Consider the following 288,358-nt stretch of genomic DNA (forward strand, 5'->3'; position numbering starts at 1 on the left):
GCGTCCGTTTTCGGGGATTATCCAATTTAACCCCCAATAGCTCCAAAGCAGAACATTGACCCATTTTTGCTACACTCCTTCATTCAACGAAAGCTTCATAGCACATTTACAGTGGGGACAAAAATATCTTGTGCACAGCACTTCACTGGCACCTGTAAAGGAATATTGGCAGGAAAAGCACCGTGGGTGCTAATATGAGAAGAGTTGGCACAGGGAGGGAGGTTGTCAGGACACATGTGCTTATTTTAAATGGGTGAGATGTGTGCTTGGGGTGCTGCCATGTCCAAAGTTATGAAATTCAACATAGGACCTAATTTCCCCAAATTCACCATTTAAATGAGGCTTGTGATTGCCTGTAGCACAGCCTCTTTCAGGCCTTTAAAATCGGCATCAGAAATTGAATGCACTGTGAATTGGGTATGTGAGGTCTTGGCCTGATTTTTCGAGCCTGCCCGCCACCAATGAGGCTGATGGAGACATGCAAAACTGGGGCTGTGATTTATACATTAAATGATATGGTAGCTGATTATTAATGGTGATGTTTTTACCTTAGGAGTTAGTGTGATTTTGAAATGTTTCAGCTATGTAGTAAGGCCAAAGATTTTTTTATCATTTAAACAATTTACAACTTGCAGCCATAAATCAACAAGAATTGCTTTTGTTTCCCATCAGTTCATAGCTAAATGAAACTCTGTTCCATATGTTACAATCTCCTTAGCTTTATAAGATCCAGAAATAAATGACAAAGTATTAAAATATTTCTTTGTCAGAAGCTTAAATTAAATCCGTACTTTAGATCCAGGATCTATTTTTATATAACATACCAAATATTATAAACTAAACAAAGGCATTTTATGTATCAGAAAATAAGCATCAGAATATTTTAGAGATCCAGTCACTGGTGAACTATTGGGATATGTTTTGTTTTCTTTTGAAAGATAAAGCATGGACAACAGCTGTTATGTGTGGGTAGTATTGGTGAGAAATGGTGAATAATGAAAGAAGTGTACTGTACTCACAAATCAAAAAGAAAACTAGAAGAAACTTAGTAACTTAAGTTTTATTTAGAACAGTGTCCTTCAATCCTGTGATCTGAATTCAAATTCAAGTCAGCCTGGTGAAGTGAACATTTCCATTCTCTGACAGCTGTTAAGAATCCCAAGTGCTACAAGTTTAGGCAGGCTCAAGCTAATTTCCATTGGATGCAAGTCCACAGCATAAAACTGTCCACGATTTGACACTAATTGGGCAACTTCACTCAATAAGGCCATTAGTATGGCTGCTGTGAGAAATGCAAAATGTCACACTGAGGCAGTAAGAGGTGTACATTAATGTGTAAAAGTGGGAAATGTTTAATTCTCTACTAATGTAACTGACATCCCACACCACGAAGAACTGAAAATAGAAGATGGAAAACTAGAAACCTTGGGGAACTAAATTGGGCGATCTAGCGGCCATTGTTTTGGCGCTACACGGCCTCCTGACGTGCACCAAACGCCATCTTGGCAAAGGATTTAGCGCATGTGCAAATAATGAACACTGGCAGCATGCAAAGTAAGGAAAACATTTGATCAGTGTGCAATGCTGATTTAAAGTGATGGACACCTTTTCGGCACTTAACGCTCCACCCAACATACTGTCTTAACCGCGACCATGTCATAGAGTGCCTGGAGGACCCCCCACCAGCGCTATTTAACGGGACCATGCAGGATTTACAGGTTAGTTGCTGGATTATTGCTTCTGGCTGCTGATGCATTTGTAACTGTTTTTGGAGGTCTCCAATACTTGAATACTAGGACACGGGGACATAGCCTAACATTTAGAGCCAGGACGAGCAGGAGTGAAGTGAGGAAACGCTTATATAGGCAAAGGGTGGGAGAAGTTTGGAACGCTCTTCTGCAAACGGCAGTAGATGCTAGCTGACTTGTGAATTTTAAATCTGAGTTTGATAGATTTCTGTGAACCAAGGGTATTAAGGGATATGGGGCTAAGGTGGATATATGGAGTTAGGCCACAGATCAACCATGATCTCATTGAATGGCGGAACAGGCTCGAGGTGCTAAATGTCGCTGCCACTTGCTGCCTCCTGTTATGTGCCACCTTCTCCTGCAAGAAAGCAGGACCCGTGTGTCTGGGTGATATGCCTTACATGGCTGAATAGCTACCAGTGTGTTTGGCCTGTGAGTTGTGGGTGGGTGGCTTGCAACAGTGGTAATGTGTAAGGGTGAGAGGAAGCATCTGATTGGAAGTGTTGCGTACCGATGGAAAGAGTTTGTTGGTATGTGGGTGATGGGGGGATGTAGTGTGTGGACCAGTGGATGCGGCTAGTGGTGTTGTTGGTAGGGACGCCACTTGACAGTTGACCTCACTCACCTTGACCACTCATGTTAAAGCATTGAACTTCTTCCTGCATTGCATCCATGTTCATGTTGCTATGTGCCTGCCATTGACTTCATCCCCCGCTGCCTCCCATTGGCTTTTGAGCATATATCTGGAGGGCCTCTTGCCCACCACGCCACCCCCCCCACCGCGGATATAGGATGTCCCTCCTTCTGTCCACCTCTTGCACCAAGGCCTCTAGTGCATCGGCAGAGAACCTTGGTGCACGCACTCTCGCAGGCCTGGTACTAACTTGGACCGGCAGATTGGTGAAGTCTGGCATGTGGATTGGAGGATGTGGGATTTGGTGGTGCGCAACCTTTATTCAATGTTTGAAAATAACTTAACAGTTTGTAAATATAGGGATGGAACTTGTATCTGTGTTTTACGTGTGCAGACAGCAGAGTGTTATTTTTAGCAAATTACAGGTACAGACTACCTTTAAGAGATTTTGGCTGGCAGTCAGAGAAACAGCCTGCCTTTAAGAGATTCAGGCTCCCCCTGCTGGTGGAAAGTGCGAATATTCTTGAATCGTGTCAACGCAGGATTTCAACACTTGGCTGAGATGAGTGTTGAGGCAGGACGATTGTCTCATCCTGCCTGTGACGGAAGCACCGGGCGCGGGTTAATTGCGGATCGCAGTACCCACGTCCACTTTCATGCCTTTTCCAATTTAACCCCCTTGATATCTTAAAAACTAATTTGTTTTACCAGCATGTTTTGGAAAAGATATAAACAAATCCAGCTCTTGGAATAGAAGAAGAGAAAATCTTAGGGTGAGTAATGATGCTGCATAACACCATAGCACCTCTTGTACCATAACATAGCAATGATTTATACATCAGTACAGTCACTTTCCATAAACAAAGAAGATAAATATCAGCATTTAGTGATAATAAAAAAGCTGTTAATGTTTCCTTCGTGACCAAATTTCTTTTTCAATATCTGTGAATTATGTTGGTGAAAAGGAGTTGTTTACAACTCAATAAATTCTTGAACTGATCGGTTATAATGCATTTTGTGAATTCTTTGATTTAATAACAACTAAATGTATCCACCCACAGAGTGTCAGGTTGACAACGTTAAACAGCTTTGACATGAATATATGGCACAAATATTACATTCCACTACTCCCAGTAGAACTGAATCCCCCATCATGCACTTATGGGGTGCACCCACACATTCGGTGTGTCATGGCATTGGGTAGGTTGGCCAGGCGTCACTGTGTCCCCCAATTTTGCAGTCGTGGGATTTTTACATTTTTTGGAAGCTATGCTGGCATTTAGAATAGAATACACTTTCATTGTATCAACTTACAGGTGACGTGGACCACAAGAACAGAATAATGCAGATGGATGTGTGATACCGTGCTAGCTGCCTTGCCTTTGTATTGCACAGCCCATTGTGCCAGCCCTATTTCAAGCAAAGATAGACAGGACAGTTGAGTGCTGGGGGACTAGTATTACCTTCTGAAACCCTCGCTACTAACACCAGTGAGCAACAAAGGCCAAAAGGAAATGCACGTCTCTGAATGAATTCTGCTGGGACATACAACTTGCATGTTGAAACAGAGGTTCCAATAGATCAGCTACTACTCTACAGACCTGAAGAAGTGTCTCAAATGATCAGCTTTTGTTGTATCTTACATAATTTTGCAATATACAGAGGGAAAACCCAGCAGCCAGAGGACCAGGATTGCTGTCCTGCAGGCTTTGCAGAGAAGGAAAAATAATAAGAGGAGGAAGGCAACATGAACTAGGCTGGTGTGAAACCAGGAAGACTATTGGATCAATTATTGATTGAAAGGATGTTCACTTAAAATCTGCACTTGTGACCCTGCATTAACAGTCCTATGGTTCTCTCCAATATACAAGCCCCATTAACAACATGCCCTCCCTAATCATCAGTGTCTTTACTACCAGCCCAGCCTCTATCTACCGCCTCTAAAATCCATATGTCCCTTCTGACAATAAATCCACACAGGAAATTCTAAAGAATGTGCAACTAATTTATTTCCCTACTCAAAATCTGTGTGACTACTTTAATATTAGCTCACCAGTGAATGTCCTGGGTGAGAGTATAGAGTATATGGTAAATATTTCCTAGGCTTACGCTCCATCTAACTGCCACCTCAGTGAACCATAGAACCATAGAGGTTTACAGAACAGAAGGAGGCCATTTGGTCCATTGCATTTGTGCCAGCTCTTTGTTATAACAATTCAAAACTAATCCCACTACCCTGTATCTTCCTCTGCTTCAAGTATTTATCTAATTTTCCCTTAAAGATGCAATGGTCTCTTTGTCAATCGCTCCTTGTGGCAAAATATTCCATGCTCCAACAAACCTGTGTCAAGAAATTTCTCCTAACCTGTTTCCTCACTCTCTTAGTGATAAGTTTAAATTGATGACCCCTTGTCACTGATTCCCCAATCAAAGAGAATAGTCTTTCCTTGTTCACTCTATCAAAACTCTTCATAATGTTAAAAAACCTTCATTAAATCATTTAGCCTTCACAGCTCCAGTGGAAATAGTCTTAGTATCTCAAGTCTCTTCTCATGACTATAATTTCCCATCCCTGGCATTATCTTGGCGAATCTATACTGTATTCGCTTAATGGCTTTAATGTCCTTGCTATAATGAGGTGTTTAAAATTGCACACAGTATTGTAACTGTGGCATAAACAATGGGCCTGAATTTGCTGAAAACTTGCACCATAGTAATGGTACATCTACAGCATATGCCATTATTATGGAGCAGAAATTCCAAGTAATTATGGCGTGAGTGACTTATGCCATTATGTACACCACACCATAACTTGCTGGGACTTTTGCACTGCTCCACAGAGACCTTCGCCGAAAACATTGAACAGTTAATTATCCTAGCTCCGCCCCCATTAAAATCAATGTCAAGTTTGCTGAATTAACGCCACTGTGGTCGCTACAGCCACTTAGACCATTATAAAATGGCACTGGGGGGCTCAGAATCAGTAAAGTCTTTAATCACTCAGCAGGATGCATATGGGTAACATTTTTTACTGACTAGTTCTAGGAACTTCATTGACCTCTTAAACCTCAGTTAAGTAATAAAATAAGTGTTTTGACAGCCAGGCATCTTCTGATTTTCCCCTGACAGATATTATTTTTACATTAATATTTATTGAGCTCATGCACTAAGCATGGATTGCAGCTGGTAATTAAATATGGCTAGGGATTGCACGCAGTTCAGGAGACAACCCTATGTGTACGGGTCCCTTATTAATGCTGATTTGTTTCAGTACAAACTCATCAATCAAATTAAACCCAACTTGATAATCTGTCTGTACATACTGTGATCCATCCCCATATTATCAGATAGGAGCCATTGTTCCTAAACTTGTCTCTCTTAAGTAACCCGTTGTTCCGTCCTGTGTCGAGATGTGGTACCTTAGATGTGTATCAGACATTGACCACGACGCTTCCTGTGGCATATTTTAATTATTTTTCCCGCAAATTTTGCCGTAAATTCACCACTGGAGGATCAGGAAGCACAACAGTCTAATTTATGGCTTTTGTTGCCAATATCACTATTGCAGCAAATTCCGGGCCAATGTTTTGTATACATTTATCATTATTTCTTTACATTGGTTCCTATGCCCTTATTGATAAAACTCAAATTGTTGTTGGCTTTTCTGTGGCTTTATCCACCTGCACTTGCACTTCCAGGTAATTATGGATTTGAATCGTTCATTCTTTCTTTTCATCCCTCAGCGTCTTTTGAAAGCAACATTCCCACTTCTTGATTTCCTTCCCAAAATGTATTACCTCGCACTTATCCACAATAACTTACATTTGCCACCTGCCTGCCCATTCTGCTAACCTGTTTATGACTTCCTACTCCCTGTTTCACAAACCTCTTATTTCTGTGTCATCAGCAAATTTCAATATTATGCTCCATATTCATACGTCCAAACCATCTTTATATACCAAGGAGAAAAATGGATCCAGCACTGATCCTTTAGGTACATCACATCCTCCACTTTGTTTCCCATCTGTCATCCAACTTTCTATCCATATTACTGCATTGCCTCTTCTACCATATTTTATTAATAAGCCTCTTGTGAGACACCATATCAAACACCATTTGAAAATCTATTTACACTATATCTATTGCATTCTCTTTATATATCCAATTGATCATTTCTGCATAAATGCTCATTAATTTTATCTTGAACCATGAATTATAAGAGTTTGCCTATAACTAACATTAAACTATCTGGTCTGGAGTTACCCATGGGAGCAGCAATTGTGGTGTCAGACTGCTCCTCCTCAATGTACTGACATTGACAATATCCTCTCTGCTGGATCAGGAGATAGCTGTGCAAAAATTGTTAGCACTTCAACGCCTCAACTCACTGGCTGCTCCTGTCCCCTACCTGCCTCTTCTGCAGGCGTTTGAGGAAGGCAGCTGGGTTGGACAGATGGGTCATCACCCTAAGAGGTAAATTCCTAATCGGAGCCTCTTCCATATATGCTTCAACTGCTAGTTGCTCCTTGCGGATGATCAGGGATCCGTATGAATAAAAAGCCTTGTCCATCACTAAGTGTGTGACGCCATCTATCAAGTTCCTCTCAAGACCATCCTCCAGACTCTCAAGGCCAGAAATGAGAGCTGCCTGTAAGTTGGAGCCCCAGGACCTGAAAGCAGCAGACAGTGTTGGCCAGTAGAACTGTATCTACACTTTGGCACCCTGTCCTCAGGGGCTCCCCTGCAGATTGCCATGGAGTTACCAATTTCTCCATTATGAACTGCAAGCTTTCAAAACCCTCTCACATGCCTTCACATACATGTTAGAACTTCATTTCTGTATATTCTCTAGAATTCCATGCGGACAGCTCCGAAGATTTGGCACTTTGCCCTGGGTTCATAGCCATCCTCTTCCCTGCAGTTAGCCACAACAGCCAGCATAAGAAGAAATAACCAGCATCCCTTTAAGAGCTGCTGCATTCCACATGACACTTATATTAATGAGCTGACCTCAATGAATGTGGCGAGGTCAATTCCCTACCCTTAAAGCATAGGAACACAGGCACATGCTGCAATCTTGGGGACATTCTCCAAGTGATTGGAGAATTGGTCCTACCATATATTAAGCTATTTTGTTCTTAGCTATTACTGATTGCTACCTTCAAATTAACAGTCTAGCAGATCATTGTGATTTCTGGAAATATTCTAATATTTGGGAGTCTCACAAGGTTTGGTCTGTTTTTCAGCTGCACAAGTGTGGCCTGTAATGTTTTTTCGTGGTTCCTCTCCAGCATGTTCTTAAAAATATAAAATATTTGTGTTGCTTAAGTAAAATAAAACTGGGAAAAGGTATTTTTGGGGAAAAAAACTATATAGCTAGTAAAATAGTTAGGAATTTCTCTATGTGTTGCATTTGCTCACATTGTCATAGTGGGTACATGATTTTGCTTCCAGGAAGGGCATTGAAGCAGACAGTATAAAGGAATTCATGAGACTACTTGATGCTTTTCTGACAAGAGAAAGGATTGAGGGACATGGTGGGGTTGATTCATTAAAATGGGATGAGCTTGCTGTTCTTAAAAATTCAGTGCATGTTGATTGTCACCAGTGGAGATGTTACTAAAAGAATTTTATATTAACACACCAACTTGATTCGCACTTAATCTTTTATGCTGGATTCACTCAAGTCAGCATAGATAATAGCTTTGTCCTGTGTGGCTGATATCAAATTCTACGGCCCTGATATTACATAATGAGATACTAACATACAGATGCAATATATGTTGATCTGAAATTGCCCTCCGTGTTATTTTAGCAGAGGTATAAACCTATTTGCTTTATTTGAACTTCATTGAACAGTTGTTTTACCTTTCGAATATTAATATATAAAAACTTTAAACTGCAATGTTTCACAATGTAATATCTGCATCAAGAATATGCTGAATATTGGAAAGAAAAACACAAAAAATCAATAGAATGTTGTTTTTTTTTTGAACAACAGCATTTTTCAGCTTTAAAAAGATGCATTTGTTTCATGTCATTACTGTTAACACCTTGTCGCACAAAATTACATTGTAAATGACTTCAGTAAAAACAGAAAATGATAGAAATGCACAGCAGGCCCATCAACATCTGAAAAAAGATTTAACATTAACCTTTTATGAGGTCCATCTTATTTATAAACTGAAGAAACAGATAATTAAATTTTAAGCTCTAAATGGAAGCATACTTGAATATAGAAAAGCAGTTGTAAGCAGCTCATTTTGGATCTTCAAGTTCCTGGAGATTTCCCATCAGGTGACATGTGATCGAACTAACTGTGCTAACATCATTTTAAAGAGACACTCCATTAGCAATGGGCTATGAAAATTATTACTTTCTTCTGCTGCTGTAAAGTAAATCCATGCTCCAAGTCAGGATCTCTCCCACTATTTTTTAATCAGGCTCAGCACAAAAATAAGCTTTCATAGGCAACCACTTCGTTTCTATAAATCAAAACTCAACCTTTTGTGCCAGGTATCTAGGATAGTGGGCCTCTGGATGAATAATGAATCCTTTTGCCATTAGCTATGCACTGCACATAGTACAGGTTACCATTGTACATTCCTGATCTCTTCAACTGAAAGACATTTAGCTCAAACTAAAAACTACTCATTAATACTAAATTAAGATTATACAGGAGCAAGAGCAAATCAGCAGATTGGATGGATTACAGCATTTCACTTAACTTTACTCCATTTGTTCTAAAACATAAAAGCTCTATATCTTAGCAGTTCTTTTCAATAACTTGAAACTTGGGTCCATTTTGAAAAGCTTAATGTGAGAGATGAACCCCATGGTGTCCCTCATTTGCTCCTGACTCAAATAGTGTCACAGCGAAATGAGACAACTGAAGAACATGGGGCAACAGCCTATTTATATCCGCCTCTTCCATCTGACTTCCATGCTGGCATAATGCAAGATTAAAGAGTATCCTACAAAATTAGTCATATCTGCTTCACTTGATCACTTTCAGTGCCAGACTGCCTCTCAGGCTTCCTGATACAATTGCCAAAGCTCTAGTACAAAGCAAAACTGTCACAATGGGTAAGAGTCCCTCTTCCCCCACCCCTCACACGGGTGGGGGAGGTAGCGCAGGCAATGATTTAGTCATTACCATAGCGACGGGAGGCTTGTCTGCATTTATCCCTTCAGAGGCATTGATAGTTGCAAATATAATAGACCGTAAATATGGGCAATTGATATCCCGGTGATAAATATCAATTATTTCTATCATCTACGTGAGCCATGTCTTCTATCCCTGCTTAAGTAATCAACATAAGCAGACTGAGTCATCCTTTTTGAAGTAGCATTCATTAACTACACAGGGTTGCATATTTCCCATCTACCTGCAATACAGAGAAATAAAGACAACAAAAAGCAGTCAGAAAAGCCATTTAAAATTTGTTATAATATTGGCATAGCTACTAATTTCTATAAAAATATTTAAGATAGAGATTCTTATGATCTTTAACAAGACGTTACAATTAGTATGAGTGAACAGTGAACAAACTGAAGTTGCAAAATGTTCTTTTCCTGCTGCCATACCTTTCATACATAATGTTCTGTAATTTTCCAATAGTGAATATCACCTTGGAAAAGCAGAAGCTGCCTTCAAAAATCTCAGCAAGTTAGGGGTTCTAAAGAATTCATTGTGAAGCCAAAAATTGGAATTTCCATTAGTCGCTACTGATAATGTAAAATCTGAAAGAAGTTGGAGGAAAATTCCAAAGATTTTAAAGAAAACGTGCAAGGATAATTTTTATGATTCATTATAACGACGAGTGATTGAAGAAGAGGCAGGAAGAAGGAATTGACAAACCTCTGTGATAACGATGAAACTCCATTGATAAGAAGTCTATGTTCATGGTCTGAGAATGAATAATGGATGTTTATCTTGATCTGGTAACCCCAGGGGAAAAAAAACAAAAGTCACTAGCGAACAGATAAGCTGTTTATTGCTTAATTCGATCTTTTAAGGGAAAAATTTAAAATTAGGTCGTGAAAGGGAAAAACAATTTTTGGAGGTCATTATATTTAACTGTTCATATGTATGAAGAAAGTTTAATTATCACAGGCCACTGCAGGTTCAAATGCCAGTCCTTCTCCACCCCACAATAGCACATACTGGATTTTCCGATCATTAGTTTAAATAGTCAGAAAATCAGGTGATCATGCGCCCAACTTTCTGATACATGCTTTTGGCAGGGAAAGCTCTTCGCTAGGAGCATAAAATCAGAAGATTCTGCCTTAGAAATCAGCTCATGACCTATCTCTAAACCACTTTGGGGTTTGGTTGTTTCCCTCGTGCCTTGGTGACCACAAAAATAGAACCAGAAGACCTCAGGCCATTGTGCATATACTAGCTTTTTGCTAGAGCAATCCAAGACTAATCCCACTGCCCCATGCTCCTTCCATAGCCCAGCATAATCTTATGCTTCAAATATTTATCCAAATTTCCCTTAAAAAATGCACTGGTCTCTGCCTCGACAACTCTGTGGCCATGCTCCAACAATCCTCTGCATAAAGAAATTTCTTCTGATCTCTCTCCTCAGTCTTTTAGTATAATAATTTAAAATTGATAATCCCTCATCACTGACTTCCCAACCAAAGCAAATAGTCTTTCCCTATTTACGCTATCAAAACCCTTCATAATTTTAAAGGCCTCTATTTATTCTTTGCCTTCTTTGCTGCAATGGAAATTATCTCAAGCCTCTCCTCATCAATGCAATTTTCCACCCCTGGCATCAACCTGGTGAATCCACACTGTATGCTCTCATTGGCTTTAATGTCCTTTCTATAACGCGGTGTCCAAAAGTTCACACAATACTCTAACCATGGCCTAACCAATATTTTGTATAAATTTATCATTATTTTACAAGTGCACTATGCCCGTACTTATAAAACTCAGAACTGAACACAGTACCTAAGGTGTGGCCCGGCTGAACCACTATACAGAATCATAGATAGAATCATAGAATCATAGAAGTTACAACATGGAAACAGGCCCTTCGGCCCAACATGTCCATGTCGCCCAGTTTATACCACTAAGCTAGTCCCAATTGCCTGCACTTGGCCCATATCCCTCTATACCCATCTTACCCATGTAACTGTCCAAATGCTTTTTAAAAGACAAAATTGTACCCGCCTCTACTACTGCCTCTGGCAGCTCGTTCCAGACACTCACCACCCTTTGAGTGAAAAAATTGCCCCTCTGGACACTTTTGTATCTCTCCCCTCTCACCTTAAATCTATGCCCCCTCGTTATAGACTCCCCTACCTTTGGGAAAAGATTTTGACTATCTACCTTATCTATGCCCCTCATTATTTTATAGACTGCTATAAGATCACCCCTTAACCTCCTACTCTCCAGGGAAAAAAGTCCCAGTCTATCCAACCTCTCCCTATAAGTCAAACCATCAAGTCCCGGTAGCATCCTAGTAAAAAGGGGATATGAGATTGCTTTGGCAGATCAGGCAAAGGTGAATCCAAAGAGCTTCTACAAATACATAAAGGGCAAAAGGGTAACAAGGGAGAGAGTAGGGCCTCTTAAGGATCAACAAGGTCATCTATGTGCGGAACCACAAGAGATGGGTGAGATCCTGAATGAATATTTCACATCGGTATTTACGGTTGAGAAAGGCATGGATGTTAGGGAACTTGGGGAAATAAATAGTGATGTCTTGAGGAGTGTACATATTACAGAGAGGGAGGTGCTGGAAGTCTTAACGCGCATCAAGGTAGATAAATCTCCGGGACCTGATGAAATGTATCCCAGGACGTTATGGGAGGTTAGGGAGGAAATTGCGGGTCCCCTAGCAGAGATATTTGAATCATCCACCCCTACTGGTGAGGTGCCTGAAGATTGGAGGGTAGCAAATGTTGTGCCTTTGTTTAAGAAGGGCGGCAGGGAAAAGCCTGGGAACTACAGACCAGTGAGCCTGACATCTGTAGTGGGTAAGTTGTTAGAGGGTATTCTGAGGGACAGAATCTACAGGCATTTGGAGAGGCAGGGACTAATTAGGAACAGTCAGCATGGTTTTGTGAGAGGAAAATCATGTCTCACGAATTTGATTGAGTTTTTTGAAGGGGTAACCAAGAAGATAGATGAGGGCTGTGCAGTAGACGTGGTCTACATGGACTTCAGCAAAGCATTTGACAAGGTACCGCATGGTAGGTTGTTACATAAGGTTAAATCTCATGGGATCCAAGGTGAGGTAGCCAATTGGATACAAAATTGGCTTGACGACAGAAGACAGAGGGTGGTTGTCGAGGGTTGTTTTTCAAACTGGATGCCTGTGTCCAGCGGTGTGCCTCAGGGATCGGTGCTGGGTCCGCTGTTATTTGTTATTTATATTAATGATTTGGATGAGAATTTAGGAGGCATGGTTAGTAAGTTTGCAGATGACACCAAGATTGGTGGCATTGTGGACAGTGAAGAAGGTTATCTAGGATTGCAACGGGATCTTGATAAATTGGGCCAGTGGGCCGATGAATGGCAGATGGAGTTTAATTTAGATAAATGTGAGGTGATGCATTTTGGTAGATCGAATCGGGCCAGGACCTACTCCGTTAATGGTAGGGCATTGGGGAGAGTTATAGAACAAAGAGATCTAGGAGTACAGATTCATAGCTCCTTGAAAGTGGAGTCACAGGTGGATAGGGTGGTGAAGAAGGCATTCAGCATGCTTGGTTTCATTGGTCAGAACATTGAATGCAGGAGTTGGGATGTCTTGTTGAAGTTGTACAGGGCATTGGTGAGGCCACACTTGGAGTACTGTGTACAGTTCTGGTCACCCTATTATAGAAAGGATATTATTAAACTAGAAAGAGTGCAGAAAAGATTTACTAGGATGCTACCGGGACTTGATGGTTTGACTTACAGGGAGAGGTTAGACAGACTGGGACTTTATTCCCTGGAGAGTAGGAGGTTAAGGGGTGATCTTATAGAAGTCTATAAAATAATGAGGGGCATAGATAAGGTCGATAGTCAAAATCTTTTCCCAAAGGTAGGGGAGTCTATAACGAGGGGGCACAGATTTAAGGTGAGAGGGGAGAGATACAAAAGTGTCCAGAGGGGCAATTTTTTCACTCAAAGGGTGGTGAGTGTCTGGAACGAGCTGCCAGAGGCAGTAGTAGAGGCGGGTACAATTTTGTCTTTTAAAAAGCATTTGGACAGTTACATGGGGAAGATGGGTATCGAGGGATATGGGCCAAGTGCAGGCAATTGGGACTAGCTTAGTGGTATAAACTGGGCGACATGGACATGTTGGGCCGAAGGGCCTGTTTCCATGTTGTAACTTCTATGATTCTATAAATCTTTTCTCCACTCTTTCTAGTTTAATAATATCCTTTCTATAATAGGGTGACCAGAACTGTACACAGTATTCCAAGTGTGGCCTTACTAATGTCTTGTACAACTTCAACAAGACATCCCAACTCCTGTATTCAATGTTCTGACCAATGAAACCAAGCATGCCGAATGCCTTCTTCACCATCCTATCCACCTGTGACTCCACTTTCAAGGAGCTATGAACCTGTACTCCTAGATCTCTTTGTTCTATAACTCTCCCCAACGCCCTACCATTAACAGAGTAGGTCCTGGCCCGATTCGATCTACCAAAGTGCATCACCTCACATTTATCTAAATTAAACTGCATCTGCCATTCATCGGCCCACTGGCCCAATTTATCAAGATCCCGTTGCAATCCTAGATATTTTTGATTCTGAAAATGGAAATATGAATGATCTGTCATGAAGAAATCTTTTTTGATCTTCTCAATAGCACCATGCAATTTGTTACTAAACCAGCAGGCTGGGGGTACACATTTTTATGATATGCTCTCCTGGCGTATGCCAGGAATGCAAAAGCAGCAAATTTAATCTGCCTTTTTTTTGAGCTGTTTGTATTTTTTGTATACTCTTTTCCTTTATGTTATTTTCTTCCATTCCCCATCTCTGCGATCTCCCTAGCACACAAGACAAGGAAAGAAAGCTACAATACAGACTTTTCCAACGTTTCTATCAATATTCTATAATCATCTACAAGGGAACACATAGGCCTAGAAATTCGATCATGCTGTGTCTATTTTTCAGGTGTAAAACAGCTGCCTAACAGATCAATATGGCGAGCGGCATGCCTGCAAAATCCCCAGCCAGAAGTGCGCTGCTCACCATATTGGATTGGACCTTTCCATATCCATCCTTGAAGCTCATTAGAATATTTAAGTTCCAAAGCTGGTTGTAGGATCGTTTTGTGAAAGTGGTCTGCCCCAGCGCCACATAAAAGGTTGTTACGCAAGATAAGGGCTCATGGGGTTGGGGGGTAACATATTAGCATGGATAGAGGATTGGTTTATGAGCAGAAAACAGAGAGTAGGGATAAACAGGTCATTTTCAAGTTGGCAGGCTGTAACTCAGCTATTTATAATCTATATTAATGATTTAGATGAAGGGACTGAGTGTAATGTATCCAAGTTTGCTGACGATACAAAGTAAGCTGTGAGGAGGACACAAAGAGTCTGCAAAGGGATATAGACAGGTTAAGTGAATGGGCAAGAAGGTGGCAGATGGAGTATCATGTGGGGAAATGTGAGGTTATTCACTTTGGAGGGAAGAATAGAAAAACAGAATATTTTTTAAATGGTGAAAAACTATTAAATGTTGTGTCCAGAGAGACTTGGGTGTCCTGGTACAAGACTCATAAAGTTAGCATGCAGGTACAGCAAGCAATTAGGAAAGCAAATGGCATATTGGCCTTTATTGCAAGCTCAACTCCAGTTGGAGTACAAGAGTAAGAAAGTCTTACTACAATTGTAAGGGCTTTGGTAAGACCTCACCTGGAGTACTGTGTACAGTTTTGGCCTCCTTATCTAAGGAAGGATATATTTGGCTGAGAGGCGGTGCAACGAAGGTTCACTAGATTAATTCCTGGGATGAGAGGGTTGTCCTTTGGGGAGAGGTTGAGTAGAATGGGCCAATATTCTCTGGAGTTTGGAAGAATGAGAGGTAATCTCATTGAAACATATAAGATTCTGAGGGGGCTTGACAGGGTAGAGGATGAGAGGTTGTTTCCCCTGGCTGGAGAGTCCAGAACTAGGGGGCATAATCGCAGGATAAGGGGTTGACCATTTAAGACTGAGATGAGGAGGAATTTCTTCACTCAGAGGGCTGCGGAAGCTGAATCGTTGAGTATATTCAAGGCTGAAATAGATAGATTTTTGGACTCTAGGGAAATCAGGGGATATGGGGATCAGGCAGGAAAGTGGAGTTGAGGTTGAAGATCAGCCATGATCTGATTGAATGGCAGAGCAGGCTCGAGGGGCCGTATGGCCTACTCCTGCTCCTCATTCTTATGTTCTTATGTTCTTATGTTCTGACCACCACATGATAAATTTACTCAGAAAATCATGGCACTAGCAGTCAGCAAAAACCCTGCAAGAGCGCTTCCCCCCCCATAAAGATTAGTTGCCGATTTGTTCTGTTAGCCTGCCAATTAACTTCTGGGCCTTTTTTTGGCTATTTTTTGAGTTCCACAAGTGACTTCTGACTTGTGGGATCAACTTTATGCTTTATGGACTGCTTTTGTCTGCTTTGGAAACAGTTTATTCCAGTCATGCGTGGTCTGGTACGTCTGCCTTTGGGGCTGGAGGAGGAGGAAGGAGGAGCAGCGAAGAAGAGATAAAAGATCAGGAGCAGCCAAAAGAAGAGGAAGGTGGAGGGTATTGCCCAGGAAGCCATACTCACAGCAGCTTTTCAAGAACCACTTCTTCTACCTCAATTTCACCAAGGAGCAATGTGTGAGGCGCATCCTGTTCATCAAGGAGGCTGTCATGGAGCTATGTCACCTGCTGCAGCCACAGCTGGAGCCCCAAACCAGGGTATGGACAGCATTGCCTGTAGTTGTCAATGTCACTGTGGCCCTTAACTTTTATGCCATGGGACTATACCAGGTTGCAGTGTGTGACATCAACGACATCTTGCAGTTTGCTGTGTACTGCTGTATCAGGGAGGTGACCGAGGATCTTTACACCAGGACCAACAGATATGTCATATTCCCCATAGACAGAGCAAAGCAGGACGAGAGAGGAGTAGACTTCACTCGCATTGCAGGCTTCCGCCGGGTCCAAGGTGACATAGACTGCACCCACATTGCCCTGCATGCTCCCCATCACCAGCTTGGCATCTTTGTCAATAGAAAGGGATACCATTTCCTGAGTTCACAGCTTGTTTGTAACCACAGGTAGCGCATTGTACAGGTCTGTGCCAGTTTCCTGGCAGCATCCATGATTCTTTCATCCTGCGCCAGTCCTCTGTCCTGTCCTTGTTCCAACCAGGATGTCAGATCATAGGCTGGCTATTTGGCAACAAGGGGTACCCCCTCTGGACGTGGCTAATGACTCCTGTCAGGAACCTGGGCACAGACGCAGAGCATGCCTTCAATGAGTGCAGCAAGAAGTTTAATGATCTTACCACATCAGCCAAGGTGAGAGAACACACCATAACCTTCCATTAATGCAGTTGTACTAAGCCTGTATGGCATCTATCGTTCTCCCCCATCATCCACCGCCCCCCCCCCCCCCCCCCTTTATACAGACATATAATTAAAGTAATTGCTTGCCATATATGACCAGTGTTCAGCATGGTGCATATTGAACTCATGACCTTCAACTGAAAGTACTCCTTGACTCACATCCTTGCATACATTTAGCTCAAAATAATTCTCTTATCTAATGTTGTAGTACACTGCATGTATATCATTATAGCCACAATAGCCTACATCGTGATACTTAGGTATCACTGTATGTCATCATGACAATAGGAACTTCTCACTTATTGTACACTAGGCTTAAGAGAAGACATCCCATAACAAAAGGGAAATAACAAAACAGAAGGAGGACCCCCCAAACATATGTTCGTTAACCCTATATGAGGAGGAAATTGTGTCAATGCTTGGTAGAGAACCTACAGAGAATGTCAGAGATGAGGAAGTTAGCGGAGTATTTCCAGCTGTTGGTTGGCGTAAACATTCTCCTGATCTTGCTCCTCATCCTAATCTCTCATTCTGCACCAAAGCATATGCTGAACCACTGAAATCAACAGAAATTAAAAGCTGCCATTTTCTATAACGAGTGGCCGATCTGCAATACTAAGGTTACATCTGGACAGCAAGTTGAAAATGTACTCCGATATCACCACAGGATGCTATTACACCATTCTGGTCTCATTAATATAATTATTAATATAATAAACAGCATTTTCTGGCACCAGTGTGAAATCTGGCTGAAAAACAGAATGTAATGTAATGCTGGGTGAGTGGAAATTCATTGTGTCAGATCTCCAACCCATTTCTGGTTGGTGTCACCCAGTGATTGGAAAAAAATAGGCTATGGGATCAAAATAACAAGAAAAACTGACAAAATATACAAGATACAGAAAAATATATTTTGTTGTAGCATAATCTATTCAGCAATTTCAGCTTTATTTCTTTCTTCACTTTGATTTTCTTAATCTCTTTTTCCACCTGTGTGTCTCCACTGAAGTGTCTATAAAAACTTCATTGAGTAGCAAGCCTGTTCTTTCGTCACTTTGCCAGTGCCTTCTCGATCTGTCTTTCCCAGACTATCTTTTCTCTGCCTCTTTTGGAAGATATTTTCTTTCTGTATTTCCGTTTCTATTTTCCATTTCCATTATGCCGCCTTTTCTTCTGTTTTAGTCTTGGCTTTTTCTGTATTTCTTTGTCTCCGGCTGCCAAAATGATGAGCGTATTTTTCAAACCCAATTTGCTGACAGTGAAACAACCAATTATTTTTCACATAATGGTTGTGAAATATTAGGAACTATGAAAAATTCAGTCACGTACTTTATTTGAGAATCTCAGTGGCTGTTGAAAAGTAGGCAGAAGAAATAACAACAGAAAACTCCCAAAACCAAGGGTTGTTATTTTTTTCCTCTGACTGGTACCTGGCTCCAAAGTTGTGCCATTATTTTGCTATCATTGCGTATTGACTGAAAACAGCAGTATAACTGCATCCCTAGATTTGGAAGTGCTGTGAAGTACTGATTTAAAATTTATTATATAAAATGATTAACTCACTTACTGCACATTGACATTGTACTTAGAATTACCCACATGTACATCCACTCCACAGCAGGAGTAAATATGTCAATTTGTGGTTTCAAGAAGCACAGTTGTAATGGCACTAAGCTGCATTTTAGTCGCAACTGTCTTTTAGTTACAATACATTGTGGCATATTATACTAGCAATGTTGTACTAGTACTGTACAGTATACGAAGTTCAGTGCACAACGGTAGAGTGTGACAGTGAGCAAGTCTTGGAATATGGTCTTTGCAGAGTGATAAAAGTGTTATGTTGTATTGCTGCACTTGTTCACAGCCACTGCAGTTTTATGATTTATTGCATTCACAAAGATTGGGGTACATACCTCTTGTGTGATGCCAAGTTATATTGGGGTGTTGATGATGTGTTAGTAGCTGGCAGATGCCAGGAAAACATTTCTCCTGGTTCAGCCTCAGTGAGTAGATGCTTTTCTCAGATTGAGTTATTTTCCTGATTCACGTTGACTGGGTGGGAGAGCTCTCCTGCTGCTATTGCCATGGGATGTACCATCTGGCTGCAGTAAGAAAGAAGATGCACTAATTTTGTTGAGATTTCTCATTGTCAGAGTTAGTGATAATACATACTGGCATGAAAATGATATAAACTTTTGGTCACACTCAGTCAAAACTGGGTCAACTGCAGAAATATCTGGATGAACAATATAACAGTAATCTTACTCAGGGATCTGACAATGCTTTTAATGCTATACAAATTGTTGAATGAGCAATACAGTGATATTATGTCCTTGCATCACATTATTCAAGTTGGCTAGACAAAATATTAAATTGTATTTCAAAGGTACTTTAATTGTACATGTTTCACAAATCAAAAAGTGGTTCAAAATCGATAGTTGGCTTACTTTAATTTTGCTTCTATTTATTTATTTAAATATTTAGTTACTACTTGTATTTTAATGCAGTATGCATGCTGTGAATTAACATGCAAATTCTGACTTGGCATCAATAATGACAATAGAAGGCTTAATGCCAAAATCGCCATTCTGCTGTAAATATCAAGCAGGGACAGAATGGTTCCACTACAGTTGTTTCAGCCACAGCATGGATTTTGGAAGGATTTTGACTGGCATGCTGTGCAGAATTGAAGTTGGAGGTGCAACAAAGAAGCCAAAAGAGTGACAGAAAAATTAGAAGGTTAAGTGAGAACATAGCAAAGCCAAAAAGTCAGCAAAAGAGAAACTAGGAGTAGGTGAAATTAATACATTTAGGGACCTGACAAAACAATGGCTAGTGGGAAACTGTTTCCTGGTTTCTACTCAAAACATAGTGTTACTGATAATAATGAAAGGACATTGGTTACACTGTACAGTATGACATAATGGGCTGGATTTTGCTCTGAGAGGCGAACGAACTGCGCCCGCCCCTGGTTAGACTTGGACTTGCCCATAGACTTTTCATGGGCTTTTGCACTGCAGGTTGCCCTCATGGGACCCTCAATCCAACACAACACCTTTTCCCTGGGCATCTGTGACCTGTATGAACATGGCAAGCTGCTGCGTATCCCCTTAACCAATCAGATTGATATATGTTAATAAGCAATGCAGACACAGAACCAGGAAGTGCAAGTTAGAATAGTGAATTCAATGTAAAATCAGTCACAGCAAGCAAAATAAGGAGAGGGTAAGATATATTGAATTAAAAGACAGAGATAACTGATGCTTTCTGTAACTGATTTTACTTTGAATTGACTATTCTAACTAATATTTCCTGGTTCTGTATCTGCGCAGTTATACATTGGGCAAATTTTTTAAAATGTTTATTTTCAAATGTCCAACAACAATTAAAATGTAAAGGAATGAGACTCCACACTTGTAAATTAAATGTTCAGTGCCAGAGAGATTGTTTGGCAGTCATTAAGACTTACCACGCCGTTAAAATTTTGGTTACACTTAAAAGATTTGACGCACCTTTTTCTGGCGAGATTACTTTGTTTCCCACAGGGCAGGAGAGGAACTTCACGCCATTGTAGTCATTTCAAATGTGAGGTCAGCGGGCGAAATCTCCTTCCCGCGGAGTTTCTGGAGGAGCAGGGCATCTGGTAGAGGAACTTCCAGATTTCCACGTTTAACTGCACATGTGCAGTCACCGGAACTGACATCTGCTACGCTCAGGGCAGCCCAATTTCCCTTAGGGGCCTTAAAGTAGGTGTTAGGCTCTTCATTAGCATATGCAAGGGGCCTAACGCTTGCTTTAGGCAGTCGCCCTGAATGTCTGATAAATGGCCCAACGCAATATCGGGTTGGACATCCATCGGGCGTCCTTGGGGCGCAAGACATTAGTCCTCGAAGTTGCCCCTCCTTATACCTGGTTTATGCGCAGGAAACAGGCACAACTAGGACCAATTTCTACCCCAGTGAGTTAGAGGGACCAGCACCATGCACAAGTGAGCAGGATCAGGTGCGGATGGAAAGAACAGCACAGGAAACGGCTCATGGGAGAGCAAGCTAGCGTCCCAGCTCTGCTGAACAGGACAAAGGTGCAGACTTTAGAGGCTCAGCCTTTAAAAGAAAATTGCTTTCCATGCACCAGTGATTGTCAAATTGGACTGGCTGCCAGGGAGCTTCCGCAACATGTTGGAAAGTGTGGAGGAGTCCACTACCAACTGGGGTTCTAACACATGGCATCGACACTTTGCATTCAACTATTATGTGTGCCTGTGACACCTGTAGTAGCATCTCTCAGGGTTGCTCATACTAGTGCCATACAGACTCTGGGCTCCACCATCTCCTCCCTCTTGGACAAGTTGGGAAACTGGATAGAGGCTTCATTGAGATCATGGATGTCCTACAGTCTGCTTATCTGCAGATCTGTAGTAGTGCATCCTGATAGCAGGAGCAATTGTGCAATTTGAATGGAACATGTTTACCTTTTTCAGGATAACAGCACATCTGGACCCTCACCATCCCTTGAACCAATGCCTACCCTGATGCCAGAAAGCCAACTGGGCCAGATTGGCCTGGCACCCACCTAGTTGTTGAAGTCTGCAGCCAGCCCTCTCAGGACTGAACTCCTTGACATCACAGACTATGAACATCTCAAGAGCCCTTGACTGTGTCACAGCAACCATTCAGCTCCCATGCTGAAGCTACTGGGGAAGCACCTTGTACAAGCATCAGTGTAGATAAGGGAGCGCTTCAGACAGATATTATGAGCTCACTAGAAGGTGATAATTAGTGTGTAGGTGTTTGTGTAAATAAGGAAAATGATAAATCTTTTTGAAATCTTTATATTCAGAGAGTGTCCCCGTAGTAAATAGTAACCATGCAATGTTAGTTGACATGAATATCAATGTTGATCTTTAGGCAGAAGCAGTTTATATGATCGTAGGAGGACTGGGAAAGATGCTGGACGTGGCTGTTAATGCAGTGGAGCAGGGAATGTTCAGCTGACGGACTCTTCAATGAGCTGCTGCTGAAGAGCTCTGGCTGCAGGCAACTGCTGGATTTCTCCCACTTCCTCACCATCCTCTATGTCATCAGTCTCCTCTCCCTCATCATGGTGAAGGTCCTCACCCATGATGGCTCCATGTGTTGTCCCCATTGCAGAGCAATGTTTTGCAGCATGCAGCAAACCACTATCATATGGTATGCTCTTTGTGGGCTGAATTGCAGGAAACTATCAGTCCTTTCCAGGTATCAGAATTGTTGCTTGATGATGTCAGTGGTCTGCTCGATGAGGTCTCTAGTTGACCCATGGATCTGATTGTAGCGCAGTTCGGCCGCCGATCATGAGTTTATGTGAGGAGTCATGAGCTAACTACACTGGGGGTAACCCCTGTGCCCATGCAGCCAGCCTGTTACCTGCTGTGCAACAACAACAACAACTGTAATTTGCGTTTATATAGCACCTTTAACATAGTAAAATGTCCCAAGGCACTTCACAGGAATGTTATTAAACAAAATTTGACACCAAGCCACATAAGGAGATATTAGGATAGGTGACCAAAAACTTGGCCGAAGAGGTAGGTTTCAAGAAGACTCTTAAAGGAGGAGAGTAGAGAGGCAAAGAAGTTTAGGGACAGAATTCCAGAGCTTAGGACCTAGGCAGCTGAAGGCACGGCCGCCAATGGTGGAGCGATTAAAAGCGGGGATGTGCAAGAGGCAAGAATTGGAGGAGCTCAGAGATCTCGGAGGGTTGTAGGGCAGGAGAAGGTTAGAGAGATAGGGAGGGGCAAAGTCATGGAGGGATTTGAAAACAAGGATGAGGATTTTAAAATCAAGATGTTCCCAGTCCAGGAGCCAACATAGGTCAGCGAGCACAGGGGTGATGGAGAGTACAGGACTTGGTGCCAGCAGAGTTTTGGATGAGCTCAAGTTTATGGAGGGTGGAATATGGCAGGCCAGGGGAGCATTGGAATAGTCGAGTCTAGAGGTAATAAAGGCTTGGATAAGAGTTTCAGCAGCAGATGAGCTGAGACAGGGGCGTGGCGGTCTTGATGATGGAGCGGATATGTAGCCGGAATCTCATCTCAGAGTCAAATAGAATGCCAAGGTTGTGAACGGTCTGGTTCAGCCTCAGACAGTGGCCAGGGAGAGGGATGGAGTCGGTGGCTAGGGAACGGAATTTGCGGCGGGGACCAAAGACAATGGCTTTGGTCTTCCCAATATTTAGTTGGAGGAAATTTTTTCTCATCCAGTTGGACAAGCAGTGTGACAAATGAGAGATAGTGGCGGGATCGAGAGAGATGGTGGTGAGGTAGAGCTGGGTGCCGTCAACATATATGTGGAATCTGACATCGTGATTTCGGATGATGTCGCCGAGGGGCAGCCTGTAGATGAGAAATAGAAGGGAACCAAAGATAGACCCTTGGGGGACTCCAGAGGTAACGATGCGGGAGCGAGAAGAGAAACCATTATAGGTGATTCTCTGGCCACGACTGGATAGATAAGAATGGAACCAGGTGAGCGCAGTCCCATCCAGCTGGACAACGGAGGAGAGGCGTTGGAGGAGGATGGTGTGGTCAACCATGTCAAAGGCTGCAGATAGGTCAGGAAGGATGACGAGGGATAATTTACCACTGTCACAGCCACATAGGATGTCATTTGTGACTTTGATAAGGGCCGTTTCAGTACTGTGGTAGGGGTGGAAACCTGATTGGAGGGATTCAAATATGGAGTTTTGGAAAAGATGGGCACAGATTTGGGAGGCAACAACACGTTCAAGGACTTTGGAGAGGAAAGGGAGGTTGAAGATGGGGTGATAGTTTGGTGGACAGGTGGGTCAAGGGGGGTGATGGCAGCAGATTTGAAGGGGAGGGGGACACTACCTGAGAGGAGGGAACCGTTTACAATATCAGCTAACATGGGGGCCAGGAAGGGAAGTTGGAGGTCAGCAGTTTGTTGGGAAAAGGGTCGAGGGAATAGGAGGCGGGTCTCATGGTCAAGATGAGCTCAGAGAGGCCATGAGGGGAGAAAGGAGAGAAACTAGAGAAAGATGTGAGTTTAGGACTAAGGCAGGGGGGAACCGTTGGGGAAATTTGGCTTGGTGGGCTAGGTGAAGGGAGGGAAGCGGCAGAGGCAGCTGAACAGATGGTCTCAATTGCAGTGCAAAAAAGAGTGAGGTGATGAAGAATTGTCACAATATAAAAATGTCATGGCAACTGCCAGGAAAGTAGGCACAGACCTACATGATGAAATGCTGGTGATCACGCAGCAGTGGCACATTAATGGAGTGGAAGACCCTGCGATTCATAAAAACAGTGGGCTTCTCTGCAGGAGCCCGCAGGATACAGCCAATGAGGCCCTGGACTTGGGGGAAGCCTGAACTATCTGCGAACCCCTGAGCCCTATCCTGCTGCTTCTGGCTGTTAATGGGGAAAGTGATGAAAGTGTTTGCTCTAGGAAAAGTAGCATCAATCGCCTGTTTAATACAATGTGAACTGCAGATCTTGTTGCAGGAAACTACGCAACTCTGTGACAGCCTCCCTAAAGAACCGTAGCCTCCTTATGCACTACCTCTCAGAAGGTGTGTTGTCCTTGGCCTATACACTCTATTGTGTGGGTAAAGATTCCTTTGAGCACATCTCCTTCTATTTGGTCTCCCTTCAGCTGAAGCTGTTTGCTTATTCCTCCTGGTCCTGCTCCCCTCATCCTCTAGCCTGAGTGGAAAGGGCCAGAAGGACCCTCATGATGAAAAAAGTGCAGTGCGGAAAGCCCCTTAAGAGTTCAGAATGTTCTACAGCCACTAAGAGCACAAAAGTAGCAAAAAATACAATGTAATAGAAGCAAAATGTCTCCTAAATTTTTGAGGCATTAGGACTATTGTAATGTGGAGGATAAATACCAATAATCTGATCTAATTCACCAGTTGAACCAGCATTGATTGGGTGAACTTTGCCACTAATTTTTGCATTTTTAATTTCTTTTGCCTGCTTTTTCCATCTCAGTATTTCTGGGACTGGAATTCCAGTTGCAACATTCAAAAAATAGAATACTTTAGATATTTCTCTCTTTTTGATTGTTTGGGAGAAGGAAGAATAGGATCTGAGGAGGGATCAAAGGAAAATCTGCTCTCCAGAGACAGACAACTATACCCAACCAGCTGTGTCTATATGCAAAGGGATACCTACCTAAATATATGCCCCTACCTCAGCCCAATGGCCTAACATTTCTGGTCAATCAGAAAGACACCTAACACCTTGGTGTTGAACAACTCTTTTTATTGGTGGATCAGGAAGAGAGGCTTTTAAAAATCGGAACACAAACACCAGAAAAGTCAGTCAAGCAGCAGAAAGCCTTGTAGGGGGAAGACTTCTCTTCTGAGCGGTAGGACAGAGTGCAGAGAGATTGCTCTTGTGAGTTGAGTAAGACGATTCACTGCAATGGGCTAGCCCCCGCACTTTATTTTTGTAACAGTACATCAATGGAATTTGTACCATTGCACCAAACGACCCTCATCAACCTCAATGTCCAATATGTTTTATCTACTGTGGAACAGTATGTTTTGAGCCAGATATGACCTCACGTAGTGTAAATTCTGTCTGCCTTTGAAAAGACTGACAGAACATACATGCATAAAATATGGAGTCCTTGTTCAGATCACAAGGGAGTTTCATTCTTATATTCTTGCATCCTGCTACAGCACAAGTAGGCGTAAGGCAATGGGAGCCAACTTCTAAAAAAAGTAGTTGCTCAGGCCATTTAAAAAATGATTGACATCATTGACAACCAGGCAGCCTCAGGTGACATAATTCACTCAACAGTGTACCATTTCATTAAATAGGTAATGGATGCCCAATCCAAGCAAGCCACAGATTTCATATCCTTTCTCATGGGCCTACCAGAACAGGAATAGCAAGCATTGGAATTTGATCGACAATTTCCCCAAATACAGGGTGTCATTAATGCCACTCATATGACAATAAAGGCCCTGAGTAAACACTCCCTCAATTTCATCAAAAGGAAGGGTTTTAATTCTTTGAATGTGCAGTTTGTGAGTGCATGCTACCTGGAAGCTGTTATGATTCATTTTTTCTCCAAAAATCAAAGATACCTGCATCATTCAGCCAAAGCAATGTCCCAGGATAGTTGCTTGGAGACCAGGGTTATCTATTTCAGCATGATCAATGACATCACTTTGTCATCTGAGGACCGAGAGCAATAACAGGTTCACTGAAGCATATGTACTTACCTGCATCATTATTGGACAGACCACTAGTATCCTGTCTTGCTGCCATTGCCTGCATAGATCAAGGAGAGCCACACATTGCAGCTCAGCAAGGGTCTCAAGAATTATAGTGACATGCTGCATGTTGCATGATTTTGCAGTTAGGGTTTGGATCTTCCATTCATTGAAGAGGAGGACACTGGAGGCCATCGATTACCTAATCATGAGGAGAGCGCCCAGGAAAGAGAAGAGATGCCATAAGAAAACCTATTGCCAGCAGCATATGAGATTTGGCATATGACATCAGCAATTTGTTCCATTAGAAATTATATATCCCATCTCTAGAACCCATAATGCTGTTGAGGAGTGTTTGCATTCCTTACAAAACTAGAACTGGTATATGCTTCCCATCCTTTCAAAGAAAATACACTATTAAGGAAAATAAAAAGAGAACCAAAGCCCTATATAAAAATAATTCACCAATCTGCCAAAGATTTCCACATTTACTGTTTGGCTTTTCATCACCGTACCTATCTCTTGCACCCAAAGCTCTTTTCATATATGAACCTAACCTCTTACTTTTATGTAATGTTATCTTAATGTCATGAGGCCATGAAGTTTATGGCCGGGACTGTACCGATAGAGTCCTTGAGGACTGAAGTGGCACTCATCTCGGTAATACCGATTTCCTTGTCAGATCTGCTTCCAGTTTCAGGTCACTTGCGTGTTTAATGCCTACCTGGCCCAGGCCAAAAGCTCCTTCTTGTGCTGGCACTTGTGATGACTGGATTGATGTAACAGCATTGTCACTATCATCAATGGACTTATATTGCACTTGTTCCCTAGGTTATTCAATTTTAAGTTTTAATTGCAATCAGGTCTTTAAGCGTTGAATGGTAATCAATTATGATTTTTAAGTTTAAACAGTGTACTATTGTATAGGTGGGCAGTAAAATTACCATTCATACTTATGGAATAAAAACAGCAATGCCTTTCCCGCACCTACTTTAAACAATAAAATTTCCATGTGCTTGTCTCAGAGGAATTCAATTATTTTTTAATTGCTATCTTATATTTATGAAAAGTCTTAGTAGAATCAAAACCAAATGAACATTATTCAGTACCAGACATTAAAATGCATAATTTATGTATGAGAAAGATGCTATACTGGAATTTGTTACACTGTACAAATCACATATCAAACATCAGCCGTGAGTAGGTGGTAGCTCTCTCACCTCTGAATCAGAAGATTGTGGTTTCAAGTCCCACTCCAGAGACTGGAGCACATAATCTAGGTTGACGCTTCAGTACAATACTAAGAGAGTGTTGCACTGTCACAGGTGCCGTCTTTCGGGTGAGACACTAAACCACCCTCTCAGGTGGACATAAAAGATCTCATGACACTATTTTGAAGAAGAGCAGGGAGCTCTTCCCAGTGTTCTGGCCAATATTTATCCCTCAGCCAACATCACTAAAAACAGATTATCTGGTCATTATCTCATGCTGTTTGTAGGACCTTGCTGTGTGCAAATTACCTGCCATATTTCCTACATTACAACGGGGCTGCATTTGAAAAGTACTTCATTGGCTGTAAAGAACTTTGGGATGTCCTGAGGTCATGAAAGATACTATTTAAATGCAAGTTCTTTCTTTCTTCTTTCTGTTTCCTTCTATTGTCCAGTTGCACTCTAAAATTTCCAGTGATTTGTAAAGTAAGAATTAGGCATCATGATTACATTAATGGTTTATTGATTTTGCACTATTATGCTAATGTATTTGATTCACAGGGATAGAACGGAGAGAGAGACAATTATATTCTTCCTTTCCCTTCTATTCCCATGAATCAGATGCATTAACATGCAAGTCCAAAATCAAGAGGCGGTCATAAAGCTGCAAGTGTTTGAAAAGGTCTTTCAGTGAACAAGCCCTTCTTTCCACAGACAATGTAGATTTCACTGTCTCACGGAACTTACCCTCCACCCCCCCACATACACACACACACACACCTACGCATATACACACATTTAGGGGCAGAAATTGGTATGCATTCAGGCATAAAACGGGCTTAACACTGTACTCCTGTGACTCGGCCAACGTTGTCTACCTCATACGTTGCAGGAAAGGATGCCCCGGAGCATGGTACATTGGCGAGACCATGCAGACACTGCGACAACGGATGAACGGACACCGCGCAACAATCGCCAGACAGGAGGGTTCCCTCCCAGTCGGGGAACACTTTAGCAGTCAAGGACATTCAGCCACTGATCTTCGGGTCAGCGTTCCCCAAGGCGGCCTTCGAGACACACGACAACGCAAAATCGTCGAGCAGAAGTTGATAGCCAAGTTCCGCACCCATGAGGACGGCCTCAACCGGGATCTTGGGTTCATGTCACGCTACACGTAACCCCATCAGCAAAAAGGGGGAAAAAAAGTTATGTGTTTTAATATTCTCTCTCTCTCTCTCTGCCATTTGGGTCTCTTTCTTTCTGTCTGTGTAATTGACACAATGTATATCCAGTGTACTGGGACGTGCTGTTCTCCGTGACTGGCCTGTTTGAACAACAACGACACCTTTTGATTGGTGTGATGCTGTCCCAGCCTAATATAAGATAGGCGATTTGAGAATCTTTCACTCATTCACCTGACGAAGGAGATAATCTCCGAAGGCTTGTGATTTTAAAATAAAATTGTTGGACTATAACCTGGTGTTGTAAGATTCCTTACATTTGTCCACCCCAGTCCATCACCAGCATCTCCACATCAAATGTAGGAGTGGAACGGCGCACGCCCAATATGTGTACGTGTACATCCTAACTGGGCATGAATAGGGGCTCACGACTTCAATGGAAAGGAGAATCAAGCGGAGTGTGGGCGGCTGACCCGCTGCCACCCATTTCCCACCACGGGAAGCGTTAAAATTGGTTAAAAGGGTTAGAGGGTAAGCAATAATTGGCCAGGGCATGCAGGCATAATTCAGTGTCTATTTTAAAGTCCTGCATTCTGTCCCTTTATATAATATTTTCATTTTATATTATTATTAATAGTTGAATAGCAAAACTTACAACAACATGGGAAGCAAAGAAGTAGAATTGTTTGGAGCATCGGAGTTTCTCTTTAATATAGGCTGAGGAACTGGAAGATACAAAACTAAGGCATCACAATGCCACCACTGATGGATGGGTGTAATTACTACGTTTACATAGAGAGTTTCCATTACAAATGTAGACATAGGAATTTATAATGGAAAAGTGTGATAAAAATGTGACAATAGAAAGTAAGTTTTTGTATACACGAAGTGTGTACAGACACTTAAAATTTCATTTTAGGTCTGATAAGCTTTGTTTCAACATTGTATTTTATGACTAAACTTTCATAATGTACTTCTCAGGAAATCTTTCATTAGTATCTGTAAAATATGATCCTCGTGCATGTTCTTAATTGTAAACTTGAAAGTGACAATTTAGAATATTTACTGTTTGACTATATATAAAAATCCCAGGCAATGGGGGGTGGGGTTTGGGGAGAGTGGGGGTGGAGGGACATTGTGACTCCTGTGGAGGAGGACTCCTGCTCCTCCTGGCTGCACAGGAACATTTTTTTTTAAATTTTAACACCATTCATTGGCGGCTGCCCAGGCTGCAGAAGAATCCTGAGCGGGGACGTCTGCCCCACCCATTGGTGACTAATTTCAGCAAGGGACCGTTCAACAGGCATTAGGCCCCTCATTTACAAATCACCTTCCTTTTGGAATTCCACACTGACAATTTTTGATTATATTCTCCGTTTCTAGATGTTTTGTTATTAGAACAAGGAGAACAAATATGAACATGTCTCTAGCCCCATATTCAAATCATTAATGTACACAGTGAACAGAGAAGACCCAAAACACATACCTGTGGGAGATTGCTATCCACTTGCACCACATTGAGAAACTGCTCATAACTCCTATTCTCTGTTTCCTCCCTTCTAACCACTTTTTAATCCAGTTTGCTACCCTGCCCCTCTTCCACATCCTTTAATCTTCTGTGATAGTCTCCAATGTGGTATTTTGTCAAAGGCTTTCTGAAAGTCCATCTACACCACATCCATTACATTTTCTCATCTATCTTATCTGTCACCTCCTCAAAGAACCCTATCAGGTATGTCCAGCATGATTTTCCTTTCTGAAATCTATGTCGGCTGCTTCTAATTATTTTCTCTACACCTAGATATTTAGAAATTTCAAGGGTGAATTTCCTTGCCATTTTTAGCATATTTCCAGTCGGGACAAAAATCCTTTTCTGGCAGGAAATTGGGGCAGAAGTTGTTTATGCTGGTTTTGCGCTATAACATGGCTCCAGCCGAATTCCCTTGCACTTTTTAGCCTGCTGAGTCCCGAGTGCCCTCAATATGTTATAATGAGGACCAGTGACGCTGCAGCTTCGAGTGTTTTGCTTTTATACTTGTAGTACACTCAAGGTAACTTATACTGAGAATTATAAGGCACATGCATCTAAAAGATTGTGCATCAAGAGGACCATCAAGGAGTCTTCAAGGGAACAACACCACCTGCACGTTCCCCTCCAAGTCACACACCATCCCAACTTAGAAATATATCGCCGTTCCTTCATCGATGCTGGGTCAAAATCCTGGAACTCCCTACCTAACAGCACTGTGGGAGAACCTTCACCACACGGACTGAAGCGGTTCAAGAAGGCGGCTCACCACCACCTTCTCAAGGGCAATTAGGGATGGGCAATAAATGCTGGCCTCGCCAGCGACGCCCACATCCCATGAACGAATCAAAAAAAGGGATGTTTTTGCTGCCTGCAAAGGTCGGGAGAGGCTTTGTGGTATGCTGCAGATCATGGCCCCGATATTAGGGGGAGGCGGGATGGCAGCGGGGGGTGGGGGGGCGATTGGGCACGTGACAAACCCGCATGAACCAAACTTACCGTTTCCGACGCGATCGTACGTTGATTGATAGTGGTTAACGTCCTCTCCGGGTTTCGCGCCTGACAGCTAGCCTGATTGACAGGCTCGCTGCCATCAGGAGCTACAATGCAAGGAGGGGGGGCGGGAAAGAGAGAGAGCCAGACGTCATCCGGCGCTGGAACAGAAGACCGGGGAGAGGGAGAATAGAAAATCGGGGGGAGAGAGGGGAAGATCGGAGTGGGGGGGGAGAGAGGAAGATCGGGAGGGTGAAATCGGGGGGGATATCGGGGGGGGAAGATCAGGGGAATATCAGGAGGGTGAGATCGGGGGGGCATCGGGAGGATGAAGGGGGGACATCGGTGGGGGGCATCGGGAGGGTGAAGAGGGGGACATCGGAGCGGGAGACATCGGACAGCGGAGCAGGTATCAAAGGTAGGTGCATTTAATGTTTTCACTTTACTGCATTTTTTAAAAATTTAATTTATTTAGTTTCTTTTTGCCTGATCTGGCCCTTCACGTCTGGTTTCACCAGGCATGAATCAGAAGCGGTGGGCAAGCCGCCCAGGTAAGTTAAAAATCTTTCTAATCCCTTCACCTGTCACAGGTAAAGTGCGTTAAGTACCTCAATGAGTTACATTTGGCTCTTTAAAACCGGCGGGACTTCCAGTTTCAGGTCGCCCGCACGCACGCAGGTGGGTCCCTGGGAAACTCGGAAGCCGGTGGGTTGGAGCCGGCTTCCGAACCCGAATGGGATTTCCGTGATTTTCGGAGCCCCCCCGCCCCCAACGCATCTGCATTTGCCTCCTAAAATCACCCCCCATGTGTCATACTGCACCCTTCATAACTTCGCCATTCAGAATGGGCTGGACTTTGACATTGTAGCCAGAATGACATGGAGGAGAGCATCATGATGACCTGTGCTTTTTATAAGGAGAGGTTGATCCACAATGTCAGTCTTACGCCCCGGCAGCAATTTGAAAATCTACACCTATGCTTTTAATGTAGTTCACAGAAATTTTAGTTTCTCGTCCTTTTAAGGTCCCTTTCTGTAAGTGAAAGGGCAAGTGGTTGACCTGCCTTAAAAGCTTTGCTAATTCCAGTTCTAATAAGTGGACGTGTGAAAGTGATCCTGAGCAAATTACTCTCTGACTGTCCCTCCCTCCGTGCATGGAAAGATCTATGCACCTTCTCTAATAGCACTGGTCTGGAAGGAGTCCTGTCGAGAATTACAGGCAAAGACCTATATCACACCACAAGTGGTGCATTCAAGCACCTTTCTAAAATTATATATGATTTAAATTAATTAGTGAAATGTGCACACACTTCAAAATAATAGCTTCCACTATATAACAACACCAAGATTAAAAGGAAATAGCTGTTCTTGTTCTTGTTCATGTTCACTCAACTCTCGGTTTGATCTATTGCTGCTGTTTTATCATTAATCACTAGTTCGTGACTGAACTTAAATTTAGAATTGCAAATAATTTTAAAATATTAAGCTAATAACCCTCTGTGATGCAGTGCAATAACTCAAATACTGCAGTATTGTTCTTTATTATATACTGGAGGCTCTGCGTTCTTTTCTAGTCAGTTGAAGAATCGGGTCGAAGTCGCGTCATTTTTGTTTCTACCACAGCAAAAAAAATACTCTGGTATCTAAAAGACTGTCTAGTTCATCTTGGGAACTCTGAGCGCTTTCAAAAAATCCAATTAATGGTAGGATTAGCTCTCTGTAAGTGTACCGCTTTACTCCAAAATGTACATTTGGCACTTTCAATTTTGTGTGTATACACTGCAGTGGTAAACATCGCCATAGCAGCTTTGTATAGTGTTTCTGGACACTACAGTGCTAAAGCATCTTTTTTATCAATAGCACCGGGAGGGATGACTTTACACACTACTAGTAGAACAGAGAAAACTGACAACTCTCCAGTTCTCGTTTCATCTTCCCGATTACAGGGAAATCTTCTCCAATGACATGTTGTCAGCTGTCTAGTTTCAGACTAGAAAGCCGAGACTTTGAGAAGGCTGTGTGGAAATCCCTAAAAGGCAAACAGACAATAAATTCCAATTCCTTTTTTGAAAGTGTCTATTTTTTGACTGACTTCTGCCTCTTAATATGTGAAGGCATTAGTTATTAATGTTCTTAAGGTCTTCAACGAATTGCCATCTTAAGCAAATAAAATATCTGAGTCACAAAATCCTTGGGGCCTTGCTCCAGGGCAATGAGGGATGGGCAATAAATGCCAGCCTTACGAGGGACACCGAGATCCTGAGAACATCCAGGAGACTTCTTTTCAGAGAGTTATCGATCTACGGAACAAGTACTGGTTCATGCAGTGAGTGCAGATACGCTGCAAACATTCAAAGGGGAGCTGGATAAATTGATTCTGGCCAATATAACAAGATATAGAAGGTAGGTGGGTATTGGGCAATGCGTCTCCCACGCACCTGGAACTTGTTTAATTTTGGAGATTGGTGAGGAATTTCCCAGCATTTTTTCCTAAATTGCCCAAAGTTTTTTTCTGTTTTTTTGCCTCTCCTGGGAGATTGCAAGGCTGGTTGGTGGCAGCACGTGGTGGAATGGATGGGGTTCCCGGTGTGCCTAAGCTGCCTTATGACCGTATGGGACAGATCTGATGGACCAACTGGTCTTTTCCTGTCCTTTGTATCAAATCTGCCTTTAATCAACTCATTTAGTTACCTCCTCAAATAATTCTGGCAGAATTGCAAGGCAAGACTTGTTGCCTCAAAATTCATTCAGCCTTTTTCTTATAGCACACCCCCTCTTTGAATTAACATTCATAGCATTCCATATAATCCTCCCATTCTCCTCATTCCTGATTTAAACATTGGAATTACACGCAATTTGAACTGCATCACCACAATTTTCCTTTCTAGGCAATGAAGAAGATTTACCACTTTAATGCTCTCTGAAACAGCATAAAGTGTATAAAGATTTCAGTTGTTTTAAGCCTATTTGCATTAATTTGTTAAGGTTTGTGCATATGAAAGATGTTTACAAGTTCTTGACTTCTAAATAGCCTTCCCAAGTGAGACTAAAAAACAACAGACAACTAGACTGAGCCATATGCTCCACTGTATGACTGATTGGCTATTTCATAGACAAATATGTTGCAGACAGGAGAAATAAAATTGTATCTTTTTCACATTTTGCAAGTAAGGTAACATCCATAATCAATTTGCAACAGTGAGTAGTTCAAACACTACTGCATATTTAAATATCCCTTAAGGGATTGTACAATGACCACTGGTACATTTTAAGTATTTTTCATACAGTTAACCACCAAAACCATTTTTGAGTACGTAAGTTGTTTTTCTGTCAGATGTGAGAGAAATCAATTGAAAATGGAATGAAAATGCTGCGAGACACATTTATCATCTATAACATGGCAGTTCCAATTAAGTACAGCACATGACAAAGTGAGAGCCTGTGCCAAAGTTGATTTACAAACTGCAATTTGTCACAGTTGATTTCTGTCTTTCACAGTTAATAATTTACATATACTTGGGCTCTGACCATCTTTAGTTTATGTAATTTTAAGGACAGGTCATGGAATCATTCCCCACTGGGAGCTGCAGCCAACATCATGTTTGCTTCAGTACTTGAGGATACAACAGGTTTTATTTACATTTCTGTTGCTCAAGTACATGTTATGCACATAAAAAAAGCAACAGAATTATTGAAAATCTTTGAATTTAACCAAAACCTTTTAAGCAGCAAAATGCTTTTTTAATATGATGTGATATTGCTTTAATATTGCTTTGGAAAATTTACTACAGGAATGGGTATTAGAAGCCAGCAAATTTAGTGCTTCCCAAACATTTTAGAGCCTGAGTCATTTAAGCAGCAAGGTTCAAGAGAATGTGACAATAGAATCATAGAATCATAGAATCTTACAGCACAGAAGGAGGCCATTTGGCCCTTCGGCTTGTGCCGGCTCTTTGAAAGAGCTCTCCAATTTAGTCCCACACCCCAGCTTTTTCTCCATTACCCATCAAATTAGTCCTCTTTAAGTATATGTCCAATTGCCTTTTGAAAGTTCCTATGGAATCTGCTTCCACTACCCTTTCAAGTAGTATGTTCCAGACCTTACCAACCCAATGTGTGAAAAAAAATTATCCTCAATTTCCCTTTAGTTCTTTTGCCAATTATTTTAAATCTATGACCTCTGGTTACTAACCCACTTGCCAGAAGAAACAGCTTCTCCCTTTTTGCTCTATCAAAACCCCTCATTATTTTGAATACCTCTATTAGGTCTAAGGAGAACAATCCCAGCTTCTCAACTTGCCTTGCCACCTTCAAAGATTTGTGAATATGCATCCCCAGGTCTCTCTGATCTTGCATCTCCTCGATTTTTTTTTATTCATTCATGGGATGTGGCCATCGCTGGCAAGGCCAGCATTTATCGCCTATCCCTAATATCTTTTGAAAAGGTGGTGGTGAGCTGCCTTCTGTGCTGTTAGGTAGGGAGTTCCAGGATTTTGACCCAGTGACGATGAAGGAATAGCGATATATTTCCAAGTCAGAATGTGTGTGACTTGGAGGGGAACGTGCAGGTGGTGGTGTTCCCATGTGCCTGCTGCCCTTGTCCTTCTAGGTGGTAGAGGTCGCGGGTTTGGGAGGTGCTGTCGAAGAAGCCTTGGCGAGTTGCTGCAGTGCATCTTGTAGATGGTACACACTGCAGCCACGGTGCGCCGGTGGTGGAGGGAGTGAATGTTTAAAGTGGTGGATGGGTTGCCAATCATGCGGGCTGCTTTGTCCTGGATGGCGTCGAGCTTCTTGAGTTTTGTTGAAGCTGCACCGTTTAATACCATTTGGATTATATTGCCTCTCCATTTTGGTCCTCCCAAATGAAGCATCACTTCCCATTATCCGCATTAAATTGGATCTGCCATGTGTCTGCCTATTTCACCAGTCCGTCTATGTTCTCCTGCTACTATCCTCCTCACTTTTTACTACATTGCCAAGTTTTGTATCATTAACAAACTTCGAAATTGTACTCCATATATCCGAGTCCAGATCATTTATATATAACAAGAAAATCAATAGTCCTAATAACGACCCCTGGGGGACCCAACTGCATACTTCTCTCCAGTCAGAAAAACATCCATTCACCACTACTCTTTGCCTCCTAGCCAATTACGTACCCAAGTTACCACCCTCCCTTTAATCCCAGGCGTTTCTATTTTCCGAATAAGTCTGTTATGTGGAACTTTATCAAATGCCTTTTGAAAGTCCATATACACAACATCTACTGCAGTACCTCCATCAACCCTCTCTAATACTTCATCAAAGAACTCAATCAGGTTAGTCAGACATGATTTGCCTTTAACAAATCCATGCTGGCTGTTGGCTATCCCTTATTAACTCATGCTTATCCATCAAAATCATCATTGAACACAGCTCCAGGGGCTAGATTAGGCTGAGGGCATTCTGCAATACAGGATTGTGATGGTATGCTGCAAGTTGTAAAGCACAATTTTGCCTTGCAAAGAGGTCTCCTAATGGAATATGAAGACCTCCATCAGAAGCAATGACATCAGCAAGAGGAGCAGCAGCTTGAAGAAGAAGCAGAGAACAACCGGAGACATTAATAAGGTCAGTTAAGATGGTGGGGGATGGGAATGCGGCACGACCACCCCAACATCTGAAGCCCCTCTCCCACCTGCACTGTTCCTGTTGGGCGGGCAGGGTTGAAATCAACCCTCATGCTTGCACTTGGCGCCAGTGTGTAAAATTTGGACCCAAACATATTCTAGTGCTGCTCGTAGTTGTTACCTGAGTCTCAGGGGTATGTGAGATGGCTGGCTGCTGTATATGAAGAGGAGCCTCAGGACTGAGATGACTCTTAATGCAGCTAAGTCATGGGATGGATCTGATACAGCCTGTACCTCTTGCGTTGCTGCATGAGCAATCCGTCCCTGCTTCCTTTCTGCCACATGTGCAGGAATCAGAGGGGGCTGGTGAGAGATCACAAATGTGCTGCTATCCTAAGAGTCAGCACTATCATTTATTACCTCCCTGCCATGCCATGAGTACTGAGCATTGATACTGCCTACCCATTTCTTTGTGGGAAAACAGACCTACAAGTCCCAAAGAGATCGATGAATGATGCATTTCTGTAACTGAGCCTGAGACAGCTCTCTCCATTCTGGCACGTGAGGCCTCTATGTCTGCTTTTAAGGCTTCTATCATGGGGGCTTCTGCTGCAGATGTTCAATGAGATGTCACATAGGAACATAGGAACAGGAGTAGGCCATTCAGCCCCTCGTGCCTGCTCCACCATTTGATAAGATCATGGCTAATCCGTGATCTAACTCCATAAACCCGCCTTTGGCCCATATCCCTTAATACCTTTGATTGCCAAAAAGCTATCTATCTCACATTTAAATTTAGCAATTGAGCTCATATCAATTGCCGTTTGCGGAAGAGAGTTCCAAACTTCTACCACCCTTTGTGTGTAGAAATGTTTTCTAATCTCGCTCCTGAAAGGTCTGGCTCTAATTTTTAGACTGTGCCCCCTACTCCTAGAATCCCCAACCAGCGGAAATAGTTTCTCTCTATCCACCCTATCCGTTCCCCTTAATATCTTATAAACTTCGATCAGATCACCCCTTAACCTTCGAAACTCCAGAGAATACAACCCCAATTTGTGTAATCTCTGCTCGTAACTTAACCCTTGAAGTCCGGGTATCATTCTAGTAAACTACGCTGCACTCCCTCCAAGGCCAATATGTCCTTCCGAAGGTGCGGTGCCCAGAACTGCTCACACTACTCCAGGTGCGGTCTAACCAGGGTTTTGTATAGCTGCAACATAACTTCTGCCCCCTTGTACTTTAATCCTCTAGATATAAAGGCCAGCATTCCATTAGCCTTCTTGATTATTTTCTGCACCTGTTCATGACACTTCAATGATCTATGTACCTGAACCCCTAAGTCCCTTTGGACATCCACTGTTTTTAACTTTTTACCATTTAGAAAGTACCCTGTTCTATCCTTTTTTGATCCAAAGTGGATGACCTCACATTTGTCTACATTGAATTCCATTTGCCACAGTTTTGCCCATTCACCTAATCTATCAATATCGCTTTGTAATTTTATGTTTTCATCTACACTGCTTAAGAACTTAAGAACATAAGAAATAGGAGCAGGAGTAGGCCAATCGGCCCCTCGAGCCTGCTCCGCCATTCAATAAGATCATGGCTGATCTGATCCTAACCTCAAATCTAAATTCATGTCCAATTTCCTGCCCGCTCCCCGTAACCCCTAATTCCCTTTACTTCTAGGAAACTGTCTATTTCTGTTTTAAATTTATTTAATGATGTAGCTGCTTACAATGCCACCATGCTCCATGGTAGACTGCTGTGCTGTTAAGAGGGCTAATGTGCTGCATATGCTGCCGGTAGATTCATCCACTGAAGCTACCACCACTGGCCAAGATGGTAAGCTACAAAACATTTTCTGAAGATGCTTGTTCCTTTAAGGCATTTAAAGTCACATTATTCCCCACCCCAAATTGACAAGCCCCTAAACAGAGGTATTTCCAACAGCTGGAGCTTTGCAGAATTATGCAAACCAGTTATAGCATGGACAGATGCAGAATAATGTTTCTACAAAAGTAATAAAGATTGTTGGATAATTGCATACGATTTATTTTATCACTGAGTATTTCTGCTGGTGTTTGTGTTCAGCTGAGGAATCAGCCTGCTTTGCAGTTAGCTTCTTCATATCCTTTGTGCATGATTTTCAAAACAGAATAAATTATTGACTTTTTTATTAACACAGAAGAAATGAATTTTATTATTACAACTAGAGCTACATTCAGATGTAAACTGACAGTGAATTTCAAGTGAGGCATAACTCCCAGACACATAAGGGATTCTTGTGTGCAAACAAGAAATCTGTTCAAAATTTGCTTTGCACAAGAACACTCTTCTTGCTAACTTCCTTTAGTATCTCTGCACACTCTAGTCATGAGCAATGGACCACACAGGGACCAGAGGGTAATCTTTTCTAATATAAATTGTGTGAATAATCACCCGCTCTCAGGGGGCTGAAATTCTGTGTGGGCTCCAACCATAACTCTGGCAGGAGACCAGCGGAACCCACAGAGAAGTGGCAGGAACAGCTGTTTCCACAATTTCCATGGTGGTTCTGCCAGTCTCCTTCTGGAGTTATAGCAGAAGACCACTGGAGTCACCATGGACTTTTAACCCTGTGGTATTTATTATTTATCAAACTGGCACAATTACAATATTTCTATGCTATATGTTTGGGTTTTATTATTGACAATTATTAGGAATTTTTTTTTTCTCATCAATTTTACCTCACCTCTTCTGAAAGGATTAACTTCCCGCCCTCCGGCAGGTCCACCAAATATGAATTATTCACATATGAACTTGACAATGATTTATGGCAGGCTATGTTACTCTGGGTAGGATCCTGTTCTCATTCAACATCCACAGACATGCACTTCCAGCAAGAGTTGCTAGGGAGTAAACAGGAGTGGCAAGCCTAGCTCATGTTCCCCATCTAATTTAGGAATACAAAGGTACAGACCAGTTCAGCCGAATGGCCTCTTTTTTGCTGTAAATTTTATGCAATTCTATGTAGCTGTAGCACTTCATTGACTCCCTGGCTGAGGACAGCTAACTCAGTATAAACCAGGATCAAACCTGTGACCTGGTATGTATAGTTCAGCTACTGACTGAAAGGTATTTAAATCTACATTGTAACACGCAGGAACATTTTAATAAAGGATTAATCTCAAACCCATGAGGAAAGAAAAATATAAGAAACCTGAAAATCTGTGGGCCATTTGCACTGTAGTAATGACAATGGGGTGGAACTTCTGCACCCCCCCCCACCCGCTCCACTTTGTGAGTCACACAGGTGTTCACTCTGGAGCCTTTACGACCGTGTGTAAAGTTTAAATCTACAATCCCATTAATGTGTTTGTATCTCAAGTTGCTGATACTATGAAATCCTGGTATTCTGATTGAGGATTTATCTAACAATAAGACAATAGCACTAAAAACAACACTTTCTAAACCTCCATGCCCACAAAATGTAAATAGCATAAAACAGTGAATAAGTAAAAGCACAAAAAGGACTGAGTTGCCTGTGCTTCAAGGGCTCAGGTGTCGGGCATGGCCCTAGGGCTACAGATTGGACACCCCTGCTTTACCTGCTATTTTAACTGAGGTGTTAACCCACTTAACCTTTCACTGTCAGATACTCATTGATCTAATTTGTGTTTCCAGTACTTACTCTTTTGAGATAGGCTTCCAACATTTGTATATTTTCTATTTAACAAGAACAAATCTATGTTTTGAGCTGAAAATAAAACACTCAATACTTGTTATTGAAAGGAGGAATTCTTAAATAGCTGAATCTTAGAAAATTATTTATTATAGGAGGATTTTCCAAATGAGCATGTCTAGTTGAGGACTAACAAGTTTTATGAATGCAATTTAAGTCATGCAAATCCATGTTTTTTGCCAACCCAAAGGGTTAGTCTGTGCACGTATGAGAATATGGGTAATAAACTTTTCATGAGGTTTAAAGATTTATTGCACATGAGCTTTTATGGCCCACAGACATTCAGAGTTGTTTGAAATTCCTTTTTAATTTCCATTTACATCTCATAAGTAGCGATGCATCAATCACAATTTATCAGCACATCTGTCAATTACCATTAACCCATTGAAGATGACTGTAGCATTTCTGCTTCATTATCAAAATGTTTGTTGGCTCTGAGGTTATTGTAAATCAAATGTTTCTTAATTCTATATATTTCACTAATTCTGCTTTGGAACATGCAATGTAGAAATATTTGGTAATTCAATTTTACAGGTCTCCTAGGAATGAAAAGAAATTTTAATATGAAAGCCAAAAAATATTTCAGATTAGAATTTTTCCCAATTTTCTCCTTTCCTGAAGGCAGTGAGGTCAATTTTCCTTTGCATTTCGAGGGCCCATATTTTCCAGAAAATTTAAGGCAATCTATGGCCCCACCTAATATTGGAGACAATTATGCCGGGCTAGAAATTGGTCTAGGCCCATTTTCGGTCTTGAAACAGGCTGCGTGTGTCAGAAGCAAGAGGCCAGAGGCTCATCTGAAATTCGGCCTTGGGCCTCTTAAGCATATGGCCTACAAGCTGCGAATATCTATCCCCCTCCTTCTGCCCAACCATTGGTGTCCATTCTTTTAGCCACCTAGGTCCCACCAGTGTGGTCCAAACTTTGAAAGCATTGCTTTAATAACTCAAAGGTCAGCTATATTTTATCACTGCCTCACGCTTCTGCAGAAGTGACATAAACCATGTTTGGAGTGGATAACCCATTTCTCCCAGAAACCAAACTTACATTCTGTTTTCCTCCTAGAATAAATGAAGATTCCATGATTCCATCAAGATGTGCATATGGTCAGCACTCTGTGAAGACAAGCACCATTTGCAGATGCAAATTGGGGGGCTTAACGCCTGTTACAGGCCCTCCTTCCCAAAATTCCATTGCGCATGATTGCAGCATGCACTGTGCATGCTGCAGTAAGATTCTTCAGGCACTTAACAGCCAAACTAACGGTCCCTTTCCATTGGAAAGATAAGTTTCAACTATTTTATTTATCTTATTGTGGAGCTGGGAGGAGCTGGAGTTACACGAGGATCACTGTCCAATTCAGGCACGATCCAATTTCTAGGCCAATGGTTCCTGAAATTGTTTCTAGCCATAAAATAACAACTAACTGAAATCTGCTTGCTTTTGTCCTGAGTTTGGCTCAGTCCAGACAAGTTGCCAGCCTGCCTTGTCTACTTAAAAAAAACTGCAATAAATGTGCAGCTATTTTCCTGATGGAATGGTAAATTTACAGAATCTTGTAGGGGACCAATAGCTTGCCTTAAAGCTGGTATGAACATTTGCTGCAAATGTTTGGAAAACATGGGTGAATCTGCATGAAAATAAGTTTGTCTTTGCTCCAGTTGAAAGGTAAATAAAGTGGGTAATTTTAGCATTGATATGTCAGCTCATGTGGGGTTTTTTTCAAATGTGTAGGTGACAGCTGTAGGATGGATTTTCACTTTGTACCAAACGTTGTACAGAATAGCATATAGCATCAATTCCTTCCGTATATAATATTTTTTTAATGAAAGAAAGCTTGTGTAATGAAGTTTCCTAGCAGTACAAATACATATAAGCCCCACAGCATTATATTTTCCACTGTCATCCAGCTCAAAGTGTCTTTAATACCAGTTAAAATGACTTCTGGCCCTGAAATTCCATCGGCCTCAATCCCACTGGATTTGGCAGCAATGGCAGGAGGGCACCTAACTTACATGGGACTGGCAAGTGCCTGTGCCAATATGGATATGTCTCTGGTACCTACTTGCCCCATGCAGCTGGAATATCCAGCACCTGCCCACCATTGGGGTGGGGGTTCCAGGGCACCCCTCCCCTAAACCCTATTTTACTCCCCCTCAGCCCCCTGTGTAAGAGTTTTCTCTTAAAAAGACTTTATCCAAGTCCAAGCTGAAACATTAAAACCAGGAAGTGAAAGCTACAACAATAAAATCATTTGTAAAAAAAGTTGTAGACAGCAAAATAAAAGAGGGTAAGAAATAATCGAATTAAATAAAAGTGACAGAAGAAAAAGTAAAAAAACATTTTTAAAAATTTTTTAATTAAAAAAATTTTTTTTTTTAAATGACCAAAAACTATTAAAATAAGGAATAATGAGACTCCACATTTTTAAAAGTTAACTTTTAGTTGTTTGGCAGTGATTAAGACTCATTGTGTTGTTAAAACTTAGTTTAGACCTGGTATATTTAAGCATGCCTGTTTTGTGTCGGTATTAGTTACTTTCCAGCTGGGCAGAAGAACAAGTTGGCGTTGGTCCATTGATTCTGTTGATTGCAGCCGGCGATATCCCTTTAAGGCAAAGCTGACAGATCGCCGGCAAACCAGGAAGAGCAAATTCCGGATCTCTGTGTTTGTCTGTGCATGTGCGAACACCAGAACTTGCTCTTTCATTTGGCCACTAACAACGGTGAGCGCTATTGAGCTCACCGTTCTTTTTAAAGCAATTTCCGGCCTATGAAAGATGTGATATCAGACCTCCAAGTCGTCCCTACTCCCATCAGCTTTCCTTCCCACCTCCAAAATAATCCCCTAAATCAGGTCTCCAAGCCCTCGCCCTCCTGTCGGTTATTCTTAATTTTTGAGTACTTTAAGTATTTCTTTTTCCCTCTTCCAAATTTTTCAATCTTTATCTAAATTTAATTACACAACCTAAGACTTAAATATTCCCCTAAGTATAATACCATAAAACATCATTTCAATATAATGTTACATTTTAATGTTAAAATTAGATTTTATTATTTCACTCAATAGGCTATGGAGGGAAACATTACAGGCAGCAAGGCTGTACATGTTACCACTGGTACTTGGCGTGCAATTCGCAGCAATGGTTGACTTGCACATCACAATACAGGAACGGTGCACTTGAGAGACAGCATGGTAACAGCAGATGGCAGACGATGGACTACTCAGGAGCAGTGTGGATGGCTCCAACAGGATATCAGTTGCATGTAAATTACAGACTATATCCTCTGACTCACCATGGGCAAAGTCACAGGAGATCGACTTGTCTTATATGAAAATTCTTGTAACTGCATACACTTACTGTTCTCACACTTTCTTACTTCCTGTATCATGATTTTCTCACTCCTTGTGGCATTTGGTAATGCCTGTTTACATTACTTTTAATAGGTAATGTTATAATACTTGTCAAAATAACTATTATATTCACCCCATTTACCTTATCCACTCCCTCAGGCAAATTTTATTCTTAAATGCCAAAATCCTTGACCTCAAGTCAATTCTTCCTCTTCCCAGCCCTCCCTTCTACCTGAGCTACCATAGCCTGTCTCTCTTCCGGGTGCTAGCCCCACTCCAAGTCTCCATCGCCTACTGATTCTTCACCTGTATCAGCCCACCCTCTCATTTCCAGTCCACCCCCCCCCCCCCCCCACCAATGCCAACACCATGACTATGTGCTGTATGCCCTTGTCAAGTCTGCCACCTTAGCCCTTTGCTTTCTCCCATTCCAGAAGCACTTACTGTGCTGTAATTACTGCATAGCGCAATATGCAAAAACATAGGGGACAAAGGAAGATGTGAGGTGGGAAGAGGGATTAGAATTCAGAAGGGGAAAGGTAACATAGGCGGTATAGGTGGTGAAGAAGGACAAGAAGCACATGTGGGGTGAAAGGGAGAGGGGGTATGGGGGGGTTAAGTAGAAGGGGAAGGGCAATTTGGAAGTGAGGGAAGGGAAGGTGCATTGGGGGATCAGGTACATAGGCAAAAGATAGGAAAATGGAAGTGAAATGATGGGTGGAATTGGGAGCAAAACTGGGGGTGAAATGATGGGGAACTAATTGTCAATAAATGTCACAAGGGGGAGGCAGATGTGCTTGTAAGGGTGACATGGAAGGTCCCCATCCTCATTTCTTTCCCATTCTGTATTCTGACGTACCATGAGCAATGTCATGGCAGATTCATTAGTAATATAAAAAAGTCTTGCATCTAGTGCGCACCTCCTGTTGTCACCTACTTCCTATAATGTCACACTTTAACTGTCACATTTTTTCCATCACACTTGTTAATTGACTCAAAATACAACAGCAGCAAATCAGAACTGAAAAGGTAGCGAACAAACTAATCAAAAGTGAGAAAAGTGGCTAGAAAACTGCCAATGAATTACTAAAGACTTATGAAACAATCAATTATGAATGAACAGTCATGAGAAACTGCCAACAAAAGAAAGGAGATGAACCAATTGAATCACTCAAAACACTTGTTGAAAAAGTTTAATCTGCTTTTTCTTCTTAGTAACTAAAATTTCGAGGCTCTAAATTTCCTCTCAGCCATAATGGTGATGGATTCTTGGTGGGTGGGATTTTCACCTGCCTGTTATTTGTCCTCTGACCCAGTCCACTTTCTGGAATCGGGGTATTTACATATTTTGGATGGGTGTGCATGCCATTTAGGATGCAGTTGAGGCGTCGCCTTGAGTGGAAGGGAAGAAACTTAGGGCAATGCCATGTCTGCAGCATACATTGGCCAGACGTGTGCTCAAAGAATGTCAAAAAAAGTCTCCCATTTTTTAAATAGGCCAGATTCTGTACTGCAGTTAATTGAGCTCTGCAGTCAATTGCAGTAGGGAAACCCCAACCTTTTAAATTTTAAATCCCCCATGCCCTTAGCAACACTGACACAGGGGATGACAGCTGTCCATTGCCCCCAGCATTCCGAGGCCCCAAATGTTGGGAATTATATTGTAAGATTACACAGTACTCATTGCAATTGAACAAAAAGATGGCGAATTTCCAGGTGTTGTCCAGCAGGGCATTTAATGTAGCAATTGCCCGTGCAAAGTGAACAGCGTGTGAACAGCTGGAAACACAGCATTTTCCTATGATGTCTGCTGTTTCGGTAGTTAAAGCAGGTAATCAGAGCATGGCCATTATTATCACAATTTAGTACCTTAATAAGCAGGAAATGAGCTTCTTCGCCCTTAAAATAAATTAACTGCCAATCCGATGAGAAATTTCATGCAATGGCCCAAAAATTATAGTGAAATAAAAACATTTGTTTCAGTAACATTGACATGTCATTCACCGTGCAAGACCTACTAGCCAGAGAGTGATGATATTTTGTCTCAGATTCGTCACCAATCTGCAAATTAGAAATCAAGTTTGGGAGGTCACCAATAGAGTCAATCCACAACCCGTCACCCACTGAATCTGGTAGGATGTCAGTAAATATTTTCACAGTACCAAGAAAACAACAAAACACAAACAGGCCTTCAATTGTCAGGCAAGGTAAACCATGGATGATGGGCTCTAGGTACTCAAAGTTCACACACAAGAAATTAGGATAGAATTCTTTAGCTTAGAGTCTGGCATGAGTGATTCAGGCTGACATTCCCAAGTCTCTGCATGAGATGAGGTAGGAGACAGAGGTGAGCAATGCTGCCGAAATGGAAGTAATCAGTCTCGGTGATGGATGTGGAGTTTGAAATCATTTCTGGGTCAAACAAGATGTCAAGGCTTCCACAGCCTGATTCAGCCTCAGCGAGTGGCTTGTGAGGGGGATGGAAATAGTGGCAAGCGAACAGAGGTTATAAATCTTCAGTTGAGAGAAAGAAAGACTTGCCTTTATATAGCGCTTTTCATGACCTCAGGACATACCAAAGTGTTTTACAGCCAATGAAGTACTTTCGCAGTGTAGTCACTGTTGTACTGTAGGAAACATGACACCCAATTTGCGCACAGCCAGGTCCCACAAACAGCAATGAGATAAATGACCAGATAATCTGTTTTTAGTGACGTTGGTTGAGGTATAAATATTGGCTAGGAGACCGGGTAGGAAAAGCCTACTTTTCCAATGGTTCTTAAACCTGGTCAAATAGTCAGACAAAGAAAGCCTTCACTCACAGTAGTTCTGTTAATTAAAAGTGATTATTTAATGATGTTATAATTCACACAAGGAAGCAAAATCACGCAATGTATGCAACCGTACTCTACACTTAAATAAGCAGCAAGCAAATCAAGTAATACATATCACCTTAAAACCAAGGATTTCTGCTTCAAGGTCCGTTAAGATTGATCAAGTCTTTTGGAGTTTTTGAAGTCTTGTTGCTGGATGTCCTGATGTCTTCATTTTATATTTTTTTGCCCTCTGGGGCATCTATGAATTAGGGGTCATGTCATTGTGTCCAATCATGCACTGTTGCCGGGCCTCGAACATGACCAGGCTTCAGTGATTGACAGTTATCTCATTTGAGACCAGGTGCATGGTCTTATGTGTTTTCCAGACACCACGGAATATGGCAGGCCACCCATTATCAGTGTTGCCATGACGATCTGTCTCTTTCTCATGGCTTTGCGTGGGTTTACAATGGCTGCTTCAGTAGGTTTTTAGCTACTTTATCTAATATCAGTTCTGTGGAATGTGACTCCCATCAATCATGTTTTGCAAACCAAAGAAACCTCTGGAAGCCTTTCATTGCATGCTGCTTTAAATTGGTTCTGTTCAAATGTTCCAAGGGGGCAATGTTAACCCTTTCTTTAATCCACATGTGTTGTCCAAAGATCCGGTAGGTTTTAAGTTCACAATGCTCCAAAAGGTATTGTTAACCCTTTTCCCTACAGTTCCTCCTCAATTATCTAATTTTTGGACTGATCCACTTTATGCCATTGAGCATTGTCCTTGGTTGTTAGGTTTTTATTATTGGTTCCCGTTTAGAACGGGCTTGCCATGACATACGCAAAAAGGATATTTCCTCTCCATGTTTTCTAATTAAATGCCGCATTACACAGAAGAAAACTGTCATAATAAACATTAGTATACATTGCGTACATATTAAAGCTATACTAATCATTCTAACCCATGGGTGTTGTTCAACATTATATACGGTCTCCCACCATTCATGGCTTCCTCGTTTTTGTATCTTTTGTTCTATAAGCGCATTGGCTTGTTTTATTTTAGCCAGGTGGTGAAGTGAGGCATGTGACCATACCAGTGTGGACTCAAGACTTAATGATAGCGGAGGAATAGGGTGACCAAAGGGTACTACGGCTTGTAATGCCTCTTCCTGTAATCTGAGATTAACATGAATCTTCGTTACTTTGTATGGTCGCATTGGCATGAGAGTATGTTCCCCAACCTGAGTAATTTCCATGAGGGTGAGAAAGAAAGGGGAATAAGTGATAGGACAGATGGTGGTGCCATGCCTAAATGTAATGTCACTGGTGGTTATGCAGTATCGACCTTGGGTTTTATAGGCCACATGGGTACTACCCACCTATTGATAAGTCTCACCAGGCATTCAGGGTTCTCATCCCCCCAGGGGAACCCACAGGTAGACATATTTCTCTGGAGTGTGTCACATTGACAAATCTAGGTCACCGACACCAGTCTAGAGCAAGACAGGTCCACCCCGTTCCATTCTCTTTTGTGTCCCTTTACCAGATGTTCTTTAAAGGTATTCCCCTGAAGCTAACCCACTGACTGTATGCTAAATACTTCCTTTGGCTTGTCCTGTATTTGAGCCAATGCTATCAACAGTGGGCAAACCATTTTTCCCATTGTGGTATTACATGGTTTTTGAACCTTCTAGCCGTACATAGGATGTAGTCTACTTTATACCACTCCCATAAATGTTGATCAGTAACCTATTTTGGGATTTTGGTATTCTCTATATCGTTCAATCCTTGTTGTATCTGATTTTATACAAATCCCCCATACGTGCTACATGTAATGGCTTTGGATACATTCTGGTCCTAATGCTCCCGATTACTTCTATTGATTATTTTATTAACACTAGCCATTATTTGACCCGTGCCTTTTGTTATTTCAGCTATCGATACCGTACCCTGTTGAGTTTCAAATATTAGATCTCTATCCCACTTATTCATGCTTTGTAAAATACCCTTCAATTGTTCCTGCATTATTCATCATGTTCCCACATTGATTCAATATCTAATCTATTCCATGCTGCAGTACCTGCAGTAGCCCTGACATACTCCAGAGAAATATGTTTACCTGTGGGTTCACCTTGGAGGATGAGAACCCTGAGTGCCTAGTGAGACTTATCAATAGGCGGATACCTATCCACTCGGCTACATCCTTCTCCTGTATTTTATGGCCTGGTCTGTTAGGTTGTGGGGGCCATGCTCGGTCTAAATCTCGACCTGCATTCGTTGGTGGAAGTCATGTACTATTTCCTGCAGCATTGCACTATATAATTTACTGTGGCGTAGCCCTGGTGGAAAGGCTATCTCTGATAGGGATACCAACACCAGTACCAACCATAACGGACATCATTACGAACTACTTGCCGAATCCGGATAATAACTGTCTTGTATAACCGTTCATGAATTTAAAAAGCCATCAGACCATTTCCAACTCCTGGATTTAGGGTTGGGCAGGGTGGCTGCCTAGCCTCGGTTCCAATTTCATTGTTAACTCAAAGGAACCCAACCCTGAATTTGGAAATCCAAATTTCTATGTCCTTCTTTACTTTAATTTCAATCCGTCTGATAGGTACCAGTTTAACTCTATCCTGATTGTTTCATTAATTAGTTGGTTTCTCTATGGAGCATGTGTTAATGCCTTGATCAAAAGGTTTTCTCACTCTCCTGAGCCACATTAACCACTTAATCTCCCCCTGCATGATCCCAATGTCTCGGGTGGTGGCCAGGCTATCAAATGCAGCTTTTTCATTGTTCAATATAGGCAAGGAAATCTCCTAGTGAAAGCTATTCTCAACTACACATTCCTGACTTTTATTAGATTGTACATTGATACCAGATTGACATCTTTTGGTAAATCATGCCCAGGTGATTTCTGTTACTCATGGATACACTCACATATCTTTCCCTAACCCCTTTGGTTTGGTTCCTGAAATTCATCCATAATCACGCAGGGTGATAACCTAGAAAAATTCCCATATGGTGGTGTAATTTTCTTATTTCTATCTTATATCCTTAATCACTTCCTCTCATCCAATTTTACACATCCTATTATGTTACCATTGCATCTCATTCATGAGCCATGAAGGAACTTTACTGTCCAATACAATATTTATAGTCTGCTCCAGTGTTTCAATGCATTTTTTTTGTTTATTTTACTTAACCTCTTCTTGGACCGTTTTTTATTTCCCAAAATACCCTGCTATATTGTGATTGAGTCCATTTTATCATTTCAAAACTATCCCAATTCCAGAGAGCAATATTGTTGGACTGACAGGACTTGTCAATTTACAATTTTCTTCCTTAGTACACAGCATTGGACAGGAACTACTTAGACTGGACTCCTTTTTATTTTAAATAAATTTGATTATTCCCATAAACTTCAGGTACATTTTCCCTTTTCGAGTGCTTGAACAGCAACTCAATGCAATTTATCTTATCAATTCCAATTTCAGAAACAAATTATGTCCAGTTTGGTTGTTTTACAGAGACAAGTGCTAGTAATTACTTTTGGATATATCTTCCCCCCCCCACCTTAAGCACTCTGTCTCCGCAAATAAATGGGTTAAACCAAAACAAATCAAAACATTTTCAAAAGAGGAAAAGCAGAGATTTGATCAAGGCTGATCATTGCTTTTCCTTCTCTATGTAATTTTGAATTTTGAATTTTTGACAGTGTTAGTCCAAAAGGTCACCATACTGTGACATTTGATATTTGCCAACGTCTGCAGATACCATTGGATCCTGCACCAACACTTTTGCGGTCCTGAAAACCATGGTCCCTGTTTAAAAAGAAACACTTAAAATCCATTGTAGCCCTTCTTGAGAGCTCAAGGGGTTAATTTGTCACTTCATGATTTCATTCTGTCACCGTGGTGAAATATCCAATTAAATTATGCCAATTATTTTAAATAAATGCAAAGGTTGTTGCTTGGTGAATTAAAAACAGATGTCGGTGTCCTTGGAAGGGGTTAACGTCTTTGCAGAAAAATAAACAAATCACGCAGCATGCGTCAACACAGCTTTCATGTAATTTTAAAAAAAAATTTGTGTCAGGGAAGATAGCATTTCAGTTCGTCCATCTCAGTTTTTTTTTAAAAGTACTTCTGCCCGGCCTTTTTATCCACAAATGTTGCAGATTAAATTTAAATTGTTGTTAATACGTTTAGTATTTATTTAAGAGGTGTCCAAAATTTATTAACTCTTAGATAGTCCAATTACACGACTTTTCCTAATTCTTGTCATAGAGATATGAGATAGAGATCCTTTAATTAATCTTTTCTTTTTTAACAGCTATCACATTTCTGTACAACCAAGATGATTAGCTCAAAATTTTCAAAATTGATGTCCTGTACTGAATTAGTCTTCTTATGTAACAAGATATCATTCTTCAATAACAGTTACACACATTAACTCCTTATACATCAGTTTACACTCACCAATACTCAACACAACTCCAAATACATCAATTCAAGCTCACCAATACTCACTTCATTAAGCATTTAAGAAATTCAAAATGCCAATTTTCATATGTGATAAAATTATGTCCGGAATTGGAGACTCTCACATTTAAAGTTACAATAATCAGAATTTCACTACGGCCACAATAAAAATCTGGTTTTCACAATTTAATAGGTTAGTTAACCTCAATAACTCCAATTTTAATTCAGCAATATTAAAATTAAACACAAGGTAGAACAGATACAATTATCAAGATAGCATGTTCTTACTAAAATCCAGTAAAATACATTGTCTTTCGTTTCATTCATTCTTCAGGCACGCCTGTCAAAAAAACTGTAAAAATGCTGAATATAACTGAAGGAAAAGTTAACTTCCACAGCTAAACAAAATCTTTGTAACATTACACAAAAGAGAAAAGCACATAACAAGTATTAAAAAGGGAGCATAGGCCACAACTACAAAAAGAAAGCACTCGCAATGAGGACAGGGTTTTTAAAGAGACAGTACACTGAAAACAAAAACTTCTGTAGAAGAGCAGAAGAGACAGGATCTTCTCCTTTCTCCTTCTCTATTCCATCAGACTAATTTATCCTTTGTTTTACTTAAACCAATTTTAAATTTCTGATGTTTCCAATTTTACCCCATCCTGTACTGATTTTTAAATAATTCCATTACAGCCTCCATCTGCTGTAAAAGGACTAATTTAGGTATTGTTTTAGCCATTTCTTGTAGCAGTTGGGGCGTATATGGTACGTTAAATCATTTTGCTACAGTTGTTCGAGCACCGTCAGCATTGACATTATATTTAACCTGTTCCATTCCCGCCATAGGGGGACCTGTGTCCCATGAGGGTTGATCATCATGGTGTCCGTATACAGTAGCTTCCCTGTTTAAATCATCCCATTCTGTTTGTCTAATTCACTATCACTATCATCTCCCCTCATAGTGCAGATAATTCCTTGTTTTACTTGCAGGGCATTTTCTAATTCAGCTATCTTACATATACAATAGGGATGGGATATTTCTGGTCCTCTACAGCATTCTTTATTGGCACCCATCTGTACTCGCATGGCTACTTTTAGGTCATTCCATTGCAGTACTACTTTTCTACGAGACCTGGGTGTCCTTGTACACCAGTCGCTGAAAGCGAGCATTCAGGTGCAGCAAGCAGTTAGGAAGGCGAATGGTATGTCGGCCTTCATTGCAAGAAGATTTGAGTACAGGAGCAGGGATGTCTTACTCCAGTTATACAGGGCCTTGATGAGACCACATCTGGAATACTGTGTGCAGTTTTGGTCTCCTTATCTGAGGAAGGATATCCTTGCCATGGAGGGAGTGCAACAAAGGTTTACCAGACTGATTCCTGGGATGGCAGGACTGACATATGAGGAGAGGTTGGGTCGACTAGGCCTATATTCACTAGAGTTTAGAAGAATGAGAGGTGATCTCATCGAAACATATAACATTCTAACAGGACTAGACAGACTAGATGCAGGGAGGATGTTCCCGATGGCTGGAGAGTCCAGAACCAGAGGTCACAGTCTCAGGATACAGGGTATGCCATTTAGAACTGAGATGAGGAGAAATTTCTTCACTCAGTGGGTGGTGAACCTGTGGAATTCTCTACCACAGAAGGCAGTGCAGGTCAAGTCATTAGATGTATTCAAGAAGGAGATAGATATATTTCTTAAAGCTAACGGGATCAAGGGATATGGGGAAAAGTAGGAACAGGGTACTGAGTTAGACAATCAGCCATGATCATTTTGAATGGCGGAGCAGGCCCGAAGGGCCGAATGGCCTACTCTTGCTCCTATTTTCTATGTTTCTATGTTTCTAATTGCTCTAATAGTTCATTTTAAGTTACCTGATTTACGGTCAAATTATTTTCCTTAACTATTACCTGAGTTTGAAAATACTCTACATGGCATTCTCGAGTGTCGATACATTTTTCACTAGTTTGTCCCTCCTGTTTCCAATTATCAAGTGTGGTTTCAATTGTGGTTTCAACTCTTCCAATTCCCTCTTTAGACTACATACCTCTGTTTCTAACACTTGCCTTTTCTTCTCATCACTTTCTTTTTATTTACTATTGTTAAGGAACCATACGGCTTTAGCCTGTTTCTTTAATTGCAGCCACTCACCTATCATACATATCCACCTATTACCATATGCTTCGAAGGGATCTGGCTGATGATGATCCCTAGAAAACCATTCCTCTCTTCTTGGCAACTTCTCCTCTTTGTATTTTTGGATTGCTGCTTCCATTTTTTTTATAGTCCACCTACCTCTGCCTGTTTCTGTTCGGACTTCGTCCTTTAACCTTCCTGTTATACTTTGCACCCACTTCTGCCCAGAAAGCCCTGTTCTCGTCTAAATGCTGGACACGGTATTCTTTCTTTACCCTGCCTGTTATACCCTCTTTGTTTCTTTCACACTTTCTTTGACTGTCTGTGTCAGGTTCCTGCTTACGTGCTCCAATGTAGGAAATGCTTACTTTTCCAGTGGTTCTTAAACTTGGTCGAATAGTCAGACAAAGAAAGTCCCCATTCACAGTAGTTTCGTTAACCAAAAATGATTATTAATGATGTTATAATTCACATAAGCAGGAAGCAAATTCAAGCAATGCATGCAACCGTACTCTACATTTAAACAAGGCAGCAAGCAGATCAAGTAATACATATCACCAAACCAAGGATTTCTGCTTCAAGATCCCTTAAGATTGATCAAGTCTTTTGGCGTTTTTGAAGTCTTGTTACTGGAAGTCCTCCCTCTAGGTCAGCTTCATTAGGCTTCCACCTGACTGCAGTACCAATTCGTGCAGATGTCTTCTTTTTATATGTTTTTGCCCTTTGGGGCGTCAATGAATTAGGGGTCAGGTCATTGTGACCTCTAATCATGCACTGTTGCCAGGCCTCGGCCATGTCTAGGCTTAAATGATTGACAGTTATCTCGCTTGAGACCAGATGCATGGTCTCATGAGTTTTCCAGACATCACAGAATGCAGCAGGCCACCCATTTTCAGTGTTGCCATGACGACTTGTCTCTTTCTCATGGCTTTGCATGGGTTTACAATGGCTGCTTCAGCAGGTTTTTATCTGATATTACTTTTGTGGAATTTGACTCCCATTAATCATGTTTTGCAAACCAAAGAAACCACAAGAAACCTTTCACAGCATGTTCCTTTAAGATGATTCTGTTCACATGTTCCAAAGGGTTAGCCCTTTCCTTAATCCAAGTATTATCCAAAGGTCTAGTGGGTTTTAAATTCACAATGCTCCAAAGGGCAACATTACCCCTTTTCCTTACCCCGGGGAGAACTCCCCTGCTCTTCTTCGAATAGTGCTGTGGGATCTTGTCCACCTGAGAGGGCAGATGGGGCCTCCGTTTAATATCTCATCCAAAAGTGTAGCACTTCCTCAGGTGAAGGTGCTACATATTCCATGCTTGATGAGTGCTCACGTGCTGGTGATTCACTAACTTGTGAAGGTGCAAGTGGTTCAAATTCGGTGCTGGTACCTGGTCCAGCTGGACATGTGAGAATCCTGATCTGATTTTCCTTCTCTCGCTTGGGAACATTCTTGGAATCTCCCACCGCAGCATGTCTTATATTCCAAACTCAGTGCAGTGGAATCTACATCAACTGTATTCTCCTAAAGTTTAAAATATGGCATAATCAACAGAATGGAATAGGCAGGGCACATCACATGGCCTTTACAGAACCTGCCTGACTTTTCATCTATTGATTACAATGGTTCTATAAATTGCATATAACCAGCCCCTCCAGAATATATTCGGTGGTGAAGACAAAAATCTACCTCAACGTGTATACTGTTCTGTTGAATTAAAAGTAGAGCAATATCATATTATGTGATACCTCTGTGACAGGAAGGATAAGTAAGCTTATGTGATATTCCAACTAGGATTTTAGCACTTGCCATGAAATTGTTGACAGCTGACAAACCCAAAGAGGTACTTGGTGCTCGGAAAATACATTGACATTGATGAATAATTGACGATTTGGCTATAAATGCAAAAAAAAGATAACTGTAAGAACCAATTGTCATTGCTAATTTTGATAAAGTGAATTGAAAAACTGAGAAAGACAGGAATTAATAATTTGTATATTTAGTTTTAAATCAGTTTGGTAGGTCTAGACAAAATTGCACAATCTTGTTAAATCATTATATTTGACTGCATTAACAGGAACACATGCTTGTTGTTTATAGCATTGTTGCATTGCTGATTAGAGGTCCTTGAAAAGAATATAAAATATTAGCTGTCCTCAAAAAATTCTGACGAAAGCACTTAATTTGATGTGTAAGCAACTGGCTAAGCAGTAATTAAATTACTAAGGTTACAATTCCCAATAATTGTTTTAGTTTAATCTAAGAAAAGTATAAATCAGTCCCATTAGCTGTAAGTGGTTTTAAGTAATCAATCTTAAAGTTAACTTTAATGTAAAACATCTTTTTGGCACCTTTGACGATTGGCCCGCCCAAGCCCCGTGCAGCTTATTTGCATAGAAGTGCCAGTCACCTGTGACGCCATGCCCGAAAATGTCCTGCTTTTATGCCACAGCTGCACCCTGCAAAAGTTAGACCCATACAAAATAGGTGCAACTGCTCCCTCAGTTACTGATTTAGGCAGAACTTAGGAGTTTGAGAGCTTAGAAGAGTCCCCATACTTTGCTTGCTAATCTCTAATTCACAGATTTTTTTTGGTTTTGCTCACTGAGACTTGCATTTCCCCCTCCCCACCTCATAGCCCGACAGTCTCACCCCATCCCTACATTTTTCAACTCCCCCACCCCACTGGCCTCCCACATTCGGAATGACTTTGCAGCAGGTATGGGATTCCCCTTGGGCATACCTCTCTATGCCATTCTTATAAAGAAGGAGGGGGAGCAGCAGCACATAGAAACGAGGTGAATAAGACAACATGGCAGAAGCCGAGCAGCTCACCCAGGTACTACCCTTCACAGTGTGTCCATGTGCAGCACAGGCCCTTTGAGGATCTCTCAGAGGAGCTCTGTGTTTGAAGGGTGTGATTGTCCAAGGCTTCCATTGTGCATCTGTGCAACCTTTTTTTTGCGAAGGGTTTCAGCCTCACTCCAATGCCAGAATAGCTCTGTCTGTGGCTATGAATCTGACTACTGCGCTGAAATTGTTTGTCACCGGATTCTTTCAAGGTGACACAGGGGATCGGTGCAACATTACCCAGGAGTCAATCTTCCAGGAGGGCTTGCAGGTCTTCCTGTGAAAAATTCGCAGCCCTTTGGCAAGATGCTGCCCTGTCATGGTGCCCCGTGGGCACAGTCGGCCTTTGACGGCTCATGGCTCTGGCACAAGTTACTTCAGATGAGGGTGGGAGATGGCCTGAGTGGATAGAATGAAAAGAGGTTGAGGAAAGAATCTCTTCAGCCTCCCCTTGCTGTTCCCAAGTGATAATGAAGACAGCAGTCTTTATAGAGGCTACACTGTTGCTGCACTGAAGTTTACTGGGGCCTAAGCCGCTCACTGTGCTTTTAGAATGCAATTATGCCAGAACTTATACTATTTCATACACAAACTAACTTACCCAGGAAACCTATGTGCAACTCCCCCTGTCGGTGAACAGTGTAAATTTCCAATGCAACAACGGTGAACGGACATTAAGGAAATTCAGAGCCTTTGTTGTTTTTCGAACCTGCCAAAGTATTTTCACTTTAATGATAATGATTGGAAATTTTACATTTTTTCCAGCATTTGGGTCAGAATTAGGACTGTGGAAATGTTGGTACTATTGCTGAAGACTGCAGTGCATTTCAAGTGTTGGCCAGGGACTGCAAGAAACTGCTGAGTTTATTTCGAATTGCTAACACTCAGGCAAAAGTAACTTTTGGACTGAAGTGACCTGGAGTTCAGTCACTGGTCTGAGCTGGCCGGAACCGGTTTGAATTAGCCACACTTCTAAGAGACAAAGGGGCTGTGATGAGACACCAGTCCTTATTTAGAAAAGGAGTAATGAGGTGATGCTACCTAACAGAGCCAATCAGGGGATGACACCGACCACTCGAGCAAATCTAAGCCAACGGGAGAAAGACAACACCACTCAAAGAGATAAGACTTGGGAATAAGACTGAGGAATTGCAGGCTTGGTGCCAGTGTGTGCGAAACTCCGGAGACTAACCAGCGCCGAAGTGGAAGACCCAACGTCAGGGACATAGAGACTACGTCAGGGACGTAGAGACGACGTCAAGAGAGAGAGAACGGAACACCTGGCCAGATTCAGCTCTCCTTTCCGGGTAATATAATATTTCTTTCTATTCTGTGACCACTCAGGGCGTGTCAGAGAAACCTAGTGGGTGTGCGTTTAAATCCTAGTTTGGGTATAAAACTGTATAACCTGCTGTAAACTGCATGCCTATATTTAACCAGACGTATAAGCTATATGTACATGATCTAACAACGTTAATAAAGCGAATTGAGAATTAAGAGAGAATTCACTCTCTCCTCTTTGTACTAAGCCAATAACCGTAACCGGTGACCTCCGGTCAACACAGGTTAATGTGAATGTTAGTGTCTCTCATCGATGTTAGAAAAGATTACTGCAGGCATAATGTTAGGATACCTAATAGGCATGTAAATAGTTTCAAAAGTGGCAAAAGAAGTCTCTTTGGACAAAATAGCCTGAGAATTAGAAGTATTTGGACTGCTAAAATAAGGCCCTCCATGTCCTTTTCTAATCTTTCCCACTACTTGAGTGGCAAGGGGGACTACAACAAGGGGATTACAACTGGTATGGTTATTGCTTTGTCGTCCCTTGTCTCTTGTTCACCTTTTAAGTACTTTTGTGGTCCATTTATAAAAGGTTACAAGCTGTTTCAAAATTCAATGTCTGATGTTGCTCACTCTGGTTGTGCTGTCACATTTTGTAAGTTATTTTCCTTTAAAATGTCAGTTCATATGCTTCATATTTCAAGTTAACCATCTAGTTAGTTGGGTAACTAAACATACACCTGAAGCACTAGAAGAATTCCTAAACAGAGTTGCAATCTTCACTGTTGGGCTTCACTACCATTTAAATTGTTTATGAAGAGCGTGGGGACATTTTTACACTAAAGGCACTATATAAATGCAAGTTGTTGTTTTCATCAGTTCTTGTACTTTATTTGTTCTCTGCATATAGATGACACTGATACGGCCGCATTTATTGCTCATCCCTCATTGCCTTGAGAAGGTGGTGGTGGGCTGCCTGCTTGTTCTGCTGCAGCCCTTATAGAGACGGTGCTCCCACGGTAAAGAAATTGCAGGATTTTGAGTCAGCGATGATGAAGGAATGCCGATATATGTTCAGGATGTTGTGTGTCTTGGTGAGTTGTTGTATTGCATCTGTAGATGGAATACTCACCGCTCACCCAAATGGGTGCAGCTTCAAACAACACTCAAGAAGCTCAAAACCATCCACATCCACCCCTCCAGCACTGTGGCTACAGTATGTATGATCTACAGGATGCAATGTGACAATTCACCAAACTTACTTTGGCAGCATCTCCCTCCTGTGCAACTTCTACCATCGTGAAGGACAAGAGCAACAATATCATGGAAACACCATTGCTAGTAAGCTCCCCTCCAAGTCACACCCCATTCTGACTTGGTCATATATCACCATTATTTCATCATTGTTCGGTGAATATCCTGGATTTCCCACCAAACACGATTGTGGGAGCATCATTACTACAAAAACTGCAGCGGTTCAAGGGAATGTCCCGCCACCACCTTCTCAGGACAAAAAGGATGGGCAATAAATGTGGCCATGCCAGTGTCACCCACATCCCAAGAACAATTTTTTAAAAACCTTTTAACCACAAAAACTGACCTCCTGCATTTTAGCTTCCAGCACCAGACCCAGGTTTTCAGCTCACAGTTCATGCTTAAAATCTGACTGTCTTATCATAGTATCATAGTAGGTACAGCACGGGAGGAGGCCATTCGGCCCATCGTACCAGCGCGGCTCTTTGAAAGAGCTATCCAATTAGTCCTATTCCCCTGCTCTTTCCCCATAGCCCTGTAAATTTTTTCCCTTCAAGTATTTATCCAATTCCCTTTTGAAAGTTACTAATGAATCTGTTTCCAGATAAATCTCTACTTCTATTTCCACTGTTCCCAGAAAATAGGAGGGCTTTCCCGCTGACTTCTTCCCCCTTTAGTGATTTGGCAGTAGGCCTGTCAATAAAATTGGTTATTTCTCCTCCCTCCCACTTGGAGTGTGGGTCTCAAAAAAACATCTCCTCCTCTTGTCAAAGTGAATAGGGATCATCCTGGCTGAATGAGTTTGCAATTAGTCAATTGACTCTCAATGTCTCAGCTTGAAGTGGACTGTGAGCTGCAACATTCCATAAACTGGCTTAACTAGCTTTAAAGTATCAGCATTTACTCAGTGGTAGAACTCTCACCTCTAAGTTGGAAGGTTAAGGGTTCAAGTCCTGCTCTAGAAACTTGAGCACTTAATCTAAGTTGACATTTCAGTGTAGTATTGAGGGAGCACTGCATTGTGGGAGGTGTGGTCTTTTGCATGAGATGCTAAACCGAGGCTCCAGCTGACCTCTCAGATGGATGTAAAAGATCCCATGGTACTATTTGAAGAAGGACAGGGGAGATCTCCATGGTGTCCTGGCCAATACTTATCACTCAACTAACAACACTAAAATAGATTATACGGCCATTATCTCATTACTGTTTGTGGGACCTTGTGTGCAAATTGGCTGCCACGTTTCCTACATTTCAACAGTGACTATACTTCAAAAGTACTCAATTGGCTGTAAAGCGCTTTGGAACATTCCTGATGTCGTGAAGGGCACTATATAAATGCAAGTTCTTTCTTTCTTAAAAGATATCTTCGCTGTCTGGTCCATAAACATAAAAACCCTTTGTTCCAGTGCCTGCTGCCAGCTGCTTTTGAAACCTGAACAAATTCAAATTCAAAACACAACACTATAACTCATTTCCAAATCCTTTCCATGAAAAGAAAGATCAAAAATCACAAAATGTGTCATTTTCTGATTCTTACGGTACTAAATGTGAAAATAATGACTCAATCCTGAATGGTTCAGTAAATTTAATGAACAGTGGGTACCATGAAGCTGCTCAAAGCAAACTGCAACATCCAATGTATTCTTAGTTGCTTGTCCTCCATAGAATTACATAGAATTTACAGCACAGAAACAGGCCATTCGGCCTAACTGGTCTACATAAGTGTAAATGCTCCACACGAGCCTCGTAGCACTCTATTTCATCTAACCCTATCAGCATATCTTTCTATTCCTTTCTCCCTCATGTACTTATCTAGCTTCCCCTTAAATGCATCTATGCTATATGCCTCAATTACTCTATGTGGCAGCAAGTTCCACATTCTAACCACTCTCTGGGTAAAGAAGATTCTCCTGAATACCTTATTGGATTTATTAGTGACTATCTTATATTTATGACCTTGAACAACCAAATAAAGTTCCCAATGGGAAACAAAAGGAAAGTTGACCCCATTGTTCGACTAGTGTGGAGACAGCCATATCTCACATCTAACCCTTAGTGTTGATAGGAATGCTTGATCCTGCTACTTGGCAGGATAGCAGGGAAGATATTATTCTTAGCACTGATGCTATCATCTTGGTGTACACTGAAAAATACACCAAAAGAAAATTAGTTATAACATCAAAATTCATGTATTATTCAGTCACGCCCAACTAAAGCAAGTGTTTTTAACCTCCTATGCACATCAGCTCAAGAAGTCAGCTGCTTCTCTCACGAAGTACTTGTTATAGTTGAAAACATCTGATGCAGCCATGGAGGTGCTTGCGGAACAAGTGATAAACAGAAAGAAGATCCTCTTCTCCTTTGATGGATGATGGGTACCCCGACAAATTAGCAGCAGCAATAAAGAGAGGTGGCTGAGCATGTCAATAGCAGCAGCATCATTCCAAGGACCTGGCTGCAGTGGAGGAACAAATTTAACGACCTCACCAGGACTGCCAAGGTGGATCACACCTTCATGGCTCTCTTACTTTCTGTAGGAGCATACAGGGTAAGGTAAGGCAGAAAAGGAAAGCCTATGTCAGACACTGAGAATTCAATACTACAGAAAGCCTAGAGGAGTATAAAAAGTGCAAGGGTGAAATTAAAAAGGAAATTAGGAAAGCAAAGAGAGGGCATGAAAAGATATTGGTAAGTAAAATCAAGGAAAACCCAAAGATGTTTTATAAATACATTAAGAGCAAGAGGATAACTAAGGAGAGAGTAGGGCCTATTAGAGACCAAAAAGGTAACTTATGCGTGGAGGTGGAAGATATTGGTATGGTTCTTAATGAGTACTCTGTCTGTCTTCACAAAAGAGAGGGATGATGCAGAAATTGTAGTTAATGAGGAGGAGTGTGAAATATTGGATGGGATACACTTAGTGAGAGAGGAAGTATTGAGGGAATTAGCATCTTTGAAAGTAGATAAATCACCAGGCCCAGATGAAATGTACCCCAGGCTGTTAAAAGAAGCAAGGGAGGAAATAGTGGAGGTTCTGACCACCATTTTCCAATCCTCATTGGATACAGGCATGGTGCCGGAGGATTGGAGGACTGCTAACGTTGTACTGTTGTTTAAAAAGGGAGTGAGGGATAGACCGAGTAATTAAAGGCCAGACAGTCTAACCTCGGTGGTGGGCAAATTATTGGAATCAATTCTGAGGGACAGGATAAACCGTCACTTAGAAAGTCACGGAGTAATCAAGGACAGTCAGCACGGATTTGTTAAGGGAAGGTCGTGTCTGACTAACTTGATTGAATTTTTTGAGGAGGTAACAAGGAGGGTCGATGAGGGTAGTGCATTTGATGTAGTCTACATGGATTTTAGCAAGGCTTTTGACAAGGTCCCACATGGCAGACTGGTCAAAAAGTACAAGCCCATGTGATCCAAGAGAGAATGGCAAGTTGTATCCAAAATTGGTTCAGTGGCAGGAAGCAAAGGGTAATGGTCAACGGGTGTTTTTGTGAGTGGAAGGCTGTTTCCAGTGCGGTTCTGCAGGGCTCAGTACTAGGTCCCTTGCTTTTTGTGATATATATTAATGATTTGGACTTAAATGTAAGGGGCATGATTAAGAAGTTGGCAGATGATAGAAAAATTGGCCGTGTGGTTGATAGTGAGGAGAAAAGCTGTAGACTGCAGGGAGATATCAATGGACTGGTCAGGTGGGCAGAAAAGTGGCAAATGGAATTCAATCCGGAGAAGTGTGAGGTAATGCATTTGGGGAGGGCAAACAAGGCAAGGGAGTACACAATAAATTGGAGGATACTGAAAGGTGTAGGGGAAGTGAGGAACCTTGAAGTGCATGTCCACAGATCCCTGAAGGTGGCAAGACAGGTAGATAAGGTGGTTAAGAAGGCATATGGAATACTTTCCTTTATTAACTGAGACACAGAATATAAGAACAGGGAGGTTATGCTGGAAATGTATAAAACACTGGTTAGGCCACAGCTTGAGTACGCCATACAGTTCTGGTCACCACATTACAGGAAGGATGTAATTGCACGAGAGAGGGTACAGAGGAGATTCACAAGGATGTTGTCAGGACTGGAGAATTTTAGCTATGAGGAAAAATTGGGTAGGCAGGGTTGTTTTCTTTGGAACAGAGGAGGCACGGGGTGATTTAATTGGGGTGTACGAAATTATGAGGGGCCTAGGTAGAGTGGATAGGAAGGACCTATTACCCTTAGCAGAGAGGTCAATAACCAGGGGGGCATAGATTTAAAGTGATTGGTAGAAGGATTAGAGGGGAGCTCAGGAAAAATGTTTTCACTCAGAGGGTGGTAGTGGTCTGGAACTCACTGCCTTGAAAGTGGGTAGAGGCAGAAACCCTCAACTCATTTAAAAAGTACCTGAATGTGCACCTGAAGTGCCGTGACCTTCAAGGCTACGTGCCAAGTGCTGGAAAGTGGGATTAGGCTGGATGGCTCATTTTTGGCCAGCGCGGACACGTTGGGCCGAATGGCCTTCTTCTGTGCCGTAAATTTTCTAAGATTCTAACCACACTACATTAGCCCCAGCACTATCACTCCTTCCTTTTTCCTCTTGTCCTGTCTCTCCTCCAATCAACAGCACTCTTCACTATATCTTCTTCTGCTTGCACTGACACACTCAAGACTTCCTACTGCGCTCACAACTACTTTCCCTTCTTGGCCACACCTGCTGCTTCTTCCTTTCAGCAAGCTATGGCACACTATGACAGGCTGCCTCACGCATCTTTAAAACCTTTCAACAAAGCACACACTAACCCGCAATGGGGAAAATTATGAAAGTGTTTTCTCAAGCAAATGTGGCATCGGTCTGCTTAATGCAAGCATGACCTGCAGACTGACTGATATTGTGGATATTCCCTGTGGCAGCCTGGAAAGAGGCATAGGCAAAGAAGTTGGATGCAGCAGTGATTTTGATTGCAAAAGGCAATGCTGTGCTAGCTGTTGCAATTGGTTGTAGGTCTTGTTGCAGGAAGTCTCTGACAGCTTTCCTAGAGAAGCATAGTCTCCTTTGAAGATTGGGCTGCCCCCTCTGGGCATTGAGTGCCAACTTCTCCTGAAAACAAATAAGCAAATGAGGGTAAGGCTGGCAGCTAAGTAGTGTGTGGCAAATGACATGGGAGGGGTGAAGTAAGAGATGTGTGAAGGTGTTACATTGGGGTTGTGCAAGGCAGTTGCTGTGTGTTAGAGGAGCTATGTAGTCATAGTGCAGGATAGGGAGATAGCACTGCTGCTAGCACTGCTGTTGGTTGTGTACGTGTTGATTTAAGAGGGTGAACAGTGCAGAGGTGCCCAGGATGAGCAAGGATGAAGGGGACAGTGTGGCAATTGTGTTACCTTGCCAGCCCTGGTTAAGCTGTTGAATTTGGCGCCATTCCGGAGTCTTGGGAGTGAAGGAGTTGGCAGTCAGTGTCAGCCCAATGCCACCTTCCTCCAGGCAATACAACTGACATTCCTGGCTAACTTGGTGGGTCTTGTCCGGAAATGCTTGGAGGTCTTCATCAGAGAAGTTCTGGACCCTTCTTCTGGTTGTAGCTCTCCAGCTTTCTGGCCACAGGTGGCATTTGACTAGTCATAATGCTGCAAAAATATAATCAAGATATTAGTGAGAAATGCATTGAAGTAATTTGAGAGAGAAATGAAAGAGAGAAGCAGTGTTTGTGACTTCCTGTTTGTCTCCCAGGGTGCTGTTGAAGAGTACAGGATGAAAAATGGTTATTGAGAGGCTGCACAGAAATTTCCTGGAGTCTCAGCTGCTTACACCCGTTTTACACAGGTTTTACAGTAATACTGGCACAAAAGACATGCAAATAAGCATTCCCAGGAAACATCTGTGTATCTCCCTCTAGAGGTCAACGGTGGATGTAACACTTATTTTAAAGGTGCAACAGCAACAGGTGTAAATCACACTGAGGAAATTCTAGTTCCTAGGTTTGCTTCAGAATGATCCCTCTTGTATGTAAGGTGGGAAAATAATTGCATTTGTTGTATTTGTGGTTCTGAAGTAGACTCTGTTGCCCGCATGTATTCGATTGCAGCTTCTTTTTAAAAATGTATAATTGGGATGTGGGTGTCACTGGCAATGCCAGCATTTATTGCCCATTCCTAGTTGCCCTGAGAAGATGGCGGTAGTTTTGGTACAACTGCAGTTTTGATACAACTAAGTGACTTGCTGGCCACTTCAGAGGGCAGTTAAGACTGAACCACATTGGTCTGGGACTGGTGTGGAGGCCAGAGCAGGTAAGGACAGCAGGTTTCCTTCCCTAATGGATACTAGTGAACCAGTTGGGTTTTTACAACAATCCAACAACTTTTTGGTTACTTTTGCTTTTTATTGCAGAATACAAATTCTCATGGTGGGATTTGAACTCACTGGATTATTAGTGCAGGCTTCTGGATTACCAGTCCAGTAAAATAACCACTGCACTACTGTACCCAGACAATACCGTTCCCTGTGCTTGTGTACTTTGTTAGTCACTGCCAAGTGGCAGTATCTGTGGAGAGAACAGAGGAATTAATGTTTTAGGCGTGGACACTTCGCCAAGTTCTTTTTTTGCTTTTTGTTAATAAGAAATGTGTTGGCCATAATAGATATGTCAGGCTGGCCAGATAAAATACCTGAAACTGAAGAAATAATAGCTGTTCCCTGAGGTCTTGTTCACGATGATTTACAATATTGTTATAATGGGTGGGACGCAGATATATTAATGTATTGATGATGCTGAGTGCTAATAGCTTGAGTACTGAATAATTACATTGTATGAGTTAATATACAATACATGCAATATATAACGGCAAAATGAAACTAAATTAGAAAAAAAATAGGAATTCTGATTATTAGGATCTGTGCTGTTTTGGCCTTGGCAAAAGGTGGTTACCATATCATTAATGATGTTGCCATCATTTATTTTATAGGGTTTTTGCTGCCAAATGACAGACTATGTGATATTAATAAGATTGCCACTTGTGGAAAGCAGAGACCACTGAGTATAAACCATCGTTCTAAAGGACGGATTTATTGTATAATTTTGGATAGCTCGCTGCCACCGATTAATTTGATATAATAAGAGCATAAGAAAGCATGGAATGGTTAAAGGCCCTTCCCTTCCATAGACAAGGAACAATCCGCCCTATCCTGACCTCAACCCATCTCACTTCATCTCCGAAAGGTTTTGTAAAGCTCACCCCGCTTCCCAAAGATTATGAAGGAAAACCCCACAACATCAAACCATAGAGGGATCCTCGGCATGGCATTCGGCGAGGTGGACTTCCACTGTTCTATTCATGGTAAAATTATATAAGTTTTGCTTTCCAGTAGAACTCTACATTTTCTTTTTTTTTTAAATGTGGGGTTTCCCCCCCCCCCCACCCCCTGTAATATTTTATGCTGTTACTCCAAACTAGGCGAAACAATTCTTGCCACCGTACGGTTTGGCGCACGTACCTTTTTGTAAAGAAGGACATTGAGTGGTGGCGGGTTCCCCGGTCCCGCCGGCGGTATCAGCGCACGTGCGCAGTGTTGGCGCCGGAGGGAGAGAACTCGGTGCTGATGGAAGGCGGGAGGAGCGGGAGCTGTCAGCGGGGGAAGCACAAGGAGAAGACCTTACAACCTATTAACAAACATACCGCCGTGGAATGAACAGTGAAGGTAGCTCGAGTCCGAGGAGAAATATTTAACGCCTTCGTCAGTCTTCGTTGTGGTTTTCTTCAACCTCATTCTGTTTCTTTTTTTTTTCTCTCCCTCTCCTTTGGCCAAAGTGCAGATGAGGAAACTGAAGAAATTGCCACTTTGTGCATCGGTTCTTTGGGTTTGGGATTACAAAGCGCTGTTATTGTTCAAGATCGAACTATCCGATACAAATGAAAATCTGGTCACGTCGTCTCTTGGGAACTGTTTTGGATCTGAACCTAGAGCTACCAATTTATGTAAAATATAAGGAGTTACTGGAAAAAAATGTTTTAAGGCATGAAAAAAAAGAAGACCCGATCGCCAAAGTGTATTTTACGCTTCCTGGGCAGATATACGCTGTCAAAATGTGAAATACTGAATAGTAACATTTCTGTGGACAAAAATAACACGATGCAGCTTTAGAATACCAAGTAAGTGGCCATCCTCAGGTTGTCGCTTCTGTATTTACGTGTGGTCGCAAACTAGCAAAGGGGTGGATGTCAACTGTTAAAAGCGATTAGATTTTGTTACCTTCATTCCACATTTTAGTATTTTTAAGATATGTGTCCGCAGATTAAAAGAGATACCAACAGAGAGTTGTGTAAAATGGGGAAAAACGTCAAATTATTTCGATTACATTTGATGGTTGTATTTAATTCTGAAATGCGTTACTATCAACTAGTTCAGCCGTAAATATCGCTGTTACTTTATCACATCTCACAGTCAACGTCTATTCAGTCGAACGGTTAGGTTACCTGAATAATAAATGTCCGCTGTTGACTTTATACCGACATTTCACATACAGTTAAACTATTAAATCAGTGCGTCAGTGGCTTTTACAGCTTTATTCTTGGTGAAGGGCGCCATCAGTGGACAGCGCTATATCAACATTTGTTTTTCGCCCGCACAGTAATCCCTTTAATTTAGGGGATTTCGCTCAATAGTTCTAGTAGTTTAATTAAATCATTAAGAATTTTAAGCATTATTTGTAAATTAATCCGTAAAAATTAAATGGCTATTTCAAACCATGTATATTTATGAATCAGTTTAGATGGTTATTAATCAACAGAAGAAATGTAGAACTGAATGCATAAAGTTGTCAATTATTTCGTTTTTTTATGATTACCTATTCAGGATAAACATGAATTTTAAGACTAGGGAACTTTTTTTTTACGTATATTGACCTCGTCAGTCTTTGATAACCATTTACAGCGCGAACGAGGAATGCAAAGCTTCTGCTAAACTATGTAGAAGTCAACTTTTGTAGCAGCCAGGTCCTTGCTAATTCATCGTTGTATACCTGTTTCCTAAACAATGTCGACATGGTCTGAAACTAAAACATTTGTGCAGACCCACAACGCAATTCCATGCAATAACTCACTTCCAACAAGAAGATTCAAATTGTTTAGAACAGACTGGGTTTATTGAGGAACTGGAAAGGGGCATCGACTTCATAAAAAAGTATGGCAAACTGTTAATTTTTTTCTAAAACACACAATGTAATGAAGTAAATTGTGTCACTCGTACAAGACCTGGTGAAAAAAAACGTGATACACTGCTCATTTGGATCGTTTTCATTTGCCAAACACCGATTCATGAAGACAGTGCCCATTAACAGCTAACAGATCATTACTTAATCCGCTTAGGCTACATTTAAACCAGGCATCAGAAATTAAAGAGCATTAAATATGTGCAGTATTTTAACATTCATTTTATCTGAAAATTGAAGGAATTTTAATACTTGGTTGGGATCTTATCCAGAGATAATTGCAGTTTGGTACCTCCGGTTATCAAAATCTCCTGATACTGACCAATGAGAATCAGTTTTTGTAGCAACTGATATTATAGGGTAAACATTACTGCTGCAATGGATGAACACATAGTTCGAGGGACGGATTAACCCATTTTATTTTAACATTTTTTTAAAATAGCGAGCAGAGTTTTGTGTTCCAATGCATGTAGCATTTGAGTTCATACAAATGCGTTAAGTATTCGTTTGCTAATATCACTCTTTGTAATTTCTAGATTTATATGTGCTGCCTGTTCAAAGATTTTACAAATCATTTTCCTCATTTTTAATGGCTCTCCAACAATTGCACGAGGTGATGGGATTTAGTGCTAAATTTTATGAATACCAGCTGATAGCATGGAGGTTCGCCTATTTCTGAGAGCATATTAGGAATTCAGGACTGGGTCCATTAATTTGTCCAGTAACTCAGGTTGCTGCTACATGTTAATACAACTGCCTGTGCTCCCATTTAAATAGCTTTCTAAACCCCGTCTCCTTGCATGCAAACTCCCAAAGACATCCCGCTGGGCGGGCGGAAGCATACCATTCCTAATTAATTGACTGAGTCTGTAAACCTCTGAATCTCTTCTTTGATCCGCATGCTGCTTACTGTTCCATTTAATATATTCTTTTTTTAATTTATTGCTCCCATCCATATATATTAAATTTGGTACCAGGGACATGGATCTTAAATTTAAACATGGCCAATTATGTAGTTATGAGGGATGAGTTGGCTAAGGTAGAATGGGAAATTAGATTAAAAGATAAGCAATGGCGAACATTTAAATAAATAATTCATCATTCCCAATGAATATACATACCCTTGAGGAATAAAAAGTCTACAGGAAAAGTGATTCAACTGTAGGTCACTAGAGAAGTTAAGGATAATATTAGGTTAAAAGGAGAGGCTTACATTGTTGCAAAAAAGAGTAGTAAGCAGAGGATTGGGAGGGTTTTAGAAATCACCAAAAGATAATCAAGAAATTCATAAAGAGGGAGAAAATTGAATATGAGAGTAAACTAGCAAGAAATATAAAAACCGATTGTAAGAGCTTCTACAAGTATATAAAAAGGAAGAGATTAGTAAAAGTAAACGTGGGTCCCTTAAAGGCAGAGACAGGAGAAATTATAATGGAGAACAAGGAAATGGCAGAGACGTTAAACAAAGATTTTATATCTGTCTTCACAGTAGAAGACACAAAAACATACCGGAAATAGTGGGGAACCAAGGGTTTAATGAGAGGGAGGAACTTAAAGAGAGGATTGGAAGGTAGCAAATGAAACCCTGCTATTCAAGAAAGGAGGGAGAGAGAAAACAGGGAACTATAGGCCAGTTAACCTGACATCAGTAGTAGGGAAAATGCTAGAATCTATTATTAAGGACATGGCAACAGGAAACTTAGAAAATCATAATATGATTAGGCAGATTCAGGTTTTATGAAGGGGAAATTGTGTTTGACAAATGCATTAGCGTTTTTTGACGGTGTAACTATCAGGGTAGGTAAGGGGCAACCAGTGGATGTAGTATATTTGGATTTTCAAAAGGCATTGGATAAGATGCCACACAAGAGGTTGTTACATAAGATTAGGGCTCATGGGATTGGGGGTAATATATTAGCATAGATTGAGGATTGGCTAACGGACACAAAACAGAGAGTAGGAATAAACGGGTCATTTTCAGGTTGGCAGGTGGAAACTAATGAGGTGCTGCAAGGATCAGTGCTTGGGCCTCAGCTGTTTATAATATGTATCAATGATTTAGATGAAGGGACCAAGTGTAATGTATCCTAGTTTGCTGATGATACAAAGCTAGGTGGGAAAGTAAGCTGTGCGAAGGACGCAAAGATGCTGCAAAGGGACATAGACACGTTAAGTGAATGGGCGAGATGATGGCAGATGGAGTTATAATGTGGGGAAATGTGAGATTATTCACTTTGGTAGGAAGAATAGAAAAGCAGAATATTTTTGAAAAGGTGAGAAAATATTAAAAGTTGATGTTCAGAGGGATTTGGATGTCCTCGTACATGTAACACAGGAAGTTAACATGCAAGTACAGCAAACAATTAGGAAGGCAAATGGTATGTTGGCCTTTATGGCAAGGGGGTTGGAGTACAAGAGCAAGGAAGTCTTGCTGCAATTGTATAGGGCTTTGGTGAGACCACACCTGGAGTACTGTGTACAGTTTTGGTCTCCTTACCAATAAACTTGCCTTAGCAGCTGTGCAACGAAGGTTCACTAGATTGATTCCTGGGGTGAGAAGTTTGTCCTATGAAGAGAGATTGAGTAGAATGGGCTTGGAATATCTGGAGTTCAGAAGAATGAGAGGTGATCTCATTGAAACATATAAGATTCTAACAGGGCTTTACATGGTAGATGCTGAGAGGCTGGAGAGTCTAGAACTGGGAGACATAGTCTCGGGACAAGGGGTCGGACATTTAGGACTGAGATGAGGAGGAATTTCTTCACTCAGAAAGTCGTGAATATTTGGAATTCTCTACCCCAGAGGGCTATGGATGCTCAGTCATTGAGTATATTCAAGACTGAGATAGATAGATTTTTGGACTCTTAAGGGAATCAAAGGATATGGGGATCGGACAGGAGAGTGGAGTTGAGGATGAAGATCAGCCATGATCTGATTGAATAGCGGAGCAGGCTTGAGGGACCATATGGCCTACTCCTGCTCCTACTTCTTATGTTCTTATTGAAAACTCATTCAATGTACCTGCAGTACCTGTTATGCCTGTAGGTAGCACTGTAATAGCTATTTTCAATGTTAAAAGTGTCACATTATATGGCAGACAGTAGCTGCTATTTTATAGTGAAAGTATATCATTCTGTGATTATGCAATCTGGCCACTGGGTTTCCATAAATCGTTCAAAATGCTTTCTGATTTTTCTTGATCTGCCTTTTTTTCTAGTAACTGAAATTTCTAATGTCAAAAATAATGTTTTCAACAAAGTAAAAATTTCAAAAAGTGCATATTTCACAATAACATAATTTAATCTATCTGCTGAATTGTCTTTTGTGTCATTTAGTGTCTTCATTAACATTTTTACTTAAAAGTTTTCAGCTTCTTCCAAAAATCTGGGTGTGAACTTGATACTTGTGCCCTGAGTTATGACTGTTAGCTGGATTTGGATTGTGCAATCTGAACATGGGCAGTGTGACCATTTGGCCAGGACACATCAATATCATTCAGTTATCTATTGTGATGGAATATTTTTCTTCAGCTTCAAGAACTTTTTACTCAGTAATATTTCTTCAAATAACTTTGTTAAATACGAGTACAAATTTCAAAAGCCTTATAGAGGTAAAATTTATATTGAGTATTTTTTTAGAAATGCTGCTTCCATGTGTGTGAGAGCGAGAAGTATGATATCATTGTAGTTTTTGTGTTCTATAAACTTTAGAAAGTGTATTAAGCTAAGGGAGAGAGCGACGGGATCAGAGAAAAGGGGCGAGAGAGAGGGTAGAGAGAAAGAAAAAGAAAACAAGAAACTTCATGTTGATGTTAGCTTAAAAAAAACACTAATTTAATTTTGAAGCTGCCTAATTATCCACCTGTGTTTTGTGACAGTTAGAAAAGTTAATTGCTAATTATTGCTTACACCCGTGAGACATGAATGCTAATTGTTAACACTTATGAGACAGAGAAAGATAGAGATAAGCAGACTGACTGTGTCTTGCCTAATTTTTTTTTAAAAATTGGTAAGTTGAATTTTGAAAACAACCAAAGCCTCTTAGAGGAAAACAGATTAAAGGGGAGAGTAAGAGAGAGTAGGAGGAAGACAGAAAGGAAATAGGTTGAAAGTAATGGGGCCTCACCAGCCATCCTCGGGGGGAGCATGTGGGAGTGGATAGAGGGCTAAGCATGAGGTGAGTGACAGTGGATGATACAATGGTTAAGCAAGTGGTTCAAAAGGGAAGAGGTCGGGGTAGTGATGTAAGTGAAGGATGATAAGAAGGGGGAGTAGATAGTGGTAAGCTGAAGGCGTAAGGGATGTGATGGGAGTGAGGGAGTAGGGAAAAGCTTGGCGATTGGGGGAGGAGACGGGAAGGGAGGTGTTAAGGGCCCACCAGCTCTATCTGAAAGGAAAGAAGAAAAGAAAAAATTGAGAAGCAGAAGTCTAAAGAGAGAGAAGCAAGAAGAAGAATTAGGAAGCAGAAGAGAAGTGAAAGGGAAAGACAGAAGCAGAAAATTCAAGAGAGAGAAACAGCAACACAAAGGGAGCAGAGGCAAGTAAGAGGGAGGGCATTTTCTCTGACTTACAATGCATAATGCCAAAAGAGGTCAACTAGTAACAATTATTTTTCAGTTGCCCACATTAAATTGCATTTGTCATTCATTAGCCCAGTTATAAAATGTAGACCCATTTGAATCTAATTGAACTGTTCCTCGTTGCTTAGCCTGCCTCCTATTTTTGCATCACTTGCAACATGTATGCCTTGATTTTATATGTAGTACTTTGTGTTTGGAATTGTTTTGTTTTACCACATCTACTTAATTGGTACATCTTTGAGACGATGTGAATACAGATTGAATATACAGTTACTGATAAAAAACAATCAAGTATGCCTTATTCGCAAGCTTTTCTTTATTTGCACACCCATGATTTAAATGACAAAAACTAATCACAACAGAGTCTTACAAAAATCATATCTAGCTAATCAGAGATGGTGTTGATAACACATACACACTTAATGATTCAATGTTTGGTCAATAATAGCTGTAGACAAAATCACACCAGCTGTGCGGCAGCAATATTCTCAGTGAGATCAAAAGACCAAAATCATGACGGAAAGCACAACCATGTCTTACCTATTTTTATATCCTTTAATCTAATTTCTAATGTTATTTATTGAGATAATATTTAAAGGAATTAATCCACCTTACATTACTATTGCTGGGAGGCTATTCCATGTATCCACAACTGTGAAGGTGGGAGAGGCGGGGGGGGGGGGGGTGGTGGGGGTGGAATTCCATTTTCTTGTCACAATAATGCTTGTTTATTTTATAAACTGCTTCCTCCAGTCCTGCATTCAAATTATATAACTTGCTTAGGTGTGCATCATCTATGCTTATTTGCATCTTAAAGATTTGAATCATTTCCCTCTCAATCTTCAGTTCTGCATGTCTATCCTCATAACTTTAACATAACTGGAATTGGCCTGACTACTTTTCGTTGAACACTTTTCAATGCATCAATAGCTCAAATTTATATCAAATATTCCAGATATGGTCTCATTAGTGATTTAACAAAAGTAAAATACTGCAGATGCTGGAAATCTGAAATAAAAACAGAAAATGCTGGTATTACTCAGCAAGTCAGGCAGCATCTGTGGAGAAAGAAACAGAGTTAATGTTTCAGATCGATGACCTCCCGTCAGAACTGGCCAGTTGATTCGCATGGAACAATCTGTGGGAATGGAAGACACGCCCACAAAATCTGTCAGGAAGAGAAATCACACCCACAAGCAGGCTAGCAGACTTCATTCATTTAAAGTTAGTATTCTGGATGTCATTGTAAATAAATATTTTAATTTTTTAAATAAAAAGACAAAGAAATAATCAAATTAAATTAAAGAAACAGAAGGGAAAAGTAACAAAAAAATTTAATTTTTAAATATTACATTTTTTTTAATGACCAAAAACTATTAAAATACAGAGTAATATGAGACTCCACACTTTTAAAATTTAATTTTTAGTTGTTTGGCAATTTCTGCGCCAATCTGTTCTGCCTGTGGCTGCAAATGCAACAGCTATTTTGAATGTTTTGTTACTGAGTCATTTCAATCACCTGGGTGAGATTTTTCAGGTATTAGTCAAGGCAATACATTCACCTGCATCCAAGGGGTATTCTATCCTTGAAGCGTCACCAGCTCATGCATTTCTATACAGGTTCAGCGAGTCATTTGTAGACATAACACAATTTCATGCTATCAGTGACTTCCCAGTGTCCTCAGTATGATTGACTCCACTCACATGGAGATAAGGATGTTCACTGTCAATTGAATAGTTTCTAATCACAGAATATGCAGTTGATCTGCGATGCATAAAAAAGGATCTTACAAGTGAGTGTCAGTACGCCAGGTGAACATATGACTTTTTCATCCTTTCAGCTTTGTTTGAAGCCTTTGAATGCAGTGATTAATTGCAAAGCTGGTAGTTGAGAATTTGTGCTTGGCGTAAAAGTATTGCTCATCGTACTGTATGACAGGAGTCGTGAGCCAGGTGTTCAAGTGATAGCCCTTGTCCTGTACACCCTCATGATGTAAGGCCTCCTTTGCCCTGCCCCCCGCTTTGCCCTCTTCAAGCAGCCTGTGCAGCCCTCTACTGTTGATGCTGCCGGTGCCCCTCCTCCTCATGTTGCAGCCCCAAAGATAGAACAAACAGAATTCCTATGTTCCCAAAAGTTGGGAAGGTATTCCTTTGAAAGAATGCAGGACCTTCCCAAAAATACTTTCCAAGTTCGGCTCAACGAAACAATAGCTAAAAATTCTGTCAAAAATCAACAAAACGCTCTCCAGCAGCCTTTCAATTCCAAACAGTTAACTCACCTTAATGGAGGTGAGTATCCCTTTGAATACTGTTTCTACAGTATGCTTCCTGACTGTTAAGGCGATGACTTTCTGGTCGAGGTTAAGATTTCGAATCGTGCACTTCAACAAACGTGTCCTTATTCAGGTGCAGAACACTCATTTTAATATTAAAATAATTGCTGTGCTCCTTACAGCCAGGACTGACTAAAATAATCTCAGGACAAATTTAGCAGTGGCCCAATCGCACATGCAAATCGGGCACGGACCATCGCACTGCGAAATTTATCACCAATGTGCCTATTTCACGCTTGAAAAATGGGCTCAACTATGTTGAATTTAGGCCCCTGTGTTTCTGTCTTCCGTGCTTTACACCCTGACTTCAATGGAGCGTGAAATCGGGTGGGGTGTAAAATGTGTTTCCGACCAGAACCTGCTTCGTTTCCGTCCGGCGGGTTAGATTGAAATTATCCCCTTGGCGTTGTGAGGAAGAAGGAAACTGCACAATGAGCTTTTGCTCTTCCTGTTCAAAAGAATGGGTACAACGTACAATGTCACATTGATGGCAGGCTGGGAGGAGGAGGAAGAGCAACAGGAACAAGAAATAGTGGCAGTGGAGGTCAAGGGACATAAGACGCACCAGCCAGACCAACCCAAAAGCAGTACACGGGCTGTACTGACACATTTACATGGACCTCATGGAGCAGCAGGGAATTAGTGGTGATATATATATTTCATTGGGTAGACCTAGAGGTATTGTTCTCTATCAACAGTGTTCTACTTTTGGCATTGAAAGTGACCATGAACCTCAAATTCTTCACCACAAGATCATTTCAGGAAACCTGTGCAGGATCAGTCAATGTGCGGTCCACCACTCCATCATGGTTCTCTTAATACCTCAACAGCTTCAGTGAAAGTATTCAAGAGAGGTGCCTCGTCTCTGCCTTCCCTCTGGGCCACTGTGGTCTTTGTAGCAGTTGTCAACTGACCAATGCAGGATTTAGGGCAGACAGTTGCTCCATCCTGGCAAAGTGCTGAACAGATAACCTTTCTATTGCAGCATTAAGCATATTGTTGTTGTTTCTAAAAATGGACTTCTCAATGAAGGTCCAATGCACAAATTGCAGTGACCAACGTCCACTTTCATGAGCGTACAACAAATTTCATTTGAAAGATAACCCCATGAGATATGATTCTTGAAACAAAGTAGAAGGGCTAGTGACCACATAAGTTCTGCTTGTTGCACACCCACACTCTATGCCTCAACCAGTAATCCTACCTCTAACTCACTATCATTCTCTAGGATTTGTATTTCTGGGATGTCCTTGCTTGGGGTGTAGATGATGCGAAGCCATTTCTATCTGTGAGGGCATGTCCGTATCCCCAAGCGATAGCATTCGTTGATGTCAAAGACATACCAGGGTATATTTTATAAATTCATGCTCTCAACGTCATTGTGAACAGAAAAATCCTTTGGGGCCCATGGATCCCGTACCTGAATTTCGGAAATTTGCAAAATTATGCCTACTATGCCAGCATGATGGTACTAGTCCGCATCTTCACACAATCCTCCAGCTTTCTGTTTCATCACACCCTTTATGACACACCTGGAGATTATTACCAGTATTACCTCATCATAGGGGTTAAAGACGCAGATTTGCAGGGCACTAGTGTGACAGACCTGAGGAATTGTCCAGTTTGAAATCATAAGAATCTTTAGGTTATATATTTTTTATCGGGATTTGTAGTTATATGTGGTATTGTAATAATTTTAAAATGGCTTCTTTGGCTCCTTTCAGGGAGAGATTTCTGGATGTGTGAATTTGGAAAATGGGCGATTAAAAGTATGCTGTACATAGTATCTGCTAGGCTGCAGTAGAATTGCTGCAATGCCTTTTTCATAAATTTTTGAGCTGAACTCATATCATGTTCTTTTTGCTAGTTTTACTGTTGCAATAGCTATTTATATATACATCCCTTTCACATGCATCTTCCAGACATGTCCATTCATGTGTGCAAGACTCCTTTCTTACCCAGTATGTAAAAAGCCCAACAAGAGAGGGAGCACTGCTGGATTTAGTATTGGAAAATGAACCAGAACAGATAAGAGAAGTAAGCATAGGGAACATCTAGGCAATAGTGATCACAGCATAATAAGGTTTAAGATAAAGATTGGGAAGGTCATAAGTAAGATAAAGACCTAAGTAATAAATTGGAAAAAAGCTGATTTTAAGGGGATGAGAATGGAACCAGGGAAAATAAACTGGAAAAATGTACTGACAAACAAAGACATAAAACAGCAGTGGGAAACATTTAAAACGGTGATCAATGGAGTCCAGGAGAAATATATCCCACTAAAAAGCAAGAACATAGTAGCCAGTAATGACACACCATGGATGAATAAAGAAATAAGGGCAAAATTGAAACTAAAGAAAAAGGCATTCACTAAGTACGTACACAACAAATGAGAGGATGACAAAAGGGAGTACGAAAAGAAGTCAAAAAAACAATTAGGAAGGCAAAGAGAAAGTACAAAATTAAATTATCAAGGAATATAAAAAGAAATAGTAAGGTATTCTACAGACACATAAATAAAAAAAGAAAAATTAGGATAGGGATAGGGCCACTAAGGGTTACACAAGATAAACTCACAGGTAATGACAGCGAAATGGCAGAAATATTAAATAATTACTTTGCCTCAGTATTTACCAGGGAGACTAATATGGTGGGCAGGACATTAGAAGAAGAGATCAAAAAAGATATAAAGATATTTAAGATAGAAAGGGTGGGGGGAGATAATTGATAAACTAATCAAATGTGGAGAGGATAAAACCCTTGGTCCAGATGGATTGCATCTCCGCATATTAAAAGAAGTTAGGGAAGAGAGCACATGCACAATTACATATATATGGAAGTTCATAAGAAAAGGGAATAGTGCCAGAGGACTGGCAGACAGCTAATGTGATTCCTATATTTAAAAGGGGAGATAGAACAAGTCCAGGGAACTATCGACCAATTAGCTGAACGTCAGTGGTAGGAAAAATAATGGAATCCTTATTCAAAGTTGTAATAGAAAAACATCTAGAAACCAAAAATATAATAAAGAATAGTCAGCATGGATTTCAAAAGGGAAGATCATGCTTGACCAACCTTATTGAATTCTTTGAAGAAGTAACAGAAAGGGTAGACCAGAGTAATGCAGTAGATGTAATATATTTAAATTTTCAAAAGGCCTTCGATAAGGTACTGCGTAGTAGACTCATAACTAAGGTTGGAGCATGTGGAGTCGGGACAAGTAGCAGAATGGGGATAGCAAGCTGGCTACAAAATAGAAAACAGAGAGTAGGAGTTAAAGGTAGTTACTCAGACTGGCAAAAGATGCGAAGTGGTGTTCCACAAGGATCAGTGCTGGGACCACTGTTGTTTACCATTTACATAAATGATTTGGACTTGAGAATCGGAAATACAATTTCAAAATTTACAGACGACACCAAATTCGGGGGTATAGTTAATACAGAGGAGGACATTAATAAACTTGCAGAATGGATGTGTAATTGGCAAATGAATTTCAATATAGATAAGTGTGAGGTGGTACATTTTGGCAGGAAGAATAAGGAGGCCATATACTCCTTGGAAAATTAGAGTCTAATTGGAGTATAGGAGCAGGGGGATCTGGGGACACAGATATACAAATCACTAAAAATAGCGACACAGGTTAATAGGCCACAAAAAAAGCAAACAAAACACTGGGATTCATTTCTAGAGGGATAGAATTGAAAGCAGAGAAGTTATGTTAAGCTAGCATAGAACTTTGGTTAGACCACATTTGGAGTACTGTACACAGTTCTGGTCTCTATGATAAAAAGGAGACGGTACAAAAAAGATTTACTAGGATGATACCAGAACAGAGAGGTTATACCTATCAGGAAAGATTGAACAGGCTGGGGTTCTTTTCTCTAGAAAAGAGAAGGCTTAGGGGTGACCTGATAGAGGCCTTTAAGATAATGAAAGAGTTTGATAGGGTATACGTTGAGAAGATGATTCCACTCCTGGGAGACCAGAACTAGGGGCCATATATATAAGGACTGTACATGACAATATCTTCCCATTTAAGGTTCTGTTTCAAGGCCTGCCTTACTGCCAGCATTCCAAAATATATCCTTCTGCTCTCTACATGCCCACTATTAAGTCCAATGGGGAATTCAGGAGAAACCTCTTTACCCAGAGAGTGGTTACAATGTAGAACTCTCTACCACAAAGAGTAGTTGAGGTGGCTAGCATTGATGCCTTTAAGGGAAGCTAAATAAACACATGAGGGAGAAAGGAATAGAAGGTAATGTTGATGGGGTTGGATGAAGAAGGGTGGGAGGGGGCTGATGTGGAGCATAAACACTGTCATGGATCTGTTGGGCCGAATGGCCTGTTTCAGTGCTGTACATTCTAAGTAATTCTGTGTAGTTAATGCACATTGATCTACATTGTTTGCCTGTCTTCTTCATGTATCACTCGATGAAATAACTTGTATAAACTACTCTGTATAGGTATTTTGATTTTTGAGGGGATACTAATACAATGATCGGTACCTTGGCCAAAGTGGGTCCTACTGCAGAGGGCCGTGAAGTGGCCATGCTTTCCACAGTTATCTGCTGTTCAGGCAGGCAGTTATGTAGCTGATGTGATTCGTGGGCTCCATTGGACACTCCAAACAGTACAGGCTGCTTAGCACACTCTCAAATGACTACATAAATTGCTGATGATTGCTTACAAACTGCAGTAGCAAGCATGCCCTGTGAAGTCCAAATCTCTGGGCTCACTAACTGAAGGAGCCCTGAACCTTGGCAGGTTGCACTTTCTTTTTCCTCCTTACTCTTGATCTGTGCTTCATCAAGTGTTCCCCCCTGCAACTCACTACCTGACCCCCAGAGTACATATACCTGTGCTGGTGCTTGCTAATGTAGGACTGGCACAAGGTGCTATGAGCTGCTTGGTTGAGGTTGATAATTTGGACAAACTAAACTTCTCCTGTTGGGCACCTAGAGAGCAGAAGAAGATATTTTGGAATGCTGGCAGTAAGGCAGGCCTTGAAACAGAACCTTATAAGGGAAGATATTGTCATGTATATAAATGTAAGTTGTTGTTGTTGAGAGACTGAATGAGTGAGTGAATAACAAGATAAGGGATGAAAAGCAATAGATGATACTAGCCATCAGCTTGGAGAAGTCACATGCCTTCCCCACCCCCAGCCCCTCAATTACCTCCACATCCAGAATCTCGAAGGCCTTCTCCTCATAAGAGTCAAGGATCCAGCGTTGGGGGACCCCTTCTGTCTGAAGATGTTGATGCCGGTTATGTGCGGCTTTCTCCTGCAAGCACATAAAACAGGGACATATGTTGTTATGAGGAATGTGAGAAAAGATGTATTTAAACTGAATGCTCAGACCAGCAGACACTTTATGTGACTGTGTGAACATGCATTATCCAGGTATCTGGTTTGGGCAGTGTGCTCGATGATTGTTTGCATCACTTAATGAGAGACAGAAAGACAGATAGAGAGAGAGAGAGAGAGAGAGAAAGAACTTTCATTTATAAGGCATCTTTCAGGACATCCCAAAGCACTTCACAGCCAATGAACTTCTTTTGAAGGGCAATGTAGGCAAGCAGGGCAAAAGCCTTGGCCTACTGACAATGCAGAATGTCATGGGAAAAGATGGGCATGCACATGCGTTTAGAAAATGTGTGAGTGTTGTATATTGTTCCTCTGAGATGCAGCAAGAAGCTTACACTTAAGTGCTATTAAGATGCATTGTAAGGCAACATTGTGGAAGAAAAGAAAGAAAAATAGAACTTGTAAAAATAAAGTGCCTTTCTTAACCTCATGATGTCCCAAAATACTTCATTGCCAATTAAGTACTTTTGATGTGTAGTCACTGTCGTAATGTAGACAAATGCGGCAGCAAATTTGTGCACAGCAAAGTTCCGTAAACAGCAATGAAATAAATGATCAAGAGAGTTCGTTTTTTTTAAGTGATGATGGTTGAGGGATAAATGTTGGCCAGGATACGAGGAAAACTTTCCTGCTCTTCTTCAAACAGTGCCATGGGATCTTTGATATCCACCTGAGAGATGGATGTTCATATAACATCTCATCTGAAAGATGGCACCTCCAATAGTGCAGCATTCCTTCAGTACTGTATTAAATCATCAGCTCTGGGTGTGTGCTCAGGTCTCTGGAGTGAGGCTTGAATACATGACCTTCTGGTTCAAAGGCAAGAGTGCTACCACTGAGCCAAGGCTGATACATAAGGAGGCAAAATGTGAGCAAAATGTGGCCTCTTTGTGACTCCAGACCCACAGCAATGTGGTTGATTCTTAATTGCCCTCTGAAATGGCCTAGCAAGCCACTCAGTTGTAAAATCTTGCTAAAAAAAGTCATAATAAGAATAAAACCGGACGGACCACCCAGCATCGGACCACTAGGCACCGGACACGACAACGGTAAACCAAGCCCAGTCGACCCTGCAAAGTCCTCTGGGGACTTGTGCCAAAATTGGGAGAGCTGTCCCACAGACTAGTCAAGCAACAGCCTGACATAGCCATACTCACAGAATCATACCTTTCAGCCAACGTCCCAGACTCATCCATCACCATCCCTGGGTATGTCCTGTCCCACCGGCAGGACAAACCAACCAGAGGTGGCGGGACAGTGATATACAGTCAGGAGGGGGTGGCCCTGGGAGTCCTCAACATTGACTCTGGACCCCATGAAATCTCATGGCATCAGGTCAAACATGGGCAAGGAAACTTCCTGCTGATTACCAACTACCGCCCTCCTTCAGCTGATGAATCAATCCTCCTCCATGTTGAACACCACTTGGAGGAAGCACTTAGGGTAGCAAGGGCACAGAACGTACTCTGGGTGGGGGACTTCACTGTCCATCACCAAGAGTGGCTCGGTAGCACCACTACTGACCGAGCTGGCCGAGTCCTGAAGGAAATAGCTGCCAGACTGGGCCTGCGGCAGGTGGTGAGCGAACCAACACGATGGAAAAACTTACTTGACCCCATCCTCACCAATCTACCTGTCGCAAATGCATCTGTCCATGACAGTATTGGTAGGAGTTACCACCGCACAGTCCTCGTGGAGACGAAGTCTCGTCTTCGCACTGAGGATACCGTCCAATACGTTGTGTGGCACTACCACCGTGCTAAATGGGATAGATTCAGAACAGATCTAGCAGCTCAAAACTGGGCATCCATGAGGTGCTGTGGCCATCAGCAGCAGCAGAATTGTATTCCAACACAATCTGTAACCTCATGGCCCGGCATATTCCTCACTACCATTACCAACAAGCCAGGGGATCAACCCTGGTTCAATGAGGAGTGTAGAAGTGCATGGCAGGAGCAGCACCAGGCATACCTAAAAATGAGGTGCCAACCTGGTGAAGCTACAACTCAGGACTACATGCATGCTAAACAGCGGAAGCAACATGCTAAAGACAGAACTAAGCGATACCACAACCAACGGATCAGATCAAAGCTCTGCAGTCCTGCCACATCCAGTCGTGAATGGTGGAGGACAATTAAACAACTAACGGGAGGAGGAGGCTCTGTAAACATCCCCATCCTCAATGATGGCGGAGTCCAGCACGTGAGTGCAAAAGACAAGGCTGAAGCATTTGCAACCATCTTCAGCCAGAAGTGCCAAGTGGATGATCCATCTCGGCCTCCTCCCGATATCCCCACCGTCACAGAAGCCAGTCTTCAGCCAATTCGATTCACTCCACGTGATATCAAGCAAAGGCTATGGGCCCCGACAACATCCCGGCTGTAGTGCTGAAGACTTGAGCTCCAGAACTAGCTGCGCCTCTAGCCAAGCTGTCCCAGTACAGCTACAAGACTGGCATCTACCCGACAATGTGGAAAATTGCCCAGGTATGTCCTGTCCACAAAAAGCAGGACAAATCCAATCCGGCCAATTACCGCCCCATCAGTCTACTCTCAATCATCAGCAAAGTGATGGAAGGTGTTGTCGACAGTGCTATCAAGCGGCAATTACTCACCAATAACCTGCTCACCGATGCTCAGTTTGGGTTCAGCCAGGACCACTCAGCTCCAGACCTCATTACAGCCTTGGTCCAAACATGGACAAAAGAGCTAAATTCCAGAGGTGAGGTGAGAGTGGCTGCCCTTGACATCAAGACAGCATTTGACCGAGTGTGGCACCAAGGAGCCCTAGTAAAATTGAAGTCAATGGGAATCGGGGGAAAACTCTCCAGTGGCTGGAGTCATACCTAGCACAAAGGAAGATGGTAGTAGTTGTTGAAGGACAAGAGCAGTAGGCACATGGGAACACCACCACCTGCACGTTCCCCTCCAAGTCACACACCATCCCGACTTGGAAATATATCGCCGCTCCTTCATCGTCGCTGGGTCAAAATCCTGGAACTCCCTTCCTAACAGCACTGTGGGAGAACCTTCACCACATAGACTGCAGCGGTTCAAGAAGGCGGCTCACCACCACCTTCTCAAGGGCAATTCGGGATGGGCAATAAATGCTGGCCTCGCCAGCGATGCCCACATCCCATGAACGAATAAAAAAAAATAAGAACATAAGAACATTTAAATAGGAGAAGGAGTAGGCAATACCACACCACGAGCCTGCTCCGCCATTCAATATGATCATGTCTGATCTTTGACCTCAACTCCACTTTCCCACCCAATCCCTATATCCCTTGATTCCCTTAGAGTCCAAAAATCTATCAATCTCAGCCTTGAATATATTCAACCACTCAGCATCCACAGCCCTCTGGGGTAGAGAATTCCAAAGATTCACAACCCTCTGAGTGAAGAAATTCTTCCTCATCTCAGTCTTAAATGGCTGACCCCTTATCCTGAGACTATGCCCCCTAGTTCTAGACTCTCCGGCCAGGGGAAACAACCTCTCAGCATCTGTCTTATCAAGCCCCCTCAGAATCTTATATGTTTCAATGAGATCACCTCTCATTCTTCTAAACTCCAGAGAGTTTAGGCCCATTTTACCCAATCTCTCCTCATAGGACAACCCTCTCATCCCAAGAATTAATCTAGTGAACCTTCATTGCACCGCCTCTAAGGTAAGTATATCCTTCCTTAGGTAAGGAGACCAAAACTGCACGCAGTACTTTAGGTGAGGTCTCACCCTGTACAATTGTATTAAGACTTACATACTCTTGTACTCCAACTCCCTTGCAATAAAGGCCAACATGCCATTTGCCTTCCTAATTGTTTGCTGTACCTACGTACTAACCTTTTGTGTTTCTTGTACGAGGAGACCCAAATCTCTCTGAGCACCAACATTTAATAGTTTCTCACCATTTAAAAAATATTTTGTTTTTCTATTCTTCCTACAAAAATGAATAACCTCACATTTCCCCACATTATATTCCGTCTGCCACCTTCTCATTCACTCACTTAACCTGTCCATATCCTTTTGCAGATTTGTTGTGTCCTCTTTACTGCTTACTTTCCCACGTAGCTTTGTATCGTCAGCAAACTTGGATACATTACACTCAGTCCCTTCATCTAAGTCATTAATATAGATTGTAAATAGCTGAGGCCTACGCGCTGTTCCTTGCGGCACTCCACTAAATACAGCCTGCCAACCTGAAAATGACCCGTTTACCCCTACTCTCTATTTTCTGTCCGTTAACCAATCCTCTATCCAAGCTAATATATTACCCCCAACCCCGTGAGCCCTTATCTTGCGTAACCTTATCGAATGCCTTGTGAAAATCCAAATATAATACATCTACTGGTTCTCTTTTGTCTACCCTGCTTGTTACATCCTCAAAAAACTCTAATAAATATGTCTAACACGATTTCCCTTTCATAAAACCATGTTGACTCCGCCTAATTATATTATGATTTTCTAAGTGCCCTGTTACCACTTCTTTAATAATGGATTCCAGCATTTTCCGATGACTGGCGTCAGGATTACTGGCCTGTAGTTCCCTGTTTTCTCTCTCCCTCCTTTCTTGAGTAGTGGGGTTGCATTTGCTTACATAGGCAAATTTCCTTGAGATCAGCAAATGTTTACCTCCCCGGCTTCCAGATACTGTGTACAGCTGGTACTGCATTCACGCATCCAGCCACTTACATCTAGGCTGCTCTGGCACTCCTCTTCTTTGAAGGTTAGCCCTCAGCTTGAAAAAGGACCACCCTTCTTTGAAGGACTTCCTGCAACACCACTTTCAAATCATTATCAGTCCCATAATTTGCTTTTATTTTCCTGTACAGAATTTCACGTGGAGCCATACAAATGGGAAGCTGCATTGCTTATCCTCACAGTCCCCCTCAAGTTATACATCTTCTCCTTGACTTCATCATAAGTACACTAGATTTGTTACATGGTGGTTGATCTTAACTTTGTGCAATCGTGTATGTGCTTGTGAGATAGTCAATGGAAATAATAATCAGAAGAGATGTAAAATGGGCTTCCAATTCACTATCACCCATCAAAATTTATCCCATTGAGTTAATATTCTTTCCCCTTTTCTCCCGTGCCAGACATATCCTCTGTTTGTGGGTTCTGTGCCTTTCACCCCTCCCAAAACTAATTCTCCATCCCCTCACTGCACATACAAGAGCCTAGAGGGCATCATCACTAAATTTTACCTTCCTTTGACACTTTCTTTGCTTCATTCAGAATAATTTTTCTTAGTCACAACTAGATTCTGTAGCTGAAATTTTCTAATCAGCATTATCTTAACGTTGGTGTTGACCCATTTATTTTAAACGGTAAATCTCAGCGTTAATAAAGGCAATTGGACAATCCAGGCTTGCCTATTAACACGGTTAACAGCATTGTTAGATCACTAACAAGTGTCTCCACAGAACTATGGCAGGTGTATAATGATTGGGTCATCCGTTGTGCACCTGTTGCATCACATCCCATGTTGCAATAAGTGCTCTGCCAAAAATCACATGTTCCCGATAGGATGGTTAACACTGCTAGGAGCTAACACTCATTTCTGCCATTTTTTTGAATGTAAAGAATCTTACAACACCAGGTTATAGTCCAACAATTTTATTTGAAAATCACAAGCTTTCGGAGGCTTTCTCCTTCATCAGGTGAATGTGGGAATCCTTGAACGTTTCGCATTTATATTCAGAGAACAATACCTGGTGATTACAGATAATCTTTCCAACTGCCCGTTGTCAAGGCAATCAAAGTGTTCAGACAGAGAGGTGTTACCTACAGGACCACCGAATATACAAACGGCCAGAACACAAGACAGAGAAAGAGAGGGAGAAACATCCGAAAGGAAGAGAAAGACAGAGAATGACCCGTTGTATTAAAAACAGATAACTTTTATTCACTGGTGGGGTTACGTGTAGCATGACATGAACCCAAGATCCCGGTTGATGCCGTCCTCATGAGTGCGGAACTTGGCTATCAATTTCTGCTCGACGATTTTGCGTTGTCGTGTGTCTCGAAGGCCGCCTTGGAGTACGCTTACCTGAAGATCGGTGGCTGAATGTCCTTGACTGCTGAAGTGTTCCCCGACTGGGAGGGAACCCTCCTGTCTGGCGATTGTTGCAAGGTGTCCGTTCATCCGTTGTCGCAGTGGCTGCGTGGTCTCGCCAATGTACCATGCTCCGGGGCATCCTTTCCTGCAATGTATGAGGTAGACAACGTTGGCCGAGTCACAGGAGTATGAACCATGTACCTGGTGGGTGGTGTCCTCTCGTGTGATGGTGGTATCTGTGTCGATGATCTGGCATGTCTTGCAGAGGTTGCCGTGGCAGGGTTGTGTGGTGTCGTGGACGCTGTTCTCCTGAAAGCTGGGTAATTTGCTGTGAACGATGGTGTCGCAAAATCGTCGAGCAGAAATTGATAGCCAAGTTCCGCACCCATGAGGACGGCCTCAACCGGGATCTTGGGTTCATGTCACGCTACACGTAACCCCACCAGCGAATAAAAGTTATCTGTTTTTAATACAATGGGTCATTCTCTGTCTTTCTCTTCCTTTCGGATGTTTCTCCTTCTCTTTCTCTGTCTTGTGTTCTGGCCGTTTGTATATTCGGTGGTCCTGTAGGTAACACCTCTCTGTCTGAACACTTTGATTGCCTTGACAACGGGCAGTTGGAAAGATTATCTGTAATCACCAGGTATTGTTCTCTGAATATAAATGCGAAACGTTCAAGGATTCCCACATTCACCTGATGAAGGAGAAAGCCTCCGAAAGCTTGTGATTTTCAAATAAAATTGTTGGACTATAACCTGGTGTTGTAAGATTCTTTACATTTGTCAACCCCAGTCCATCACCGGCATCTCCACATCATTTTTTTGAATGAGGAACGTAATTTCCTCCTCTAGTCTATTAGCCTTTTGCAAATTAACTAATGAGTGACTCAGTTGTGGGCATTGCATTTTGGACATTTATATTTTGAAATGGTTGAAATAATTTTCATTCACTTTTATGATACTTCAATTTTTATGAATATTCCATGAATCATTTTAATTACAGAATAATAAAATATTCTTTAAAACTTTTTTTTTCAGTTTGTTCCCCTTTTCTTTTCTCTTGAAAGTGCTGACCCTTGTTGAGGTTCCATGAATGCCACCAGCCTTCTGGCACCTTATCCAAGCAGCCGTTCTTCATGTGTGAGCCTAGCCAGTGAGTATGGGCAGTGTACTTCTCCTTGGAGGACATCATGTGTATGTTCCAGCAGAGGCCCCTGAATGGCAATCAAAAGCAGGAACTTTGGATGATTTTCCTCTCCTTAGCCCAGCTGCACTGAAGACAATCCTGGCAACCTAAATGCTGCCCTGGCTGAGATCAGCTAGCTCAGCATAGATGTTAGATCCGTTTGGCATTCATTACACTGCATTTGTGCACAAATCTATCAATTGAAGAATATTCTAGTAAATACCTATTTATACAAGTGCATTTTCCTATGTAACAGTCACTGCACTGCAAAGGGCAATTCATTGTGTAAAGGACTTTGAAATATTTCTACATATAAATGCAAGTAATATTTATTTTATGTTAACTCTATTTTTCTGATGCTCCACACAATTTTCGAAAACTCTAAACTGATACAAAGATTATACTATAGGCACGATGATAAATGTAAGGGAGGCAGTATTTCTTAGAGAGATACTGCAGATTTGGCAAGATTATATAGCTGCTGGATGTAATGCATGGTGTGTTCAGAGGAAGCAGTCTGAACATCAGATGGTTCGTGGGCGTTAAAAAAGGTTGGTATTGATGATGGAATGAAGAGGTTGTGAAAGAGGTTAATGTTGCTGTCAGAAATTACACAGGCAAGTCAAAGAGGTCAGTATGGAGGTCACAGTGTGAGAAGGTGTAAGACATGATATATGAGCATTGGAAAATAAAATGGAACAAAGGAATTTGAAAAGTGTCATTATACTCTAAAACCTTATTGTGACCATTAACAATCTGAATTTCATCACAATTCATGCTTTTATTTCTCTTGTTAACTACAATACTTTTGGGTTTATTATTTATCAGCATGGACAATTTAACAGCCTTTCACCCTTTACTACATTTGAATGTAATCCCATTATATTGTAATTGAACATAATATTTTAGGGAACAAAATCATCAGCGAGTTATGAGCTGCATGAAGAAGAAATTGGCTGGAAAAATGTTGGTGCATGGTGGTTAATGATCAGTTCCACGAAACTGAGACAGACACAGGTGCCTTCAGTTCTTGGCGTGAGCCATGTCAAATGAGGAGGCTTAAGCTAATGTTGTGGCATCCCCAAGCATGGCTCAGGGAAAATTAAATGGGATAACACATCTGGGTAGTCCTTGACAATTATCTAGCAGGAGGTCACAAGGGGTAGTGGTGGTGACTGTGTGCCCATCTTTTCAGTTACACAAAAGAGTTAGAGCATACAAATAAAGAAAGGGATAAAAGAAGAAAAGTTACTCAAAACTGCACCCATGACAAAATAAAGTTAAAGTGGATGTTACAAGTTATAGCATAGTTGGGGTATAAAAATATACAAAAATTCAAAATTCTCTGAAAGTAACCATTTTTCTGCTGACTTCTGTCACATCAACTTTGGAAAGCTAATCTATATCTGCTTGAAGATTCTTGGAAATGCAGATTAAATTGCTTTCCAAATTAAAGCTATAACTGTATTTATAAAATCCATAACTAAAACTACAACATTAAACCAGATTGAAATTCTTGATAGTTCATAAAGAACGTGGCATTGAAAATTTTGTAAATACTGGGGCAGAAATCACTCCTGAAATAATGGAGGAGCTCAACAGCACTCTGTTGTTATGGCGAATTGAAGGAGCAAGTTCCTGCGTTTGTACATGCGCAGTGAAATGTGGAAATCTGAAACTTGCTCCTAGTGGTTTGCCTAGTGGCTGGCAATATGACAGCTTTGAATTAAAGGGACATAGCATGCTGCAATCAGACAAATCATTGAAAAAGTGCAACCTTGCTTATCTGCCCAGCTGTAAAGTAACTAATTACGCCACCAAACAGGTACGATTAAAAATACAGGTTTGAACTAAGTTTTAACAGCGTGGTAAGTCTTAATGACTGCCAAACAACTAAAAATTAACTTTTTAAAATGTGGAGTCTCGTATTACTCCTTATTTTAATAGTCTTCGGTCATTAATTTTTAAAAAATTATTAAGTTAAAAATGTCTTTTTACTTTTCCCTTCTGTCTCTTATTTAATTCAATTATTTCTTTGGCTTTTTATTTAAAAAAATTTTAAAAATTTATTTACAATTACATACAGAATACTAACTTTCAATGAATGACGTCTGCTTGCCTGTTTGAGCAATGCAGCCTGAATCTGTGGGTGCGACTTTTCTTTCTGACAGATATTGTGGCCGTGTCTTCTCCTCTCACAGACTTTTCCAGCCATGGCAATTCAGGCTGCTCAGAGGCTGGGTCGTTAGCGCACAATTTTTTTAAAGTTCAAATTCAAGCAATTCGACGTACAGAGCCCGCAATAAGTAATTTTGTTAATTTAATTCGCAGGAGCGGTGGTGACCGTTGCCTCGCCACTCTGAGCGTTTTCTGGCCCGATATATTGAGCGCATGACGCTAATACTGATGCAGAGTTTAAAGTTACTGAAGCATTGGAATACTTATTACCATAACTGGTGAGCCATACTGATTGTCAGTATTTCCAGCTGCATGTCTTTAGAATTGATAGACGATATTAGTATAAAGCTGGCAGCTTTGAATAAATCATTGTAATTTATTCCAAGGTTCAGCTTTTTCTTTTTTTTTATCTCCATGTTGCAGTTGGAATGACTAATAAAATATATATACAAAATATATATATCTTTATACAAAATAATATGCATCTTGATAAAAGTATATATATATAGATGAATATATGTAATTGAATACCCAATGAATTGTAAGTCAATAAATGGAACAAGCAGTAAGATTAGTTAGGCTAATTTTATGACTACGCATATGTATTCTCCTTATGAAGACTAAGGTAAAAAAAAGTTTGTGTATCTGGAACCTTAGTTTTTTCTATTGATGCTAGGTGTGGCTAGATGCAAAGAAATCACCTTCATGACATGATTAGTCGTAAACATATTCACCTTATAATTTCAAAGATTGCGATCAATAAGTAAGCATTTCTTGTATGTGTAGCATTGATTTGACTTTTAAGTCCTAACTGATTATTAGGAACTGAGGTGAAGAGTGACTGTGATTGTAGTACCCTAATTGCAATTTTAACGTACAAATGGAATGAGCTTGCACCGTACATGTTAGTCCCAGTTGTACTGGTCATTGAGCAGCCTAACCATTCGTCCCTAACGGGAATGCTACAGACCACTCAGGGAAAGGGAAGCTTTTTTGTTTTATTTTTAAGAATAATCTTCCTGTCTGCTGTCAGCCCATTCTTGCCTCCCGGGATCCGCTCCACCCTCAACAGGCCCTACCTACTGGCCGGCTCCGTGGAGAAGTCAGCCGACTTTCTGTCATCCAAAACAGGCAAGCTGCGAAGGAGCGCCCATTTGCTGCCTGCAGCTCGCCAGTCATATTCAAACAAGGCCCGAAACTGAAAACGGTTCTGATCTCCAGACTGGCCTTAGGCAGTTGCCGTGGGTGCACCGCCGACTTTGCGCCCATTTTGGGCCGTGGTTGAAAATCCCCACCAAGTGTATTTTGGGTGCCTTCACATCAGTATCACACTATGCATTTGCGTTGATCTGAAAACAAAACTACATTTCATTGACACAAGCTGTCTAGCATAACTGGCCAATCAAATTCAACTCATCCCTAATAAGAAAAAGAAATATGACAGTAACACTAGTAAAATCTGATTTTAAGTTTACCATTAGAATTTTTATAAAGATTCGCTGCTTTTCAAAAACATTGGCATTAGTAATTTACAAGGCAAATTAACTAAACATTTCCATGCATTTTGACCCTGATGAATTCAGGAAGAAGCTTTCTGTCGTCCTGCTGTTCATTTTGAAAATAGAGAATATACACGTTCGAGCTGAGGATCACAGCATAAACCTGATATTCATTTAATATATGAAGGCCAAGAGCGGATTGTTAGCACCCAAGCTCTGCTAACTCAGGAGTTGGGATCTGTGTCTACATTTTGTGAAAGAGCCTAGTGCATTTTCAATTTAAAAACAATGCTGTTTGTTCTCAGTTCTCATATTGGAGGTTATGTCAGGAATTTTGCTGCTATTTACAGTCAGTTGTGAAAACAGTACAGCTTCTGACTGGGAAAAAGGATTTCCCAATAGGAATTCCTCCATTCCTATATTATGAAAAGGAACAGGAGTAGGCCATAAGGCCCCTCGAGCCTGCTCCGCCATTCAATAAGATCATGGCTGATCTTTGGCCTCAACTCCACTTCCCCGCCCGATCCCAATATCCCTTGATTCCCCTGGAGTCCAGAAATCTATCTATAGTATGAGTATACTCAACCACTCAGCATCCACAGCCTTCTGGGGTAGTGAATTCCAAAGATTCACAACCCTCTGAGTGAAGAAATTCTTCCTCATCTCAGTCTTATATGGCTGACCCCTTATCCTGAGACCATGCCCCTTAGTTCTAGACTCTCCAGGCAGGGGAAATGGCAGGGGAAATAACCTCTCAGCATCTACCCTGTCAAGCCCCCTCAGAATTTAATATGTTTCAATGAGATCACCTCTCATTCTTCTAAACTCCAGAGAGCATAGACCCATTCTACTCAATTTCTCCTCATTGGATAATCCTCTCATCTCAGGAATCAATCTAGTACCAGCACCTGCCCAAGGAAGAAGACAAAGATATGGAAACAGCTAGATTGGAATGAGACGTTGTATAAGACGCTTATTCCCTACAAGCAGATACTCACTCACCAGAGTTTACAGATCAAGAAGGTCTTACTTACTTTGATTTTTTAAATGACAGTGCTTTAAAAGGCTGTGCTTCCCTCTGGAGGCTATTGAGGGATATGTCAACTGCTGGCTGAATACTTGCAGCCCACTTCCATTAGGTGAACAGCATTGTCCGAAACAGTCAAAGTCATCACCCCTATTAATTTCTTTACAATTAGACCCGCCCATAGTGGTATCATGTGACCTTTGTCAGATTAGTCAGGCAGCAGCTCCCCACTGCAGCAAGAAAGTGACTGATTCAGCAGGCTGCACAATTCATATCCTTCCCAGCGGAACCAGAGAAACGAAGAGAGGGTTATCCTGTTCTAAGATTGCCAGGGTGCAAGGAGCAATTGTTAGAACAATTTGTCACTCAAAGCCTCACATGACAACGCACTCAATTTTATGAACAGAAAAGACCCAATATTTTATAATATTCTATTAATCTGTAGCTAGTGGGCGATACCAATCACCTTATCCTTCAAGTGAATGCCCGATATTCAGAAATCTGTCGTAACACTTTCATTATGTAACAATCTACCATACCAGTCCTCATGATACAGACTCATGTATCAGGATGGTTGACTGGTGATCGGGGCAGTCATGGCCTATAGCGCCATTAAGGCTTCCACGGACAGAGGGTGAAAGCAGTGATAATGAGGCCGATGTCAGTACAAGAAATGTCATGGAACTAATTCTAAGGCCTGGATATTAATTCGGAGCCGGGAAGAGAGCGGGGGTGGGGGGTAGGGGGGAGGGTTTTCAGACAGGAAACGCAGTAATGGTTTCCCACAGGGTTTCCCTCACGTCATGATGATTTTGACAGTAGGTTGTCTTTAAAAATTTTTCAACAGATTTCGCACCCAACAGCCAGCCAGATTGACAGACTGGCTGCTTGTTGGGCAGAAAAGCAGCTGAGGAAAAATAAGATCTGGATGAGGAAGGGGGGGATCAGGAGAGATCGGGTCTTCAGGGTTTGGATGGGGGTGTCAATAGTGGGGGATGGGGGAAGTCGGACATCGTGGGGGAGGTCGGCCGTTCGCGGGGTGTTTAAATGGTAAGCTTGGTGAGCCGCGGGGAAGCACTCCTGCTCCTCCTGGCCCATAAGCAATGCAATAAAGGCATTTACCTCATGTATTTAAGGGGAAGCTATTTAAACACATGAGGGAGAAAGGAATAGAAGGATCTGCTGATAGGCTTAGATGCAGTAGGGAGGGGGGAGGCTCGTGTGGAACATAAACACTGGCATGGACCTGTTGGGCTGAGTGACCTATTTCTGTGCTGTACATTCTACGTAATTCTATGCAATACAGCCCTTCGTGCCTGCTTTTACCCGCCATGATTCCCACAGCTCAGGAAACCTGTGCTGGAGGAGTTAAATTCTAATGCCTGTTAAGTGCAATTTAAAACCTTCTCATTAACATGTGATAAACAGATAAATTGCTCTGATAAGTACCCATCCGCCTGTACTAATTATCGACCCGCCTCTGGTGAGTAGATTACTCGCAAGCAGTCAAACCCGCCTCCGTTAAACCTGGAAGTGGGCGTGTTGGAGCTGGGTTGTGGTTGTGCTGTAAAATTCTATTATTGTAACTTCCCACTCGCCCCTGACCCACCCGTTTTTAAAGATGTCCTACTGTCAAAATCATCATGAGGTGTGGGAAACCCTTACTTCCGGGTTTCCCGTCCGAAAATCCTCCCCTCCCCCCCCCAACCCCGCTCTCTTCCCGGCTCCGAGTTAATATCCAGGCCATTGTATCTCTGCAAGCAGCAGAACTTTTTGAAGTGGTATGTGCAGGGTATAACTGTGCCCCATTGCATTTTTGCTGTGTTGTATGCAAGAATGCCAGTGAAAAGCAGTAAATGCTCTCTCCATAGTCTCTCACTGAGGGTGCAAAAGAGAAACATTGCCACTGCAGCCACGCCCTCAATGGGTGAAAAGCAAGCATGACACAAAGGAGGGTACACTTACGGTAGCACTTTGCTGGATACCTTAAAAGATCTTTCTCATTTACTGCTAGGTTCAATATACCTGAAAGTCTGCATTCACGCTCTCAGCCACCTCCTTCCAACTTATATTTCTGTCTACACAGCAGAATGTCCTTCTTCTCCAAAAAGAGCACCCATGTTTTCCATGTGCAGGGTGCTTACTCAAAGTAAGGGGAGGGAGTTGCTTTGCAAAATATGGCAAGGCCGGCATTCTCTACCCTTGGCATGGGTGTGTTCATGCCACGTGCAAGTGCAGACCCGATTTTTCCAGACTTGTAAAAATAGAGCTGTACACTACCATTACCAGAAACTTGATTTGACAATGTACAAGATATCTTTCTATCTGTTCTGAGTCTGACAGTATATTTATTCTGCTTGTTTAAAATTAGTGGCTTAATACCACTAAAATTGTGGAGGGAAGAATTTCATTCAAACAGGTTAAGCATTTGTATGGTAGGTGCAATTTTTAGCACCTTTGAATTTGAGCACTGATGTCATTATAATAGAGCAGACAGCGAAGACAACATTTTTACATTTAATTGGGAATATTTTTAACTTCAGAAAACTGAAATTCAAATTCAATATTTTAGTCCTAATTTTACCCCCCTCACCACAGCCGTTGAGAATGAGGTATCTGAGGGGTTAAAATCCTTGCAGTAAGCTACTCAAGCCATCCTCGCTGGCCACATGCCATGTGCCCTTTTAACAAGTGCATTCTGGGCACCCAGCAAGGCCCTGGCACCAGGTGGGCGGGGGCCTCGTTGAAATTCAAAAGTTGGGATCTGATGACGGCATTCAAACCCCAACTATATTTTAACACTGGACATCCATGTTCGGCTCCCAACGCGAAGGAGCAGCAGGCCCAGAAGAGGATCAAAAATATACGTCATTTATTTTTTTAAAGATTTCCTTGTGGGCCAGGAGGAGCAGGAAGGCCCCACGAGGAAACCTAGAGCTTGGGGTTTCCCTCTCTTGACCGCGATCTCCTAACATCCCCACACCCCCCCCCCCGCATTTACCTGACTGCTGGGGACTATTCCCGCAGGTCCCTAGCCGCAGTCTCCTGCCGCACTCGCCCGACTCCTGCCCGCCAGCCTAACATCATTGACGCTAGGTTCAGGTGGAAGTCGGGTCTGGTTTATTTAAATGACGCCCTGGAGCTAAAATGGCCCAGGCCTCACGTTGATGAGTTGTGGTGAACCTGACATGTGCCCCACTGGCCCCACACTGGTCCCTTGCGCCCAGTTAAAATCAGGGCTTTTGTTCTTATCATTTGTCAATTCACCTATATTTCATCACTGTTGGCAAAATGTTGCTGCTATTAATGGATAGAAATTAAAATTTTCCACTTTGGCATTCCTACTGCATATTCAGATGTGCGTATTGAAAAATATCACACATGCCACTCCCCACCCTGTAATTTACCATCCATTAAAATGAATGAATGGAAAATCACAGGGGTATCAAAATGGAAAACAGTCACCATTCTGCACCAACAGATTGGCAGTGGCAGCTGAGTAGAGAGTAATTTCATTCTTCACTAAAAATGTAATTTGTATAAGTTTTGGATGTGTTCAATTTCACTGATCATACAGGAAAAAGAACAGATGCAGGGTACCCAGATGCTTGAAAAATGACAGGCACTGGTGGGAGAATCATTAATTATATAGCTCCCTTGGTCAGGATGATTAATTTGCTAGATTACTTAGTTTGATTGCACAATTTTGTCCAGGGTCCTGTAATCTGCTCTGAAAAGTGAGACCCCCAATTTGTAAGTAAGAGAAATAAAAGTACAGAGTAAGTTATATCCAATAGTAGAGGAGGTCATGATCTGCCCAGTGCCCTGGTAAATTTAAATCTGCAATCCATCCATATTAAGGGCTTTAACATACAATATTTGATAAAGATTTGAATTAAGTTGTTAAATTTTTCTAAAAGTTTTGGAACTGCCTGAGGAAAAGAACCTAACAAATTATCAATTTGAGGATAATATCCTAAAAGTTGTACATGTTAATAGACATTTGTAGTTTTTTTCTGTTAGTGTATTTTATGGTTTCAGCACCATTGGAAGTTTGTGACCTCTCTGTCCTTGGCCATCTGAACTATTCCAGTGAAGTTCAGCGCAAGGTCGATAAACAGCACCTCATCTTTCTACTAGGCACTTTGCAGCCGTTTGGCCTTAACATTGACTTCACCAACTTCAGACCTTAACCACCGCTCCCATTTTCTCACTGACACTAGTTGCTGGGAAAGTAGGATCAGTGTACCAGCACTTCTGGGCTTGGGGGAGGGAGCAGGTTGGTGCTTGAGATGAGGATCCTCCATTGGTACACCCCTGGTGTTGACCTGCCTTTTTCTTTCACCAGACTTCTGGGCCACTGGAGCCCGCTTTGCTTTGCCAGGTTTTCATGCACCCCAACTTAGCTAACCTGATTTAACTATTCACATATTCTTTGGGTTCTCTGACACTATTATCATTTCTGTCATTTAACCATCTCCTGTTCCCCAGCTAATCATTTTATGGCTCATTTTCTTTTCATTTATATATTTTTTTTGCCCTTTCTCTCACTCTGATTCTTTGTATAAGCTATTCATCTGTAATATCTTCCAGTTAAGCCTGAAAGTTCAACTTTTTTTTAAGAGACCCTGCCTGTTTTGCTGAGTGTTTCCAGCATTTTCTGTTTTGGTTCAGAATTCCCTGCTCACTTTGGTTGCTGCAAGCAAAATAACAGCTGGAAACAAAATGGTTGGAAGAAATGGAATTGAAAATAAAAAAAATTACAGTGCAAAAAATCTGACGTAAATGCAACAGTGAATTTAGATAGAATCAAACGGAAGGGGGCAATTTATATCCAATTTTCCTAGGTCAGCTGATTAGCATAAGTTATGGTGCGTATTTGAATGGATGTAAAGAGCAGACAAGGGGCTAGATTTTCCTTTGCCATATCAGTCGAAATCAGGCTTTTTGGGGCAAAATTCTAAGGGAAATCTAGGGAGGCCTACCACTGCCACCAGCACATCGGATATTTTCCCTTCCCCAGACAGAGGGATCTCAGCTGCCCAGCCCTTACATGCCCTGCTGCATTTAAATGACAGTATGGGGCTAGGCAACTCAGCAGACTTCCTTACCTCCTGCCTCAACTGCAGCTAACCGCAAGGGGCCACCAGGAGAGGGTTGTGGTGAACCTTAGTGCAGTGGTAGGAAGCCCACTTTGCAGAATGTTGGAGGGAGAAGGTCTAGTAGTGAGTTTCTTTCCTTCTGTTAAGGTCCCCTTACCTCGTGTTAGAGGACCCTTGCCTCACGGAGAGCCTATGCTGGATTTTCCATTGATTTACTGCACCTTTTGGGGCAATTTCAGGGTGCAAACCTGAGTAAAATGGAGTGGCAATGGCTGAAATCTGCCGCTAGAATATTGCACACAAATTGTCCTCTGAAAAAGCTGCAATTTTGCCCACCAATAATCTGTCCTACTGCATTAAAATGGGACTGATTACCTGGCTAACTCTCATTCCATTTTCCCCAAATTGCACCCCCAAACTCACCCCAAATTATTACCACCACTATCTAAGTGATGAGGAGTGATTTTCCAATAAGTGCTGGCAGTGATCACGTTTCCTACCATTGGAACCTACTTGGAAAATTACTATTTATTTGTCAGGTTTTTTTTTACAAGATACTTGTTCTTATATATTGGATAATCCTAGAAAAATTGACTTGTGTATGTGGATATTGGGACTTTGTTGAACAACTGACATCGGCAATCCTTAGTACCCATCATTTCTGATTATTCTGTTTTGAATTGCTTGTAGCCTAACAAGGTCTTCTCAAGTTGCAGTATAAACACTCAGTTATGCCATTTAAATGAAATTGTAATTCAAAGAAAAAGATTTGAAACAATTGTGATAACCACTGTACTAGGTCATAAGTTATAATGGGTAATTCTGTAATCCTGTGCTCCTAGTGGGGAGACACATTCACAGGAAGTGTGGGAGGGAGTTAAAGCAACAGAGGTGTGGATGATAGTAAAGTAGGGATGGAGATGGTTGATGTTTCGGAGGTGCAAGTAGGCAGTCTTGGTGATAGACTGGATGTGGGGTTTGAAGCCCAGATCAGGACTGAGCAGGACACTGACACTGAGAGGTAAAGCTGAGTATCATTGACTTACATTTGAAAGATGACCACATCCTTGTGGATAATATCGCTAAGTTATAACATATAGATAAATAGGAGGGGGCCGATGATGGGTTCCTGGGGCACGTCATATAACCATGCAGGCATAGGATATCAGGAAAACCAGTTGCAGGAGATGTACTGGCATTGTTAGGATAGGTAGGAGTGGAAATATGTAATGGACATGGACCACACAGAGAAGGCAATCGAGGAGGGTGGTATGGTTGATTGTTCCACAGGCTGCCAGCCTCTGGAGGAGAAACAATACAATATATAGCAATGAAGAAATCCTTAATTAAAAATTATAACTAGTGTACAAATCATTTATTTTTAGCAAATTTTTAATATTTTATGTTGGCACAAATGAAATTAATGTCCAGTTTTATTTTAATGATGAGAAATAGAGGCCCCGAAAAGCCACAGACAGGCACATGTTGGCATAAGTGCCAAGAAGCGCCTTCCTTGGACCTTTAATGCTCATCCCACCAAAGTTTGTTGTACCAGGGAGAGGTGCCTTAATTTCCCTACCATTGACAGGCACTTGTGCCACGATCAGCACTATCTGAGGCACCTGCCATTGCAACAAAGCTGTAAAGTCTGGCGGAGCTGGCCTGGCCGGGCTGGGAGGGTGATGTGTCTCCCCCAGAAACAAAGTACAGATGCCTCTGTGGTTCACTTTGTAAGGGGGATGCTATAAAAATTTTAAAGAAAAATTTGTTTGCAAGTCTCCGATGGTCCAGACCATGATCCAGGCCTGGACCCTAGGGGGCCCCTATATCTATCCCTGGCTCAGCCTGTACGTCTGCTCTTAGCAGACACAACTGTACCAATCATACCGGATGGTCTAATGAAGGCTTGAGATGTAGGAATTCCAACTTTTGGTCGTTTCTCAGATAAATCTGGACATTTTACTCTTGAAATTTAATTCATGCTGTCTTGCCACACTTAATATGACATTATTGAAATGTTTTAGACTGTAGAGGCACATTTCATCTATTTCATAATTGTTATCTGCAGTGTAAAACATTAATGCACATTATTGCTGAATATCAAATTAGATCATAAATTGCTAATAAAAAATACTGAAAATGCTGTTGTTTTACCTTGCAGTTGCATGCATCCTGTTAGGTAAATAAGAAAACTTGAGAATATTAGAAAGTGCATTTACTGTAAGCGTGTTAGATTGCTCAGTTTATATTCTTCCTACACAGTTTCACACAAAGAGGATATATGAACTAGTGTTACATTGTGACTGCTCAAAAACATGGAGGTTAATTTTTGCTGATTTCTAAAATGAATTGCAACTATTATGGAAAAGATTACCCACTAAGATAGTCTGTTAAAACATTCCTTTTTATTCTTTTCTTTCTTTAAGAGACAAGAATTTGACATGGCATGAACGATGGCTCAGCTGTACTACAAAAGAAGTGACAATGCACCATACAGAGACCGAATTTCTCTTCGAATTGTGAGAGCAGAATCTGAACTCTCTCCTGCAGAGAAGACTTACTTGAGTGCAGTTGAGAAAGGTGATTACGCAAGTGTCAAACAAGCACTTGAAGAAGCTGAAATTTATTTTAAAATCAACATTAATTGCATTGACCCTCTAGGACGGACTGCACTTCTCATAGGCATTGAGAATGAGAACTTGGAAATCATTGAACTTCTCCTGAGTTTCAGTGTGTATGTAGGAGATGCGCTTCTCCACGCCATCAGGAAGGAAGTCGTTGGAGCTGTTGAACTACTATTAAATCATAAGAAGCCTAGTGGGGAAAAGCAAGTAAGTTAAATAAAATATGAAAAGTACAACATGTATGGCATATCTGAACGGAATCTTATGGTCCATCATCTATCCAACAGCATATTATTTTTAATCTACAGGTTCCTTATTATAAAGTACAGTTCAAATGTTCAGAATTTTGAATCTACACCACAAATTGCATTGCCTAATTTATTTTGCTGCCATAATTTCATATAATGGAATGGGTTGAATAGATTCTACAAAGAGCATAGTTGAGACCTGACCCATTACATAGACAATGGAAAAGTTAATCAAACAGAAGGGGAAAATAAACATTTAATAATTGCACTCAAGGTATATTTTTAATGATTTGTACATTGGAATTTTAATAAGGGATTAATACATTTGTAAATAGTTATTTTGTTTGGGCTTTTACTTTATACCAAGAGTAAAATTCAAATTCATCTCAGTTTGTATGCATGGTTGCAGTTTGCTTTTCTATTTTTCCAATTATTTTAAAGAACTCTTCATATCATCATATATTCTAGAGGTACTTCAGTTTTTGGAGCAGAGATGAATTTCAGGAATGTGTGCTTTGTGCAATAGCACCACTGAATTCTTTTCTGTGATTGACAAGAAAGATCTTTCTGATCTGTGCTTTAGTAACTGATGCTGCTAGGTGGAACATGTTTTAATATTTTGGGCCGCGTAGCGCCAGTTGTGTATGGCGTCCAGAATGTGCGCGCACACTTCTAGTGCGACGTGCACCTGACGCCAACTTGGTAAAGGCACGCCCAGATAACAAACGCCAGCACCATGTAAAGTAGGAGCTATTGACTGAACGCATATTGCCATGCGTGCTCCACATCTCAACTCAGCCATCTTCATGAACAGAAAGGGGTTCCACTCCCTCAATGTGCAGCTGGTGTTTGACCACGCGCAGCGCATCATGCCTGTCAATGCTCCCTACCCTGGCAGCAGTCATGATTCCTTCATTCTGCGGCAGTCCAACGTCCCACCTATCTTTCAACCGGCACGGCAAGTCAAAGGCTGGCTACTGGGCAACAAGGGCTATCCCCTCCATGAGGTGGCTCATGACTTCGGTCAGGAATGCACAGACACATGCAGAGCAGACCTACAGTGAAAGCCATGCGGCCGCACAAAACGCCATTGAGCGCACCATAGGCATTCTAAAGCAATGCTTCCGCTACCTGGACTGTTCTGGAGGAGCCCTGCAGGACTCAGCTAAGTGGGTGTCAAAATTCGTCATTGTGCGCTTTGTGCTGCACAATCATGCCCTTGTGAGAAGATAGCTCTTGCCACCCCTATCTGGCAAAACTCTGGACCAGAGGCAGAGGAAGAGGCAGAGGAGGAGGACGAGATGGAAGAGGAAGTGGAGGAAGAGGCAAGGAGGCAACAAGGTGCGCAGGCGCTGTCTGCCAGGGCTCTGCGTGCTCACCTTATTAATGAGCGATATCAGTAACCTTAGTGACACCTCCCAAGTCACCAACAGTCCTACACTCCTCACCTTTCCTCTCCCACATGACCATCAAATCGCTCTCCATATGATTACACATTGCTTCCTCCCGCAGCTCATCGCATAAATAAACACCATCACCAACTGCAACTTCAAATACAAATATATACATGAAATCTTGTGTGCAACATTACACTATTCACTCTTGTGCATTCCCTCAGTGCCTGTCATTCGTCTACCTTTTCCTTACCTAGTGCTCCTACGAGGTGCATCCCCAGTGGCTGGAGCATGGGTGGTGGAAGGCTGCTGGCCTTCAATTGAGGAGTGTGCAAATGGCCGGGGAGGACAACCTCAAGCAGCTCTGGGATGGGAGGGCCCGGCTTCAGACTGCATCATCTTGGCATGAGCTGTAGCAGTCTGGCCTGGCTGGCTGACAGGCAACAGCAAGGGCACTGGCGGAATGGCAGGGGTGGAAGCAGGAATGCTGTCATTCTGAGAGAGAACAGTAGGTTTGACTGCCATGGCGCCACTGCCACTTGCACGGGGTGGCGCCTTAGCAGTCCTGGTGATCTGCTGGAGAACAGATTGCTGGACTGCTGTGATGCCATGGAAGCCCCATTCCACAGTGGAACCCAGAGACACGATAGCAGCAGTCTGAGCTTCTAAAGCAGCAGTCTGAGCTCCAAACGCAGCAGTCAGACCTTAGATGGCAGAAGTTTGTGCTGCAATAGAAGCTGTGACATCGGTCATCAGATGCTGCATCATGTGTGCTGATGGAGGTGACCACCCGTTCCATGTGGGAAAGGATGGGCTCCAAGCTCTGCACAAAGCCCTATGCCAAGTTGGAGCTGGGCTCCTCCATACTCCTTGACGTTGCGCGCAGACTTTCTGGCTTTCCAGTGCACCAAGCATTTGGTGGTGTACGCCCATCAGCATTCTTCTGTAGCCTGGCCCATCAAAGTCACCATCTGACTCCTCGGCAACAGAATTAGTGTGCGACCTCGCCCTCCAGCGAGCTGACACCTGTGGTATCCGTTCCCCCCACCCCGGCTCCTGTGCACTTGTGCCCGGGGCCTCACCACGTACAGGTCCTTCCTCCAACCTAGCCTCTACACCATGCGCAGTGTCAGTTACTGAGCTGGTGGCTGCGAGTGTCAGATCAAGTGACAGTGGCTTCATTATCATTGTCTTCCACCTCCTCCACCTCGGACGGTGCCGGCTCCAGTTCTTGGGTATCTGCAATGACAAAGGGAGACGGCTTGAGTTGTGGACCGGGGGTGGAGAAGGTAAAACGTGCGTGTTGACACCATCTGCAGCATGTGAGTCAAAAAAAATTGTGGGATGAGGGAGATGTGGGTAACGAGAAGGGGGATTAGTTATGCAGAGACCCTCATCGTCGAGACCTCCAGCACTGCCATTGACCACGTCCACAGCAACAACCCGCCCAATGTTCCCCAGCATTGTCTCCTCCCTATGGGTGAGGACATGTAGGCATGCCTGTCCTCTCCCAGTCCATTCCTGCAGCCTAGTATTATGCATCACCTTCTCCTACAAGGGCAGAGGGAGGTGTGTCAGTGAGTGTCCTGCAAGGTATTTGGGTGATGTGGCAGTCATGGTTGATTAGCTGCCAGTGTGTGTGACCTGTGAGTTGTGGGTGTGTGGCTTGCACTATGTGAGGGTGAGATGCAGCGTCTGAAGCCCAAACCGATGCTCAGTTTGGGGTTTGCTAGGACCACTCGACCTCATTACAGCCCTGGTCCAAACATGGACAAAAGAGCTAAATTCCAGACATGAGGTGAGAATGACTGTCCTTGTAAAATTAAAATCAATCAGAATCGGGGGGGAAAACTCTCCTGTGGTTGGAGTCATACCTATCACAAAGGAGGATGGTAGTGGTTGTTGGAGGCCAATCATCTCAACCCCAGGACATCGCTGCAGGAATTCCTCAGGGCAGTGTCCTAGGCCCAACCATCTTCAGCTGCTTCATCAATGACCTTCCCTCCATCATAAGGTCAGAAGTGGGGATGTTAGCTGATGATTGCACAGTTTACTCTTCCATTCGCAACTCCTCAGATGATGAAGCAGTCCGAGCCTGCATGCAGCAAAACCTGGACAACATCCAGGCTTGGGCTGGTAAGTGGCAAGTGCCAGGCAATGACCATCTCCAACAAGAGAGAGTCTAACCATCTTTCCTTGACATTCAACGGCATTACCATCGCCGAATCCCCCATCATCAACATCCTGAGAGTTACCATTGATCAGAAACTTAACTGGACCAGCCACATAAATACTGTGGCTACAAGAGTAGGTCAGAGGCTGGGTATTCTGCGGCGAATGACTCACCTCCTGACTTTCCATCATCTACAAGGCACAAGTCAGGAGTGTGACGGAATACTCTCCACTTGCCTGGATGAGTGCAGCTCCAACAACACTCAAGAAGCTTGACACCATCCAGAACAAAGAAGCCTGCTTGATTGACACCCCATCCACCACTTTAAACATTCACTCCCTCCACCATCAGTGCACCGTGGCTGCAGTGTGTACCATCTACAAGATGCACTGCAGCAACTCGCCAAGGCTTCTTCGACTGCACCTCCTGAACCTGCGACCTCTACCAACTAGAAGGACAAGGGCAACAGGCACATGGGAACAACACCACCTGCACGTTCCCCTCCAAGTCACACACCATACTGATTTGGAAATATATCACCGTTCCTTCATCATCACTGGTTCAAAATCTGGAACTTCCTACCTAACAGCACTGTGGGAGAACCTTCACCACACGGACTGCAGTGGTTCAAGAAGGCGGCTCACCACCACCTTCTCTAGGGCAATTAGGGATGGACAATAAATGCTGGCCTTGCCAGCGACGCCCACATGAATGAATTTTTAAAAAGTGCAGCATTGCGTACGGATGGAAAGCGTTTATTGGTGGGTGGGTGACGGGGGGTGTCGTGCATGGAGCAGTGCTGCAGTTGGTAGGATGTGTCACTTGACACTTGAATTCACTCACCTTGACCACTCGTTCCAAATTATTGAATTTTTTCCTGCATGCATCCACACGCGTGGTGCAGTGCTCGTGGCATTCACTTCCAGTGCCACTTTCTCCCACCGCCTCTGCAGCTGGTGTCTGGAGGGCGTCCTGCCACACTGAGGATACAGAATGGCCTTCCATGCGTCCACCTCATCCACCAGGGCCTCTGGTCCGTCATCCGAGAACCTTGGTGCACCCTCCCTCGCAGGTCCAGCCATTAGATTTTTCTTCCACCACCGATTGAGTTTACAGTGCACCTCCACTTTAAGAGGTGCAGGCTGCCTTTAAGTAGTGCTGGTCACACCCCATATCGGGCCCACTGCTGATACATGCAGCCACTCAACAGCGCAGGTAGCACTGGCTGCTCGCAGCAATCACAGAGATTATCAGGCAGCACGAATCTCATGTGCTGCCTGCATCTCAACGACCGGGTGCAGGTTAATCGTGCACCATGACCCCCGAGCCTAGTTTCGGCCGTTATCCAATTTAACCCCCATAGACTTACATAGTTTCTGGGACACATATCTGGAAGGATATAAATTGTTTCGAAGAGACTGTATTGGGAGAAAAGATGGTGGTTTGGCAGTATATATAAACCAGTATTAACAACAACTTGCATTTAAATAGCACCTTTAACGTGGTAAAACATCCCAAGGCGCTTCACAGGAAACAAACAAAATTTCAAACAAAATTTGACACCGAGCCGCATAAGGAGATATTAGGACAGGTGACCAAAAGCTTTGTCAAAGAGGTAGGTTTTAAGGAACATCTTGAAGGAGGAGAGGTGGAGAGTTTAGGGGGGAAGTCCAGAGCTTAGGGCCTAGGCAGCTGAAGGCAAGCCCACCAATGGCGGAGCAATTAAAATCAGGGATGCGCAAGAGGCAAGAAATGGAGGAGTGCAGCGATCTCAAAGGATTGTAGGACTGGAGGAGGTTACAGAAATAGGGAGGGGCAGGCCATGGAGAGATTTGAAAACAAGGGTGAGAATTTTAAAATCGAAGTGTTCCTGGACCGGGAGCCAATGTAGGTCAGCGAGGTCAGGAGTGATGGGTGAACGGGACTTGGTGTGAGTTAGGATACTGTGCAGCGGAGTTTTGGATGAGCTCAAGTTTATGGAAGATGGGAGAGCATCGGAATAGTCGAGTCTAGAGCGGAGACTGGTGCTGTTACGGAGGTGGAAGTAGGCAGTCTTGGTGATGGACCGGATTTGTGGTTGAAAGCTCATCTCAGGGTCAAATAGGACGCCAAGGTTGCAAACAGTCTGGTTCAGCCTCAGACAGAGGCCAGGGAGAGGGATGGAGTCAGTGGTTAGGGAAGGCACAAGTGAGAGATGATATTAAAAAGGAAAGGGCAGACACAGAATCATTTTGGGTAGAATTAATAGATGCTAACAGAGGTAAACTGTTATATATATTTGGTCAGCAAAGGTTGCTTTTTCATTTATCTCTGTAAATCAAACTGTTAAATGCCTTCAAAGTGACGGTTTTGCACATTTAGGAATTGCTCGACAAAAAAAAACAAGCTCCATTGAGTTCACCATCTACCATCCTGGTAGTCACATGATATGACAATAATGAAATTATTGACTAATCATGGCAATCAATCTCTAGCAATTAGTCCACAACAAACCCAGAGGTGAGGTGAGGAAAACCTCCGGTGGTGGAATATTTTGGGAACAATAAGTCCAAAGTCACCGTTCCTCCCAAGCATTAACGTTTAACACATGTCATATCTCAAATTACTCATGATCGTTACAATAGGTATAAATGATCTGGATTTGGGTATTGTGGTGCCATATCAAAACTTGCAGCTGACTTAAAAATAGGGGCCTAGAGTATTTAATCCAGTTTTGGGTACCCCATATTAAGAAGGAAGTCAAGGTCATGGAAAGTATACAGAAACTATGTATTAAGATGGCACGAGAAATGAAAGGCTTTAAATATAAGAAAGGACTAGAGAAACTGGAGCAAGAGCAAAATACTGCAGATGCTGGAAACCTGAAATAAAAACAAAAAATATTGGAAAATACTCAGCAGGTCAGGCAGCATCTGTGGAGAGAGAAACAGAATTAACATTTATGAACTGAAGAACTGAAGAGTTCTGATGAAAGGTCATCGACCTGAAACGTTAATTCTGAATCTCTCTCCACAGATGCTGCCTGACCTGCTGAGTATTTTGCAGCATTTTCTGTTTTTATTTCTAGAGAAACTGGGACTCTTTTCACTGGAACAGAGAAGGTTAAAAGTAGATCTGATCAAGGTGTGCAAACCTTTGAGGGTTTTTGATAAGGTAAATAGGGAATAAACTATTTCAACTGATTGGTGAGTTGGTAACCAAAAGGCAAAAGATCACCACGAACAAAAAGAAGGGAGAAGTTAGGAAATTTTTTTAACACAGAGGATAGTTAGGATATGTAACACCCTACCAGAAGTAGTGTTGGAAACAGAATCCATTATAGTTTTTATAAGGAAAGTTGATAAATATTTGATAAAAGAAATTTTTATAGGATATTTGGGGAAAGGGAAGGGGAATGGAACTAAATTGATAGCTCCTTTAGAGTACCAGCACAGGCGTAATGGGCCAGATGGCCGCCTCCTGTAGTGTAAACTTCTGTGATTCTAACAGCATTAATGGGATATGATATATTGGAAATCGGTTATATTTCAAGTCATAAAAGACTCCAGATTGAAAAATTTCTTTATGGGATTTCGTAGCTGGCAAGCATTGTAGCTACTTTAAATTTGAGTGCAGCCTCTTAGGGGGATAACAAAATGATCTAACGAGGACTCCCACCTTCAGTGGCTGATAGCTATGTGAACAGTGTCTTTTTGTCTGTGATGTAATTAATTACATTTGAGAGAATATGTAAGAGTGGCACCAGGCAAAATAGAGTGGAAATGTTAATGCCCTATTCTTCAGCAAGTGAGAGAAGATTTACAGACCATCCAGACATTAGAGCTAAGCCATTCAGGAGTTAAAACAAAAAGCACCTTTTCACACAAAGGCTGGTGGAAATCTGGAACTTGTTTCCCCAACAGGCGGTGGATGTTGGGTCAACTGAAATGTTCAAGACTGAGATCTACAGATTTTTATTAGATAAAGGTATCAAGGGATATGGATCAAAGACAGGTAAATGGAGTTAAAATACAGATCAGCCATGGTCTAACTGAATGTCGGAACAGGCTCAGAGGGATGAATAGCCTGCTCCTGTTCTATGTTAACATGCATCACTGGACTACTAATCAACAACATAATCTTATTTGGATAGCTCTATCCAGTCAGCACTTGTCAGACACCAAGTGGGTGATTGTAAACCCCAAGATCGGGGTTTAATGTTGGCGCGTAAAAGTACAGGCTTCCCACTGGGAATGCAAAGTTGGAAAATTTTGCGGTTGCGACCCAAAAAAACAATTATTTTCAACTCCCACCCACCCCCAACCCACCTATTCTTGAGGTTTAAAACCACCTCCCAAGATGGCCATCAGCATGTTTTTGTGTTATGAAGTTTGCTAGCCATTGTTACACAGTCTGACTTCTGAAAGGCAAGACTGTTTTTGAAAGTGTTGTGGGAATATAAGAATTCAACAATTTTGATGTATCAGTAATGATTTTACCAAACCACAACAGACCATTGACAAGATGTAGCTCCCTAATTCTGAGAAAGACTGTATTTATTGGTGGTCAAATGGCTGCTGCCACTCTAAGAAGCATTAGTCTTTCTTTTTGAAAGATCAGCAAAGAAAGCCAAACGTAGGAATGCAGCTGATGGATTTAACGTTTTCATGAACTGGTTGAAAACTACTCTGTTATTTGGACTGACTTCAACAATTTGCGCTAACTGCTCACTTCTGCAAATAACTGTCTGTAAATAAGCCTCTTGGGTATTTAGCTTGTTACAGAAACGTCAGACGAGACTCACATTAATGAACCTCTGACATGGTGTGAGTGTGTGCAGTGGAAATTCTACATGTAATGCAGGGCACACTATTCCAGATTACTCGGTGCACAAGTGCGACTTTACTTATAGGAGTTAAATTTTGTGTCGGCTGAGAGAAAAAAGTATATGAAGGATCCCAAATTGTAACAATTACCTGTTTTTTAAAAATTTCAAAATAAACTGCAACATATTCTTTAATGTATTCAGATAGTAAAAGGAATTTCACAAGATCAGTTAATTATAAAAAAAATATAGGCTAGGATGTGTTACTAGGTGGTAACACAAGAGTGGTATCAAATTAAAACATATATCATGACAGCCCAGAAAAAGTGGTCTGTTATTGCCTTGACACACACTCCAATTTATGTTTGTGTGCAGGTAGTGTTTAAGGTGGAATGTAGATTTATTCAGTTTTTGACAGTCTTATTTTTGGGATGGGGATTGCTCATGCAAGTCTCACCCTGGGCAGTGATGGATGGCAGGCTTGTGTGATTGAAAAACATATTTTTAACTGAATTACAGTGATATTAGTTTTTATTTCACTATGAGAAAAATCTGCAATCCTATTCTCCCTGTACATTTAAGAATTGGGGCTACAATGTACTATCCCTATTACCAATCTGAATGCCCTGCAAGTGTGGCTCCCTGCTGGGATCACATAATTACCATGTGAAAGACAGAAATGTTAGCCTACAAATTACTGTTTGCAATATTAATTTATGAATGCTTAATGCATTTGTATGCTTGTCCTTTCTCTGCTGTTTTAGCAGAGGCGTTAACTCATTTAAGATAAAAGGGGTAACGCCTTGGTTAAAGTAATAGATTAAAGAATAACTTATGAATGTGCTATGCATTTGTACGCTAATATTGTGAACAGTAACTTCTCATAGTAAAAAGTTCTAAATTTAATGGTGTCCCAGTGCTGGTGTTGAATTACCAATGTAGCACAGCAGGACAGGGGTTTGTGCTTGTAATTCTGCATTCAAATCAGTTCTGATCTCAGCTTGGACATTGAGATCCTAAGTGCAGGATAGATGATTATATCCAAGAAGGGAAGAAAAATTGGAAGCGGTCCTATCCAACATTATTGTATGCTCCTTAGTAGTCGGTTACAGACAACATTCAGAGAGGACTGCATGGAGTTTGCTTATTTACCTTCTTGGGTGCGGAATAGCAAAGGTATGAAGAGATGTAATGAAAAGGAAAACAACCTAAAAATGTGGAGAAAATGTAAATCATAGTATTATAGTAGGTACAGCACAAGAGGAGGCCATTCGGCCCATCGTGCCTGTGCCGGCTCTTTGAAAGAGCTATCCAATTAGTCCCATTCCCCTGCTCTTTACCCATTGTCCTGTAAATTTTTTCCCTTCAAGTATTTATCCAATTTCCTTTTGAAAGTTACTATTGAATCAGCTTTCAGGCAGTGCATTCCAGACCAATACAAATCACCGCATTAAAAAATGTTTCCTCATGTCGCCTCTGGCTCTTTTGCCGATCAGCTTAAATCTGTGTCTTCTGGCTACTGACCCTTCTGCCACTGGAAACAGTTTCTCTTTATTTACTCTGTCAAAACCGTTCATGATTTTGAACTCCTTTATCAAATCTCCCCTTAACCTTCTCTGTTCCAAGAACAACCCCAGCTTCTCCAGTCTCTCCACATAACTGAAGCCCCTCAACCCTGGCACCATTCTAGAAAATCTCTTCTGCACCCTCTCTAAGGCCTTGACATCCTTTCTAAAGTGTGGTGCCCAGAATTGAACATGGTACTCCAGCTGAGGCCTAACCAGTGTGTTATAAAGGTTTAACATAATTTCCTTGCTTTTGTACTCTATGCCTCTATTAATAAAGCCCAGGATCCCATATGCTTTTTCAACAGCCTTCTCAACTTGTCCTGTCACCTTCAAAGATTTATGTATGTGCACCCCCAGATCTCTCTGTTCCTGCACCCCCTTTAAAATTGTACCATGTAGTTTATATTGCCTCTCCTCATTCTTCCTACCAAAATGTATCACTTCACACTTTTCTGCGTTAAATTTCATCTGCCATGTGTCTACCCATTTCACCAGTCTATGTACTCCTGAAGTCTGATACAAGGTTCCACATTGTCTACTACATTTCCAAGTTTCATATCATCTGCAAACATTGAAATTATGCCCTCTATACTCATTAAAGGTCATTAATATATATCAAAAAGAGCAGTGGTCCTAATACTGACCCCTGGGGAACACCACTGTATAAAACAACCATTCACCACTACTCTCTGCTTTCTGTCCCCTAACCAATTTTGTATCCACTGTCCGTTTAATCCCATGGGCTTTAATTTTGCTAACAAATCTATTATGTGGCACTTTATCAAATTCGGTATACACAACATCAACCGTACTACCCTCATCAATCCTCTCCATTACTTCATCAAAGAACTCAGTCAAGTTAGTCATACATGATTGTCCTTTAACAAATCTATGCTGACTTTCATTTATTAGCCCATACTTTTCTAAATGCCTATTTATTTTGTCCCGGATTATTGCCTCTAAAAGTTTCCCCACCGTCGACGTTAGACTGAATGGCCTGTAATTGCCAGGTTTATCCCTCTCACCTTTTTTGAACAGGGGTGTAACATTTGCAATCCTCCAGTCCTCTGGCACCATCCCCATATCTGAGTAGGATTGGACGATTGTGGCCAGAGCCTCCGCAATTTCCACCCTTACTTCCCTCAGTAACCTGGGATGCATTCCATCTGAACCGGGTGACTTTTCCACTTTGAGTACTGCCAATCTTTTAAGTAACTCCTCTTTATCTATTTTTATCCTATCCAATATCGCTACTACCTCCTCCTTTACTGCTACAATGGCAGCATCCTTCTCTCTAGTGAAGACAGATGTGAAGTATTCACTTAGTACCTCAGCCATGCCTTCTGCCTCCAGAAGAAGATCTTTTTTGTCCATAATCGGTCCCACGCTTCCTTTAACTATTTATATGTTTATAAAAGACTTTCATAAAATGTTTTTTAAAATGTCTGCCCATTTATGTTTTGCTGTGCCCATAAGCATTTGAAAGTTAAATATGTTCTGCTGACATTCTGTTTTATTCCACAGGTTCCACCAATACTACTGGATAAACAGTTTTCAGAATTCACACCAGATATTACACCAATAATTCTTGCAGCTCACACCAACAATTATGAGATAATAAAGCTCCTTGTGCAAAGAGGAGTTTCTATACCACAGCCTCATGAAGTTCGCTGTAACTGCGTCGAGTGTGTTTCCAGCTCAGATGTTGACAGTCTGCGCCATTCTCGATCGAGGTTGAACATATACAAAGCCTTAGCAAGCCCATCTTTAATTGCTTTGTCCAGTGAAGACCCCTTTCTTACTGCATTTCATTTGAGCTGGGAGCTTCAGGAACTAAGTAAAGTGGAAAATGAATTTAAATCAGAATATGAGGAATTATCACATCAGTGCAAATCGTTTGCAAAAGATTTATTGGACCAGACGCGGAGCTCCAGGGAATTAGAAATTATACTTAATTACAGGGATGATAATAGCATTCTGGAAGAACAGACCACTAATGATCTTTCCAGGTTAAAGTTGGCAATTAAGTACCATCAAAAAGAGGTAAGACTTTTAGAATTCATATGTTATTAATCTCTGACTTGTGATGCCACGATCAGAAGAATTAGTGTGCTGGAACTAATCGAGTAGATGGGTCAGCGCCTTTCAGGATTTAATAAAGTGTGGATTCATATTAAATTATATTGCAGATATTTTCTTCCAGCTTCATGAAAAGTGCCTATTGAATTGGCATTTGTTTAGGGTGAAGCACTAATGAAAGACAAAGGTACGGTATTAAATTAAGATGTCACTTTAGCATAGAGTAATCAGTATAAATGATCAAATAGCCACAATACAAAAAAAAAACTGCGCAAAAAAATCTGTAGAAATGGGTAAGCCTGTGTGGTTCTGAATTATATAATTAAGAGACTGCTATAATTAAAATCCTGGATGCAATGGATGGCATCGATATTTACGGGGAAGCAGGGAGAGAGTGGGGGCGACCTGTAGCAGCTGGGAGCCCCGGAAATACGGGGAACGTGGAGGTCCTGACGAATTTAACGGCAGGAACTCATTTGAATTTTTTTTCTCCTGACAAGCGGCTAGATTGAGAGGCCTGTGGTAGAAGGCCGCAGTCAGAGACCGGAGGGAGGGAGAGATCGCGGAAGGGAATGAGATCGCAGGGGGGAGGAGATCATGGAGGGCTCAGCCTGGACATCGCGGGGAGGGAGTGATCGCGGAGGGGTCGGCTTAGAGATCGCGGGGGGAAGATCGCTGGGGGGAAGAGAGGGCGGGGGGTTGGCATTGGATCGAAGGGAGATTGAATCGTGGGGAGGGGGTCGGCAGATTGCTGGGAGGGAAGCAGGTTAGCTGGGGGTGGGGGGAAGCTCTCCTGCTCCTCTTGGTCCACAAGCAGTGCTAGAAAAGCACTTACCTGCTGGATCCTGCAGTTCTCGCCTCCCCTTTAACTGCCAGGTTTCCTGAGCCTTGGAAAACCCAGTCCTCAGCCTTTAAATCTGAATGGCTGCTAAAATATGACGCACGCAGCCTCATTAACATTTAAATTACTGATCCACCTCGCGAGAGCAGGTTACTCGTCCGCCCCCCCCAACCCACCCCAGTTAAACCTTTGCAGCGGGTTTAGGTAGGATTTCACATTTTTAAGAATGTAACCCCCCACCCCATCCCTCTCCCACCCATTCTGGGGGTTAAAATTACCCCATTGTTTCTCCAGGCACAGACCAGTAACAAGATACAGATGAGGAAAGGAACATTTGGCCCATTGAGCTCTCATCGTTCATTTGGAAATACTTCAGTGGCATTTCACATAATCGCTATTGATATCTACCCTTTATCTAAAAATAAAATCCTAATTGCACCCTCTCTTTTGAACTGCATCTAAACCTGTAGGCCTGGAGTTTCCTCCTTAGGTGCAACATAAGAACATAAGAAATAGGAGCAGTAGTAGGCCATAATGCCCCTTGAGCCTGCTCCGCCATTCAACAAGATCATGGCTGATCTTCTACCTCAAGTTCATTTTCCTGCCCTATCCCTATATCCCTTGATTCCCTTAGTGTCCAAAAATCTATCGATCCCTGTCTTGAATATAATCATGATGTGGAGATGCCGGTGATGGACTGGGGTTGACAATTGTAAACAATTTTACAACACCAAGTTATAGTCCAGCAATTTTATTTTAAATTCACAAGCTTTCGGAGGCTTCCTCCTTCGTCAGGTGAACATGGGGCATTCTCCCCACTGGAAAAATTATTTGCTGGCCCCTTCACTTCCCCCCCCCCCCTCCCCTTTACAAAGAAGGCTGACAATAAATGTTTTAAAACCTTATCGGGGAGGTCCACTTGCACTATAAGGAGTGCTGGAATGCCTCACCTCATAGGGCATACTGACCTCCACACTTACACTGCGGCCTTCCGAGGCTGGCTCATGAACTACCTCAAAAGCAAAATACTGCGGACACTGGAAATCTGAAATAAAAATAGAAAATGCTGGAAACGCTCAGCAAGTCAGGCAGCATCTGCGGAGAATTCTGACAGAACACAGTTCTGACGACAGGTCTTCGACCTGAAACGTTAATTCTGTTTCTTTCTCCACAGATGCTGCCTCACTTGCTGAGCTTCTCCAGCATTTTCTGTTTTTATTTCATGGTCTGCTTCATGGGCATCCTGCTGAACATCTGCCGGAGTAATGCAGGAGTTCACCGGAAAGCCTGCACATTTTTAAAGTTGAAAATTTGGTTTCCTAGTGCCTTGTTCCACATGGTTTGATTGGTTTCATTTTTGCCTGTTGTTACTTCCAATTCTACATTTATTTTAAAATATTTTTGTATATACACAAATCATTATAGCTCTATAGACAGGACCTAATAGATATTCAGAACAACTTACCAAATTCACCAAGGTTTACACTGATAAAGTGTACAGAATGAAGCTAGTATAATCAGGATGAATTTGCAAGACTCGACTCCCCGCACAGCAGAAGTGGGTCAGAAAATAGGGTCTACAATATTTTAGCCCCATCTCTGCTACTGCATCAGCTAACTAGTTAACTGCACTTGTTATCAGCAGGAATACATGCCAGGAGCAGGAGTTTGTAAATATAGTAATTAAACTAAGATGAAATGCAAATAATTCACAAATCCATGCATTTTAGATAAGGGTAGATATTAATAACCAACAAACTTCAAGAAAGTATGTCATACAAAATGGCCATTTGGTCCATCAAGCATTTGGTATATAATTCATACTTTCATCTATTCTATCATAATTGTTAAAATAGAACCATAAGAGACAGCTAACAATGCTGCTGCTGAAGCAATCTTATCCAAAATGACTATTCTGGGAATCTTACTGCTAGTTGGTAAAAATTCAGCAAAATTCAGCAGTTAAGATGTCTTCATTCCACTTTAGTATTCCCTGTAGGAATGTAAACTTTTTGTTCCAGTACTTTTTGGCTCTTAATATTTATTATTTCTTTATTAGCATTATTTGACTGAAAAATGTACTCACTGTATCTAATATTAGAACCAAATGGCCTCCACCTGTGCTGAAGTTTTTATGATTCTGTTAGATGCCTTGCCAGAATAGACTACTGGACAGCAGGCTTCAATTTTCTATCAGACCTTGTAGGTCAATTTTAACTTAGGGCATCAAATTGGCCTGTGACATTCGCCCACTCCATCAAGACATCTTACCTGCATGAGCACCAGTATAGAAGCAGCCACTTGGGAGGAAGTAGTAAGTGAGTCAGAAGGTTTTTTACCAGAGCGCTAGTGAGCATGAGGACCCGGGAGTAGAAACAACCTCATCCGCTATGGAGGGTGGAGTTATGACCGCCCTTGGCTGAGGAGCCAGAAGACCCAGATCTTAGAGGCCCACTGTTCAAAAGAGTATGATTGGGGAGCATTGATCTCATGTGGAAGCAGTGGAAATGGTTTCCATGCCTGTGCTTGAGCTAATGGGAGGAGTCCGTAATGTATATCTACAACACATTTCAGGAAGTCTTTCATAATATACAGAACAACCTGGAGAGAGTGGCAGTCCAAGAAATTTCTGCATCAACAAAGCAGCAGGAGTAAAAAGTAGGGACATTGGTGGCTTCTGGATTGGCAGCTGCCACTGCTTCACTAGACGCCTTGAGGGTCAGCGTGACACTTGCACAGAACGTCCCTGATTGCGATTACTCAGTTTGTAATGACACCGACCAGTAGCATCTCTGAGTCTGTGTCCAGTGCCAGTGATCTGCAAGAAGTGGCCACAGATGGTATTGTCTCTCCAGAGATTGGCAATGGACCTGCTTCCTTAAAGCCCTCTCCAATGCCACACGAGGGAGCTTTAGACATAGGCTCAGCATTCTTTGACATGGGAAGAGAAAGACTGCCAGAAGCTAGTCCCTCTGAGATAAGCTGCTCATTGAGATGACAGTCACCTCAGGCCTCCAAGACTCCAGGGGAGTCATCCCTGTCATTCACAGCTCAACCTTGTCTTACTCAGAGCACTCATAGAAGTAGTAGGTTAGGTGCTAGAGCAAGTAAATTAGCTGTTACAAAGGCTGGCACAGTTGTAGATAGGTTGTATGGATTGTTTGACACCTTTATGAATGTTATTCTGCAAAGTAAACATGGCTTGACTACATTGAGTTCTACATTCATTTCTATATAGCTTGCAACTTTTCACAGTTGAATGTTGAGAGATAAACTGTAAACTTCTATCTTATGAAGGAAATAGACAGAAGTCTTTAACAGTGAGGAACTTTGGGAGGGTTTTGCGGGGGGGCGCGGAGGGAGTAGGAATGTGTGAATTGACTTTATTTGGTGTGTCAACTTTTATTTATTGAAAGCAGTGAGCTACAATTTGTGTCCTTTATCTGGCTATCCTGTTCCACGTCCTCCCCCTCCCCCAACAACTTCCGTAAGCAGCAAGACTCTCTTCATTGCGATTTTATGTAATACACAGCAAGCTACAGTGATTGTGGAGACTCTTGCTGAGCTGTATTTTAGGGCAATTGTCACCTTCTTTATGCAATGGTGAGCTGCTGCCTGATTAATGTAGCAAAGGCACCTGGAAGGAAACAGTGACTAAGAAGCTTAAAGCAGTGGTGGCTTAGATTGGTTGAAATTGGAAACTGTGGGAAAATGGAAGCCCAAAGCCTCCTCGAAAGGTTTTAAGGCTCGACCCGCCTACTGGGAGCGGGTTGGTCGCCCGCCCCTTGTCCCACCCTGGTGGAAACCAGAAATGGGCGGGTTGGAGATGGATTGGGGGCGGGTCTGAAATGGTTGCAATTTTGAAAGCACCCCCGCCCCCAACCCACCCGTTTTTCACTGTTAAAATCGTGCCGATAGTAACTGAGACTAAGCATAACAGTAAAAAAAAATCTTTCAGTACCGCAAGAGGGCAGTAGGGGAAGAGGTTAAAAACAATAAAAGATGCGGTTAAAACTAAGGATGAGCACATAATCGTAAATATTATGAATGACTACTTCCTCCACGTATTTACAAGGAGAGATATAAACAACATGTCCTTTCCAAACAAAGATATCCCACCTGTAATCAGTGACTTCACCATATATGAGATGGACAATGTAGACAGGCTAAATGGGCTCAAAACAAGTAAATCCGAAGAGATAGATGGGACTCGGTTTTAAAATGGCGGTGGGATGGCAGCAGGGGGGGGTCAATGGGCGCGCGGGTAACCCGACTAATAAAACGTTACTGTTTCCCACGCGATCGTGAGTTAATTGGTGGCCCTTTATGTGGCTTCCGGATTTGCCGTCCGAAAGCTGCGCAGTGGGCGGACTGCGCACCCACATGACAGGTTGTCAGCTGGACCGGCTCTATTTAAAGGGCTATTGCTCCAAAGGCTTTTGCTGCAGCAAACACCAAAAAAGCACAACGGAGCAGCAAAGGGGCGATGCTGCTTCAAGGTTCAATGATGCCTCTCTGCAGCAGCTACTGGCGAGGGTGAGGAGGAGGAAAGTGTTTTACCCCGCGGACAGAAGGAAGTGCCCTGCGTCTGCCACCAAGAAGGCCTGGCTTGAGGTGGCAGAGGAGGTCACCAGCAGCAGCAACGTCTCCCGCACCTGGGTCCAGTGCAGGAAGTGCTTCAATGACCTAACTAGGTCAGCAAAAGTGAGTCCACTTACTGATTCTCCTGCATTCCGTGTTCCACATCACCCCCCACCCCCAACTCATTCTGCACTGCCAAGACTACTCCATCACATCACTCCTCACACCCATTTAACGCTCATCCTCAACTTACCTGCACTTCCTCAGCATTTCCTCACCTCCCCATTAGTCACCCCACCACTACCACTCACCCCAATCCTCATCCAATGTGATTTCTCTGTCTCATACTCACCCTCTGATGCATCTCTTTCATGATCAGCCTCACCCAAGCAATGCATTCATCGGCTGGCTACTTCACCCTCACTCACTCACATGTCTGTACTTTCTCGTCTTCAAGGAGAAGAGAGCGCAAAATGCACGCAAGAGGGTGAGGACTGGACGGGGCCACAACAAATAGTGGTCCTCACAGACGCGGAGTGGGAGGCCCTGGAGACCAGCCGCATCCTCGAGTGCCTGTCCGTCGGGGACGCCGAGACTGGCACCCCACAAACTTCTGGTGACACAACTTTAATATTCATCACACACAACATGAATTGATGTTAACAATGCTTGGAATGTTGAACACCTCAGTATGCTCATCGCAACATGACACATCTGTGATGATGCTAAATATTGCCCTCTGTTCTCTTACAGGCCCTTCAACGACTGCAGAGATGGCAGAGGGCGATTCCTCAGCCAAGCTCCCGGCCTCTGAGGGTGCACTGTCACATCATAGTGAGCCATCCACCAGCGCAAATACTCACACCTCGGTGGGTCCTGGTAGTCAGTTAGTTGGGTTGGCACCTGGTGAGTCACTACACACAAGTGAGCACAAACAGACAGTGGTGGCAGGGGCAGCTGTGGAGAGTCTGCGTCGGTGGGCGCACTCCTCTCCAGGCTCTGCTCTGCTGGACGCAGATGCTGAACCCCGGGGGCCATCCTTTAAAAAGAAAATGATTGAGGGACTGCAGGACATTTGCGAGGTACTGGAACTGGTGCCACGCGCACTCTCCACAATAGCACAGAGGATGGAGGAGTCCAACTCCTTCATGAGTGGAATAGTGGCACAGGTACGGGAGGGAATCTCTGCGAAACTGTCACAGGGACATGCGTAACTGTCTGAGACAGTGTCGCAGGTAAGTGCAGGAATGTCTGTGTTGGAGAGAAGGCTAGCCTCCGTTGAGCTTCAAGCACAGCTCACAAATGAGTCCATTCAGGCGCCGACAACGGTCGTTCAGACTCAGGGTGAACAACAGATACTTTAGAAGTGGCCTTCCAAGGCATCACACGTCCTCCAAACTGTTGTCCAGCAGGGTGGTAGGAGTGATGTGGGCCTGGCCTAGGAGAGGGATGATGGCACAAGGGGACATGGAAGTGGGGCGCCACTCAAAGCGCTCCCATGTCTCACCCGTTGCACCCCCTCTCAATGAGTACCCACAATGCTGCCTCCTCTCCAGGTGCAGGTGGAGCAGTCTTTGGAGGGGCCCTCACAGGCTCCAAAACCCAAAGTGCGTAGGCCCAAAGCATCTAAGCAGTCAGGGTATGAGCAAACTGCCACTGCCTCTGCTGCCGCCATAGGGGATGCACCGCGTAGAAGTAGTAGGAAGAGAAAGGCTGAGGTTTTGTGATCACGAAGGGTATGCATAAGGTTGTCTGACAGACTATCATGTTTTTAATTTATTTTTTGTTATATTCACATTAAATGTCATCATTCTCACCACTATTGCCACGTCTTGCCCATTCTTGACTGGCTTTTGTGATATTGCCCTTTCATGAGGTTCACCATGAACGGTGACACTTGATGTCACTTTACAGTGGGTGTATGGTAGTTGCAGGACTGTTTTGTGCAGGGAGGAGGGGGAGAGGGCTATTGTTGGCACTGGTCTTTTCAGGTGGTGTGAGGACTGGACTCTTCACACTTCCTGATGTTAGGAGAATCGTTCACATATCAGTGATGCCCTGGCCTCACGAGCAGCCAGGTGAACCGCTGCTTTGGCCATGGGTTCGTCCTCCTCCTCCTCTGCCTCCCCCTCCTCCTCCTCCTCAACGTGGAAGGCAGATGTGGATGGGGCTTCCTCATGCGGCACCCCTCTCTGTTGTGCTATGTTATCCAGGACACACCACACTACTATAATGCATCCCACTCTGTCTGGTGCATATTGAAGCGTTCCCCCAGAACGATCAAGGCACCTAAATCGCATCTTGAGCAGCCCTATAGCATGCTCAATTGTAGACCTGGTGGCGATGTGGCTGTCGTATCGGTGCTGTAGCTCAATGTTGGGGTACCTCAGAGGTGTCATGAGCCACGTGTGCGGGGGAGTCTCCCTTGTCCCTGAGGAACCAGCCTTAAGGGTGTTTGGTGCGTGGAAGAGGAGCGGGATGTTGGATTCTCTCAGAATGAAGGAATTGTGGCAGCTGCTAGGGAACCTGGAGCACACGTGAAGGAATCTTTTGCAGTGGTCACAAACAAGCTGAGTGTCGATGAAGTGATAACCCTTTCTGTTGATGAACAGTCCTGGCTCGTATGGAGGTGCTCAGGTTGCTATATGGGTGCAATCGATTGCACCCTGTACCTGTGGGAAGCCAGCCACAGAGTGGAATCCCACTGCCCTCTCCATCTGGCTGAGGTCCTCCATGGGGAAGTTGACGTACTGCAAGGCTCTGCGAAACAAGCCGTGGGTAACCTGTCTTATGCACTTGTGTGCCGATAACTGAGAGACCCCGGCAATGTCCCCGGTGGCACCCTGGAATGATCCAGAGGCAAGAGCAGCTTGGCATGAAGGAGGCTGCAGATGTCTTCGACCACCTGACGATTCACTCTGAGCCACCGTATGCACTGCTCCTTAAGAGGTCCAGGAAGCTGAGCCTCGGTCTGTAGACCCTCTAACGAGGGTAGTGCCTCCTGCGACGGTGCTCCCTCTGTTGTTGCCCTCTGTGCTCTTGCGCAGGTTCCTGTGGTGCAGCACAGTGTTGTGTAGCTACAAGTGGCCGATGTGCATGCCGGTGGAGCCCCAAGTGGTGGAAATGCACGCCATGCCTGGTGAGGATGGTGATGTTGCTCGTCCTCGGATGTAGTGGTGAATGCAGCCATGGCGTCCCCCCATCCTGATGGTGTCAGTTTGAGGGAGTCCAAAATGTTGATAAATATGCGTAAACAGAAGAATTCTGAGTGTAAACCAAGAATTTTCAATCTAAACACAAAGATCTCCCAGCCAAAAGTTTGTCTGAGACACCTGAGTGCCCTGCTGCAATTTATACCTTTTATCCCCATCTGTCAAACAGGCATTTAAATATCCAACTGGTTGCTGCCTGAAACACGTCTCCTTGAACACGGATTGTTTCCCACAGCACGGGAAACACGATGAGATTGAATTAAAATTGCACCCCTGCCTCAATCTCCACAAAATTAACGACTTAAACAAGGTCAACGATGTCAATTGCCGGTGGGACTTCTGGATTCAGGAAGCGCCTGCGCACACAGATGAGTTTGTGGCAACCCCGGAAGTCGGCGGGTTGGAGCCGGCTTCCGAACCCGCTCGGGATTTTCCCGATTTTCGCACCCCCAATGTATCCGCAATTCCATTTAAGTTGGGGTAGAAATTCATCTGCTTTCCCCCCAGCTGATATTCGGTTCCTTTTTTTAATTTCAAGGTATACTTAATTTCATAAAATTTAAGGATATACACAGTTCAATGTAAACTCCCCCCAGTTATTGGTGCAGCACCAAACCAGATCCCTTGCACCTTCAAGTAGTCGGACCTGATGGTGAAGGAGACAAAGGATCAGGTCTCCCACCTGCCAAAGAACATCAGTTCCATTGAGTACAATGGGACTGAATAATGAGCATCCGATGCAATACCGCCCGTTTTGCACTACTGGCCAAGACAGATTTCTACCCCGTTACGTCAGATTGGGGGGAAGTACTGGGTGGGGCGTTACATGGTTCAGTGCTGGGACCACTACTCTCCCAATTTACATCATGATCTAGATGTGGAAACCCAATGCAAAATGTTGAAACTTGCAGATTATGCCAAACTACGAGAGGCACTGAAATCGGAGAAGGCAGCTCAGAATTTACAGAATGAGTTGGAAAAAATAAGCAAGTGGGCAGAACTGTGGGAGATGAAATTTAATGCAGACAAGTGTAAAATGCTCCAAATAGGAAGGAAAAATAGACATACTCCACGAATGGTGTTGAAATAGCTAGGGATGATGTCGAAAGAGAGTCTTAGTAGACTCAATACTAAATTTGTCCAGCCAATGCAGAATAGCAATCAACAATCCTAATAGGATGTTGAACTACTTAGCCGAAAAGTAGAATATAATTCATAGGAGGTAATGATCAAACTGTATAATGCTCTGGTCAGACTGCACCTTGAATTTGGGCACTCCCATTTTCATACGATCGGCGGGGGTTTGGGGGGTGGGTCAGCTGCGGCAATCAGCTGGGGGTAGTGACGCTGATTATCGGGGGCCGCGGCGCTGTTCAGCAGGGGATTAGCGGCAGCATCCAGGGGGGGCTTATAGGAGGGGATAATGGCAGCAATCATCGGGGGGGGTAACGGCAGTGATCAGTTGGGGGATAGGGGCGACAATCGGTGGGGAGGGTAGAGGCGACATCTGGTGTGGGGGGGTTATCAGCGAGGGGTAGCAGCATGCGTTCTTTGAAAGTGGGGTTTGGAGGAGAGGAATATAAACTAAATAGTACAATTCTAAAGGGGGTCCAGAAACAGAGAGATCTGGGGGTATACGTGCACAAATCTTTGAAGGTGGCAGGACAGGTTGAGAAAGCAGTTAAAAAAGCATATGGGATCCTGGGCTTTATAAATCGAGGCATAGAATACAAGAGCAAAGAAGTTATGTTGAACCTTTATAAAACTCTGGTTCGGCCACAACTGAAATATCGAGTTCAATTTTGGGCACCGCACTTTAGGAAGGATGTGAAGGCCTTAGAGAGGGTGCAGAAAAGATTTACTAGAATGGTTCCAGGGATGAGGGACTTCAGTTACGTGGATAGACTGGAGAAGCTGGGGTTCTCCTTAGAGCAGAGAAGGTTGAGAGGAGATTTGATAGAAGTGTTCAAAATCACGCAGGGTTTAGATAACGTAAATAAAGAGAAACTGTCCCCATTGGCGGAAGGGTCGAGAACCAGAGGACACAGATTTAAGGTGATTGGCAAAAGAACCAAAGGCGACATGAGGAAAAACGTTTTTACGCGGCGAGTAGTTATGATCTGGAATGCATTGCCTGTAAGGGTGGTGAAAGCACATTCAATGGTGGCTTTCAAAAAGGAATTGGAAAATACTAGAAGGAAAAGTTTTACAGTACTACAGGGAAAGAGCGAGGGAATGGGACTAACTGGATTGCTCTTACAAAGAGTAAGCATAGGCTCAATGGGCTGAATTGCCTCCTTCTGTGCTGTAACCATTCTATGATTATATGAAAGCATCTAACATCTGTTTTAGGCATGGGCACTGCAGACCGATTTTTTTAGCCTTTACCAGTATGGTGAATGGCGCACTTCCGGCTCCTAATGAGCGTTAGTTTCCTGCCTGCATATTGGAGTTTTAGGAGGGCCGTTTAGCTCCTGAGAGATGAGTGCTGCGTGGCTGAATTTCTAGGCCATATTCTTTAAACACCACCTTTATTTATTCTTTTAGTTCATATTCTTAAAGTATTGAGTACAATTACTTAGTTGTAAACATAATGACAAAATACTTTGTTGTTGATGTTGATATAGTGAGGTGAGCAATACCTTTAAGTGCATATAATTTGAATACCAAAATTTTTATTTATCTGTCAAATTTCACACTATTATGTGACTGAACCAAAGGTGTGTTGCCTGCTGATCCTCCTTTGTGATTACTGGGATTTTTGCTCACACTTAATGCTCTTTTTTCCTCCAAATCCTACTTTTCTTAATGTATGCATGTAGAAGATGGTTGATTTTCGCCATCTGAAAAATATAGTTTGTTTTCAATATAAAAATGTTGCAATAGGAAACTTTTTGTAAGTGCCTATTCAGAATATTTCATAATAGAGTGTAATCTAATAGGTTTGTTCTACAGATCGGATAAACCAACAATGTTGCAGCAACCTTTAGTATTGTTTCATAATGCAAAATAATGTTGGTAAATTTTCAGCGTTCATTTTACATTGGAAATTTTTTTCTACAATAATCAAATGTATTGACTAAAGTCTGTGTTTGGAAGCACGATGTGGTTCAATTATTTGGACAAATAGTATAATTTATTCCAAATCTCAAGAAATGACAGCAGTGTGAATACTACAAGTAGCTATATCCCTAGGCTAAGAAGGGGGGAAAACATCTCACAGCTGATCACAATCCAATGCAGGGAGTTGCATGTAGGTGGATGTTGGGTACGGACAGGATTGGACTTGCTGTGATCCCCTCCATGATTGAATAGAGAGAGTGCTAATACTCATTGGCTAGAATCTCACATTAAGAATAGCCACTTATTGCTGGGATGCTGATGCCAGTGGAAATGTATCCTAGCATGAGTCACTGCCTTCAAGAGAGATGGGGAAAATATCAGGGGGAGGGGGTGAAACTGATCCATTGTAAAATTCAATTTTAGACATTAATGTCCATTTTTTAAACTCTGAAATGTATGGAACAACTATCATAGTATACTGGTTTACACATTAACCGACTTGTGCTGAAGGAAATATTGTCTTTTTTAAAAATGAATTTTACTTTATACTTCTCAGTACTTTCTCTTGTGCATTAATTTTCTCTACATTTTTTAAAATTCATAATTCTTATCTTGTCTTCTAGTTTGTTGCCCAGCCAAACTGTCAGCAGCTCCTTGCTTCTCGCTGGTACGATGAGTTTCCCGGCTGGAGACGGCGACACTGGATAGTTAAATTCATGACCTGCATCAGCATCGGACTACTATTTCCAATCTTCTCCATGTGCTACTTGGTAGCTCCAAAAAGCACATTAGGCCTTTTTATTAGAAAACCATTTATTAAGTTTATCTGCCATACTGCATCATACCTGACTTTTCTTTTCCTGCTGCTGTTGGCATCTCAACACATTGATCGAACAGATTTAAACATGCAAGGCCCTCCGCCAACCATTGTTGAATGGATGATACTGCCCTGGGTGCTAGGTAACCGATTTGTATATGACAATTAATATGTAAATGCACAACACTATAGCGATCACAGTGAAGTAGTAGCTTAAATATAATTATTGTGCATATAACATTGTGTTGTTTCTTGTAGTTTTTGTGGAACATACTCATTACTAATAATATATGCCAGGTACACTAGCAATTTGAATACACTTGGGGAGTCAAGAGTTTGGGAGCTTTAGAATTGTGTTGCATTTTTGTTTCAGTGTATTCAAAATAATCTAATAAATTGCCTTATGCTTAAATTAATGGTTTAGATGATCCAGAGAACAGGCTTTTAAAAATAAAACAATTTATCAAAAACAGGAGAATGCATGTAAAGCCATTAGTTTTACTGCATAGATCGAATCAGACCAGGACCTACTCCGTTAATGGTAGGGCGTTGGGGAGAGTTATAGAACAAAGAGATCTAGGAGTACAGGTTCATAGCTCCTTGAAAGTGGAGTCACAGGTGGATAGGGTGGTGAAGAAGGCATTCGGCATGCTTGGTTTCATTGGTCAGAACATTAAATACAGGAGTTGGGATGTCTTGTTGAAGTTGTACAAGACATTAGTAAGGCCACACTTGGAATACTGTGTACAGTTCTGGTCACCCTACTATAGAAAGGATATTATTAAACTAGAAAGAGTGCAGAAAAGATTTACTAGGATGCTACCGGGACTTGATGGTTTGACTTATAGTGAGAGGTTAGATAGACTGGGACTTTTTTCCCTGGAGAGTAGGAAGTTAAGGGGTGATCTTATAGAAGTCTATAAAATAATGAGGGGCATAGATAAGGTAGATAGTCAAAATCTTTTCCCAAAGGTAGGGGAGTCTATAACGAGGGGACATAGATTTAAGGTGAGAGGGGAGAGATACAAAAGGGTCCAGGGGGGCAATTTTTTCACTCAAAGGGTGGTGAGTGTCTGGAACGAGCTACCAGAGGCAGTAGTAGAGGCGGGTACAATTTTGTCTTTTAAAAAGCATTTGGACAGTTACATGGGTAAGATGGGTATAGAGGGATATGGGCCAAGTGCAGGCAATTGGGACTAGCTTAGTGGTATAAACTGGGCGACATGGACATGTTGGGCCGAAGGGCCTGTTTCCATGTTGTAAACTTCTATGATTCTATGATTCTATAAGTCATCGTCAAATTTTAAACCAATTTGAAATATAGAATACCTGATGGCTCAGTTCAGTGCAAGACAGAGTGTAAGTAAACCATATCATGCAGATAAAAAAGTTCCAGGTTCAATTACTGTTCTGAGCTGAATTAGTTATCTCAGCCCAGGTGCCAGTGAGCACTGCCATTGGTGTCAGCACCCTGGGATTGGGAAGGGAAAGTCAGCAAGGGTTCCTAGTCTTGATCACTATCCTGTGAGTCCTGTTGGAAAGTTTGAATGTGTGAACCTCAGATGATTACAGAATCTGGTTGAACTGTAATGCGTACCACAGTCGAATACCATGCCAAAACTGATTAGCTTTACACATGGAGAATGGTCTTTTGGGTGAGGTACCAGAGCATAGAAAACACTTGTGGATCTATACTTCAGCAGGAGTGCATGAAGTATAATTTCAGCTTGCCACCCATGCGTAAACTGGCGTTATAGAAACCAGCTGATTTTCAATTCCATTGACTTCCAGTGCCAGTTTTGTGCAATTAGAAAATCTACCCCAATGTCTTCAGGAGAGGAGGAGGGAAGAAAATGGAGAAAAATTGGCAATGTGAAGGACTGTATACATGGCTGAATGGGTAACTTCCTAATGTGATATGGGGCTGCCATGGGGATGAGGCTGAGCCAGCCGTAGTTTTGTTTAATTTATAGTTTTTTCATTTGATTTCAACAATTTATTGTCATATACAATATGAGCTGACCTCTGTTTAAAAACTTGGGCCTAGAAATTCGGGGGCACTCATTTTTATGCCCTGCACCTGAATGGTGAGGCCCGAGGCACACTTGATATTGGGCTTCGGGCCTCATTACAATGGAGCCGGCATGGCGAGAACAGCCAGCCGGCAAAGAGAAGACAAAGATCAAGCTGCTGCCAGCGTTGCAGCGGCCCTCAAGTAAGTGAATCTGGGAAAGAAAGATAGGAGGCCGGAGGGGAGATCAGAGGCCTGGAGAGAAGGATCGAAGGCCAGGGGGGGGCACGGGAAGGATCAGAACCGGGGAGGGAGAAGAGCAGCCACAGGAGTAGTATCAAAGGCCAGGAGTCAGGATTGGAGGCTGGGGGTGGGGATCGGAGGCCACGAAGGAGTTAGGAGGGGCGGTGATCTTAGGGTTGGGGGGGGGAGCGGTTGGGAGCGGTGGCAAGCTTTCTTTGAATGTGAGGCCGGGAGGAGCAGGCGTGGCCCTCCTGTCTCCACATTCAGGTAAGTAATCGTGAAAAACTTACCTTGTCGGTAGCAGGCGGTCCCAAGGTCTGGTTTTACCGAGTTCAGCCGGCACTGGCGCCGGCTGCCTCAGGGAAGCCAATCTTGAAGTACCGACCCCTTATTTGCAAATGCAAATGCTCTAATGCCTGTTTCAGGCTTCGGCCTGGATGCCTTTTTTTTCCTTTCCCAAAAAGGTTGGCAGCGCACTTCCGGCCATAAATGTGCGCACACTTCCTGCCTGCCGTATTGGAGGCTTAACATGCCAGTTAGCACCCGAAAAATGGATGCTCAATTTATAGGCCTTGATAGTTGCTTGAAAATATTCCTTGATAGTTGTTCGAAACAATCATTAGTTGCATCATTAGTAGCAGAGGCCTAGAAATAACCCTGTGAAATATTAGTGCACAAAGCTTAACATTTTCATATTTTCCTGGAGGCATTAACCCATTTGTTTTAAATGCATTAGTGCCTCCACTAAAATAGCAGACCAAAATTTTATATGACCATGTTAAGTGCTCATAAACTATTACCACTGAGTAATTTCCAAGCCTTAAATAAGAGTCATGTTTAACCATTAAGTTTTGTAACAAATCAGTCAGTAGTAATTATCTGTTTATAGAATCTCTATAGTTTTGCCCTGTCACTTAGCCTGTCCCTGTCCCTTTATAACTTCCTCCTCCCATCCACACAACTTACTGTGTCACCTATCTTAGAGTAAACTGCAAACTTGGATATATAACTCTTTATTCCTTCATCTAAGTCATTGATATATATGGTGAAAAGCAAATGCCCCAGTGCAGATCCCTAGGGAACACCACTTGTCACATCCTACCAATCAGAGTACATTCCCTTTATCCCTACTTTCTGTCTCCTACCTCCCAACCAATTACCAATCCATGTCACAAGGTTACCTCCAGTTCTGTGCGCTTTCATTTTTGCTAATAATCTCTTAGTTTATTAAATGTCTTCTGGAAGTCTATATAGTCAACACCCATAGACCATGGACGTTGTCCATGCTAATGACCATAAGAAATTCATCTAGATCAGTCAGACATGACCTACTCTTCACAATTCCACGCTGATTCTCTTTGATCAGCACATACTTGTCCAAGTGCTCAGTCACTCTGTCTCTGATGATAGATTCAAGTAACTTCCCCACAACTGATGTTAAACTGATGGGTTTGTCGTTACCTGGTTTTTCCCTCACTCCCTTCTTAAATATAGATTAACATTTGTAATTTTCCAATCCAAAGGCACAATTCTTGAATCTAGAGAGCTTTGGAAAATTATGACTATTACATCCGCAATTTCCTCACCTATTTATTTTAATACTCTGGGGTGAAAACCATCAGGTCCTGGGGATTTGTCTATCTTAAGTCCCATTATTTTCTACATTACCGTTTATTTACTTATATTAAATCCACTAAGTTCCTCCCCTTGACTTATTTTTAGGTTCCCTTGTACTGCTGGTACTTTGTCCTCTTCCTTCACTGTGAAAACGGATACAAGGTACTCATTTAACAAATCTGCCATTTCCATATTGTCCTTTATAGTCTTGCCTGCATCTGCCTTCAGTGGGTTCACATTCATTTTTACTACTCTCTTTCTCTTAATATATTTATAAAACATTTTGCTGTTAGATTTGATATCCCCTGCAATTTTTTTTAAATATTTCCTTTTTGCACCACTTAGTACTTTCTTTGTATCCCTTTGTTGCTTTTTATAGCTGTCCCAGTCAGCTCGATTTCCACTTTTCCTTGCATTTGTGTAAGCCTTTTCTTTCAGCTTGATATTTGTTTGCCATAGTTGCTTAACTACACAAGTGGAGCCTTTGTCTTTTAGGGGTATGCACTGGTTTTGTATCATACCAAAAACTTATTTGAATACTTTCCACTGTTGGTCTGTAGGTTTACCCATTCAGAGTTCTTACCCAGCTTACTGTGGTTAATTAATTTTTCATCCCATTGAAGTTTGCCTTACTTAAATTTAAAATCTTGGTTTGTGATTCTCCCTTCTCCCTCTCAAACCTAGTTACATTATGGTCACTATTTGCAAGATGCACCTTACCTTCAGAATGTTAACTAATTCTGGTTCATTTCTCATCAATAAATCTAGTATGGCTTGTTCCCTTGTCGGTTCTAAAACATATTTTTCTAAAAAGCTATCCCCAATACATTCTAGAAATTCCATGCCTTTACTACTTGAGCTGTTCTGCTTCTCCTACTGAAAATTAAAATCTCCAATTAGAACCACATTGTTGTTGCTCCGTGCTTCCCTGATCTCCATAATTATACATACCCCCACTACAGGACTGTAGTTATCCAAAGATATTTTTATACCTGTTCCTTCTTTCTTGACAATTGTACCTTTTATACATAGTGAAATATTTCTTTAGGCTCATTTCCTTTGTCAGCACATATCAAGAAAATCATGCGTTTCGTCCATTGACTTCAATTCTTGTCACTGCCGACATGTACTTGGAAAATTGACCCCATTGCTTCAAGATCATTATTTAGTTATACCGGTATTGTCACAGGATCTATAGTTGAATGAAGGAGACTGGCCACATATTATGCCTCATTCCATCTCCTATCTCACCCACATGATTGAGAGTTGGGTTAGATACATTGCTTTAAATGCAGTGTAAGACACCATACTTACACTGATGTGTTAACTGAAGATATGTTGATGCATCTATCCGTGAATTTAATGGATACTTTATATTCAGACTAAAATTGGTTAATAAATTTTCTTTCAAAATAATTAAAAGTACATAAATGTTGAGGGGTACATTTAAAGACACAGATGTATACTTTCTCCAATATGCAGATTAAATGGCTAGGAACCTCTCACAAAACAAATGTACTTTATTGGCATGATTAGAAAATGCAGAACAACATAACACAAAGGTGCCTGATAATAAAATTAATTTTAAAATTATTTAATTATATTCTTGCAAATAAAACCTGTCTAACTATTTTTTTTTCAAAATAACACAACTTTAAATTCTAGCATGGCAGGCTGAAAAAATATAGGGATAGATTTCCATCTTTGCCACCTGCGTGGTAATCTGTCAGAGCGGATCGGCCGCCTCCTATAGAACCAACCTGATTTTCATTTCATTGAAAACAGTGGAATGAAAATCAGACAGGTTTTATAATGGACAGACATTCTGCACTGCCAGATTACCAGCAAACATTGAAGACCAAAATATATCCCCTGTTCTTTTGAATTCAATAACAGAAGTAGTCAACCATTGGGTCCTAAAACAATATGTTCATGTGTGCTTGATTTTTTGTTTAACTGATCCACAATTTTAGATTTGCTGAGTCTGCTCATAATATTGCACTGACAGAAAACTTGCTTATTAAATAAATTACTGATAATAGGATTGTGTTGTCTTTTCTTATAATTTGAGAAATTTCAAACAGGTAGAAAGATAAAGTGAGAAGGCAGGAATATCAGTTTGAATCAATCAATAAGGGGCAATTTGTGGGTCTTTTCCCAATTTTGAATTTCTAATGTTCCTGGAATAACAACAAACATATTAATACCGATTTAATAAAGAATATTTATGAGTAAATTTTGAGATGCCTTTCTTTTGTTTGGCAACAGGTTTCATTTGGGGTGAAATAAAGCAAATGTGGGACGGTGGACTTCAGGATTACATACACGACTGGTGGAACCTTATGGATTTTGTAATGAATTCTTTATACCTAGCAACAATTTCTCTTAAAATTGTTGCTTTTGTTAAGGTAATTCCTTTTCAACTCCTCCCATTCTTCTCAGCAACAGAACTTTGCAACTTAGCAAAAACCTTAATAGATAAATAACTACTTGCAATACATAGCTACAATTGAATGAAAATCTTGATTCTAGCCAGGTTTACAACTGCAAAAAAAAAAAAATTCTAAGCAACAGAACTGCTCTTGTATAATTTTAGTTTGCTCAAGGAGTATTAGGTAACAAAGAAGACAAAATGAAATGAAGAGAGGGGAAAAGGAAAGTGAAACAAAGTAAGAGGAAAGAAACAGGGATGAAAGAGAAAAATATCAAGAAGAGAGTTAGAAAAAAACAGGAATGAAGGAGGAGAGGGAGAGCAACAAGGAATATAAAAACAAGCTAAGAAAGTGAGAGAAACAGTAATAAAAAGAGAGAGAAAGGGAAAACAAGTGGAAGGTGGGAGAGAAACAAATGAAAGAAAAGAAAAACACAAGACTGAATGAGAATGACAAGAGAGGGAGAAAAGAGAAACAAGTGAAGGGGAGAGAGAAGAGAAACAAGTGATAGAAATAGGACAAGGGGAAGACAGAAAAATAGAACTCAAAAGAAGAACGAATGAAGGACAACAATGAAGCTTTGCAGACATTTCTTTAGCAGACCTTCTGATAGCAGCCTCATTAACTAATTTTTTTTATTCGTTCACGGGATGTGGGCGTCGCTGGCAAGGCCGGCATTTATTGCCCATCCCTAATTGCCCTCGAGAAGGTGGTGGTGAGCCGCCTTCTTGAACCGCTGCAGTCCGTGTGGTGACGGTTCTCCCACAGTGCTGTTAGGAAGGGAGTTCCAGGATTTTGACCCAGCGACAATGAAGGAACGGCGATATATTTCCAAGTCGGGATGGTGTGTGACTTGGAGGGGAACGTGCAGGTGGTGTTGTTCCCATGCGCCTGCTGCCCTTGTCCTTCTAGGTGGTAGAGGTCGCGGGTTTGGGAGGTGCTGTCGAAGAAGCCTTGGCGAGTTGCTGCAGTGCATCCTGTGGATGGTGCACACTGCAGCCACAGTGCGCCGGTGGTGAAGGGAGTGAATGTTTAGGGTGGTGGATGGGGTGCCAATCAAGCGGGCTGCTTTATCTTGGATGGTGTCGAGCTTCTTGAGTGTTGTTGGAGCTGCACTCATCCAGGCAAGTGGAGAGTATTCCATCACACTCCTGACTTGTGCCTTGTAGATGGTGGAAAGGCTTTGGGGAGTCAGGAGGTGAGTCACTCGCCGCAGAATACCCAGCCTCTGACCTGCTCTCGTAGCCACAGTATTTATATGGCTGGTCCAGTTAAGTTTCTGGTCAATGGTGACCCCCAGGATGTTGATGGTGGGGGATTCGGCGATGGTATTGCCGTTGAATGTCAAGGGGAGGTGGTTATGAAAAAGTTTTAGTGGGATTCAGACAAAAAAAAATAAGAACTGTGTAATTCCAACATCTAGATTTCTAACCTTGTAGCACAACTAAAGTATCAAGATGTGAGGGTATTAAAGTAACCAGATTAAGCAGTGCTGCTCAAAACTGTCTTATTAAAATATAGAATTATACTTCTGAGAAGTCAAACACTCGTCATCTATCAAATCTTTTATTTTGAATTCTATTTTCCATTTAACAGTATCCTGTAATTAACCAGGAGTTTGAAGAAAAGATTACCCTTCATTTCCAGATCAATTGAAAACACAATGATTTTCACAGCAGTGATAATTATGCTTTCAAAGAGATAAGATATCTCTTTGAATTTAAAAATGTCTAAAATGTCTAAAAATACAATCTATACACTATACAGTACCTGTAAGCACCCAGATACTATGCTTAACATCTGCTCCAATAGATCAGTAAAACAGTAAGCAAAGGCAGTCATTGGGACTGTCTTTTTGGGTTGGATATCCGTGTTGATGACAATAATTAAACTGCAAATCATTGTGTTCCTGTATTTTGAAATTGATATCTGATATATGCTAATAACTGTAGATTTTATATTTAGACTGCATAGGTCAATAAAACAAAACAAACATTGTTTCTTTAAACAGGGATTATTATGATCATTTTCTGATTTATACAATGGAATATTTTATTTTCTGGACAAATAAATTGTCATTGACCTTTATCAAGCTCAATTATTAAGAAAAACAAAGTTGATTCATGTTTTATACTGACACTATTATTTTGTTTAAAGTACAGTGGTTCACGCCAACGTGAGGACTGGGAAATGTGGCATCCCACCTTAGTTGCTGAGGCATTATTTGCTATTGCAAACATCTTCAGTTCCCTTCGCCTAATCTCACTATTCACTGCTAACTCTCACCTGGGACCTCTGCAAATATCTCTTGGACGTATGCTCTTGGATATTCTAAAGTTCTTATTCATATACTGTCTGGTGCTGCTGGCTTTTGCAAATGGCCTGAATCAGTTATACTTTTACTATGAGACAAATGCAGCAGAGGAACCAAATAACTGCAAAGGAATAAGGTGTGAAAAACAGAACAATGCCTTTTCAACGTAAGCACTTTGTTTTCTTTCAAATTGCAATGTGAAGTTTCAGGTACCAATTAAGCACACGGGTGTAATTTTCCGGTATTGTGTCCGAATTTCTGACGTGCATTGCTGGTAGACAATGGAGCATAAACTAGGAAAATTAGCGCTATGTCTATACATAGTAAGTAAACTATACGGGAAATTTTGTACTCGGATGTACCATTCATACATTTGAATCAGTATTGTGGCAGGTGGGGGGTGGGGGGGAATGTTTTGGTCTCATTTTTGGGCTTTGTTGAGTACATTTAATTTATTCTTTTTTTTTACTTTTTTTCAGTTTCGATTTTTGGATTTATTTGAATTGCAACATTGCAGGGAGCATGAAATTAATTTTAAGCACCCCTAAAGTGTTACAGTGGGCATTTCGCTGAGAATTCCTGTTGCTCTCAGGAAGCATAAAGATAATGAGGATTTGCAGAGTAGTGATCGGAGGGAGGTCTGCCTGCACCTGAGGCGGATTTAGGCAGACCTGCCATTACTCAATTATACTGCTCCTCTGACCCCACCAGAACTGCTTAGACATGTCAGGGAACATGTACGTTCGCCACCTATGCATCACCAAGGAGGCCCTTCTCTAGGTCAAATTTGTGTCCTCGATGTGCCATCTTGTTGTATAAGCAGAAAAGTGGTCTTGAAATGTTGGAATTTGAATGAGCACATGCACATGCACAAACATGCAGGTTTGTTCCCAACCTGCAACCAACCTCAGTATCAGTAAGTGACTACGCATGATGCAGCTAAGTTGTTTCACAGTGTGTGATACCCTTGGAAGCTGTGAGTGTGGCAACATTTTTAATTGTATGTTGCATCTTAAAGGATTGCCATACTGTTGCAGTGAAAGAACTGTTAAGTTTGTATGCGAGCTTGGCATGTGCAAGCAGTAAGTATGGAACAGGTTAACAGTTGACACTACATGGCATGCAATCTTCAGCTGTCTACATGTACCATGCTGTAGTCTTGCCTTGTCAGATTTCATAAAGTGTGCCATTTTTTTTGCATTTGTCTCCATGTCTCGGAAGCATTGACCCTGGCCACCACTTGCTTCCAGGAATCATGTGCTGCTGCCCTTTGGGAAAGGTGTCTTGAAGTGCCAAACAGGGCAACCCTTCTCACATCTACCTTATGCAGCAGCATTTTGCCAGCGCTCAAACAGGAGGGCAGGTGCTCTACTATCCACAGAATTCATTGCTTACCTCCCCATTGGACTTTCCTTTACTTCATTTTTGCCTGGCAGTCCTGGCCCCCACCCCGAATCTGGGAATAAGCTGAGAAATATTTTAAAGTTCAGTTTTAAATTTTATAAAGGTTGAAACAATATTTGCTGCCATATACAGCCACTCACCTTTAAGTTTGGATATGCCTTTAAATTGGAGCAACTAGCCAAATTTTCAACATCCTCCCATTAATCTTGCTCCTGCAGGTAGATATTATTCAGCTCAGCTGTAATTTCCTCTGCAGTCAAATAGCCCATGGACATTCATTGCCCAGTCTCACACATGAAAAATTGCTAATAGGGTGAGGTTATAGAGTGCTACCACTGTCCGTGAATTCATATTCATATGCCTTCAGAAGAAAAGGGATTAAGGGAGTCAACTCTTGTTGTCATGTTTTATGCTTTAGACCTGATGGTTAAAAACAACCTGCAGCATGGAATTTGTGCAGAAGTCCCCTGCTATGGCAAAAGAACCAGAGGGGAGATGAAGATCATTTTTTTTTACACGGCAAGGTATTATGATCTGGAATTCACTGCCCAAAAGGGTGGAGGAAGCAGATTTGATAGTCACTTTCAAAAGGGATTTGGATAGCTCTTTCAAAGAGCCAGCACAGGCATGATGGGCCAAATGGCCTCCTTCTGTGCTGTACGATTTTGTGATTCTATGAATGGGTTTAAAGGTCTGGAACATCATTCATTTGACGTTGAATCTTCATAATTTAATGTATAACCATAATTAGCTGATTTTGTTGCATGTTTGAAACTATGAGTAACTGAACAATCTGCTAGTTGTTTGGCCACCAGCCTTATTGTTATTGTCCTTTTATGGCAGCTTTGATAAATTAAAATTACTTGCTGTTTTGTTTATTTTATAAACTGATGAAACATGCCAAGTGTTCAGGATTTTATATTTTTTGAAGAGTAAACTGAACACTGACTAGATGGTCAAATCTTTAATTTTGCAGGTTATTTGAAACTCTCCAATCGCTGTTCTGGTCAATATTTGGTCTCATTAACCTATACGTGACAAATGTGAAGGCTCGCCATGAATTCACAGAGTTTGTAGGTGCCACCATGTTTGGGACATACAATGTTATTTCTCTCGTGGTTTTGCTCAACATGCTGATAGCTATGATGAACAATTCATATCAACTTATTGCGGTGAGTTCTTCCTATATATTTTCTACTATTAATAAAAGGAATAATTTAAAATATGATCTTATATATGTATATATATATATATATATATACACACAGACTCTTATGCACAACTAAGCATAAACTAAGAAGTAAAAATTAAATACTGGAAATCTGAAATAAAAACAGAAAATGCATACAGGCCGATTGGCATTTAAAAGAGAAATTAACATTTCAAATTTGACCCAATTGACCATTTCTAATATTAACCAAAATATTCACCTATTTTTCTCTTTCATAGACTGACTTAGCTCAGTACATTTCCAATATTTTCTATTTTATTTAAATTTAAACTAAACCAATTTGAATTTGCTATTATGGAGCTATCAAAATAGAATTACCCTGTGGCTTAAAACATGATTACAAATTAAATTCAACACAAATGACAGAAAAATATGGAAATGATAAACCATTACAAAGAAATAAATTAACAGTCATTTTTGGTGGTGGTTCTGGCACCCGTTTATATTTAAACGGTAAAACACAAATTGGTATGGCAGTCTGCAATTCATGCATATTACAACAGACTATTTACAAATGTCACCATTCTGATTTGATTGATTTATGCAGGACCATGCAGATATTGAGTGGAAATTTGCAAGGACAAAGCTTTGGATGAGTTATTTTGAAGAAGGTGGAACTCTTCCAACTCCCTTTAACATTATTCCAAGTCCAAAATCTGTGTGGTACTTACTAACATGGATTAAAAGACATTTATGCCTCAAAATTTTCTGCAAGCAAGAGCGAAGGAAACCTGAAAGTCTTGGGTCCCTTGGGGTAAGAAATGTATTTTCTCTCTGGATATTTTTCCAGATATTAATATCTGAAATGCTAAAATGTTCAATTGCTTTTTCAAAGTATATTCCTTTGGTTATTTACTCAATTTGTACATTTTCTCTTTTTTTGAAGAGGCGTGCCGCTAGCAATCTGAGACGAAATCACCAGTACCAGGTAAGGGAAATCTTTAAAGTATGTTTTAGTTTCGGCCACAGCAAAATTAATAAAGTAATCATGATTACACTGAGACTGAGAAATATCTCTCCTTCCTTTCTTATCTAATATTATTTTCACAGAAGTGCTACCATAGATCTCATACGTGTGTAAACCATTGTTTCGTTAATAGGAACTGCCCATGTTTGTTTCTTGTATGGTGTAAAGACCAAGAATTTCCTAAGAGCTGCTGTTGCAACTTCGCCAGAAGTGTGGCAGAACCCTGTTAACGCATTTAAATGAGGTTTCCGGTGCACTTCCGGGAAATTTACTGCAGAGAAGTGGGAGCAGCTGCAAAAAAATTCCAAACTAATGGATTTTTGTGAGCTGGATTGATGATTTATTGGTGAATTCTAGTTTGTTGTATTTTTTGCCTGGGTTTTTGGTAGGAAGATTTTAAAAATCTGGACGTCGGATTTCATTTGTACATTGCTGAGTTTAATTTTTTTTTAGAGGGGGTAGAACAGGACCAAAGGACGGATGCAAAGGAAGTTCATTTGCTCCAAAGGCAGAATGCCTGCTCTCCCTTTCCCCAAGCAACTCTCCGTACAGACCCAGGCACACCTAATAGGTCTGCTTCGCCCTCGGTATTTCCAGGCCCTCCTGCAGGTGTTAGGCCTTGTCAGTATGCAGGCCTACACTGGGGGTGCACCCAGGCTATTTAAAAGGTCTAGGACAGGAAGTCGAGGTGATTGCTGGGGCAGGGCAGGTGCAGTTCTCCAGTTTAAAGCTCAAGCAGAGTGCACCCAGGAATTTTCAGGCCTCCCACCCGGCGGAAACAGGATGGTGGGGCTCCGAAAATGGCATGAAATAACATATTTCCCAGTTGCCACTGTTTTGTGGCCGTCTAAAGAGGGCAAACAGCTCATTTAGATATTTAAATCGGAGTCCTAGGATGTCAAAAGAACTCCAATGCCCCAAATCAGCTGGCGGCCCGACCGAAGAGGAGCCCAAAGGTAAGTATTTCAAGAGTGCTACTCCAGGCTCCACAATTCCAGCTTGGGCTGCTGCCGCTCCAGCACCCCTCCACCCCCCGAGATCGGGTCACCCCATGGACATTCTCTCTTCCGATCCGGAGGCCAGCTGGGCCGCCTGATATTGCAGCGGCACGGAGCCAACGGGTTGCCCTATTGCGCTCGATCTCCAGCCATAGCTCGCAGTCTTGATGCTAATGAGGCCTGGCTCTCAGAATGGACTGGACCTCCTGTCGGAACTATAGGCCAGCCGGCCAGCACATTCTGCTGGCCAGCCACCCAAAGTCAGTTCAGTGGGGGAAGATTACCACAGTGAGGTACATGTAGACACCATCACCATTGAGCATGTTATAGCCAGAGCTTCTTCCAGCTGAAGCAATCTTTGCAGTCCCCCCTTTCCGGCCCAGAAAATTTGCACCTTAGCCAATGACAGCATCGCTCTTCCCCGCTCCTCGATCAGACTGAATCTGACAGTGCGCAACCTCTGACCTTGAGCAAACATATCCAGCCCATCAACAAGACAACCTACTTAGACCTCCACAATATGGCCTGCCTCCATCCCTACCTTGCCCACACCATTGATAAAATCATCATCCATGGTTTTGTCATTTCCAGGCTCAGCTTCTCTTACTTTCCCCTTGCTGATTTCCCAAGCTCCATCTTACACAAATTCTAACTCATCCACACCCCACATTCTATCCTGCACTAACTCCCGTTCCACTATCACCTCTGTACTCACCAACCTACAACGGTTTCATTGTCGCCAGTACATTGATTTCAAAGTCCACATTGTCTATAAAACCCCCCATGGCCTTGCCCCTTCCTACCTCTAAAATATTCTTCATGTTCTTTCATGCACCATAACTTTTGCAGAACTGGCCTTCTGTGATTACCCCATTCCGTCCACTCCACCATTGGTGGCAGAGCCTTCAATCATTGCACATTGGAACCCTCTGCCTTGCAACATATCTCTCAACTTTTACCAGTCCTCCTGAAAAACTACCTCGTCATCGACACCTCAGTCACCTCTCCCAACCCTCCTCAGATACTCCTGCTTGGTATCCGATCCTTCTTTATAATGCATCTTGGATGTTTTGCCACATTATAGCAACTGTATAAATGCAATTTGATGATGTAACATAAGGAACACTGTGATGTTATAGAAAAAGAATAACAGCAGAATCTTGACTTTCATATAGCAAAGCAATTTAAAAAGCTATTGGAATGCTGGGATATAGAGCCAGAACAATAAAGTGTACAGAAATTAGGCAAAGTTTCACAATCTACTCATCAGACCAGAGATTGAGAATTGTGTTCTGTTCTGATCACCATGCTACAAAAGATGTATTTGCATTGCAAAGAGTACAAAGAGCTCAGGTATAAAGGGGATGAACTATAAAGAAAAGTTACAGAAGCTCAAGCTGTACAATCTAGAAAGAAGGCAATTAATGGAGAAGCCTCTTTGAGCTTTACAAATTTTATACAACATACAGATAAGGTACACCCAGGATATTACTTCAAAGTTAGCCTGAAAAGTAGGACATAACATTTAAATGAGTGAGAAATAAATTTAAAACAGATATATTATGAAGAACTTTTTTACTGTGATGCGTGTTTGGAATAATGGGGAACGAAGGGCAAGACTGCCACTGCTACAATCTAAGCAGCAGGCTGTTAATTTGAACTCTTGTACTGGATTGTTGTATTACATCTGTTAACTGTAAAATAAGCTGCAAGTAATGAATGTGGACCAGAAGTAGGCAGTGAAGTTCCTTTAAAGTGACTTGGGAGATTAAAGCCTGCACTAGATCTCACATTTCTTGGGGTGACTGGGTGTGAGCCCAATGCCTGTGCTTCACCCATGCATGGAGCACACCCTGTTCATGCTAATCACAGGGAGCAGCAAATTGGCATTCTCTTCCCGACATGCCCGATGAGCACATTTCTTGTGCCGGTGCATGTTCTTTGATTTAGTAGAAATTTTGCACTCTTCATCGATTTTCAATCAGATCACCACTTTCCAGTTAGAATTTTTCAACAAACCCATAGGGGTTGACTTTGCAATGGTGGTGGGTTGGCAACGGTGGGAGGGTAAAGGTGCACATGGCAAACCCGCATGAACAAAACTTACTGTTTCCGACGCCATCGCATGTTGATTGCTGATGATTAACGTTTCTCTCAGGGTTTCACGCCCGGCAGCCAGCCTGATTGACCTGAGGATCGGGGGGTGAATGGAAGATCGGGGGGGAGAGGGGGACATTGGGAGGACATTGGGGGGGGGGGTGGTGAAGAGGGGGAGATCGGAGAAGGAGACATTGGACTTCGGAGCAGGGTGCAAAGGTGGGTTCATTTTGTGTTTTAACTTCCTTCTATGGTGTTTTTTGTAAATTATTTAGTTTCTTTCTCCCTAAACCGGCCCAACCAGGCGTGAATCAGAAGCGGTGGGCAAGCTGCCCAGGAAAGTTAAAAATCATTACAATTACTTCATCTATCACAGGTAAAGTGCCTTATGTACCTCAATGAGGTACATTTGACTCTTTAACTGTCATCCCGCCGGCTTTTATTGTCGGCGGGACTTCTGTTTTCGGATCGCCCGCCGCACACAGGTGGGTCCCTGGGAAGCTCGGAAGTCGGCAGGTTGGAGCCGGCTTCCGAACCTGAATGGGATTTCTGCGATTTTTGGAGCCCCTCCGCCCCCAACGCACCCACAATTGACCCCTAAAATTGAGCCCATAATTCCTCCCAGTCTCCTGTTCTTATACTAGATAGCATGTTTGCCATGTGTATGCACTAAATGAGTCATTTTCATTATAATGTAAATCCTATGTGCAAACATTTTATTAATGTGTTTAAAATGATGATTTTATATAAAGGTGTAGGCATATTAGCATAAAATTTTGTTCAAAAGTGCTAACAGTATGACATTAGATCTATTGCCTTATAATCAGTAAAATAATGTAATTCCTATTTTGCCTGTTTCTGTCTTTTAGGAAGTTATAAGAAATTTGGTGAAAAGATATGTTGCAGCAATGATCAGAGATGCCAAAACTGAAGAAGGGCTGACTGAAGAGAATTTTAAGGTAATTTTCTGACAGTTGTTTGCCAAATACTGTGCATAGAAAAAGAATTACAGTGACAGTTGCAATAATTTAATAGTTGGCAATGATAACAACAACAACAATTTACATTTATATGGCACCTTTAAAGTAGTAAAACATCCCAAGGTGCTTCACAGGAGCCTTGTCAAACAAAATTTGACACCAAGCTGCATAAGGAGATATTAGGACAGCTTGGTCAAAGACGTAGGTTTTAAGGAGCGTCTTATAGCAGGAGAGAGAGGTAGAGAGGCGGAGAGATGTAGGGAGGGAATTCCAGAGCTTAGAGCCTAGGCAGCTGAAGGCATGGCCGCCAATGGTGGAGCGATTAAAATCGGGGATGCACAAGAGGCAAGAATTGGAGGAGGGCAGAGATCGCAGAGGGTTGTAGGGCTGAAGGAGGTTACAGAGGATGGCAATTGAAAGGAAAATATTATGTGATAGGACCAGAAGGACACAGTTTGTAAAACCTCAATCCTTTTCTGAGTAGAGATACTTTAGTGCCAGTTCACAGATTGTCGAATTTCCAGTGTTGCCACTTGTTCTGCTTCTAACTAATCTGTAAGGGTAAGAAGAAGTTTGGGGCTTTTCACCTTGATCATCCTAAGTTATAAAGTAGGTGACCAGCACTGCATCAACCATTTATAATTATTTAAAATTGTCTATTCATCTGGGGAGAATGTATATAGATTATACCTGCAATACAACAGTCACTATGGTTCAATATATTAGGTGTAAAGAAACTGTAATCTAATTCTTTACAAAGATGTTTATTGGTTTGGTACACCTGGCACACAGAGGAAAATTCCACCTTCATTATATATGAACTCCAGCATCAGAGATCTCCCATACAAAAAATTCTCCTGGAAACAGGACTTTGACTTAATAATGCATTGGAATGTTCTGAACATTCAGCCGATTTTCCAGTTAATATTTTTGTTCATAAATAAGAGCTTTCTTTAATTGCAGTTACAAGACTGTTAGTTCTTTTGTGTTGAGGTTCCTTTGCTAGTTAGGTTATTTCACATTTAGCTATACTTGTTGTTAACTGCTAAAGTGGAATTTTATAATATTACTTGTGATTCAGCCCACAAAAACAAAAGTTGCATGCTGGCTACCCAGTATGGTTAAGCTACATGAAGCTTCCCTGATTATCATTGATTCTGGTAGCAAGATGTTAACAGAGAAGTATAATATTATTGGCGAATGAATATTTCCATATCATTTTGTTAAAATATTTGTGTATTGGCTGTGTTTTGACATCACTGAAAATTTTAAAATAAATTACTTTTATTGTGGTTATAGGAACTGAAACAGGATATTTCCAGCTTCCGGTATGAAGTCTTGGGTCTTCTGAAAGGAAACAAGCTTCCTGGTATACAGGCCGCTAGCTTTAGTACTGCAGTCAGAATATCAGATACAAATGAAGTATTTAAGACTGAAGATAGAGCAACTGAACAGATGACCGTTTCAACAATGAAAATAGCATGTGCAAATGAACAGAAGAACAAGTTAAGCTTTTATGATTTAACATCTTTAGTTTGTCCGAAGCCAATGTCTAAAATATCAGACACTCCAGCAGCAGGTAATACCTTAAGCAATGGTTCCACACCAAAAACAACTGACCTATCCAAGGAAAAGCAAAACAATAAAAGTATGGTTAAAGACTCTATCAAAAATTTAGGATTCTTTCGAAAAAGAACAAAACCATGCAATGCAGAGCAGAATTGTAATAGGATTTACACAGTTTCTGAGGAAATTACCCAAGAGGAAAGCCAACTGAAAAGCATAGAATTTCAGTGCTCTGACAGTGAAGGCATGAGAGATTTGGACCAAACTTTAGTCAATGACACTGACTCAGACATAAAAGACCTAAAAATGAGTAACGCATGGAAACCAGAAACAGAAGAAAAAATTCATGTATTTTCGCACAGACAGTCTCCAGATGGCATCACCAGTGCTCACTCATTGGAAACAACAAAGGATACTCTGGCAAATGATTCAGGGAATGAAGACAGTATGAATCAATGGACTGTGACACAGGGTGATTATGTGACAACTAGATTATAAAATTATTTATTTTGCAAATTGCTTTTGAGAATAATAATAAAGGAATTATATTAAGAAGATATGATAAATCCTTATATTAGCAATGCTTGTTTCTTTAAGTTATTGATTATTCTATCAGTGCTCATATATGTAGCCTTTGCTAATGACCTGAGTTCCTGAGTGAGTCTGTAGAACTCTGGAAAAATGTAATTGACAATCCATAATTTATATGGGTAAAAATCAGGGAGGAACAGTTAATATTTCCTAAGAAATATCGTAGCCATTGAAAGTGGAAGTCTACATGCTATCTGTAGTACCCTATCGTTTCAGTCTTGTTTCCATTGCTAAGCTCAACATATAAATGCAATGTAAAGCTTTATTAATTATTTTTAAAGTGATGCATATACACCACTTGTAAGATTGTAGATGGAGACAGTACTAGAAATGTTTAACTCTTTTGTTAATTTCTGAATATGTTTTGGCCCAGATACCAAATCAGGCGCACATTAGGAATGTGCAACATAGGTTTCGTTAACATCATTAGCATCCTAGAATTTTAACTAAAGGTCATAGTATAAAACTAAGCACAATCAATTTCCTTAAAAATATCACCATAGTTCAATATTTGTAATAGGAACATTAGGAACAGGAGTAGGCCATTCAGCCCTTCAGGCCTGCTCCGCCATTCAATTAGATCATGGCTGATCTGCACCTCAACTTCATTTTCCTGCCTTTGTTCCATATCCCTTGAAACCCTTACCTAAGAAAAATCCATCTATCTCAGTCTTGAAAGATCAAATTGTCCCTGCATTCACAGCCTTTAGCGGGAGAGAGTTCCAAATTTCTCCCTTTTTTGTGAAAAATTGCTTCCTGATTTTGCTCCTGAATGGCCAAGCGCCAATTTTAAGATTATGTCCCCTTGTTCTTTATCCCCCACCAGAGGAAATAGTTTCTCCATATCTACCCTATCAAATCCTTTTAACATTTTCAAAACCTCGAGCAAATCACCCCTCAATCTCCTGTGCTCAAGGGAATACAAGCCAAGTTTATGCAACCTGTCCTCATAATTTAACTCTCTAATAATATTCTTAAACACTATAAAGACTTGTTTTGAAACTGATATATTGTTTTCTAAAACATTAGTAAAAATCTAAAGGAAATAATGATTTATATATTTCCAGGCAAAAATATTAGCAGTTATGCATACGTCATTGTTAAAAATTAAGTGTCACAATGATGTATCACATTGAAGCACCAATGTGTTGAACCATGCAGTGATATCCTGTAGGTTCAATTCCCTACTCCACTGGACTCCGCTGTATTGCTGTTTGTGGGGCCAAGAAGACGGCAGGTGTCTCCCCACAAACTGTGAAGCAGACTTCAAGTGACATTCATCTCTGGTATATTCTCACAGCCAATCTTGGACTGGCAGTGGCAGGTTGTATAGAAGGAGGTCACGTATCTGGCCACACTTTGTGTACTGCCAAGGAGGCAAAGGGAACTTTTGGTGATAATAGGGTGATTTTGTACCCTCAAAAAAGTATGTTGAGAACATATAGCAGTTAAAAATTCAGTTTGTAAAAAATAACATGGTAGAAATATTTGGGGGGGGGGTGGAATTCGGAAGCATAGAGGCAATAATTTTGAGTGAGACCTATTTCCACCAGATTTCCGCTCCTTTCTGGCCCCAAAGACAATTTCTGATGGTGGTGAGGCCAACCCGCACCCCCACCCAACCCTCACCCTCCCATCATAACATCATTGTTGAGGTGCAACAGTCAGGATCCTGATCTCCCCATAGATGCTGCTAATCCACCTTCCAGTACAGCCAGTGACAAGTATGTATTCTTGCTGTACAGAGACATATGTGGGTCCCACAATGCCATGTTCGAATGACAATCAATCCAAGAGAAATTACTATTTGGATATGGTCAGATGAGCAGCATTGAAGGCGGATCTGCAAATCTTTTTACTTAGGCTAAGTTTTAAAAAAAACACAAAACATAATGACACTGACACACAAAAACCAGGCAAAACATTTATGGCAAAACATAAATGCCAAATGCATGCACCCAAAGGAGCAGATGGGCACCTGCTCAGAAATCCCTCTGACTGTGCAGGGTGGGTGCTCCAGGTTCAATGCTATTGGAGTGAATGCCAGCCCTTACGATCAAAATGTTCCTTTCCCTGCAATTTGGGATGAGGTTAACATAGGCAGAAGTCTCGTCCCACAGCATTTCTAGCTAAAACACTGAAGTAAGCAAAAATTCTAAAACCTTTTGATTCCTAATTCGAACTATGGCAGAACTACAGTGGTTTCCTGAATTCTGTGTAGAAAATCCAGTGTTTAAGTATCAGGTGCAGAAGAAGTGCCTCTATGAGGCAGTCTTACATCACTTTGGTTTCACACTAACTACAGTCCAACTGAGCAGACACTAGTCTCAAACCAGTACCAACTAGTATAACTGCATCCTAAATGTTTGGTTTGGTTGAAATTCTGATTAGGAAGTTTAAACTTAAAAATGCATTTATTTTCTCAATTATCACTAGCATTATCCCCAGTTGCTGCCTTCATTCAGTTCTTCCATCAGCTTGTTGAGCAACACAACTTGGTCAAAGTTGCTCCCCAAAGGCCATTAAGGAGCTGCACTTTACTATTCAGGATAGGTCTTCTTGCTGACTAACTTCTCCTGAAATTGAGATAGAAGGTTCTGCCACTATGAAGTCCTCCATCCAACAAATTAACCAAGAATTCTAAGAACTCATACATAGAGTGTAGTCAAGTATTAAACTAAACTCTCTAAACTTTATATTTTAACTGTCATATATAATTATTGCACTACTGCTGGCCTAGAACATTTTTTCTCTTTTCTGCACTGTCTCAATATTATAATAAATGATTTTTTGCAATGTATGATCAGCAGCTCAGCCACATGTTGGTTTACTGTGACAATCTTATAATAACTTTTTGATTTAAAGTACAGTATCTTTTATTCTTAAATCTAGATAACTGAAGCATCAAGGGGGAAAGTAGTTACCTCATGTTAAATCTTGAATAGTGCAGAACTTTATGCACAGAGATACCTTGGCTCTGAAGTTACTCCATAGGGTAAGCAGTGGACAAATGCCAATGCACTCGTCTGATGTCCCTGTCTCCAGAATCTTAATGGACACATTAACCATTTTTAAATAAATGGGTTAACTCCTCTATTAACATAGCACAGAGAAGAATTCCAGATTAACATACTAAGTGCTCGCCCACAAGTATCCCACGGCCTATCTTTTAATTTGTTTCTCCACTATGTCAGTCTCCTTCATACTTGGTAGTTAAAACAATAAAATGCATGTTTGCATTTGGCAAAGATTAGGTACACATTGCTTCTTATGAAAGTACTAAATACTGCATACTTAAATGCATGTCTTTCTGAAATGAAAATGCATTCTGCACACATGAAGCCAATCTTTCAAATACTATAAATGATAACAGATATCGGCCCTTTGGCAACTCCCACAAGAAGGTCTGCATTCTCTCTTTTATCGACATTAAAAAGTGCCTTAAATTCTACCCTCTGTTGTGTACCTTGTTGTAAGATTCCAACTTGACATTTGCTGTAAACATTGAGGACTTTTTAAAATGCAATCTGTAATGATCGTGTTGGCTTACTGTTTGATTCCAGAGTTTAGATTTTGTTTATCCCCTATATCACCAGTGCTAATGCTGTCTGTCTACCATCTCTCTATAAACATTTACTTGTCACTTCAATAATTTACTTTTTATTAGATTTTAATCAAACCGCATTAGTGACTTTTATTTATCAGACTGGTTTCTAATAAAAACAGACACGTTGAGAACTTTCTGTATATTCTACTTAAAAACTACTTGCATTTAAATAGCACCTTCTCACGTCTCTCGGAAATATCCCAAAGTGCTTCATATACAATTAATTATTTTGAAGTGCAGTGATTCTTGTTATGTAAGCAAACATCTATACTTTCTAAACATTGCTGTGTTAGATCAATAACTTAAAAAACACCAAGCTTAATTTGGGTTCTTTTGAATTGTTTGGCTGTAGCTCTGAACACTAATTTGTTGTCTGAATCACTAAAAAAAAATGTTTTGTTTTGAAAAATGCTAATATTACTCAAAATTTCATGTGCATTGCCCAAGTTGTGATGAATACTGAATTGCCACTTCATAACCTTCATACTCTTTATTGTATTTTACCATATATATTATTCCTCTCGTCAAACTCTGGATCACATCTGACATTGGGAACGTCAAACTGTATATTTGTAAACATTGACATCATCACAGTATATTAAACCATTATGTTCATCAAACTTGATACATGATTTCCGCTGATTTTCTCTCATTAGACTTGGTTCTTTTTGAAAATAAGTTTGCTAAGCACATGCCTTTGTGAACACTAAAGCACCATGCTTAACAGAGAAGTTCTAAATTCATTGCAACAGTCAAATGATAATACCATAATATATATTTTTACTAACACTTTGCTCTATGTTTGGAGAAAGTTACTTTGATGTACAACTATGATTTGATTGTTGTTACACTTTAGAAAGCTATTTTAAGAACTATAGTTAGCTTTTGTTTTCCTTGGAAGCAATAAAACTAGTCTCCTGAGACATTTTGCAACACCTTTAGTCATGTGGCCTAATTATATTGTGATACTGAAAAAGCACAGCCCTTGTTTGACATGCAATTGTTTACAAATGTTGCAGTTTGGTAGAAGTATTATGTTGATGTTGCTTTTACACTTAATGTACTTTTGAAAGCCAAAAAAGACAAACTCATGTTTAAATTTTGCAATGTTAGATTTTTGGCTTGTAATAACTGGGCAAAGGGAGTAATTACCTCTTGTTGAAGTTTGAAGAGAGAAATAGCTTATTTCATTGAATCTCAAAAATTACAGCACAGATGGAGGCCATTCAGTCCATTGTGCCTGTACTGGTGCTAGCTCTTCAACTCCAGATATTTACTTTAACCCCGTTTGCCTTCCTTTCCCTGCTTTGCCTTTAAATACTTCCTTTTGCAAAGTATACAGGAAAAGCTGTGGGTAAGCCCACAGCCAGTTAAACATTGGGAAGACCAATGCCATCGTCTTGCAACCTTGGTAGCTTATTTGACCCCGAGTAGAGCTTCCAATTCCATCACAAAGACCGCCTAATTCCACCACCACCCCTGCTTCAGCCTGTCTGTTGCTAAAACCCACATCCGTGCCTTCATCACCTCCAGACTCAACTATTCCAATGCTCTCCTGGTCAACATTGTATCCTCCACCCTCCATAGCTTTCAACTTATCCAAAATTCTGTTATCTCGCACCAAGTCCTGTTCACCCATCCCCTGTTCTTGCTGGCCTACATTGGCTTCCAGTCCCACAACCCCTCCAATTGGCAGTAAATTGGCCCTCATATCCTCTTCTTGGCATGTTGTAATGCTGTCCTATGGGGAGGGTGCCTGGAGTGGCTAACAGGGCCTCCACCTTTAGCCCATGTGCCAGTGAAACCCTCAGCCATTCCTTTGTCACCTCCAGACTTGACTGCTTGACTGTTCCTCTTCTAGTTGGCCTGCCACCCTCCACCCTCTGTAAACTTCAGCTCATCTAAAACTCTGCTGCCCATATCCTATCCTGCACTGCCCCCCCCCCCCCCAGTTTCCCCTGGCCTCACTAACCTACATTGGTCCTTGGTTCCCCAAAGATTCAAATTTAAAATTCTCATCCTCATGTTGAAATCCCTTCATGGCCTCTCCCCTCTACAACCACGCCCAAGCTCGTTGTTTCTCTAACTCCAGGCTATTTGGGCATCTTCTGTCCTTTTGCCCCAACATTGGTGGCCATGCTTTGCACGGGAATTCCCTCCCTATACCCCTCGACCTGTCCTCCTCCCTGTCCGCCTTTAAGATCCTCCTTAAACCCCCCCAACCACTTGGATTTGCTTGACTTCTTTGTCACTCAAAATATCTTTGCAAAGACATTTGGAATGTCTTTGAAACATACACTAAAATATTTATCCATCAGCCCTTAAAGGGCTGCTAACATATAATATGCTAATATCCCCATCCCTGGTAAAGTCCCATTGCCAGGCCACATTGGAGCGTCACACTATGTAATTGATGCTGACTCTGCAAAATCAGGTGAGGTCAGCATACTAAGGTTCAGATGGGTGCTAATAATGCATTGCCCAACTAACACCTGTGGGGGTTAAAAATAACCTTTTTTAAAAAAACATACAAGATATATAACACAATTTTGACCTGCTGAATTTACAACTAAATAATGTCCCAGGCCCCATGTGTAATGGAAGTCAATATACACTGGATGGCAGTAGACAAACATTACAATGAGGAACAATCTCCATGAAATACTTGAAAAAATATAAATTTAACTAGGTTGTGAGTGCTGGTGATGTCCCAGTATGCACAGCCTGTGTGAGAGGATCTCCACCAGTAGCACAGATTCATAAGATTAGCTCTTCGGAGTTTAAATCTTCTTTGAATGGTAAACACATTAAAGTAATATTCCTCTGTTCACTGTTTTAACAAAGATCTCAATCCATATAAATAATTACGTCATTAAAATAGAAAACACAAGAATTTCACCCAATCCATTAAACAATTAATTAAAAATAGTGCACAGAGGAATATGAATTTCTACCTACATGCCTAATCATTACTAATATTACACTTTTTCACTGAGTAACACAGGATTATTATATTTTGGGTTTGAGCCGTTAACTTGATTAGCTAAAATGTAACATAGCATCATGGTAAGTTTTATTAGTACCTTCATAACCAACAACCGATATTGTGTGTAACTGACAGGTCATTGCTGCTAACCATTGTTCCATAAAGTAATACTAACCTTGCAAATTCTCTTTGTTTCTCTTACAATGCCATTAGAAAATACTATTTAAATAAATATAAATTCAAATTGGATTTACCTGCTCATGACTTTAGGACCACGTGAGATTAATTAGCTAATCAGAATTACTCCATACTAATGAATAATTGATGATGTTGCAAGATGTACCTGACTGAGGTAATTTTGTACTTTTTTCCCTTGTTTCTGAGCATTACTGTATTTTGAATAAGGCTCTGGTTACAGTTTTTTTTCAGAATTATATCCACAGTCCTACCTACAACTCTGCAACTGTTGCGAGTATGTCAAAAACATAACTGATCGCTATAATAAAGGTGTCAGATTTTTATATTCGTAAAAACCCTTTGTAATAAAATCTTACCTGTGAGACATCAGCCTGCAGTAAAGAGGTACTTTATAGAGTCATAGAGTTATACAGCACGGATAGAGGCCCTTCGGCCCATCGTGTCCGCGCCGGCCATCAGCCCTGTCTACTCTAATCCCATATTCCAGCATTTGGTCCGTAGCCTTGTATGCTATGGCATTTCAAGTGCTCATCCAAATGCTTCTTGAATGTTGTGAGGGTTCCTGCCTCCACAACCCTTTCAGGCAGTGAGTTCCAGACTCCAACCACCCTCTGGGTGAAAAAGTTCTTTCTCAAATCCCCTCTAAACCTCCCGCCTTTTACCTTGAATCTATGTCCCCTTGTTATAGTACCCTCAACGAAGGGAAAAAGCTCCTTAGTATCCATCCTATCTGTGCCCCTCATAATTTTGTACACCTCAATCATGTCCCCCCTCAGCCTCCTCTGCTCCAAGGAAAACAAACCCAATCTTCCCAGTCTCTCTTCATAGCTGAAGCGCTCCAGCCCTGGTAACATCCTGGTGAATCTCCTCTGCACCCTCTCCAAAGCGATCACATCCTTCCTGTAGTGTGGCGACCAGAATTGCACACAGTACTCCAGCTGTGGCCTAACCAGTGTTTTATGAACAAACATAGAAGAAGAAGAGCAGAAAAAAGATCATCAGGCCCACCCCATCCAGATGCATTGCAACCACACACACCATTGACATACCCCTTAACCATGGAATAGAGTGAGACTTTGGCTTAGTGGAAGTATTCCCATCTCTGAGTCAAAAAGTGAAAGTGTTCATAACCCTGCTCCAGACAGTCATAAAGAGCAGAGACTGGAGCTCCAACTCTAAATTCTGGGTTGACATCCAGCAGGATACTCATGTTTGGTGGGTGCAGATGGCCTTTCCCCTCTTTCCCCCCGCCCCCCCCCTCATCATATAGGCTGTGAGAGCTCATAAATCCCTGCTACTGTATAGGACTAACGTGTAAAGATGGGTATAGACACGCCAGGAGCATTGACATCACAGACTGTAAATCAGCTTGTGAATCCTTCTACTACTTTACACTATTCTCTCCAGTGAATCCATACCCCCCACATATTCAGGTAATCTGTTCTGGAGGGAACTGAGTCTCTGCGAAAAGAAATACGGACTGATATTTTCCCTAACTCTTTAGCCCCAATTTTAACTCAGGCGTGTTCGGGGCGAGCAGGGTAGTTGGTTATCCCCCACGAAGAGTTGAACGCCTGAGGGCCCCTGAGTTTAATACCGGGCCTCAATAGAATATCGTGGGCGGGCTCTCCTCCTGACTGCCTGTAGAATCGGGCAGCCCGCCCCCTGCTGTTCACAATTTCCAGCATGACTCCTGACTGTACTTAAAGCAAGGATGCACCTCTTAAAGAGAAGTTGTATTCCCCACTTTTATTTCCTGTGTTGAAACTGGTGGAAATTGTTGGATGCTGTTGGATAAAGTTGGAAAACGCTTTCTGGTAGCAAGAGTGAGCAAAACCACTACCCCATAATTCTCTGAAGCGTCCCTAGAGGTTTAAATTGAGGAAGTGATGGAGGGAGGGAGCAACCCAGAAAGCCACAAGGGTGTCCCTAGGCCAGGACAAACAGAGGTGGCTGAAAAGGTCATTGTCTCCAGCATCACACCGAGGACCTGGCTTCGGTATAGGAAGAGCTTCCATGACCTCACAAGAGCAGTAAGGGTGAGTACAACTCTTCATCTCTCAACAGCACCTGACAACACTCCTTTCACCCTCTCCCCCAACATTCTCAACAATTCTCTCCCCTCATTCAAAGGATGTATCGCAACACCTCTCCCTCTCATTACAAGCACATTCACCTCTTCCTTTCCTCTCTTCACACCACACACTGGCACCATTCTCTTCTCACACACTACTGCTTGCACAACCACCAACTCCTCCAACCATTCCTTCCTCACTAACATTACACACATTTTCCTTTACAATCAGCACCTCACCATCCTCATTTCCATCTTACTGCTTCTCCACCTCTCAACAAATCCGCTATGTGCACAAGCCCCACACATATCCGCTTACTTTTCCAACACCACTCACTAACTCTCACCCCCTCTTTCTGCAGGAAAAAACAGTGCACAATGTGATGTAGAGGGACAAGACCAGGGAGGAGTACCTGTAACATTATTTCCCTCACCCAAGCTGAGCATGTTCACACGGTTTGTAGCTTTGGTGGAAGCTCAAAAGGCAGTCATGCAGTTTCTGCGTCCCAATGTTGAGAGACAGGTGTCTATCTTGGACACTAGGACAGAGTGGTGTCCACCCTCGACAGATTGGTGGATCAAGTAGACGGGTTTTGAAGGAACCACTCAGCTTCTGCAGGCTGCTCTCCCGTAGATCAGTGAAAGTAATGAGCCCCAGCACTATGGGAGTGGCAGTGGAGCAATGGGAGCAGCATGTGTTGCCCTCTCCAAGGGTGTCAGCACGTCTGCTCCTTCCCCACCCCCTCCCCAACCAATATTCATCATGGTGCCAGCAAGTCAGCTGGGCCAGCAATCTTTTTTTATTCATTCATGGGATGTGGGCGTCGCTGGCTAGGCCAGCATTAATTGCCCATCCCTAATAATCTGCCCCGGCAGCAGCCGAAGTGCAGCAGTCTGCAGCCGGGTCTTCACAGGCTCGAACACCCAGAAGTCATCGGCCACGACCACCTGAAGGGTCCCAACATGATGAACACCAGCTTTCCACCAGCTTTGTTGAGGTCACTGGGGGAGCACCACATAGGAGTAATAGACATAGGAAATCTTATTTTAAGAAAAGCACCATGGGTTGAGCACTTGGGTGAAAGATAAATTCGAGGCAATTACTATGTTTGGTATTAAATTCATCACTTTTATTACATTTACCAGCAGCGCCCGGGAAATCCATGCCCCATTCCGGGAGTCTCCGGGGCAATCTGGCAACCCTAATTAAATGCCATCTGCCAAACATGGGCCCAATCCCCTAACTTGTCTCGATTGGTCTACAACTTATTGATTCGATCTAAGTTACTCAACCCTGCATGCATTTTTGTGGCATCTGTGATTTTAAGAACTGTACCATTCATATCCTCAACTAAGTCATTAATGAAAGTGATAAACAGCAGCTGTTTCACCCAGGAGCCCTGTGGAACAAACACCACTTAGATGCACTCCCATTAATGACAATTTTCTATCTACAAGATCTTATCTATCCAGCACATAATATCTGTCCTAAATTCCCATATGACCTAATTTTATCCAATAACCTCCTATGCGGTACTTTATTGAACACTTTCGGGAAATCAAGGTACGTAACATCAATAGGGGTACCTGGTCACTTCCTCAAAGAATTCTACCTGGTTAGTGGGGTAGAAGTTATATTTCCTGAAGCCATGCGGATAATCGCTAATAGTTTCCAAATGATCAAAACTCACACCCTGTGTAATGATTCCTAACAGTTTTTGTACAACCAGTGACAAATTCCCCGTCCTATAATTCCCAGGGTCCTATCTCTTTTTTTACTTGAACATTAGACAGGAAGCGCAAAGGCACATACACAAAAGCCATACTGATTCACCTTGTGGAGTTTGACAGGAACTGACTGTCTTAGGACTATCTTGATTAGATCATGTTAATTGAGTCCAGCACTTGTCTGTGTTTGGTCATTGTTCATCCAGACACTTACATATGCTAATAATTAACTGCATTAGCTAGGCTGGCTTTTCCCTTGTGTACTTCATGCACAGCCAAATGAATAGATGCCATTCTCCCAGCATGCAGTTGCAGAAGCCATTTTAAGTTTGGTATCTTCCTTACAAGAAGCTATGTTAAGGTAAAACATGCAGTACAGCGTGAAAGGCCATAAACTACAGATAAAAACACTCCATTTTTGTCACAGGGTGTAGCTATAATCCTTTGTCTAGAAAGATTTGGATAACCATTGATGGAGTCAGTGTTTGATCTTTGGATTCAAGAGCACGAATACCAAAACTTTCCTCTCTACTCAAATCGAAGAGGAATCCCAGGAAAAAAAACATTCTCGCTCCTATTAAAAACATATGCAATTTTACACTCACCGCTGGAAATATTTTCCAAAGAATGTGAGAACATGTTTTTATTTTTCACGTAAAATACAAAGAAACAAAGACATTTCTCATAAAATATAATTATGTAACCACTGAAGAAACTAAGAAGGCCATAACTTTTTTTTATGTTAAATTATATGATTATGTACCAGACTATGTATTGCTAATATACAAAGCATGTAGGGTGATTTTCTGACTAGCAAAATATCTATACCAATTTACCACCGTGCTATGTGCAAAATAGTAATCTAGCTGTTACATTATAGCTGAGTGGTACTAGCGTCAGTTTGCAAATTCTGACATTGGTTTAAAATACTGGTAAACATCAACGTAGCCAGTTATTGAGGATGGATACAATTAACTTTAGTCCCATTGTAAATTCTGAATAGGTACTTGATGTACCCTATTGGATTTTGGACCAGATCTTAATCCACATAACAGATTAAAGTCAGTACAATGCAGGGCTTTATTTAAGAATGAGTCAGTTAAAATTGATGGGTGTAGAGACAATTACCAAAACTGATGAATTACATTCAAGATAATGTGCATTGCAATAAATGCCATGATCTCTCTTTGCATCACATTTTATGTACGTGCATTATTAGGAATGCAAATACTGGAAACGGTTGCAAGTCCATTTTCATGGAGGAAATAATTTTCTGTGTTGCAGATACCGTGGTCTAGATTTCTCGTTATTGCGGCATCCCAGCAGATTTTTGGAAGGTAGGCATTCTGCCCATTGCAAGAATGCACTTTTAACACTAGCTGATTTTCTGGGTTCAGGCCCCTGCATGTTTTAAGTCAGGTCTCTGGTGGAGTCTGTAGAAAGCCTTGGAGGCCACAACAGTATAAGTGTGGTTTGACAGTCTCAATACTGCTTCAAAAACGACACCATAGTGTATGCAATTGATTATCCTGCAATCAATTGCTTAGTTCTTAGTCCTTGAGCTTTTAAATTCTCCCTTCCACCGCATAGAAGTTAACAAGCCACAAGCTAACAATACATTTTTGGCATTATTGCCTTGTATGACTTTTCCACCTACATCAAGGAAAGTTTGCAGCCAGACTTGAAAACTTAGGTTCCTGTTTGCATACTAGCATTGAAGTTGTATTTGTTTTATTATTTTAATTTTTTAAAAATTGTTCTTGAGTTGTGGGTGATGTGGGCAAAGCCACATTTATTGCCCATCTCTAGTTGTATGGCAATGGACCTTTTCCTTGAAAATTCAATATCTAATATCATTGTGAAAATACATTGACTAGTAGAACTGAGTCCTACTAGTCAATGTATTTTCACAATGATATTAGATATTGAATTCCAGGACGTTGATCCAGTGACAATGAAAGAACAATTATATATGTCCAAGTCAGGATGATGTGTGATTTGGAGATGAACTAAATCCATGCAGGCTCCGGGCTCAACCATATCCTCCACCTTGGACAGCCTGGGAGTGTTAATGAATACGGACTTCACTCAGATCACAGGTCCGGATTCTGTTCTCCTGAAAATGAGTAGGAGTGCTGAGCCGCAGCCAGGTAGCATGTGCAATCATACAATGGAAAAGGAACATGATGCCATCTCTTATGATGACAACACTTCTTTATCCTTTCAATCCCCTTGTTCCTGCCTGTTTCAGATGGGAGCTCTAGCCACCAGGAATTATGTGCAGAATATCACAGCAGTTGCAAAATCAGAAATAAATGGTCAGGAGAAATAGACTATTTTCCTCCCACAACTGCCTCTTTTCTGAGCGAAAATGAGATGATACGGAGAGCAAAATTGCATCTTGTGTTTCTTTGTCTTTATTACTATCTCTATCTATTTCTGTCTGGCTCTTTGTCTGTCAATTTCTCTATCGCTGACTGTTGGTCTATCTCTGTTTTTTTCTCTTCATTGCTCTGTCATTCTCTTCATTTCTTGGTCGTTCTGTCAGTAAATAAAGAACTCAAAGTTTCTCTGTCAAAACTTAGCTCAGAAAGTTCCAAAGTTCGCGCTTTACCTCGTTTTGAAGGTTTTGAGAAAAACAAACTCTTAATTACTATTTATAATGTGCCTTAGCTTATGTTTTAATTTATATTGTAGAATTTCTGATGCGTACTGGATGTTTGCTCCATAGTGCACACATTCGGACTGCATTATGCTTGGAATTGTAAGCACTGCTCCTTGTTAATTCTTTTCAGTTGCCCATGATAATTCTGGCAAACCTATAAGCTCAAGCATTAGACTCTCAGAGAGCTTTAGACCACTGATGAAAAACATTGCTCCACAAATTTCAAATACAGAAAATGCTATTGAATAGGTAAGTTTAATAATTTTTGAAAAAATCACATGTATTATGTTACAAATCATATTTCCAGTACTGTACTAAGGTTCTCAGTTAGTAGGAGTCGAAGATGGTGGCCAAGAAGATTTTTTAAAAATGTACTGAGCGATTTGATTGGTTTGCCTTCTTCTTTTATTGGTGGCTGTATTTTGAACTTTATGATTGGTGGTTTTCATTCTTGCTTGCTACTTACTAATTGGTATGTTTTCTACCTCTTCAGTTGTGATTTGTTGTAACTTATGAATATAAAATTTGAGCCAATGAGTTGCTAGACTGACACAAAAATTTGAATATATTCATGTGTGACACCTGAAGTGTGACGTTTGAAATGTGACAGACAAAATGTGTTCTAGATGCACCGTTTTAATATTTCATCGTAGATATTAGCAGAGCAGAAAATGCCTTCTCACTCACTGTGGTAGTGGATTTGAATAATTCAGATTAGCTTGTGATTGGATGTTCTAGCTCCTTGTAGCAGTTGAAATGCTGTTTCCCTGAATTTGCAACAATAGCTCCCTGGCAGCAAGTGCACTTACCGCTTAATACCTCTTATGTTATAAAATTGTTACAGTACTTTTTTCCACATGTCTGCTCTAAGAAGTTTTAATTGAAACTAATCTCTTAATCTTTTAAAATGTGGATTTTTATTGGAAACAGCAATACAACCAGATTTACAACTACAGTGCAAAGTAAATTGTTGCCTGGGAACAAGTTTTAGCATCCCTCCATGGCCTCGCCCCTCCCTATCTCTGTAGCCTCCTGCAGCCCAACAGCCCTCCGCCATCTCTGCGCTCTTCCAATTCTTGCCTCTTGCACATCCCCGATTTAAATCCCTCTACCATTGGTGGCTGTGCCTTCAGCTGCCCAGGCCCTAAGCTCTGGAATTCCCTCCCTAAGCCTCTCCGCCCCTCTACCTCTCTCGGCTTCTTTAAGACGCTCCTTAAAATCTACCTGTTTGACCAAGCCCTGTCCTAATATCTCCTTATGTGGCTCGGTGTCAAATTGTGTCTGATAATCGCTCCTATGAAGTGCCTTGGGACGTTTTACTAGCTTAAAGGCGCTATATAAATGCAAGTAGTTGTTGTTGTTGCAGTTTTTAGCCAGTAGAGGGAGGCAGATTCAAACTTTGGAGATGGAGCTGCGTCTTGCCATCAGGGAGTAAAATTGAAGGATCCCAGAGTTACAACCAAGTTTAGACTGTGACAAGGTAAATAATGAAATTCCTGTAACATACTTAAATAATGATTGGAAATACGATCTAAACTTGCACTTGTTTAGTATCTTTAATGTAATAAAACTTCCAAAATGCTTCGCAGAGGTGATAAATACTTTTGAAAATGCAAAATAAAATGTCACATCTGTATAACGAACAATACACACGCAGAAATGTGCACATCCCGTCCGTTTTTACTCCAATATATCTTACTTTTACATTCATAATAACTTTAACCCCGAGAGTGCTGCTGGGTGAAGAGTGCAAAAAGAACCATTCCAAAGCACTGACATTCTTCGCATTGTATTATTTGGATATTCATTTGGTGATTTTTGTTTATTTTCACTACTAGATTTATATTCAATTTCATTGGTTAAAAATGGGAACAGATACTTTCACATACGGAGCCCGTAATAAAGTATCGAGTTCCTGAAATTAATCAACATTCGTTAATGAAGTAAAATAGAAGGGAAAACAGCTAGACTGTGGGTTTGGATACATGAACTGCAGTCTGCTGAAGAAAATGCACTGGCTTCAAATCTAACAAATGACTAGAGATCGGTTAGACTCAAACAGGTCAGCGTTCACAAACAGAAGGGAAACATAAATCCTCACACATTTTTCAGCATCTCTGAAGGTAACACGTTTATGTAATTATAGTTTTGCCAAACTGAATCCGGATAAGTACACAGTTGACGGATCAATTTACACTTAGATTAGGGATTTACAAATAAAAGGTGTGAATTTTGTGGCTGGGTTGTTTAACTAGGATGATTGCATTTATTTTAACGAGAGTGGGACACTTTCAGTAACTTTCATCGATCCGATTGTAGTTGGGCGGGAGTTTGGCACTGCAGGCTACATATTGTTCCTTGGGATGTGATCGAGTGAGGTTGCTCCCTAATCTCGCCGTTCTCAGGGTGGGTGTAGTGGTATGTCTGTCTGGGCTGGTCCTCCTCCGGGCTCAGCTGTTGTATAAAAGCTGCTTGCTGCCTGTTTCTCCTGCCCAGTCCCATTTCAGTGCAGCGAAGGTGACACAGCGATCAAAGATGAAGCTCTTGTTTTTAAGTACCTTCAGCCTCTTTGTTTTAACATCCTTTGACCAAGCCGAGTCATCTTACTATGACAAAATCGTGTCCCACAGTCGAATCAGAGCAAAGGATCAGGGGTAAGAAAATATATTTAATTTTCATCTGAAAATTTAAAAAAATCCACAAAACCATTAAAATGTATATTCAGAATATATGTATAATAACAATCTACTTGCAGCAACAGAACTTACAAACTTTAAAATGAACTTTTAGAGACATTTATTTATGTTAAAACTTTAAGACTAATTTAGTAAGTCACTTAACATGCCTCCTGCACACCATCCCATTGATTCTCTAATGGTTACATTATTATAATGTTTAAATCGCTCTGTTCACTTATCGCTTTTTTGTTTCTGTTTGCAGACCTAACGTATGCGCCCTTCAGCAGGTGGCCGGGACTAAAAAGAAATACTTCAGCACTTGTAGAAACTGGTATCGAAAGTCCATTTGTGGCAAAAAAGCGTAAGTTTAATGCAGCCTTTCATTCAAATAACTCAGAACCGTCGCGCTGAAATATAATCGACTTACTCCGGTGACTTGCAATCCGCTATTTGAAACTCTGTAACCAGCTGCAAACGGTCTGATTCACAGAATCAGCTGTTACGGTTCCAAATTTGGGGAGACAGATGGAATCGATATTAGTTGAACTTATTCGGTCAAAATCTATTGCATTAAACTTCGAGCATTAAAAAGTTTATTTTCTTGATTCCAGAACAGGTCAGTTTCACCTTTTAAGTCGAGGGGGCGCCAAGATTCTGTAATTTGGAAATCTAGTTGAATTTCACTGCATTTAAAAACAGTTACAGATTGGGAAACGGATGTGACCCGAATTAAAATGAGTTGAACCCAGATATTCCAATAACTTTTATATTTTTGTAAATTTAAATATCTAATTACCCTGTTATTCTTCAAATGTGGTTACAAAATCATATTTCTTCGGAGCTGCTCCCGCTTCGCTGCCATCACCTCACTGGAGATGGGAGAGAAGCTCTGTTTGCGCAGGTAAACGAGGTTTCCACTGCACTTCCAGCAAAGTTACAAGCTGTGGAGTAAGGCAGCTCTGAAGAAATTCCCAGACGTAGTGACTGGCATTAAACAACTTACATTTATATAGCACTTTTAATGTTAAAAAAAAATCCCATTTCACTGAGGTGTCAACAACAGAATGGATGTTTGAGTCAAAGAAGGAGATATTAGGAGGAGTGACCAAGAGCTTAGCCAAAGAGGTGGGCTTTAAAGAAGGAGAGATAGCTGGAGGTGTTTAGGGAGGGCATCCCAGAACACACAGTCCAGGTGGCTGAAGGCACAGCTACCAATGGTGGGGTAAAGGGAGGAGGGGATGTACAAGAGGCCAAAGTCAGAGGAACAGAGAGGTTGGGAGATGGGTTGTAGAGTTGGAGGAGGTTACAGAGATAATGAGTGACAAGGCCTGGAATGATTTAAGCACAAGGATGAGAACTTTAAACTTGAGGTGTTGGGGGACAGCTGGAGTTGCCAACCCTCCAGGAATGGACCATCGATCTCCCTGCCGCTGCAGCTGGCGACCCAGGAGAAAAGTACTTCCATGTTCCAGTTGGTGCCTTTGCACCGATTGTGTATCTGTTGCTTAGTATCTATGCCCATCCCAAGTAAGGTTTACCAAAATCATCAGACATCATAGCACCTAGACATTTATTTCTATATTTTGTCACACTAATGAAAACACCACTCAACCTGTGATGTGGATTGGAAGAAGTCCACAGCATGATACATATCAAAGACTTATTTTCTCACTTTCTGTCAGTAGTGGAGACAAGCTACCAGATTCAATGTAAATCAAACGATTAAAGCCATAAGTGTGTTGTAATTTCCATAGCATATTACATTATGCCACAGATTTTTATTCCCTGAAAAAGGCACAGATCTCAAAATAAAGTCTATGCAGAGGAAGATGAAACTATAATAAACTGGTAAATTATTACAATCTAAGCATATAGACCACCTACTTCTACCTCCATAACATTGGACACTTCTCCCCCTACCTCAGCCCATCTGCCACTGAAAGCTCATTCATGCCTTTGTCATTCTTTGTTAACCTTATGAGAGTTGTTAGTGTGACGGAGAGGAGCATTTTCTATCTTAGGCACCCAGTGTCAGCTCAACCACTCTCAGATCAGGTATAACAGGTATAACAACTTCTAATGACCAGCACCCAAATGAGGAAATAAATATAATGGACATTTAAAGGTAGGCCACTCATTTCTACTATACAATGTTAAATGAATTAATATGTCATGCGACTGGATGTCATGTGACCGAATCTCTGGAATAGGTCCAACCAGAGTTGACATCCCTAGGGACTGGTAGCCAGTGTAGGTCAGAAAGTAATGGACAAGCAGGACCTTGTGTGGGATAAGATACAGGCAACAAAGTTTTAGATGAGCTGACGTTTACAGAGGGTGTAGGATGGGAGGTTGGTTAGAAGAGTGTTGAAGTGGGAGTGACAAAGGCATGAATGAGCTTTCTGTGGCAAACGGGCTGAGGTAGGAGGAGAAGTGTCCATTGTTATGGAGGTGGAAGTAGGTGGTCTATGTGATGGATATAAATATATAAGATGAATCATTACAACTGAGAAATTACTGTTGCCAATATTAGTGGATTAATGCTTAACATGTTTATATGACATTTCTCTGCTATTTTTACACTGCATTAATACATTTAAAATAATCAGGTTAACTAATATTGCCAACAATATTTTCTAGGTTTAACCATTCAGTACCAATAGTGAAATTGTTCTCTTGCATCAGGTCCTTGTCTGGATCACTCAGGGTGCATTAACACTTCCAGTTTAGTATTCTTGTGAAGTGATTTGGGCTTCATACCAACACTAAACTGGGAGTGTAAATCTGCTTCAGGGTCAAACCTGACTCCAGAGAGAAGTAGAATGACACTCAAAGCAGACAGTCTCACATTGTTTTGGTTTAACACCACATGGAGTATAAATCCAGTGCAGTGTCAAACCTGGTTTACAAAGATTAGGTGCAAGCCCACTTAACCTCAGTTCAAATGTTTAGAGATAGAAAACTGCCCGTCCCACTTTTTAAGCATTTAAATTTTTAAATATTGAGTGTGCTCTGCCCATGCCTGTATCCAGCTATGTACACGGCTCTCTCCTGAGAATATGGTTCCAGTTCCGGCCAGACAGAGGTAACAATATGAACGCAGTTTTAAAAACATTTTAATAACAGAAAGTTAAGAGAAAATTGTTAAAAAAGCTACTTTTCCTTCAAACTGTCATCGTCTGCACAGTGTTAAAGAGCAAATTTAATCTGCAGGTAGTCTGGCTTTAAAATACTGAGGCACATAGCTCAAGGTTTCAAAGCCTCAATGGCTTTGGTTCTTAAACTTTATATGGAGCTTTTACACTATAAATTTGTTTGATTAAACAAAAATGAAGTGTCAGGTGGGCACTTGTATCTGTTTTACTTTTTTTCTAATATTATGTCACTGTTACGGCTTCTGTCTAATTAAGGAGTCCCTCAACTATTTCCTTAACGTGCATTAATATTGTGTCAACTTCAAAGGCATGTAGAGGATTACTTGTAGTTTTTAGTCTGAACACTTCATCACAAACCAAAAAAAGCATATATGTTATCTGATCTACGTGTAGAAAGTTTAAGCTGCCTGTCAAATTATTGTCCCATATGACCACACTTTCACCAATGCATTGACCAAACAAGCAACATAGTTTTGTACATATTTTATTTCTCGAAAACTATTGTAATAAAATAATTGTGCAATAAATCGTACTGTTAGTCAACAAGCTGGGATTCCTTAGTGAGAGTTCTGTAGTGAAAGCATTTAATGATTCCAGATAAGTGAGCACAACTACCTTCCAATTATGCATTTACCTATGTTTCTTATGTAAACATGTTAAGATACATATTAAAAGTGAAGCTCAAAAATCAAAATATATAAATTTAACTAGTGGCATTGGAGATGACTCCAGCAGCCTTTTCTCCCTAGGGGCTATATTTTCTTCTTTATTTTTGAAAAACATTTAATTGCTCTTATTGTGGATGATTTTGCTGTAGACAATTTTGTTAAATAAGATGTTGTTAACAACCAAAAATCAGACATTTACACGCATTTATAATAATGATTCTTTAACTTTTCTCAAACAACAAAGTAGTCATTTAACATATAAATAATAAAAAGTTTGGTAATCCAGCTGTGGAGTGGGCATTTGCTATAGGTAATGACTCAATGAAAATCTGATTTATCCATTCTTACAATAATTAGATAAACGACAGTGAAATGTAAAACATAATGTGGTCCAGCAAGCTGGAATTTAGTTCAGACATGTGGGATGAAGGTTTCCTCTCTTTGATGTTTTCAGTGAAAGAAGTTCCTGTAATCTCAATTCCATTCCCAGTGGAAGGAGCACAAAAGTGCACTATTCAGTGGTAATTGCCATTTCCCTACCTCTCCCCCTCCCTTAGGGTTAAACCAAAACGATAGGGAATATTGGAATATGAAATGTCCCGATGGTGTAGTAAAGGCTTTTTTCTGAACTTGCGGAAGAGGAAGAGGCTCAGACAAACGTAAACAGATCATAGCCTTGCTGTTCATTTGACCCACGACATGCCAGACCCGAGAGTGTTGGATACGGTCACAACTTGAAAAGCTGAAAACTTTCCATGTCTTCCAGTTGTCACCTTTTTTCATAATGAGCATACAAAAAGACAAATAAGAACACAAAAAAAATGTCCACAAGTGGCAGAGTCCCATAACGTGACACGGAGTCCCACAGTCCCATAACGTGACACGGAGTCCCACAGTCCCTTAACATGACGAGGAGTCCCACAGTCCCTTAACATGACAAGGAGTCCCACAGTCCCTTAACACGACAAGGAGTCCCACAGTCCCTGAACACGACAAGGAGTCCCACAGTCCCTTAACATGACGAGGAGTCCCACAGTCCCTTAACATGACAAGGAGTCCCACAGTCCCTTAACATGACAAGGAGTCCCACAGTCCCTTAACATGACAAGGAGTCCCACAGTCTCTGAACACGACAAGGAGTCACACAGTCCCTTAACATGACAAGGAGTCCCACAGTCCCTGAACATGACAAGGAGTCCCACAGTCCCTGAACACGACAAGGAGTCCCACAGTCCCTGAACATGACAAGGAGTCCCACAGTCCCTTAACATGACAAGGAGTCCCACAGTCCCATAACACGACAAGGAGTCCCACAGTCCCTTAACATGACAAGGAGTCCCACAGTCCCTTAACATGACAAGGAGTCCCACAGTCCCTTAACATGACAAGGAGTCCCACAGTCCCTTAACATGACAAGGAGTCCCACAGTCCCATAACACGACAAGGAGTCCCACAGTCCCTTAACATGACAAGGAGTCCCACAGTCCCTTAACATGACAAGGAGTCCCACAGTCCCTTAACATGACAAGGAGTCCCACAGTCCCTTAACATGACAAGGAGTCCCACAGTCCCTTAAAATGACAAGGAGTCCCACAGTCCCTCAACACGACGTGGAGTCCCACAGTCCCTCAACACGACGTGGAGTCCCACAGTCCCTGAACACGACAAGGAGTCCCACAGTCCCTTAACACGACAAGGAGTCCCACAGTCCCTTAACACGACAAGGAGTCCCACAGTCCCTTAACATGACAAGGAGTCCCACAGTCCCTTAACACGACAAGGAGTCCCACAGTCCCTGAACACGACAAGGAGTCCCACAGTCCCTGAACACGACAAGGAGTCCCACAGTCCCTGAACACGACAAGGAGTCCCACAGTCCCTGAACACGACAAGGAGTCCCACAGTCCCTGAACACGACAAGGAGTCCCACAGTCCCTTAACACGACAAGGAGTCCCACAGTCCCTTAACACGACAAGGAGTCCCACAGTCCCTTAACATGACAAGGAGTCCCACAGTCCCTTAACATGACAAGGAGTCCCACAGTCCCTTAACATGACAAGGAGTCCCACAGTCCCTGAACACAACAAGGAGTCCCACAGTCCCTGAACACAACAAGGAGTCCCACAGTCCCTTAACACGACAAGGAGTCCCACAGTCCCTTAACACGACAAGGAGTCCCACAGTCCCTTAACACGACAAGGAGTCCCACAGTCCCTTAACATGACAAGGAGTCCCACAGTCCCTGAACACGACAAGGAGTCCCACAGTCCCTGAACACGACGTGGAGTCCCACAGTCCCTGAACACGACAAGGAGTCCCACAGTCCCTGAACACGACAAGGAGTCCCACAGTCCCTTAACATGACAAGGAGTCCCACAGTCCCTTAACATGACAAGGAGTCCCACAGTCCCTGAACACAACAAGGAGTCCCACAGTCCCTGAACACGACAAGGAGTCCCACAGTCCCTGAACACGACAAGGAGTCCCACAGTCCCTGAACACGACAAGGAGTCCCACAGTCCCGTAACACGACGTGGAGTCCCACAGTCCCTGAACACGACAAGGAGTCCCACAGTCCCTGAACACGACAAGGAGTCCCACAGTCCCTTAACACGACAAGGAGTCCCACAGTCCCTTAACACGACAAGGAGTCCCACAGTCCCTGAACACGACAAGGAGTCCCACAGTCCCTGAACACGACAGTCCCACAGTCCCTTAACATGACAAGGAGTCCCACAGTCCCGTAACATGACAAGGAGTCCCACAGTCCCTTAACACGACAAGGAGTCCCACAGTCCCTTAACACGACAAGGAGTCCCACAGTCCCTGAACACGACAAGGAGTCCCACAGTCCCTTAACATGACAAGGAGTCCCACAGTCCCTTAACACGACAAGGAGTCCCACAGTCCCGTAAAACAACGTGGAGTCCCACAGTCCCGTAACACGACGTGGAGTCCCACAGTCCCATAACATGACAAGGAGTCCCACAGTCCCTGAACACGACGTGGAGTCCCACAGTCCCTGAACACGACGTGGAGTCCCACAGTCCCGTAACATGACAAGGAGTCCCACAGTCCCTGAACACGACAAGGAGTCCCACAGTCCCTTAACATGACAAGGAGTCCCACAGTCCCTTAACATGACAAGGAGTCCCACAGTCCCTTAACATGACAAGGAGTCCCACAGTCCCTTAACACGACAAGGAGTCCCACAGTCCCGTAACATGACAAGGAGTCCCACAGTCCCTTAACATGACAAGGAGTCCCACAGTCCCGTAACACGACGTGGAGTCCCACAGTCCCTGAACACGACGTGGAGTCCCACAGTCCCTGAACACGACAAGGAGTCCCACAGTCCCGTAACACGACGTGGAGTCCCACAGTCCCGTAACACGACGTGGAGTCCCACAGTCCCTTAACACGACAGGGAGTCCCACAGTCCCAGAAGTATTCGTAACAAGATAGATGAATTAATAGCACAAATAGAGATAAATGGGTTTGATCTCTGGGGCAGCGTGATCATAATATGATAGAATTTCATATTGAGTTTGAGAGTGATGTCGTTAAGTCCAAATACTTCTGGGACTGTGGGACTCCACGTCGTGTTCAGGGACTGTGGGACTCCTTGTCGTGTTCAGGGACTGTGGGACTCCACGTCGTGTTCAGGGACTGTGGGACTCCACGTCGTGTTCAGGGACTGTGGGACTCCACGTCGTGTTCAGGGACTGTGGGACTCCACGTCGTGTTCAGGGACTGTGGGACTCCTTGTCGTGTTAAGGGACTGTGGGACTCCACGTCGTGTTCAGGGACTGTGGGACTCCACGTCGTGTTAAGGGACTGTGGGACTCCACGTCGTGTTCAGGGACTGTGGGACTCCACGTCGTGTTCAGGGACTGTGGGACTCCACGTCACGTTAAGGGACTGTGGGACTCCACGTCGTGTTAAGGGACTGTGGGACTCCTTGTTGTGTTAAGGGACTGTGGGACTCCTTGTCATGTTAAGGGACTGTGGGACTCCACGTCGTGTTAAGGGACTGTGGGACTCCTTGTCGTGTTCAGGGACTGTGGGACTCCTTGTCGTGTTCAGGGACTGTGGGACTCCACGTCGTGTTCAGGGACTGTGGGACTCCTTGTCGTGTTCAGGGACTGTGGGACTCCTTGTCGTGTTAAGGGACTGTGGGACTCCTTGTCGTGTTAAGGGACTGTGGGACTCCTTGTCGTGTTAAGGGACTGTGCCACCTTCGGATACGTTAAATTTAAATAAAGACAATTACATAGTATGAGGGGCAAGTTGGCTAAGGTAGATTGGGAAATTAGATTAAAAGATATGACAGCAGATAAGCAATGGCAAACATTTAAAGAAATAATTCATAATTCCCAACGAATATATATTCCCTTGAGGAATAAAAACTCCACCAGAAACGTCATCCAACCGTGGCGAACTAGAGTAGTTGAGGATAGTATTCGGTTAAAAGAAGAGCCCTACAATGTTGCCAAAAAGTGTAGTAAGCCTGAGGATTGGGAGGGTTTTAGAAATCAGCAAATAATGACCAAGAAATTGATAAAGAGGGAGAAAATTGAATATGAGAGGAAACTAGCAAGAAATATAAAAACAGATTGTAGGAGCTTCTACAAGTACGTAAAAAGGAAGAGATTAGCAAAAGTAAACATGGGTCCCCTAGAGGCAGAGACAGGAGAAATTGTGGGGAATAAGGACATGGCAGAGACGTTAAACAAATATTTTATATCTGTTTTCACAGTAGAAGACACAAAAAATACCCAAAATAGTGGGGAACCAAGGGTCTAATGAGAGTGAGGAAATTAAAATAATTATGATTAGTGAAGAAAAAGTACTGGAGAAATTAATGGGACTAAAAGCCGACAAATCCCCTGGACCTGATGACCTGTATCCTTGGGTTTTAAAAGAGGTGGCTGCAGAGACGGTGGATGCATTGGTTTGGATCTTCCAGAATTCCCTGGATTCTAGAACGGTCACCATGGATTGGAAGGCAGCAAATATAACTCCGCTATTCAAGAAAGGAGGGAGAGACAAAACAGGGAACTATAAAGCCAGTTAACCTGACATCAGTAGTCGGGAACTTGCTAGAATCTATTATTAAGGACATAGTAACAGGGCAGTTAGAAAATCATAATATGATTAGGCAGAGTCAACACGGTTTAATGAAAGGGAAATTGTTTTTGACAAATCTATTCGAATATTCTGAGGGTGTAACTAGCAGGGTCGATAACGGGAAACCAGTGGATGTAATATGTTTGGATTTTCAAAAGGCATTTGATAAGGTGCCACACAAGAGGTTGTTACAGAAAATTAGGGCTCATGGGGTTGGGGGTAATATATTAGCATGGATTGAGGATTGGTTAAAGGAGAGAAACAGAGAGTAGGAATAAACGGGTCATTTTAAGGTTGGCAGGTTGTAACTAATGGGGTGCCGCATGGATCAGTGCTTGGGCCTCAGCTGTTTCTAATATATATCTATGACTTAGATGAGGGGACTGCGTGTAATATATCCAAGTTTGCTGACGATACAAAGCTAGGTGGGAAAGTAAGCTGCGAGGAGGACACAAAGAGGCTGCAAAGGGATATAGACAGGTCAAGAGAGTGGGCGAGAAGGTGGCAGATGGAGTATAATGTGGGGAAATTATCCACTTTGGTAGGAAGAATAGAAAAGCAGAATATTTTTTAAAAGGTGAGAGTTGATATTCAGAGGGATTTGGGTTTCCTTTTGCACGAATCACAGAAAGTTAACAAGCGGGTTCAGCAAGCAATTAGGAAGGCAAATAGTATGTTAGCCTTTATTGCAAGGGGACTGGAGTACAAGAGTAAGGAGGTCTTGCTGTAATTATATAGGGCTCTGGTGAGACCAAACCTGGAGTACTGTGTACAATTTTGGTCTCATTACCTAAGGAAGGATATACTTGCCTTAGAGGGGGTGCAAAAAAGGTTCACTAGATTGATTCCTGGGATGAGAGGGTTGTTTGATGAGGAGAGATTTTATAGAATGGGCCTATATTCTCTGGAGTTTAGAATGAGGTGATCTCATTGAAACATATAAAATTCTTAGAGAGCTTGAAAGGGTAGATGCTGAGAGGCTGTTTCCCCTGGCTGCAGAGTCCAGAACTAGGGGTCATAGTCTCAAGATAAGTGGTCGGCCATTTAGGACCGAGATGAGGAAAAAATCTTTCACTCGGAGGGTTGTGAATCTTAGGAATTCTCTACCAGAGGGCTGTGGATGCTCAGTCATTGAGTATATTCAAGACTGAGATCGATAGATTTTTCCACACTAAGGGAATCAAGGGATATGGGTATGGGGCAGGAAAGTGGAGTTGAGTTCGAAGATCAGCCATAATCTTATTGAATGGCGGAGCAGGCTTGAAGGGCCATATGGTCTACTCCTGTTCCTATTTCTTACGTTCTTTCTGACTTATAACATGACATAGAGTCCCACGGTCCCATAGCATGACATGCAGTCCCACAGTCCCATGACACGACAGGGAGTCCCTCAGTCCCATGACATGACATGGAGTCCCTCAAGCCCATGACACGACAGGGAGTCCCCACAGTCCCATGACACGACAGGGAGTCCCTCAGTCCCATGACACGACGTGGAGTCCCACAGTCCCATGACACGACGTGGAGTCCCACAGTCCCATGACACGACAGGGAGTCCCACAGTCCCATGACACGACAGGGAGTCCCTCAGTCCCATGACACGACGTGGAGTCCCACAGTCCCATGACACGACAGGGAGTCCCACAGTCCCATGACACGACAGGGAGTCCCACAGTCCCATGACACGACAGGGAGTCCCACAGTCCCATGACACGACGTGGAGTCCCACAGTCCCATGACACGACAGGGAGTCCCACAGTCCCATGACACGACAGGGAGTCCCACAGTCCCATGACACGACAGGGAGTCCCACAGTCCCATGACACGACAGGGAGTCCCACAGTCCCATGACACGACAGGGAGTCCCACAGTCCCATGACACGACAGGGAGTCCCACAGTCCCATGACACGACAGGGAGTCCCACAGTCCCATGACACGACAGGGAGTCCCACAGTCCCATGACACGACAGGGAGTCCCACAGTCCCATGACACGACAGGGAGTCCCACAGTCCCATGACACGACAGGGAGTCCCACAGTCCCATGACACGACAGGGAGTCCCACAGTCCCATGACACGACAGGGAGTCCCACAGTCCCATGACACGACAGGGAGTCCCACAGTCCCATGACACGACAGGGAGTCCCACAGTCGCTTGACACGACAGGGAGTCCCACAGTCGCTTGACACGACAGGGAGTCCCACAGTCGCTTGACACGACAGGGAGTCCCACAGTCCCATGACACGACAGGGAGTCCCACAGTCCCATGACACGACAGGGAGTCCCACAGTCGCTTGACACGACAGGGAGTCCCACAGTTGCTTGACACGACAGGGAGTCCCACAGTTGCTTGACATAACATGGAGTCCCAATGGCCATGCCGCAAAGGAGTAAGTTAGGGATTCATACTCATAATTTTGCTCAAGCTGAGTTCTCAATCACAACTACATGGTTGTGGAGAAGAACCAACCAGGCACTTCCCTACAGAGACCAGGGGAAGGAAGGGAAAACTAGAGGAAATGCCATCTGAAGCTACTTTCATGTATCTCCTTTTAGCATTGGCAGAAGTCTGAAAGACGTAAGGACAGGCGAAGGCAAAAATATTTAAACTATGGATGCTCATTCATAAAGAAAAATGGATTGCTTCAACTCACTGGGTTGAGGAATTGCAAGTTACAAGTTTGTACTCACACTTGCAAAAACATTGCAATCCCAGTGTTGACCAGGTCATAAAGGAGCCACAAAGCTGAGGCAAAATACTTCTCTGCTGGGAGGAAAAATCAGCAGCGAAATGTTTCTGAGATAGCGCTGTTCATCTCATAGTTGCTGGTTGCTGGGAAACATTACAGAGATTGGGGTTCAGATCATCTGCCTACTTATCCTTTTAGCAGTAAAATAGCGCCTGCCACGAGATAAGAGAGTAACTATAAATGAATGCAGCCTACATAAGCCTTTTAAAGAATCTTAAGTAGAGAGCAGTGTCATTCCTTGGCACTGTACATTTCATAGAATCATAGAAAGTTACAGCACAGAAAGAGGCCATTCGGCCCATCGTATCCATGCTGGCCAAAAAGGAGCTATCCAGCTTAATCCCACTTTCCAGCACTTGGTTCGTAGCCCTGTAAGTTACAGCACTTCAAGTGCACATCCAAGTACTTTTTAAATGAGTTGAGGGTTTCTGCCCCTGCTACCCTTTCAGGCAGTGAGTTCCAGACCCCCACCACCCTCTGGGTAAAAAAAATTCTCCTCAGCTCCCCTCTAATTTTTCTACCAGTTACTTTAAATCTATGCCCCCTGGTCACTGACCCCTCTGTTAAGGGAAATAGGTCCTCCGTATCCACTCTATCTAGTCCCGTCATAACTTTATATACCTCAATTAAATCTCCCCTCAGCCTCCTTTGTGCCAAAGAAAACAAGCCCAGCCTATCCAATCTTTGCTCATAGCTAAAATTCTTCAGCCCTGGCAACATCCTCGTAAACCTCCTCTGGACCCTTTCCAGTGCAATCACATCTTTTCTGTAATGTGGTGACCAGAACTGTACGCAGTACTCAAGCTGAGGCCTAACTAATATTTTATACAGTTCTAGCATAATGTCCCTGCTCTTATATTCTATGCCTTAGCTAATAAAGGAAAGTATCCTGTATGCCTTCTTGACCATCTTATTTACCTGTCCAGTTACCTTCAGGGATCAGTGGACATGCACTCCAAGGTCCCTTTGTTCCTCTACACCTCTCAGTATCCTCCCATTTATTGTGTACTCCCTTGCCTTGTTTGCCCTCCCCAAATGCATTACCTCGCACTTCTTTGGACTGAATTCCATTTGCCACTTTTCTGCCCACCTGAGCAGTCCATTGATATCTTTCTGCAATCTACAGCTTTCCTCCTCACTATCAACCACACGGCCAATTTTTGTAAGATCTGCAAACTTCTTCTTCATCAAGCCCCCGACATTCAAGTCCAAATCGATAATATATGCCACAAAAAGCATGGGACTAGTACTGAGCCTTGCGGGACCCCACTGGAAACAGCCTTCCAGTAGCAAAAACACCCATCAACCATTACCCTTTGCTTCCTGCCACTGAGCCAATTTTGGATCCAACTAACCACTTTCCCTTGGATCCCATGGGCTTTTACTTTTTTGACCAATCTGCCATGTGGGACCTTGTCAAAAGCCTTGCTAAAATTTGTTAAACAATTAAGTGAAAATTAATTTTCCCTTTTTAGAAAATATGTTTAAATTAAATTTTTGTAAAGCTTACTGTTGGGTAACAAGATAAACAATGGTCTTTATAGGAAAATGTGTCAGAGTTTTAGCTTTTGGGGATCTGCATTATTAATCTTTGAAGTGGCAGTGTGTATTTACATATTAGATAACACTGAAGAGATTGTAATGGTGAAATCTGGACTTTGTTAAGCCTTTGACATTTGAATACTGTTATGATAGGAAATCAACTTCCAGGCAGATCTTATTTATGTACATATTATCTGTAGTGAAAAGTGAAATACCAAACCTGAAACCAAAACAGAAAATGCTGGAAGCAGTCAGCAGGGCTAACGTCATCAGTGAAGAGAACAGACAAGTTAACATTTCAGGTGTAAACCCTTCATCAGCTCGCTCCACATTAATTGTAGTCTTCGTTTCTGTGAAAATCATGGAAGTATTTTTACTGCAGGCTATTCAGGGAGATAAGCTACTCAGAAAGTAATCTTAGAAAGTTCTTTATTGTTAAACTGGCTCCCTACTTTCCGGTCTACTGGAAAGATTGACTTGTGGTTGATAAGCAATCTCTAGCCCCAAGAGAGGTACTACGCCTACATCACAATGATAAGGTACGAATTCAGTCTGGTGCATTATATCAAACATTTGCATTTAAATTTCTCCAACCATTGACATTGGTTGTTGTCCAATGATTTCTACAGAAGCAGTTCTGTGCTCATATTCTGTCATGATCTCTGCTGAGATAATTTTCTGGTGCACAGCCACTCAGAGGAACATATGGAACCGGTCACTCAGTAGTGATGCTTTTTCCCTTTAGAGGTTTTTGCTAAGCGGAAATGTGCTGCTTATTGAACTTAGTATCATATGTACTGCTGTCTTGCAATCCTGGCTGGAAAGAATATTTGCTTTTCCAGATGGCTTCCTTCCAAAATTGCAAATGCAGTTTCCAAAAGTCTCAATGTAGGAAAAGACCATGCCTGCTGGGAACAGGTGGCGCAGACAGTATTTAATGGTATCGTTTTGCCTTTTTTTTTCTGCAGCCACGTATGCTTTTGCCCTTGTTACATTTACTGGGTCGGCACAAGTGAAACCTATTAAATAATGCTGTCTCACTCATGTCGGCCAGGTTTATACTCCTGCAGGCAGCGGTGTTCTACTTTCCTCTAAAACTCAGAATGCCACAATGCATTCACAAGTAGGTAAGAGCTATGAATGCTGCAGTTTATGCATGCACAGTGGCACTCAAAATTTAAGAGGCTGCAAAAGAATTTTACCAATCCCTTACTCAGTAATTCAAAGTTCTTTACATATTAAGAAAAGGTGTCACTTCAGTCAGTAATTGTACTTGTTTCTTATCTAATAAACTTTCATATAGTGCAAAGAGAGTTGCTTTGACCTAAGTAAGTGTGGCACTTGTTTTGGGGTTTGGAGAATGGAATTCCTATACAGATAGTTATCGTCTCTGGTACCAAGTACACCGAGTAAAGTGGCCCAGTGGTTATTGCACTGATCTGGCAACTTAGAGGTCATAAATTGTGAAAGTAAGCTGTGAGGAGGACACAAAGAGTCTGAAAAGGGATATAGACAGGTTAGGTGAGTGGGCAAGGAGGTAGTAGATGGAATATAATGTGGGGAAATGTGAGGTTATTCACTTTGGTAGGAAGAATAGAAAAACAGAATATCTTTTAAATGGTGAGAAACTATTAAATGTGGTGTTCAAGTGGATTAAGGTGACCTCATACAAGAAGCACAAAAAGTTACAGCAAGTAGTTAGGAAGGCGATTGGCATGTTGGCCATTATTGATAGTGGGTTGGAGTACAAGAGTAAGGAAGTCTTTCTACAGTTGTACAGGGCTTTGGTGAGACCTCACCTGGAGTACTGTGTACAGTTTTGGTCTCCTTACCTAAGGAAGGATATACTTGCCTTAGAGACAGTGCAACGAAGGTTCACTGGATTGATTTCTGGGATGAGAGGGTTGTCCTATGAAGAGAGATTGAGTAGAATGGGCCTATACTCTCTGGAGTTTAGAAGAATGAGAGGTGATCTCATTGAAACATACAAGATACTGAGGGGGCTTGATAGGGTAGTTGCTGAGAGGTTGTTTCCCCTGGCTGGAGAGTCTAGAACTAGGGGGGCATAGTCTCAGGATAAGGGGTTGGCCAAATAAGACTGAAATGAGGAGGAATTTCTTCACTCAGAGGGTTGTGAATCTTTGGAATTTTCTACCCCAGTGGCCGTGGATGCTGAGTTGTTGAATATGTTCATGGCTGAGGTAGATAGATTTTCGGACTCTAGGGGAATCAAAGGATATGGGGATTGGACGGAAAGTAGAGATGAGGTCGAAGATCAGCCATGATCTTATTGAATGGCAGAGCAGGCTCGAGGGGCCGTATGGCCTACTCCTGCTCCTATTTTTTATGTTCTTATGTTCTTAAATTGAACTCAATAGTCTGATAATTTGCTGCCGAATCCACTGGTTTACTGATGTCCATCAGGGAAGGGAACCTGCTACCTGGTCAGGCTTACATGTGATTCTTGTCCCACAATATGTCTTTTACTCTTAAATGCCTTCTGAACTGGCCACCAGCACCTTTTCAAGGCAACTAGGGATGGGCAATAATTTGTGGCTTTGCCAGTACGTCCACATCCTGAGAACACATTTTTTTTAAAGCCAGAAGTTTCAGGAATGCCACATAACATGGCATGCATTTCTAGGTTTACAACTGCACAAATTTGTGGACATGTTTTGAAGGAGAATCAGATATAATACATTTGGCATTCCGAGTTGAGGAGACAAAGGGCCAATTTTCCTGACCCTTGCCCCTTTAATGTTGGCTTGGGATTTCTGGGGCTTTCCAGGGGGCACAGCAGTAGGCACAGGACCAGTGGAGCAATGTTACTAAAGCAGAAAGGGGCTTTCCTGGCTTCCTTGGTCTACAGCTTGTGGGGCCCCTCAGTGCAGATCATCTAAAGAAGATGGGGCCTGCCCGAGGACCCACGCCACCCAGAGAATCTGTAGGGTTCCAGGGGTAGTCAGAAGAACCAAGGTGAGCACTCGTTTGATATTGGCGGTAACTTTTAACTTTGGGGGTGCAAAATTGGCACTATTGGATCAACCTCCTGTTATACACCCTGTCTGATTTTCCTTTCCATTAAAGCCAGTTTTACACCCCCATCAAAGTTAAACATTACCCCCATTGCTTACTCCTCCCTTGGCATCAATTTTCTTTTAATCCAATTGGCTGCCAGAAGGTTCCAGTGTCTGAGGCCTGAGCCTGAGAAGCCTGCAGTTGCATCTCATGTTTATCTGTTCCATATCCCATTCATGACCATGACTCACTTGTGAGATTGTCACTTACAAATTATTCATTGTACTCATATGTGGGACATAACCCATATCTCACTGCTGGTCACCATAGACCCCCTACATCAACTATTTAAAAAAAATAATTAAAATAATTTTTGCATTAGTTATATAAAAGTACACCGTCTTGATATGAATTTCCTTATGTCAGTCTTGGCTCAGTGGTAGCACACTTTCCTCTGAGATAGAAGATTGTGGTTGCAAGTCCTACTCCAGAGACTTGAGCACCTATTCTAGGCTTGCACTTCAGTGTAGTATTGAGGAAGTGCTGCACTGTCAGAGTGTCTTTCAGATGGGAGGTTATAACACGTCCCCATTTGCCCTTTCAAGTGCACGTAAAAGATCCAATGGCACTATTCGAAGAAGAGCAGAGGAGTTCTCTTGGCAAACATTTATCACTCAACCAAAACCTAAAAAAAACAGCTGATCTGGTCATTTATTTCATTGATGTTTGTAGGACTTTGCTGTGCACAAATTGTCTGCTGCGTTTCCTACGTTACAACAGTGACTAGACTTCAAAAGTACTTCATTGGCTGTAAAGCACTTTGAGGTCATGAAAGGCGCTATGTAAATGCATGTCTTTTTCTTTTTAGTGTTCATTATCTTGGAAAGTATCTTCAGAGCGCATCTGTAGACTGTTTGAAAAACAAACGCATCCATCTAATAGAATTTAGGCTTAGAAATTGCATTGCGCTGCACCTGTTTTGTACCTGTGCCAAATGGTCCAATATGGCGAGCGGCGTGCGCAAGCTCATTCTGCATCGGCTCGCCATATTGGTAAAGGCACTTTCATAAGCGTCCAGGGCACGTCCCTGAAACAGGCATTAGATCCTTTTGCATATGCAAATGAGGCCTAACACCTGCTTGAGGCCTCCTTTACAAAATTTGACTGCAACTGCCCGCAGCCTGCACCATGCATGTTGCAGTCAGTTTCTTCAAGTGCTTAGCAGCCAAATCAGCAGTCCTTAAAGGGCCATTGGAGGCTCCCACCAAAAAGGTAAGTTTTAATTTTTGTACTTACCTTAATGTAGAGACAGAAGAAGCAGGAGTGCTCCTCCCAGCTTCACGTTAAATCCACGGGCCACTGTCGGCCACCGCTTGCCAACCCCCTCCCCCTCCTAGACGTTCCTCGGGACTTCAGCTGGCATCCGAGCTGGCCGAATTTACACCCCATCAGCGACCGCGACCTCTGGGCTGTGACTACCACCCACAGTTCACCAGTAATAAAGAAATGAGGACCGGGGACCAATTTGCCGTCGGCTTCCAAGGCGCGTGCAGCGAGTGATGTTCCAATTCCTAGGCCCTGATGTTACATCGGGGTACATCAAGTCTACAGCACAGAAACAGGCCATTCAACCCAACTGGACTATACCGGCGTTTATGCTCCACACGAGCCTCCTTGTACCCCGTTTCATCGAACCCCATCAGCATACTCTTTTATTCCTTCTCCCTCATGTGCTTATCCAGCTTCCCCTTAAATGCACTATGCTATTTGCCTCAACTACTCCTTGTGGTAGTGTGTTCCACATTCTTATCATTCTTTGGGTAAAGAAGTTTCTCTTAAATTCCCCATTGGATTTATTAGTGACTATCTTATATATATGACTTCTAGTTTTGGACTCCCCCACAAGTGGAAACATTTTCTCTACATCTACCCTATCAAACCCTTTCATTATCTTAAAGATCTCTATCAGGTCACGCCTCAGCCTTCTTTTTTCTAGAGAAAAGAGCACCAGCTCGTTCAGCCTTTCCTGACAAGTGTATCCTCTCGGTTCTGGTATCATGCTTGTGAATCTCTTTTGCACCTTCTCCAAAGCCTCTATATCCTTATTATAATATGGAGACCAGAACTGTGCACAGTATTCTAACCAAGGTTATATACAAGTTTAACATAACCTCTCTGCTTTTCAATTACATCCCTCTAGAAATGAACCCCAGTACTTGGTTTGCTTTTTTTAATGGCCTTATTAATCTGCGTCGCTACTTGTGTATCTGCACCCCTAGATCCCTTTGCTCCTCTATCCTGTTTAGATTCTTATTATCCAAGCAGTACGTGGCCTCCTTATTCTTCCTACCAAAATGCAGCACCTCACACTTATATATACTGAAATTAATTTGCCAATTACATGCCCATTCAGCAAGTTTATTAATGTCCTCTTGTATTTTGTCGCATTCTTCCTTTGTATTAACTACACCTCCTAATTTGGTGTCGTCCGCAAATTTTGAAATTGTACTTCCAATACCCGAGTCCAAATCGTTAATGTAAATTGTGAACAACAGTGATCCCAGTACCGATCCCTGCGGAATACCATGTCCCACCTTTTGCCGGTCTCAGTAGCTGAGTACTCTGTTTTTTTTTGTAGCTAGCTTGCTATCCATTCTGTCCCCTGACTCTATATGCTCTGACCTTAGTCATGAATCTACTATGCAGTACCTTATCAAAAGCCTTTTGAAAATTCAAATATATTACATCTACTGCATTACCCTCGTCTACTATTTCCGTTACTTCTTCAGAGAATTCGATAAGGTTGGTCAAGCATGACCTTCCTCTTTGAAATTCATGCTGACTATTCTTTATTATATTTTTGGTTTCTTGATGTTTTTCTATTACATCTTTGACTAAAGATTCCATTTTCTTTCCGACCACCGGTTAAACTAACTGGTCTATAGTTCCTTGAACTTGTTCTATCTCCTTTTTTAAATATAGGAATAACATTAACTGTCCACCAGTCCTTTGGCACTATTCCCTTTGCTAATGAATTTTTATATATACATAATAATGCCTCTGCTATCTCTTCCCTAACTTCATCACAAAAATGACAGATTTGCCACATTTATTCTCCACCTCTTCTAAAGCAAACACCACTTGTAAAATAAAGTATAAGAGTCACCACATTACCTCTATCTTCCCACAATAACCATTCAGCTGTCTGGAATGTGACATATCAGTGAACCTAAGCAATTACTGTTAAACAAATGGTTCTAAAGAGATCCATTTGTTTGCACTTTTTAACATTGATCTTTCTTTACAGCACTTGGCTCCACAGTAAGTTATTTGTCTCCTACCCTGGTTACCTAGCAGCTGCCTTTCTTTTATCATCAGGTCAGCAGCTGTTCCGAATTAGGCATGTGTTCATGTATATGGGAAATAAAAGTTGCCTGATTTGACTTTGTTGTCCAGTACAAGCTCCCACTTGCAGGGTGTGGGTTTAAATTTGCTTTGCAGCAATGTAACATGATTCATGGGCGTGTGCAAACAGTCCAGGTGCCGTCAAAATGGACCTCCGGTCCCTGCAGATGACTTAAGTTTTTCCATTGTCAATTCTGAACATGTCCAATCTGTAGACATGCTATCTGATGTCTGTTCAATGAAATCCTGTCTGGCTTTTTGCTGCAGACATAACACATAGTTTTATTTGCTGTATGACTTAAGTGGTTCAATGGAATGGCTCAATTGTTTTTTTCTTTGGCAGATGCTAATGCTATGTATACTTTACTGCGGCCACCTGTATTGATTCTAAAAAAAATTATATTGTCTAAAATTTGCATATGGATTATCAATTATGGTGAACGTTATCTCTTGGTGTTAGTGGCGTCATAAAAGTGATGGGAAGGCTTCCTCTATTTGCTGTTTCTAGTGAAATCCTAAACTTGTTCTTTTTAGAATGATTTTACTAGAGAGAGTAAAGATGGGAAATCTTCCTGCTGTATTTATGATTTAGATCACATGTAGCAACCAGGGGGAATCCTTCCCCTGTACATTCTGCTGTTGGATTATTTATTAACCTTTAGTTGAGGACTACAATCTCAAGCAGCATCTTTCGTGAGGGCTACTTCAGCAATGGTCCGAAACACTGCAGGACAGCGAGATGGAAACACCGTGGGGGTAATTTTAACCCCCAAGGATGAGTGGGTTGGGGACGGGTGGGAGGTTAAAATAGCAGCTTTTTGGAGCAGGGTTGCATCCTGGCTCCAATGCGGCCACTTCAGGGTTTAACCCAGTCGTGTTAGGATGCGTGCTCAAAACAGAAACCCGGAAGTCCCATCCCCACTTAAAGCCGGCGGGTCGATATTTAAATTCAGGTAGTTGAAACACTTCAGGCACTTTACTTTTTGTGCAATCTGCAACAGAAATGGATTTAACTTCTCCTGAATGTGTCTCCCGTGGTTTCTGAAACATGCCATTGAAACGGAGGCGAGTTGCAGCCGAAGCTCATTTGGCCCTTTAAACCATTGATTGACGCTTCTCAATAAACAGTGAGGTATTGCAGCTGGGCACTCAGTTCTCACAGACAAATGCTTGGCTGGGAGTTCTTTGTGTTTCGACTGGGATTTCTTTGTTGAGACTGAGAATTCTGTGTTCAGACTAACTTACCCACATTTTGGAGCCCTTTTTACTGACACGACCAGGATGGGGGGGGAGGGGGTGTAATGGATCTATTCCGTAGTACAACCTGAGGAGGAGGAAAATAAAGAAGGGGAACCCATCACCAGAGCAACTGCGCACATTGCTGCCCGTGATGCCAAGGATGCCCTCATCTCATAATGAGATGTGCAAATTGAAGACTTTTAAATACTGAGGCTGTCTGGAACAGCCACCAGAACCAATACCCCCCCCCCAACTCCCTTTGCACAAAGCAGTCCTTCAGCCACGCATACACCATTGCACATGCGCCCAATGGGTGGCAACATGTCTTGGCATTCATGATGGAGCATATGAAAGGGTGAATTCACAAAAGGACTCAATAATGGCTAAGACGTGGCAGTGGTGGTGATAGTGATTAAATTTAATGTGCCATAAAAAAATATATAAATTAACAACATGACAGCTCATCAAACACACTTGTGCATACCGTTGTGAACTACAATTGCTTAGCCTTTCTCTTTCTACTGCTTCTACCTGGTGCATCCGCTGTGGTTTCAGCAGATGTATTGGCAGGTTTTTCAGATCCCTGCCTGACTGCTGAGATGATTTCAAATATGCCATGCTGAGCGTTTCCAAAGTAGAAGCCAGGCACTTCCTTGTATTGGACTGACAGTGTTCTGTTAAGACAACCTTGTGGAGCGAGAACAATGCTGAATTCAGCGAAAGCAACATCCTACAGCAAGGCAAGCTGTAAGTGGGGACTCGTGTGCTAACTGTGGACTTAGGAGAACCTCATAGTCTCGAGTGGGAGGTTTTGCCTACCAAGAGTGCATACTGGGAAATCACGAGCACGTTCCATACAATTTCCAGGTCATTAAAATGAATGGCTCTAAAACCTTAGAGAATAAGCCTGTGATTTTACGATATGCACTCTCTGTGGGTGAAGCTTTGTAAGAGGAGTGACAGTGACAGTGCAACTGCGTCTTCACAAACATAGGTTTTGCTGAGGGCCATAAATAAAGGGAAAGTGTTGGGCCTGTCATAGTAGTATCATAGTTGGTACAGCACAGGAGGAGGCTATTAGGCCCATCATTGCCTGTGCCAGCTCTTTGAAAGAGCTATCCAATTAATCCCATTCCCCTGCTCTTTCCCCAAAGCCCTGTATTTTTTTTCCCTTCAAGTATTTATCAAATTCCCGTTTGAAAGTTACTACTGAATCTGCTTCCACCACCCTTTCAGGCAGTGCATTCCAGATCATTACCACTCGCTGCTTAAAAAAATGTTTCCTCATGTCACCTTTGGCTCTTTTGCTGACTACCTTAAATCTGTGTCCTCTGAATACTGACCCTTCTGCCACTGGAAACAGTTTCACCTTATTTCTTCTTTCAAAACTGTTCATGATTTTGAACACCTCTACCAAATCTTTCCTTAACCTTCTCTGTTCTATGGAGAACAACCCCAGCTTCTCGAGTCTCTCCACATAACTGAATTCCCTTGTCCCTGGCACCATTCTAGTAAATCTCTTCTGTACCCTCTCTGAGGCCTTGACATCCTTCCGAAAGTGTGGTGCCCAGTATTGAACACAATACTCCAGCTGAGGCGTAACCAGTATTTTATAAAGGTTTAGCATAACTTCCTTGCTTTTGTACTCGATACCTCTAATAATAAAGTCCAGGATCCCATATGCTTTTTTTAACATCCTTCTCAACTTGTTCTGCCATCTTCAAAGATTTGTGTATGTGCACCCTCAGGTCTCTCTGTTCCTGTGCCCCCTTTAAAATTGTACCATTTAGTTTTTACTGCCTCTCCTCATTTGTTTGCCCATTTCACCAGTCTGTCTATATCCTCCTGAAATCTGTTACTATCCTCCACATTGTTTACTATATTTCTGAGTTTCGTGTCATCTGCAAACTTAGAAATCATACCCTCTATTCCCAAGTCCAGGTCATTAATATATATCAAAAAGAGCAGTGGTCCTAATACTGACCCCTGGGGAACACTAACTGTATACTTCCCTCCAGTCTGAAAAACAACCATTCGCCACTACTCTCTGCTTTCAGTCCCTTAGCCAATTTTATATCCATGCTACCACTGTCACGTTAATCCCTGAGGCTTTAATTTTGCTAACAAATCTATTATGTGGTACTTTATCAAATGCCCTTTGAAAGTCCATATACACAACATCATATTCTGTGTTGATTCCTAAATTAATTTAGGTGTAGTTACGTTGGTAGATTTTTAGTTGAATGTCAGTAACATTTAAAAGCTGCTTTATCAATTAGATGCAGGGTTCCTGGAGTTCCTTACCATTTTATATTATATCATGTACACTGAATCATGCTTTCTACATACTCTGCCAACAATGTATATGCAGGTAAAATTCAGCTTTGGTGGGATGCAAAAACAAGTAGAAGCAGATCGCCAACCCATCATACACCCCACCCAATTCTCCTTTCCAATGACTTCAAAGGAATGGAAAATAGGGTGGGATGTATAACAAGTGGCCAATTCATTGCCACCCATTTTGTGCCCCCAACAAAGTTGAATTTTACCCCATATATGTTGTAACTGAGAAGAATTGCACTAATAACAAGACACGTTTCCTGTAACACAGTTGCAGGCTCAAATCATCTAAAGGCACTGTAATTTCCAGCAGCGTTCGATTGGCATCAGTGGTCTGTGAATAGAACTCCTGGCTGGAGGATTTAGACAGTATTTATTTGAGTGCACAACAGTCTTGCATTTATCAACTAAGCTGGTAGACAGAACAACCACCCACACAGAATGGCAAGTTATTAAGTGTTCAGAGCTGTGGATAAATCAATCAAAACACATTACCAAGAGATTTGTTTGCTTTCATTAGAAGTTTAGACAGTATGGCCCTGATATTACCGGGGAGGGTGCGGGAAGGCACAGGGAAAACTCGGCAAGATTGGGGACTTGGAAGTCCTGCCGATCTTAATGGCAGGGCCTTATTTAAATAACATGTTGCGGTCTCCCGCCCAACAGCTGGCCAAATTCACAGCCTGGCCGATGGATGGGAGCGTGAACCAGGGGCAGGAGGCCGCAGCCGGCAACCATGGGATGGCCCCCAGCAGTTAGTGGGAGGTCTTGCTGTGATCGGGGGGAATCGGGGGGGGGGGTGGTCTAACCACGATCAGGGGATCATAAAGGATCCCCAGGGATTCCTTGTGAGGCCCAGAGCAGCCCTCCCGTCCCTCTTGGCCCACAAGGAAACCTGAAAAATAAATGTAAAACTTACCTGCAAGGCCTCTTCTGGCCCAGATTCCGGCCTCCGGCAGATTTTGCCTGATGGAGGAACCAACACTGTCCCCCCACTCAAGCCTCAGGTTGAAATTGCAGATTGCACCCTGAGACATCATCGGACCCGATCTGCATATTTAAAGCAAGACTCTGCCGCCTTCCTGCGGATGTCTTGCTCACCTGCTCAAACGAGCAGGTTAATAAGGGGATATGGCGGGAAGGAAGCAGGATCAGTGGGGGTAACTTATTCCTGTTATTTTAACTGCCCCCCTTACCCCATTTCCGCCAGATGGGGCTGTTAAAATGGGAGCCACAATTTGTGTATCTAGCTTCCCGGTTATTTTTTGGCTTAAAGGGGAGGATTGGGTACTTAATATTCCTGGCTACAAGGTAATTAGGAAAGATAGTGAAGGACAGAAAGGAGGGGGGATGGCAGTGTTGATCAAAGAAACAATTATAGCACTAGAAAGGAATGATGTAGTTGAGGGGTCAAAGACAAAATTGATCTGGTTAGAATTAAGGAACAATGGAGGAGCTGTTATACAACTGGGTTTATACTATAGGCCACCAAATAGTGGGAATGAGATAGAGGAGCAAATGGCCTCCTCCTGTACTGTACCTACTATGATACTAGTTTATATGCTTATTTTCTTTTTTTTTAACCACAGGCTGGTCCTATATGAATGCTGCCCAGGTTACATGAGGCTTGAGGAAGGGCGTGGGTGCCCAGCAGGTAATTAAAATGTCCTGATTTCATAACTTAAACACTAGACTGGTTGCCATATTACTTGTTGAGTATACCAAAATCACAGAGAAATCATGAATTTGATTTAATTATAATATATATGATTATATTTTCTCTTCGTACAATGGTACCTCCATCAAATGCTGCCATGCAGGAGACTCAACAGTGGATAATGGACATTAGTAGGTAATCTAGAGTCCCTAAATGTTGGTTTTGTACCTATGTTACTGCAATACCTTAGGTACAGCAATGAAGACATATACATTGCAAATAACGTAAACTGAATTTCATCTCCCTGGTGCTAAATATTTGATTTATGTCAGACAGGAGGAGATTGATATTAGCAATCTGTGCAATGAGATGCCATCTTGCACAAGGCTTTTTCCTGCAAAAATTCTGGCTGAATATCAGGAAGGTACATCATTTGATTGAGACAATGGAGGTTGATTTTCAGTTGTTATACCTGCATTGATTATATAGTAGTAACTAATGTTCCGTCATCACACATCAGTAACACAGAGCATAGAAGTATCAGCTTTCTCTACCATTCAAGATTATCCTCGTGAGCTATATACTATATAGAAGAAAGCCTATGTAATCTGGAATGATTCCAAGGCTGGATTCAGAAGATGGTTATATATCACCCAAACTTTGCTCTCTGATCAACCCCATGATGAGATTTTCACCTTGCAATCACTTGTACTTGACTAATTTTCCACTCCCCATCCAGAGATGGTGAGGGTAATTGTAATTCCCTTACTGCTGTCCTTCTCCCCACCCAAAGACGCTGAGGGTAATTATAGTGCCCTTACTGCTGCCCCTCTCCCCACCCAGGATTGTGAGGTAATTGTAGTTCCCTTAAAGCTGCTCCCTCTCCCCAACTAGAGATGCAGAGGGTAATTGTAGAGCTGCTGCTTCCTGCTCTCTCCACCCAGAGATGCTAAAAGTAACTTTAATAACCTGCTGCTATCCTACTTGGGATCAGCATATCCAGCATTGACAGCCTTCCTAGTCTGCATGGTACAGCTACCCACTGGATAAACTTGGTGAGATATCGGGGGACCTGTATCACACTGTTAATCATTTAAAGAGAGCTTAGAAGTCTCGCCTTGCCATGTTAATCATTGAGCATTTGTTTACTATAGTCCAACAGTAGTTAATGGGCATATTACCCTTTATTTAATAATGTTTAACCAATCTATCAATCATAGTCTAACAATTTCTAACTAATTGGTCAAATCTATGAAACAGACCTTGTGTGAATGTTTTGATTTTTAAGGTAAAGACCCATTCCATTTATAATACTATATCATAATTATACTTGAAATGATCTCAGTTGAAGGCATTTTGAAATTATGTTAATTAAGTGAGATGAGACAAGATGAGAATTGCTTCATGAGTTATTTTTCCCAGATATAATTCTTTACTAGAATGCTAGCTTTAATAATTTAACTTAGTCTAGTGGAAAAAGAGTCAGCCACATTCAAGAGAGCCTACTCGCAGAATAGATCCCCTTGATCCAATGTGAATGAAGCAATAAATTAATTATTTGCACTTTAGTGGGTAACAATGACGCACTGTAGAACATAGCATCTGGAATGAAACTTTCCAACATCACTAAGTGTTTGACATGAAGCAGTTCACATCCAATGAAATTTTAAGAGACTTGTGAAAAAGCAACCAGGTGGCACACTTTACAATACTCATAAAAATATAATGCACTGCCCATCATACTCAAAATCTCTGCCAGGGAAAGTAGGTAAATGTAGTCCCAAATTAATCTAATATTGATTGTCCATCTTCCACTTTGACAGTGTTATCTCAACTCTGAGCTCTGTTACTGCAGCACTGGGAATACCCGTAATGAAAATGGTGATAGGATGGCACTTTATATCATTAGTATAATTTAGTGCAAGCCAGCACGCTGTTGCTAAGATTGATTAGCAGTTTCTTAACTTACAAAACTCTAAAGGTGTATATTGTGTTTACTGGTACATATTCCTATGAAGATCAATTTTGATTAAAACTCTTCCTTGTTTTTCTTTTTAGTTGCCCCTATTGATCATGTCTATGGTACTTTGAGTATTGTGGGTGCTAGAGATACACAAACTTATGCAGATAGATCTAATCTAAGAAAAGAGATTGAAGGAGTCGGATCTTTCACTTTCTTTGCACCAAGTGACGAAGCCTGGACGCTGCTGAATGCTGTAAGTTGTCTATAAATCATTTGCAAGAGGAACAGCCCCCTTCAAAGGCAATAAGATGAATACAGTTGTGCAAAGATGGCAAATTACAAGCTAGCTGAGGACAGTCAATTTGAATAGCTGTGGCTTTGGTTGGATTCCACTGCTGGCTGATTGAAGTAATCAATAGGGGTGATAAGTTGTCAGCCACACTGTGATGTGGGTGTCCCACCTCAGAAAATCTCTCCTCAAAGTAAAAATGATTCCTTTAAAATGAAACGTGGAACTTACAGAATCAAAAAAGCCTGATCAGATTGTGAATCAATCAGCTGCTACCTCAGCTGGAGAAAAGATATGCAGAGGTAATAGCTGTGCTGGGATGCAGGAGGAAGAGAGGACTAACCAGGGAGCAAAACACCAGGGTAAATATAGTACTGAAAAAAGCTGAGGTCATAAACAAATGCTTGGTATGAGTTAAAAATCTTTCTCTGGTCATGATTTCCACATTTAAATTACTTGACATTTAAAAATGAATATCCATAAGGTCTTACAAATAGACAATGATATTTTAAGGTAGAAATTCAATGGTTAAGTTTCAATGTTAGATATAATAGCTTAATAAATTTGCGAATAGCATCGTAGATTGTAGGCACAAAGGAATAGTTAAGTAACTGACATTGCCTTTTGTTCCCTAACAGGATATTCGCGATGCACTGCTAAGCAATGTGAACATTGAACTCCTCAATGCTTTGCATTACCATATGGTGAACCATCGCTTATTAACAAAGGATATGAAAGATGGAATGGCTGTGCCGTCTATGTACAATAACTTGAACCTCCTCATCAATCATTATTCAAATGGGGTAGGTTTGCGGCCTTTACTTTTAAAAACACAGTTTTACATCTTTCAGCATTTCTAAAGCATGTCTATTCAGTATAAAATAAGTTAGCATAAAAGTGTTTAGTAAAAGGTTGTGGTAATGCACAAAATTATCTTATTTGTGGTTCAAACTGGTATATATTCTGAAGCAACAAAAATCTAGCTCTTGAAATGTTGGGGGTAATTTTAATGCCCAAGAACGGGTGGGTTGATGGTGGGTAGGAAGTTAAAATAATAGAAATTTGCAACACGATCGCAACCCAGCTCCAAAGTGTCCACAGTTTAACAGAGGCAGGTCGGGGGTGGACGACCAATCTGCACTCAGGAGGTGGGTCGGTCAGTAAAATCTTTTAAGGAGGCTGCGTGCCTCCATGTTACCAAAATTTTTATTTTTAACCCACGGAGGCCGGGTTTCCCGGGCTGTGGAATACCCGACAGGTAAAAGGAGGTGAAAAGGGCCGGGTCATAGAATCATGGAATCATAGAAAATTTACAGCACAGAAGGAGGCCATTCAGCCCATCATGTCCACACTGTCCGAGAATGAGCCTCACAGCCTAATTCCACTTTCCAGCACTTGGTCCGTAGCCTTGTAGGTCACGACATTTCAGGCGCTCATCCAGGTACTTTTTAAATGAGTTGAGGGTTTCTGCCTCTACCACCCTTTCAGGCAGTGAATTCCAGACCCCCACCACCCACTGGGTGAAAAATATTTTCCTCAGTTCCCCTCTAGTCCTTCTACCAATTACTTTAAATCTATGCCCCCTGGTTATTGACCTCTCTGCTAAGGAAAATAGGTCCTTCCTATCCACTCTATCTAAGCCCCTCATAATTTTGTACACCTCAGCCTCCTCTGTTCCAATGAGAACAACCCCAGCCTGTCCAATCATTCCTCGTAACTAAAACTCTTCAGTCCTGGCAACAACCTCATAAATCTCCTCTATACCCTTTCTAGTGCAATTACATCCTTTCTGTAATGTGGTGACCAGAACTGTACATAGTACTCAAGCTGTGGCCTAACCAGTGTTTTATACAGTTCCAGCATAACCTCTCTGCTCTTATATTCCATGCCTCAGCTAATAAAGGAAAGTATTCCATATGCCTTCTTAACCACCTTATCTACCTGTCCTGCCACCTTCAGGGATCTGTGGACATGCACTCCAAGGTCCCTCACTTCCTCTACACCTTTCAGTATCCTCCAATTTATTGTGTATTCCCTTGCCTTGTTTGCCCTCCCCAAATGCATTACCTTACACTTCTCCGGATTGAATTCCATTTGCCACTTTTCTGCCCACCTGACCAGTCCATTGATATCTTCCTGCAGTCTACAGCTTTCCTCCTCACTATCAACCACACGGCCAATTTTTGTATCATCTGCAAACTTCCTAATCATGCCCCCTACATTTCAGTCCAAATCATTAATATATATCACAAAAAGCAAGGAGCCTAGTACTGAGCCCTGCAGAACCCCACTGGAAACAGCCTTCCAGTCACAAAAACACCCATCAACCATTACCCTTTGCTTCCTACCACTGAGCCAATTTTGGATACAACTTGCCATTCTCCCTTGGATCCCATGGGCCTTTACTTTTTTGACCAGTCTGCCATGTGGGACCTTGTCAAAAGCCTTGCTAAAATCCATGTAGACTACATCAAATGCACTACCCTCATCGACCCTCTTTGTTACCTGCTCAAAAAATTCAATCAAGTTAATCAGATACGACCTTCCCTTAACAAATCCATGCTGACTGTCCTTGATTACTCTGTGCCTTTCTAAGTGATGGTTTATCCTGACCCTCAGAATTGATTCCAATAATTTGCCCACCACCGAGGTTTGACTGATTGGCCTGTAATTATTTGGTTTATCCCTCGCTCCCTTTTTAAACAATTGTACAACATTAGCAATCCTCCAATCCTCCAGCACCACACCTGTATCCAGTGAAGATTTGAAAATGATGGTCAGAGCCTCCACTATTTCCTCCCTTGCTTCTTTTAACAGCCTGGGATACATTTCATTCGGCCCTGGTGATTTATCTACTTTCAAAGATGCTAATCCCCTTAATACTTCCTCTCTCACTAAATTTATCCCATCCAATATTTCACACTGCTCCTTCTTAACTACAATGTCTGCATCGTCCCTCTCTTTTGTGTGGACAGATGGATCCATGATGTAAGTGCATTCAAATCACTGTTTTTGGGCCAGGAGGAGCAGGAGTGCTTCCCCCGGTCCCCCCAAGCTAACCACTTTACAGACCCCGCAATCGGACCAAGCGATGTCCAACTCACCCCATCCCCCAGCGATCTCCGACTGCTCAGCCATCCCCCCCAACGATGTCCGACTTCCCCCATCCCCTGCGATCTCTGACTTCCTCCTCTCCCCCGATGTCCGACCACCCTCCCCTGCAATGTCCGTCCCCCCCCACCCCGATCAGCCCCCAAACCACCACCCCCAAACTCCTCTCCCCAGCTGCTTTCCCATCCGACAGGCAGCTAGTCTGTCAATCAAGTTGGCAATTGGGCAGGAAACCTTTTGAAAAATTTTAAAACAAGAACTACCGTTAAATTCAGTAGGACCTGCGGGAGACCCTTACTTCTGGGTATCCCGTCCATAAACCCGGGGAACCCCCACTGCTCCTTGCTCCCTTCCCGGCTCCAAGTTAATATCGGGGCCAATCATTCCAAGAAATATTTGCAAATGAGCAAATTTAAGATAGTGAACATTCAGAAATTTTACTAATGCTTGAGGTATGTGCAACAAAGGGTTACATTGTTCCCGCTTTTCTTCATTCTTTCCTGAAGGTGCTGACTCTTATTGAGGTTCAGTCCCTCACCCACGTGCCCATATTTTATATGTGACCTTTTACAGTCCGTATCGCTGACTATCAACCCTGGAGACCATCACTGCCTTATGTTATGTTTTTGCTTGACATTCACATTATTGCAGTTATCCATTGAGCGCCCAGGGCAGCTCCACTTTTATAAAACTAATCATATATAAGCGATATACTGCAAATGCAAAAATAGGCTTTTTTCTAAAGACACAATGATGCTCTTTGGGAAGTTTTCTAGTAGCTTTAGTTCCTAGAGCAGCCTGCTATGAAAATTCTAGAGGAAGATTTCCTTTGTTTTCTATCTGTAGTGAAATCATAAATGTGAGTACAAAGAACATGTTTATGATTTATTACAAATAATGAACAAAGGAAACCTTCCCCCACAACTGCAATATTGGCTGCTCAGGAAAGTTTGCTTTGTAGCAGATGTAGGGGTAGATTTTACAAATCAGCACTCCTGGAGCACAGCTTTGCATACCGGGAGTGTATATCAGAAATTCAGGTGTAGAGGTCAGTGCAGCCCACACAATTTTCCATCCATTAAAATGAATGACCTATGAGCCCAAATTCTTGATCTGCTGTCCTGTCACAACAGGAGTGATAATTCATAAAATCTACCCTGTAATACCTGCTGCAGCACAAACCGTGAGATGTAGCTTTTCAGCTGTTTTTATAGAAGCTCTTTAAAAGTTATAAGTTTACCAATTACAATAGGGAGCTGGGATCCAAGGCAGCATGGGTTAAGATAGTAAAGCAGCAAAGAAAATGCTGACTCCAGGATAACACAATTAAAGATTATGTTCATTAATTTGAAATGTATAAATTAGTTAATATCACAATTTTTTTTTTTTATTCGTTCACGGGATGTGGGCGTCGCTGGCAAGGCCGGCATTTATTGCCCATCCCTAATTGCCCTTGAGAAGGTGGTGGTGAGCCGCCTTCTTCAACCGCTGCAGTCCGTGTGGTGACGGTTCTCCCACAGTGCTGTTAGGAAGGGAGTTCCAGGATTTTGACCCAGCGACAACGAAGGAACGGCGACATATTTCCAAGTCGGGATGGTGTGTGACTTGGAGGGGAACGCGCAGGTGGTGTTGTTCCCATGCGCCTGCTGCCCTTGTCCTTCTAGGTGGTAGAGGTTGCGGGTCTGGGAGGTGCTGTCGAAGAAGCCTTGGCGAGTTGCTGCAGTGCATCCTGTGGATGGTGCACACTGCAGCCACAGTGCGCCGGTGGTGAAGGGAGTGAATGTTTAGGGTGGTGGATGGGGTGCCAATCAAGCGGGCTGCTTTATCTTGGATGGTGTCGAGCTTCTTGAGTGTTGTTGGAGCTACACTCATCCAGGCAAGTGGAGAGTATTCCATCACACTCCTGACTTGTGCCTTGTAGATGGTAGAAAGGCTTTGGGGAGTCAGGAGGTGAGTCACTCGCCGCAGAATACCCAGCCTCTGACCTGCTCTCGTAGCCACAGTATTTATATGGCTGGTCCAGTTAAGTTTCTGGTCAATGGTGACCCCCAGGATGTTGATGGTGGGGGATTCGGCGATGGTAATGCCGTTGAATGTCAAGGGGAGGTGGTTAGACTCTCTCTGGAGAGTTTTCCCCCTGATTCCCATGGACTTCAATTTTACTAGGGCTCCTTGGTGCCACACTCGGTCAAATGCTGCCTTGATGTCAAGGGCAGTCACTCTCACCTCACCTCTGGAATTCAGCTCTTTTGTCCATGTTTGGACCAAGGCTGTAATGAGGTCTGGAGCCGAGTGGTCCTGGCGGAACCCAAACTGAGCATCGGTGAGCAGGTTATTGGTGAGTAAGTGCCGCTTGATAGCACTGTCGACGACACCTTCCATCACTTTGCTGATGATAGAGAGTAGACAATTATGTTTGAAATACTGTAGCAAGTCAGTCAAACTTTAATTACCAGCGAATTTTAAAAAAAGAACAATGCTGCTAAAATTCCTCTGAATTCCTAAAATTCCGCTGGCAAGGCTGGAATTTATCGTCCATCTCTAACTGCTCTGAGAAGGTGGTGGTGGGGTGCCTTCGTGAACCACTGATGATTCTTTGTAGCATTTTGATATAACTGGCTTGTTAGGCCACTTCAAAGGGCAGTTAAGAGTCAATCCTGCTGGTGTGGGACTGGAATAACATATAGGTCAGACCAAATAAGGGCAGCGGGTTTCCTTCCCTAAAGGACATTAGTGAAACATTTGGGTTTTTATAACAATCCAATAGCCTCATGGTCTTTTTACTGATACCAGCTCTTTAATTTCCGTGTTTTTTTAACTGAATTCAAATTCTGAAACTGCCATGTTGGGCTTTGAACTCACTTTCCCCGGTTTATTAGTGCAGTAATAGAATCACTACACTACCATACCCTCATTCCATTGATTGATGTTTTTAAATGTGTCTTTGTGCCAGGTGCAGCTATTTATTTATTTGTTTTGCCCCATTATTGGCACTCGACTGTTTGCCACCAGGAATTGTTTGAGCTGATATGTAGATTAGAAAGAGGAATGGGGCAAAGATGGAATCTTAGGGCATGCCACTGATGATTACGTGGACATGGAAGGAGAAGGTATTTCAGTGAAAGGGATTGGCTACATTGGGGCAGGTAGGAAGGAAATTTGATAGGGTGGTGCCACAGATGTGGACCATGGAGGGAAGGCAGTGGAAGAAGATTGAAGTCATATCTGGTGAAGTTGTATCTGGAAAAAAACTCTTCTATACTTTGGCAATATAAATGGAACCTTTATAATGTTCCTGGGATGAATTCATTTATCAGCAGAGTTTTGAAATTGTGGAACTATGTTCAAAATGTTTGAATCCTGTGAGTTAAAAAATCTACCAATTGCAAAACCTGACAGAATATATTCCTTTCTTTTTGTCCTTTTCAGATTGTTACAGTGAACTGTGCTAGAGTACTTTATGCAAACCAGATTGCCACCAATGGTATTGTGCACGTCATTGACCGAGTTATCACAGCAGTTGGTAACACCATAGAGGAAGTCATTGAAGGATCTGATGAGCTTTCATCTCTTAGGGTAAATTGATGTATAACAGATAATCCACATTAGGTGTTATCATCGGACAATAAAATGAAGGGTTATTGACCTCTCACTATCAGCGCATTAAATATTGACAATTATCGAATTTGAAGGTGCTTACTATAAACCTTCAGTTTAAGGATTTATGCACACATAAAAAGTATTTGAGCACTATTAAGTTTAAATGTTTGTGTAATAAATACTCAATGTTCTACTTGAAAACCTGAGAAACCTAGCACAATGATCCAATGGTTATGGTGAGTGAAAATGTGGCAATGTGAATGAACACATTGGAGTTAATTTTTGTCTTGCTACCATCCCAATTATAGGCAGTAGAGGAACGAAAATTAGGCAGAAGTCAGATTCCCATTTGGTTATGGCGCCTTTATGCCAGATGCAGATATTTATTTATTTGTTTTGCCCCTTTATTGGCACCCGACTGTTTGCCACCAGGAATTGTTTGAGCTGATATGTTTGGAGGAGAAGGGGACCAGTGGAAGGATGCCAGGGAGGTTGATGTTCCACCCGCACCCACATTCCAACATTTTGCAGGGAGAGGTAGCAAACTTCACTTTGGCAGATGTTGTTGGTGGAGCCTCCTCTTCCCAATGACAACTGTGCCAGCAGACTTCCCTGTGGTATCGCAATGAGATGAGACTCCTGTCTAACCCTATTCTTCAGAAGTTTCCCAATCATAGCATGTCATGGTTTACATGGCAATGCATGAAAGAAGGCATGCCAGAGTGATCAGTAGCCAGTCAAAATTAGCAGTAGGTCACAGTCAGGTGAAAGTCTGTGTGGAACTATAAAGATAGCAGACCCTCAAATTCTGAGGTGGCTCTACCAATCTCCCACCATAACTCTGTTGTGAATCCAATGGAAACCCTGGGAAAATGGTAGAAATCTGGTTATGCTGCGTCTCAGCTGTTTCAGGGAGTTTTCTCAATGCCTTGAAAGGGATGGAACATCTGTCTGCCCCTTGCCTAACAGGGGTTGGTGATTCCTTAAGCTGGGAATTTCCACTGCCAATCCTCAGTGAGGACATGGCATTGCAGCAGGAGCTGGTACACTGAAGGAGTGGAGGCATACCAGTCTCATCAATGGTGTATTGAGCCACACCACTGGAGTCCAGGCCTGGCAAGCACTGTGGACCCCGAAGAAGGTAATTAAAAAAAAATTGTGCAGATTGGCCTTTTTGCAATGCATGTTTCCAGGGTCGGGTTGGGGGGGGGGTCCGCAACCCCCCCCAATCCCATGGCTTTACAAAGCCAAAGTTCTGTGGGCATGGGACAGGCAGGCACAGTGTGTCCGTCTGCCTTATGCTCATGGAATGCCTTCCCACCTACTCCATAAACTCTGGCAAGCTTAGTGTTATATGTACCTTAAAGCACAATCCTGGCATAACTGCTGGGATCACACACCAAGGAATTTTGGAGCCTGTAATATTGATGCTGAACAATGACCTATTCAGTGGAGTATTCTTGTCCCTTTATCCAACATGGTTGCATATCATGGAAATCATACATCACTGATGATGGCAAGGGGATAGGTGTTAACATATAATCTAAATACCAGTAACATCACATGCTACTATCACTTGTAAACACATACACCTAATTTTTTTTATTAGGCTAAAGTTTAACTGGTAGTTAGGTGACTGAGAAAAACAGCCGTCTGACCTTTAGTGAGCTGACACCACTTGAGGTTCTGGGGTCAGCCCCATTAACAAACTGGAGGTGAACTCTCTGTTTTTCAAATGCCTGATTGGGAGGCTGGCTATTGTAGAATGGATTTAAAGGCCTACAGCAACTTAAAGCCTACATAGTTTATGGCTTTTCACATTTTTTTGGTGGTTCCTAATGTCCAGGGTAATGGTTCTTCATTCCAATTTCTTTTTTGTTTTGTTAAATTTGCACAAGTTTGTCAGATAAAACCAAACAGAAAATATAGACAGTATAATGTTTTGGCATTATGTAATTCAAAACATGAGCATTTAACTTTAAATTGGGCCACCCCAGAAACCGTTTTACCTTCTGTCTTTGCCAAAGAATAGTTTGGACCAAACTATTAATTGGACTGCTAACTGGAGGTGTCTTGTTTGCCATTCATTTTGCTCAATGAACCTGCCTGGAGGCCTCTTACCTTATTGAAAATTATAAACTTTTTTTGCACAATTCTAGTACCTCAACTTGTTTTTATTATGTAGCTACGTGTGCATGGTGGATCATTAAAACACTGAGATGAATGTTTAGGTGGGATCCTAAATTGTCAAGCATTGTAACTTATTGGATGCTATCTAATGTTCTTTGCCTTTAGGCTGCTGCCACTGCCTCAGGGCTGCTTGAAATGCTTGGCAAAGATGGACATTACACAGTCTTTGCTCCTACCAATGAAGCCTTTGATAAACTTTCACGAGAGATGCTGGAACGCATCCTAAGTGACCCCGTGGCACTGAAAGGTACTTTGTTAACCGATGTGCAATGCAATAAATGACTGAGCCCAATTCAATTAGCTCAAAGCAAACATTTGGATTGCCCCTTATGTTGGATGTTAGGCCCGCATTCCACACGTTGCTTCAGTTTGTCTCAGTATTTGCATTTCAGATATTTTAAAACAGTTTGCTGGCCTAATAGACACAAGGGTGTAGATCTTGACATTGTGCGATAGCATAAAATGGGTGATAGCGAGTTGGCTAGCCATTGAAGTCAATGGAAATAAAAATCGGCAGAGATGTAAAACAGGCTGCTGACTCGCTATCAGTCGTGTTATACTATTGCACAAAGTCAAGATCTACCCCAGTGTGTCTTCAGTCTGCAAACAATTTTTAGAATAACATAGCATCCTGTCAGTCATAAATCCAGCCCTGATGCTATGTAAACATAGTTTGAAGAATGTAATTAGTCACTTGCATCTTTATTGTTTGATAAATACCGGGATAGTCTTTGGGACTTCTGCAATTAAGTGGCTTTGTGTGTACTTGGAAGCTTGGAAACTACATTCAAGACAAACCCTTTTTTCACAAGGATTTAGCTGACCATTTTGTTGAGTTTTGACTGCTCTGACAGATGCATTTAAAGAACATTTAATTTTATCTGTCCATGTGCTTCTGAACTTTTCAGAAATTCAGTGGAATTAATCCACCTTTCATTTAGAAAAAAATTGCCTTAAGTTTTGGCAAAACAAGATTCCTCATTCTCTCTCCATCTATGCTGAGATTTTCCTCTCTGGCCTGATCTGCAGACTAAGTGTGGAGGGACAGGCTTTGTGCCAACTCAGCTGACGCTCATGAAAAGCCTTCTGCCAATTTCTCGCTGGCTCTCAGTTTAATCCCTGTCTGCATGTGGCACCCCGCCACTGAAAGGGATGGGAAGTGGCTGCTGCTGCAGGAAATGGACATCTGCAGCAGGTTAAAGGGACAGGCAGCCTGCGGAGGTAGAAAAAAATTTCCAGACTCCAATGAATTGGCAAAATCTACCAGTGCATATTATCGGGGACCATTTCCTTGGGACCATGTAGCAGCCTGACCACCACCCCTCCCCAACCCCCCCCCCCCCCCCACGAATCTCACCTCCCACCCACCAGCACTGACGTAATTCCAGCCAGTTTTGGGCGAGAGTTAGTATTGGAGCATGTTAATGATACCCCAAAGTTAAAATCTCCCAGGCCTCGCATTCCAGAAGGATTGCCACCCGTTTCAGCCCCTGCATCTCCTAGTTAAAATCAGGGCTTCTGTGTCAAACTTTGAATGTGATTTAGTCAGTTTGTAGACATTAATCTTTTGTCATTTTCTTGCAGCTATGCTGAACTACCACATTCTCAACTCTGTACAGTGTTCAGAGGCCATCATGTCTGGTTCAAGCTATGCTACCTTGGAAGGAACAAATATAGAGATTGGATGTGATGGTGATAGTCTTACTGTTAATGGGCAGAAGATGGTCAATCGCAAGGATATTGTGACAAGCAATGGTGTGATTCACTTAATTAACGAAGTGCTGATCCCAGATGCAGGTAAATAGTTAAATTATAAGTACTTCTTCTCTTCCTTATACACTTTCCAAAGAAACTCTAATGCATTTCTTGCTCTTGACAATTGAATAAGAGTTGAGCACAGTAAAACCCTTTCATCTAGTTTGAAACCAACAAAAAGTTCGTTACCCTTACTTACAAAAATCAGTGCTTACTGTATAAGTAGCAAAACTGGGAGTTTGTACCAATTTGAAAACATCTGCTTATTACCAAGAATTAATCCAAGAAGCAGATGTTGCTGAAATCGCCCTTGTTTATAAAAACACAAATAAACTTAGAATGGGAAGTACACTTTACCGAAAGTTAGATATGCAACAGTTATTAAGTACGCATAATGGCACTGATGCAGTGGACCAGTTGGAGCTGACACAATGCAAATCCATTGTGAAACCATCACCATGGGTAGATCTTATTCCTGCTGGCACAGTTAAGTGTAATACTGCATTGCCAGACCTACAGTGAGTTTTAGTGCCACATTTTCTCCCTTGGAGGCACAGATTGGATGGCATTTATGGAACTATAGCCAAGTACAATCATAAGAGGCATCACAGCTAAGCCCGATCATATCTTCACCCAACATTCGCACAATCATATTTCCCATTTACTCTTCATGCTCATCAACACAGGCGCTCAAATTGTGGAAAACAGAAATGTTTCTATATTTTTATTCATATATCTACATATTTTAATTTTGAAAACAGGGCAAGTGTATTATAGAAAAATACATTATCATGATGATTTTCAAAAGAGCAATGCATTATTTCACATGCAGTGTGTGTTATACATCCATATAATGATTACAGCTATTGGAGATCCAGTGAGACCATTATACTAGAAAGCTATTTCATTAGGAAGATTAGTGCTACCCTGTTTGTATAGTATTTGTATAATCCTCAATCATTTAACTGTAAAACATCTTTTATTTATTAGAAGTAAGACTATTCAATCATCAGAAAGATCATAATTCTTTAAACACTGCGATATATTTAAATGAGCAGAAAAATATTTCATGTGTATTCACTATTATTTCTTTAATTTTCCTGATTTTATTACTACAAATATGGGTATTATTAATCTCCTGCCTGTATTTGTGTGGAATTTCCATTAAAAAGAATTCTACTTGAGTAGTTAGGTGCTTAGTTTCCCCATGCTGCAATTAAACTCTGCTTGTAACATGAGGTACAATTTACAATTTTTTTTTAATATGCCTCAATTGTGCTGCAGAGGTTATATTGCCTGAATTTACTGACCCCACAGAATAAATATAGCTACGCTGTGCTGAATGACATACTGTCATATATCAGATCTGCATCTGTGGTGCTGCTCCAAGCCACTGAGAAAGCTGGATCACCCAGAGTGCATGACAGTAAAACCTGGCCTAAACAAGTTAAACTTATCTACTCACACATTGTTTGTTGACCTGAAAAGTTAGATTGGAACCAGTTGTTAAGTACACACAATGACACTTATGCAGTGGATCAACTGGAGCTGACACGATGTGGGTACAATTTTGTCTTTTAAAAAGCATTTGGACAGTTACATGGGGAAGATGGGTATCGAGGGATATGGGCCAAGTGCAGGCAATTGGGACTAGCTTAGTGGTATAAACTGGGCGACATGGACATGTTGGGCCGAAGGGCCTGTTTCCATGTTGTAACTTCTATGATTCTATGATTCTATGATGTGAAACCATCACCATCAGCAGGTCTTACCCGTGCTGATAGTTAAGTGATACTGTGTTGGCAGACCTACAGTGAGTTTTGGTGCCACATTTGCCATTAGAGTGACGTTAATGTGGCATGACAGGTCAAATGTAATGGAGACATCAGCCAAACATTGGGTGTGTGCAGAGGTCTGTGAGTTGAAAAATAAGGAATTGTGTATCTTTGGCCACATGACTAGTTCCGTACTCATAACTATAGAAATGAAAGATGGAAACTTGCAGTTCTCTTAGATAAAATGTCATTCATATATTACCCAATGGTCTGAATCCTACAGCTAGATTAATATAATTGTTTAATAAGATGTAATGAGCTGAATGATTGTTTATAATACAAGCTTGGTTCCATGAAAGAACATCTGATATTATACTACTGATAAACTGCACCATCACTGATAATCATTTCCTTGTTGCATTTACAGCTATGCAGGTCTTGGAGCTGACAAACAGCAAGCAGACCACGTTTTATGACTTAGTGAAGGAAACTGGAGTTTCTGCTGCTCTCACTGAAGATAATGAGTACACGTTACTTGCTCCCATGAATGATGCCTTCAGTGGTAAACTATCACTGTCAAATATTACATATAACATGCTGAATTTTTTCACAATATAAGCCTGGAGGTTACACTTTGTGATATTAGTGTGGTATTACTATACAAATGCTTAACGCATTTGGATGAAATTTCTCTGACTGCTCTTTTAACAGAGCAATTAAGCTGGTTATTCCAAATGATTTAATGACAAAGGAGTTTGATATAAGCACGTTAATCACTTGTGCAATAATATTGTGGATTTTAATTTTCAGGCCATTATGGTGTCTTTGTAACTTGAGTGCTAATAGAATCAGTTACTTCTGGATACTAATCCTGATCAGGATAACTGTTTTAAGCACTTTCTTTCTATTTGGCTAAATTGAATTGCCCTTAATACACATAGATATTGTAACCTTCTGAACAGAGCAATTCTTTTAAGTTTCAAAGTGAACAGTAACCATTCTTGCTATTAATTCATCTGGAGTTAGTATAGCAGTGCTAGTGAAAGTCTGTTAATTTACAGCAACCTTCAGTGAGATGGAAAAAGCTTCTTTATCACAGTTTGTGACTTCTGTTACTTGTTAATATTATCTCAGCGGATGTATGTTCAAAACGATTCATCTTTGTTAGTTTTTCTTTGCTCGTGGCAAGCCTCATTATACAACGTAAATCGGGGTCCCATAAGAGGGATCCATTGGTTCTTTGGACCTGGAGGTCTTCCAGCTGCTGTTTCTGAACAAGCAAAAAGAAGGCCCCATGACCAGCAGTCATTAGTGCTCTTACAGGCCTCTTATTCCACTTTCTGCCCCTCATTCTGGTTACAGGACCTGCCAGTGAAAGGACTGGTGCTGGGGTAAGTCAGGACTATGTTAATGACCTAAATCCGCAAATCCAGGTGGTTTTGGGCCAGGTCAGGTGCAGTGAGCTTTTGCTACACTGTGCCTGATTAATGCCCCAGGACAGAGTGGGTCGATACGTTAAAATTCCACTAATTTGGGCATACTGATTCATTCCAAGCATCTGTGTTTGCACTATTGGCATTGTCATCTGATTCCAATGCTAACCTATTCTTTTGGTTGATCTGCATGGTCCATTGTAAAATTAATTGAAGAGGGAGGAACAGAGGGGAGCACTGTGAGGAGGACACAGAGTCTGCAAAGGGACATAGACAGGTTAAGTGAGTGGGCAAGAAGGTGGCAGATGGCGTATAATGTGGGGAAATGTGAGGTTATTCATTTTGATAGGAAGAATAGAAAAACAGAATATTTTTTAAATGGTGAGAAGCTATTAAATGTTGGTATCCTCGTACAAGAAACACAAAAAGTTAGCATGCAGGTACAGCAAGCAATTAGGAAAGCAAATGACGCGTTGGTCTTTTTTGTAAGGGGGTTGGAGTATAAGAGTAAGGAAGTCTTACTACAGTTGTACTGGGCTTTGGTGAGACCTCATCAGGAGTACTGTGTACAGTTTTGGTTTCCTTATCTAAGGAAGGATCTACTTGCCTTAGAGGCGGTGCAATGAAGGTTCACTAGATTAATTCCTGGGATAAGAGGGTTGTCCTGTGAGGAGAGGTTGAGTAGAATGGGCCTATGCTCTCTGAAGTTTAGAAGAATGAGAGGCGATCTCATTGAAACATATAGGATTATGAGGGGGCTTGACAGGGTAGATGCTGAGAGGTTATTTCCCATGGCTGGAGAGCCTAGAACTAGGGGGCATAGTCGATAAGGGGTAAGGATAAGGGGTCGGCCATTTAAGGTTGAGATGAAGAGGAATTTCTTCACTCAGAGGGTTGTGAATCTTTGGACTTCTCTACCCCAAAGGGCTGTGGATGCTGAGTCGTTGAATATATTCAAGGCTGAGATGGATAGGTTTTTGGACTCTATGGGGTATCGAGGGATATGGGATCGGGCGGAAAAGTGGAGTTGAGGTCGAAGATCAGCCATGATCTGATTGAATGGCGGAGCAGGCTCGAGGGGCTGTATGGCCTACTCCTGCTCCTATTTCTTATGTTCTTATTCATCATCAATGCGCCTTTTAAAAATCAAACAATTAAAAAGAATCCTGTTCAACTAGGATATCCTTTAGTTGATTTTTTTTTTGTATTTCTGATGACTTGTTCAATTCTTTTTTATTAACCGGTGATAATGATTAATTTGAACAATTGGAATCTGACAGTTTAAGGGAATCGAATTAGCAGATAATGTTGATGACTGTACCTACTTATATCAATGTAGTTCACTCACACTGATGTGCTCTGGTAACCCCTCCAAACAAATTCTCGGATAATGTAAAAAGCAATCATTATTTAAGCAAGCATATTTGGATAAACAGTAATAGGGGTGAAAGGATGATTAGTGTACATCATTGTAACAATTTGATTTATAAGTATATACATGTCACAACCCATCCTTCACTATCGTGGCTAATCAGATTATTCAGGTCTAAAGTTAACGTTTCCTTTTCTATTTGACAGCGGAAATTATGGGACTTGATCAGCGAATACTGAAACTAATCCTGAAAAACCATGTTCTGAAACTGAAAGTGGTCCTCAATGAGTTGTACAATGGGCAAACGCTAGAAACATTGGGAGGAAATTTCCTCAGAGTTTTTATCTACCGCACTGTAAGTACATAAGAGCGGAATTTCCACTTGTGCGTTCCTAGGGTAGATCCCTCATCTACCGAGGATGAAAGTCTGAGGTGTAGTTCACATGATTTTCCATTATGATTTCCCAATATGCATACCTGACAAGCAAAACTCCCCCAAGACCGTGCAATAAAAAAATTCAGCCCTCTTCATTTAAATTGCACTTTTAGTCCTTGTATTTTTATACAATGTTTCTTATATATAATGATGAAAGAGCAATTTTGAAGAAGTACTGAATTTATATTTTTAAAGTTTGGGGACTCCACATTGCTGAAACAAATCACCCAATATTGTGAAGTAGCTAAAAGCAACAGACGGCAGTTGGAAAAAAAATCAGGTGGTGAAAGAATATACAGATTTAGATTGTAATAGTGTAATTTTAGGTACAGTTATTCATTTATGAAAATGCTGAACATACACCAGGTGCATCAGCATCTATAAACATAAAAGGCAGGTGAAGTCCAGGTACAATAACCATTTGTCAAACCGAAAACGGTAGGATAAGCAATGGTTGGAAAAAAGAGGGAACAACAGATACTCCAGTCACAAAGAAGAAGTAAATTGGTAAATGATCGGAAATTTGCTTAATAGAAAAGCAGGTAATTGTAGGATGATATGATAGACAATGAAAGCAGTTTAAAAGAACTTGCAAATAGCTACGGTATTGAAAAGGTCTGGGAAAAGCCTACACAAAGAAAAAGGCAAGAAATTTGGGGAAAATTAAGAAATAAAAAAAAATCCCTGCTGTTTGAGGAGGTCGGAAAAGAAAACAGAAAATGTGGAAACACACAGTAGGTCCTCCAGTCCTGGAAAAATAAATAACAGGTCAACGCCATGAATGCACACCATCCCCCGCCCCCTCCCTTCACCTAGTCAGTACTGTATTCTGAAGAAAAGTTTATGCCTAAAATATACACATGCCTTCTGAGGCCTCTCAGCAGAGAAGAAGATGCCATTTCTCTAGGGTTTCTGCGAATCTTCCGCCGAAGTTATGGTGGACGATTAGGAAAACACCTGTGCAAATTCAACCCCGAAATGTCTAAAGATTTAGATGAAGAGAAAATGATTAGAAGCAGCCAGCATGGATTTTTGAAAGGAAAATCGTGCTTAACAAAGGTGATCGGGTTCTTCGAGGAGGTAACAGATATGCGGATGGGGGAAACGCAGTGGATGTGGTGTACATGGACTTTCAGAAAGCCTCTGACAAGGTAACACACAGGAGAGTGTTGGAGAAGATGAAGGGGTATGAAATTAGGAGGAAGGTAGCAAATCAATTAAAATCTAATTAGAGGAAACAGAGAGTAGGAGTTAAAGGTAGCTTCTCAGAGTGGTTGGATGTGGGGAGTGGTGTCCCGCAGGGTTCTGTTCGGGGACCACTTCTGTTCACTATGTGCATCAATGATTTGGATATAAAGCTAGATGGAGTGGTGTTCAACTTTGCAGACAATACTAAAATAGGAGACATACTAAATAATTCGGAGGACCAACGAAAGCTATAAGAGGATATGGATAAAATGGTGGAATGGGCAAGAGAATGGCACATGGAATTCAATGTCAATAATGTGAGGTGGAACATTTTGGTTAAAAATAATTAAAATAATAATTATACTTTGAATAGTGAAAAGTTGGGTGAGATGGAACGCAGGTGAATTTTGGAGTTCACAAGACCTTAAAAGCAGCACTTCAAGTCGATAAGATCATATAAAAAAGCTAATGGAAAGCTGGGAGGTATAGGGGGTGATTTTCGTCTTCAGGTGTAAAACAGTTCTATTCTATTTTGCACTGCTTAAAAACCTGCCAGAATCCCAAGTACTACTCAAATGAAAATCAAGCAGTTTCTATAATAGGTGCTCGATTCGCCGTGCCTCTTTTATGCCTGGGCGGCAAGTTGAAAATCTACCCCCCAGGTCAACATTTGCAAAAAGATTAGGTAGTTAAAAGAAAGGGGAATAAAGGAATATGGCAACACAGTGGGTGCATGGAATTAAGACTACTTCTCATGTGAAGAATAAACACCAACACAGATTGGTTGGGCCAAACAGCCTATTTCCGTGTTGTAATTCTGGGTAATTCTAGCTATGGTCACAATGATTGTTCAGAGTTTTAGTAAAACCATTGCATTGGCCAGGGAACAGGTCTACTCCTGAACTTTAAATGCAATGTCAAAAAAACCTCAAAGAAAGACACAATAAAAATAGCCAGAAATCAGAATCCATTCAATAAAATAATTCAATCAAGAAAACTGAATGAAGTATGTATTTTGCAGGTATAATGTTTTTTTAAATTATGACATTAGGGGGCAGAAGGGCTCTAAACATATTGAAAGGCAGTCATAATCCATGGACAGAAAACACTTTCCTGAATAGCCCATGGAATTTTTCTGAATTCAATTCTATTAGTGCGAAGGTTACATTTTTGTCAAGGTCATTTTTCTTCAAGAAAGTTGTTAATAATTGCTGGGAGTTCATTGAATCGTATAAATCAGAACACATATTGAAGTGAGATTAACTACAGTTTCTATTCTCCAATCTTTTTTCCAGTCATCTACTTTGTAATCTCAGACTAGTTTCCGATGCTTAAAGTTACCCAACTAGGGATCTTTGTGCATTCACAATTCTTTTAATGCGAAAAAGAAATTTGTGTGCTCAAAATAATGTAATAACATATTCATTGAATAAAGCTGAAATAAAATTTTTGAGAATAATGCTGCATAAATTTAAACAAGCAAACAAAGAGTCATAGAAACTACAACACACAGGAGTCTTTTGGCCCATCAGATCTGTGCATTTGTTGCAGAGCAATGACCTGTTCCTGAGAGGTAGATACTGTAACTTTATCATTAAAATAACCGTAATGATTGACAGTTTTAACAAATTTATTTAACTATAAATCAACCAAAAATGTCTCAGTAAATTAAAATTACTTTTGTTCTGTAAGTAACAATAAACCAAAGGAAATGTTAAATCTTCTTTGATAAAAACATTTCCTTATAAAGCACTAGATTGATTCCTGGGATGAGGGGGTTGTCCTATGAGGAGAGATTGAGTAGAATGGGCCGATATTCTCAGGAGTTTAGAAGAATGAGAGGTGATCTCAATGAAACAGATAAGATTCTGAGAAGGCTTGACAGGGTAGATGATGTGAGGCTGTTTCCCCTGGCTGGAGAGTCTAGAACTAGAGGGCATAGTCTCAGGATAAGGGGTTGGCCATTTAACACTGAGATGAGGAGAAATTTCTTCACTCAGAGAGTTATGAATCTTTGGAATTCTCTACCCCAGAGGGCAGTGGATGCTGAGTCGTTGAGTATATTCAAGGCTGAGATCGATAGATTTTTGGACTGGGGGAATCAAGAGAAATGAGGATCGGGTGGGAAAGTGGAGTTGAGGTCAAAGATCAGCCATGATCTTATTGAATGGCGGAGCAGGCTCGAGGGGCTGTATGGCCTACTCCTGCTCCTATTTCTTATGTACTGAAGAACAAATAACTTCTTTATTTGAACTAAGACCATGTTAAAACCATCAAGCTAATGAAGTGAGTTTGTATTTGCTTTCCGGCAGGCGGTTTGCATTGAGAATTCCTGCATGATTCGAGGCAGCAAGGAGGGAAGAAACGGTGTAATGCACATGATCAGAAAGGTCATCGTTCCTGCAGAGAAGTCAATGCTACAAATTCTGAGAGAAGATCCTCGCTTTAGGTAAATATTGAGCTGATCAAGCTGTTACGGTTTGAGAAAGTCTTTTGTCACTTAGTTGTTTTATGGGAAGCAAAAGACCAATTTTTTCGAATGTGGCACTAGCATCTGTAAAACTGGACAAAGCAACGAAAACGCACGTGATATCCATACACACTAGGGTTGCCAACTCTGGTTCGAGGCATTCCTGGAGGTTTGATCACATGACATTCTGACCACATGACATCTGACCACGTGGTGCATGATCACATGACATCTGATCATATGACTTCTCCATATGTTATTGCATTTACCTTATAAAGGTTGGGTCCCCCGTAGTTGAGTGTATTTGTTTGTGGTTTCGCGCTAGCAACTGCTGTGCGACAAGTTCCAAGAACCAGGAGGCCACCATGAGGCAAAGAGGGGAGACCGAGGGCACGGAAGAGGAGAATCCAAAAGTGGGGGAGCGATTCGCAGAGTGGAAACCAGAGGTGGGAGGAACTTTGATTCCACCAGTAACTAATAGTAACTCAGTGAAATTGCACTGATAACCAATAGTAAAGTTCAGAAAGTAGTCAGATTCCCCTCACAACCAACAGTAATACAGTAACTCACTGATAGTCTATATGTAACTGATAGTAATAGTTCTAATGCCCCGATATCCTACCTGTAATTAGTAGTAATCTTATAACCCGCTGATATTCACCATGAAACCATAGCCAGAAATCCCTTGCACTGCACTGGACAAGGTGCGGTCAGGGTCCCCAGTCAATGCCACGTTTAACTGGCTCGATCTCTCTCTCCCTATTTCCTTGGACTCTGGTTTGATGTAAAAGTGACAACTCTGAATTGGGAACCTCAGTCAGAGCTGATCTGTACATAGACTTCACGTGTCAAAACCAGGCGGCACACACTGATCTGAACCAAACCAAGAGATTGCACACAGGGCAGTGGGCTCAATGTTTGGGGCAATTCTTACAGGGCACATTGTCCTAAACTCAGCTCAGCACCAACATTTCTAAACTACTCCCTGATCTCTGACTCGATAAAGGAAAGTTTTCATAGAATTATAGAAATCACAGCACAGGAGGAGGCCATTCAGCCCTTGGTGCTGGTGCTCTCTCCTTTAACTCCATGCCCCCCCCCCCAAAGATCTTTTTATATTCCTCCTTTTTAAAATATATATCCTATTCCCTTTGAAATTAAGTTTTAGTCTCAACCTCAATAGTCACATATAGTGAAGTATCTCGCGATCAAACAGTCCTCAGTTCAAGAACTTTCCTCCTCCCCTCCCCCTTGTTTCTTCCAAGGTGAGAATCCTTGGTTTCTGTTCCCTAGTTCTCCATTTGCCCACCAGTGGAAATAATCTTCCCAGTGCCGCTCCTGCTCAACACTTTGCTGCTGCTGCTCCTGACTCTGCACAGAACCAAGAGAAATACAGTAGCTGACAGTACATACTCAGGGAATTATGAATCATGTGATTGAACACACTTACACTCGTCAACTTATTGAACAGATTTCTACTTAGTGCAGTAAATTCTGAATGGGCTGAAGCACTCAGGAAATGGACTGAATCCTGGCTCAGCAGGGTGTAAAAAAAAATACAGAATCCTTGTTAATGCAGAAGAGATATGAACTGTTCTGTATGGGTCCTCAGCATGGATCTTCGTATCACAGCAAGCTAATTGGGATGAATGCCCTTTTCTCATTTATATCTTCCTGATATTTGTCTCCTGTCAATGAATTTCCTCTAAAGTTCTGGTTACTTTTCTTGACAGCATATTCCTGAATCTGGCAGAATCTGCGGGTTTGACAGAAGTGCTCACTGAAGGAGGAGACTGGACTTTATTTGTTCCAACCAATGATGTATTTGAAAGCCTTTCATCAGCTGAGCTAAAGGAGTTGACAAGTAAGAAATCAAAGATTTGGGAATCCATTTGCTGGGTTTCTGATTTTTTAAAGAAGCATAAATTTAACATCGTTGCACCTATTTTATGGGCCGAAAACAGGTGCACCAATAACCAATTCAGCAATGCAGAGGTCCACTTCTGATCTGCATGAGAGTTCGGGCCACTGCTAAATTGGTCGGGGCCTTTTTTTAGGCAGCCCTGACGGCATCCTGAATATTGAAATGAGGCTCTTGCGCACATTTCACACCCAGGCTTCTAAATTTGTTTGCCATAGTCGGAGTTTGCTATGGTCTTGAGCAATCTAACCAATGGTCCTTAAAGTGACCGCTGGAGACCGCTCAAAAGAAGGTGCCAAAACTTTAAAAATTTTGCTTTTGTGGAGTCAGAATGAGCAGGTGTGCTCTTCTTAGCGCCACAGAACAACTGTGGCCTCTACCAGCTCACCCTCACCCTTGCCCCCTCCCAATCGCCTCCCCCTTCCCCTTCCACTCATCCCGGACTTACCTCTGGGCCTTGGTGCGTGCCAAAATTCTGATTGGCATCTGCAGCTTGTCTGATCTATTCTGATCACTCTTTACTTCCGTTCCTGGATCTCTCCATCACCGCGCGCCTCTGGAATTGCACCCAGTTTGGGGCACTAAGGAATTTCGGCCCCATTTTCTTTTATTTTTATGACTCTGTTAAAGCGCAGAGGCATATTAATTAATATTTATTCCCATGGAGTAGATAGGTTATAGTTAACTTCAGGTATATTATTAAAATGTTACCTTGGTTTAGTTGATGGCGCTCATGCCTCTGCGTTAGAATGTTGTGGGTTCAAACCTCACTGTAGACTTGAGTATGTAATGTAGGCAGATACCTACGTACAGTGCTGAAGGAGAATTGCGTTGTCAGAGAGAAGTTAAAGTGAGACTCTTTAATTGCCTTCTCAGGTGGACATAAAAGATCCTGTAACACTAGTTGGAAAAAAAGTAAGGCAGCGTCCTGGCCAACATTCATCCCTTGACCAAAATCAGATTATTTGTTTATTCATTCTTTTGATGTAGTGGCCAAAATTCCATCCTAGACCAGAAATAGATTTATTTGGTTATTCATTCATTCGATGTTTTGCCAACATGCCCTCCTCGACCAGAAACAGATTATTTGCTGATTCTTTTGTTGTTTGTGTGGAAACTGGCTGTTGCATTTGCCTACATAACAATAGTCACTGCATTGCAAAAATACTCTCATTGTTTGTAAAGTCTTTTGGAACCTCCTGAGGTGCTTGTTGATGTAAGTTCTTGTGATTTCATATCTTTCTCTAAATGTAATCATGTAAATACACGGGCCCGAGGAGTGCTTTTTGTTTAAAGTATGGAGACACATCAAGGGCAATTTTGTCTGCCTAATGCCCCGTTCACACTGAAAAAGAGAGTGGTCAGCAGACAAAAATTGTAAAATAAAATGCTACCCGACTCTATTTTCAAGCAGGCCTCGAAGTGGGTGCCCAGCGCTCCCATCCGAAACAGGAGGGATCATTATTTCAATATATAAATCTGGTTCTTCTGTTTTCCCCTCTCCTCCGCTCCCTGGGCTTGCCTCTCTTTCACACCCCCCCACCCTTTTGTATGCACTTTCGGCTGGGCTCCAGGGAGGATCCTGCAGACTCCCCTCCCTCCCGATCAGTGAGCTGCCTGTCACCACTCATTGAGCACTGGCAACTCACCAATATTATGTAGACGAGGCTTGACCATGAAAATGGTTCGGGCCTCCTGCTGGTGCCGTCGGGCAGCAATCGTGGATGTCCATCGCCTGCCTTGCCCGATTTATGCCAGTGTTAAAAATCAGCCCCACCATTTAAAATCTGCTTCTTGCCACTCTGGTGACATGACTGTTTGGAGAAGTCACCTGTGTTCTGAAGTAGAGCCATTCATTTTCATGGATGTTTACAATTTCAGACTAGCCTGGGAGCCAACCAGAAGCTACCCAAACATGGGACAAGTTGCTACTAGCTGCTTATGCTGCATTCTTGCCTGTAGCTTGTTTACCTGGGGTCTATTGGGTGGATCAAATCAAACAATGTACAAATATTAGGTAATATATATAGGATATAGCAATACTTTTTAGGGATATATTCTCGAAGGGGGTTTGGAAGCATTTCTATACAGTACGTAAAAGATTGATAATGTTGGGAGCAGTTTGGTGTAATCAAAATGGTGTAAAGAGAATATTTGGGTTCTTCCAATGAACTACTGGTATTCATGTGATTTATTGGTCAGCATAGTCAGTAGTTACAGTAATGAGCAGTTAATGCTGAAACAAATATTGTCCTTTAACTGGCAAGACCTGCACAGTCTGATCAAGTGCTTAGGCCTGGGTTACCCCATTCTCTAATTAGAAAATTCTCAGAAATTCACTTTGAGATATAATTGTACTGAAAATTGTTATTTGTTTCACAGGTGATAAAAATGCTCTCAGACACATCCTCCTGTATCACCTTCTCAAAGGAGTTTACATTGGAGGCGGTATTGAATATGGAGTCACAAATGTACTGAAATCATACCAGGGCAGCAGAGTTATGATAAAACTGGTAAGTTACAGAGAGAAAATTACAGAGAGATATTAATAGATTAAGTGAATGGGCAAAACTGTGGCAAATGGATTTCAATGTAGGCAAGTGTGAGGTCATCCACTTTGGACCAAACAGGATAGATCAGAATACTTTCTAAATGATGAAAAGTTTAAAACAGTGGAGGTCCAAAGAGACTTAGGGGTCCATGTACATGGATCATTAAAATATTATGGACAGGTATAGATAATAATCAAAAAGACTAATGGAATGCTGGCCTTTATATCTAGAGGGCTAGAATACAAGGTAGTCGAAGTTATGCTGCAGCTATACAAAACCCTAGTTAGATCACACCTGGAGTACTGTGTTTGGTTCTGGGCTCCGCACCTTAGAAAGGATATATTGGCCTTGGAGGGAGTGCAGCGTGGATTTGCTAGAATGATATCTGAACTCCAAGGGTTAAATTATGAGGAGAGATTGCACAAACTAGGGTTGTATTCCCTGGAATTTAGAAGATTAAGGGGTGATTTGATCTAAGTTTTCAAGATATTAAGGGGAACTGATCGGGTAGATAGAGAGAAATTATTTCCTCTGGTTGGGGAGTCTAGGAGCAGGGGACATAGCCTAAAAATTAGAGCCAGGACTTTCAAGAGTGAAGTTAGGAAACCCTTCTATACGCAAAAGGTGGTAGAAGTTTGGAACTCTCTTCTGCAAACGGCAGTTGATGCTAGCTCAATTGTTTATTTTCAATCTGAGATTGATAGATTTTTGTTAACCAAAGGTATTAAGGAATATGGGGCTAAGGTGGGTATATGGAGTTAGGTCACAGATCAGCCATGATCTCGTTGAATAACGGAACAGGCTCGAGGGGCTAAATGGCCTACTCCTGTTCCCATGTTCCTAAGTTTCATCTCTGTCCCTTGACGAGATGTACATGTCAGCCCAGCTTATGGAAAGCTGAAACACTCCACAACATGTACATTCCAATCCTTGTTATACATTGGGAAAAGATGTTATTACCCCAAATTACCACTTAAATATTCCAATATTAGGCATTTGTTTTTACTAGGTAAATAATTAGCTGACCAAAATCTTACCTGGTAAAATGACAGCCTGAATGCTGTCATGTAGGGGAAATTATAACAAGGTAAAGTTGGCTAGATTTTTACTGGGATAAATGATAATATAGACCTGTAACCATCAGAGTGTATGTCCTTAATATACGCAACATCTAATCATCTCACAGGACAATGACTGAATCACCACATCTTGATCTGTTTCATGCCCTTGAATAAGTCAGTAAAAACCTGAAAGCATTGACCATTTGCCGTACTACACTTCCATCAGTGTGGGACACCCTTGGTACTTCACCTAATTGGCCATTATCCATGTGTGAGGCCTTGACAATGAATGTCAGCAGTCTTTATAACTGTGGTGAGGAAAGGAAAGGTAGGAATTTGCAGCCAAGCCCCATCCTTTCTTTACCTATATTTGTAACGGGGATTGCTGAATAACGTTCAGGAGTGAGAACTCTGGGCTATTTATCCTCCATGACCCAGAGACGCTGTGGACACTTGTAGCACTCGATTCCTGTCTCAGCTGCGATCAACTAATTCAGCACCAACTGGGAATTGAACCTGGGACCCTTGTGGTTCAAATGGCTCAGCTGCTCAATGGGTAAAATCACAGAACCATTAAAGGAGCCTTACTAAACTTTAAAAATGAAACCAAGAAAGATCATCATTCACAAATTAGAAGTACATGGTTCATCTATTGTAAAGAAAACAAATAATTGATTAAAGGCTGGGAGTGCACTCAAGGCGTCAATTCTCTTTACTTTTAGGTGAACAACACAATGTTAGTAAATAACGTGAAATCCAAGGAAACTGATCTCATGGCAAACAATGGTGTTATTCATGTGGTCAACTCTTTACTCTTTCCAAAGGGTAAGTTTTCTGTTTTCTATATGATGGTTGATAGAACCTCTAGCAATTTTCCAATTAGTGAAACCTGAGAGGATACGTTGCTAAATGAACCCTTTCAATCTGTCTGCTGCCTGTCCCATCTACTCGTGTGTGTTTAAAAACAGTAACAGATCTGCATTGGAAATTTCCTCATGGGCTCTGCCGATCGGCTGCCATAAATTTGGTGTGGAGATGCCGGTGATGGACTGGGGTGGACAAATGTAAGGAATCTTACAACACCAGGTTATAGTCCAACAGTTTAACAATTTGGTGGAAGATTGGCACAAACCCCGTTTATACTGTTTATCTGGGGTTTCCTCTGATCTTCTGCCAAAGTTACGGCAGTTGATCAAAAGAACCCGTCAGGAAATTTCTGGTGCTGGTATCTTATCTACTACAAATGTGAAGTTTCACAAAATGTTTGCCTGATATAGATACAAATCCAGCAATATATTTCTGGTTGTTTTAATCCAAAAGATGTAGAAATATATTTTTTTAAGTTTCAGTCTGAACCATTAAAATACACTAGGCACCATGTTCTTTGCTTACATAACAGGCACTAATCACTCCAAAAGTATGTGAAGGGATTTGAGATATTTCAATAGCATGATAAGGTGGTATTTTTCAGAAGGAATAAAAGTATTTCTTTCTTGTTTCTTTTCTCTGGACAAAAAAATCTTATGTGCTTAAGCTATCTGTATACCTGGTCAGCCTGTGTAAAATCTACTTTGTATAAGATAAGCTAATGCCGCCACCATAAGGACTTCACCATAATCCAGCTTCCTTCCAAAATAATATGGATTAGTCCACAATCTTTACCAAAAGAGTGGCCATTTTTGACATGTGAGCCTGCACAGTGAATGTGAGCATCCCATTCAATCATTAGGGAGAATCACAGTCTCGCTCAATCCCAACAACCACACGTACACTTTTTCAGTTAAATTCAGTTCAGTCCATCTTCACCGTAAAGGATACAAATAACATGCCAGAAATAATTGTGAATCAAGAGGTGAAAGGGAGGGAGGAACTTAAAACATTTACAATCACCAGGGAAAGGGTTTTGAAAAAAATATTAGAACTAAAAGCTGACAAGTCCCCAGGCCCTGACGGACTTCATCCTAGGGTCTTAAAAGAAGTGGCTGCAGAGATAGTAGATACATTGGTATGAATTTTCCTAAAATTCCCTAGATTCTGGAAGGATCCCATCAGATCAGAAAATAATGAATGTAACTCCTCTTCAAGAAAGGAGGGAAACAGAAATCAGGAAACGACAGGCCAGTTAGCTTAAAATCGGTCATAGGGAAAATGCTAGAATCTATTATTAAGGAGGTTATAGCAGGGCACTTAGAAAATCTCAATGCAATCAGGCAGAATCAACACGGCTTTGTGAAAGGGAAATCGTGTTTGACTAATTTATTAAGAGTTCTTCAAGGGAGTAACAAGCAATGTGGATAAAGGAAATCCTGTGGATGTGGTGTACTTGGATACCCAGGAGGCTTTTGACAAGGTGCCACATCAAAGGCTACTACACAAAATAAGAGCTCATGGTGTAGGGGGTAACATATTAGCATGGATAAAGGATTGGTTAGCTAACAGGAAACAGAGAGTAGGCATAAATGGGTCATTTTCAGGTTGGCAAGATGTAATGAGTGGAGTGCTACAGGGATCAGTGCTTGGGCCTCAACTATTTGCAATCTATATCAATGACTTGGATGAAGGGACCAAATGTATGGTTTCTAAATTTGCTGATGACACAAAGGTAGGTAGGAAAGTAAGTTGTGAAGAGGACATAAGGAGTCTGCAAAGGGATATAGATAGGTTAAGTGAATGGGCAAAAATTTGGCAGTTGGAGTATCATGTAGGAAAATGTGAACGTGTCCAGCTTGGCAGGAGGAATAGAAAAGCAGTATATTATTTAAATGGAGAGAGGTTGCAGAACTCTGAGGTACAGAGGGATCTGGGTGTCCTAGTACATGAATCACAAAAAGCAGGTACAGCAAGTGGTTAGGAGGGCAAATGGAATGTTGTCATTTATTGCAAGGGGAATGGAATATAAAAGTAGAGATGTTTTGCTACAGTTGTACAGGGCATTGGTGAGACCACATCTAGAATACTGTGTGCAGTTTTTGTCTCCTTATTTAAGAAAGGACATAATTGGTTTGGAGGCGGTTCAGAGAAGGTTCACTCGACTGATTCCTGGAATGAGGGGGTTACTTTATGAGGAAAGGTTGTACAAGTTGGGCCTGTATATACTGGAGTTTAGAAGAATGAGAGGTGATCTTATTGAAACATATAAGATCCTGAGGGAACTTGAAGGGGTAGATGCTGAGAGGATGTTTCCCCTTGTGGGAGAGACTAGAACTAGGGGCCACAGTTTAAAAATAAGGGGTTTCCCATTTAAGACGGAGATGAGGAGAAATTTTTTCTCTGAGGGTCGTGAGTCTGTGGAACTCCCTTCTCCAGAGAGCGGTGGAGGCAGGGTCATTGAATATTTTTAAGGCTGAGTTCGATAGATTCCTGATTAACAAGGGAGTCAAAGGTTATAGTAGGTAGACGGGAAAGTAGGGTTGAGGTTCAATCAGATCAGCCATGATCTTATCAAATGGCAGAGCAGGCTCGAGGGGCCGAATGGCCTACTCCTGTTCTTAATTTGTATGTTTGTATATTCGTAGGTCAGTGATTAGCAATCAGGAACAGGAAGCATGGCTGACATTTTCCCCACTTCAGTGAAAGGATGCAAAGGCTAATTGTAGATCCTCACTGTCGCTGTAGCCACCTTAGCACCAAGAATTGAAGCTGGGACCCTGCTGGTCTGTATGGATCAGCACCAGAAAAATGGCCTCTAGGCACTAGCTTGTCATTTTTTTATATTTTTCTCTACTGTGGGCAAACTGCAATGTTTACTAAGTGTTACATGACTGGACATTATTATTTGACATAATTCACCTTATGTTTTAATCACCAATTATGAATGCTGTTTTTAGTCTAATTATTAATGTAACTAGTTATTAGAGTGTTACAAAATTGAACGTTTATGTGCATTAATGAATGACTTTAAATCTTTAACCCATTTCAACAGATCTTCCTGTAGGAAGCAACTACCTGTACAGAATTCTTACAAAAATAATCAAGCATATTCAGGTTAAGGTAAGTTTTTAAAATTAAAATTGGAATGTCAAAAGATTTGAGCCCAAATAAATATATTATGTAACATTTTGAATTAGTAAAAATAAATATTGTTTAAATAAAGGATATGAAACAAACAGCAGTAAGCTACAATAAATATCATTACAGGGAGGCTCTCCTATGAGCAACAAGGTCACAAGTGTGTTGTAGCTATTCCCTCGGTTGGTGATATTGATCATATATTAATGCTGACAAGAAAGTATTCTCTTTACATGACATACTTAAAATATATTTTTACATTCATTTATGATTTTATGAACTTCCAAATTTGGAGTATGAAATATATCTCTACAATCCCCAAGACATTAATATGGTGTAATATAATACAATATCGTTTGATGTAGTGTACATGGATTTTAGCAAGGCTTTTGACAAGGTCCCACATGGCAGACTGGTCAAAAAAGTAAAAGCCCATGGGATCCAAGGAAAAGTGTCTAGTTGCATCCAAAATTGTCTCAGTGGCAGGAAACAAAGGGTAATGGTTGATGGGTGTTTTTGCAACTGGAAGGCTGTTTCCAGTGGGGTTCCGCAAGGCTGAATACTAGGTCCTTTGCTTTTTGTGGTATATATTAATGATTTGGACTTGAATGTGGGGGGCATGATCAAGAAGTTTGCAGATGATGCAAAAATTGGCTGTGTGGTTGATAGTGAGGAGAAAAGCTGTACACTTTTTGCAGCTGTAAAAAGGAAGATATCAATGAACTGGTCAGGTGGGCAGAAAAGTGGCAAATGGAATTCAATCCAGAGAAGTGTGAAGTAATGCATTTGGGGAGGGCAAACAAGGCAAGGGAGCGCACAATAAATGGGAGTATACTGAGAGGTATGGAGGAACAAAGGGACCTTGGAGTGCATGTCCACAGATCTCTGAAGGTAGCAGGACAGGTAGATAAGGTGGTTAAAAAGGCATAAGGGATACTTTCCTCTATTAGCCGAGGCATGGAATAGATGTGATTGCACTAGAGAGGGTACAGAAGAGATATACGAGGATGTTGCCAGGGCTGGAGAATTTTAGCTATGAGAAAAGATTGGATAGGCTGGAGTTGTTTTCTTTGGAATAAAGGAGGCTGAGGAGAGATTTAATTGAGGTATATAAAATTATGACAGGACTAGATAGAGTGGATAGGGAGGACCTATTTCCCTTACCAGAGGGGTCAGTGACCAGCGGGCATAGATTTAAAGTAATTGGTAGAAGGATTAGAGAGGAGCTGAGGAGAAATGTTTTCACCCAGAGGGTGATGGGGGTCTGGAACTCACTGCCTGAAAGGATGGTAGAGGCAGAAACCCTCAACTCATTTAAAAAGTAGTTGGATGCACACTTGAAGTGCCGTAACCTACAGGGTTACGGACCAAGTACTGGAAAATGGGATTAGGTGGATAGCTCTTTTTTGGCCGGTACGGACACCATGGGTCGAATGGCCTCCTTCTGTTCTGTAACTTTCTATGATTCTATGATTGGTGGACTGGGAATAGCATTAATCTGCAGGAATTAGCTGTTTGGTCAGGCATTTTGCTGGTCTCTGTTGTCCATGGGACTTTCTGCTTTGTTCCCCTCAGCCTTTTTATTTGTTCTTCTTTAAATAACATGTAAGTATTGTTGAAGAAGAATGCTGCAATAGGAGTGATGGTTCAAATTTTGAATGTTTACTTCCTCTGAGTATTCACAAGGGAAAGCATGAATAACAAGCCCTCCTCAAACAGAAACAACAAGTAAAATCATCAACATCAAAATAAATAAGATGGAAGTCCTAGGCAGACTAATGGGGCTCAAAACAAACATATAACTAGGGATGGTTGGCATTTATCCTAGAACATTGAAAGACACTAGGGAGATTTTGTGAGGCTCTATGTGTGTGTTATCCCATCACAGCTCACTGAGAAACCTGAACAGTATTCAATCAAATGGATAAATATTAATGACTTTAGAGTGGTATTTTATAAATTCTTTACAGACAAACTTTAATTTCTTCTGATAGCTGCTGTCACCTATTTATGTAAAGTTCCTTACTGCACTATATTAACCTGAATAAAATAAATTTCAAAGGAATGTAAACCCTCTGGTATTTCTTCTGTGGAAGAAGACTGAGTGATGTATTTTATGAATAACGTAATTATGCAAGGTCTCTTTTGTTTCATCGTTTTCTCTGTATAGCTTGTCCCAGGTTACACCTACAAGGAAATCAGAATGCCCAGCATCAGTAAGTTCTTTTATTATTAGCAGTATTTTTGAAAGTTTAAAATTGTTTGTATTGTAATTAATACTTTTTGCTATAAAAACATCTATTTGTTTGTATCTTTTTAAATTAATGGTTTAAGATTTAAAATACAAAAAAAGACATTATGTGGTCTAAAACAAAGGAAAAATAAAGCAAAATGATAAAACAGAAAGCATCAGAGGACGAAGGGGTCATCTGAGAGATCAGATGTTGCAATATATATTTGACATGGTTATCAAAACTTGCCTGTCTTCAAGCTGTACTGTATTAAACTCAGACTATTTTCAATTCCAATAAATCTGAGAAGGGACTGTCAAATTCAAGTCCCTGTCTGTCCCTTGGACAATCTTTGAAGGGAATCATTCAAGAATTACCATTGCCAGGATTCCTCATCACAATCCCACCCAAAACCAGATAGAATCACCGTGCAGAATGAAGGAAAATGCTGGCAATGCTGCTGCCTCCCTGGGACGTCCCCATTAGGACTGGTGCTGGCCTCTCCTTCACTGCCCGATGCATGGAAATGGAAGTGGGGGTTGGGGGTGGTGGTGTGGGGAGCAGGGCCCAGGTCCCCAGAGAATTTCTCTCCCACCTACTTCTGTTACCACTGCTTCCTGGGGCCACCATGGGGAAGGTAGCGGTAAGTCCCGGAAAGCAGTGGTATTAAACCTAGGTTCTCCCTGTAAAGGGAAGGTGCATTGTAGTAGCTTCCGCTCCCTCAAATCTCACCATGGTCAATGCCAAGGCCTGTCAGGCTGCCAATTTCTGGATCTTCAGGGCACCTGTCCTTTTAAATTCCTGGACACTTCTATGATTCTATCAGGGAAAGAGCTAGGGAATGAGACTAACTGAATTGCTCTTACAAAGAGCCGGCACAGGCTCAATGGGCTGAATGGCCTTCTTCTCTGCTGTAACCATTCTGTGATTCTATGATTCTTCTGCTGCTGCTTTGTCAGAACACTGCCACTGAGCGGAGAATCCTGGCCTGTGACTCTTTATCAGAAACTTCTCATTTCTCTCTGATTTTTCCTGTTTTGGAGCATAATCCTCCAAGGTTGGTAATTAATGAGTATGTTGTCACTCAAGCTTGTGAGTATTACATAGGCCATAGTCTCCAGTTTAACAGAGGTCTGTTTTCCCTTGGTTTTGCATGTCCTGTCATAGGGGAAGAACTCCAAAGATTGGAGTATATGTATGAGCCAATATTGGATTTGACTATCACTTTGCTGTAGCTGAAGTGCAGCTGAAAATGATAAGAAGAATGGTCATAATATGAACCTCAATGTGCTGAAGGAATCAGCAAAGCCCACTTCATGGTGGTAATAGGCAGACAATTTGCCCTACGTGCTGACATGGCTGAGGATTGAGGTGGAAAGGCATGGAATACCTGCAAGAGTGTGTGATGTAGACAGCAAGGGAAGTGCTAGGTCCAAAGAGAAAAAGAAATCAGAAAATTGGCACAGGACCATACACTTTTCTTCCGATGGAGGAGGTTAAGAAAATAAGAGGTACACGTGACATAAACTGTGGATAGAACTATCAAAAATGAGATATAAAAATAGTTTAGTCAAAGGTAGCAAGAACTTAGAAGTAAGATGAGACGTAATATGTTAGAGTGATGAGTGATAAATCACTGAAAGTGGATGAGGTAAACAGACAAGATTGCTGCAAGAAGCTCTTTGATTGTAAGTAAGATCAGTGGAAAGATAATTTGGAATCAATAAAGGGCAAAAACAGAAAAGAATAATGTGAGGAGCAAAGCATCTTGCCTGTCTGACAGTGGTGCATTCAATAGCAAACATGGAGTTACCAGCTGCTGATGGTCAGACTATATGGTTGATATCAGGGCAAAAAGAGAAACATTATTACAGTGCAAAGCTGTCAGGGGTAGATGCAGAGAAAAGTAATATTGGAGGTGGTAGAAAGTAAAGCAAATGATGAGAGGAAAATTCTCGGGCATTCTTGGAAATATTTAAAGATGAAGGTGCCTGAAGTAGTTTAAGAGTTTCATCATGTTATCAAAACAGTGAACGGGAAAAGTACCTGAAGTTTGGAAACTGACTAATTACACAAGGAGGTTGTGAAGGAACAATGTAAGAATTCCAGAGGCATCAATTTGTTTAGAGTGCAGGGAAGCAGCTTGTAAGATTTGTCTAAATAGAATCAGAGACCTCCAGATGGACAGTCAGTGTGGCTTTGGAAAGAGATGCTAATATGCTGATTAACTCTTTACACCGAGAAAGACAGTTGAAAAGTGCTCAGAGTAGAGGAAAAATCTGTGGGTACAAGTCAAATGTGTCAATGATAGTCAGTAGTTGTTGGAGCTCTATGCAATAGCTGCAAAATTTACCAAAGTGCAAAATTAGATAGTCAAAGGAACAAAAACTTGTATGAGAATTGAAATCAAAAATCAGAAGGCTGCCCTCTGTCATAATGTCACCCATCATGTTCAATATTGTCATGGATCACATTGAGTGAGGCAATGAGAAGTAAAGAAACTAAAGGAAGTCGGCATGAAAATGTAAGAGTAGGCTGGAATATATAGGTGATGTTGCCATTCTCGCTGGATCCTTGGTTGGCACCATCATGATGACTAAGCAGAGTTGTAATGAAAGAAAGAAGTGGAGGTTCAACACCAGCTTCCTGCAGACCTCTGCTTGTAGTACATGGATGAAGAAAGTCTGAAAAAAGTGGACGTCGATGGTGAGGAGATGGAAGTGGTGGGTGAGTTATATGGCTGCAAAGTTGTCTGCTTGCTGAAGAGGGCTGCTTCAAAAAAATGAAGAATTACATTAATGTGGTTAGGGGTGTTTTTTGACAGACTATGGAAGATTAGCAGTGTATCAGTAAGTGGAAAGGAGAGCGAACAATGCTAGTTTATACAGCTGAAAGGCGGACCCTGTCAAAAGGACAGAAGCAAAGTTAGAAAGATTTTGGAACACATGGTGCAAGGAAGATAATTATTACCAGCTAAGAAGTAATGAGAAGGACTTAACATATTTGCAGTGACAGATCAAGAAGGTGCCAATTATGGCAAGAAAATTGAGTTGAACACAGCATGCGGCTGAAGATTGATATTCTCAGAAGGTGATAGAAGTGGTCAGAGTTTGGGGAAAAAAAACTACGCAGACAAAAGGACTGTGAAATGGAAGCCCAGAAAAGAAGATTGATGACAGGCAGATGGGAGATTACTGAGGGGAAAATGTCACCAGAATTTACAGCATCTATGGCCTGATTGGTGATGACAACTACTGATGGACAGTAATCTCACATGACTACTTAACTAAGTGTCCAATGAAATACCATGAGGAATTACTGTGCATGGCACAAAAATAAATAAATAATTAAATCAGCTTAATTCAGCAACCAGTACAGGAGAATGCAAAATGACCATGCTGATAAAACGTAGTACAATTGCTTACAGGCTACTTTTTATTTGTTTATTCTAAATTATTTTTGAGAGTGACTTCTATCTAACAATAAACTCAATCTTAAGTTCAGTTTAGTTACTGGGACATATATGTAATATTATAAAGTCTGCTGTATTTTAATCATTTCTGAGCTGTCTGTCCACAGCCATGAGAGCAAGATTCAGATCACAGGTTGTTGTTAAACTGGAGGCAGTGGTGATTGATTAACTTATTATAGCTTGAAGGTACATGCCATTAAATCATACTGTCCTTGCATTTTCAGCTCGTATTATCAAGGTCATTTCTCAGCCAAACATCACCAGAGAGATTGAGACAACGATTACCCGAGTGATTCCATATGGTAACTATTCACATGCACTGTATTTGCAACAACTGTTCTTTCTTTTCCTAACTGTTCTTTTTCTAATCTTTCCTCTTTCTACCTTTCTCTCTTGAAGCCGATGGGGCACAGGCTTTGTGGAGGTGCGAGCAACTGAATTATTTTTCCTTTCTGACCAATGTTTATAAAGCGCCATCAGATGTTTGCATTGCAAATGAATGAACTGATAAAATCTTTTAATGTGCAGTAGGCCTCATGTCTTGGCAGGGATCTGGTTTTTATTAAACCTAAGGGATAACTTTATAAGCTTATCTGTCTTGCCTGCCAGGAATGGAACCATAGAAGTGTACAGTACAGACGGAGAATCAACTCATCGTGTCTATGTCTGCTCTTCGCTGGAGCAATCCAAAACTAAATCCACTGCCCTGCACTTTCCCCTTAGTCCTGTATCTTCCTCTGCTCCAAATATTTATCCACTTTTGCCTTTAAAAGATGCTATGGTCTCTACCTCAAATATTCCCTGTGCCAAAGCATCACATTCTCTAACAATCCCCTGTCTGAACAAATTTCTTCCAACTTCTTGCTCACAATAATAATTTTACAGTGATCACCCTTTGTCATTGACTCCCCAAGCATAAGAAATGATTAATGGATAAAAATCATGAGGAGTATGCACTCGAATTCCTAATATTTGCACGCAGCAGACACCGATTTGTGCCGGGAACTTGAACTTGTAAATTTATCTGTGCAATGTTAACCCAGTGAGAAAAGATACATTTTCAGTTAAATGGATACCCCTCTATATCGAAACTAAAATTCAGCCATGTATGAAAAGTAGTTTTATATAAATTTTAATGAATTTGAAAACAAAAAGCTAGTTGTTGTTGTCAGCATCATGGCTGATTGAAGTGGGGCAAGAAGGGCTTGTCACCCACCTGTTATAATCAGTGCTGACCCCAATATATTTCCTGGTGTCAAGCTAATATCATAATTTCAGCAGCCTCCTGCCAAGGTTTCCACCTGCGCCTCACACCTCGCGATTGAAATCAAGGAAAATGGCTGCTGCAGCAGGAATTTAATGCCTGCAGCAGCTTAAAGGGCCAGGCAGCATTGCAACACAACCAGGTACAGCCTTTGTTGAAGAACTGTTGGAAGCAGTGGGAACTTGTACATGGATACTACTGGCTCTATCGGGGTAGATTTTGGTCTTGGCCATTTCTCGGGACCAGAATCGGCACTGCGCAATCAGTGTGCGCCCGAATCAAGAGGCCTGAGAATCAATAAAAATTGATCCTCAGGCCTCATCAGCATACACAGCGTGAGCTGCCAGCGCTGGTCATGCCTTCACAGGCAGCTCACCCAAAGTGAAGACTTCAATTTCAGGCCGCCTGCCTCACCAGCAGTGACCCTCAGGTAAGTGCCAGCAGGGGGGGATGGAGCGGGCTGAGGAGGTGCTGGGGAAGAGGCTCGAATGTGATTCCTGTGAATCGGAGAAGCACTCCTACTCCTCTGGCTGCAGAGGAATGTTCTTTTGAGGAAAAAAAATGAACTTACCTGGAGTTGGTGACCGTGGGGGATGCTGAAGAATCCTGAGCAGGTCCAAAGCCTGTCCCACTCACTAACTTACTTCTGGATGGGGCCCTTCAATAGGCATTAGCCCCCTAATTCACATACTTATGGGGCATGTTTTAGGCATCTGCCTGGGATGCATAAAAAAAGGCCCCACAAATTTAGTAATGGGACCATCGCTCCATCCCACTGCTAAATTGGTATGCTTTGCGCCCGTTGTACACCCAAATGCAGCTTCCTATTGAATATAATTCACCTGTACTTTGGTCACCTGGATATAAATGAGGGACTAATAATGTTATATTGGTACAGTAGCAAGCATTGTCTTGTAGCCATGGTGAGGGATACATTAGGTAATAAAGCCTTACATTTCTACTACCTCATGCTTTTATCTAGTGGCAATCAAAACATTAAGGGCTCAATTTTGAAATGGTGGTGAGTTGGCAGCAGGGGGGGCGAAGGTGCGTGTGGCAAACCCGCATAAACAAAACTTATCATTTCCACGCGATCGCAACGTAATTGATGATGATTAAAGTTCTTTCCGTGTTTCACGACCGGCAGCCCATGATTGACAGGCTGGCTGCCGACAGGAGCTGCAACATGATGGGGGTGGGGGGCTGGGGGGGAGAGAAAGAGATAGAGCGAGACGTCATCCGGTGCTGGACTGGAAGATTGGGGGAAGGGGGGTGAGAGTAGATGATCGGGGTGGGGGGGGGAGAGTGGAAGATCAGTGGGGGAGAGGCAAAGATCGGGGAGGGAGAAGGGAAGATCGGGGAGGGGGTGAAGAGGGGGAGAGAAGAGGGGGAGATCGGGGAGACATCGGGGGTGAAGAGGGGGAAATCGGGGGAGAGAAGAGGGGGAGATCGGGGAGACATCGGGGGGGAAATCGGGGGTGGTGATGAGGGGGCGATCAGAGAGGGAGACATCAGGGCAGGGTGGAAAGGTAGATTGATTTTGTGTTTTAACTTCGTGCAATGGTTTTTTATTTAATTTATTTTGTTTCTTTTTGCCTGATCTGGCCCTTCACACCTGGTTTCACCAGGCGTGAATCAGAAGCTGTGGGAAAGCCGCCCAGGTAAGTTAAAAATCGTTCTAACTACCTAATATGTCACAAGTAAAGTGGCTTAAGTACCTCAATCATTTGGCTCTTTAACTATCATCCCGCCGGCTTTAATTGTTGGCGGGACTTCCAGATTCGGGACGCCCACGCACACACAGGTGCGTCTGTGGGGAAACCGGAAGTCAGCGGGTTGGAGCCGGCTTCCGAACCTGCTCTGCAATTTTCACAGCCCCCCTGCCCCCAACGCACCCGCAATTTACGCATAAAATCGAGCCCCAAATATTCAACTAATCTTCCATTAGTGTTCCGGACAGAAACACTGTCAGTAATAAGAAGGCAGGAGACCACTAAACACAATCCACTTTTAAGTCCAATTGTTTTGTTGCAACTGAGTCCCATTATCATTTCAGCTTACATTTGGAATCCTGTCCTGCCAAACATAGGATTGCAACCAAAGTGAATTTTTAAAAAAACTAAGGTGTTTGAAAATAAAACCAGTTTCTAGTTGGCATTTCAGAAATGGAAAACCTAGAGATGTTCGTAAACCTGCAGGTCGGACCCTAATTACACCATTGTACAGGTACGAGATCAATACCCACAGAAAAACTGGTTTTCCTGGCAATAGCTTTTGACACCAGTAAAACTCTATTTTAAGTGGGTTAACATTTGCTTTAAAATAGTGGGCCAACGAATTTGATACAAACGCATGAATGGTAATACTGTATTGTGTAAGTAGGTTTCAATTTTATGTTAGACTCAGTCCAACAAAGCAAATCCTTCATAATAACTTACCGTTTTCGAGATTTTCTATGTTCACTAGACTTGAATCTGAAGGAGTGGCTTGTAGACAAATAACAGCATAAATATCTTTGCTTCTCAGAAACTAAGGTCACAGAAATTACAAGAATTGTTACAAGTAAACCAGAAATAAAAGTAATTAGTGGAAAGGTCATTCAAAGCGGTGAGTTCTTAATTAGTTATGATTATTTTTATCTAGTTATGTTAAAATGTGTGTCATTCACATAAATAATTTTAGTGAGTAAATATAGTGGAAAATCAGACAGCAGTTCTCAACATTTATTCATTCATTCATGCATAAATTTATTTGATAGGATGCGCTTCATTTTGTACTCGATGAAAAATTATACTTGCAATATTATTTAAATTCTCTTTTATTTAGTTGGATAGGATTCTGGATTTATTTATTAAATGCCATTTAAAGTACTAGGTGGTTCAGCAGGGAAGCACACTCTTCCCTATTTTTTCCTGTGTCACACCCTGTTCTCCCACAGCGGTGGTGGGCAGTGGGAGTGGCAGGGACCAGTATAAGGACAGTAGCTGCATGCTAGCAGGGGGGAAGGTAAAGAGACTGGGCCAAGCTGGAGTGGACTAGGATGGGCATTGAGCAAGTGGAAGCAACAGGGACTGGGAAAGGGATAGCACTTTTAAACCAAAGGAGTGGGTGAAGAGGAGCCAGAGGAGGAATTTGGAGCCAGCGGTAGCAGTTTGGAAAACTTAATGGCACAATTACATGGGAGGCCTTGGAGCTGCAATATCGCTATCTGGTGTTCGGAGATCTGTGGGTTAATAATGATGAGTAAAGCAGGGTGAAACGGGCAAAGTGCCAGCCTGCCAGCATGAACTGGGCGCAGGGAATGATCCGTGGGCCGGAGCATGTAGGCCCAAAGCCCGATCGAAATTGGGACTTGGGCCTCGTTTAAATTAGACCGTCGAACAGCGGATGCCTGCTGCACATCCCCAGGCCACTTGCCGACAAAGCGGACATTAATCACGGGTCACTGCAATAGCAGCAGCAGCCCTCAGGTAGGTCCTGGGAGGGGGAGGCGATTGGGAGTGAGGGGAGAGGCGAATGTGAGCGGGCCAAGCAGGGGCCGGCAATGATCCTCGGGACTGCTGCGGAGTCGGGGGAACAATCTTGTTTCTCCTGGCTCCATAGGAAGGTTTTTTTAAAAAATGTTTTCATAATTTACCTCTCGATGGCCACGGAGGCCGCAGAAAAATCCTGGCCGGGGCAAGGACGCCTAAAAAATGGGCCCCACGAATTTAGCAGTGGGACCAACGCCGTTACCTAGTAAGCTGGAATCCATTGTATTGAACTGTTCACAATTTGCCAGTTCATTGACCATCTAACAATCAGAGAATCTACCAGATTCTGAATTTGAGGTTGAGGTATGGCCTATTGATGGGGTAGGGTAAAGGGAGCTTTGCCTGCCCAACCCCCATCCATCTGACCCATGAAATACCTGATCTGAGAGGGCACAAAGTGGGAAAAAATTCCATTCACCACGTGCGTTGAGAAGAGAAGCAAAGCTAAGAGGTTCTGGTAACATCAGCTTTTACAGAACATGAATAAATGATATTTATTAAAAAATGTTGAGCTGTTTTATTTGAATGTATAATATCAATTTTATCAAATGAATTGTAGGTAAAATTTAGGCAATATTAAATAGATAGCAGGAGTTTTGCCATATCAGACATTTGTCTGGCGTGCAACAAAACAATCTCTACTGTGGTATTAAAAATGGATAATGTGGAGTTCAGTGATGCCATTTTATCACTCAGCTTCTTCATTCCTTGGCCTAGAAATTAGACAATGCTGTGGCCATTTTACAGCATAAAACTGGCATAAAAGCAGCCAATATGGCAGGTGGCATACGCGTGTGCATTCTGCGCCGTCTGCCATATTGGTATAGGCATCAAAAGAAGCATTCAGGGCCCACACCTGAAGCAGGCGTTAGGCCTTTTGCATATGCAAATAAGAGGCCTAACGCCTTTCTGATGCCCCCTTATCAAATTGGTTTGCCCTGAACACAGCTGGCGCCTGGTTACAGGAAAAGCAGGTCTGCATGCAGCCTAACCAATGGTCCTTAAAGAGACCGCTGCGGACTGGCACCAAAAAGGTATTTTTTTTTAAAAAGTACTCGCCTGACTATGGAAACAGGAGGTGCAGGAATGCTCCTTCCAGCTCCACATTAAAACTACAGGTCGCTGTCGGCCACTGCTCATCATCCGAACTCCACCCCCCGCCCCTTCATGATCACTGCCTCCCTCCCTCTTCTGGCCGCTGCCTCCCTCTCTCCCGGTTGCCCCACTCCCTCCCAATCGCTTACCCCTCTCTTCCAAGACCTACCTGAGGGCCACTGCTAGCGAAGCAGCGGCCTGACATGCAAATTGTCTTCACTGGTGAGCTGCCTGGAGACACCTAGCAGATATCTATCTACTGCTCGCCGATCTGATGGAAATGAAGCCTGAGGCCCAATATTGGGTGGGCCTCAGGCCTACCCGTTCAGGCACAGGGATTGCTCAGCGCGAACCAATTTCTAGCCGTTACTGTTTTAATCTAAATAATAAATAAGTATTGTTTAAAATTATAATGATAGATGTGCCAATAGTGGAAAGGGAAAATATGTGAAATTGGGAATGAACATCACAATTGAGTATACTGGTTGATTTACAGAAAGGCTAATGGTGTTGTTTCAACCGAGACTTGATGTAATTTAATTATTCTCTCTCTCTCTCTCGACGGTGATTCAGGAACAATTGAGAGCAATGCTAAGACCCTTACCAAACTTATTGAAGGAGGAGGTTTGTTGTTTATTCTTTCAAGGATACTTTAAGAATTTTTGCAATTTTATAACTTATGGCCACAGTGGTCTCCTGAACTAGTTTCAATCATCTAAGGGGGTCAGAGAAAAAATTTCCAGATTTATTCCCCCAAATTGGCCTGGTTATTTTGCCTCTGCCAGGTGATCCACCCCACAATAAAAATTTCCAAGCATCCTGAGACCTCCAACTCCTGGGAAAGATTGGTAACCCTTTATGGTAACTTTTACTATGAAAGAGATGTTTATTTCTGAGGATTTTCTAGATGGACAGTAATGTTATATTTTTAAATATTTATAGACTAGCACGTAGAAATGACATTAAAAAAATCCTATTTTGACATCTGTACCTCATTTCCTCACAAGGCGTGTAGATTATTCTGCAACAACACTGAGCTAGCTGTTCATACAAGGAAGCTGCAGTAACTTTAATACAAATAGAATGCCCTGTACCATCCAATTTCAGTGTTTTACCATTGAAGTGATAAATATAAAATGTAAATATGTAAATGTCTACTTACAACTGGTCTTGTCTTCACCATTGGTGGTGGTAATAATCTGTACATTAGCCATGATGTGCCCCATTTATGCCATAGAATTCTGTTCCGAAAGGTAGCTTTAATAATGGTGCTAGAAAAGGTGAAGAAAAGGAACCATAAACTGGCAGTAGCCTGTTTTTAATCAGAGGTTATGGTACAGTTGGTGACACTGCTGTGGGTGTCTGTTACTGCTAGTAGCAGAATGTAATCTTCTCAATCCAAAGACATTTTAGAGAAAAAACTGTCATTGATCTAAAATAATGTTTGGTAATCTAAATAAGTAAATATTAATTTGATATCATGCACTAACAGCTTGTTTTAAAAGTATCCAGTGTGTAAATCCAGTAAGTAGATACCGGTTAAATGGGGGGCACATTTTAGGGGTAATTTTCCTGCTTCCCCCCCTGCCCCAATGCTGGGCAGGTGGAATGCATCTGGTGTGCTGCTTTTGCCCAGGCCCAGGAGCGTCCACAGTCTGAAGGGGTACCTGGTGCCTCTGTACCTCAGCGCCCCATGGCCACAATTGCAGGAAACAGAGGCAGGAAGCCAGGATTGCGCATCCCACCTCATTTAGCAGCTCCATGTTAGGCCTGTGCATTTTGCAGTTGCAGGTCATGCACCACTCTGCTAATAAACACTGTAAATCCTAGGCCTACATAAAGGGGGTAAGGCCTGACTCGGTGGCCTTATTTTAACTTACCCACTCCTTTCCTGCCAGATCTGTGATTTCAACCTGAGGCCTGAGTGAAGGAGCAGTGATGGCTTTACTGCCAGGCCAAACCTGCCAGAGGAGGCCCGGTAACATAAGTTTAATTTTTTTTTAAGTTTCCTTGTGGAAACTTGAGCCTCCCTTGCCCTGGGCTCTTTCCCCCCCAAACACGTTATCACCTCTGGACCCTCACCACTCACCTGACTGTGGGAGACTGTTCCTGAGGGTCCCCGGCATTGACCTGCCACCTGAATTCCCGTTACTGCCCACTGACCAGGCAGTGAATATTTATAAGAGGCCCCGGAGTCAAAACCTACCTGAGTTTCAGGTAGCAAAGAGGAAAATCTACCCTAGCGTTATTTCAACAAATTAGTAATATATTCTTTTTTAAGTATTGCCTGAGGTTTGTTGAGAATCAGTGGAAGCATTTGTGGAATTCTACTAATGTACATCACTGTCCTGAAGCACAACTACAGTGTTAAGGAAATGGTGGGAAATGACACATTATAGTGAAGAACAGTATTGCAGTGTTGGAGTTGTTCCTCTGTAAATACATCAAGGCTGTGCCTTACATGGAGTAAGGTCAGAAATGATCATTGAACAATGCAGTTCTGGATTGTGGATTCTTATTTGACCCAGACGGAAGGAATAAAATCCTTTTTGCTCTGCCAGATGTTAAGAGTTTAAGTTAAATAATTTTGTTTGAGTTTGATGTAAGCGCAGAAGACAAATCTAAATCTACTGCCCTAATGCTACTAAACTGCTTTAAGAAGATCCATCAGTTCTTAGCTTCATGTTTAGATAAGAACTGGATATTTTGAAAATTGTTCCATCTCCTCCACTGAAATGATGACCCCGAAATTATCCAGTGTGATATTATCGTATAAACACTTTATGCAACTGTCTCAATTTAAGAACATAAGAACTAGGAGCAGGAGTAGGCCATCTGGCCCCTCGAGCCTGCTCCACCATTCAACAAGATCATGGCTGATCTTCTACCTCAACACCATTTTCCTGCATTATCCCCATATCCCTTGATGCCTTTAATATCTAGAAATCTATCGATCTCTGTTTTGAATGTACTCAATGACTGAGCCTCCACAGCCCTCTGGGGTAGAGAATTCCAAAGATTCACCACCCTCTGAGTGAAGAAATTTCTCCTCATCTCAGTCCTAAATGGCCTACCCCTTTTTCTGAGATTGTGAGCCCTGGTTCTAGACTCCCCAGCCAGGGGAAACATCCTCCCTGCATCTACCCCGTTGAGCCCTGTCCTCTGTCTCTAATGGAAGCATTTCCTCTGTCTGCTACTTGAATGGAGGCATTAACCTATTAATCTAAATGGGTTATCATATCTGTTAAAATATGCTACAAGAATTTAATATGAATGTATGAAGCGTTCGAATAATAATATCACATAGCTTAATTTTTGGGTTTATATCTTGGCCACTCAATGTTATTAATAAAATGTATGAATCTGATATAAAAAATATTTAAGCTAACAAAGTGGTTTTCATCAGGTACAGTTAAAAATCGTTGCACTAAACATTTTGGTAATTACAATCAGGGAACCCAAAATGGATAATCTTTCTGTATTTTCTATATATTATGTATGTCTTCATGTGGTGGATGTAGCAAAAATATTTAAGATTCACCATTGACATGTATCCTGTCAGGAACACAGTACACCAAGGTTACCAGGATTATTGAGGGTGACCCCAAATTACTTGAGGATGAAGAAATCCAAAAACTCCTTCACGGAGGTTAGTGAGCAGGTGGCTCTGGCCGTTGCCACCTGAGGCATGGACTCATAGGGTCTTCATTCCCTATTTACCGCCCCGACCAACTAATTGCCTGTGTTTTCCATCTGTTTCTCACCATACATGTAGAATTAACACGGATTTTGTGTCCACTGTCAAAAATATTTTTCTCTGGACATTGGACACTCAAAGACAGCATTCATGCCTAACCATCATTAACAATCCAAGGTTGCATTTGTTTATATCCACTTCACACTTTTTCCATGGATACTTGAACCTTACTTATGAAAACCTCCTTTATCTTTAAGGACACAGATTTAAGGTAATTGGCAAAAGAACCAGAGGTGACATGAGGAAACATTTTTTTACGCAGCGACTTGTTACCACCTGGAATGCACTGTCTGAAAGGGGGTGGAAACAGATTCAATAGTAACTTTCAAAAGGGAATTGGATGAATGCTTGAAGGGAAAAAAATTACAGGGCTGTGGGGAAAGAGCAGAGGCGTGGGTCTAATTAGATAGCTCTTTCAAAGAGCTGGCACAGGCACAATGGACCGAATGGTATCCTGTGCTATAACATACTATGATCTGCATTTTCCATTTAATTAACAATCCAAGGGAATATTTTTCTCTGTTTACTATCAAGATTATTGTATTCTAAACACTGAGAAAATCCAACACGCCATTTCACTTTGTTGAAGAACTAAGGGGGGCATTTATTTTTATTCACTATCAAAGGTGTTTTACAATTGATACTGCATATTCATCCCAAATGCAGCTTGTAGAAACCCCCTTATCAATGGGTACAGCCATTTGTGTTAACTATTATGGTTGTTTTCCATAGAGACCAGGATACTCAAACGCAGCCAGTGGAAACCTCTTCCCCTGCATTCTCATTCTCATTAACAATCTTAGTAGTTCATGTCATTTATTGCATTCTGAATATTGAATAATCATCCAACCCCCCCCCCCCCCATTAACAATCTAAGGACACTTTCATTTGTATTTGAGATATCAAGATACCAAACATGGTCAACCTGGAGAATGCATGGCTAAAAGTGGTGGTATATGATTTTTATGCCACAATGTGCGTTGGTTATATTGGTCAAGTTCACAAGTGATGTAGCAAGTTTATCTACCACAGCTAGCAACAAAGTGCTCCATTTAGAGAGGAAAAATGTAAAGGTTGTAAGACCCATCCATTGTCTATCATTTTTATACCACATTTCCATCGACCATAAATATGGTATAATTTGCTCATCTTTGATTTTTTTAAGTAATTCTCCAAGAAGTTATTCACAGATTTCCAATATCAACACTTGTGTGTACTCTTCTAATGGCTGAAGTGTTCATCAAACACGATTGGGTGTTTTATGTCTCAGATACACATAATTATTCTAAGTAAAAAAAAAATCCAATTTACAAATGTTTGTTTTATTATTCGTTCATGGGATGTGGGCGTCGCTGGCAAGGCCAGCATTTATTGCCCATCCCTAATTTGTGGTGTATTAAACATATCTGATTAAAGAAAACTACAATCTTCCCTGTAGCACTGACAATGGAAAACAGCATATTTGGTTTGATAGTTCTTAATAATTATAAGACTGGCGCATTGAATAAATTGAATAAATGCAAATTCTTTCACATTCAGCCAAGCATGTTTTAACTCAGCATGCGTCCTAAACGAAGTGATACCTTCCCGTATTGATTGCTGCTGTGCACCAAATACTAATGCTGTGTCATTAACTGGTACTTCAGCAGACCCCTCTTCCAGATTCACCAAAGTCACGATTGAGGGTGAGCCACTGAGAGAGCATGAAGAAGAAGTCACCAGACTTCTTCATGCAGGTAAGTGCATCCTCTGAAAATCGCAGCTTGTCTGCAATTGTATTTACTCATTCAACAGACTGAGGAAGATATAGGAAATGAAATCATAGTGATAGTGACAACCAGGGCCTATTTACATTGTGACTTTTTGCTGAGGCCTTATTGTAGTTTGTTGAAGCTTTCAGGGAAGCTTACTTCATAGGATCAGCCAGCTCCAAAAACTGCGCATTAGAACTGCCATATTGACTGCTGGGAAGAGTTCACACTGAAGCAGGTGCCATATCTGTCACAGCATGAACTGCTGTGATTTTTTTTGTGTTTGGTTAAGTTCATTTATAAATAAATCTTCTGTAATAGAGGAATTAATTTATAGAATGATATATTTATACCCTGAAGCTATTCAGATTTACCCATCAGGTAGAACCAAATTAAATGTATCAGAGGAAAGTTCTAGCTTGCCTTTTCTATTTACAGAGCATAATTGACTTGCTGTATATTTCCCACATAACTTTTTTTTATTTCTAATGTTTTTTTTAAAAGAACCTACAAGGAGACTTAATCCTGGATACAGAAGAATGCCAGGTATGTTAGACTTGTTTATTTATTATGAGGAGGCTGGACATCCTGTTAATTATCACCTAGATAATTTTTCAGTGTTGGACATGGTATCTAGGTTCTCCAATTGTAACGGACGTCGGTCTTACGATTGAAAATTTGAGGCCAGTAAATCAAGGTTTATGCTATTTAGAAAATCAGGGAATACTATAATAGGTCAGCGGTTTTTAAAGTTTGCTGCAAAAATTTTCACACTCCCAGGAACCCTCCCCATCCTCACTTCCGAAAGACAGTGGGGTAGAAATCCATCTTGAATGGTAGCACAAAGTGAGCAATACCACATCGACCGCCCGTTATATGCCCTGCTCGATATTCAGTCCCATTAAAAGTGATGGTGAGAATGTGGAACTCACTGCCAAATGGAGTGGAGTGGTTGAAACGAATAGCATAGATGCATTTATGGGGAAGCTTGATAAGTACGAGAAGGAGAAAGGAATAGAAGGGTATGTTGCGGGAGTGAGATGAAGTAAATAGAGTGGGAGGAGGCTGGTGTGGAGCATAAACGCCAGCAAGTTGGGCCGAAAGGTCTGTTTCTGTGCTGTAAACTCTAAGTAACGTGCAGCAACAGAAGTAACTATCTGGTAAGCCAACAAATAAAGAAATCTGATGGCAAATGGACAGAAACCTGATGACTTCAAGGACGTCCTTAGCCCTCAGAATCTCTCAAGAAACCCTCAGGTCCTAGAAATACAGTTTGAAAATCTGTGCTATAAATCACCATCAAACTTCATAAGAAATATAAGCTTACTAGTTCCACAAAAAGATATGGAATCAATGTTTGTTATGAATGATAACCTTCATCCAACCTGATACATTTCAGTCATATTATTTTAAGAGTTACCTTTCTTAATTTTAGCAGAACTAACATTTTTAGAACAAAATATATATCATGGTATGTTGAACTTTAGCACTTTCCAGAAGCAGGATCCATTTTTAACACCTTTACAAGTCATGTTTAAAAAAATTTCTATCACTTGTGGGGGAAATCAACATTGTTAAAGGTAGTGTGAATTCATAACAGATCCTAAATAAAATTGTAGCGTATAAAACAACAGACACAAAAACAGTTTATACAGCTATCTACAGAGCATTGCACTCCTACTGTTCTCGGCTCCACATTCAGATACATTTTTTTTAAATACCTATTTGGTGGCGGCCTCCAGCGGCCCTTTAAAGATCGGCACTGGCTGTGATCAGGGCAGCCCAATTTTGCACAGGAAGCCTCAGACAGGCATTAGATCCTTTGCATATTCAAATAAGGGGCCTAATGCCTGTTTCAGGGGCAGGCTCTGGACACCTCTTTTTCTATCTTCATCAATACAGTCAGCGGTGCACTTCCGGTGAGTAGTGAGCACTCGTGCCCTGCCCGCTATATTGAATGCTTATGCACCAGTTTTGTGCCTGAAAAACGAGCACGACACCATCGAATTTCTAGGCCACAGATCCTTGGAAGAGGTCATTATGCTACCTACTCTCAAGCACAAAATGATATGTGGCAGAGTTGGGATTACATTTATATCTAAGTGATTCTACCTGTGAATCCTTTGTACTTAGTTTTTGGCTGATACTAAGATAAGAACATAAGGAGAAAAAGCTATACAACTCGTCAAGCTCACTCCATCCAATATTGGTATACGATCATTCCGTCAAGGACCTCTTCCCCCCTCCCTGATCGCCACAGCCACTTGTTGACCTCTGCTTTAAGGAACACTAGGTTCCTTCCCCTACCTCCCCGGGGGAAATAAATCTAGCAGTCCTATTTATCTATATAACCTTCCATCCTCCTCTCAATGAATACACATGACTAGAGACCATGCAGTATTTATTTTGACATTGTAGTTTACTTGGGTGTCTGTCAGCTGTGTACGATCTTGTGAAGACAGGGTCAATTTAAGAGACAGCTTTAGAGATGAAACAGCTTGGTGCCTGAGGGACATTATCTTAACAAGTATGTTATTGTACACAGTGTGTAAACAATATATTCAAGGAATATATTCATGCATTAAATGTAAAATTCTGAAATTAGATTAACATGCAGCAGTTAAATTGATAAGAAAAATTCTCACACAACTGACTTTTAAATGAACAGTTCTTATAATAATAATATTATTAGTTCAGGCTAAAGAATAACAAAACAGCTCTACTTCATAGCTGGCTACTAGTTTTACTGGAATGCACTTAACTGTATTTTCAAATATAATCTTTAAGTTTAAGTATTTAAAGGCACTTTCTTTTTAAAATTTCCACATTCAGCTGGATCAAGAAGGGCAAGACAAACACTGAAGAAAATCCCACGAAGAAGAAAAGCAGTTCAAGCTTAAGGAGGATTTGAAACATTTTGCTATCTGAAAATGCAGGACATCCAACTAAATACGAACAGTTTAATTTAAAATTGAGGCCTGGCCTACAGCAAACTCAAAAATGATAAAGATGTTAGTTTTGCACATGTCACACGTACAAACTCCTGTCAGTTTACATGAATGTTGAATAGCAAAAGTCAAAACATATTAACTTTCTATTTTCCTATGTTTCGCTTTGAATTTTAGTAGTATATTTTCGAAACAAAACTGGATAGATTCTAGAGGCATTTCATTGGTACTATTGGAAAATTAAATCAGGGACCTTTTAGAATGTAAAATGAATAATTTACTAAATAGCCATTTATTTGTTCCATTTATTCCCAGTAACAGCAGTTTGTTTTGCTGGGTTAAAATTATGGTATATTTGGGGGAAGAAAAGCAATGAATAAATCCGTATCTTCTGGTTTTCTCAGTCGTGAGATTAGCATAAGCACAACGTGAATCTATTCAAGAAGATAGCAATTAGAAATTTTTCAAAGTAAACAAGCTTAAAAAGATTAAAAGTTAGCATATGTTTTGTGTTTGTTTCCATTTTTGAAGCTAGGCTTAATAAATACGGATGGGGAATTGGCTAATGCATGGAAACTGATATGTCTGCATGGTTAAGGAAAAAATAAATATTAAAGTCAATGCTTGCTCTAGTGAGTCTAAGGGTTATTTCTAACATGCATTTTGTATTAAGACATAAAAAGCTTTGCAGTCCACAAACACATTCAAGTTGTTCGTATTTTTGTAAATTGAGTCATTGTAACTTTTTACTGAACACTTTTATAACTCAAGTTTTGCATCATTAAAAGACTTGTTCTTTGTTCCTGCATTTTGCAGTTTGAATCCTACCTTGATAGTATTTTTGGGAAACCAACCTTTACCATGCCTGAAAATCTGTGGAAAATATGCTGAACTTGGTGCTTTTTTTTATATTCCCTTTGAGAAACAATTATTCATTAAAGAATACTTCCTCATGTGTGGTTTTAGTTTTAATTAACTCTGTTTTCTCACATTTATTCATTTGAATGTAGTAATCACTCGAAAGCTCTAAAACTTTTTTAAAACTCATTCTCCAATCAGGCACGCCCTGGGAAGAGCAGCACTTGTGGGGAGTGCTGGTTGGGAAATTGCAGGATCGCAGTCCCTCATTTTTTGTCTATTCATTTAAATGGACTGAAAATCAGAGTTGTAGACCCACGATTTTATGGCTTGTGCTGACTATGAGCACGCTTCTCACCGGGAGTACCCAGTTGGACAATCAGATCGTTAAATTTATCTTTATTATTATTAAAGGCTTTGGCTCCGATATTAACGGGGAGGGTGTGGGGGAGCCCAGTAGCGGGCGAAGAACTTGGCAAGGCCAGGGACCTTGAGGCTCTGTCGGTCATAAAACAGAAGTATGCGTAGTCCCACCTGACACCCAGCCAGATTGACTACCTGGCCAACAGATGGGAGCAGGAATTTGTGGCAGGAGGCTGCAGATGAGGACACGTGGGAACAGTCCCTGACAGTTAGAGGCGGAGTTTGGCCATGATCAAAGGAGTGGGGCGGCTCTAGCTACGATCAAAGGAGTGGGGAAGGCTCTGGCTACGGTCAAAGGAGTGGGGGAGGCTCTGGCTACGGTCGAAGGAGCAGGGGAAGGCTCTGGCTACGATCGAAGGAGTGGGGGAGGCTCTGGCTACGATCGAAGGAGTGGGGGAGACTCTGGCTACGATCGAAGGAGTGGGGGAGGCTCTGGCTACAATTGGAGGAGTGGGGGAGACTCTGGCTACGATCGAAGGAGTGGGGGAGGCTCTGGCTACAATTGGAGGAGTGGGAGAGGCTCTGGCTATGATCGAAGGAGTGGGGGAGACTCTGGCTATGATCGAAGGAGTGGGGGAGACTCTGGCTACAATTGGAGGAGTGGGAGAGGCTCTGGCTATGATCAAAAGAGTGATTGAGGCTCTGGCTACGATCGAAGGAATGGGGGAGGCTCTGGCTACGATCGAAGGAATGGGGGAGGCTCTGGCTACGATCGAAGGAATGGGGGAGGCTCTGGCTACGATCGAAGGAGTGGGGGAGGCTCTGGCTACGATCGAAGGAGTGGGGGAGGCTCTGGCTACGATCGAAGGAGTGGGGGAGGCTCTGGCTACGATCGAAGGAGTGGGGGAGGCTCTGGCTACGATCGAAGGAGTGGGGGAGGCTCTGGCTACGATCGAAGGAGTGGAGGAGGCTCTGGCTACGATCGAAGGAGTGGGGGAGACTCTGGCTTCAATTGGAGGAGTGGGAGAGGCTCTGGCTATGATCGAAGGAGTGGGGGAGGCTCTGGCTACGATCGAAGGAGTGGGGGAGGCTCTGGCTACGATCGAAGGAGTGGGGGAGACTCTGGCTACAATTGGAGGAGTGGGAGAGGCTCTGGCTATGATCAAAGGAGTGGGAGAGGTTCTGGCTATAATCAAAAGAGTGATTGAGGCTCTGGCTACGATCGAAGGAATGGGGGAGGCTCTGGCTACGATCGAAGGAGTGGGGGAGGCTCTGGTTACGATCGAAGGAATGGGGGAGGCTCTGGCTACGATCGAAGGAGTGGGGGAGGCTCTGGCTACGATCGAAGGAGTGGGGGAGGCTCTGGCTACGATCGAAGGAGTGGGGGAGGCTCTGGTTACGATCGAAGGAGTGGGGGAGGCTCTGGTTACGATCGAAGGAGTGGGGGAGGCTCTGGCTACGATCAAAGGAGTGGGGGAGGCTCTGGTTACGATCGAAGGAGTGGGGGGGCTCTGGCTACGATCGAAGGAGTGGGGGAGGCTCTGGCTACGATCGAAGGAGTGGGGGAGGCTCTGGCTACGATCGAAGGAGTGGGGGAGACTCTGGCTACGATCGAAGGAGTGGGGGAGGCTCTGGCTACGATCGAAGGAGTGGGGGAGGCTCTGGCTACGATCGAAGGAGTGGGGGAGGCTCTGGCTACGATCGAAGGAGTGGGGGAGACTGGCTACAATTGGAGGAGTGGGAGAGGCTCAGGCTACGATCGAAGGAATGGGGGAGGCTCTGGCTACGATCGAAGTGGGGGTGGGAGGTTCTGGCCACGATCAGGATTAGGTCTAAAATGGTCATAAAATTGAGAAGCATCTTTGGCTATAAACATACATGGTCTCCTTTGTTTTCAGTCAGTGTTGGTGGAATATCCATTATGGGCTAATTAAATCAGAAAAAACATTGGCCCTGAATTTCCATGGGGGTTTTCCCAATCTCTTGCCGTAACTGCCACAGATTGGCAGAACTCTCAGAGGAACGAAGTAATCAGCTGAAAATGGCAATTTTTGCTACTTCTCCAGGAGTTCCACTGATTTCTCACTGAAATGATGACTTTAAAAGTGGTGTTGAAAATCAATAGGCGAGGAAGGTATGATCATCCCTGGGCAACAGTGACTCTGTTTCTAGACCTCTAAGCAAAGTAGTGTGACTTGGAAAAGATAATTGGCCTAGAAATTTGTCCGCACAGCGCCCGTTTTTTGGGCGCTACTCGAACTTCCAAAGCCCCAATATGGTGGGCAGGTGCACACACTTCCGGCCGGAAATGTGCTGTATGCCATATTGGGTAAGGATAAAAAATATGCATCCTTTATCAACGCCTGAAGCAGATATTAGTCCCTTTGCATATGCAATAAGGGGCCTAATGCCTGTTTGATGACCCCGTTCCAAGATTGACTTGCCCTGAGGCAGCACGCGTCAATGCCAGCTGCACTCAGGGAAACCAAGCCTATGGATTGCCTGTTAGGCCCAATCAAGAAGGCAAGTGTCAGGCGCCATTGCTTCACAAAGGAGGCTATCACCAACCTCCAGCATATGCTGCAACCACAACTCAAGTCTCGCAACAGGGCATGGACAGCACTGCCTGTGGCGGTCAAGGTTTCCGTTGCACTTAACTTTAATAGCAAGGGGTTCTTTCAGGCTGCGGGAGGTGACATTTGCGAGATATCCATGTTCGCAGTCCACCGCTGTATCAGGGAGGTTAGTGAGGCTCTCCACACAGGAGAAACACCAATATCTCCTTCCCCATGGACAGAGCAAAGCAAGACGATGGAGAACTAGGCTTTGCATGGCAGGCTTCTCCAGGGTGCACGGTGCCATAGACTTTACCCACATCGCCTTACATGTTCCCATCACCAGCCTGGCATTTTTATTAATAGGAAGTGATTGTCTGATAACGTTCCTGTGAAGCACCTGGGGACATTTTACTACATTAAAGGCACTATATAAATGCAAGTTATTGTTGGGGAACAAGGGATATCCCCTCTGGACATCGCTCATGACTCCTGTCAGGAATCTGGATACAGCTGCAGAACTAGCCTACAATGAGAACCATGCCGCCACAAGAAACATCAACGAACAAACAATCGGCGTGCTCAAACAACGCTTCTGCTTCCTGGACCATTTCAGAGGAGCGTTGCAGTCAGCTCCATCAACACAACAGTGACGTCCAGTGACAAGTTGCTGCTTGCTGCTGAAAATCCTCAGTCAACCATCTCAAAATTACTTGTTACTGAGGGAGCATTGAGAAGAAGTAAGAGGTGAGGATTGAAAGGATACACAATTATAGGTGATAAGGGGAGGCACTGTGTTAAAAAAATGATAGAAAGCACACAGATTTGTTTTAATCACTGATGGGATCTGTCAGAATGAATTTAGACAAGGTGGGGAAGTGCCTGCATGAAGGAGGAGCAGAGTGTTTTCCAAAAGGGAGTCTCGGTAATAATGAAGAAGAACATGTCAGCAGTTGAATGAGTTGATGTATTTGCCAAAGGGAGATCATGATAGAATGACTGATTTTGCAGTGGGCATCAATCTTATTTAGCTGAAGGTGTCCCTTATGAACTCTGCCTGCAACTGTCTGGCAGTTGGCTAAGACTCTTCATGTATGTGCTCCTCCTCAATCAAGGTTTCAGCTGCCTGCTGACCCTTTTGGCTTTGGTCACCTTCCACTTTGTCCTCCAGGACATTAATCAGCAGTTCTATGCAGAAGGCAATATTGTGCAGCATGTTGCAGACCACAGTGTTGCAAGACATTCTAGTAGGGCTATACTGGAGCCCCGACCCCTCCACAAATCTATCCAGGCGCCTGAAGTGACTTCAGAATCCCTATAATCTGTTCAATGACAATCGTGGTGCCACCATGAGCCACATTGTATTGGTATTCTCAAGGGTTTTCGGGTTCCAAACCAGTGTTGTCATCCAGTGCTGCAGAGGGCAGCTTTGGTCACCATTCGGACATCTGCCTTTGATCTATGAACAGTGGTGGGATTGTGGACTGACTTAAAACAAAGGAATCATGGCAACATTCTGGATATCACAAATTCGCATGCATAATGAGGTGCTTCATATTGCAGACCAGCTGCACGTTGAGCGAATAATACCTTATCCTATTGAAAAAATTGATTGTGTTCTGAAAAGCGGCACTGTTAGAAGTTTGGCATCTTGCCTTAAATATTCTCTCAGGTACACCAGTCCTAGTCACTCCCATAAGTGGTCTGAATGTGTTATACTTAGGGCTGTGCCAGTGTGCTCAATATCTAGCAATAGAATAATATAACCCAAGGGTGGACTGAATTGGATATTCAAGTCTTTTGCAAGTGTGCTTCAATCTTTTCGAAGGCACGCTAAGAAAACACTTGGCAAGATGAGACGAATTGTTAAGCTTTTTTATTACACATAAATAAACATACAAAGCAATATCTATGATCAGACTCATTTAGTTGAATCAGTACAATTTGTCTTTGCTGCAGGAGTTCCTCAGGGCAATGTCCTAGGCCCAACCATCTTCAGCTGCTTCATCAATGACCTTCCCTCCATCATAAGGTCAGAAATGGGGATGTTCGCTGATGACTGCACAGTGTTCAGTTCCATTCGCAACCCCTCAGATAATGAAGCAGTCCGAGCCCGCATGCAGCAAGACCTGGACAACATCCAGGCTTGGGCTGATAAGTGGCAAGTAACATTCGCGCCAGATAAGTGCCAGGCAATGACCATCTCCAACAAGAGAGAGTCTAACCACCTCCCCTTGACATTCAACGGCATTACCATCGCCGAATCCCCCACCATCAACATCCTGGGGGTCACCATTGACCAGAAACTTAACTGGACCAGCCATATAAATACTGTGGCTACGAGAGCAGGTCAGAGGCTGGGTATTCTGCGGCGAGTGACTCACCTCCTGACTCCCCAAAGCCTTTCCACCATCTACAAGGCACAAGTCAGGAGTGTGATGGAATACTCTCCACTTGCCTGGATGAGTGCAGCTCCAACAACACTCAAGAAGCTCGACACCATCCAAGATAAAGCAGCCCGCTTGATTGGCACCCCATCCACCACCCTAAACATTCACTCCCTTCACCACCGGCGCACTGTGGCTGCAGTGTGCACCATCCACAGGATGCACTGCAGCAACTCGCCAAGGCTTCTTCGACAGCACCTCCCAAACCCGCGACCTCTACCACCTAGAAGGACAAGGGCAGCAGGCGCATGGGAACAACACCACCTGCACGTTCCCCTCCAAGTCACACACCATCCCGACTTGGAAATATATCGCCGTTCCTTCATTGTCGCTGGGTCAAAATCTTGGAACTCCCTTCCTAACAGCACTGTGGGAGAACCGTCACCACACGGACTGCAGCGGTTCAAGAAGGCGGCTCACCACCACCTTCTCAAGGGCAATTAGGGATGGGCAATAAATGCCGGCCTTGCCAGCGACGCCCACATCCCGTGAACGAATAAAAAAAAAATTAAAAAATAATACCAAATAATGAACACACCACACTTCCTCACATCAGTGGGTTGGTTGTCTTACTTGACTTATTCAACAATAACTCCTGCATTCTACTCTAAGCCACACCAAAGCTTCATCTGTCCAGAGAATCCCTAATGGAAATATCATTACATCCTATGCTTCGTGGCTGAAGGTCCAAAAAAAACCTTAACAGCACCAACAGCAATGCCAAAGCTGTTAGCAGGCTGGTGATACAAAAAGCCCCACAACATCAACAGAAAACAATTCCTCGGCAGCAAAGTTTGGCCAAGTACATTATTCTAATAAGGTAGTTTAATAGTATTGTCACCTGTCTAACACCACCTATCAACCATGAACGCCTCTTTTATACAGGCATTGATTTTTTTTGAGATGGGAGTAGTGGAGGGAAATCCAACATCAGTTTAAATCTAATTTGCACGTGGCTGGCAGGATTGTGATCAGGTCTATGGGCTGTCCACAGTCTAAGCAGAGCAAAATCAGTTAAGGTGTTGTTATTGGTGGTTATAAATGGCTTTTAACATTTATGCATTCTTCTCCTGGAACCTGACATAGTTTAATATCAAGTGAGGTGCAAAGCAACTAATTCAGCTTGCCTGCTTTCCCTTGCATTTGATGTGAACATTTCAACACATATTTGTTCATTGATTGGTTCACTTCCTGGCATGACTCCCTCTTCCTTTCTCTTCTGTATACTGTGGGTTCACTTAATTGCCTCTTCTCATGTGTCTTTCAGATCACTGGGAAAGTATTGCTCCTCCACACCCATACATGGCAAGTGAAAATCTCCCACAAGAAGTTTCTAGCCAGCTAAGGTTAATTAAGATTCATATGATTTGATCTATTTTGGTTTGAACCTTGAGAGGAGGCAGTCATTAGTTACTAACTGACACATATTCAATGGGAAACTATATCATTATCTCTTGGCAATCTAGTTAGTGGAGTCAAAGAAAGTTAGTAGGGAGGATTTTCCTCAGATTTAATAGCAAATTTGGGGCAGCCAGAAGAAGAAGGTCTGGCCAGAAATGCACTAGGATAGTGTCCCAGTGTGTTTTCCAGTGGATGGGACTTGCAGCGTTAGAAATGCCTGCCTTAAATGGACGTGGGTCTTGCTTCAATGTATATTTAGGGATGTGCCAGGACTGCAACCAGTTTCTATTGTTCTGGCATGCAGATTGCCTGATTTTAAGAGTGCCCATTTTAAATGGGCATCCAGGGTTTCAGACAAAATTAAATATAAATAGCTTTTAACATTTATATAATGCAGCCAGAAGACATACCCTACATTCTAAATTCCCAGACTAGTTTTAGAGAATGAAAGGAAACAACCCACCCTAGCTGAGGTAGATGCTGTGCTTCACATTAAGTGGAACAGAGTTACAGCAACAAGAGTTGGGCTGGAGAATTCAAAAATGTTCTCACTGTTTTTTGGCTGCTTAAACAAACAGTGTAATCACAAAGCAAACCTTGTAGACTCTCTGGAGGGTGGATTGGAACTACATGGGAGGACAAAAGGGTGTGCTGTAGCAAAATTCATCCAAACTTGACAATCAGCTCAAGGCACTTATCACATTCTATAAACATGACAAATTACAAAGATAGTAAGCTTCCCCTGAATGGACAAATGCACAGGGGTGATGAGAGAATGGGACTTAGTGCGAGTTAGGATATGGGCAGCACAGCTTTGGATGAGCTTAAGTTTATGAAGGGTGGAAAATGGGAGGCTGGCCAGGGGAGCATTGGAATAGTCAAGTCTAGAGGTAACAAAAGCATGGATGAGGGTTTCAGCAGCAGATGAGATGAGGCAGGGGCAGAGACGGGTGATATTACAGAGGTGGAAGTAGGCGGCCTTGATGATGGAGCGGATATGTGGTCGGAAGCTCATCTCAGGGTCAAATAGGATGCCAAGGTTGCGAACGGTCTGGTTCAGCCTCAGACAGTGGCCAGGGAGAGGGATGGAGTCGGTGGCTAGGGAACGGAGTTTGTGGTGGGGACCGAAGACAATGGCTTCAGTCTTCCCAATATTTAGTTGGAGAAAATGTTTGCTGTCGGACAAGCAGTGTGACAAATCAGAGACAGTGGAGGAGTCGAGGGAGGTGGTGGTGAGGTAGAGCTGGGTGCCGTCAGCGTACATGTGGAACCTGACATGTTTTCGGATGATTTCGCCAAGGGGCAGCATGTAGATGAGAAATAGGAGGGGGTCAAGGATAGAACCTTGGAGAATTCCAGAAGTAACAGTGATACTAGCTCAATTGCTAATTTTAAACCTGAGATAGATAGCTTTTTGCCAACCAAAGGTATTAAGGGATATGGGCCAAAGACAGGTGTATGGAGTTAGATCACAGATCAGCCATGATCTTATCAAATGGCGGAGCGGGCTCGAGGGGCTGAATGGCTTACTCCTATTCCTATGTTCCTATGTTCCTATGAACGGGAAGAGAAGCCATTGCAGGTGATTCTGTGGTTATGACTGGATAGATAAGAATGGAACCAGGCGAGTGCGATCCCGCCCAGCTGGACGACGGAGGAGAGGCGTTGGAGGAGAATGGTGTGGTCAACCGTGTCAAAGGCTGCAGACAGGTCGAGAAGGATGAGGAGCAATAGTTTAACACGGTCACAGTCACATAGGATGTCATTTGTGACTTTGATAAGTGCCGTTTCAGTACTGAGGTAGGGGCAGAAACTTGATTGGAGGGATTCAAACATGGAGTTGCGGGAAAGGTGGGCATGGATTAAAGAGGTGACAACATGTTCAAGGACTTTGGAGAGGAAAGGGGAGAAGGGGCAGTAGTTTTCAAGGACAATGGGGTCAAGGGTGGGTTTTTTGAGGACGGGGGTGATGACGGCAGATTTGAAGGCAAGGGGGACAATTTATGACGATCATCCTGGAATGCAAAGATAACCCCCGTCTTCTCTTCACTACAAACCGCCTTCTTAAACCCCTCTCCCCTGCCTCCTCCACCCTCACCTCCACCAACAAATGTGAGGTGCTTATGGACAATTTTGTCACTAAGATTGAGACCATCCGTTCAGCTGCATCTGCCACTCCCCTCCAAGGCAAACTTCCCCTAAATATAAACTCCCCTATCCATATTCACAGCCACCTCATTGACTTTGCCATCTCACGAGGCCTCTCTACTTCCAGCATCTCAATCACAGATAAGGCCATCTCTGATCACTTCCTTGTATCACACACATCTCCCTTCCCCTTCCCAATCCCACTTCCTTCTGTATTCGCCCCTTGGAAAAAACTCTCCCCCAAATCACTTACAACGGCACTTTCAAATTCCCAATATCTAGCTATTGGCCCTCCATTTACCACAACATTTCTGCAGCTACCCATAAATGTTCAAGTCTGCATCCCTTGCACATAAGGGAGTGGAGATGAGGGCCATAACAGGGGGAACTACCAGTGTGAGAGAGAATAATGGTTTTAATGAGGACAAGGGCATCAAAGGTGGAGGTGAGGGTGTGATTGAGGAGATCGGTGGCTGCAGAAATGTCATGGTGAATAAAAGGCCAATAGCTAAAGAGTTGGGAATTTGAAAGTGCCGTTGTAAGTGCCTTGGGGGAGAGTTTTTTTCCTGGGGCGGACACAGAAGGAAGTGGGGTTGGGAGGGGGAATGGAGATGTAGGTGGAAAGGGATACAAGGAAGTGATCAGAGATGACCTTATCCGTGATTGACACAATGGGAGCGAGAGGCCACATGAGATGACGAAGTCAAGGGGTGGCCATGAATATGGATAGGGAAGTTAAATGGAGGGAGACATTAAGGGAGGATAAGAAGGTGGGGAACTCAGAGAAGAGAAAGCATGATAAGTTGAGATGGATGTTGAAATCACCGAGGATGAGAAGTTACTCGGTGCAGAGGCTGAGGGAGGAAAGCAGTGAAGATATCTCAGTGAGAAACTTGGCGTGGTACTTGGGTGGGCGGTACAGAACAAGGATTTTAAAGGAGAGGTGAGAGGTGGAACAAAGTGAGGTGCTCAAAGGAGGAGAAGGTACCAGAGGAGTTGGGGCACAGACCAAAGTGTGATTTGGCGGTGAGGGCCACACCACCACCGCAGCGGTCTCGGTGGGCCAAATGGTGGAAGATATAGCCAGGCGGGGAAGCTTCATTAAGGGGGGTGGTGTCATCATCCATCAGCCAGTAAAGGACACCAGTAAACCCAATAAGAGTAAAGGATCACACCCAGCATAGTAACGGTCAATAGCAATAACACATAAACTAAAAATTGATGCTCTAGACAGTGTTAAATCTAAACTTGAATGGAGTTCGCGAAATATATCTCCAAAGTACCAACAGCTTTCAACAGACCTGATCATGATCAGAGTCCAAAGACAGCACAGTCCCGTGCCTCATCCCCTGCCGCCTCCAGGGTATCAGCTGTCAGGTTACACCAACCACCGTGTATAGCGGGCAAACCGCGTCCGCTCGAGCGCACCCACTATAAGCGATGGGGATTGTTGTGGAAATCGTGCTGGGGAGCTGTTTCAAATATTCACATGGGCAACCTCAGAAAAATTTGCATTTTTCTGAGAGCTGATTCAATAATGCCAAAAACTAAGAAGAAATATTGTTGTCACATTTAGGTTTCAAATTGGCCAAAGTGTAAAATGTTGTTTTCATAAGTTGTAGTAGCACAGAATGTACTTTAACTGCATTTAGGGCTGCATTGGAGTCAGGCCTAGAGTGACATACTATCTGAAGTAAGGAGTCATGAATAAGTGCTGCTTTTCTCCATTTTTATGTGCAAAACAATATTTTTTACATTTAATTATTGGCCCAGAAATCATTCCGAGCGGTGAACCAACAGTGCTCGCCACTCCTTAGATTTATACTAGCCCACTAACTTATCACAGTCTTTACTGGGTGCACTTCCTCCAATCAGAAGTGGAGAAGAGCCCAGCGTTAGCTCCAGCGAAGCTAGGACCCATGGGAGAAGCGAGAGGATTGATCTCTCCCCTCGACCTATCAGATTGTAGCATTTTTGACAAGCTGCGAACAGTTTCTGCAAACTGGAATGTAAAATCCAGGAAGTGAAAGACACAACACTAAAATCATTTGTAAAAACAGTTATAGACAGCGAAAAAAAGAGAGGGTAAGAAATAATCAAATTAAATCAAAGAGACAGAAGGAAAAAGTAAAATAAAATGTTTTAACATTTTTTATTTTAAAAAAGAAAATTTTTAATGACCAAAAAATATTAAAATAAGGAGTAATAAGACTTCACATTTTTAAAAGTTAATTTTTAGTTGTTTGGCAGTCACTTACCACACTGTTAAAACTTAGTTTAGACCTGGTATTTTTAAGCGTACCCTATTTTGTGGTGATATTAGTTACTGTCCAGCTGGGCAGAAGAGCAAGTTAGCGCTGGTCCATTGATTCTGTTGATTGCAGCCGGCGATATCCCTTTAATGCGAAGCTATCATATCGTCGGCAAACCAGGACGATCAACTTCCAGATTTCCGTGCTTGACTGCGCGTGTGTAAATGCCAGAACTTGATCCGCGATTTTAGCAGTAACAATGGTGAGCGCTGATGAGCTCACCGCTCTTTTTAAGCAATTTCTGGGTCATTAATTTTACATGAAAAGGTACTGACTGAAAATTTTATAATGTTCAACAACTGTCATGTTGCAATTTAATCATAGAAAATGTGTTTTTAGGACATTTCCCATAGGGAGAGGAAATCATGCATCATCATGATTAAAATTCAGCCCACCGATGTTAAAATTCTTCAGCCCACTGACTGCTAATGTTAATTTACTCCCTCATACTGTCAGAGTGAATAATGTCTCCCAACTGGCTGACTCAATGAGATCATCGGCACTTACAGTTTAAACACGTAAACTTAATTGAAGCAGACAACAGAAACAAAAATATGCTTAAATTTTATTATAATGCTTTCTAAATGTTTAATGTTTTGATGACAAGGAGACTCAGCATAACTGCAACTATTTACAAAGAGGTCATCAGGGGCGAATCCAGGATTTCGGAAAGGGTAATACATTTATTAGGGGGGAAAAGGGGCAGTAGACACCTTCCACATCCCCCGTGGTTGCTCCCATGAGATTCATGTCATAACTTTACTTGAGAGGTATGTTAACTGCTGTGATCTGAAGTTTGCATTGAGGTCAAAGCAGTAGGTTCTCTTGTAACCATAATCCCATTTGTTGATTGAGCAAATTACTTTTTTATTTATAAAAGGAAAAGTAAAAACTGCATATGCTCGAAATTTGAATTAAAAACAGAAATTACCAGAAGTACACAACAGGTATATCAACCTTGGTAAATCTCCGAAAGCTTGTGAATTTAAAATAAAATTGCTGGACTATAACTTGGTGTTGTAAAATTGTTTACAATTGTCAACCTTGGTAAAGACAACAGGTTGACGTTTCAGATATAGATCTATCAGTAGAACGAAAGAAAGAAAAATAGGCAAGCCCCCTAGTAGGACTGAAAAGGGATGGGGTAGGGAACAACAGACAATCCAATCAAATAAAGAAAAGCAAAACACTGTGAAATGATATATAAGTTCATTGCATTTCTTCACCGAAAATAAATTCTTTGGACTGCGTTATTTTGGCAAGCACATTATTGTAGTAATGGTAGTTTAGCTTTATTGAAGCTAACGAGTTGTCTGAGTTCTTTTTTTTTGTGATTTTGGTAATCATCCAGTGGCTACTGGAAGTTAGAGAAGGAATATGGACTGATCTTAACAACTGAACAAAGTATGAGTATTGTTCATGAGTCTACTGATAATAGAAGACAGATGTGTTTCCTCATCCAGCTACATGATAAAACCATGCGATTATGACAAGTAACTTGGTGAGGCATGACATCCCATGATAAATTCCTTGAATTTCCATATATATTGCCTGTAGCACAATTTGTTGCCTAAGTAGCTGAATTATACAAAAAGTCCTGGAAGTAGTGAAAGTACTTGTTTCGGAGCAGGTGTGAGTGATGACAAATCACTTGACACAACAAGTCACTTCCTCTGGTGTGGTACATTAGCATTCAGTGTTCTTTCATTATTGTGAAGGCGCATAATTCATAACTGCTCGAGGCATCTAGTACCACATTCTGGTAGTAATTTTACCAAGAGGCTGAGTGCAAACTGTTGGCACCAAGCCTATAAAAGTGTCACATTCAAATAAATCAAGGATCTATATTTTACAACAGTAGTGTTTTTAGGTACCAAGTATTATTTTCAGATGCACCAATAGAAAGACCAAGACACATCTGGACACCTTTTAAATTGGGTTTAAAATAATTTCAAAACATCATGCTGCGTGATTTGTAAGTGATAATTCACATAATTATTTTCACATGTAAATTATTACCCATGGTATTATGGGCAGTGCCCACAGAATTAGAAGGAATTCATTTCAGGTACCACGTAAACGGGTGTGAAGTGAATTTGGCCAATTTGAACAGATTGGACCAGAAGTGAACTTCTGGCCTGTATCTAGTAAAAAACTAGCCAAATGGATTACATCATTGATGTAAATAGCTTTGTGAGGCCAACTTACTTATAAATATGGCTGTAATAGAATGCTTTCAGAGAAGTTGTAATAGAATAAGCACTTGAATTCTCACATAGAGTTCTATGAATTCAAACTGGGCTAATCAAAACCAAATTGCATCTGGCTTACAGCTTTATTTTATGACCGAGACATTTTGGTAAATAGCCATTTCAGGTTGGAATCATAGAAAGGTTTCGCACGGAAGGAGGCCATTCAGCCCATCAAGTTTCTGCCGGCTCTATGCAAGTGCAATCCAGCTAGTCCCACTCCCCCACCCTATCCCCGTTTATTATTATTCAACATAGGTAAATGACATAGAAATTTTTTTACATAAAGTGTACAGCACAGAAACAGGCCATTCGGCCCAGCTGGTCTATACCGGTGTTTATGCTCTAAATGAGCCAAATCTACAGCAGCAATGCTGTGAACAAAAATCCATAAGCAAGTCCAACAGGTCCAATCCTCTCTGGCTACAGAAATGGTGCCGGAGGATTGGAGGACTGCTAACGTTGTACCGTTGTTTAAAAAGGGAGAAAGGGGTAAACCGAGTAATTACAGGCCAGTCAGCCTAACCTTGGTGGTGGGCAAATTATTGGAAACAATTCTGAGGGACAGTATTAATCGTCATTTAGAAAGGCATGGATTAATCAAGGACAGTCAGCATGGATTTGTTAAGGGAAGGTCGTGTCTGACTAACTTGATTGAATTTTTTGAGGAGATAACAAGGAGGGTCGATGAGGGTAGTGCATTAGATGTAGTCTACACGGATTTTAGCAAGGCTTTTGACAAGGTCCCATATGGCAGACTGGTCAGGAAAGTAAAAACTCATGGGATCCAAGGGAAAATGGTAAGTTGGATCCAAAATGAGCTCAGTGGCAGGAAGCAAAGGGTAATGGTCAACAGGTGTTTTTGTGACTGGAACATTGTTTCCAGTGGGGTGCTGCAGGGCTCAGTACTTTGTCCCTTACTTTTTGTGGTATACATCAATGATTTAGACTTAAATGTAGGGGGCATGATTAGGAAGTTTGTTACAAGATACAAAAGTTGGTCATGTGGTTAATAGTGAGGAGGGAATCTGTAGACTACAGGAAGATATCAGTGGACTGGTCAGATGGGCAGAAAGGTGGCAAATGGAATTCAATCTGGAGAAGTGGGAGGTAATGCATTTGGGAGGCCAAACAAGGCAAGGGAGTACACAATAAATGGGAGGATACTGAGAGGTATAGAGGAACAAAGGGACCTTGGAGAGCATGTCCACAGGTCCCTGAAGGTAGCAGGACAGGTAGATAAGGTGGTTAAGAAGGCATAAGGGATACTTTCCTTTATTAGCTGAGGCACAGAATATAAGAGCAGGGAGGTTATGCTAGAACTGTATAAAACACTATTTAGGCCACAGCTTGAGTACTGCGTACAATTCTGGTCTCCACATTACAGGAAAGATGTGATTGCACTAGAGAGGGAACAGAGGAGATTTACGAGGATGTTGCCAGGACTGGCGAATTTTAGCTATGAGAAAAGATTGGATAGGCTGGGGTTGTTTTCTTTGGAACAGAGGAGGCTGAGGGGAGAGTTAATTGAGCTGTATAAAATTATGAGGGGCCTAGATAGAGTAGATAGGAAGGACCTATTTGCCTTTGCAAAGAGGTCAATAACCAGGGGCATAGATTTAAAGTAATTTGTAGAAGGATTAGAGGGGAGCTGAGGAGAAATGTATTCACCCAGAGGGTGGTGGGGGTCTGGAACTCACTACCTGAAAGGGTGATAGAGGCAGAAACCCTCATTGCAGTTAAAAAGTACTTGAATATGCACTTGTTGAAGTGCTGTAGCCTACAAGGCTATGGACCAAGAGCTGGAAAGTGGGATTAGGCATGATAGCTCTCTTTCATCCAGCACAGACACGATGGGCCGAATGGCCTCCTTCTGTGCCATAAATTTCTATGATTCAATGGTTCATGTTAATTAATGCCTCCCTGATAACTGAATTGATACGTGAGTATACAGTACATAGGAACATAAGAACAGGAGTAGGTCACTCAGCGCATTAAACCTGTTTCCCCCATTTTATTAACCATGGCAGCTCTATCTCTTTAATCCTAATTTCCTGCCTTTTCTTCATATCCCTGAATAAGTATTCTACCTGTTAGTTTCCTCCTCTCTTTTAAACACCTTGATTAATTCTGCATCTATGCATTTCACAGATTTCCACCTCTCTGTCCCAGAATCACTTTTAACCAGTTTAGTTCTAATTTTAAGATTAAGATTAGAAGCTTCACCCATATCAGAGAATCTAGACTCCGAATTTCCATGCACCAAGGAGAGGGATGATGGCAAAGGAAAAGAAAAGCTTTGTGGTTTACCAAGGGTATGCACATGGGTGTTTATGAAATGTTGTGTTATTAAGTTTCTTTGATTTACTTATTCACATAAATTTATTAATTTGCACCACTTTCCCATGTTGCCCATTCTTGCCTGCCGAATGGCAGTTCACCTTTTCAGTTGCTTGGTGATGAATGTTAAGACATGAATTGATGGGGACCAATTGGTGCATGTGCAATGAGTGGGTAGTCGCTTACAGGACGGCTTTGTGTCAGTGGGAGGGGAAGGGGGCAGGGATGTGATAGTTACTTTGTTCCAGTGTGATTGACTAACTGAACCTTCAAGCTACTGGGGAATCCCTGGCATCCTGAGCAGCAAAGTGAGCGGCTGGTCTAGTGTTGGGTGCCCCATCTTCCTCCTCTTCCTCCTCCTCCTTGTTCTCCTCGTCCTCTCCATTGGAATCGTCATTAGATGAAAAGTGATGAGCGGTTTGTTCCTCCTCCACCTCTAGTCCTCACTGCTGTGTTATGTTGTGCAGAAGGCAGCACACCACGACTATCCTAGAGACCCTCGCTGGCGAGTACCGATGGGCGCCTCCAGGCCTGACCAGGCACCTGAAGCGCATCTTGAGCATGCCGATGGCTTGCTCCATGACACATCTAGTTGTCATTTGGCTCACATTGTAGCGATCTTGGGATTCATTGGTGGGGTTCCTCAGAGGTGTCATCAGCCAGGTTTGAAGGAGGTATCCTTTGTCACCTAGCAGTTACCCCTTAAGTTGGTTCCAGGTACGAACATGTCGGTGATTTTGGACTGCCGCAGTGTGAAAGCATCATGGCAGCTCCCAGGGACTCTGGCGCAGACCTGCATGAAACTTTTCTTGTGGTTGCACACCAGCTGAACATTGATGGAACAAAATCCCTCGCGTTTGACGAGTACTCCTGGTTGATCTGGGGGTGCTCGGATTGCCACGTGTGTGCAAACATTGGCATCCCGTACCTGTGGGAAGCCAGCCAGAGATGTGAATCCGAGTGCCCGTTCATTCTCGCTAGTGTCACCACGGGGGAAGTTTACATAACTCCCAGCCCTGGCAAACAATCCATCAGTCACCGGCCGTATGCCATGTGCATTTATGTGCAGCCGACTGGGAGACCTCAATATGTCTCCAGTAGCGCCCTGGAAGGAACCAGAGGCAAAATAATTGAGAGCGGTGGTCACTTTCACAGTGACAGGCAAACAGGTCCAGCAGAGAGCAGCTCTTCTTCTAGGAGGCTGCAGATGTCTGTGGCCACGTGATGTGACAATCTCAGCCTCTGGAAGCACTGCTCTTTCAGGAGGTCAAGGAAACTGAGCCTCTGTCTGTACACCCTAGTGTGGGCAGTGCCTCCTGCAAATTGGACCCCACTGTTGCCACCTTCTCTGCTGGTCACCTGCAGCTCCCACCACAGCACGACCTTGATGCTGCTGATGCTGACTGTCTTCCTCGTCCGAAGTCCAATTTAAAGCAGTCATGATGCCATCCAGCCTAATGTTCTATGTGTGAACACCTCCAAATTGTACAAATACATCTGTCAGGACCCTCATTAACATATTATAATCACTGAACCGCCTCTCCAGATCGGATTACTTGGCCGCACCCAAACCTGCCTCGGTTAAACCGGAAGTACATGGGTTGGGGTAAGGTTTCAGATTTTTTGCAATTTTAACACCCCACCCGACCCTCTCCCGCCTGCCGTGGGGGTGTTAAAATTCCCCCCGTAGTCACTGCTGGCAGCGTTGATTCTGAGCATAACTTCCAACAGTTTTTGTGTCATAGTGTGTTCTACAGCCTTTCAGTAGGAACGTGTGTAAAAAAGAGGAAAGGTTGTGTCAAAGAAAGTGAAAGGTTGGCTCCGTGCTTTGTATGATACCTCCTGAGCCTGCTGCAACTCACAACTTTGCTTTCTGCAACATTGCTCCAACAATATACAAAGGTGGTTATACTTACCTTGACATTCCTTCTGTACCTTCTTCATTGGCAACTAGACCTGGCTGACGACACATACTTTTTGTGCTACCTGCTTTCGACTTGGGCCTATACTTTCAGAAAGCCACACTCCGCTGTACCTCCTGCAGCAAGACCTCAAGGTGTCAACTTCAAAAGAGGGAGTTTTCTATGCATTCCGACTTCTAGACATTAATGGCGAGCAGTGGTGCTTTTCAGAGCTGCTGACTAGCCAGATTTCCTATCCCCCAGTCATCTGTGCTGCTGGCCAGGTTCCCTGCACCCATTTGCCTCTTGCAGGGAGCCTACTAAATTGAGGAGAAGGAACGGCCCTTACAAAATTTGACGAGGTCGGCCCTCTTCTCAGCCAGTGCAGACATGCTTGTACCACGCATGAGCACAGCCTGATTCAGCTGTCTTCACAAAATTGGGGCTTTACTGATTACCATTCAGATTGGGTTGAATCCAACTTAGAGAGACAGGAAAACCTCCTCACTGGCAGCTGGTATGAGGCTTTTTTAATTAAATGCATTTGGGTATTCTTATCCCATTTCCCAGTCGATTTGTATCTGAGTAATTGGCACAGATTTGGCACTAGCACTATGAAATGTGCATTTGAGGTTATAGTTTATGGTCCATAAGGATCCACGGTAGAAGTGGATATGTTGTACGGGTAGCACTAATCCTCCTTTCCGATTAAGGTTGTGACACATTGTTAATGCAGGAAGCTTAACATTGTATGTAAACAACACCATGTCTGATGTGAGAGCGAAAGATCCAGTTACCAAACGGAAAGAGAGAATCCATTCCATTCCCTAGGTTGTCATCTCTCACAAACTAATCAAACATAATAGCCACTTGCTGCTAAAGTAATTACTGCTATTGCTCTGTTCACGTCCAAAGATTTTCAGTGTTAATAACATTGGAGTTTAAAAAAAGAAAAATATGATTTAACAAATTTCAGTCATTTTTATTTGTTAACAGAATAAATATTTCTACATAAGAAAAATATTTGGGGGTGAAATTGAACGTTGACGCGCCTGTTTTTTGAGTGTGAATTAGGTGCAATGGGGTCCAAAATCAGGTGGCAGTCTCCCATGCACAATTGATTCTAGAGGTGTGCCTCATGTAAAATTGAATCAGGCAACGTTTAGTCACCCGGGGTGCTTGCCTGAAACAGGCGGCAGGCTGATTTGGTTATTCGAATCAGGGTCCTAATCCGGTTGTAGGATCCCAATGTCAAATTGGACAGCAAATAGGCCTTAAAGGGACCACTGAAAAAGTGCTCCTCCTGGCTCCACAAAACAACTGGGGGCTACTGCCGGTCCAGGCTCCCCACATCCTCATAGGACCTACCTGTTGCAGCCGGCCCAAATTCCTGCATGGCATCTGCAGCTCGCCGCTTGAGTGCAGGTGAGGTCAGGTGGTGGATTTGGCAGGGATCAGCACTTGGAGTGATTGCTCTGCTGACCTACTGTCTATTTTGGGTACAAGTCCAATTTCTACCCCTTTTTGTGTAGTGTCAGTTATCTTCTTCCTAATTGATTGTTTTTTTCTCCTTTCTAATTGCTTATTTTCTATTTCTATTATTCACCAACATATTGTCCAAACCTTCCTCTCCCCCCAAAAATCTGTTTAATTACACTAACAAAAATTTGAGGTGATATTGATATATCCCCTCCAGAGTTAGACTGAGAGGAAAGCTTTTGATAGTAGTGTTGTTTAAAACATTGCAAATTCTGAAGTGAGGGGATTATAAAATGATCGTAGAAATAAAATGGCAGAAAGATTACCTGCACAAACCTGCAACTCAGTTTACAGTACGCTGATGAGAGTAGAGTGAGATTCCTGGGCCTCCATAAGGCTTGGGCTATATTTAAGCACCTCATGCCTTGTTTCACATTGTTCCCATGCCACTATGCTCCTCTCCCACCTTGTCTGTCCTCTTGTCTTTGGTACACTAGTATTACCTTCCTAGCTTGTCTGTACTCCAGCTTTCCCTTTGCTTCCTCTTTCAGCCCAACTGTTCTACCTCCAACTCCACTTTCTTCCCACAAGCCAACCCTGGGTGTTTCAGCTGGGCTCTTTTCCCTCCTTCCCACTACATCCTTGAGCTGTGGTCCATCCCTGCTCTAGCCCAGCAGATCCTAAGTGTGGCAATTAGTCTAAATTAAAACGCAGACCATCACTACCTTCTCCTCGGCCTGAAAGCACCACATCGGGAGATCTTTTAGTGCTAGTAATAAATTTTGAAAAATCAGTACTCTCTCTTATTTATTGTTAAAATATCTACGCATACCAATTTCTGACTGAGGATGCCCTTGGACAGAAGCAATGCATAATTGGATGCATTGGGTAATTGGACACTTCTGTTGAGAAGGACTCGATAATTTGTCTTTCAAATAATAAATAATGTTTTTGGTTGCTATGTGCATTATTTTTAGTGGATAAAAAGTGAAACCATATGTTGCTTAACCTACACATAAAAGAAATGTATGATGGAAAGTCTGGGCAAGCTTCCATTTAACTTCCAACAGCATTACCATATGTAGAGTAGAAGGTAATGAAATTAAAATTCTAATTCATGTAATACCTGATCTGAGACTCCTTGATGCTTTCACCACGTGTAAAGAGGGAATGAATCCCATCCCCACACTACCATCCATCATAAACGCACCAAAATTAATGTAGCCTTTTTCCTTAAAAGTCTGCAATTTCCATTATCCCTGGCCTACCAAAGGGGAAATCCATTATCTTGAATTGTAGACTTTAAAATTCATTACCTAAAGAGTTAACTGTTTCTTTCTATTTATTCTGTCCGTTGTATGTTAGTACAGTTGGAGTTTAAAAAAAAATAGAAACAGCAAACTTATCTTGTGAAAATTGGGAGGGGGGTGAGGGGGGTCATTCAAAGTTTTTGAATGTTTAGAACATTAGAACACATGAAAGCATGAAATGAGAAAAAGCCACTCAGCTCTGCAAACCAGCTCCTTCAACAGATCTTGTACAATTTATACCTTCCATGAATCCCATCCCATTTATTTAATGATCTGAGGGAAAAGTTCTGTACAGCTACGCCTTGATCCTCAAAGATTATCCGTCAAAACTCCAAAATATTTATCAAATCCTACATTGTGGCTATTCCACCATGACCTATTGCCTTTATTAACAATTTGCTCTGAGCGGTGAATGAACAGTGCCCACCACTCATTAGACTTGGACTTGCCCATAGACTTTTCATGGGCTTTTGCATGTCAAGTTCCTCTCATGGGACCCTCAATCCAGTGCAGCGCCCTCTCCCAGGCATCTGGGACCTGTGTGAACAGGGCAAGCCACTGTGTATCCCCTTAACCAATCAAATGGAAGTATACTATTAAGCAGCCCAGACACATAACCAGGAAGTGTAAGTTGGAATAGTGAATTCAATGTAAAATCAGTTACAGAAAGTGAAATAAGGAGAGGGTTCGTAAGATTGAAATATTGAATTAAAAGACAGATAAAAGAGACAGAAAGAAAAAGTACAAAAATTATTTTTTTAAAAATGTCCAACAACAATTAAAATGTGAAGGAATGAGACCCCTCATTTGTAAAAGTTAATTTCCAGCGCCAGAGAGGTTGTTTGGCAGTCATTAAGACTTGCCATGGCATTAAAAGAGGAAAGTTTTAGGGAGCAAATGCCAGAAAGTGGAGCCGGGGAAGCTGAAGGCTCTTTATCAATGGTGGACCAAAGGGATGGGATCCACAAAAGACCAGGGTTGCAGGACAAAAGGGTATAGAACATCTGTAAGGCTGGAGGAGATCACAAAGTCAGGATGAGCCGAGCCTGTGGAGGGATTTCAAGAAGAGGCAGAGTCAACACGGCTTTGTGAAAGGGAAATAATATTTGACTAATTTATTAGAGTTCTTTGAGGAAGTAACAAGCAACGTGGATAAAGGGGATCCTGTGGATGTGGTGTACTTGGATTTCCAGAAGGCTTTTGACAAGGTGCCACATCAAACGCTACTACATAAAATAAGAGCTCATGGTATGGGGGTAACATATTAGCATGGATAAAGGATGGTTAGCTAACAGGAAACAGAGAGTAAGGCATAAATGGGTCATTTTTAGGTTGGCAAGATGTAACGAGTGAAGTGTCACAGGGATCAGTGCTTGGGCCTCAACTATTTACAATCTATATCAATGAGTTAGATGAAGGGACCGAATATACGGTTGCCAAATTTGCTGATGACACAAAGGTAGGTAGGAAAGTAAGTTGTGAAGAGGACATTAAAGGAGTCTGCACAGGGATATAGATAGGTTAAGTGAGTTAAGAAAAGCAGTATATTTTTTAAATGGAAAGAGATTGCAGAACTCTGAGGTACAGAGGGAATTGGGTGTCCTAGTATATGAATCACAAAAAATTAGTATGCAGGTACAGCAAGTGATTAGGAAGGCAAATGGAATGTTGTCATTTATCACAAGGGGAATGGAATATAAAAGTAGAGATGTTTTGCTACAGTTGCATAGGGCATTGGTGAGACCACATCTAGAATACTGTGTGCAGTTTTGGTCTCCTTATTTAATTGCTTTGGAGGCGGTTCAGAGAAGGTTCACTCAACTGATTCCTGGGATGAGGGGGTTATCTTATGAGGAAAGGTTGGATAAGTTGGGCCTTTATACACTGGAGTTTAGAAGAATGAGAGGTGATCTTATTGAAACATATAAGATCCTGAGGACTAGAAGGGGGAGATGCTGAGAGGATGTTTCCCCTTGTAGGAGAGACTAGAACTAGGGGCCACAGTTTTAAAAATTAGGGATCTCCCATTTAAGACGGAGATGAGGAGACATTTTTTCTCTGAGGGTCGTGAGTCTGTGGAACTCCCTTCCCCAGAGAACGGTGGAGGCAGGGTCATTGAATATTTTTAAGGCTGAGTTAGATAGGTTCCTGATTAACAAGGGAGTCAAAGGTTGTAGTAGGTAGACGGGAAAGTAGGGTTGAGCTCACAATCAGATCAGCCATGATCTTATCAAAAGGCAGAGCAGGCTCGAGGGCCGAATGGCCTACTCCTGCTCTTAATTCGTATGTTCGTATGAGGAAAAGGAACTTAAATTCAATATGGTTGGGGGACTAGTAGGTCATTGAGAATGGGAGTGATGAGTGAGCAGGACTTAGTGCAGTAGAGATCAGAAAACTCCTCCTATCCCTAGCAGCACAGAAACCTCTATCTTCCATGACTATTTGATCAGCTATCCCTATCCCTAATTTTCGCCACATTCCGTTCTGCTCAACACTGCAAATGGACAGAAATAAGGAAAAGTAGTTCCATACTTAGTAAAATTGAAGGAAATAACTTGATTTTAGCTACCATCTCTATTTACTATTCTTCTCAGTAAAAAAATGTTAAAAAGTTGCTCCTCAGTAGTTCTGTGGGTAAAGGAACCAGGTATCAAGGTTCTTGGATTGATCCTTGGTTAGCAAGATGCTCCAATCATTATCCAGTTCTCTGTGCTGGAAAGACCCATAGTTTGGTATTGATTAGGGTTGGCTATGACTATTCTCCTGCCCACCTCAACCCACCAGTTCTTGGGGGTTTAAATGACTCCCAACATGTCAATGAAGTAACTAAGGATGATATTATATTAGATCTAGTGTTTAGTAGTGAGCCTGACCTCATATCAGGCCTCCATATGGGGGAACACCTGGGCAACAGTGACCACAACATTATACAGTTTTAATTGGCTGGTAAATACTGAAAATCGACAATTCATTCCAGATTTTAGAAGGCAAACTTTGCTAAAATGGCAGATGATTTGGAATGGGTTAATTGGCTAACCCTACTGGGTGGTGATAAGGCCAATGTAGAATGCAAATGGAAAGTTTTTAAGAACAAGATAAAAAATGTGGAAGACAAATATGTACCCAAAGTCAAAAGAAGGGAGTGTGCTAATATAAAGCCAAGGTGGCTGACAGGTCATGTACAAAGACAAATAAGATGTAAACAAAAATGTTTCTACAATCTTAAGGTATCTAATACTCTACTGAATAGAGTTAAGTACAAAGAACAGTTAAAGAAAACAAAGGCTGCTATTAGATCAGCTAAAAGGATAATGGAAAAGAGGATTGGAGACAATTGTGGAAGTAATGGGAAAAGGGTCAGAGGACTGTCAAAGACTGTATTGGGCCATTGAAGGCTGCTCAAGGACAGGTTACGAAGGTCTCACTGGGTATGGCGGAAATATTAACTGCGTATTTTGCAACGTTCTTCACTCTTGAAGACAATGCTAGACTGTTACAATTTAATGATGATGTTAATAATAAAATTAGTAATAGATGAACATATTGCTTTAGATAGAATTAAGAACCTGAAAATAGATAGAGCAGTCGGGCTGGATAATATCCACCTGAGGGTCCTCAGGGAGATGGGACACGTGCTGTGCGAGCCCCTTGCCTGTATTTTTAATAACTCACTGCACTCTGGGACAGCTCCTGTAGACTGGAAGGAGGCTAATGTAGTCTCTATCTTTAAAAAAGGAGACAAGATGGACCCCGGTAACTATAGATCCATTAGTTTGACATCAGTAATCGGAACGATGCTTGAGGATATCATTAGGGATAATATATGATTGCTAGGATAGAGAGGGACATATTAGGAACATCCAACATGGCTTCTAAAAAAGGTTATGTCCAACAAATTTGATTTTTTTTTTTGAAGAAGTCACCAAGATGGTGGCTGAGGGAAGACCAGCAGACATTGTCTACTTGGACTTCCAAAAAGCTTTTGACAAAGTACGCCCAAGAGGCTTCTCTGCAAGATCGAATGTTGTGCATGTGGGCAGGACAAATGCTCAACATACATACAGCCTTCAGGAAAAAGCATTAAAGCAGGTGAAGAAAGAAAGAGATTTGGGCGCTCTAGTGCGTAGATCATTAAAGGTTCATGAGCAATGCCGTGAAGTGATAGCTAGAGCAGATAAGATGTTGGGGTGCATTTATAGGACAATTGACGATAACTCAAAGCATACAATTTTGTCCTTGTCCAGACCTTGGTCAGGCCTCAGTTGGAATACTGTGTCCAGTTTTGGTCTCCGCACACGGTCGGTGATATTGAGGCTTTGGAAAGGGTGCAATGGAGGGCCACTGGACTAATTCCCAGCATAAAACATCATAGTTATCAAGTTAGGCTAAAAGAGCTGGGACTCTGCACTTTAAAGAAGCGTAGACGTAGGGGTGATCTGATCAAGGTTTATACGATGATGAAAGGAATAGATTGTGTTCAGGTTGACAGTTTGTTCCAATTAAACAGTAAAAAATGTTTAAAAATGTAAAAAAGTTGCTCCTCAGTAGTTCTGTGGGTAAAGGAACCAGGTAAATTATCAAGGTTCTTGGATCGATCCTTGGTTAGCAAGGTTAGGGAGGATCAGGATCAGGAATCACAATTTTAAGTTGTATAATACCAAATCTAGGTTAGATGTCAGGAGGTGGTTCTTTTCCCAGAAGACAGTAGATCTCTGGAACAGGCTGCCAGCTCATGAGGTGGACACCAATTCGCTGAATTCCTTCAAGTGAAAGCTGGACCTGTTTTTGGCTGGGGCAGAGATCATCTCTTACAAAAGGTAGGTAATGCATAGAATCATCAGGGCTAGAGTAATCTCCTGGACTAGTTTTGATCACCAAAGGGGTCGGAGAGGAAATTCCTATATTTTTTTCCCCAAATTGGCCTGGGTTTTTATCTGGTTTTTCACCTCTCTCGGGACAGCACATGGTTTTGGGTGGGGTGGGGAATATTGTATGTTTATATGCTGGTATGTCTCTAGGAGCAGCTTGGAAGGAAGCGTTAGCATGATTTTTTGATTATTAAAATGACGTTATGTCTGCCGATAGCACTGCCTCATTATTTGCCCTCCCCAAATCACCAACCAGAATCACCCATCAGAAAATCGGATGCCCCTAAATTAGTTGAGCGAGGTTGGGTAACCAATTATACGACCTGCATCCACTGCCTGTAATGCCTGCAGGGCTTAGCAGAGCCTCGCAAAAATCATGGCTAATATGTCAGCTGTTAATCTAACTGGAGGCATTTGATTCCTGTCATTTATGTTTAGTGTTCAGCCGTTAGTTATGAGGCTTGTAGACATTTCTTATGGTCGTTGTTATATCAACATAATTTTGCACCATGTCATTTATAAATTACACAGAGGGCTATTGCTGCTGTGAATTAAAAAATCCAGTTATTTGATAAATAATTTTTCTTGATTTTGATGTTCCACCCCGCACAAAAGAGCAGATTTACAACTAGCTCTATTCAACATAATTGATTTGTATGTCTGAAAAAGTGTTTTTCAAAGTAAGCAACATCTACTGAAAATATATACGCACATCAGGAGACACCAAAGTATGCCAGTTTTATGCCAAATAACGATGAAGGATTTCTGGATGCTTAACATGCTTTACACGTGAAGAAAAAAAACTCAATTTAAAACATCTGCATGAGCTTAAGCAATAATACTTTGCCCATTTTTATATTTTAACATGTACATAGGTTCTTTATGAAATATGGAAAGCTATAATACTGAAAACCAGAACTAAACAGAGTATTTAATTTTGTAACTACTCTTATTCATAAAACAAACAACCACACAATTTTAACAGCAACAATCTCTGAGATTTACAAAATTCATTTTCTTTATTTGACAGTATTTAAATATTACACAATTCAAGTGACTTACGTAAATGATCACTCATTTTCATTTCTTTATGTAAAGTATTTTGAACTGATGTATACATAAACCTTCTGCTTTTGAGGCAGTGGATACAAAATGAAAAGTTTGAAATTTATTGTTTAAAGTGTCTCGTTGCATGGTTATAAAAATATATGCTTGAACAAAAATATATAGCATGCAGTGTTATTACAGGGTGGGTTGATCAAACTTCTGCCAGTTGTGCAATTTTGTTTTGAGTTTGTTTTCTGTATTAAGTCTGAAAGTGGCTGGGGAACTGAGAGAGTCTGACAGCGTGAGTTTATGCTGAGAGAAGGTAAGAAAATGAGTTTGGTCTAAACAGGAGTTCAGCACAGAGTTAAAGTGCAGCTGAATCTGTAAGACAAGGCAGTTTAGTGAGAATTCTAATTCATTTAATCTAAAGGAGCATAGAAATTAGGATGACGGGAGCTGAAATTCCTCTCCTGGTAGCTCAGTTGTACACGCGTATTTTTCCTGGCACATTTTGTGCTGACAGTACACAAAGGGGACTTCCTTGGATTTTTTGTTATCTCATTATTTATATACTCATTGTGAATTCCTCGCATGATTTGTGGCAAGCGTTCAGAACGCAAAAGTTGGGGCGGGGGAGGTGTGTGATTTCCTTTGCAGAGGAATAAAAGTGCTTATGCAGCACTTTAATATTGTATCTGCACTTTTTGTTGTCTTGCACGTTATGCTGAGGAAGGTGATGGCAAGGAGACGTATCATTTTCTCAATATGAGCGTCACTTGCCACTTGCGAGCTGCTGTCAATGCTGCCTGATAAGAGATGGCAGAGCAGGTCAATGCAGTGTCTGCGGTAAAGGTGCTAACCTCACAGATGAGGCAAAAATTCAACATCTTTGCAACGTATGCCAAGATGAGCGAGTCCCGCACTTATCTCTCAACAGTGTTCAGCAATGGCATAGCTACAACATTCATACAAAGGCTTTTGCCTTCATCATCAGCATAGTCACATGGGAATGCTTTCTTATCTTTACCCACCCCTTTGCTCTCTGTAAGACTAGAACAAAGAAATCCATATTCATGAATGACAGCTTTCATTTCCCCTCTCAGTGATGGTGGGTAGGACCATTAAAGATTCCCCCAGTACCCACTTGCAAGCTGCATATTCTTTCACTCTTTTCGTGGGGAAGCACAGTGGCCAATTGCCTGCCTCAGTCAGCATTTCCTTCATGTCTTACGATTACTGACCAGGGAAGCCCATAACTGGAGTGAGTGTTTGCAAGCTGGAAAGGGCACACCAGGTCCTAAGACCTGGAAGAACTTACCCTGAACATAATGGCCTGCCGCTCTGTGCTCGCCATTGGAGAGAGGCATGCAGGAGTTGCACCTGCCTCTGCTCTTGGCAAAAAAAAACTCTTCCTCCACCATCTTCCTGAGGGCAAGAGGATTTCCAGTGGAAGGCCCATGCAGTCCACAGAGTGCTGATGCCCATTTCAGGCAAACTGTCTTCAACTGTGAGTGAAACTTAAATTCACACTAAAAAAAGACAATTATTTAAATATTCAACCCATACAACAAAAGTGAAGATGGAGCAAAAATGCACACAAACCAGCTCTGAAAAATCACAGCAAAAGGTCCTGTAGTAAAAGTACTTCTGGTGTTTATGTAACTACAGTAACGTGTTTTGCTTCAACTTTTAAAGGCACGCAGTGTTGGCCTCCTGCTAATCGAGCAATGCATAGGAATTCCAGGGGCTACAAGGCCCACCCCCAACATACACTCAAAGTCATACTTTAATGAGGTTTGCGTCATAGAGCAGTGCAAGCTTCCAGTGCCCACAGCACAGCCCGATCAGAAAACTCACAGCTAGCGCCAGACTATTGCCCCTTCTGCACCACACCTGCAACACAGGCATACAGGGGCAGAATTTCAGACCCAAAGTAATCACAGGATCAGGAGCTAGGCTAGTGATACATGCAGTGTAAATGATGTGAGATATCCAGCTTCTGCAAATTATTCAGGAGGTGTACATATGCATGGTGTCAGAGTTTTGTTGCTTAAGCAGGGGAATGTGGAGCTTAAGAAACTGGCTATGTGCACTCTGCAATATATGTGGTAAGGAAAGGTTTCTGCAAAGTTCCAGAAGCTGGTCACTACACAGATAGAAGGGCTGATTCTACCATCAGGCCAAAAATGCATTCATTTGGAGACTGTCAATTGTACCATTGTTGTTCAAAGACATGTAGCAAATGAACAGATGGCTCATGGAGGACTAGGGATACCTGGTGATGCTATGGTTAGCATTCTGCACCATCCATAAACATCAGCAGAGAACAAGTGTAATGAAGCCCATTACTCCAGAGTCATCATCAAACACGCGATAGATATGCTGAAACGTCTATCATCCACAAACTTGCCAAGGCCATCCAGCTTATCAACCAACAAGAGTATTCCTCCACCCGGCACATTTCTTACCTCAACCTCTCAAAAGGATGGTCAAAACAAATACTGTATATACTGTAGCAAAATGATCTATCCGCTGAAAGCACAAGTGTGCCTGGAATTGTCTGCTCCCACAGTGTTTACCTTTCCTATCACTCAGTGTGTGATAAGAAAGGTAAGTGTCTAGTATTAATCTGGTGTTCCTTCTGGAAGAAGGCTGGCAACCATTTGTCACTAAGAGGATCCTGGGATCAAGGGGTTCTTGACTCCTGTAAGGATGACTCCCGGACAGGCCTGCTATAGGTTGTTGCACCTCGGCCTGATAGCCTGGCCTTGCATGCTCTCAGGTTTCTGAATAGTCATGGTGGTGGGAGGGTGGAACTGTTATTGATGTGTTACTGTGTGGTGAAACAGCAATCTCATCCAATGCCTGCTCCAGTTGGCCTTTGAACCTGGCCTTGTGCATTCGTGCCCTGTGGATTACTCAGTGTGCTCCCCTCCATCTGACTATCTAAATTCCCTTGCATGGTTGGCTTTGTGCTGGTGCTTGCCAGATCAGGATGAAAGGACAAGCTGCTGATGGAGGTGCTAATGAAGTTCTGTTGGGAGGACCCAGCTTCAGCTTCTAGTGCCATGCCTGTGGAAACAGAGGAAAGTGTTAGGGAAATGTCCTCAGAACAAATTACAATACAGAATAATTCAGAACAGCTTCAGCGTCACTGCTTATGGGATTATCTAGGTTGGAATGTGAAACAAGGGTCAGTGTGGTACTGCTTCCCCATCTCCTGCCTCCTCCTGCAAATTCTGCCCCTGAATTTGCAAGGCGCGTTCCTCAAATGGGGCCTATTCATAGTTTGCTACTGACTCCCGCCTCTAGTAGCAGGCAGCTGCCTTCTGTTGTTTGCTGCTTTCAGCTCACAACACGTGAGATGGAGCGTGCAGACAGAGGACAAAGAAAGACTTGTCAACAGGGGGACATTCAGCCCATCGTGCCTGTGCTGGATCTTTGAAAGAGCTATCTAATTAGTTCCATTCTCCTGCTCTTTGCCATGTAAATTTTTTTCATTTCAAGTGCTTATCTAATTCTGTTTTGAAAGTTACTATTGAATCTGTGTCCACCACCCTTTTCAGGCAGTGCATCCAGATCATTATAACTCGCTGCGTAAAAAAATGTTTGCTCATATCACCTCTGGCTCATTTGCCAGTCACCTTAAATCTGTGTCCTTTGGTTACTGACCCATCTGCCACTGGAAACTTTCTCCTTATTTATTCTATCAAAACCGTTCATGATTTTGAACACCTCTATCAAATCTCCACTTAACATTCTCTGCTCCAAGGAAAACAACCCCAGCTTCTCCAGTCTCTTCACATAACTGAAGTCCCTCATCCCTCGTACCATTCCAGTAAATCTCTTCTGCGCCTTCTCTAAGGCCTTGACATCCTTCCTAAAGTGTGGTGCCCAGAATTGAAGACAATACTCCAGCTGAGGCCTAACCAGTATTTTATAAAGGTTTAGCATAACTTCCTTGCTTTTGTGCTCTATGCCTCTGTTAATAAAGTCCAAAAACCCAGATGTGTTTTTAACAGCTTTCTCAATTTGTCTAGCTACCTTCAAAGATTTGTGTATGTGCACCCGCAGCACGCCCTTTAAAATTGTACCATTTAGTTTATATTACGTCTCCTCATTCTTCCTACCAAAATGTATCACTTCACACTTCTCTGCGTTAAATTTCATCTGCCATATGTCTGCCCATTTTACCAGTCTGTCTATGTCCTCCTGAAGTCTGTTACTATCCTCCACATTGTTTACTACATTTCCGAGTTTTGCGTCATCTGCAATCTTTGAAATTATACCCTCTATCCCCAAGTCCAGGTCATTAATATGTATCAAAAAGAGCAGTGGTCCTAATACTGACCCTGGGGAACACCACTGTATACTTCCCTCCAGTCTGAAAAACAACTGTTCACCACTACTCTCTGCTTTCTGTCCCTTAGCCAGTTTTGCATCCATGTTGCCGCTGTCCCTTTAATCCCATGGGCTTTAATTTTGCGAACAAGTCTATATATGGTACTTTATCAAATGCCTTTTGAAAGTCCATATACACAACATCAACTGCATTACCCTCATCAACCCTCTCCGTTAATTCATCAAGGAACTCAATCAAATTAGTCAAACAGGATTTTCCTTTCACAAATCTGTGCTGACTTTCATTTATTAGCCCATACTTTTCCAAGTGCCAATTAATTTTGACCCGGATTATTGCCTCTAAAAGTTTCCCCACTACCGATATTAGGCTGACTGGCCTGTAATTGCCCAGATTTATCCCTTGCCCCTTTTTTGAACAGGGGTGTAACATTTGCAATCCTCCAGTCCTCTGGCACCACCCCCATATCTAAGGAGGATTGGAAGATTGTGGCCAGAGCCTCCATAATTTCCACCCTTCCTTCCCTCAGTAGCTTAGGATGCATCCCAATTTATACAGAGCCCAATTTATAGCCCAGTGTTCCAGAAAGTTCTCTTGAACACATTTCAGGAATTCCTCCCCTCTTTGCCCCTTACACTGTTTCTGTCCCAGTCTATATTGGGATAATTGAAGTCCCCCATTATCACTACTCTATAGTTCTTGCATCTTTCTGTAATTTGCCTGCAAATTTGCTCCTCTATCTCCTTCCCACTATTTGGTGGCCTATAGTATACACCCAGTAGCGTAATAGCTCTTCTATTGTTCCTTAATTCAAACCAAATAGATTCTGTCTTTGACCCCTCAATGACATCATCCCTTTCTGGTGCTATAATCATTTTTTTGATCAATACTGCCATCCCACCTATCCTCTTTTCTTCCCTTCCCTATCTTTCCTGAATACCTTGTAGCCAGGAATATTAAGTGCCCTTGCCTCCCCTAGTTTGAGCCAGGCCTCTGTTATTGCCACAATATCATAGTCCCATGTGGCGACTTGAGACTGTGGCTCGCCAACCATATTTACCACGCCACTCTAAAGTCATCTCAGATTGCCTCGCATTTGCCCCCGTCAGTTCCCTCCTATTTCTGAACTATTCTTTACTCTATTTCCAGTACATACAGTGGCGGAGCAAAATGGTGAATGAAGTCCCATCCTGCTGCATGTCTGACAATGTAACAGCCCATCAAGAGTTTCCAGGTTAAGATCTCATAAAGGGACAGTCCTGCCCATTGTGATATAAGTAACTATAGTAGTGAACCTTTTCACCACCAGATCCTTTCAAGCCAGCACTGATAACATTTACCACAGTAGTCAGAATTCAGATCCAACTGATGCATCAGGCGAGTCACAGAAGCCTTGTTCGCCAAGGGCAACACTATTGTCACTTTTCCTATGGAATGAAGGCAAAAGCATGAGAGAGTGCAGGACCTTAAACAAGTGGCAAGCTTCCCTAAAGTATAGGTTCTCATTAATGGGCTCATTAGGCTAACAAGGCCCCCCAAGAACAACAAGAATAAAGCAGGTGAATGCATGATACCCCACCAGTACTAGCCCCTGGAACTTTGGCTACGAACACAAGTCGGGAACCCTAAGCCGAGGCCAACTGAAAGTACAATGAGGGTCATGCCTCACCCAAATTCTGGTGGAACATATGGTTGGCATGTTGAAACAGATTATGCTGTCTGCACAGATCAGGTAGGGTTCTGCAAAATTGTCTGTGTCTGCTGTGTGCTGCAGAAAAAGGGAACCCATTCAGTCAGAGGTCCAGGAAAGTTGATAGAGGATATGGTGGAAGAAGAGGAAAAGAAAGTGGTTGAAGCTGGTGTTCAGCAGGAAGGCAGATGAGTCACTCATTGATTGATAAGTCTTAAAGGTTGCACTGTGGCCTTGCTTTAACAGTTCTACGGTCCTCTCTGTACTACATGAGAGATTATGGTCTAACTTTAACTTAGTTCATCCAGTTTCAAATTTGAGTGACTGGATTGGCCACCATCTCTTCAGTAGAAGATCGGCAGAAACCTTAAAGATAGGGCATGCGATCGGGAGAACCCGTAACGAAATTCACCCTTAAAGTTTGTTACACCTCCAGCATTTGATCTGACCAAATCATACCCCTCTGTTTGTTAATAATTTTTAACTGATTTGAATCTAGATTATCACTTGTTGCAAAGTAAAAAGGCTGAGTGCTGCAGTTAATACAAAGGAAATTTACCAGAAACCAGCTTTAGCCATTAGACTGAATAGGTAAAAATGTGTATTTTGTTATTGTATTTGGTTGTACCCCTCTGTGCCCAGTTACATTAAGTACATATTTTCTGAAGAAATTTAATTTATATGTTGTAATGTGAAATTGGTGGTCACAGTTATGAAATAAATCGACAACAGTTCCAGGATAAATCATGGTCAACATGGAAAAACTTGTGACTTTAACATATGGTTACAGGTTACAGGGTTTTCAGATGAGATAGAGAGGGGGACAAGAAAGGAGGGGTGGGGTGGCAATATCGATTAAAGAAACAATTACAGTCATGAGGAGGGATGATATGTTAGAAGGATCATCAAATGAGGCCATATGGGTTGAGCTAAAGAACAAAAAAGGGGCAGTCACACAGTAGACCCGCAAACAGTCAGAGAGAGATAGAAGAGCAAATATGTAGACAAATTTCTTAGAAGTGCAAAAACAATAGGGCAGTAATAGTAGGGGATTTCAACTACCCTAATATTAACTGGGATACAATCAGTGCAAAAGGTATAGAGGGCTCAGAATTCTTAAATTGCATTCAGGAGAACTTTTTTAGTCAGTACGTTGCAAGCCCAATAAGAAGGGGGCAGTTCTGGATTTAATTTTAGGAAATTAAGCCAGGCAGGTGGAAGGAGTATCAGTGGGAGAGCATTTTTGGTGGTAGTGATCATAATTCAGTTAGATTTAGCGTAGTTATGGAAAAGAACAAAGATAGAACAGGAGTAAAAGTTCTAAATTGGGGAAAGGCCAATTTTACTAAGCTGAGAAGTGATTTAGCAAAAGTGGACTGAAAACAGCTACTTGAAGATAAATCAGTGTCAGAGCAGTGGGAGGCATTCAAGGGGGAGATTCAAGGGGTTCAGAGTAAACGTATTCCCACTAGACTACCAAATCTAGAGCCCCCTGGATGACAAGGAACATATAGGGTAAGAAAAGGCAAAAAAAGGGAAGGCAATGTCAGACACTGAGAGCTCAATACTGCAGAAAGCCGAGAGGAGTATAGAAAGTGCTGGGGTGAAATTAAAAAGGAAATTAGGAAAGCAAAGAGAGGGCATGAAAAAATACTGACAAGTAAAATTAAGGAAAACCCAAAAATGTTTTATAAATACATAAAGAGCAAAAGGATAACTAAGGAAAGAATAGGGCATATTAGAGGCCAAAAAGATAACCTACGTCTGGAGGCGGAAGATATGGGTATAGTTCATAATGAATACTTCGCGTCTGCCTTCACAAAAGAGGGGGACATGCAGAGATTGTCGTTAAGGAGGAGGAGTGTGAAATATTGGATGGAATAAACATAGTGAGAGAGGAAGTATTAAGGGGTTTAGCATCTTTGAAAGTAGATAAATTGCCAGGCCCAGATGAAATGTATCCCAGGCTGTTAAGAGAAGCAAGGAAGGAAATAGCAGAGGCTCTGACCATCATTTTCTGATCCTCCCTGGCTAGAGGCGTAGTGCCGGAGGATTGGAGGACTGCTATCGTTGCACCGTTGTTTAAAAAGGGAGAAAGAGATAGACCGAGTAAGTATTGGCCAGTCAGTCCAACCTCGGTGGTGGGCAAATTATTGGAATCAATTCTGAGGGACAGCATAAATCGTCATTTGGAAAGGCATGGGTTAATCAAGGACAGTCAGCTTGGATTTGCTATGGGAAGATTGTGTCTGACTAACTTGATTGAATTTTTTGAGGAAGTAACAAGGAGGGTCGATGAGGGTAACGCATTTGATGTAGTCTACATGGATTTTAGCAAGGCTTTTGACAAGGTCCCACATGGCAGACTGGTCAAAAAAGTAAAAGCCCATGGGATCCAAGGAAAAGTGGCAAGTTGGATCCAAAATTGGCTCAGTAGCAGGAAGCAAAGGGTAATGGTCGACGGGTGTTTTTGTGACTGGAAGGCTGTTTCCAGTGGGGTTCTGCAGGGCTCAGTACTAAGTCCCTTACTTTTTGTGGTATATATCAATGATTTGGACTTGATCAAAAAGTTTGCAGATGATACAAAAATTGGCTATGTGGCTCATAGTGAGGAGGAAAGCTGTAGACTGCAGGAAGATATAAATGGATTGGTCAGGTGGGCAGAAAAGTGGCAAATGGAATTCAATCCAGAGAAGTGTGAGGGAGGCAAACAAGGCAAGGGAGCACACATTAAATGGGAGGATACCAAGAAGTTTAGAGAAAGAAAAGGACCTAGGAGTGCATGTCCACAGGTCCCTGAAGGTAGCAGGACAGGTAGATAAGGTGGCTAAAAAGGGATTCTTTCCTTTATTAGCCAAGGCATAGAATATAAGAGCAGAGAGGTTATGCTAGAACTGTATAAAACATTGGTTAGGCCACAGCTTGAGTACTGCATACAGTTCTGGTCAGCGCATTACAGGAAAGATGTGATTGTACTAGAGAGAGTACAAAGGAGATTTACAAGTATGTCACCAGGACAGGAGAATTTTAGCTATGAGAAAGATTGGATAGGCTGGGGTTGTTTTCTTTGGCACAAAGAAGGCTGAGGGGAGATTTAATTGAGGTATATAAAATTATGATGGGACCAGATAGAGTTTATAGGGAGGACCTATTTCCCTTAGCAGAGGGGTCAGTGACCAGGGGGCATAGATTTAAAGTAATTGGTAGAAGGATTAGAGGGGACCCGAGGAGAATTTTTTTCACCCAGAGGGTAGTGGGGGTCTGGAAATCACTGCCTGAAAGGGTAGTAGGGGTAGAAACCCTCAACTCATTTAAAAAGTAGTTGGATGTGCACTTGAAGTGTTGTAAGTGTTGGCTACGGACCAAGTGCTGGAAAGTGGGATTAAGATGGATAGCTCTTTTTCGGCCGGCACGGACACATGGGCTGAATGGCCTCCTTCTGTGCTGTAACTTTCTATGATTCTATGATATGGGCCCATTTGTCATGAAGCTAGCCTCAGTTCTGGCCTCCACACATCGCATCAATATAAATTTTCCTTTCTCAGAATGAAAGTCGTTAAAGAATATTGTCCAGCATATTGTGAGAAGAAAGCAAGTAGTTAAAAACTGGTAGTGTACAACTTTATAAATGTTTAGTGGAAATACTAAATCAAGTAAAACAGAAGACTGAAATCCACTTGGTCTTCGCCTAGTTAAATCTCTTCATATGTGCCCTGCACTGGAGATTCTGCTGGATGATAATTTGTCCATAGATGACATGGAAAAAAGCAATTGAATTGAACAAATTACTGTTGAAGCGATGCCTCCAGTGTAAAACACATATAAAATATACAGTCTGATAAATAAGGAAACCGGGATCCAAAGCATGATGTCTGGATTACTCATTTCAGATTTCCTGGAATGTGGCAGCTGAGGGGATTTATTGCCTAATCAAGAGGAGAAAGCAACCTGACTCATAACTATGGAGTAAAAAAACACAATTTGGAGAAGTACTTTCAAATAGAAATGAAAATGCCATTCATTAATCTTTTAATCTGCTTCACTTAAAAAACAGATGGTAATTTTTTAAAATTGAGAAACCAAAGTGAAGCCCCAAAGCCCATAATACTTCGCACTACCAATGTTAACAAAAATAAAAGAGATAAGATAAATCAGAAATTAGCAATTAAGTGATGCCGTACCGGGTAGGTCATCGAATCAGCTCTTTTGTGCTATAGCCATATCTTTGACCTATAATCCTCTCCAGCGAGACACCACACCAGGAGCATCACCACTCAAAACTACCCCTATTATCTAATGTAACTATCTCACAAATTTGCTTAATTTAAAAAGAACTGCATCTTGCAAGTTACTTTAGAGCACAAAGAGCATATTTGCCATGATGTACACAAATTTGGAGTAATTAACATCAGTGCAAAGGTGAATTCCTAAGAAAGACAATGTTTATTAATAGCAAATTTCTTTTAGGACCCTTTTTATGAGGTAAGATCAATTGAGATAACTTTAACATCCCATTTGATTGTTTTATCTAATCTCTGCTGATGTTATTTATTTTGAATTTAAGTCCAATGCTTCTGAGCTGCCCTTAGCACGTGTTGATTGTAAGCACTGGGAAAATGGTTTCGAGGATTTGAGGACTTTAAAACTCTCTGGGTAAAATATAATAAAATTGATGTTATTCCAGCTCCCTTAAACGGTCAGAATGAGGAAACACTCCAGGGCAGTACCCCAGTGATGTCATTAGGACTCCATAGGTAAACGATAATATTAAAAGAATAAATAAATAGCAAGTAAAAAGCAAACAGGGTTCAGGCTAAACATTTTTTGTGTTTGATTTTTCAAAAATTGGTTCTGACTTAAAGGTGAGCTAATGAGTGGCAAAAATATCAAACAGCTGAAATCTTCACATATACATTTACTCAGTTGCAACCAGAGGAATTCTTACCATATACTATATAGCAGGTTATTGGAAATTGGAGATTTACAAAAGTTCCCTAAAATCTATCCCTGCCTAAACTGATATGTATAAATAAATTTGACTATTAAACTTAGCCCAAAATTAACAGCCGTCAAGTGTGATATTTATCACTTTTGGAATGGGTATTATAGTTTGGTGGACTGTCCATGTGGTGTCCTCTGTGTAATTCTGCTGTAGCACCATGCTATCCCAGTCACAGCAGAAAGATACAGGGTTTTCACCTCCTTCTTCTTCAATTATGTGATCCCTGCAGTTTCATGGGGAATGAAAGCCTAATTCTACCAGCCAAAGTCATTAAATGCCAGATCTAGCTTGTCCTTGCCAAGCACTACCATGCCTTGCTCACTTAAACCATCTCTGCAGCATTAGAGTACTGAGTTAAGAGGAAAGACAGAAAAATTCAGACTTTTCTGTCTTCAAAGGAAGTGAATTTGAGCAGGAAGTTACAAAGGGACATAACAGATTAAGTGAGTTGGTAAAACTGCGACAAATGGAGTTCAATGTGGGAAAATGTGAGATCATCCACTTTGGTTTCAAGAAGGACAAATCGTAATGTTTTCTAGGAAAGACTAGGAACTGCGGAGGATCAAAGGGATTTGGGGTGTCCAAGCGGACAAATCATGAAAAGCTAGTGCACAGGTACAAATAATAATCTAAAAGGCTGATGGAATGTTGGCCTTTATCTCAAGGGGACTGGATTATAAAGGTGACAAAGAGCCTCTTGAGTTGTGCAGAGCCCAGGTCAGACTCCATCTGGAATACTGCCTTAAATTTTGGGCACCCCATCTCAGGAAAGATATATTGGTTGGAAGGTACAGTGCAGATTCACCAGAATGATACCAGGGCTTAGAGGACAGGTTGCATAAAGTTGGCTTGTATTTCCTTAAGTTTAGAAGGTTGAGGGGTGATTTAATCGAGGTTTTTAAAATGATAGAAGGATTCGATAGGCTAAATACAGAGAAGCTATTTCCTCTGGTGGGGGAATCTAGAACAGCGGGGCACAATCTTAAAATTAGAGCTAGGCTATTTAGGAGTGAAATCAGGAAAAACTTTTTCACACAAGAGGGGTGGAAATCAGGAATTCTCATCCCCAAAAGGCTGTGGATGCTGACTCAATTGAAATTTCCAAGTCTTCCAAACAGATTTTTATTAGGTAAGAGCATCAAGGGATATGAAACAAAGGAAGGTAAATGGAGTTGAGGTACAAATCAGCCATGATGTTGTTGGCCAGGGGCTGCAGAAGGTAACCTGAGACGCAGCTGCTGATACACACAGGCAGGAATGACTTTTGAACTGAAGTAACCTGAGTTCAGTCCTGGCCTGAGCTGGCTGGAACCGGTTTGAATTAACCAAGTTTTGTGAAAGACAAAGGAAATGTGATAAGACACAAGTCCTTATTTAGAAAAGGAGTAATAAGGTAATGCTACCTAAGTCCTTGGGACAGAGCCAATGAGGAGAAGACACAGGGTAACCAGAAAGCCTAAACCAACGAAATAGAGAGACAGCACAGCCTGAAGAGATAAGATTCGGAATAAGAATGAAGGATCTGGGGCGTGGAGCCAGAGCGAAGACTCCGGAGACCAACCATCACGGAAGTGGAAGACCCTACGTCAGGGACGTAGAGATGACGTCGAAAGAGAGAGAGAACGGAACACCTGGCCAGCGTCAGCTCTCCTTTTCGGGTATTATCCTTTATATTCTGTGACCACCCAGGGAGTGTCAGAGAAACCTAGTGGGTATGCGTTTAGATCTTAGTTTGGGTATAAAACCGTATAACCTGGTGTAAACTGCATGCCTATATCTAACCAGACATATAAGCTATATGTATATGATCTAACGGCGTGAATAAAGTGAATTGAGAGTTAAGAGAGAATTGACTCTTCTCCTCTGTGTACTAAGCCAGTAACCGTAACCAGTGACCTCCGGTCAACAATGTAATTGAGTGGTGGAATAGGTTCAAAGGGATGAATAGCCTACTCCTGTTCCTATGTTCCTATGAATGTGAAGGGACCTTATGGAGGTATAACTGAAATAGAAAAAATAAATAAGGAGTATTATTTTAAGCTAATTCACAATTGAAGAGCAAAGTGGCAAAGGGATGTAATTAAAAAATGTTAAAAGGCAAGTTCAGGAATGATGGTAGGAAATTGCTTTTCACACAATGTAAGATTAATACCTGCAATAATCTTCTGAATAGGTGCTGTGATCTTTATGATGAGAAAATCATATTGTATTTTTTTTTACAGTGGCAGGTTAAGCCTGAACTTTATTCACAGCATTATTCTGAATGACCCAGTGATTTATAACTGTGGTATAGCAATCCCGTAGAGTCTATTTATAGGAATCATCCTTTGGATTTGATGAGGAACATATGCAGTTTGACAGCAGTTCCCAGTTTATTTCATAACAACTTATTCTTATAAATGAGACAAGATTTAAGAAGGGAGCACTTGATTGATAGACTCACCTCAATGGTTTATGATCTTCCTTTAGAAACATGTTATAATTATTATCTACAGTGCAAAATTGAAGATTTACACACTTCCCCAATATCCCAATATAATATTTACAAAGAAAGTCAACCTTGTCCAATTCCTCTTTCCAAGTATAAGGGAGAGAATTTTAAGCCACTGTTCAATGTCTAGTATTTGAGAAAGCTGAATGGAAATGTGCAAGGAGCCCGGTCACTGGAATGATTCCTGGGCAGCAGGAAATCTGCAAAGCTGCCGCTTTCAAACTGCTGCTGCACCCATTAAAGGGGAATGCATTTTTGTTTGGCTGAACAAACACTTCTCTGGTAAGGATAGTGCAGGCATGGAGGAATGTGGGGAAAACTGCTCCTTTTGATGTTGATGCCTCAGAGGTCCTGCTGCGTAGTGTGCAGCAAAGGAGGGTGGTCCCTCCCCTTGTGTCCTCTACCACCAAGAATGACAAAAGCAGCAATTTCATGGAAACACCATCACCTCCAAGTTCCCCTCCAAGTCACACAATATTGTGATTTGGACATGTATCACCACCATTCCTTTATTGTCGCTGAACCAATATCCTCAAAGTCCATCCCTAACACCATTGTGAGAGCAACATTACCACAAGCACTGCAGCAGTTCAAGGGAAAGGCCCACTACAACCTTCTCCATTAGTGGAACCTTGCAAAATCAGGGCTATTAGCTTCACGAAGTTCTCCAATCACTTCAATAAAATTGTTTGTTACAAATATTCTTCCCAAATATTGTGACGGTATTTCTTTACTCTCCAAATAATACAAATATTTCTCATTTTGTTTCACCTTGCTCAGCATTATTGTCTAGATGGCAGCCTCTTGTACACAGAATTTCAAGCACAGTGGCCACTGGGTGCCACAGTGGGATAGCACATTCTTTCAAATCAGGGCTTGAATCCAGCCCAGACTGATGGGATACAAACCATTTCTGTCTTTTGACTGTAAGTGTCCTATATGAAATGAGTCAAGGTGGCCTTGAATCAGTTCCTAATGAGCATGGGCCCACAGCATAAAACTCGCATTCACTACATAGAATTTACAACACAGAAACAGGCCATTTGGCCCAACTAGTCTATGCTGGTGTTATTATGCTCCACATGAGCTTCCTCCCTACTTCATCTAACTCTATCAGCATATCCTTTTATTCCTTTCTCCCTCATGTACTTATCTAGCTTCATCTTAATTCATTGACATTAAAATGGAAATCTCACTCTGCTTGTGTGAGGAATGAGAAAACTTGCTCTCGTACCAGAGGGTTGCTGTTCAGATGTTTGGGCAAAGCCACATTGTTGGAGTAGAGTGGAGAAAAAAAAATCAAATCCAGAATTACACATCACATGCTGAAGCAGGTTGGTTGAAACACAAGTTATTTTAACTACAAGAAATCAGTATCTACTGCATCAGTCAGAACATGCCCAGGAGCAAATTGGATTTCACTTTTATGAAAGAGTGTTAACGTGCATTCGTGCATAAAGTGAAGGCTAGTCTTAATCACTCAGATATGTCATTAACACAGAATGAGATTGTTGCATAACCTAACCATGATTATAGCAAACATTTTGAGCCAGTGGTGAACATATATTGCTACTACCATATTTTATGGAAAAAAATGTTTGCATTCATCTTACAAATGAATAAAGACAAAGACCTATGTAAAACTTGAATGCCTACGTATACATTTTTTAGATAGTGAATCTATTCTAATTGATTCTTAATCACTGAATTTTACCACATAGTGTTGTAATATTCAACCATGAACTGTATGTGAACCCTAACCTGTAAAAGACATTCCCAGAAAAATCTCCCAAATTTTCTAGTTACATTGGAATAATATTGGAAATTACTTCATTATTTTCAAAGGGAATTACTTCACTTCACTGTGTATAGACTTACATTTTTACTTGCCAGCATTGGATTTTTAAAAAACGTTTATATAATAAGCAGGTGTAGGACAGATCCACAGGGACAATGTGACAGGCCATATATTTTCTTGTATCCAAAGATTACAGTCTAGCTGTTACTGTACACCTCCAGGGTACCTACTGTATAAATTAGAGCCAGATTCTTTCAAATAGTCATGTGTTCCATAATAGCAAACAGGTTGCAGCTTTGTAAATAAGAGCTTTTTCCATTGCCATTGATTAAACTATTTAAGAATGTACTGAAAAGCGATTTACATTACTGGTGGCTCCATTTCAGCAGTTAATCCATTAAAACACTTCATTTTAATCCGAGATTGTCAAGAGTAATTTAATCTGTGCTTTCATTGACAATCGATAGAATAATATAAAAGCTAATTACATATTTTAAGCAGAAAATAAGGGTGTGAGAGGCATGAGAACTAGATGTATTAAACGAGAGATCTGCAATAGTGATTAATGAAGTGTAGATCAATATACAACCTATAGTGGGGAATTCTGGAATTTTGGTTTTTGGAACTTAGAAATGTTGTATTTGTTCTATTATAGTCTGTCAAAGAACAAGGGGTTGTATGACAGGAGCAGTCAATCTTTTTTGGTAACTAAAAACTAAGTTTCTAAATTTATCCTGATCTTGCTGAGCAGACAAGGGGAGGAAAAGAATGCACTCCTACATAAACCCCACAGGCTTTCTTCAGAAATATTTACAATTGTCAGCTTTCTCATTGAAGTCAACGGAAATAAAAAATCAGGAGAGATGTAAAATGGGCTGCTGACTCACTATCACCCATTTTACACTATCCCACAGCGTCAAGGTCTACCCCATTGGGTAGTATTTAGACCAAGAATTTAACTCACCTGGATGTAAAGAAAGGCAGAGAGTCCAGATGACCAGCTACAACAAGGAAAACTCTTTATTTTAGCCCCAGCCACACAAAGTTGCTTGCACCTATGCACCTCCTCGCCCCTAGTTAAAATTGGGGCTATAGCTACACATGGCAAAACTTTGCAGTGTTTTAGGACATAACTAGTGAATTAGTGAGTGAAGTAGATAAGGAATGAAAAGTAAAGGATACTAGTCAAAAGAATCTTCTCCGTTCCCACTTTGCTCTACTGCCTCCATTCCTCCCATGGGGACTGCACCTTGACGTGGTGGGAAGGTCTGCATGCTTCTATGATCCTGACACTCCTGGTAGGGCCACCCAAGCCAGATAGGTTGAAAGATAGAAGCCAGATTAAAGGCAGTCCTGGTAGCAGGTTGAGTCTAGCTAACGACTTGTCCATGTAAAAATGCCTTTTGTTACAAAAACAACTCAGAGCTAAGATAGGTCTGTTACAGACTTGCAACTATAAACATCAACTGTAGAGAACCACAATCTGCAAGATGCAATGCAAAATGATACTCTGATTGAGTCAAATATCTTGCCCTGGACAGACAACAGTGAAAGAAATGGGTTGCCTCATGCGCCATTAGGCACAGGAGGCTGTAACTAAATAACTAACTCCTATCATTGCTCAATCAATTCTACTGAATCACAAGTGAGAGTGAACCTTCCTAAAATAAATGACTTTGGTATCCATCACAGGTGCTAGATGGTTAGAGGAAGAAGGACCCAGTGAATAGCCTTGAAGCTCCGGAGTGCCCATTTCTGCACCTGATGTACCAATTCTGTCATGGCAACTTATATTCAAGCACCAGTTCAGATACACACCTACTTAGCAATTAGTGAGACAAAGGATATATCACAGGGTGAAGCATTAAACATCAGTGAGCGGAGGAGCTGGGGGGAAACTAGCTATCTCTCCTGGGGGGAGCATAAATAACTGCCCCTGGCTGATGATCCAGGGACCTAGATCTCAGGAGTCCATCCTTCAAAAGAACTATGGGGATGAGCTTCCATGGCGGTTCTCATGATCGTCCAACGTACTTCGACTGAACAGCTGTGAAAACCCTGGAGCAGAATGAAGATGAGGAAGAACAGGAAGCTAATGATAAATCCTTGGGGCTCCCCAGAGGTGACTATGTGGAGTGGGTAAAGAAGCCATTGCTAGAGATGCCCTGGCATAGGGATGAGTAGCACCAAGCAGGGGCATTACCAGGGAACTGGAGGAGAGGTGTTGGATGAAGGAGGAGTGGTTGAGGAGGTTCAAGAGGTCGAGGAAGCATAAGGCACCACAGTCACAGAGAATGTCATTTGTGACTTTGCTTAGGTCCATTTCAATGTGGCAAGAGGGACAAAAGCCTGATTAGAGGAATTAAAACAGGGAGTTGTGGGAGAGATAAGCACAGAACTGGGAGGTGAAAACACATTCGAGGATCTTGGAGAAGAAAGGGAGATTGATCATGGTATAGCAGCTAGCGAGGACAGAGGGATTGAGGAGGGGAACAATGCATGGGATGGGCCATTTAAAATGTCAGCGCGCATGAAACTGTGACTTAGAGATTTTATCCTTTGTTGTATCATTCTCAGTTTACCTTAAAATATGAAAGTTCAAGCAGAGCAGTTTCTCTTAATTTTGCCTTTAAATGACATGGCATTATAATTATAGATGATGATCAAACTACTTACATGTTTATAGCCATTGCCTGTTTAATTACAATGAGTAAGCTATAGTTTAGCATATTAAGCACGGCCAACATCCCTTTACCAGCTGCTGGCTCTGAAGCCCTTGGTGCTGCTAGTGTGTTACGTGCTAAGTCTAAAAATCAACTAAAAATATTTAGAAGAACTAACTTCATGTGATTGGGAAAGGTTAGCCATTTGGGTTGTAGGTGCCAACAGAGCAGCAGTCTTCTCAGCGCTGCATTGGGACCACATTATTAACTCCATTGAATATATTATTAATATTTAAGAAAATATAATGGCCATCTTTACAAATTACATAGAATTACATAGAATTTACAGCACACAAACAGGCTATTCGGCCCAACTGGTCTATGCCGGTGTTTATGCTCCACACGAGCCTCCTCCCACCCTACTTCATCTCACCTTATCAATATATCCTTCTATTCCTTTCTCCCTCATGTACTTATCTAGCTTCCCCTTAAATGGACCTATGCTTATTCGTCTCAACTATTCCTTCTGGTAGCAAGTTCCACATTCTAACCACTCTCTGGCACAGAGCCTGTGCACTCGGAGCACAAATCTGGAAATTGTCTACACTGCAATCCCAATAAAATTGCCAGGAGTGTGCCCACGATTTCCCAGTATATGGCCTGAGAGATGAGGTTCTCTGCTTGTAATGGAGCCCGCCCAATGTTCTCTCCATTTTGGATGGAAAACCAGGTGGATTCCATTATGGGTGTGCAATCCATGTTGCCCCCAGCCAATTATTTATGCCAAAGCCAAAACTGGAAAATCTGCCCCCAAAGGTTTTAGTCAATAGTAAAGAATCTTTTAAGTAGAACTATATAAAATGTTATTTCCTTCTGTCTTACAGACAGATAACAAAGGGGACAAGTGCTCTTTCATGAGATTCCAGATAACGTCATGGAATAAGAGTACTCTGCCAAATCAGCAGGAAATGAATTTCACAGAAAGAGTACATCTGAAATTAATTTAGCACTACTTTGAGACTGATACAATATAAGCTATTTAATAATGAAGGATGAGAAAAATAATTTGGCTTTTAACACTTTTTAAACTGGATTAATGGCATTATCAATCTTTTGAATGAATATAGAAAAGTTTAAGAACAGGAATAAGCCATTTGGCTGAATACACCAAATCCCTTTTGACTGATCCCACTCTATCTTCCTGGTCCCTCGTTAATTCCCTCAATCAGCTTTCTCCAGAAACAAATGTACATTAATGTGGTCTTAGCACAATGGCACTGGGATCAGAGTGCATCAGGTGCTAGCTACGCCTACACCCCAGAAAGCTGATCTTGCTTGTTATGAAAACTCAGGAGCATGGTGTAAGAACAAATGAGGCAGCATGGATAGAAATTTAGTTGACGGACACGAAACAACAAGTTAGGACAAATGGACTTGCTCGGATTGGAGAGGGGTTGGAAGTAATGTACCCCACTTTTATTCTCGGTGTAAGTAGATGATTTGGACTTGAGCATAGGGAGCACAATTTCGAAATTTGCTACCAGCACATCAATAATTATGCCAAACAGTCAGGAAGACTGTAAAATACTTCAGGAAGACTTCAGGTTAGTGGATTGGATGGACAGGCTGCAGATGCCTCACTTCAGAGACTTAAGCATATAATCTAGACTGGCACTTCAGTGCCGTCTTGAAGGAGGTCTGCATTGTCGGAGGTGTTATCTTTGAATGAGAAGTTTAGCCCATCTGCCCTTTTAGGTGTACATAAAAGATCCCATGCACTATTTGAGGAAGAGCAGGCGAGTTCTTCCGTATACTGGCCAGCTTCCTGCAACCAACATCACTATAACAAATTATCTCGTCAATTATCTCACTGCTGTTTGTGGGGCCTTGCTGTGCGCAAATTGGCTGCCATGTTTCATTATAATAGTGATTACATTTCAAACGTGGTACATCCTAATGTCATGAAAAGTTTGTTCTTTCCTTCTTTCTTTCTTATGGACTGTGAGATAATACTTTGGGATGCAAAATAAGGAATGGGCGTATATGTTCAATGGAAAGATTCTGAAGGGTGTCGAAGAATGGAGATCCAGGTGTTTAAATACATAATTCCTTAAAAGTATGAGTGCAGACAGATAAAGTCATAAAAAAAGGCCAACATTATTTTGGGTTTATAAGGAAACCCAAATAATAAATCCGCACAAGGCATTGGTTAGACACTGTTAGATTACTATGTGCAGTCTTGGATATGCAATTATAGAAAGGACGTTAAAGCCTTGGAGAAAACGCAGCATAGATTTACCAGAATGATGCCAGGGATGAGAAACTCTAGTTATAGAATCATAGAAACATAGAACGATACAGCACAGAAGGAGACCATTCAGCCCATCATGCCTGTGCCAGCTCTTTGGTAGAGCTACTCAATTAGTCCCATTCCCCTGCTCTTTCCCCTCAGCTCTGTGAATTTTTTCCCTTCAAGTATTTATCCAATTCCTTTTTGAAAGTTACTATTGAATCTGCGTCCACCACTCTTTCAGGCAGTGCAATTCAGATCATAATAACTCGCTGCGTAAAAAATGTTTCCCTCAAGTCACCTCTGGTTCTTTTGCCAATCACCTTAAATCTGTGTCCTCTGGTTACCGACCCTTCTGCCACTGGAAACAGTTTCTCCTTATTTACTCTATCAAAATCCTTCATGATTTTGAACACCTCCATCAAATATTCTCTTAACCTTTTCTGCTCTAAGGAGAACACCAGCTTCTCCATCTCTCCACATAACCGAAGTCCCTTATCCTTGGTACTGTTCTAGTAAATCTCTTCTGCGCGCTCTCTAAGGCCTTGACATCCTTCCTGAAGTGTGGTGCCCAGAATTGAACAGAATACTCCAGCTGAGGCCTAACCAGTGTTTCAAAAAGGTTTAACATAATTTCCTTGCTTTTGTACTCTATGCCTCTATTAATTAAGCCAAGAGTCCCATATGATTTTTTAACAGCCTTCTCAACTTGTCCTGCCACCTTCAAAGATTTGTGTACATAGACCCCCAGGTCTTTCTGTTCCTGCACCCCCTAAAAAAAATTGTATCATTTAGTTTATATTGTCTCTCCTCATTCTTTCCATCAAAATGTATCACGTCATACTTTTCTGCATTAAATTTCATCTGCCATGTGTCTGCCCATTTCACCAGTCTGTCTATGTCCTCCTGAAGTCTGTTAATATCCTCCTCATCGTTTGCTACATTTCTGAGTTTCATGTCATCTGCAAACTTTGAAATTATACCCTCTAAACCCAAGTCCATGTCATTAATATATATTGAAAAGAGCAATGGTTCTAATACCGATCCCTGGAGAACACCACTGTATACTTTCCTCCAGTCTGAAAAACAACCGTTCACCACTACTCTCTGCTTTCTGTCCCTTAGCCAATTTTGTATCCACGCTGCCACTGTCTATTTAATCCCACGGGCTTCAATTTTGTTTACGAGTCTATTATGTGGTACTTTATCAAATGCTTTTGAAAGTCCATATACACAACATCAACTGCATTTCCCTCATCAACCCTCTCCATTACTTCATCAAAGAACTCAATCAAGTTAGTCAAACATGATTTTCCTTTAACAAATCCATGCTGACTTTCATTTATTAGCCCATATGTTTCCAAGTGCCAATTAATTTTGTCCTGGATTATTATCTCTAAAAGTTTGCTCAGGTTGACTGGCCTGTAATTGTTGGGTTTATCCCTCTCCCCTTTTTTAAACAGGGTTGTAACATTTGCAATCCTCCAGTCCTCTGGCACCACCCCCATATGTAAGGAGGATTAGAAGATTGTGGCCAGAGCCTCCGTAATTTCCACCCTTACTTCCCTCAGTAACCTAGGATTCATCCCATCCGGGCCAGGTGACTTTTCTATTTCGAGTACTACCAATTTTTTAAGTACCTCCTCTTTATCTATTTTTATCCTATTCAATATCGCTACTACCTCCTCCTTTATTCCTACACTGGCAGCATCCTCTTCTCTAATGAAGACCGACGCAAAGTATTCATTTAGTACCTCAGCCATGCCCTCTGCCTTCACAAGAAGATCTCCTTTTTGGTCCCTAATTGACCCCACCCTTCCTTTGACTACCCTTTTACTATCTATATGTTTATTAAAGACTTTTGGGTTTCCTTTTATATTAGCCACTAATCTATTCTCATTCACTCCCTTTGCCCCTCTTATTTCCTTTCTAAGATCTTCTCTGCACTTTCTGTATTCAACCTGGCTCTCTATTATGACCCTTACATTTGTCACAAGCCTTCTTTCTCTGTTTCATTTTAATCTCTATATCTTTAGTCATCCAGGGATCTAGTTTTGGATGCCCTTCCTTTCCCCCTCATGGGAATGTTCTTGCTCTGTACCCAAACCATCTCCTCTTTGAAGGCCTCCCATTGTTTAATTAATGTTTTGCCTACCAATTTTTGATTCCAATCCACCTGTGCCAGATCCCCTTTCAACTCACTTATGAGGAGGGACTATTTCCACTGGAGCAGAGAAGGCTAAGAGGAGATTTAAGAGAGGTTTGATGGATTGAATGGGAAAAGACTATTTTCTCTGGCTGGGGAGCCAGTAATGAAGCATTGGTCATCAATTTAAAATTATCACTAAGAGAGTGAGGAAAGTGTTAGGAAAAATGTCTTTACACAATGGGTTGTTTGAAAATGGAATGGTTCACCACGGGGATGGTTGAGGCAGCTATCATTGCATCTTTTAAGGGAAACTTGGATAAATATTTGAAGTAGAGAAAGACACAGGGCCAATGGGAGGGGGGGAATCAGTGGAATTAGTTTCGGATTGCTCTAGCATGACAGATAGGACAGAATGACCTTCTTCTGTGCTGTAAACCTCAGCAGTTTTATGGTTCACCCAATAATGCAAAGCCAGCCCAGTGTGTCCCCTTTTGTCAGAACTGAAAGAAATTACAGATGAACAGTATTTAAAAAAAGAACAGAACAAAGAGAAGGGGCAAGAAAACACACACAAGAAAAAAATAGAACGACTGTAAAGTAGAAAACAGGAGATGTTAAATTGCTGAATCGATATTAGCATGAGTAGGAGGCATAATGAAAGAAATCAATTAAAATATTTATGAGACCCCAAAACATGTGAATAACTAAGGCAGTGTGGAGAGAGGGGTGGGGGAAGGTGCAAATTAAGGCAGTTAGAAATTAAAGACAAAAAACTGGCAAAGCAGAGATGGTTCCAGCGGCCCAGGAGCCTGGAAGAAGAAAAAAGCAGGTCAACACCAAGCGTGCAGACCGCCCTACCAGTACAGTGTTCCGATAGAAGATCCAACCTCAAGCAACACCTCCCAAAATGCCAGCACACTCATCCCACACTGCCAGCACTTCTTGCCAAAAAGAAAATGGGAGCTATAGTTAAGTCTGAAGTTATTAAAAGTCAATACTAAGGGCAGAGGACTGCAATCAAAAGATGAAGTGCTGTTCCTCAAGCTTGCATTGACCGTCATTGAACTGTATAGAAGACCAATGACAGAGAGGTCAGAGTGGGAGTGGGACAGTGATTTAAAGTGCCAAGCGACAGGTAGCTTGGGATCACAGTTGCAGACAGAATAGAGGTATTGGCAAAGCGGTCATCTAATCTGCATTTTGTCTCATTACCGTAGAGGACACTGCACCATAAGCAGCAAATCCGGTACATGTCTCACCCAGAAAGAGTGTTTGGGACCCTGGAGAGTGGAGTGGGAGGAGGTGACTGGGCTGGTGATTAGTAAATGTTACCCTGTTATTAGGGACAGAGTGACTGAGCATTTGGACAAATATGAGCTGATCCGAGAGAGCCAGCATGGATTTGTAAAGGGTAATTAATGTCCATTGAAACTGGTTGAATTTTTTGAGGAGGTAACAAACATAGTAGATAAGGGAGTGTTTATGGATGTTATTTATATGGACTTCCAGAAGGCATTTGACAAAGTTCCACATAAGAGACTGTCAATAAAAATGAGAGCAAATGGAATTGAAGGCAACCTATTGGCTTTGATAGGGAATTTGGTTAGGTGGTAGGAGACAGAGAGCATGGATAATGTACTCAAATTGGCAGGATGTGACCAATGATATTCCCTAGGGATCTGTACGGGGCCTCAGCTTTTCACTATATTTATAAATGCCTTGGATGAAGGAATAGAGAGCTGTATATCTAAGTTTGCTAATAACACTAAGTGAGGTGGCACAGTAAATAGATGGGAGCAGAAAGTTGCAAAGGGACATTGCTAGAATAAGTGAGTGGGCAAAGACTGTAGCAGATGGAGTTTAATGTGGGAAAGTGTGAGGTCATCCACTTTGGACCTAAGAAAGATAGATCAGAGTATTTTCTAAATGGCGAGAAGCTGGGAACTGTGGATGAGCAGAGAGATTTAGGGGTCCAAGTACAGAAACCACTAAAAGCTAGTGGACAGGTACGAAAATTAATAAAAAAGGCTAATGGAATGTTGACCTTTATCTCAAGAGGGCTGGAATACAAAGGGGTGGAAGTTATAATACAGCTGCACAGAGCTCTGGTTAGACCCCATCTGGAGTACTGCATTCAGTTCTGGGCACCATGCCTCTGGAAAGATATTTTGGCCTTGGAGGGGATGCAGCGCAGATTTACCAGAATGATACCAGGGCTAAGAGGGTTAAATTATGAGGACAGTTTGCATAGATTAAGCTTGTATTCCCTTGAGTATAGAAGATTAAGGGGTGATCTAATTGAAGTGTTTAAGATGATTAAAGGATTTGATAAAGTAGTTAGAGAGAAACTATTTCCTCTTGTGGGAGAATCCAGAACAAGAGAGCATATCTTAAAATTAGAGCAAGGTCATACAAAGGGTAGTGGAAATCTGGAACTCACTCACCCAAAAAGCTGTTGAGTCTAGGTTAATTAAAAATATCGAAACTGAGATTGATAGATTTTTGTTAGGTAAGGGTATTATGGGTTGCAGCTGAAAATGGAGAGCAAAGCCAAGGTGCAAAGAAGCCCATTTTTTCAGAAGCACAGTATTTGATTTTGATCGAACAACAATCAAACATAAAGATTTTTTTGGCAGGAAATCTCCCAAACACAGATGAGTGCTTGGGCCCAAACAGCACACAAAATCAACAACATTTCTAACATTTCACAACGTGAAGTGCAGCAATCGAAAGAATGGCAAAGGGGACCATTTAATTCCAGTAATAAGTCATTTTCCTTCATTCTTTGAGTTTTTTTTAACACATAATCAAGGTTACTAAGAGCTGTCAACAAAAACTAATAAATTTGCAAATCTTTGCAATATGTGCTGTTCAGTCAAGAATTCTGGAATTCAATGTTTTTAAAACAGGCAATAAAAACTATTTATTCACAGCGGGTTCAATTTTAAAAGGACGGTGGGATGGTAGCGGGGGGGGTCAATGGGCGTGCAGCAAACCCGACTAATAAAAACTTACCTTTCCCCACGCGATCACGACTTAATTGGTGGCCATTAATCTTGTTTCCGGATTTGCTGTCCGAAAGCTGCACAGTGGGCGGACTGCGCACCTACAATACAGGCTGTCAGCCGCAGCGTCTAGATTTAAAGGGCCATTGCTCCAGTGGATTTTGCTGGAGCAAAGAGCAGGAAGACCCAATGGAGCAGCACAGAGGCAAGGCTGCTCCAAGATTCAGCGATGCCTCACTTCAGCTGCTGCTGGCCGGGGTGAGGAGGAGGACGGAACTATTTTACCCCGCCGACAGGGGGGGATAAAATAGTTGCACCTCAACAGGGCTGGGACCAATATTCTTGCGGGTAGGTTTGCTAGTCCTGTCGGGGAGGGTTTAAACTAGCGTGGGTTCAGATGGGATAAAGTCAGAACTGGAAATGGAAGACAGAAAATTAGTGAGTGAGTCTGGAAGGCAAAGGAACGAAGGTTAGAAAATAAACAACAGGGGAGTTTGGCAGTCCTTAAATATATTTACCTCAACACAAGGAGTATAGGAAATAAGGCAGATGAACTGAGGGCACAAATAGACACGTGGCAGTATGATATCTGAGCTATTACAGAAACATGGCTTAAAGAGGGGCAGGAC

The 288,358-nt window shown here is 41.9% G+C and overlaps 2 protein-coding genes across 5 annotated transcripts; both read left to right on the top strand.

Moving 5' to 3' along the window:
- The first annotated feature begins 99,584 nt into the window (after positions 1-99,584).
- On the top strand, positions 99,585-142,893 carry LOC137322470 (short transient receptor potential channel 4-like). Its single transcript, XM_067985390.1, has 10 exons — positions 99,585-99,962; positions 111,467-111,985; positions 124,342-124,678; positions 130,675-130,814; positions 132,996-133,318; positions 135,533-135,728; positions 136,335-136,541; positions 136,674-136,715; positions 140,719-140,808; positions 142,129-142,893. The coding sequence occupies exons 1-10, from the start codon at positions 99,585-99,587 to the stop codon at positions 142,891-142,893; spliced, it is 2,997 nt and encodes a 998-aa protein (XP_067841491.1).
- Positions 142,894-158,666: 15,773 nt separating this feature from the next.
- On the top strand, positions 158,667-235,958 carry LOC137322820 (periostin-like). 4 transcript variants are annotated; one of them, XM_067985904.1, is made up of 23 exons: positions 158,667-158,898; positions 159,185-159,283; positions 183,761-183,825; positions 185,887-186,044; positions 186,719-186,883; positions 192,621-192,767; positions 195,087-195,228; positions 196,566-196,778; positions 198,939-199,073; positions 201,523-201,671; positions 205,253-205,389; positions 207,144-207,274; positions 209,714-209,844; positions 211,667-211,769; positions 214,867-214,934; positions 217,123-217,168; positions 220,880-220,957; positions 224,446-224,526; positions 227,121-227,171; positions 230,110-230,196; positions 231,951-232,040; positions 232,560-232,601; positions 234,888-235,958. In XM_067985904.1, the coding sequence occupies exons 1-23, from the start codon at positions 158,780-158,782 to the stop codon at positions 234,953-234,955; spliced, it is 2,505 nt and encodes an 834-aa protein (XP_067842005.1). In that variant the 5' UTR covers positions 158,667-158,779; the 3' UTR covers positions 234,956-235,958. The 4 variants fall into 4 exon arrangements, with proteins under 4 accessions (XP_067842005.1, XP_067842006.1, XP_067842007.1 ...); XM_067985905.1 differs by lacking the exon at positions 224,446-224,526 and having other exon boundaries at positions 158,669-158,898; XM_067985906.1 differs by lacking the exons at positions 224,446-224,526; positions 227,121-227,171 and having other exon boundaries at positions 158,671-158,898.
- The last annotated feature ends 52,400 nt before the right edge of the window (positions 235,959-288,358 follow it).

Source organism: Heptranchias perlo, chromosome 6, assembly GCF_035084215.1.
Source record: "Heptranchias perlo isolate sHepPer1 chromosome 6, sHepPer1.hap1, whole genome shotgun sequence".
Taxonomy (NCBI): Eukaryota; Metazoa; Chordata; class Chondrichthyes; order Hexanchiformes; family Hexanchidae; genus Heptranchias; species Heptranchias perlo.

Excerpts from the sequence above, each read along its gene's own strand:
- LOC137322470 (XM_067985390.1), top strand. The coding sequence starts at position 99,585 with ATGGCTCAGCTGTACTACAAAAGAAGTGACAATGCACCATACAGAGAC. Across the intron at positions 99,963-111,466 it reads AGCCTAGTGGGGAAAAGCAA|GTTCCACCAATACTACTGGA; the intron begins GTAAGTTAAATA and ends TTTATTCCACAG. Across the intron at positions 136,716-140,718 it reads GACGAAATCACCAGTACCAG|GAAGTTATAAGAAATTTGGT; the intron begins GTAAGGGAAATC and ends TCTGTCTTTTAG.
- LOC137322820 (XM_067985904.1), top strand. The coding sequence starts at position 158,780 with ATGAAGCTCTTGTTTTTAAGTACCTTCAGCCTCTTTGTTTTAACATCC. Across the intron at positions 186,884-192,620 it reads TCAATCATTATTCAAATGGG|ATTGTTACAGTGAACTGTGC; the intron begins GTAGGTTTGCGG and ends TGTCCTTTTCAG. Across the intron at positions 230,197-231,950 it reads CCAAAAACTCCTTCACGGAG|CAGACCCCTCTTCCAGATTC; the intron begins GTTAGTGAGCAG and ends CTGGTACTTCAG.